Source organism: Neopsephotus bourkii, unplaced genomic scaffold (genome assembly GCF_033783945.1).
Source record: "Neopsephotus bourkii isolate Nb327-2 ecotype Australia unplaced genomic scaffold, CSIRO-AGI_Nbou_v1 NB_1508, whole genome shotgun sequence".
Lineage (NCBI taxonomy): Eukaryota > Metazoa > Chordata > Aves > Psittaciformes > Psittacidae > Neopsephotus > Neopsephotus bourkii.
In genome coordinates, this window is record NW_026901984.1 from 4246059 (window position 1) to 4534416 (window position 288358).

General features: G+C 37.8%; 3 protein-coding genes and 1 long non-coding RNA gene across 7 annotated transcripts; 1 reads left to right on the top strand and 3 right to left on the bottom strand.

The window, feature by feature from the left end:
- Positions 1 to 22489: 22489 nt before the first annotated feature.
- On the bottom strand, positions 22490 to 196886 carry ABCA13 (ATP binding cassette subfamily A member 13). Its single transcript, XM_061369648.1, has 61 exons — positions 196493 to 196886; positions 192380 to 192473; positions 191274 to 191397; positions 183890 to 184041; positions 182968 to 182996; positions 181224 to 181387; positions 179833 to 179948; positions 178619 to 178752; positions 176709 to 176873; positions 174990 to 175192; positions 174245 to 174372; positions 172260 to 172354; positions 171848 to 172024; positions 171259 to 171464; positions 169607 to 169749; positions 169146 to 169263; positions 161105 to 165775; positions 159700 to 159806; positions 159014 to 159132; positions 157498 to 157670; positions 156299 to 156375; positions 155655 to 155776; positions 152635 to 152829; positions 151042 to 151206; positions 145415 to 145592; positions 143221 to 143360; positions 138778 to 138891; positions 137623 to 137713; positions 134030 to 134206; positions 131645 to 131945; positions 130750 to 130864; positions 129502 to 129831; positions 127600 to 127669; positions 125865 to 125999; positions 124392 to 124529; positions 122195 to 122381; positions 121126 to 121344; positions 118639 to 118835; positions 117678 to 117835; positions 117010 to 117240; positions 111983 to 112073; positions 95507 to 95738; positions 94659 to 94745; positions 94008 to 94080; positions 92336 to 92454; positions 91167 to 91254; positions 84923 to 85031; positions 74555 to 74609; positions 73607 to 73784; positions 70110 to 70225; positions 65645 to 65801; positions 64564 to 64817; positions 64094 to 64283; positions 62638 to 62747; positions 53852 to 54002; positions 45472 to 45606; positions 42546 to 42649; positions 39046 to 39138; positions 26103 to 26208; positions 24662 to 24799; positions 22490 to 23151 (listed from the first exon to the last, which is right to left on the bottom strand). The coding sequence occupies exons 1-61, from the start codon at positions 196580 to 196582 to the stop codon at positions 23062 to 23064; spliced, it is 13224 nt and encodes a 4407-aa protein (XP_061225632.1). The 5' UTR covers positions 196583 to 196886; the 3' UTR covers positions 22490 to 23061.
- A 7370-nt stretch (positions 196887 to 204256) lies between these two features.
- UPP1 (uridine phosphorylase 1) lies at positions 204257 to 215902 on the bottom strand. 3 transcript variants are annotated; one of them, XM_061369649.1, is made up of 8 exons: positions 215859 to 215902; positions 213464 to 213528; positions 210751 to 210868; positions 210155 to 210313; positions 208749 to 208863; positions 208086 to 208295; positions 206375 to 206521; positions 204257 to 204896 (listed from the first exon to the last, which is right to left on the bottom strand). In XM_061369649.1, exons 2-8 carry the CDS (start codon positions 213514 to 213516, stop codon positions 204757 to 204759), a joined length of 942 nt encoding a protein of 313 aa, XP_061225633.1. In that variant the 5' UTR covers positions 213517 to 213528; positions 215859 to 215902; the 3' UTR covers positions 204257 to 204756. The 3 variants fall into 3 exon arrangements, with proteins under 3 accessions (XP_061225633.1, XP_061225635.1, XP_061225634.1); XM_061369651.1 differs by lacking the exon at positions 215859 to 215902 and adding an exon at positions 215786 to 215843; XM_061369650.1 differs by lacking the exon at positions 215859 to 215902 and adding an exon at positions 215630 to 215695.
- A 5287-nt stretch (positions 215903 to 221189) lies between these two features.
- CUNH7orf57 (chromosome unknown C7orf57 homolog) lies at positions 221190 to 228575 on the bottom strand. Its single transcript, XM_061369579.1, is given in 7 exon segments — positions 221190 to 221547; positions 222474 to 222574; positions 227239 to 227398; positions 227526 to 227541; positions 227544 to 227633; positions 228383 to 228418; positions 228421 to 228575. Coding segments are annotated over 7 exon segments (807 nt in total). The 5' UTR covers positions 228566 to 228575; the 3' UTR covers positions 221190 to 221288.
- A 3060-nt stretch (positions 228576 to 231635) lies between these two features.
- On the top strand, positions 231636 to 237033 carry LOC133221031 (uncharacterized). Of its 2 annotated transcripts, XR_009727868.1 has the most exons (3): positions 231636 to 231706; positions 235237 to 235277; positions 236810 to 237033. It is a non-coding gene; the product is annotated as an uncharacterized LOC133221031 (long non-coding RNA). The 2 variants fall into 2 exon arrangements; XR_009727867.1 differs by lacking the exon at positions 231636 to 231706 and having other exon boundaries at positions 234291 to 235277.
- Positions 237034 to 288358: the final 51325 nt, after the last annotated feature.

The window sequence follows — 288358 nt, forward strand, 5'->3', positions numbered from 1 at the left end:
CACGTTTGCACTTCTGCAGTGTGGTAAGCATACAGTTAAAAAGATGAGGAGACCTGACATAGGCCTGACATAGAACCAGTCTGTCAGTCCAAGAAAGATTTACACCTCACCTAAAGCCTTCTTATCTATGGCTTTACCCTTTAAACCAAACACACTGAACAAAATTTCCAGGACATAAATCCTGTCTTTTTCCCTTGCTCAGAGCAAGCTATAAGACATCTTTGTTCTTGCACAGGTTCTCTCTTGAAGCTTTTCCCTCCAGCTGTACTCAATAGTCTGTTATAAGAAACATCTGAATCCTTCCTTCTGTCACTATCTCCCCTATTACCATGGCCCTATAACTAGAAACCTCAAAAAAAGGTCTATCTCTGAATAAACTTGGTTGTCTGAAGAATCAAACTAGACCTTAAAAATTGCTGCTGCACTTATTGTGAATTGTTGTCAGGGTTTCCATTCGGTTCTGAAGCCCAAAGCAAAGCAATAGGAAGCCAAGCATATGTGCTGTCTGGGGTGCTGAAGTGGTACCTTGAGGGCTCCTCATACCAGCTTCTGGACAGTCATAGCTGTGCAATAGCTCTTGGTTTTGCACATTTTTGAGTTTTTTGAACATTTAATGACTTCTAGTCAGAAAGTCATTAAAAAAAAACAGTAGAACATTAAAATGTGCTCAATGAACTTGGTGCTCATGAAAGCATCTCCTTTCGTTTTTAAGAACATACTGAAACAGGAGGGAAGTCCCCTAAACCATTCAAAGGACTGCAACTAGTTGAAATAATATGTAATTCTCTGTTTGTGACAAAGTTTGGCTGAGATTAAATGAAAACAGGGACAAACAAATTTACTTAAGTAAGGCATCAGTATAGGAGCCTAAATATCCATAACTCCCTATATTAGCAATGGACAGATAAAGAGAGATGGGCTGAATCATTCCTGGGATGAGGTAATCTTTTTGTATTGATTGGAAGCCACTCTAAGATGACTATGCTTCTAACCCAAATTTTGCAGCTGAGTGTGCCAAATTAGATTAGACAAATTTAAGCCAGAGTAAGGAAAGGTGTCAAGTTTTTTAATATAACCAGATTAGTATGTAGTCAAGAGACAGATAGAAATCCATATCCAATGTCTCTGATGTATGTGGTCATATGGAGCACAGGGTCTACTCCTGGCAGTGTGTCCTTTTGGTCAAGTGATTTAAAGCTGAACCAGTTGTGTAACATGGCAGCATGTATAGGAGAGAGTTATTATTTTCTGAGCACTAAAGACTGCACAAAAAATCCTTCATTATGTAACAAAGAAACCCCTTTTTAGGAATTGTGTTACTATGCAATATAAAACTAACTTTTAGTAATGTGAGAATGAAATATAAGCAACAGGGGAAAAAATACCATAGAGAATAAAAAAGAACGATTATCAGTCAATAAGACAAAACAATTACTTTCCTTGCTGGTGTGTCTAACTGCCTTTCTCTTTTATATTAGGATATGCAGTCTCAAATTAATTAAGGACTGCAAATTTCAATAAAACAAGAAAGATAGAAAAAATAAAAATATACAATACTTTCCATACTGCTACTGAAGGTACCTTGAAGGACAGGCCAGGTTTTACCCTCAAGCCACCTCCTAACAACTACTGAGTTTGAACCCCTCTAGGCTGAGTTTCAAGAAACAGCTATAACTTTAACTATTGTGCACTTATGGCAGGTGCAACTATGGTAAAAGAAATATCTGTGTGTTCTTTATGATTACTTCCTAATGCATTCCATTTTATGTGAAATTCAATTCAAAGAGTAGCTGGGTGAAGCAGCTCCCAGGGCAAAATATAATTATCTATTATTGTTTGGGTTATGTCTAAACAAACATACAAACAAACTTGTCCTCTGTCTTAAACTGTGATTAACTTAGAAAGGCCTTATATTAACAAAACCACTTTTAGTTTATGGGTCTTACTTGATTCCACTGAAATAACTGCTAAAACTCCTGTTGACATGAAATGTGCAGTGCCTTGCCTTTCGCAGGAACACAAATATCACCTAGTTTCACTGACTCTGTGAAAGGCCTGCCTTAGTTTCAAAAGGACAAGTTTCCCTTTTGTCATTAGAGGACACATTTATGTACCCATGAATGAAAAGGTGACTAGGAACAGTCGGCATGGATCTAGTATAAAGGATGCCTGACCAGTCTGGTTGCCTTCTATGATAAAGTGACTGGAGTTGCGGAGGAGGAAGGAACAATTTTATTTACCCTGACTTTAGTAAGACTAAACACACACAATATTCTCCCTCCGCAGTCTTGCCTAAACCATGACACCAAGCGATGCATCAGTCTGCTTCTAGTTTTCGTATCCTCACTCAGTACAAGAAAGGAATTGGGAAATAGGCAAGTTCAGGGAAGAACCCCCAAGATGGCTGGAAGCTGAAGCACTTGCCTTTTCAGGAGATGGTGAGGTACTAAGGCTTGTCTGTTGTGAGGAAGAGATAGCTTCAGTGATGGGGGTACCTGCTAGCAGTACCCCAGTATCTACAGAGAGGTTATCCAAGAAACATGGCCAGGCTCTTAATGGCAATGCATACTGCAAGTCAGAGATATATCAAGCATAAATTTTAATTAAAAAGGTTCAGACTGCATATAAGGAAAAGCTTTGCCATCATGAGGACACTCGGGATTAAAACAAGTTGCCCAGAAAGACTGTTAAGCTGTATCTCTGGAGGTTTTCCTGACTAAAATGTCTTAAGCATCCTGTACTGACCTAGCTGGCTCTGCTTTTATCAGGAGACTAGGCTAGAGATGTCCTGAGGTCTTTTCCAAACCAAATTAAATTCTGTAATATGAATGCAGAAAAAAAAAAAAAAAAGAATAGACAAAGCAGGATAGGTGGAATTTCATGTCAAAATAGAGTGAACCTGGAACTGTGAAAATATAACCAAGAAAGTATTTAAACAGACATTCTTTCAAAGTCAGGCATGCAAGTATCATCTTCACAGGCCTTGTTTCAAAGTTTTGTCTCTTGCACACATGAAAAGCTTCTGCCTCCCAAACCTTCCTTCACTTTATAATCAGAGGATTTTAGAACACTTTATAATTATCACACATTTTATAATCAGAGGATTATAGAAAAGTTAGCAGTTGTGATTCTTATTGACACATTGAGTCCTCTTACTGGCATGCACAGATCGGTAACTTCACCACAACTTAAGTCTCTCAGGCAGCAAGAACTGTCTTTCCAAATATTTCATGACCCAATCCCTTAGTAACTATTCTATAAGATTCCTGCGTAGGACTGGCAGCTAATCAATTAAACACAAAGCTACTCTAAGATGAAAAATCTTTAAGGCATCAGACCTGAACAGTTTTTCCAGACTTTATCTTGTGGAGGTTTGATCTCCATTCGTTAGCCTGATTCACACATGCAAGTGCATAATTGCTGTCACAAAGGAACCCTCCTTTAATTCCTCTGTGTTTGGCTTTGTAACTGTAAAACTGCTTTGAATGCAGGAGATATGTGCAGAGCTGGACTGTACTGGAGCCAGTGAAGGTCCCAAGCAAAGGAATGGCCCTGAGTGCCTTCCCTGCTCATGTCTGACTCACACAATGGAAGACAGACAGCCAATGCTGTCAGGCTTAGTCTAGGAAGGACTCACGCAGCATCAGGCTTCATAGAATTGCCTTGATTGCTATCTCTCTTAAAATGCTTTGCTCATACAGAACAACAAGTACCCTCTTGAAAATGACATGAGAGAGTGCCTCCATGCCTGTCAGAATTGGCAATTTTAGAGAGAACAGAAAATTATTCTCTTCTTCATAAGCATGTCCCATCATGGAAGCAAGATCCATAAAAAACACTTTGACATGCATAACAACTTAATATCTTGCATGTATCTTCACGTTATTTGATCCTTTTTGATATTATCCTGTCCTCCCTTTGATGTGCTGAGATGGTTTCATTTTCAGCATTTCAGAAGTATATTTTTCCTTCTTGAATCACTTGCGTATACAAACTTCTGTAAAGAAACATGATAGTCTGCTTGCTCTACAAACAGATAACTTTTGAAATTGAAATCATACTCCTATGTAATGGTTCAGCCCAAAAAACTCTTTCAAACTCCCACTAAACCTTTCTTCAATTCCTGCCTCAGTATTTCAATTATTCTGCCTTGAAATTATGAACAATAAAACCCTAATATAAAAGTTAGAAGTGCACTTCTAAGGGATGGTTGGGTTTTTTGGATAACAACAAGAAAAATACTCTTTTAAAAGCAGAACTGTTCATTCATTGAGTCATCTTTGAGATCAGGGTGTTTTCTGCGTTGCATGCTCCAATACTGTTCACTTAGTTGTTCCTCGACTGTTTCAGTATCATTTTTGACAAAGATTTTACAAATGCAGCATTAAAACCTCCAACATTTATACAGCATCAGGGCTAAAGAGATGCCAAATCACAGAAGCCAGGTAGCTGTTACAAAATAAAAAATGGAGGATATCCACACCATACACTTTAACTTCGGTGTAGTTCAGAATCAAAAAGCTCTTTCAAAAGTAAAGAGTTTCTTTTTTTTTTTCTTTTTATCTCCAAAAATCTAAGCACAGGTAAGTAAAATTAAGTAACAGGAAATTCATTATCAGTCATCTGTGTAGACCTACATTGTTCATACCATCTACCTGCTGATGCTTAAATGCACTGAAAGCATTAACTATGCAAATCCATACCAATAGCAGTAGGAAGACCCAGAAAGCTTACAGGGAGAGAGTTAGCAGCTGGCCTTTTAACCTGGGCACTCCCTGGCCCTGTACCCTCTTTCAGGTTGGCTGAAATCCTGGGGTACATTTGACGTCTTCCGAACATGACCCTTGTCAACATCATCAGGGAGGGATTCTCAAATTCAGCGCTCCAGCCTATCTGAAAAGTTTTTCCAGGGCATGAGCTGTAGGCAGTAAGTTGGTTCATGAGCATGCACTCGATCATAAAACTTCAGGGTGCTCAGTCCCACATTTCATTTCAGCAGATGCACATGCATTGCCACTAGTCAATTAGGGAAGACAAGTGTTATATCTTCTTTACTGAGAGGACTATTGTTTAAAATAATGCATTAAAGTATTGAAAAAATCCCTGACACTTCAGGTTGTCATTTTGATTCACAATCATTAAAGAAAACTCTAATTTTGAAGCTTTTTACTGCTGTTTAAATGTTATGTCATACTAACGTGATGAAGCTGAGGAATTTTGTGATGAACATTAAAGGTATTGGCAAAGATCAAAGGTATTGGCAACTGCCTTTAGCAGAAGTAGGGAAAAGAGAATATTGATGATTCTGCTAGAACTGAAACTTTTTCTTTAGTAAAAACACTTCAGACTGTGCCTTCTTTTATGCCAAAAGCAGAGTTCAGGAAAAATTGCTAGTTGCCTTTTATTGTGAAGGTAATAGGTACATATTGTTTACAGAATATTTATCAGTGCTCCCATTGTATAGTGTGCCATCATGACAGAGAGAAAATACAAAATATAATATACATTAGTAGCAATTTCATTTTTTTTCTGGCAGTAGGTAAATAGCAGGCTATTACACAACAGCAAAAATAAGGGTAATGTATCAAAATCCCTGCCTACGCATAGAAGACTTCATAGCTACAGGAAAAACACAGCACACAGACTCAGAGGTCCAGCTCTAGTGGCAAAGCTATTCTTTTTCAGCTGAAATACCCCACCCCTACTTTGAAGAAGCTGCATCAATAGCATCTGCTTTTCACTGTGGTGTGCATCTGCACTTGGGGCCTTGTACATCTCAGATGGGCCTCCACATCCTCATTCAACTTGGGCACACTGGCAGAGCTCAGTGTTTGAAACATAACCTAAGGCACCTGAAGTATGAGGCAAATAAAACCAAAGCTTGACTTTCTATGATGAATAGTGGAAACCTGCAGTGATGAATGGCACAGCACCTGAAAGCAAGGGTAGTTCTATGCTTTAAATTTTGGATATTGCACAGAGAAAAGGCACTCTCAACAGCTTAAACACTGCAGCCCACACTATCCTGGGATGAGCACACGAGCAACATGTTTAATTTCCATGAGCTGGGCCAACCAGAAAAGGCTCCTCATTTCAAGTGAGCAGCAGTGCTGTCTCCCGAGGGTGCTGTGTGCTGAACATGTTAGCCGCTCACTCACTTCCAGTCACTCTTTTCATATATCAAAGCGGGGCAGCAAAGAAAGTAATATTTTTAAAAGACATACAAAACCATTGTCTCAAACATCAAAAAAGAGCACAAAGAATACTTATCTTGTCAAAGAGATGGTCTTCCTTAAGTAAAAAGCTAACCATTTCCCAGCTTGTCATAGACAACTGCTAGAGGAAGCAAGCACTTCTGACACCAAGTATTCAAGCAGAACTAAAAGGCTGCGCAAGCCTTTTTTGATCATAGATGAATTGCCTGATTTTAATGAGTGCTAAACACTTGCAGCTTTTATACAACTGGAAACTGTGAAGTCTAATTTTTTCCAGGAGAAAATAGGCTAAATTACTCTTTCGGAAAGTTTTTTGACAATAGATGCATAATTATCAAAATAGCAGCTTATCTGGAATATCAATACAGTAAGATAAAACATTACCCATTTTTAAGAAGTCGCATTCACTTAATCATTGATCTTTAAGTGTAAGTACATAAAAGGGTTACACAAAACCAGAATTAGTTTATGCAATAGATCAACCTCATTTATTGCTTCTATGGCTCCTTAGCACAAGTAGGAAAGCAATAAATTGAGGGCATGAAAGCACGACAATTTTCCCAACTTCCATGACTTTCAATAAACGCTCACTACTGTTGTTTTCAGACCTTCCCAATCTTCAGCGTTATGTAAATGTAGAATTACTTTAGAGGTAGCAACTGTTATGAGTTCATACCAGGATATTTGAAAATTTCTATTTTTCTTTTTTAATCTGAACATCTGAAAGTAAACTGTAGCTCTCTATTCCTCTATGAGAAGCAGGTAATTAAAAAACACCCTGCACTTATGAAAAAACACTTAAATAAAGTTTTAATGAAAACGCATAACGAAAATGTATTCTCTGGCTTTGAAAAAAAGAATTAGAGCCTGTAAGTACATCCAAGTAGGGAATATTTCATTATAACCCTGGGTAATTTACAAATATTAAGACCTATTTCCTCTAAGGTTTTTTGTCCAATGATTTCAATTACATTCGGAAAACTGCAGGGAAGATCTGTTTTACAGAAAAATATATACAGCATACAAGTACTCATAGAGGCTGCTCTCCTAGAGTATGTGGAATGCCAGAAAAACTCAGAAAACAGAAAAGAAACACAAAAGTCTTGAAAAATAAAATTCTTGTCATTTTAACTACACCAAGACTGTGAAAGAATGGGAGACAACAAAGGAAAAAAAGAAGTATATCAAAGGTGCTAAAAAAATAAACCATCAGAAAAGTTAGTCAATGTTAAGCTTGTACTTCGACCACAGAAGCTAATTAATGGTTGAAAGAACTTAGCCAAAAGCATGTCTGACCATGCATCTGCTCCTAAGTGCTGGATGTTCAGGTGGCTGTTTCTTCCCATGATCTGCTCTAGCTCAACAAACAGCTACAGGCTTGGTGCAAAAGTTGAGATCTGAGCTGCAGGAAGCCAGATCAGAACAGGCTTAAAACAGCCTATAGCCTGTGAACCTGTAACAATGGTGGACTGCATAATTAAAGGGAGTTTGACTTCACAGAGGAAGGAGGCTGGTGTAAATGACTCCAGAGTCTTGCATCCACCTAAGCAACTATCCAAAGGTGAAATTTAAGTCCTTCTCATCTGGGGAAACATTTTAAGGGCATGTTAAATTCCAGGCATGCTGTGAACTCCCTTGTTCTCAGTGAGGTTTAAGTACTGTAATTAAATATCTCTTTCAGTATTGTCTTCAAGAGGGACATTTTCTTAAATTGGGATCTGTAGTGGCTAAATTAATCTTTAGGAGTAATATCATACTGTTAGACTGCACTGGAGAGGAATATGCTTCAGTACAAAACTTTCACTGACTAATAGCAGTAGTGCTTCTGGCTCTACCATCTCAGACAAATGCATGTACTTGAAGAACATCACTGCTTCACCATGTTGTGGAGTGGGCTATACTAAAATAGGAGGACACAGTCTTGCCAGCAGTCTCCTTGTTATCATCCTGGGGAATATATCCAAGTTGGATAAGTATGCTACAAGTAAGTGAAAATCTTCTGTCTTGCAATCATGTCATATTACTTTTTAATAGCAACAGTGGACAGGCTGAGAAAGTTGGGGCTTTTCAACGTGGAGAAGAGAACACTGCATGAAGACCTCATAGCAACCTTCCAGTATCTGAAGGGGCCATACAAGGGTGTTAGGGAGAGGCTCTTCATTAGGGGTTGTAGTGATAGGACAAGGGGTAATAGGTTAAAACTTAAAAGGGGAAGGTTAGACTGGATATAAGGAAGAAGTTCTTTACTGTGAGAGTGGTGAGGCACTGGAATGGGATGCTCAAAGCACTGGTGAATCATAGAATCATAGAATAGTTAGGGTTGGAAAGTACCTTAAGATCATCAAGTTCCAACCCCCCTGCCATAGGCAGGGACACCTCGCACTAAACCATATCATCCAAGGCCTCGTCCAACCTGGCCTTGAACACTGCCAGGGATGGAGCATTCACAACCTCCCTGGGCAACCTATTCCAGTGCCTCACCACCCTAACAGGAAAGAATTTCCTCCTTATATCCAATCTAAACTTCCCCTGTTTAAGTTTTAACCCATTACCCCTTGTCCTGTCACTACAGTCCCCAACGAAGAGTCCCTCCCCAGCATCCCTATAGGCCCCCTTCAGATACTGGAAGGCTGCTATGTGTTCTCCACACAGCCTTCTCTTCTCCAGGCTGAACAGCCCTAACTTTCTCAGCCTGTCTTCATATGGGAGGTGCTCCAGTCCCCTGATCATTCTCGTGGCCCTCCTCTGGACTTGTTCCAAAAGATCCATGTCCTTTTTATGTTGAGGACACCAGAACTGCACACAATAATCCAGGTGAGGTCTCACAAGAGCAGAGTAGAGGGGCAGGATTACCTCCTTTGACCTGCTGGTCATGCTCCTTTTGGTGCAGCCCAGGATACGGTTGGCTTTCTGGGCCCACCTTACAAGCGTGTCAAGGTCCCTCTGGATGGCATTCCTTCCCTCCAGCGTGTCAACCGGACCACACAGCTTGGTGTCATCGGCAAACTTGCTGAGGGCGCACTCAATCCCACTGTCCATGTCACTGACAAAGATGTTAAACAAGACCGGTCCCAACACCGATCCCTGAGGAACACCACTCGTTACTGGTCTCCAGCCGGACATTGAGCCATTGACCACAACTCTTTGTGTGAGGCCATCCATCCAGTTCTTTATCCACCAAGTGGTCCATCCATCAAATTGATGTCTCTCCAATTTAGAGACAAGAATGTCGTGTGGGACAGTGTCGAACGCTTTGCACAAGTCCAGGTAGGCGAGATCAGCTGCTTTACCGCTGTCCATCAGCTCTGTAGCCCCATCATAGAAGGCCACCAAATTGGTCAGGCAGGATTTCCCCTTAGTGAAGCCATGCTGGCTGTCACCAAGCACCTTGTTGTTTTTCATGTGCCTTAGCATGCCTTCCAGGAGAATCTGCTCCAAGATTTTGCCAGGCACCGAGGTGAGACTGACTGGTCTGTAATTCCCTGGGTCATCCATTTTCCCCTTCTTGAAAATGGGGGTTATATTTCCCTTTTTCCAGTTGTTGGGAACTTCACCTGACTGCCATGAATTTTCAAATATGATGGCAGTGGCTCAGAAGCTTCCTTTGCTAGCTCCTTCAGGACCCATGGACTTGTGCACGTTCAGATTTTTAAGATGGTCTCGAACCAGTTTGTCTCCTACAGTGGGCCCAAGGTCTTCATTCTCACAGTCCCTGCATCTGCCTTCCAAGACTTGGGCGGTGTGGTCAGAGCCTTTGCCAGAGAAGACCGAGGCAAAGAAATCATTCAGAACCTCAGCCTTCTCCAAATTCTGTGTAGCTAGTTCACCCGAGAGCTTCCTGAGGGGGCCTACGTTCTCCCTAGTCTGTTTTTTATTTGCTATATACCTCTAGAATCCCTTCCTGTTATCCTTAATATCCCTAATCAGGTTTAATTCTAACTGGGCCTTAGCTTTTCTGACCTGGTCCCTAGCTTCCCAGACAACATCCCTGTACTCTTCCCAGGCCGCCTGTCCTTGCTTCCACTTTCTATAAGCCTCTTTTTTCATTTGAATTTTCCTCAGCAGCTCCTTATCCATCCAAGGAGGTATCCTGGCCCTCCTGCTGCACTTCCTTCTAGTTGGGATGCAACACTCCTGACCTTGTAGCAGGTGATCCTTGAATATCAACCAAGAGTCTTGGCCCCTCCTGCCCTCTAGGGCTATATCTCATCCCTGGCAGTGTTCAAGGCCAGGTTGGATAGAGCCTTGGGTGACATGGTCTAAGGTGAGGTGTCCCTACCCATGGCAGGGGGATTGGAACTAGATGATCTTAAGGTCCTTTCCAACCTGAACCATTCAATGATTCTATTATGTTTGCTGTGCCACAGAAAAAAAATAATACTTTTTTAGTATTGAGGAATTGCATTTGCAGTTCGTTGTACTGGCAGTGTTGCTCAAAAAACCCAGCAGGATTCAGTCAGTAATACCCAACACAGCTAAGATGAGAATATTTCCCCAAATGTCTTTGACTTTCTAAAGCTGCCAGCAGATTGTTATTTAGAACATGCAAGTGGGTTAACCCACTCAGGTAAAACAGCTGTTTACAGGCATAGGGTCAGTTCTGTGGGTGATCACGACGAAATAGGAATTTATAATCAAGTTCTAGAAATAATTAATATTAATATGAGTGGGCAAGGGAGACACTACCAAAAATGTTCTCTCATCTGTAATAGGTTCCCAACACATAACATTTCATTTTTCTGTTTTTTTTCCTTAGCACAGAAACATTTAGGTCAAGAAATATTGTTCATGGGAAACAACTAATTCATTTGCAAATCCTCCTTGGAAATGTCCTGGGTTTAGCAGTAGCACATGCTCTTGGCAGGTTAACATTTGCCTACAGGGGTCTGATGAGAAACAATGACTTTGGTTTCCATCAGTCAGCCCATTATCATTAGCCTAGATCAACACATACTTGGCATTCAGAAAAGTGAGAACAAAAGTGTCCCCTCAAAATAATAATATACAATAAAAATAATTCCCTCAAAATAATAATAATAAACAAAGGGGGGGGTCAGGGAGGAACAAGAACACTGGTGGGGGAGAGGGGAGACAACAACCAAGAAAACGGAAAACATGTAACATTACTTTGATTTTTTTTTTTTTTGTGTTCTGTTTTGTTTTGTTTTGTTTTGTTTTTCTAATGGTGTAATAGCCTCTGCTTTAATTACCTGACTGTTACAGCAAACTGACTGTCTAAGGAGGCAACCTCCAAGGAAGCAGCTGCTCTCTCAAGAACTTTACCTTCTTGCTCCCTCTAGTGTTCCGAGAAATCATGCAGTTTTACCTAGCCCTACCCAGAATATTGCTCTCATTATTTCCTTTCACACCATGTCCAACCAAAGTGGTTTGATAGGAAAGAACCGAGATTGACTTTATAGTGGCAATAATTTGAAATGTAAACCTTCACCTGGCATGCAGCTAAGTAATACAAATTGTTGTAAGGTCTTTTACTTTGCGCCAATTAGTATGCCTTTTCTTTTGCAGGCAAAGCAATATTTGGACCTGAGAAACGAAACACAAATATATGCATTACTACAGCCGTTTTTAAGCAAATATTTTAATAATACATAGGTGTTATAGACCCAAGCTGTGACCATCGATCAAACTTTCCTAAACCCAAAGAAAAAACTGTGTCTCCATGTTGCACTCCGTTACTTGTCTGCGCTACAGTGCAAATACATGGAACTACCAACTATCAGCTTCAAGAAAACAAGTCTCTAAGCTTATAGGAAAAACAAACCTCCACTAGGTGTCTTAATTAACACTTATAGCCTGCTATAAATGGTGGTATTTCTGAATAATGAACACCTGAACTGCTTGATTATAGATGAGAAGCAGTACTTTTCCACTCACACAGGATAGCAAGCAGCAAATTCATATTATTCCCCAAACACCACTGCTACTTCATTTTAAAGGCTCATCTTTATTTTCAAAAGTAAAAGTTGCAAAGCTCAGATCTAAAACATGAACACAGCATGACACATTGGCTGCCTGTAACTCCAGTCTATCCAAACCAATGCTGCTTCTGGCCACCTCAGCGGAACAGGCTAAAGTCAAGTCTGAAACACCAAGCTAGCAAGGCAAGACTGTGTTGTCTTCCTGATAAGCAGAAGTGCTTTCACTATAAGCATCTGCAGAATCTACTGTGGTAAATATTATTCATGTTTTGACATGGGCTGAGCAAGAAAACCAGTGCTTGTGTTTTTTCCAGTCTGACTTCTGCCATTGGCAAGCACCCCCATGGCAATAAAGGGTAAAGGGACCAAACTCCCTTCTGCTGCATCAGCACGATTCTCCTGCCACTAAATTAGAGATGTGGGAGAGCAGAGCCCTTGCTTCTCATAATTTTCAAAGACATTTTTAAAAGCTATTTTTGCAACACACAGGAATATCTGGGATCAGAAAATTATCAAATAAAACCTCTCGTTTTCTACATCTACAGGTTACTGCAACAAGCTTACCATTGACGACAGTGGTCTTACAATATATTATTTTAAGCTGCCATATCAGATTGAATGTCATATACTTTAATAATTACACCAAGAGGGCAAAATTTTTCACTCTTGTACTTTAATTTACATCCTATTTCCTTCACTATGATACATGACTAAGTCTTGGAAGGCACATGTAAGCCAACTGCTATGTAGAAGGAAAAAGTATAAGAAAATGACGCAGAGAAAGTTTTAGTTTCATGCCATTCATGAATGACATACAGTGACAGCACCTTTTAATACACAGATGTACCTTTTGAGAAATCAACTCAAAACATTTTAAAAGGTCCACACAATGCTGTCTTAACAGAGTCATATCCTTTTCTTTAGAAAATCAATTCAATGTGAATCGAGAAAATGAGTCATCCTTATTTCCTTGCAGTCTTTCATGTTTGTGGCTGCTCATAGTTTCATTTCAGATCAAAGCAAGATAAAAGTGAATTAAAGAGTCTTCTAATCTGTTATTCATTTCTGACTAAGATACATGTCCTTTTACCTACCGCATAATAGTTCATACATTTGATTTTATTGTGTTTTGCTAAGAAAATAGAATACACTAGGTTTGAGGAAATTAAGTTGTATTTAATTTTGGTAAATATCTGCACTTACAAAGTAAAACCACAGAAAATCTCTACACAGATAAGTAAACTTCAACTATCTTGAATCTTATCTAATACCGAAATAAGTGTTTATATGAATTTGGTCGAATTTGTAGGGTAAAAATGCATAGAATTTTCAAAGGCAGACAAGGGACTTATTTTCAGAGTAATTTTCATTTTCTAGACTAAAAGAAAAAAAGTAGAGGCTTAATATTGCTTTAAAAGGTCTTCAATTTTGTTTGAAAAGCTTCACAGCCAAATATATTTTCTTTGTTCACTTCTGCTCCCAATCTTCTACTTTCCCACCCTACGCAAAAAAGAACACTCTCCACCACAGCCCCTCCACCCATCCCCCCCCCCCAAAAAAAAAGAGGAAGAAGAAAAAGCATGCGAAGGAGGAATAACAAACAAAAGAACATGAGAATGAGTTGTATTTTATTAATTTCCTGTCAAATAATATGTTATTCTTTGTAAAAAATATCTGACAATGCTTTTCACTAGATAAATTTCATTAATTGCAGACCAGGTGACCTTGAAAAACCACATATTACAATCAGTAGAAAGTCCATGTAAGGACTGTACCTTTCCTCAAACCAAATTACAGGGGAAAAGCACTGTTCTATCTGAACAGGCACAGTCCTGTCTTTGTAATGTGGCTAGCTAACTTTCTGCTGGAAGAAACTGGATTAAAAAACAGGTCCTTGGTTCTTAATGCTCACAGGTATACTGCCATGGATTTCAGACATTTCTCTACTTCTTTTATGCCTAGCAGAATGGCTCTTCTAAGCATGTATTGTCCTTTTGGGATCGCTCTTGCTATCAGACCTTGCCTTCAAAATATGATTAAGACTTGGACCACTACACCCCCTCTAGACTTCATTAAGGCCAAAGGGCTAGATGCAAACATACTGCTTGCTTTCACATCACTCTTTATCACTGTGATATAAATCAGTGCCATAACTACTTTATATACTGCTTAGCAAGAGAGGCAGAAGCTTCAGCAACTGGACTTACCTGCAGCATTTTGTCCATTTCTACATTTCCTAATAAATTCAGAAGGGAAGGACTGACCTGAGGACACCAGTCAAATTGGTAACTGCAGCCCCACCATTCCATCTTCAGAAGATTCAAACCTTAAACAGAATTCTCTACAGTAGACTTCCCAAATCTGCTCAGGCCCACTGAAAAAGCCCTAAAACCTGTCCATAACTTTTGAGATGCTTTTATTGTTTGGGCTCTTGATTGTGTCAATAAGAATCTTTCTGTGAGACAGGCACATTTTTCACCACTTCCAAAGTCACTTGAAGAAAGTCTAGTAGTTAAACTGACATTTTTCCCCAGTCAGTGAAATCAATTAAAACTCTTATTTGCAGAGCTATCAATGAAAATTAGTTGCCAAAACCCCTCCACAACTTCCTACAAATATTGAAGCACCATGTTCAAACCCTAGAACTTAGATCTGATCAGGCACATAGGCAATGTACATGAGAGTCATAGAGCAAAACCAACTCTGACTCTCACCCTTGAATCTTGAATGGTGGCTGTGATAGACTCAAAATGTGCTTTCTGTGAATGTTACCTAATGTTCGTAAACAGATACTGCTCTCTTGGGCACAGCTACTAGGAAATGTTCTCCAGAATGAACCTCCAGACACTTTTCTTTAAAAAACAAAACAAAAGAATGCAGAAGCATCAGTGATTTCTTTCAGGTCTTCCTGAGCAAAGTGTTTTTCATGTGACATCTACTGGTGTACGCACTGATGGAAGAGACTAACGAGAAGCAAGCGTGAGATCTGGTGCTGGGCAGAATAAATGAATGTTTTTGAGCTCTCCAAGAGGAGCAAATCCATTTAGAAAAAAATATCTAATGATTTAGCAGAAGCGAAACAGAGTAATGACCCAGAGAAAAAATCCCAGCTCTTTCATATTCCGTACCAAGAGAGTTTTGGGAAAGCTTTTCACGTTCAACGTCTGGCAACCAGTATAGTGAACAAAAGGCAAAGCACTTATGAAAGGAAACAGTTCGGTCAGATGCTGAGTTTTTTTCAGCTGTGGTGTAACAGTCAAAAAAAAACCCCATGAACCTGAAGCTTGAGAGCAGTGGGTCCTATTAAAAGAATAATAATCTTGAGTGAAGTCCTAGCAAATGCAATCTTGGTGCAGACAAATGCTCACCCTTCCTGAGAAACCTGTAGCATTTTCTTTACTACATCTATATATGTGTAGTCACTGGTATTTACAAGGAAGTAAGGCTCACAGCAAAGCTTTCCAATTTCTCCCACAGTTTGTGTCTTGAACTCTTTAAAAAGAAGTCTCTTTCCTCTTTCTAGAGACATGTACCCTTCAGGCACAAACTAACATTAAATATCTGCTGTCAGACTCCAACCCCGAGTTCAGACATATAGCACATGCTTGGTTCTCTTGTTACTCTCACCTGAAAGGTGCAGAAGTCAAAGAAAGCAGAAAGCGCACAAAGGATGGTAAAAAATCCAAGCTGAATCAATTTACCGAGCAAGCTCAAAGCCATGGTACTTTCACTCTTGCCCTCTCAAGCCTTTCTTTTTAAAGACTATTGTTGAGAATCTACCTGAGAGAACAACGTTTTATTGATTTCATGCAGCTAATTCAGTGAACTGTAGTTGCAAATGAGTAACTGAGGGCTTGTTAGTGTTTGGAGAAACTGAATGTGGCTGGTCTTTATGCCTGTTATTCCTTTCCATTATGTCTTTTTGTATGTTAAAACTAATAGCCACTAGTAAGCTTTTAATAGCAGCTCCATAGTCAGTTCTTTCCCAAGCACTGGATCACATTTCTACACCCTCTTATGGACAAAAGCCACCTCCCTGTCATCTTACCTGCAGCCAAACCTTCACTGAAAATAGAATTTAAATTTACTGTTTAACATGTAAATTCTTTACATATTAAATTTAACTTAATTTTAAACAGAGCATACACGTGGGAATAAATACAATTCCTGATCACATGAGCAGAGAAGCCAAAGAACAGGGTGTGAATGAAGTGAGTAGAAAATGATGTCATTTTATATGAACATATAGAATCATAGAATGGTTTGGGTTGGAAGGGACCTTAAAGATCATCTAGTTCCAATCCCCTTTGTCTAGGTTGCTCAAAACCCCATCCCACCTGGCCTTGAACACTAACAGGGATAGAGCACCTACAGCTTCTCTAGGCAACCAGCTCCAGTGCCTCATCACCCTCAGAGTAGACTCATTTATGCTAGAAAAGATCAAGTCCAACTGTAAAGAATTTCTTCCTAATATCTAATTTAAATCTGTCCTCTTTCAGTTTAAAACCTTTGTCCTATCACTACACTCCCTGAGAAAGAGTTCTGTCTTATCTTTCCTGTAGCCCCCTTTAGGTACCAGAAGGTTGCTGTAAAGTCTCCCTGCACCCTTCTCTTCTCCAGGCTGAACAAGCCCAACTATCTCAGCCTGTCATCATAGGAGAGGTGCTCCAGCCCTCTGATCATCTTCATGGCTCTTCTTTTGATTCGCTTCAGTAAGTCCATGTTCTTGTGTTGGGGCCTCAGAGCTGAATGCAGTACTCCAGGTGAGGTCTCCCTCAATCTTCTGGCCACAGTACTTTTAATGCAGCCCAAGATGCAATTGGTTTTCTGGGCTACTAGTGCACATTGATGGCTCATATTCAGTTTTTCATCCATCAGTACCCCTACATTCTTTCTCCTCGTGGCTGCTGTCAGTTCACTCATCCACCAGCCTGTATGCATGTTTGAGATGCCCTCAACATAAGTGTAGGACTTTACACTTGGACTTGTTGAACTTCATAAGCTTTGCACTGACCCACCTCTCCAGCATACCATGGTCTGTCTGGATGGCATCTCTTCCCTCTAGATTATCAAGCACAACATTCAGCTTGGTGTCATCAAAATATATGAGCATTTTTCTTCATTATGTCTGCTTGAAGGTTTGAACGAACTCCCAGTTTTGTGGAACGGGCAAGATCAGCTATTCTGCTGAAGTCTTGATAAGTCCTCACTGAACTTTTATGGGAACACAGTGAACAAAGTTCTTGAGAAAACAGATTTTGACTCTTACTCTTTGGAGGGATGTGTATGGCAACAAAAACAGCACAAGAAATAGTAATGAATAAATAGGGACAAGCTCTACAAGATGCTAAATGTTGACTGTTTCTAAGCTCAATAACTTCATATGTGTTTTACTAATCTTAAAAAAAAAGGGCTTCTTTTCCTAATTTTTCCGCTATCCTCCTTTGCAAACTTAAGTATCGGATTTAGTCATCTGTGCTTACCTTCTTGCTCTGTAAAAATGTTTTAACTATTTATACTGAAAGTTTTTGAAATCATAGACTCTCACACCTTCCAGACACATAAGGTAACCGGATTGTAGTTTTCATTGACCTATCCTATCTACCACATTTTCTGAACATCTAGAAAATCTATTTCAAATTTAAATTTTCAAAGACTTGAAAATATACTTTTTGTGCATTGCCTTTTACTACCAGTTCAACTAAAACACACAGTAAAAAAAGAGACTGATAAAATGGGAGTATAGGATTGCCTCAGTGAGCAGCATGTAAACAGTCTCGGCCCTGGGCCATCAATAAGCATTTTCAGTGACTAGCTGACCACTGACAAGTGCCACTTCTAATCATTCAGTTAGCTTTGGAAGTGGAAAAAAACCCCAACAAAACAACACTTCAGAACATTGTGCATGACATCAATTCTTACTTTTCATAGAGAATACTCTCTTATCCAGATTCAAACTATTTTGGATTCACACATTGCTTAACAGAATTATTCATAATAACAGACTTCTAAGAAAACAATTTCAGATTCTTCTTATTAGACAATTATCATTAGCTATAAAGTACTAGATGACTACAACTCCTCAGCTAGATCATTACATGCATATTTGATTTAATTCAGAATAAATGTCATGCTATAATTGTTGAAGTCTTAAGAACAAGCTCTGAATAAAATAAACGAGAAAAAAAAAAATCAAGACTCACAAACTTTCATATTTTGTAGAATTTGAATCAAGCTCCACAAGATTTAAGCCTGAGGGAAGAGCTGAGGGTTTTGGAAGGGTTCTGGTTATTGCATAGTAAGGTATGTAGATAAGGAATTAAGAGTGGTGTCAAAATGTTATGTGTAACAAAGTCTGCAATTTGTCTGTTTCAGCACAAACTAAAGGAGAAAGCTTTTCTGATATTTCTCTTGAATTTTATGCATTATTAATTATAAACTAGCATTTATTGCCTCAATATGAGGGTGGAAGGACTCCTCTTTGACCTTACCTTATACTACAGCACATTAGAGGAGCCTATTCTTTTCCTGCTGGGTACCTCATAGTCAGCTGAATCCCAAGACACTTCTTTAAACTACCTGGCATGCACCAGCAGCCTAACAGGCAGCAAAATTATGTATGCATAGTGTGTTATAGCTGCAATAAATTAGGTAAAATTTCCTTTTTCTCCATATGTACCTTGAGAGAAAGCAGATATGAACCCTAGTGATTTGGTGCTAAAGATGTGCATGCACTTCTACATGTGTCTTTGATTAGGGCTTTTACAGAGCCATTGTGAAAGGAGCCAGAATTTACCCCAACAGGTATTTCCATGTAGCAATAGGCATATGGGTACTGCTGGAACAATATTCACTCTGACACAAAAAAATTAATGAAGAAGATGAATGCTTTGATTTCTTTCAATGATTTGTACCATTATTTAGCATGGAGAATTCATCTGTTAAAACATTCTGCTATACCTTGTCTGCTGATAGCAGCAATCTCCTGCTATGTGTGTGTGAGAATAAAATACCTGTGATTTCTGCTTTCTACCTGCTGCCCACTGTCATTACACTTGCAGCATCACTTTCATTTGTAATGCAAGTATATAGCATGCAACTGAAGAATCATTTTCTATTTAGCTGTTTCAGGTCTCAGGAAAGCTGTCTGACCTAGTCAGCTCTCAGTCACTTAAAGCAAGATCTTTGCACTGCTAGCTTTGATCTCTCTATTCATTGGAAAGAAAAATTGAATAGTGCTGACATAAAAAGATTAACTCACAATAAACTGAATCAAAGAAAGTGTCAGCTTCACTACCTGCTAAAAAAAAGACCAGGAAAGTAATATTCTTACTTAAATTTGGTTTTGACTGATCTAGGAGTTGAGCATTTCCAGTCAGATTCAACTCCCTAATTTATGAGATTTCAGACCCCAGCGATTCAAATTTCACAAGGACAAACAAGCTCAAAAGGTGACCAGTTTCTCTGCTGGAAATCACATTACACAACCTTCCACAACCCCGGGGGAAATTTGTCATCTTTGGGCATGACTGAACAAAATCAGATAAATAAGTTCTTTCTTTTCAGGACAAAAAATCTATACAGAAATTTAATATGTAGCCAGATTCAAAATGACAATTCATGAGTTTGCCATCCCTTGCACTACTACCACCGCCACTCCACCCCCACTAAGTTTGTGGTACTTTTACCTAATGTTCAGACCTACAGCTTATTTTTGCCCACCTCATTCTATAATTGCATGAAAATTCAAATAGGGCCTGAACCAACCTGCTCTGCTTGGCAGAAGCTCATCTTTTCAACTTAAGTGGAACAGTTGCTTAAAAACATGAAAATCATCTCCCCAGTTTCAGTGTTGAGCATTTCAGACATGCAGTTGATTTCCTAATTTTGAGCTTAATTCTAGATTTTCATTCAAGCTGAAGGGCAAATACTCACAGTAAGAGAAATTTCCTTTTGAAATAACATGAAGCTTTCCTAACAAAAATCTCACAGGATAAGTTATTGTTTAAAATCCTCAGATGTCTTTCATTCAAAATCCAGAGGTGTTAGAAGAAAAGATACTTCTGCATGATTTACAAATTCAAGGACTCTGTCATCATTAACATAAAAATGGCCTTTTCTGAACAGACTCCCAGTTTAAGAATTCATTTTTCTTAGAGAATTAAAAAAAAAAAAAAAAGAAAGAAAAAAAAAGAAAGAAAAGCCTTCAAAAGCAGGAATGCAGCAAGTCAAGGAGAGGCAAAATATCCTCTGAGACAGAACCCAGGACACTGGAACACAATTAGATTTTGACCTTCTTCAGCCATAAAGGATTGGTAGGCAAGCATCGTTTGCTACTTGCCTGAATTAAATTGGGTCTCCTGAGATGCATATGAAGCAATTTTAAAAAAGAAAAGCACTGTTAACTGAATTTACTCAATCATCAATCTGAAGTAAGCCTTATTTACTGTACTCATCTATTAAACTAGTATAATCTTTCACTTTTTAATCAGAAAAAAATGACATTTAATTAATGTTACACAGTCAAACTTTGGAAAAGCTCTCCTAGCTAGGCATTTAGCTAAGGTACTCTTTTTCAGTCTCACCACGGTGAGTCTTGTACGTTTTTATGCTTCCCTTGGTCTAAGCAAGCTGCAGGACTCTTTTATTAATTCAACTCCCCAGCACACTTCCTAAGCAGGAATAAGCACTCTTGTCACAGTTTCATACAAATGGGACCTTCTGGCTTAGCTGCCTTATACCCTGAGAACTGGAACTATCTCCTTTCCCAAATTTATCTTCTAAATTTCCTTGTGTGCATTTCCTTTTTTTTTTTTTTTTAAGGAATTGTGATAGTTGAAGCAGAGATACTAGTTTATAAAAACACGTCAAAACCAAAAGAAAACCAATCAATCATAATGTCAGCAATTCACAGATCCAGACATACCAACAGAAAAAGAAAAAAAGCAGCACCCTGTGTACATGTTCTTGCCATACATTCCCTTCTTTTTTTTTTTCATCTAAGAGCCACAGAAATGTTCTGTTAAGTAGTTTCAAATTATGACTCAAAGATGCTTGACCATATCTTGTACATTCAGTTTCTTCCACCCTGAGATCCTGAAATTAAGCAGGACACATATGATAGCATAACCCTGTTTCTGCCCAGATTTCCTGTGTCTGCCTTTTTTTTCTTTCACCTCCACTGCTTTCACACTGACCTTCTTCTGTTCTGATCGGGGACCTTAGAAACTTTCCATTCCCGGCCTTGTGCAGAAATTTAGGATAACTGGTTTCACCTTAAACATGGTCATCTCATTGGGCTATGGCACTTCTAGCAGGAGGGTGATGGTTGGGGGTTAATGGCTCTTCAGTACTTTGGATCTTGAGGACTGCTACAGCTGAACCCAGGACAGAAGAATGGGAAAATTCTGATATTATGCACAAACTGAATATACCAAACCATTCTAATAATAAAGCAGTTTCATAAACTCACTCACTCTTGTTCACATGTACATGCAGACCAAATCTGTAAATCTTCTTTTTTATTATTATATTAATCTTATTTTTTATTATTATTCCAGGATTTAATTTCACCTTTATAGAAATAAGTAACCTGGATTCTGACTTTCAAAAAGCATAATGGGCCGAAAACACACCAACAAATCAAGCCTCAATAAACAGTCTTGGGAGTCAGCTTGCAAAGCCTAAAACACAAATATAATTTTTTAATACTTCATCATTCTACAGCAGCAGCACTACAAAATTTTCCATTTATAATTGAGTTTTTCCATCTCAAAGTACATTTCCTCTTCCCCTGCCTACCCCCCAGTGTTAAACTGCAGCAACATGATTCTAAGTCACCATTTCTACAATTTCAACTATTAATCAGCCAAGATAGTCCAATAAAAGTGACATCCACTGCTTTTCACAGGAGCCCCAAAGACTTTCGTTGGAAGAGGCAGAGGTTTACAACACCAAAACGATTTTGTACTTTTTTTCTCCAACCTCAATGCGCAAGGAACTGAATGTTCACTTCTACGTGTGTATAGGATAAAGGATGTGACACGGCCTATGATGAAGTATCTTGCATCATAATATACATTTATTGAAAAGTTAATTGCTCAGTGTCTGAATGTGTATCTATCTTATTTTCTTTTAACATGCCCATTAAGCAATATTTTGACATTCTTTTGGGAAAAATAAGCAACAAAAAAATAAAAACAAAATAGGTCATTAAAAAGATACTTGAGAATTCTCCCAGCAGTAACCTGCAAGTATAAGGGAACACGCATTGTCAGGTATGATTTATGGAACCTTGTTAAATTTACTTAAGACAACTGGGAGGCAAACTAGTCTACTAATCACCTCCTTAATATAAAAGCTTATATAGCTCCTCATTTATACAATAAAAAGGCTAATTTAACTTGTCACAACACAGAACTGAATTAATACAGAAGTCAAAAGAATTTCATTTTGTGCTATTAAACATAAATATTGTGTGATAGCCTAGCTATTGCTACCATTCAATGGGGTTTTCTCGCCTTGTCATGTAAAAATTAAGTGCGCATGCAAGAGATTACCGTAGTCAAATGGATGTAGAGTCACCACAAAAATAATCTACTATACACTGTGACATTTCAACATTTCAGATCACTCTTTTTTACACAAAGCTGCATTAATGAAGCCCTCATATTATAAAATTCCAGTTAATTAAAAAACTGATTTTTAGTCTGTGTGTAACCAGTTTCATGTTTTACTGAGAACTGGCAGCATTCCTTCTGGCCTACAGATGCAAACTCACCTCTGCTTCTACTATTGGTTTCTCATACACAAACTGTTAACAGCTTAAAAGTTATTACATGTTAAATGTGCATATATATACACGTACACACACGTATATGCTGCTGAAGCTGTATCCTGTTCTAAGTCTAGACTGGCAGGTGGTCATGATGAACAACAGGAGATTCTTGTGAAGAATGCAAGACTCCTTGCTGTTGTGTAGCAAAATTAATGAATACCTGTAAGATATGAAAAACAGTAGGACTTTCAAAATATAGTATTTGAACCGAGTCTTTGGGGCCAAGCTGATGATAATTTTCAGTTGCTTTCCTAAGCTTTTGTGACACAAAAATTAACAGTTTATATTGAGAGAACCCCTCTAGAGATATATTTTGTAAACTCTAGAAATTATCCCCCTTCAACTCTCCAGCTATCACAGTGGTTGATGAATTACAAAAGTAATGGTAAAATGAGTTACTAACTTATGTATGAAAATTGTATTTTCTTGATGAACAAGTTAGCTGGAAACAGTTGTTTTAATTTGCTTTGAAATGGCACACCTAACGAACTTGAGCCTGCTGTTTCTATCAATAACCATTACAGCTGAGGGCCCAGATATTTTAAGGTGAAAATATACTTTTGAATATTGTAGAGCAATGATTCAACAACTGATGTGACTCCTTAGTTTGTTTGTTGTTTATTTTTTAACAAATCTTACTACAGAAAGCCTTGTTAGCTTTTTAATCACATAACTATTTATTTGACAGCAAGCAGTGTAGAGGGAAAGATGTTTCTTCTTGATTCAAATGATCATATTCAGATGCAAAAACCAGGATGAATTATAAGGGCATTTGTTATTCAGAAGAACTATTTTCCTTTTTAAAACTGTCACTCACCCAGGGAGAGGAAATAATGGTAGGTGAGAATGAGGTGATGGTGAATCACCATGAATAGTGGAGAGGAATTAAGACTGAGTGAAAAATGCCCTGAATAATCAACAGGTTGAAATTACCTTATGGTCAGGCATTCAGCGAACAGATCATTCACAAGCAGTTAATAGATCAGTACAGATCAGAATGCTTAATTAATGATTTGCATATGAGAAAAAGAAATAAGCTCACACCATCTATCCTAGAGAATTAGTATTTTGACTAGAACTAGATGCTACTCAGTTTGTAGAATATGTAACAAGAAGTTGCATATGAGGATGCTGTAACATATCACATCTACACAGAAATACCGTCCTTTCCATCAGGTCTGTTCTTCCTTTTGCCCAAATAGGATTTTACATTCTCTGGTACTGGGATCTCTTCTGTCTGCTTGTACATTTCTACTGTTCTCTAGTGTGCAGCATGATCAAAAGAAAACTCTCAAAAGAATATATTCTGTAAATCTAAGGTTTACTCCAATTTCCAGAGACTGGTTCACCATTTTCAAGGACACTGGTAAGATCCCAACTTTTGAACTGTGGAGGTGGCAGTTCACAGGCCCACATTCTCTTTCCGCACAGACTGGGGTGCCTCTAAGCACTGATTATGTTTGCACACAGTACGAATATCTGGCTTATTGTGATGTTCCAGTGTAAAAGGAGGGTTCATGAAATTACTGTGTAGACCTGAGATGGCCTGAAAATGATGGTTTATCGTATACATTTGGGTAATCCAGCAAATGATCTAGTATTCCATTACAACAATACTTAAGATAAACAGCATGTTTAGACATAAAAGAGAAAAAAATATATATATACACCTGCTCTAATGTGGTTTGGCTGATGGAGTAGTGTTTGATTTGTAGAAAAGCTTTGTGACCCTCTAGCACTCTGAAGAGCTCTGCCAAGCATCCCTGGCTTCGTGGTACATGGTACTCAATCAGGTTAAGGTGCTGTCCCTTAAAACAAGAAAAAATGTTAAACCCAGAAAAAAATGAATGCACATTGTCATGAAGTTACATTTGCTTATAACCAGTCTATCTTCAATAAGCTCTTATAGCAGATTAACATGAAAAATATGAGCTTTTAAACAAGAATATATTTTGCCTAAACTGTTTTATTACAAAGAAATGTTCATACTCAGGGCACACATTTTGTGTATGTTCTGAGATAACATTTTGTTAATCTCATTAAAAGACTGTATTAGTTTAGGACAGTTTTATTCTATGGGCTTTTAATCTAACAGACTAGTACTGTTACAATCAGTCTGGGTAAAGGTTGAGCAAACACACTTACAGATATATACACTATATGCACCTTTCCTATAAAGACAGCCTGAAAGAACGGGTTGTTCAGTCTCGACAGTAGAAGGCTCTGGAGAGACCTTAAAGCAGTCACCCTGTACCTAAACGGGACCTGCAAGAAAGCTGGAGAGGGACTTTTTACAAGGGCATGTAGTGATAGGACAAAGGGAATAGCTTTAGATTGAAAGAGGGGAGAATTTAGGTTAGATATAAGGAAGTAATTCTTTACTGTCAGGGTAGTGAGGCACCAGAACTGGTTGCCCAGAGAAGCTGTGGCTGCTCCATCCCTTGCAGTGCTCACAGCCAGGCTGTATGGAGCTTTGAGCAGCCTGGTCTAGTGGAAGGTGTCCCTGCCCATGGCAGGGGGGTAGGAGCTAAGTGATCTCTATGGCCCTTTCGAACCCAAAACAATCGATGATTCTATAAAATAGGTTTGTAACTAAGGTAGTCATAGTTTTACATGATTTTTGCTTTTCTAAACATGGATAAAATAAAAACCAAACCAAAATAATTAAAGGCCTTTGAGAGTTCTTGGAGTGTAATTACCGTAGGTCTTTCGTAAGGCTTCGTATCAAAGAAAAGACTCTCAGTAAAGACTGAAAATTATCATCTGTGAGTAATTTCATCATAATTTCTTAGGAGAAAGCATCCAAATACTTGGTGACTACACTGCACCCGCACTTCAGGAGACCACATATGCAAGTTCAGCTTCATCAAGAATAAAAACAGAAGGAAATTTTCACTCAGAGAAAAGGCCTGTTTACATTGCCTAAATGTTTGAGTTGCTCCAATCAATATCACAAGTCAGATTTTTCAGATTTGGTTAATTGGAAAATAAATACTCATATATAATTATTCTAAAAAGATCAACATATCCAAATGTGCATATATTGTTTTTACTAGCCCATACTTGATCCTGCCACAGAAATATTACTATGATGAAGAGTTTTAACTGTACCTTAAACTGTGTTCCAGGAAAATGCAGCTGTAGACAGTCCAAAATCATCCTTTGATAGCTTATATCTTTACTAAGCCAAACCTTGACAGAATAACCATCTCCAAACCTAAGAGCAACACACAGAAACATAAATCCATTTGTCTACACTATGAAGACAGGAAGAACATTTGCTTTGATTGATTTTCCTATGATTATGTCAAGTAATGTCATTTATACCTACTCTATCACTATGATTCCAGTATTATACTATTGAACAATAAAATTTCAATGAGAACGTTGTTAAATTAATGATAAGAAAACAGCAACAAAAAATATGCCTATGTTTTAATTACTACAGGATTTTTCACTATTTAATGTACCTGGACTTATGTTATCTAAACTATACTTCACTATTTTGCTTTGAATAGTTAACAAAATGCTGTGAAGGTTACAAATACAGAAGAAAAAAACAATCCTTTTACTTTTCTAATAAGAAAAATGGGCATAGCTCTATTTTTCAAATCTTTTAACAAATCTGCACATTCATACGCATATTTCAGCAATGTGAGGATAACTGTGTTTTACAGATAAGCAAAGGCAAGTACAGGAGTATTCGAGGAGATGGTAAAGTTAATGAATTTTCTTTAGCTCTATGGCTGCACAATCTCTCTTGAAATAATTTAGGAAATGAACTTCACTTTCTCAATATACATGTGATAAAAGTTAAGTACAGGCAATCTAACCAACACATTACCTTTTATTACATTTACTCACCGCTAATATTTAGTTAAAGAAATTGCAATAAGCCCATAAACACTGAAATGGCAACCATATTCTTATGCACATTGCTTAAGCAATAGAAGTTAGGCTGCATCAGCTCCCAGAGCAAGGTGCAAGGGCAGAGCTCAGCAGGGAAATAGGGTGACAGGGGGTTGCTGCAGCACCCTCCCCTCTCAGCCCTCCTTCACAGCTATGTGTCCTCTCTTTGGGTTCAACTCTTCCATTAATTCCAGAAGCCAAGTCAGAAGAGCTTTCTTCTGCTGTCACTGTTCCCTGTTGCTGGTAAGCAATGGAAAGGCAGATCTGGTATAGGGATAGGGAGCTCAGACAGCACAGCCCACATCCCCTCAGAAACCTGCACTTCCTGTGTCTTCCCACAGACCACCACTCCTATATCCTTCACTCCATCATTACTTCCTTTTCACTCTCCAGCTCCACAATTCCTTTACTCCAGTTATTTGGTTTCTAGTGTCTATCCTGTGCATGTCTATCCTCCCTCATGCCAGTACCCACCTCTCCTGTGTCTTTTCTGTGTACAGCTTGCAATTCAGGGAAGAAGCTGGGTTAATTGGATCTGACAGGAGTGAAGCACATTTTCATGTGATCAAAGCAGACGTATATAACACAGCATGAGCTATGATGCTGCCCTTTTCCAATATAGAAAAAATATCTACAGAATTTCAATCAAAATGTAATAAAAATTGGAAAGGACTGTTCTGAGACATATATCCAGTTTAACCACTGTCTGAGTGACTCCCAGCAAAATACTTCACATGAAGCACCACACGTTCCTCATAGATAGTACATGTATAGCAATGTAAGGCCTTTAACTTTTACTTTGCATTGGATTAGAACATCTGCTGAAATAAAACAATAGTCTTCACTGATTTCAGAGCAGGGCAAGTTTCCAAAATGAAAAATTCTAGACTGCAGATTGTATTCTATTAAGAATTTCACATTAATTCAAAATATAATTTCCAAGGATCTTCTCAGACAAAAATCCTGTTTCTTTGTCTAGAATAAAACCATAGCTGCTACATTTTAGGTATGACAATGGCAGCTTCTGCCCCATTTCAAATCAATTAATTTAGGGTTTTTTGGTCTTTAGTTGTTTGGTGGAGTTTTTTTTTGGGGGGGGGGGTGTGGAGGTGGTTTGGTTTTTTTTTATTGAAGTCAAATGCAATCCCTGAACTACTGGAAATGGAGTAAGAACAAACATTCCTGATGCAGGGTCCTGTTTGTTGGTTCCTGAATGGCATTATATGAATAAAATCCTATTGGGTGCAAACCACAGGTTACGAAATATACATTAGAAAGTGTGACCTGACAATTGAACAGTGCTGTTACACCATAAAGATCCAGAATAAGGTGGAATCCAAAGCAGTGTCTGGCTGATTTGCTTTGGAGTGATTTACTAAAACATAATTTATCCCTAATTAAATGTTTTAAATGCATAGCATCACCCCTGAAACAATACATGTGACAATGAAAAAAGATGTTACAAAGATAGATATAGTTAACAAGGGTGTTCAGTTTAGTTGACAGCCAACCTGAGGCAACATTTTAAAAGAGATTGATTCTGATCAGGTTTTTGGCATCTCTATGCAGTCACCATTGAATTATGGTTTGAAAAATGCTGGCTTATGGAGATGCTCAGCAGTCTCATAAAAGGAAATTGCTGTATGCAATGAAGTTTCCAAAGAAAAAGGATCAAAATTCTGATTAGCAAAGACAGACAGTCTGTGCAACCTGGATTTCATCTAAATTGTGAATGGCATAAACACCAGTGTGGTACAAATAGGAAGCTTTGAAAGATTTTTTTTCTTTTGACTAGTCAAATTATGATGCTTCTATACCTTGATTTTATAATTTATTTTAGTATAAAAGCTCCCCATATAGAATAAGTTGATCAGCAATAAGTATTTCCCCTTTCTATAATCAGGAAGCTTCTTTCAAGAGCACATTAAAGCAATGGAAATTGTGTTGACCATATTTTTCACTCTGTTTTCCTCTCTCACTCAGACAATATAATTAGTTCAGAATCCCAAAGTGGAATTACAGAGAAAAGCACAATCTAGTTTGATTAACACTTTTAGGATCAAACCTTTAGCACCTGATAGTTCAAGACCTAAGGAGGGAATCATTACCATTAAAATGGCGCAAGTTGAGCCAGCACACCTGCTCAGCAGCCATCTGCTACAAAAGAACCATCTCTTCAAAGCTATTCAACAAAGATATTTTCCACTGCTAATTTCCACATTATTTTAACAACACCTGCATTTCTATGTGTGTATACCTACACACAAACCCACGTATTCTAACAAAAAGTATTTTTCCTCTCTATCCTTCCTCTTCTCCCTCAAACTAGCCGTTCACACTTTCACCTCATTAGTGGTTCTGAAAATATTACTTATTGAGTGCTTTACCCACTAAAATGCCACCATGAAAATAAAATATAAATTCCCAGACTGATTGTAAACTAATTAACTTGAGCATTAACAACAGCATCAGCTGCAGAAGCATGAGCTTAGTTAGGACTACAAAACACATCCAAGAGCTCCACACCTTTAATTATATAGGTCCTCAAGCAAGCTGAGCAGTTCAGCTAGATAACAAGGGAACAAAAGAAACATAAAATGGCAACAAGGAATTACATATCAGAAATTACAAAATAGATTGAAGAAAGACACTGAGGTGGTAGAAAGATGTTTTTACAGAGCCCAGAATCATGACTGAGCTAAGGAATGCAACTGAGGAATAATTCTTCACTCTCCTATACTTCTCATGCAAGAACAGGGGGCATGAAATTAAATTATAAGAAATGCAATGCAAAATTGGTAAGAAGAAGTAATTTTCCTTACAGCACATAAGAAAACTATATAACTTACTGACACAGGATGTGCTGGATGCCAGAACATGACATGAGTTGAATAAGAGATTAAAGAAGTTTATTGGAGGGAGGTGGCAGTCCACTAAAATCACCTCTGGTTAGGAAGCCTCTAAGCAACAAATTGCCAAAGGGTGGTTAAGTAACGTGCAAAAGTAATTTCATGTGCTTATCTTGTTCCTGTACTTCTCCCTCCTGGCCACTGTCAAAGAGAGGATACTGTGCTAGACAGGTCTTTGATCTGACCTCATGGTTGTTTCAGTGTAAATATCACAGAGAGGATGTCAGCTGGGGCTAATCACCCAAATGGCTCCTCAGTCCTCAAGGGTTTCACAGCCCGTAATGCAGTTTCACAGCCACACAGCCAGCAGTACAAAGACAGATGATACAAAACTACATCAGATAGGTGTCTATGCAAGCTGCAGTCACACACTAGAATAAAATGTAGCCATATCTATACTGATGAGGAAGTTCCCCTGGCTGCTTTCCTGGTTCTCATTCTAGCCTTGCAATGGGAATGGAAGTTAATTCAGTTGCCCAAAGGCTGAGTATTCTCATAAATACCAAGTAGAGGAGTTGCTACTTAGGGCAGATCAAATACTAGTAACTTCTCAATGTTCCCTTCTGCCCATTCCTTAGAGGTCCTGGTCCAGAAATTGGAATAGGGACAAGAAGAGTAGTTGCTGAAACACAGTGTCTTATGGAGACACAGCTGAACCTACCCTTGGCTCCTCACAGGGGGTTCCTAGGAATACTAACCAAAGGTTTTCTGAAGCTTGACCCATGAAATCCTGTTATCTGTGAAGGATGGAAAAGAAAGTCTGCAGATGAACAAAACAAAACCTAGAAATCACTGTTCTTACAGCAGAACCCAGAATGACCACTCCATGGAATCGCACTCTTCCTGAAGCCCGTTTATCATGTCTTTTCTACCCCAGTCAAAATTGATGAGTATAACCTCAGGAAATCAAGAACATGGTTCTATTTCCTAAACCCTGATGAATAAGAAAAGCATCTAATCATCCATGTGCTTTTATTCCACTCATCAAAGATTTCATTTCCTGGAGAATGTTGTGCTATATATATTCACACAAAAAAATGTTGTGCTATATATATATACACAGCTCCCGGCAAGTTTACTGGTAGAAATATAAAGTGCATACTTTATGTATATGCTAGTCTGACTGATCAAAAGATTACTTCAAAATTACATTATTGGATAACAAAATAAAAAACAATAAAGAGAACATTGGCACTTAATGTCTGCAAGGAAATGCATCTTTTTAGAATATATGCCATAAATCAAAGAGGAGGAATAATTTGTTGTGGTGCTGTCTGCCCCTCTGCTTTCATTTACATTCATTTGTAGACAGATACAGTTCTACTTTCCCTAAGTGAATAAGCCTCATCTAGGCAAGCTAACTTAGTTATTCTAGTATGATTGCAGGAGCATGGCATACAGATTCAGGTCGTTCTCCTTACAGCCCTAGAAACAAGCACAATTTACAAACAGAACAAAACTTAAACAACACTGAAAATAAATTACTTTGAAAAACATTGAAAAAAAAACCCAAATTGAAATAAAATTACTAAAACAAATAAAATAAATAACAGTTTAAGATCATTTAAAATCACACAATAATTTTTTTTCATCTAGTAAGTGGGGTATAAAGACAATAGGAAGGAAAAAATGTTATTAAATTTGAAATAGTTGCTTTGGTTTGTTTTTTAAAAACTAAAAATCAAATGAGAATATACTGTCACTGCAAAATGTAAAATCCTTCTGCAATTTTTCAGAACAATATCAGTGTTGCTGAACAGATAAAAATACAATTAGATGCAAACAGACATAAATTATAAAAACTGTCTTTCCATACTACTCATAGATTTTGTTTCATCATTTTTTAATTGATTATGATTTTTCCAGGGTAACAATAGAAACATGAAAACAGTTATTAAAACAGCGAGTAACACTTGTTCAAGTACATTGTACATGTACTATTTGTTCACATGCACTCTAGGCCTTCATATTAAGCCATCTAAAGTTAATTTCAGTATTTAACATGAACATTGCTATAACAGTGACAGCCTCAGGTTATGAGCAATTCAGGATACAACTTTGCCTTGCTCTCCAAATGTGGGCATCTTTGAGCTTAGGTGTGATTTCCAAATCTGTGGTAAATCCCTCAGAAAATCTTGTTAATTGTTTATACATGTGCACACAAAATCTGTCTGTATATGATCTTGTATGCCTTCACATACAGGCAAGTATCAGAGATCTGATACTCTTGTATTATTTATATATTACATTCCCAGAGATACAGGAACAGCAGCACTGTAATTCTGGGCAAGGCTGATGGTGCAGCCTACAGAGAACAAAAATTGCTTCCTCAAAGTACCTTCTTGGCCTCACCAGTGACAAAAGTGGGAGGAAGTAAAATTATCATTGTGTTGCTGTCCCTGTTTTCTGGCATACTGTTTTTCAAGTGAGTTTCTTCAAAAAATAAGAATCAGGATATTACACACTTAAACATCTATTATAAGGACTTTATCAACACTTCAAGGTAAAATTCTCAACTGTTAGAATGGAGACCAGCTGTGAAATTAAAATTGAAACCACTGGTATATTTGCATTATGTAATAAGCTTTAATTACATCATAACATAGCATCTCTTCATGAAATTCTTGCAGTGAATGCCTTATATGGAGGTACAAGGTATGTGCTCAGACAAGTGGCTTTATTTGTTGCAGCATCTAGAAAATGTTGCAAAGACAGCAGGTTGATGAGAAAAGGAAAGAAAGTGCTTTATGGTTCTAGTCTGTCCCTGGGAAACAGAATCCTGTCCTTCCAGCCCAGTACACCTGTGTGACCCGTGGTAACTTGCTCACAGTTTTTACTGCTGCTTTCCTATATTGCTAATAGCCCACCTTGAGACCTAGGGCTCCTTTCTGCAAAAGTCATTCACAGTATTTTCAGAAACATCCACAGGTACAGCTGATGGCAAAAGGCATTGGACTTTGAATGCAGTGTTAAACAAACAGCAAATATTTAGCCATACACTGCTCAGTGTATTTCATAGAATCACAGAATCATAGAATAGTTAGGAATGGAAAGGACCTTAAGATCATCTAGTTCCAAGCCACCCTGCCATGGGCAGGGACACCTCACACTAAACCATATCACCCAAGGCTTCGTCTAACCTGGCCTTAAACACTGCCAGGGATGGAGCATTCACAACCAGTGCCTCACCACCCTAACAGGAAAGAATTTCCTCCTTATATCCAATCTAAACTTCTCCTGTTTAAGTTTTAACCCATTATCCCTTGTCTTACCACTACAGTCCCTAATGAAGAGTCCATCCCCAGCATCCCTATAGGCCCCCTTCAGATACTGGAAGGCTGCTATGAGGTCTCCACGCAGCCTTCTCCAGGCTGAACAGCCCCAGCTTTCTCAGCCTACCTTCATACGGGAGGTGCTCCAGTCCCCTGATCAACCTCATGACCCTCCTCTGGACTTGTTCCAACAGTTCCATGTCCTTTTTATGTTGAGGACACCAGAACTGCACACAATACTCCAAGTTAAAATCCTTTTAGCTTTAGCACCATGCTTCAGTTACTCACCTATAAAATGGGAATAATTATTTTAAACCCAGATTCCCAGAAATATTGTGGAAAACCTAAATATTGGTATTATGAAGAACTACTCCAGTGAATGTTGAAAATACTGTATTTAGAGGCAGGTTTGAAAAGTGTCTAGAAAAAAACAGTACAGAGATCACATACTGGGCAAAGAGGAGAATATGAAATCTTTATTAAATTAGCTGCTGCTCATTGAATGAACATGTACACAGATGTAATACAGCATCCTGTGGAAAACACACTATAAAATTACCAAAAAGAAGAGCAATCTAATGCACACTCACAGTAGGGCTGAATTAATGTTGCACAAAGTTTTATAAGAGTGCAAAGATATTGTTCATTTCTGAACTATCAATCTGTGTATTTTTAAAGCAGTAAGAACTCTTCAAATTTTCCTCTGGGAAGATAAACTAATATCTATATTACACAAATACACATCCACTCCCTTGATACATTTTTCATGTTCCAAAGGAGTTTGTTTTCTAGTCGAGAAGAATAAAAATTATATCCACTTCTATGTATGTAAGAAACTTACTGTGACTATATCTGTTAGCATAACACTGTGACCACTGGAGGCTTAAATATTGATGAGATCTTCAGACATACTCCTCTCTTTTCCACTTAAAAAATCTAAATGTGTGAGTTTGAAAAAAGTAATAAAATATTCTCAAGAAACCATTAAAAAAAATGGCAAAGTGTAAATAGCTTGCCAACAGATTTTCCATTCTGACTCTGCTATAACAAATGGATTAATGGTTAGGTAATTTAATCAGATGGCTTGCTGATAAAATTTGAGCAAAGACTTGATGTGTGTCCAGAACTTGACAAATTGCTATGAGTTTTTCAGTTATGAGAAGTCTGTCCAGATGGCCCTAGAACGAAAGATAGTATTCAAACCGTTGTTCCCAGAGAACTGGCCAGCTGTATCTAACACAGAAATGCTTCTGTGAATTTTTAAAAAACCATTAAGTATAATGGAGAATACTGGAGAGAGCATTCAAATCCAATCCATTCACAATTTTGAGCAATTGGCTCAGTTGGCAGGAGTCTTCTGAAATTTTAACAGGCACAACTATGGACACATCTATCTCATACAAACTATATCCAGAACTAAGATACAAACTCTTTGGAAATTGCCCTTCAGTCCATTCTTTCCAGCTAACACCTTTCTTGGCATTATTCAGAAATTTGGCACCTGCAACAATAGACATTTCTGAAGTCTAACACTTATTATTCTGCTTAGAAACATTTGAGTGCACTTTAAATCTGTTTATATATAGATAAATATAGTCAGGGCTCAACAGTTGGGAGCTGAAACACAAACACCTACATTTGTAGTGGGAAGACATTTTTGGATGAGCATTTTGTAAGACACGGAAGCTGGAAAAATGAATCAAGTCTCACACATTAGAAGCTTTGTTACTTTTTATATCCCTATGAAGTTTTAATGTTTCACATTAGCATCTTTCTGGAGCTCACCCATACCCTTCATCGCAGAATTTTGTACCATCTGACAAAGCTGTATTCAGTCCAAGATCATGGTCTTTCACATCTGCCAAGGGCTGAAAGCATTAGTGAGAGAGAAAGCTGAATCCCTGAAACTTCCCATTACAGCAAAGACTCAAATTTAACAGGGCCCCAAGGAAGACCCATTAAGTCTTCATCACAGATCCATCAAAAAGGTGATCATAATCTAGACTTTAAAGGCTGGAATGGTACCAAAGGACAAGCAAATAAAGCAATTCTGAGGATTTCCATCAAGACAGATAGAATTGCCAGGCAGGGAAGAAATAATGTCTTTTTAGTGGATGTAGCTACATTTAAAGGAAGAAAAAAGAAATAATCTTAAGACATGCTAATGTAATCACCTGTAATATCAAAATATGTTCCCACTATTAATTCTAACAATACAGGACTCATTCTATCATAAATAAAAGCTATATGAAAGTTTTCTTTAGTTTAAGTGTTCATAGAGTGTTTGAATTTCTTTCCTTCTTCCAGTCTTCAAAGATAGGTCAGATCACTTGCACTTGATTTTAAAATATTTGTTCAATTTGATTTGTAGAAATAAATTGAAGACAGACAATACGATATCAAGAGATGCTTATAGGAGAAATTAAAAAAAGAAAAGAGGTGTAAAATCTAACAAATGCCATATTAATCTACAAATATGGCCCCCATTAATCCATTCTAGGACCATTCTTGCCTGTTATTACAAATATGGATATTACTGGCTTAATTCATTCACACGCATAGAACACAAAAGCATCATTAAAAAAAAATACAGTACAAGTAATTTAGATTAAATCAGATGTAGCAAAGTCAGTTTTGTTTATGCATTCTTTCACTCACATTGCTTCATGGAACAGTTTTGTTAAATACAATGTCAGTTGATGGGGTTTTTACTGTGAGATGGTGCCAGAGACAAATACATTAGATAGTGCTAATTGTAGGAAAACACTGAAAAATAGAACTGACTAGTGACTGCATCAATAGATGGCTGCTAAGGAAAGCATTCTTCTGATGATATGAATTACCTAATAGTAGATTTAGAAATCCTTATGATCTCACAGTTTCAAAGGAACGATGTTGTCCTCTGTACGGCAGCAAGAACAATAGGGCTATCAAATCATAGAGAGGAAAGGAAAATGGGAAGGAAGGAGTAACTCAATATTTTTTCAAGTCCTGGAAGTTTTTCACAATGTTCATAGGTAGAGCAGAAAGCAAGAAAATGAAAATATTAAAATAATTTAAGCTTAATTATTTCAATGGTTTTCTTGGAGTAGTAAGTAAAAAAATTCTGCTTCTCTCTTCCTTTCACATCTCATGTAGATGCAGAAGTCATCCATAAAGAACACGGCAGGTTATCTGGAAATCGTCTTCAAAATAGTTTGGAACATGAATTACACAGAGGTACTGGGTTTCTTAATCTACTAAGAATTACTTTATTTATTAGTTGGGTGAACCTGGAGCTTGTGCTAGAGTACTGTATTGGCAAGTATTGGAAGTCTGGAAACTCAAGTAAGCAACAAAATAACAGGAGTAATAGGAATAGTGTTTGGATGTTCCCCAGCAGTTGTCAAATTTTTCCAAAGAAAGCATGGAAATGTCTTTACTGTATGCTTAATTCTTAATTAAAAAAAAAAAAAAAACACAACAACCAACCAATCAACCACCCTTATCAATCAGCTGTTTGTACCTCAAGTTTTAAGACTGTGCTCTCTATCATGGATTTTGCTCCCAGAAACAAGAAAATAAATTATGCAGAGAAAATTCAGACAACTGCATGATTTTAATTAAATCCATTAAATCCTTTAATAAAGCTGGTGCATTATTTTTTCCTAATAAAAGGTTCTAAAGTTTTAGAAAGAATCATTAGATCCCTGAACAATGTGTGAAAATTTGGAGACCAAATCAAGCAATAAGTTAAGAGTTAAAGGGATTTTGGTTCTGCCTTAAATGAAAAAATCTTAGTGCAGCTTCAGCTACACAGTTTCTATGGAAAGCCCCAGCAATATTGATATCCAGTGTACATATTATCCCACATGAATGTCACTGACCTACATTAAAGAACTGTCATGGCAATACAAGGAACACAAAACTCCTGATAGTATGAAATATTCTTAACAGAGAGAAGGTGTGCTTTTTTTTTCTCTTTTTTTTTTTTTTTTTACTTTACAATGATTTTAAACAAATAATTGCTATGAATATGACTGTCAAACATTCTTAGCATGACCTTGCTTTGGAGAATTTAAGGGATGCTCATACAGCCTTGATGCTTGAATGGCTGATCTATGAATGTCTTGATATCTTCAGAATTAATTGGAAGATATTTCCAGCATGTCGTATAGTTTATTCTTCCCCACTGATTGGCTTACTGTGATCTGAAACAGGTGTACCTAGAGAGACAGTGCAGCAAATTGAGAAATAACTGTCCTATTTTTGAGTATGGTGCATACTTATGAGCATGCTTACAATGTCTTGCTTCCTAAGAAGGTAGATGAAAAGATGCTGCTAAAGGAAACATCATGAAAGGCAAAACACTGACAAAGTCACTGGGAAGATAAACACAAAGGTAGCCTTTTTGGAATGTCTGATTTTATCCTCTCAAGGCTCAAGCTAAGAAGACAGAGCTGCATACTCACTCCAGAGAATCTGAAACACAGAAAGTGGAGACGCACGTTTATCCCAGCTAACCTTATGCACTCAAGTGAGATGCCTAAGAAATACCATTTTTCCTTATTAGGGGACAACATGTACATCTTCAAAAAGCAGTTTCAGCTGCCCAACATCTGCACTGTCCTCTACAGATATCTATGTCTTACTATGAAAGTGTCTGAAACCAGGACAGAAAGGAACAAAGGGTATGTGCGCTCCAGCTAAAGCACTCCAGCGAGTGGGAAAACAGGCCACCCTGTGCTATGAAACTTGGCAATAAGAGGCAAGATGGCAAAGGCAAAAAGCTAGATACAAAAGAAGCAGAAACTGTTAAAGAGCAATTGATTTCTCACGCATCAAGAAACTGAAACAACTACTCTCTGAAATGTACACAAACATGAAAAGAAGGCTATGATCATACAGAGCAATCCAAAATATGCCTGCAGAGTTCCGTTTATTTTTTTTACCATCCAATTCGTAAGATCGCTAGCTGAAAGTTTGTCTTGATAAACAAACAAACAAACAAACAGACCCTTGAAGGAGAGAGCTATTAAAGTAAGTGTGACTCAGGCTTGCCATCCCAATGCAGCTGCAAAATGAGTGCCTAAAATTCTACCCAAGGGGGAGGACAGAAAGCCAAAAGTGCCCTCAAGGGACAAGAGGTTGTCTGAGACACAGATAACTTCTGTCCTATAACCATGGCAGACAAACAATTCCTAAACATTTCTGTAGAGCTTGTTTACATTGCCTGTACTTAAAGAGTGCTAAATGCTGATCTAGTACAAAGCAGTGTAGCATCACTGCTTGTAAATGAGCTGTATAATTTTACACAACTGACTGTCTGGGTGTCATAAAATTCTACTTATTACTGAACGTAAGTGTTATAGCTGTAAGTTGCAGCAACTTTCCCTGAGGGAAAGCTTCTGGTCTTGTTTTCCTTATGGTGGTTTGAGCCCATCCTCTAAATAAACATCCTCATTAATAGATATTAAATTAATTCATGAACAGAATTCAAGCAGAAGAGAGGTTCATGCACACCAGGAAAAGGATGCAGAAAACATAGCATAAATATCTGCAATTGCCAGTGAAATCGACAAGAAAACAGAGATGGTTCAAAGTACCTTGTCTTACTGGCTTCTGACCTGTTAAAAGCACTTCTTCCTGTTAAAAGAAATCCTCTCAAGGAACCAAAGTGTATTTCATCTCAACATGTTGAATTCTCACAACATATTTCTCAGGTTGAGCGCAGAAGTGCTTCATTTTAGATAGAGATCTGTCTTTTTCAATTACCAGTGGAGACTACAAAGCATTTTAGCAACACCATATGTCAATTTAGCTTGCTAAGATATCCTAATTGGCTCATTTTTAACTTCAGTTTACGGCAGGAAAAGAAATATGTGCTTAGTAGTTATAAGTATTTATGGCTTGGCACTATTAAAGTGTCTAGCCAGCTCTTAAACTGAATGTAGCTGCAGAAAGTTTGATGTTGACACATAATACCTGTTTTTAATGTGCTGGGGAGAACCAAGGCACTTGAAACTTCCATTGACCATAATAGCAAGACGTGTGCAGAGGGCTTCACATTCTTCCATGCTACAAAATAAAGTATAAAAAAAAAAAAAAATAGAAAATTACAATAGTGAAAACAAACAATGTTATTTATACCTACCTTTGAATGTGTACAGGAATCCGTACAGCTGCAAAAATGGGAACATGAAACCTTTGACTTTAAAAACAACAGTCCAAATCATAATCCTTGTTCAGTACATACCAAAACTTGTTACCACATGGCAGCTAGAAGAGAGTCCTGAAATGGAATTTATGGTTTTAGTCCAGAACAAATTGGAGATTCTAGCCACAATACAGGGTTTTACTACCACAGGCTAACACGTGATAAGCAGTCTCAGAAACACAACTGAGTGTGAGAGCCATGAACTCTATTACTCCCTGTAGTATCTCTTTGTGGTTATTCTGAGCTAAAGGCTAGAGGGAGAAGAATGAAGTAAGCTTGCTTAGCTTGCCACTTGTATAGCACATACCTTTAAAAAGCAGTTACCCTTAGTCTGATCGCAGAAGAAGATGCAAAGCACTACAATCCAAACAGAAGTTATGTAAATACAGCTGAATAGAAAAGCAGGCTCTTCTTAGATGCAACTGCTGCAGATGATAAATAATAACTTTGACTTATGAAGCTTAGGGCAGGTGGGCTGCCATTCTACATACTGTGAAATACGAGCTCACTCCTCTAGTAGATATATCAGGGTTTTATTTGGGACAAAGTCAATAAAGGTAAAACAACAGGGGTGGGTGCATGACTGTAGCCAGAGGCACACTGATTAGTATTTGTTACAGGTTTATATACTTTCACTATTGCATTAGCCACATCCACATAATTCCTGCATATAGGTGGGGAATATTATAACTAGCTCCAGGAACTTATTATCATAAGTCTCCTCCTCTTGGTGTTGTGGGCAGGGGTCTTGAGGATGAAATAAGCAGTCTTCCTCTTGTGAGTAGGGGTCTTCAAGATGAAGTAAGCAGTCTTCCTCACTGCGTACTTTTCACCTTTGACACAGTTTGATGCCTCATTAATCACAAAACTAGCTGAAACCAGCCATATCTGTAATTTTTCTGATAGCTAGCAAAGATTTAAAACAGTGTGACCTTCCTGCAAAATTTATTGCAAGCAAAACAGAGCAGGCAGACAAAGAGGATCTGAAGCTAGCAGATGTTTGGGAGGCTCTGTCTCTAAACTAACTGATAAGTAGAAGGATGGTGTGAAATAACTCATTCATGTTTAGTGGATCCACTAAATCCTGTCTCACCACAGACTTACAACACAAGCTTTGTTCTTTAAAGCTAAAGGTTCTTTAGAAGAATGGTGTGAAACAATTTACTCATGTTTAGTGGGGCCACTAAATTCCACAGACTTACAACACAAACATTGTTCTCTTTCTTCAGCCTAAGTTAAGCTAAAAAGTACTTTAACCTTACGTTTTCCAGCCACCAGTTTTTCTTACATAAAGCCCCCCACCACCACCTCCCCTTTTTCTTTTACCTTTACAAATTCTTTTGCTATGTGACTCCATTTTTTTCAAGAGTTCTGGCCATTTTCAACTTGTTGTCTAATCTTGTGTCTTTAGCGAGCTTTGTTCTGTTATTGTGAACTCATACAGTTATATCCACATAGCAACACATATGATTTGCAAAAGCCAATACATTTATGTGTTTATCACAACACTATATAGAATAAGCAGTTCTTCCTAACCAACTCTTTAGACACAGGACATCAGTCAGGATATATCTATCATCTCAAAGAGGAGTCGAAGTTGGTTGTTATTCCTGCAATTCCCTGTGTGTACTTCCCAGCCCCTCTGAGGCAGCTGAACAGGAGTTGTCTTGTGTATCTCAGCCATGTGCCAGTTGAAATTCAAGTGTTCTCGCTGAACAAGCATGGCAATTAAGCACCCTCCTAGGAACAACTTACTTAAAAAAGGACAGGGATATGGTGAGAATGACCAAACCATGATATCTGAGAGATGGGGAGAAGGCTTGCTAACACATCTTCCCACAGATCAGGAAGTTAGCCAAGTCTCTCTGGGATGCAGTAGCTCCGGATGCTCCCTTTGGCATAACACTCCCCAGCTGTGCCAAAATAACACTAATTTAGGTCTGAATTGTCAGTTAATAAGACCTCACTTCTGCCTCCTTCACACAACCCTGCCCCCTTCCAAACAAAAGTGAAGCCTTATCTCAGAAAATTAGGTAAATACACCCCAAAACCTAAAACCTGTTTTTTTACACAGGAAACCCTCTCTATATTTTATGTGCTTATTTGCTGTTATGCATGTTATTCACTTATTCCTTTACTTATGCAAGTAGCTTTTGAAAGGATCTCAAGTGTCAAATGACCTTCAGCAAGTAATATAAATAGTTTAAAATAATTTCTTCTTCCTCCAACCTGGCACAACAATGCCTCATTAATTAGAAACGAAATGCGTACACTATCACTGTACTTATAGCTGCTGCAAGTCACTCATCTGTGGAGCTAAATGAGTAATTAGGAACAATTTTATGGGTTTTGTTTGTTTGTTTACAGCATATTAGTAATGAGATCACAGCCCTTTTTTGTTTCACTTGTCTTTGACAACTAAGGGTTCTTGATCTGGACTGAATACCATTTCCTGAATATCACTTAATTCACAGTGTGTAACTTGTGCTCCCTAAACACTTACTAGCTCACTCATTTGGCCAAAACGTTATATTGCTGGTTTTACTAATGAGTTCTTTCCTCTCTGGGCATGTTTTCATGATCTCTTTCTCATTTAAAACCATTTTATATATAATTATACGCACGATACTATATTCCCCAAGGGAACATTTAATTTATTCCATTTTACTATAGATGTTACAAAACAGAATTGATGTTTGTTCTATTAAACTGATATACCAATGACCGTACCAGAGAATTGACATATTTAACTCAGTCTCTTCTAAGAGGATGGGCTAACTCCTACCATTTCTACTAGTGCATACAGAAAACAGACGAGGTGTGTGCCTACAGGATGCCATGGCATACTCTTTTCATAGACTGATGCATAACAGAATCCTTAATAAAAGTAAATGAGGGTTTTTGACTCCCACCTCCATTTGTAAAGATTGTTAGAGTGGGCAGCTGCAAAAGTATAACAATTATGAAGAGACACCACAACATAGAATAGAAAGAACACAGAAAAGGAAGGATTCATTGCATCATTTTTTCTGTGCCCACAGCTTCCTTGAGCCACATTCAAATCCTTGAAAATTAAATATAGAAAATATTAAGTATTTACACACATTCAATTTTCACAAGCCAAAGAAATTGGCTTAAAATACCAAGATGTATTTACTCACCCAAGTATTTTACACCAGCATGAGTATACCTTCAGAACTTCTGCTCCCAGTTGAGTGCAAGTGAAGAGAGTACACGAATACACTGGCTGCTAAGATAAGGATCTTACCTGTGGGATGTCAGTACAGCTGCACAGCCGTCCTGAACTTCCTTCAGGATGGTTTTCCAAAGGTAGCGTTTAGAGCAGGGATCCATCCCAGAGCTGGGCTCATCCTACAGGAAAAATTTAAATACCAATACAGCAGCATGAGAAAAACATACCACGGTTCCAGCCCAGCATGAAGCATTAACAAAGCTCACAATAGCATTATATATTTTTCTATTAAAAAGCTACATTTTCAGGATGTCACAAGATCAGCTTTTTTTTTTAACACATATAGTTTAATTTCTAAATATATATAGAAAGCACATTTTATTAAAGCAATTTATATATATAATGTTTATAGATTATGTTACAATATTATTTAGACATATATATATGTTTAGTCATATATATAGGTTTTTAATAGGAGAGACTTGCAGGTGGTTTTCCTCGTTTTCTGGGGGGATTTGGTGTCTTTTTCTCCCCTGCATGCACATCTGCCACGAGCAGAAGCGAGTGGAGAAGTAACTCCCAGCTGCAAGATGTGGATACTACATTTGGAACTGACATCCGTTAGCAGTTACTCCCAGAGTCTCTTTGACAGGAGCTCACTGACAGTAGGGAGAATCCACAGGATTAAACAACAACCCAGTCAGTGCTGCCCAATGCAAACCACCTGGAAACCAGTTTCCTACTTGGATGGGGTAGGGCCACGAGGTTGATAAGGGGGCTGGAGCACCTCCCATATGAAGACAGATTGAGAAAGTTAGGTCTGTTCAGCCTGGAGAAGAGAAGGCTGCATGGAGACCTCATAGCAGCCTTCCAGTATCTGAAGGGGGCCTATAAGGATGCTGGGGAGGGACTCTTCATTAGGGACTGTAGTGATAGGACAAAAGGGGCCACAGGCTAAATCTTAAACAGGGGAAGTTTAGATTGGATATAAGGAAGAAGTTTTTTACTGTAAGGCACTGGAACAGGCTGCCCAAAATAGTGGTGAATGCCCCATCCCTGGCAGTGTTCAAGGCCAGGTTGAACAGAGCCTTGGGTGACACGGTCTAGGGTGAGGGGGTTTAGAACTAGATGATTTTAAAGTCTTTTCCAACTCAAATGATTCTATGATTGTCATGAAGAAAGACGTGCAGCTACCAAAATTACCTTTCCCTTTCCTATCTGAACCTGCTGTCCTTACTAAATCAACTTTTGACTACATCTGTTCTTGGAAGCAGAAGGAATGCTATCCAATTGTCAAAAGCCAGTCTCTGTTACTGTGAAACTAGGAAGAAGGAAATTCTTCCAGTTGCTTTTTACACTATGGAATTTTATGAGGGGTGTCAGCACCTGTTGGGGTGGTATAGCCTTTGACCAATGTATTTGAAGCAAGGAATCACAGCTGAAACCTGGAAGCAAAGTTCCCAAGAAACAAAGCAAATGAAATATCCAGTTTGAGGCTGCTTTTGGTGCTTAGCTATCAATGGCAGAGGTGAAAAAGAATTCAGTTCAGTTTCTTATTATTTGTAGATAGCTAACGAAAAGCAATAAAGCAACCCACACTATTCCCTAAATTAATAGTTACGATCCTTGATTCAATTTAGAAGCAGATTCAGTGGTTTATATTGGTGTCTTCTTTCAGACAAAGAAAAAAAAGGAAATACCTTTAAAATACTGAACAACTGCTTCAAATTCTGCTAGCTTTCTAAAGCCAGCCAAATGTTTTAAAGTATTTGACACATTTAGGTATTTTTCTTTCCTTTTGTCATTACATATGCAATAGTCTGTGCCCTGCAGCAAGAAGTGAGTTGAAATGGATACTTGCAGTAGCATGCTGTCATAAAGACATTAAAAAACAGTTGAAGCATTTTCTAAGATCAGGAAATAGCACTGACTTAGGATTTTCTCCTCCTTTTACTAACTGAACTAGGGTCAGTTTGAGCATAAAATATAAATAAAATAATTCAGCTCAGAAGAAAGGCAATGGTAGGAAGTTAGTAGCAGCAAAATGTGTCTGATCTTCTGAAACATGAACACCGTAACACCAGTTTTATCTGGTTCTACTTGGACTGGGATCTATTACTGGGAGCACCGCTTTCCCCTCCAGCTCTGGGAAGCAAGATCCCCTCTCTCTGACAGTCCTGAAAGGTTTGTTCCACTATTGAATGGGTTTATCTTTTCTCAGCCAAGGCTTAAGAAATGGGTATTCAATATTCTCTAGTGAAACAATAGGCAATGACAATAAAGAGAATGTGGTGTCATAATGATGCAGTTCCCAAAGCTTTGCAATTGCCTGATCTTCATTAGAAAAGGCATTGTTTAAACTGGAAAGGCCAGTTTCAGGACCAAATAAGGAGTTGGATGCAAGCACCAAAACGTGATAAATAATTCAAATTAATATCATTCAGAAGTATTAGTTTGATTGTGTGTTTTGTGAATCCAACAGAAATGTAAGAACCATAAATCTTGAAGCATAACATAGCAAGGAATATGAATATCCTGAGAAAACGGGTCAGTCATTAATAACACTAGCTCCAAATTACTAGTTAAAATAAGAATCTTCCTTCTTAAGGAAGCCAGCAGAATTGTTCATATATATTTTTCTCATGCAATATACAAATCAGAGAATACATAAAGCATTAATATATTTATGTTTAATTTTTTTCTTCTTCTGCAAAAGGAAATCTTAAACAAAAATTACATCTCCATCTGGGCCATGGGCCTTTTTTTATTTTCCCTGCTAACCCAATGCCTTAAAGAAAAGAATAAATAAAAGGAAAGACAACTTCACATTTAATTTTTGTGAGCACTGGAGAATAAGAAGTTTTCATTCAGCAGGACAGTTTTACACCAGTGTATCAATTACTTCGTGACTGACCAGAAAACTACCCAATTTTCTTTAGAGCAACATACAATACAACAGAACTGAAACATTCACTATAGGCACAGTATTAGCTTTACTCACCAGTAGAAGTATTTGGGGTTTACCAACTAAAGCCAAAGCAGCAGAGAGCTTCCTCTTCGTGCCAGCACTGTAAGTTCTCACCAGTTGGGCAGCATGGGCATTAAGGTGTAACCTGTTAACAAGGTCCTCTGCAACCTGTGTTTTAGAAATTTAAAGGCCAGTAAATATGAGCCAAATTAGGTAGCATTTGTGCTTAGATAGAAAGAACATTCTGTTCATGCATATTAAGCAAATGTACATGTTGCTCACTTATTTACCCCTATTTGCTGCATATTACTACTTTTGAATACCAGACACATAGATAAAGCTGCTACAGGACCCCTTAGTTCTCCACAAAGAACAAGGATTTTCTTATATAGAAAAGTTTGGTTTATCATTGCTTGTAACATTCCTTTGTGTTCATTTTGTGTTGATGAGTCAATGATCTAAAATGTTCCTCATTTCACCTCATTCTCTGGTATTTATTTGAACAAGCATCTTAGTCACTGAAAATTCAGGAGACAAAATTCTATATGAGCCACAAAAAAAAAAAAAAAAATGGAAAAGCCAGGAAAGCAATCACAGGTTGAAGATTTAGAGCTTCTTAAAGACAAAAAGGTAACTTAGAGTTAAATTAATACTCTTTTCTAATAACTGAGAAGGTTAAGTTGACCCTAGCTGATTTGGTTGCAAGCTTAAATATGTATGTGCAATCTGAGTAACTTGTACCAGCACACCAGCACAGCTGGAGACAACAGTCATGGTCTTCACTCTTTACCTGTCAGAGACAGTCCTAATGTACAAGGCCCCTTCAGATACTGGTGAATTTTAAAAGAGCAAGAGCCTTACTCCATCTCTATCAGCTGTCGCTGTTCAACCATCCAGGGAGACCTCATGCAAAACCACAAGGGACATAGCACTGACTTTTCTACTCACCACTGCGAGATACACGCTGCAAAGCAGCAGGTGTTTAGTGGCATGCTGCTGGGTGACTGTGTCATCAAGGGATGATCAAATTTGTAATAGAGCCATTATACCTTGAACCTATATGTACCACAGCTGGGAGATTCTTGTAAAACGAGTAGTTGCGTGGTGCTCTACTGCCTGAGATAAACTGCCAGATCATCCCCAACAGTATGGTGCATTTTGCTCCCTCTGCACTACATTCAGCTAAAAGCAAGGAAGGACTGGAAGGGTAAGTCAGATCAGACAGACAGTCTCCAATTAATTCAGAAAATCCAATATAAAAGAAAATCAATAAACAATATTGTGAATTAATATTCACTATCCATTTCAAATAAACTGGTATAAGCAAAATATATTTAATAAGACAGTTTTATCTGTCTTTTTTAAATCCTTACGAAATTATCAAGATATTTGTGACCCTTTTGCAAGATTTTTCAGTTGTACATGTAAAAATAAGAGACACCCCTGAGAGCAGGTTCTCTATAAGCAAGTACAATGCCGCAGTGGTAAGAATATGCTGTATTCTAGTGTGGATTCTAGCTCTGATATTAATAGTCACTAATTAACTGTTAATTATTATATTAATTAATAGTTCAGTGTACCTTAATGTATAACCTGACAGCAATGCATGTTCTCAGACAAAAGGTACATTTCATAAATATTGCTCTGGATACATTCAATCCAGGGAGGTTTGGGGTTTTTTTTTTAATTTTAATCCACAACTATTAAACCACAAACAGGTAATTTTACATTAAAAGTTCAAGTTTTCTTCTCTTTCAGAGTTAATTCACAGTGGTTTACTTTCATTTAGACACTATTGATGTATATCAATAAAAATGCTGCAGATTCAAATATTCTGTGGCTTTAGAAATGGTCAAGCATCTAAGCTTTATTCTAAGATGTAACTTTCAAACCTAAACAGTCTGTAAAGTGAACAATTTGAAAGCATATGGTAGCCAGCTTATCCACTCTACTAAACTAACTTGCCATTACTGCCACTGGGAATGCATGCATGCTAGTGACAACAGGATTATCCTCCTACAAATCCACTAACAATATACAGAAAATTGTACAGAAAAGCTGATAAAAAATTAAGACCAAAAAGTGTGTCATCTACTTTTTACACCAAATATAACACATATTGCAAACTATAACAGGCTTGAAGAGTTATTAAACAATAAGGAAAAAAGGACTACATATCACATTTGAAACTGCGATATGGAATACAAACTGTAGAGCTCATTCCTCTTTCAAGAGATTACTTCCGTCCTTATTCTCTTTTCTTTAATGTCTACCACATAGGCTTCCAGTAATAACAGACTCACCTTCATTAATCCAACCTAACCAACAACAAAACAATTATCAGGATGAAATTACAAATATTGTATATTAGGTATATTGTGGAGGAGCCCGCACATCTCCATTATAGCTTCATTTATCTGTATAACCAGTGGTATCTTGTGGTTTGTATCATAGTACACTATAAAGTCAAAATGAAATCCCTGAAACTACTTTAAATAAGATTCAGAATTGAACTTGTGACAAATCTTCAAACAGATACACATTTATGCAAGAGATTTACAATTCTAATGGTTTCCTTCCTTTACTGAATGTGAGATATATACACAAGCACATTCTTTTCCTCCTGGTCATATACATCATGCTGTTCTATGTCCGGTTTCAATTACTTTCAGCAGTGAAGAGTGGGGAGATACATTAATTCATTTAGCAAGTTGGTAACATTGAGGCCAAATGAAAAGACATATACACTTGAACCTTAAAGATGTTTTACATGATAATTTATTTAAACTCTTTCCTTCCTCCCCTCTGCTCCCACACATACCCCCAATGCAGATTATAACAGACTTTACATCTACCAGATAAGAATTTTCCTATTTTCCAGTATTCCTTAAAATTATTTACTTTTCTCTCGTCAATTCTAACGTCTTCAGCAAAAGTTCTTTTTCCCAAAATTCATCCGGACTTGTTACCCTAGCTTTGGAATAGGCATTGGAATGAGGCCCTAAATCTGCAAAATCTAACCCAAATCCTAGAAGACTGTGCATTTCCTAAAGACTGCTTTCATTCTAGAAGAGGCAGTGAGGTAACATGAATTTTTACACACGTTAATATTTGTAGGAGTAAACGTTAAAGTAGGCATGGTATCCTTTTATCCACCAGGGATCAAGTCACATCCATCACACTGAAAAGCAGCAAGTGATGGTAATTTTGTATCCACTAATGCTGATTTTCTACTCTCTTTGAATATTACCATTAATATTCAAGTAAGAATTTAAGTGGTAAAGAGAATTTTCAGTGTCTCTTCCAGAAGAACTTGGAGTTAGCAAAGATTCAGTCTATTAGAAGACTAGAAATGCAGTGGCAGGTCTACCCTGACTTGAAAGGCCGCATGTATGTGTATTAATCTTGTATAATTTCTGACAAAATACAATGTATGACATGTTGTTATTTTTATTTTGAACAAGCCAAACCAAATCACAAAGCAAACCTGACCTAATACTGAAAATGTGTATCATACCTAGTACAAAGGATAATGAACATGGGATGAATTCTAAAATCATCTGAAAAATAACTATACACTTCCAAAGTAATTGTGCAAAGTGTCAGGTTCTGAGTAAGTGTACAAAGTGTAGTTTGAATATCCTAAATAAGTAATTAATGATTTCCACACCAAGCAGTATTCATTCTGCTTCTGAGTAAATTCAGAATTGGTAAATTTATCACATTAGGAAAGTGTATACTTATGGTCAAACTTCTAAGCAAAAACAGTTCTTTAAGCCCTGTGTTATAAAACTGCCTACACTAATTATTAGCGTGCTTGCTAAAAAAAAGCAAGCACGAAGTCAACAAGATTCCAGAGTCAGCGCGAAAATCTTCTTGGAGAGTTAATGTAAAGAGAAATCCATGCCGACAGTCCAAGAGAAATCCATGGCCTCTGAAGGCCCAAGGAAACTTGGGTTGTGAACAAGTTTAAATGCAATTAAAAGTCATAAATGTCATTTAATGTGTTAATATTTCATATTTTTAACAAGCTGTATGTTGTATTTTGGAACACGTTGAGATATTGAAACATGATCTATTAACGAAATAAATATAAGAATTAAGACTATGATGTTATATCAATATGTCTAAATAGCCCAAAAGCTCGACTTTAACAGTTTTGCAGCAAAAAAGAAACTTTCAGACCAGGTTTGGGAAATAAAGTAAAACTGCACATTACAAGAAGCTTAATATTGATAGCAAATGACCCTTTTTTCTCCTCCTTTCCCATTCAGTTAATTATTGTTTTGGAACATTAAGTGCACTCAACTTTATGCCAGGCACTTAACTCCTGCTGCTGCTGAATCTGTCTAGCAAAGGATCTGATCCCTGAAGTTAGTGCTTCAACAGATAACTTTAGCAGCAACACATCCTGTAAGCAACCTGCGTTCTTGACAATTAATTAAAAACCAAAGTGAATGTATGTTTCTTTCCACATCAAAGCCTACTCTGTAGAATATATGTGTGTGTGCATGTTAGCATAAACACTCAAATGGCAAATGTTCAGAGGCAGGCTTGGAATGACTTATCATAGGCAAGAGGGAATGAGAAAGTAACAGCTTAGATTTCGAGACAGATGCTATTCCAAAGCATTCCCAGGCCTTATTTTCTTTATAGACAGCTAAAATTCACACTTTCTCCAGGCACTGGCCATCTCTGAATTGAAACACAGCAGCTGTTCAGCACTCGACAGCGGTACCACAGTTGGAAATGCCCACTGACAAACACATTTATTTTTCTCTGAGATAGCTGCATTTCAGTTTTTGACAAAGGTAAACCAGAGTAGCTAAATATTATTTGCAGGAGCCCTTTGATGCCTTGATTGCAAGCATATGGCAACAAAGTCTGTTCTGCAATCTATGCAGACAAAAAATTAAGATAACTGAAAGAACAGTCTCTATACCACAAATGTGAAAATGAGGCACAGAAGGCTGCCTGTAAAAAATAGTCTAAGACTACACCTAGATCATCTTAGGTGCAGGATAATCAATAAGATTAATATTTATCTTCTCTCAATGCACCACAGTAACATAACTCATCTCTATATAACACAGAATCAATTCGATCCACTTGAAGTAGAACTCGTACGTGAATTACCTACCACACTACTTGAGGAACTGTTCCCTAAATGGTTTTGAGAACTGCTACAGCAGTAGCTGCTTACTAATTGCCCAGAGAATAGCTGGTTCTGAACACAAAGTGGAAGCTCTTATGTACACCAGTTATTCCTAAATACTTCTGCATTTGAAATGGGTTTTATGCATGCCAGATATTTCAGAAAGCATGCTATTCTCATGTTATCTACAGATAAACTATAGGAATCCAGGTTACCTTTGTGGCTTCTTACCAAATACAGATGGGGACAGCATTTGCGGTAGTGTTCATTTACATGTGCGCGCGCAGAGGGACACGCTGCAGGCACAGCACAGAAATCTGTTGGTATGGTCACGCTTACCACGATCTGGAAAACTTCCCAGGCACCTGAGAAAAGCTCAGTGCTGCATAGGGCAGTTTCTCGTATGAAATCCAGGTCCATAAGCACACTACAGATCTCTCTCCGTTCTTAAGGTTCTGCGTAGCTCCCAGTCCTGCTCCTCATCCTCCAAAACAGTTGCTGCCTGGAGGCCAGTTAACTTGAAGGAGTTACAAGTCAAGTTATAACAGCAGGATTCATGTGCACAAACACACACAAATACATTCTGCTCTACTACCTGGTCTTGACAGGGCTTGAGGAGAGTGTAAAATTCAAGCATTAAAAGACTGCACTGTAACGCATAGATCAGTTCACACTCATCAAAGCTACTGTCTCCATGTGCCTGCAGATGAGGTACTACCAATAAGAAGGTGTCTGCCAGTGCCACCTGAACAGCTTTTTCTCACAGCTGTGAGTACTAAAATAAAACAACAGCCAAGAGTATGCGGCTCCAGGAGTCAGAAAGGCAGCACAGCACTAAAAACCCTCCTCATAAAAGCCCTACTCGTCTCTCTCAAAGACACCCTTCTTGGCAAATTCAAGTCATTTATAAAAGTAAGTCTTCCACCAAGGCTGAGGCAGTTATTTTAACTGTGGGAAAGTCCTTCTTAGCCTACATCATAATCTCATTCCTCCTTCATATCTCTCAAAGGATCACCATCTGCCTGGGTTTATGTGCTTCAGCTGATTCACAAATGGGGAATATGCTTATAGTACGGAGTGAACTTGCTGACAGTAACACTGTATGTATATGACCCAAAGTATGTGAGTTAACCGATTCCCACAAATTTAATTAGAACTATGCACTTCTGTCATTCAGGTGCTTCTGAAATTTTGATTCTTAGGGTTCCTTAGAAACTGCTTCATTTATAGTACATGGTATACCATTTTGACATATGCATTACAAGAATATATTGGTTTTTGTTATGATAATGAAAAAAAGACCAAATAACAGCTTAAAAATCATGCTTAGAACGCTTAAGAGCACTGCTGCATAACTGAGCGATCAAATTTTGATTCCTGTTTTAAATTACACTTAAGACCAAAAGCATTCAATAAAATCCATGAGATACAGAGGTACTTAACAGCATCTTTTTGAATGACTACAAAGCTCTAAAGGAGGTGTTGCCACCTTTGTGTCTATAAAAGAGCTATGACAGGTGCTAGTCATACGCTTTTAGCCCAGCGGTTAGAGAGGAGCTGTCAGTTCATAGAGACAACAGGTAATCAGAGTTGAAGGATTTAATGCAACAACAATTATCCCTTAATATATATCTTTTAGAGCAAGGGAAATATATTCAAGTTTTCAGTACTTTGCTATCACAGAGGAGTTACGAAGAGCAAATCACTGAGCAAGAGACTGTATGATGATTTCTAAGCAGCCTGCAAGAAATGTACTTTTCAGTCAGTCAAAAATCCAGCCAGGCAGGACACTGCCCAAGAAAAGACTGGTAAGAATTTTTTATTTCTCCCCAGTCTGTCATCCAGAAACACTCAAATGATCAGCTTAATACAGGAAAAATTCAAAATGCTGCCTGTCTTGATGCTATTATTGGGGCATGATGGCAGTAACCTCTGAATAGTCAATGTCCTGTTGCAGGAATCATATCTTTTTCTGGAACAGTACCTAGCTGCTGAGGAAATAAAGCTGCAAAGAATCAGAAGGTGGCCCTCTCAAATACAGACAAGCAGCCATTTGCAAACCACTCAGCGGACCCTGAGGCAATCACAGAATCACAGAATCCCAAGGTTTGGAAGGGGCCTCAAGAGATCATCTGGTCCAACCTCCCTGCAAGAGCAGGGCAATAGCCAGGAAAATGCTGGATAGGTATTAAAAACAGGCATTCCAGTCACATGCAGTTTTGCTTCTGGAAAAAGGAAAAGGAAGACAACAGGTGGCATTCTGCAGGTTATGACAACAATCCTAGAGCCATAGTAACTGCATGGAACTCAATTTTACAGCAGGAATGACAGACACTGGTTTTGTATCACACTCCAGTATTCTCATGTTAATAGAGATGCAGTTAAGCACAAGAGACTGAGCTGCTCAAGTCCAGATCAGACGAGAAACCTCCATCTGCAGAGACAGAAAACCCCCACATTTTACACTATATATCCATTTGGTACTTAGCTTTTGGAATTGGCTGGCTGATTGCCCCATTACAGAAAAAACACGATTTGCTAGTCAGCACAGCTACATCTGCATCTGTAAATTCAAAACCTTTCAGTGACATTCCCAGATATTGTTATCATGCATGCTAGCAAGCTCTTAAAGCATTTTCTGACATGGGTTTGGCCTCTTCTTGGACAATCCCAGGCCTTGTATAGTAGCTGGAATATTTTAGGGACTGCTTCTAGCAGGTGGTTTGAATGCAGACAGCATCTTGTGATGTTTAAGACATTTACTAGTAGTGTGTTGACAGCTACCACCTCAGTACTCAGATGTTCGGTTTATTTATATAATCATTCAAAAATTTTTAATTCCTTCTCAGCTAAATCCCATCTCTGAAGAAGAGTTTTTCAGAAGTGTGTGATTTAAACCTGTGGTGTTCCCTCCCAGTTCTCCAAGTGTGATAATGAAGCTGTTGAAGAATTCACAAACTACTTTAGAGCTGGTATATCATTTGCATTAGTGTTCTTTTACTGTCCTCAGTGATATTACTGTATTTTGAACCTAGCATAACAGGCAGGGAAGAAGAAACATGTCATTTAAATAAAGTAGTAGTAATGAAAAATCTTATTACTAAAGCTGTTAACTTGAAACATTAGATATTCCCTCATGAAAAAAAAAAAACCAAAAAAAAAACCAAACAAACAAAAAAACCCCAACACATTTGGTTTATAAACTCCACTGCCCAACCTGGCTTCAGCTCCCCTTGCAAATCTGTTCTGGGAAAGTACCTTATGGATACTGTGTTTTGGAATTCCACGCAGTGTGCAGTAATAATAAAGATGTTCCCAACCAGTTAAAAATTCATCCAAGGCATCTTGCTGTGGACAATAGCCAGTGAGGATGCCTTCAGAGCTGGCAGATAATATATCCATTTCAGACCTGTTTAAAGAAAGAGCAAAAACTTGAATGTTGTTTAAAAAACACACAGCTCTGGGTTTTAACCTTGGGATTACAGAGACTCCCAAACAAAACCACTTGTCCTCAAACTCCATAGGTGAAGGAGTTTGAATCTCTTCATTGTGATTACTTACCATAGTACCCCAAACACACAGTACATGCTTTTTGTCCCTTCCAGATTAGCACTGCCCCCCACGTGTCACTGTTCTAACAGTATTTGCATGAAGGTGAACAAATCAGTGCAGGAGGACATATCTATGAGAATTAATTTTTACCACATTTGCCTCCTTTACTTCTTTGGTAGACCCTGCTCTGAGACTTTTCAAAACCATACTGCCTGCATCACATTCAGTAATGAAGTTGAGAGAGAAGGAAATGTTGCTGTGTATTCTTTGTGTGTCTGTGCATACACATATGAATGCATGCATCCTCTGAACAAGAATAAAACAAAATGCAGAATATTATAAAGTCTAGTACATTAAAAGACAATACAGGGAAAAATATAAAATGATCCTGATTTAAGAGACTTTGACCATCACTTTGTAGCTGTACAGCATTGCTTGAAACTACATTCATTGCTAAGAAGCAAGCTTGATTGCAAGGGTGTCTCATTACCCATAATGACACTAATCTATCCAATTTATTCCAACATCTAATTCCACATTCAATGATGCGGATTTCCACGTACAGAAAAGACACTTCAAAACTGAGATGCTTAATAAAAAATCTGAGCTTTGAAAGAAAAAGGGCTCTAAAAGGTTCTGGGCAACACAATGGTTTTCCCCTTAGTGGTTTTCTATGTTTCTGGTTAAGAGAACTAAATGCACAATTAATCATTTAGACACAAATATATTAAATGCAGGATCTACAAATAGCAGTACTAGTGAAAATATAAATATGTATATCCTGTTAACAAGGTTCAGGAGACTGGAGAGAAAAACAAAATACAAATTCTGCATTTTACATAATCAACTACAGCATCAAAATATATTTCAATGCTATCAAAAGGTAAGTGATCGAACCTTGCTGGGGACTAATTGGACTTGTCCTCTGCTGTTAATGGCAAAGATATAAAATTTCATTTTTTTTGTAAATTTGGGTGGTGCCAAGGAAGTTTACTGCCTGTAGACATCTATCTAGACAAAGACTTAGCAAAAAAGAAAATGGCTGCTAGGGGAAAGGAGCCAACAAAGTGTACTTCCTCAGTAATTTATATCTGCTAACTGGTTATTTGAAATCATGTATATACAAACTTTTACCAGCTCAGTCTCCAGCCACACCTAAATCCAATTAAATTTATTTATTAAGGTTATCTTTACCATAAAATATGGTTTTATTAACATTGATGTTTTTGCATAACTTATCAGAAGCAGTGGATTCCTTATTTAATAAACACTAACACAGTGAAACACTATCCACAGTGAAAAGTTATCTAGATTCTGCTGTACACAGAGACGTGTCCGAAATCTGTTATGCTAGGAATATTCAGGCATAATAACAAGGTTTCCTTTTAGTGAAGCTGCTGTTTTTAAAGAAACAAGAGACCAGGCTCTTGATAGTATGCCAGCTTCAGTCACAAGAGAACAAATCACACTCGGGTAATTTCAGGGACATTTTCTCAGCATGAAGCCTGTAGCTGACCCTGTAGCAGAGTAGAAACATCTAGTCTGGAATGAGTCCCTATCATGAAGAACAAAAAATAAGTATGCATGTCTGCAAAAAATAAAAGACATCTAATGTTCTTTAGCTAGAACTGTATTAGACAGGAAATGAAAGCACTGTGTCCCCAGTCCTAATTGTACAGATCCAATTTTAGTGTTGTCCCTCCAGTAGAGCACACAGTCTTAGATGAGCAATATCCCACACACTGACCTTTAGCTTTCATAAAGGAAGAGTACAGTAAGAATAGATCATTTAATATTCTTCCTCAATTTGGTCCTTATCTTGCAACTCCATCTATTAGTGCTGACCTTGAACACTTAGAGTTCTCATTAATAAAGAGATTCTAATGTATTCACTAAACAACTCATGGAACTATCTTTTTTCCAAGTCTGTTTCTGTCAAAGTAGAAAAAAATCTGACCAGAAGAAAAAAAAAACCAACAAATCAAACCAAACACACACACAAAAAAACCAACCAAAAAACCAAAACAAACAAAACATAGGAGCATTATGGACATTTTTGGTATGTAAAGTGCAATGCCTATTCTTCTCTCAGCAATATCACTGAGTAGATTTCAAAATCAAAAAGCTGGAGGTTATCCTTTAGTTTTGTTTATCCAGGTCCTAAGCTTTTTCTGAGTACTGAAGGAATAGATGAAAGAAAAAACAGGGCTTAATTTTTAACGATATTACATACCTTACAATGGAAAACTGCCCTCATCTCTGGGAACTGATTTTCCTTGAAATTCAGTTTATCTTTCAGATTTCCTTTTCATGGGTCTAAATGAAATGAACGTTTCAAGTAGTGATGGCATGATACCAGAAAGCCTTTTCACTAAACAATATCCTGTAAATGCTTTTCTCTAAATGGTATATCGTAAATGTTTTTCCCTTTTTAAAAAAATTCTGATGCCATTCATTAAACCAATTATAATCCTCTTCACCCTCAACAAACACCTTTATGTACGATGTTATCAGGACCAAATTGGAAATATAGGGGGTTTAATATTTTCTGAAATATAGATTAGCATGCAACAAAATGATGATATTTTTTTTTTTCCCTCAAGCTAGAGAAAAAAAAGGTTTTGTTTTCCGCACTTTTATTATCATGCTTGCATTTCTCATTAGGCCATTCATATAAAAAACACAACATACAGGAAAAAAAATGGCTTGTTTTATAAACAAAGAGAGAAAGAACAATGTATATACACATCTGAGGGAGGTTGTCAAGGGGATGGGGACAGACTTTTCTCAGTGGTGCCAGGCAATAAGACAAGAAGCAATAGGCATAAACTAAAGCACAAGACGTTCAACCTGAACATGACAAACAGCTTGTTTATTATGAGGGTGCCTGAATGTTATAATAGGTTGCCCAGAGAAGTTGAATATCTCCAGGGAAGGAGGCTCCACAAGAGCTGTCTGGAAATAATCCTCAGCAATGTACTCTAGGTAACACTGCTTGATTAGAGACATTGGACTAGATGGCCTCTAGGTTAAAGTAGTCCCAACCTTAACCATTCTGTGAAATAAATAAATATTCCAATCCCTCTCAACATTTCATCCATAGTATAAAAAGATTGAGTAGATTTTATCTTTACATTGTGTTAGTAACTTTGGTTTCATACCCTGATAAAGTTAAGACATAGAACTAACATGGAACACAAGTTTTCTCCTTCCTAGTAAAGACTTCACTTTTAGACTACATTTTTATGGTTAGTCACTACTTCCAGTTGCTATTTATTTTTTCCTTTAAGATGGAACAGCTGCAAGAGATGAAACCAACAGAACATGTCCATAAAACTTTATATATTGAACAAAATTTCAAAGTTGCAAAATTACATTTCTAGTACTCTTTCAGAAAAGGTCAATAAAATGTATGCAACCTCAAGAGAAATAGCAGTCTAGCACTTGAAGCATGGAAGATATTGTATTCCATCCCTTTCTAAGTGCTTTGGTCTCTATTTATACAGTGAGATACTTTGGTACAAATAATACTGGAGGATTCCATTAAGTTTGGTGTGTTCATCTTACAGAATTTTGTACTATCAATGAAAGAAACTTACCAGCCTTGCAAGATACTGGGGATAATAAACTAAACCTTGAGTGAATAAAATTTTTGATTCAAAGTTGTTCCTCCACTGATCATTTTAAGGCCTTTTACATTGATCCATTTCTTTTGTGCATTGAAAGAAACCCTTGAAATCTGATTACAGCCCTGAAAGCTACATTTAGGTGGCATGAGGCACTCCTGTCAGAAAGTCTTTGCTAGCACTGAAAAGAAACCAAAACACTGGAACAAGTGAGAATGGTCTTGGACAAAAGCTGTTGCCCTCTCCCACTTGAACTGGACCTGTAATTTCCAGAGGGATAGACTGGTTATTACAGAGATAGATTTGGCTCTTATTGTTACAGTGGTTACCAGCAACATAGCTTATAGATAGCTGTGGGCTGATCTTGAACAGTACACCTCAGTTTCAAGTTTAGAGAGACAACTTAGTACTCTCAATATCAGCCTTATGGTTGTTTACAGAAAAATTATTTCACTATTGACTCCACTGTGCACTTTGCTTCACTTTTGTGTGCTTTTTCTGCAGTATTTGAATGCAGATAAAATAAAGGCAGTGATATATACGGTTCTTACAATGGCTTCTGTAGAGATAAATTCCATTTTAATTAGTCAAAATGAAATATAAATGTACAAATCACAAAAGCAGTTAGACATTCTATTGTACTCTTAACTGCAGACTCAATTCAGTGCATTCTAATGCTCAATTAACATTATAAAAAATCAAGGTTACAATTTAATTAATGTAAGTATAACATAGTTACAATTAAACTAATTATAAAGATATGCAGTGCAACAACAGCTATCTCAGCCATTGTATTGATGTAAATTTATTCTGCCTTTCAAATAAAGCTATTTGAATTACATTTTTAAGTACTTATCAAGATGAATATCATACCTATCAAGAGTCCAAATTCTAGCTATAAAGACATTATTTCAATTTCCCCACTTTGGAGAGCATTTCTTTGGTCCTATGACTTTTTAATCCAAAAGCTGAGATGACTGACACTTAATGAAAACAGGATGTGTGGCTTCTGTCATGGGGAATCTCTCTGTGCAGAAGGAAGATAGAAATTCATGGGAAATAAATTAATAAATGAAGATGATTGACAAGAGCTTCAAGACTCAATTGGGCAATTTATGAACAAAATGACACCCGGCTTATCTATTTCTTCCTCTATGCACCCCACAACAAGTGGAGTTTTGGCATAAGTATTAACTTAGAGTGAACTCTATTCAGCAAACTACTGAATAGAGCATTCAGTAAAGAATGTAAGTAAAGAGTACAGAGTACGCAGTAAAGACTGCAAAATACAGAGTGCCAAAAAGGCACACAAATGACTAGTCACATTATTCATTATTTTATGTTGATCTTGACATGACGAATGGAAGGATTTTGATACTCTTCCAAGCTGTGTTTAGACCTCCTCATTTGAGGGAGGATTTATGACACAGAGTTACTGAAGAAGGTTTAGACACAAATATGGAAAGAGAAAGAATACAAAGACTGGCTAATGTACACTCAAAAAAACAAACAAACGTAAAGGAACAGATATGCAATATCTGCTGATAGATCAGCCCAGCAGATATTCAAAGACTATGAGGACTTGCTTTGTCCTCCTTTGTTTTACCACTTTATTGTCATCTTTTTTTACTACACATTTAATACAGACCTTACTTCTTCGAGCTATTTTAAAGAAAAAATAACAGAAAAAATGTTTACAGTTTTACACACTATCTTTCATTTACCCAGCTCATGCACTGATGGCAATCTATTTATGGCAGTAGAGCTAAGCATAAGCTAATTTGAGTCCATTTGTACTCTTAAAGAGGAACAGCTGTGTTACAGAGAATACAAAAATACCCCTTCTAAATGTCAAGCAGACCATACAGTTAACTAGTATGCATATTTAATCTTGACAACTCATTGTATGGGTGTTGTTCAAAAGCCAGTTACAGGGTCCTAATGTCTTATAAGACCATACTTCATAAATACAGGTAAGCAAATTTTATTAAAATTGTCTCCAGCAATTTTCTTTCTGTTTTTAATATTTCTGTGTTTTATGAAAGCGACTGCTGGTACTTCAGTATTTTATTTCCACAACTTCCAAATTAACTGTTTCAACCCTGCTTCTTACTGCAGCGCTCTCATATTGGGGTTGCAAATATCCCTAACATGGAGACACTCTGTATATGATAATTATTTTTATGTTTCATTCGGACAGACATGTCACTGATAATGGCAAAATTAATGAGGTACACAAAATAATAAAAACAGGTAAAGTCCTCTGTAATATCCTCACAAGACTGGATGTGGTTGGTGATAAATGCCTATTATTTCTCTCACTGGACTATCTTTACCACATTGCAGTTACAATCAGCATGGGATTGTAGAGGTCAGAAGTTGCCTAAAAACAGTTACTGAAGAAGGATATTAAAATTAAAAGGGTTTTTGTAGACTGCCTAGCTTATGTACTACAAATGGGTATTTGCCATGTGAATGGTGAAATATAAAGTTTAGGCAACTAACGTATTTAAAATATCTATTTAATTTGTAGTGTATCAAAAAGGGAAAAGTTTAACAAAAAGAGATCAGAAGTCTTCCCTTTCCCAAAAGAATGCCCCCATCAAGAAGAATGCTAGGAAACCCGGATTTGCAGAATAGGTAAAGCTGGTTCTAGTATTAAATAAATATTCTTGTGGAATAACAGCCCATTTTATGAATCTCACTGATACTGAAATTTTACATAACATCTATATTTTATACATTTTATCATGCTTTTGTTATGAAAACACTTTTCTCTTGGATTCTTAGGAATAAGGTCCTTTTTGTGGGATTAAGCATTCGAAAAACAACTAGCGGCCAACAAATCTCTTAGAAGTACTTAAAGATATTGTGAATATGTTCTTCTGCCCTGTTACCAGAGCAGCTGCCACTTAGAAATACATTTTTCTTTTTTTCTTTGAGAATCTAACAGGAGTTCCCTGAATACAACTTGATTGTCAATGCATGAGGTTCTTTCTATATAATCCCATGCACTTCCAAGATGTTTTAGGTTTAACTTCCCAAAAGTTTACTTTGCAATTCAACACGAGCTTTTCAAACAGTTCCTCTAGTTCCTCTTCCATTTCTAGTCCCTACCTTTTCCAGAGGTGCAAAAACTGTCCTGTAAAATTCAAGGCTGTTTTCAGTACACTTTTCTCACGGAGACATTTCTGACTTATTTTTAAATTCAGTGAAATGATTACAATAGCAATCAGGAAAATGTACATATGGTTTTGTCTGGAGATTTTTGGAGGGGTTTTGGGGTTTGGGGTTTTTTTGGAAACTGGGAATATTCAAGCATAGTTATTTAGGGAAACAGCAACTGCTATGAATTAAGGATATTCTGCATGGAGTTATGTCAGTAAGGTTCTCCAGTATTTATAATAACAATTTTGCATACGCATTTCATTATATGATCATGAGGAATGCATCAGGAAGGATCCAGCAGATAATAGTATCTTGTCCTTTCAGGGTCACAGAGGACAAAATTTGTATTCTTTCCAGTCAAACCAAACAGACTTGCAATCTACGTTTAAGCATCTGCCCAAATTATTCATCAGGAATCACTATCAGAGGTAATGTTTGAATGGAAGATGCTTCATGACATACATTTTAAACAAAGAAATCTAGATCTGCTGACCAGAAAATGGTTTGCAGCTGTGACCAGCAGCTGCTTCCTTCAGCTCTCTCTCCTCTCTTCCTATGCCAGGAATACCAGGCTTTTGAGCACACTACGGGAGTAATAAAAAAAGACCTCTTACCATATAATCCACCTTCCTCCATTTATCTCAGGAGTAAATATAAACCAATTCACTTCAAAGTCCCCATAATGAGTAACTTTAGTCATTCCTCAACTGCTAAGGGGTTCTCTAGACCCGTTATGGTTATAATATCACCTGTGGAAGAGTCAACGCAGTTGGCCTCTACTAATTTTCAGTAATTGAGCAACATAGGGCACCATTATCTGCTTAACAAAATATGAGGCAAGGAAAAAAGTCAGGGATGACATAAATCTTTTCTCCTATCCTTTAAACTGTTTGCTGCTTCAAGTTTACCTACTGTGTAACTGAAGCTCTTGCTTGAGTTTGCCTTCTCAAGTTAGTGATAAATTATAAGAACTTGGGGATATGGGGTTTTACTCTCAATTCAACCACTTCAAACACATAAAATATCCATAACCTAGATTGACACTACAATAATGCAGGATGATAATTAGTGTTGTCCAGTGTATTTTTGACATTTAAATGTAAATCTCTAAGAACTAGGAACTTTACTTCCCCTCCAGTTTTGCTAGGAAACATGGTAAAGGTTGGTCATATCTAATCCAGAAAGTCCATTATTCACTTACCAGTCCATCAAAATTAGCCTCAATACCACCAACACTACCTCCTATATTTACAGAGCATGTTGATCAAGCAATTAATGAGTTTGAAGGACATGAGTGTCAGAAAACATTTTAAAATTATCCACTTGAACCATTACTCAGCATCCTAAGCCTGAAAACCTTTCAATGCGTCACTAATGTGGGGGATATATGTCCCTGCATCTGGACATACTGTATGCTAAGTTTTTTGTTACAATTTTAAAAAGCTGTATGTTAAGGCTTCCTAAAGCCTATTCATTTGCTTCCAGACAAGTTTATTCTTAATTAACAGACCTGTCAGATGGAATTAAATGATGCTAGAATGCTTTCCAGCAGAGACTTAGCAGCAATAAAGCAATATATATTTAAAAGGGAACAAAACAGATCCTTAGAGTACAGTACAAAGGACTGAAGACACACCGAGTCTTTGATCATTGGCATTATCAATTAGCACTATTCTGGTCAAACTCTGTGTTATTTACCCTGTAGGAGTCCTGATAACAGCACGTCCTGCAGATGGGATGATATCTCCAGTCAGCATCTTAAATGTTGTGCTTTTCCCAGCTCCATTTGTTCCCAGAAGTCCAAAACACTAACAGAGATCAAAATTAAAAAAAAAAAAAAAGAAAAAAAAAGGGCAGCAAAACCAATCAATCTTCTATGCTGAAAGAAATAAGTAATATTAATTCTTCAACAGCTTCTCCACTTTTCATATTTCTTATCATAAGTCTGTAAGACACTGTATGTAGAGATGTGTCCGCAAATTCCCTTTCCCACAGAAAACCAGTTTTCAAAAATAATCTCATACGTATAATCAAATTTGATTACCCTCTAATTCCTAAAAGTGACTTATTTAGGATACTAGTCCTCCACTTAAAAACCTGCCTAGTAACTAAATACATCATTTATCTGTATTATTAGTTCTAGATTTGAACATGAGGATCTCAAGTCCTATCTGAGGGCCCAGACTACCAGCCCATAGAGTCAGTATTTTTCAGCTTCTCATGAGTGGCTTCATTCTGTACAAGAACACCAAACAGCCAAGACAGAAACAGTTATTTTAGGCCCCCAGCTGCAATGAATACACATTTAAGCTAGGACATGATTATTAAGTCTGCATATAGCACTCATAACTTTCAAAATACTTGTTTCATTAACTTTCTTATTGATAAATAGGTTGTAAACAGCAGTAACATCCTCCTGGTTACTCCAGTTAACTAACAACTGATATCCAACTGGCAGGCCATCACTGGATCTAGGCTGGTTGCCATGCACCAGTATCTCATATCTGAATTTGCAATTAGCAACCACAAAAAGGCTTTCTTTTAATAGTATTTCTGAAATCAATATCTGCAATTCTTAAAAGCATCAAAACCATGAAAAAGAAAACCAACAAACCCAACCCAAACAAGTAAATGCTGTTATGAAATTTTTAGAATTACCATATTCAGTGTTAAATTTCAGTTTATTAAAATAGCATATTACTATATTGTGATGTCTTAGTTTTGGCTGGGATAGAGTTAAATTTCTTCCTAGTAGCTATATTAAAATATACTGTGATGATATTTGCCGTAGTGACAAATTCAGGATTCACTCCACAGTTTACAACTGAGCTAGGTACATTTTGCATTCTCTTTGCACATTGAACTACCTACTTGCTTTTTAGCTTATAAAACTGTAACTTAGTAAAGATAAGCAAGAAAGAAAATTAAGACTCTGATGAATGTATAACCCCTCCAAATAAGTGAACAGTTGCTTCTTAAAAACCACCAGAGCTTCTGCTTTTAAACAGCTATTGATTTTCAGAAATTGCTACAATAGAAACTGCTCTGCCGCTATCTGCACATCATTGGTTATAGACATCCTTGGTGTGTGTGAACAATAGCTCAGAATGAAGTGTTATTTTCTGAAAGGAAAAAATAAAACAACCCTCTTTACCTCTCCCCTTGGTATTCCTAAGCTTATGCTTTCCACAGCTGTGTTCTTCTTGAAACCTCCATAACATTTCCTGAGGTTGTACAGAAGGAGGATATCATTACCAGTTCTTCCACCAAAGAGTCGCTGTCTCTCCATTTCTACATCAATATCTTCTGAAGGCATCACCATGCTGTTAGATGAACAACGACCCCTAAAACAGAAGATTATAACAAATAACTCATGGTAAATTGGACACTGATGTACTCTGGATAATTCTGGTTTATTTTCCTGTTTGCAATCCATTAAATCCCTCAAATCAGCAGAACACAAGGGAGATAGCAACTACCTTGTATTTTTTCTGCAGTTTTCACTAATTTAGGTACACTATATTATCAGAAGTGTTTATGTTCAGGTGTTCAAAGTAATCCACTCTTTTATTTCTTTAAAACATAGTCATTGTCCACTATGTCAGAATACAACTGGTAACACACCTTGGTTTGTGGAGGAGATCCCAATGAAGAAAAAGTCTCAAAAGAAGGAATAGTGTTCCTTGCAGGGTCATTTCCACAAAAATCCAGCCCAAGAAATTCATCTCAAAGGGGCTCACATATGAATCTATTCCAAAATTGCTGGTCAGGTCAAACTTGATCTGATTGTACGAAAGTTCCATTAAGCCCTGGCCTAAGCAGAATTGTGGGAATACGATGAATGCCCATTTGAGGATACTGTAGATGTTCTGCAAACTCTGTATTAAGATTCAACAAGAGATGGGGGAAGGGAACAAAATCAGTTTTCACCAACAGCATATTAAGCACACTTACAAAGCTGGATACAGCATTCAAATCTCATTCAAGGTGAACCGATTTTGAAGGAGCATATTGTGAACTATTTTGGGTCAAGGTTCATTTATTTTAGACTGCCAGAGGATTCTAACCTTAGTGAGGTTCACAGATAGTAAGAAAACATAATTTTGTTTTCTTAAAATTTTAATATTCGAATACGATTAATTCTAAATTACCAACTTAAACCCAAGTCTTTTCCATCAAATTGCTTGATTACCATTATGAATAATGAAAATTACATACATGGAGTGAAAATGCATATTACTATTCATACAGTGCATTGTAGATCCTAGGAGTATGCAGCTTGTCTCTTATGTCAATATTATTCAAGCACATTTTATAATGCATATAATCTATTTAATGGACCAGAACAGCTCCTATTATATGCCAATTACAGCTTAATGGTCTGGAAAATGTCAAGGTTTCAATTAACACTGTTTTTCCATTATTACAGCGTGTTTGGTTTGGGTTTGTTTTTTTGTTGAGTTTTTTGTTTGTTTGGGGGTTGGTTTTTTTTTTGTTATAAACATGTTAAAATTCAAGATGGCAACAAGCAATACAGTATACACTAGGATAGGAAAATCACAAATTTTTAAAGCACATGTTTTTCTACTGGAAAAATTCTTGTCTATGCATATGTATACACACATGCATACACACACATACATGCATGAATGTATGTGCATACATCTTACTTACGAGTAATGTAAAGCAAAGGGTTTATACTGACCTGCACTCTGGAAATTATAGCTAACAAACGAGGTAAGAGAGTCACAAGCATGGTACACAGGCCAAATACAAAATTTAAGGAGATGTAAGAAATAAAAGCTACATCTGAACTTGAGAAGAAGCGGGACACAAGATACATCCATGGCAAAGTTGCATATCTGAAAGGTTAAAGAAACAAAATTATTGCAAATAAGTTATGGGGTTACCTTGCAAAAGAAAAAAAAAAAAGAAAAAAATAGGCAGTTCCAACACTAGAAAAAAAAGAGTAATTACTCGTTACTTTTAAAATAAGCAAAAAACTTTTTGGACTGAATGAGAAATAAACACAAATTTGAGATATGTTTTTTGATCAAATTATGATTCTATAGATGTACACATAGCTGCTGCCACGTGATGGGCAGATATGATCCATTTTTGCATATATTGACTGCATATCTTTATTTTCACTGTTCTAGGAAGATCACAACACTGCTTCCTGAATGACTGCAAAACCAAGCATCTTAACAAGCCTCTACACAGAGATAGATTTAAAACCAAGTGTTTGAAGCTTACATCATGAATTCAGAGGAATCAGCTTTTCTTAGAAGCTTTTTCCTAGTAAGAAAAAAGAACCAAACAAGGAAGGAGTGACAGTGTTACCAGTGAACTGAAATTTGGCAGAGATTATATAATCATTTTTGTTACCTAAACCAGGTTATCCACTAGTAAAGTAGTAGCCATCAAAAGTAACTGCATAGTTACTTCATAGTACAATGATGATAAGAGTACTGTTCATGGCTACATAATTTTCAACACAATCTTTAAAGAAGGAGGGAAGTCACCTTCCATGCTTGCAAGCCAAATGATGCTTGTTCAAAATGGAGTGGTCATATTTTTTATAAAAAGTAAGATATGTCTAGCCAGACTAAAAGGAATGCCCAGGCAATTTGATAAACATGAATGTCATGTAAAGGAAGTTTATTTTCTATTTAACATAGTGCAAGACACACATATCTATCAAAGAACAAGTATATAGACTGCAGGATGATAGGTATCAGCATAAACCATTCCATGACGTTGAGTATATATGTACTATATACACATATAGTTGTGCATATAAATACTTCTTATATAGTATTAATATATGTATATATAATTGTTTAATAGTGAGCTCAATGAAAGAGAAACTAGCCAAAAATCTGTGAATTTACTTTCTCATTGTTTTAAACAGTAGATTATGAGCCTTTTAAATTCAGTATCATGTGCTTTGCAGATGAATTTTTTTTATCTAAAAACACCGAAATACTTTTCCTTAAGAAACAAACTTTGAAATCCTGCTGTGAAATAATAATATTATCCTTAGTTTACAGGAAGATAAAGGTTAAATGACTTAATGTTTGGGTCTCAAATGAAGACAGTAAGTATTCAAGATCACACTATACTTTTCAGCATTCTATTGCCAGTCTTAATCACACAGTCTTTTCCTCCTTTCAGGCAGATGCCAAAATTACTGTTCTAAGTTTTGCTCTGAATTATAATACCATAAATAGAAGACAAGTCCAACTTTGGAAAAAGCACAGGAAAGAAACATGATTTAAAGTGCTGTTACTCTGTGGTAAATGAAAGCAAAATTTGGTTTGTTTGCCTATAGCTGCTAAGAAATGAGTAAGACTTTCAAAATACTAAAGTTGTATGATGTTCAAATGCAGCCTTTAAAGTAGCTGCTAGTCATGCCTACATTTCTATCGTAACCTTTTCCTTCAGCTTCAGATGTAATTTGCTATTTTGTAAGTATCAAAGAGCATTTCAGACAAAACTGCTTAAGCAGTTGCCCTATAAAACACTTCTGCTATCAGCTAAAAGAGGAGAAAAATGCAGCCTAGATAAGAGACTATTGTATTTTTAAAGGAAATCAGTTTTAAAGTAGCACACTAGGAAATTGTTGATTATTCTTTTGAGTGCACCTTTCTGGAACATAGTTTAACTTTTTTTGTATAACTGTGCTATTTTTATCTTTATTCCAGATCAGAAATGTTGCACAAGTTCACCCTGATGAGAAAAAATAAATTTTTTAAAACAAAAAATGTATTATGGAATGTAGATAAATAAGAATTAAATGTACAGTACTGGGATAGGATAAAATGACCACAATAGGTTTCATCACATTTACTTAGGCTGAGTAAAGGGTACAATGGGAAACATGGCAATTCTGAAATTTATCAGTGTGCATGAGATGTTAAATTTACTGACTGCTATTGTATCTTTAATATATGTTAATACACATTGAATATACAGACCTTCTTTTTAAAAATCACTATAACATCTGTTATGTCAGCCAAAGCTGAACAGTACAGAAGGGATTATGCTGAGATGATTAAATTGCATCTGCAATCAACAAAAAATAATTCCTGGAAGGCAGTCCAGCTCTTCGGTCAATGCTTCTTTTTTCTGAAACACCCAAACTTTACCTCAACATTTTGATTAAAACAACACCAGCATAACCCTTAGCACTGGGATTTGGTAGCATGATGTGGGAAGGCCCAAAATCTATAGCACACCATAGAAAATATGTCATGACCTCAGCAGACATACAACTATGTACTGTATGGTTCATTTGCTGTTCAGCTAAAATCTCTATAGATATTCTTCTGCTAGGGTCACAGCAGCTGGGTTACAAGAAGGATTGAACAATTGTAAAGGTAATAAAAACAAGAATATGTGTTAATAGTGTGACGTCTTTCCACAAAGATTGATAAGAATTTCTGCCTTTCATTTGCAGGAAACAATTGGTAATAGTGCAAAAGGAAAGGGAAGAAAGATGAGAGTGATACAGAGAGAAAAGTATGAACTTTGAATGTTTCATTTGACTTATTTGTGAGATCCTGGCACCATGACTTCTAGAATATTACATACAGGTCTGACCGCTCATGCCCAGGGAAGATGAGCTCAAACTGCAGTTTTAAGGAAAATTAGATTTATACAGGGAATGGGAAGGGCTTTTTACAAGAGAGGACTTAGCTTGTTTGGGCTTACTAAAGATGTTTCATGAGGGAGAGTTATAAGGTATGGTTCCAAGTACGCTTAGGCTGGGATTTCAAAGAATACATCTAGCTATGGAGATATTTAAACAGTTTAAAAAAAAAAAAAAAAAAGTTGCTGTTGGTGTGAGATCTTGAAAACAGTTTCAAGATGAAATACAGTAAGTATGGGGTCTTTAATGTGTTTATCTGAGACTCTTCCTGGAATGGAACGTGTTTTGACCTTGCAGAAATTACTTTCTACTTTTCTTCCCTATCATTCTCTCATGGAGCAGTTATATTTCATTATCCAAACATCTGTCTTGTAAGATATGCATTCCCCCCTACAAAGACAACAACATTTAGTTGCTTGAGATAAGTGAGAAACTTCTCAGAATGCATATCCTGCAACTATTCATCTTTTCTCACATCACCTGGAACTACGCAGAGGAAGAGGGGGCATATAGGGATGCTGGGGATGGACTCTTCATTAGGGACTGTAGTGGTAGAACAAAGGGTAATGGATTAAAACTTAAACAGGGGAAGTTTAGATTGGATATAAGGAGGAAATTCTTTCCTGTTAGGGTGGTGAGGCACTGGAATAGGTTGCCCAGGGAGGCTGTGAATGCTTCATCCCTGGCAGTGTTCAAGGCCAGGTTGGACGAGGCCTTGGGTAATATGGTTTAGAGCGAGGTGTCCCTGCCCATGGCAGGGGGGTTGGAACTTGATGATCTTAAGGTCCTTTCCAACCCTAACTATTCTATGATTCTATGAACAAAGTAGCCAATTATTTTGATATTGAGCCCAGGGCTCAACAGCTTTATCTCTACAGAGAAATAAATCCTCTGTTCAAGCAATTACTTTAACTTTTTATAACTGTTCGTTTCTTCACATGAAAATAAGGAAGAGGGTGATATGGGAGAATTTTCCTTTTTTACACTATTTGGAGACAAATCTCCAGACAGCCCAATACTCCATATAGGACAGACTTCTCATTGGAAATATAAATTCCTGGAGCTATGTAAAATTACAGGTTTACAGAAAATGGATAGAACCGTAATAAAAGACAGCCACTTCTTACCTTTTTGATAGTATTCTGCAGAGCAAAGCACTAAAATTCTGACCTGCTTATGTTACCATTCCCTCATTTTCTGAAAGATAACATAAAACCAATTTCTAACAAATGATTGTTAAGCAGGCTAAGTATTTTCTGAGACATTTCTAGTCCTTTTTTATTATTAATATTTTTCCTTTTTTTTTTTTTCAAATGTGTGAACAAATCTCCCTTCACTTTCCCTGTAGAACTTTCAAACTCATGTTCCAGCCTGCACTCTCGCTATCTGCTGGTGAATCATAATCATTTCAAATGAGGGAAAATCATGCATCCAGCAGCAGGTGCAAACCAAATCTGAAGATTTCTCCTTGTGTCTTACAAGCTATAATTCCATGGTAGCATTTCCAATCACATACCCAAAGAGTATCAGCAGGAGAACAGTGGCTGCCAAGTTCTTTCGGAAAGTGAAGGCTGATAGCTGGAAGGCGCTAATAACACAAACACACAGGGTGACTGGAACCATGTAAAACAGCTAGAAACAGAAGAAGAAAAGGCACTTAGCCTGAACATCTCTTACTGGTCTTTTTTAATTATCATAGAAGAACTCTACTATTTAACAGTTCCAGATTTGCAATATAATTACACTATAAATAAGGAAGAATTAGGCAGAAGAGCGCTGAGATTTCATAGTCCACACTTGCTGTGAAACTGCTTGTTACACATATACACATGAAACAACCTCACAAAATAAAATCTGACTACAGAATATTCCTCTTAATTCCATTTCTATTGACCTTTCCAATACATCCATTTAACAAGCTAGCTCTTCCAGACAATGAGTCCATATAGCACTATTGCTCCAAAACATCAAACTATACTGTGAATATGGACTCTTGGATTCAGAAATATCAGTTTCACTGACTGGTGTTTCAGGCATAGGAGAATAGTAAGGATACAATTTTAAAAGGTACTTTAATGACGGACAAAGTGTGCTGATGAAGCAAATGACAAGTTTTAATGGGAACAGACATAGTATTTAGAAAAGTTACAATCATTACACAAGGGAACACAGTTTCTCTGTTTAGTCTCTCGACATAATGGTAAGCAAATACTTCGGGGGGGGGGGCAGATGTGATTTGTACAGGGGATTCATATCCAAGTATTCAAAAGAGATGGGTTCTGCTTGCAACTAGCAATGGCAAGGTGTGAAAATCTGTGCTCTGTTCAATTCTCAGTGTCTGTCTCCTTGTGCACTGAAGCTGAGCTCATTAAAGCAGTGGCTGCCTCCATTTCTGCTTGTACAATATTTACACTGATAATAATATAACTAAGATTCTGAGATGCAACTGCAATAGAGTAAAAAAAAATCAAGGTCTAGCTGAATACTTACTGTAGAACAACAACATTCTTACTGTTAAAATTGGGCTTTCATACTGAAGTACAATGCAAAACTATTCAATTAAACCAGAAGGCATCATTACTTTGCCAATGGGAAGACAGACATTTTTCTCAAGAGAAAGGCAATGGAATGAAATGTAGATAAATGTAATATTCTCATCTTGCTCACAGTGTACCTTATTCAGTACCATATACAAATGTCATACCACTCTGTAGATATAGGTTTCAGTTATATTGGAGCTGTTTATGGTAGAGAAGTCACAAAACATCTGAGTCCCCATATGTTTCATCATACCAGGGACTTTTTTTCCCAGAAATAAATGGGCAATTTTAAACACTAAATTCTATGAGAAATCATACCTGAAAATGTAGTGTGTTATAAAAGTTGGGCTTGCACAGACAAAATAACCTTAATATTGCCCCTTAAGTGACATAAACTTAATCTGAACGTCTCCATTTGTCAAGACAATTTCTTGGCACTTATACATAATCTATTTGTTGGAACATAGCAAAGAATACCATTCACATCTATAAATACAGTAAGAACAGCCTGATCCTCATGACAGCCATTTCATAAATCAAATACTTCTGCAAGTTTAATAAAGATTATGCTACCAATAATACAGGACACAGCCTGTAATAGTTAAAATATGTAGAGGAATTTCAAATTTGATAGTTCATATATTCATGTGTTAGTGTCCCTAAATGATCAGCAGCACAATTAGCATTTAAAGTAGCACCTGTTCTTTCCCAGATCATGATTGATCACGCAGTACTGTGCTGAATTTGAGAGAACATTTTGAAAAGAAGAGATTGACAGAAAATAATGAGGAGTTGACTTTGTTGCACAAGGAGAAACTGCATGATGAATGCATGAAACCAAGCCCTCTTATCTAAAATGGCAGAAAAAGGAATACAAAGATCGACCAGCCAAGTAAATAACATTTGGAGAAATGTGTTCCTACTTTGAGCTTGCTCAAGTGTGAACATTCTGATTTCAAGCACGGATGGGTGAAGCTCTAACGTTTCAGATTTATAACAGTCTGAATGAGAACAGAGTATTACAAAAATCTTTGTTCTTGACCAGGCTAGTTCATATTTGCTTTGCTTGTGCTAGATTCCAGCCCTTACTTCCATGACTCACGTGTGTTAAGCAAGGTGCAGAATGTTTACGTCCCTTCACTGGGCCAAAATCTTTTTACTTTTGAATAATCCAGGTGACTCCAATTGTTCACTATTGCCTCTGAAACCAATCTCCCAATCCAAAATTGTTTGAGACATGAACAATCAACTAATGGCACTCTAGTTCTTTAAAAATAGTAATTCTATCCCTTTCCCAGAAGCAGATGACCTAATCTCAACCTCCTGCCAAACACTCAACTAAAACTACAGCTAGCCTCATGACAAGAGAACTATGAAAAAGCCTTTCGGTAAGAGATATATATGAGTGCCTTACTTATATAGATACACAGAGATTATACAGACATATAGTGGAGAAATTTTTAATTTTAGTTTTTAAAGAGTCACCTTTGAAAAATATATTTGAAGATAATTTGTGGAATTCATGCTTAAATGGAACTGAAATGAGCTCCATTATATAGATTAAAAATTAGTGACTGGGGACTAGCAGTGAGACTTGAGAAAGTTAATTTTATTTCACCAACTGTGGTTACTGTCCTGAAGAGAAAGCAACTTCTCAGGCTTGAAGAAGGTAAGCAAAAATTCCTGTTTCTTTTAACTATGTTGGCCTGAATCTGACCTGCCAAAATCAGGTCTTAGTAGCATTCCTGTCTTTACATTTCATTAAAAGGGTAAAATTTAGGGAAAAATAATGACTTTTATGGTATTTTCAAAAAAGATTTTCAGATTTCTTAATTAACTGCATATAGACAATACTATTTGCAATGTCAACAAGTTTAGAAGTTATTTGGTGTGAGAAAAATATTCAGGACAGCAACTTCACCCATTTCTGATCTAGATCATTCTGTGTATATGAATCCATAAATAATATTTTTTACTGTCTATCTTGCCACAAATAAAAGGTACCAGTTAAGAGTATCTGTTATATTACCCACCAACAGACAACATATTATGCCTTTAAAGTAGCTAAGCAGTATATTCAGGTTTCTCCAGTAATCTGAAAGGTCTTGCCAGTGTCAAATCAAGGCACAGAAACACCTATGAACTTCTGTATTGAAGATTCTGCCTGTCTAGGTTGTTTAGACAGCTTTCTTTTATTTGTAAAATACTGCAGGTACATAAAGCTAGCATATGCTTTACCTAAAAATTCAACTTTCGGAAGCAAAGAATACAAACCCTGCCTTCAAGAATTTTATCTAGCAGTATCAAAGTAGCAATTGTGTCCCAATGCCTGTTATCGTGGCAGCCAAGGGCTGTTGACCTGCACAATTAAAATCTCATTCATGCATCTGGTGACAGTATCTCCTTTTCCTCATTCATGACAAACTAGTTAAAACTTTATATCTGAACATGTGCTACCCCACATGTTACATACCATATCACAGCAGAAGTTACCAAACCAGTAAGTTTTGTAACCCAGGCCGGTGATGTGCTGCAGGCGTTTTGTGCCAGACACTCTATCTTTCACTATGGCACTTCCAATGGATGCGGTAAGGATAGAGAAACCCAGCATGATACAGAGTGCTACTCCACACTGACGAACGTTCTCCATTCTAGGATACAAATTAAATGGCAAAATGAAAAAACAACGGGGAGGTGGGGTGTGTGTGTGTGTGTATGAACAAACCCAAACATTTCCAAGCCCAGCTTCTCACCGAAACAACACTAGACATTAGGACCTTAATCCTGTTTACAAACACCGTGTCTGTACACTGTCAACATTTAATTAGAGAACAGGAGCAAGATGATGTGTTAAGAGTTACAGAACACAGTATGTGTTTAAAGTCTGAATAGTAAAGTGAAGCTTTGGCAAATAGAATCATAGAATCATAGAATAGTTAGGGTTGGAAAGGACCTTAAGATCATCAAGTTCCAACCCCCCTTCCATGGACAGGGATACCTCCCACTAAACCATGTCACCCAAGGCTCTGTCCAACCTGGCCTTGAACACTGCCAGAGATGGAGCATTCACAACTTCCCTGAGCAAATACTTCCCCCTTTTACAGGCAATTAAAATTCAAAAACTTGGCAACCTTTTGAAGCAGTTAACCTGTTTGAAAATGTCATGACCTGCTCACAAACACTGTAAAATGCAGTCAGTGTAAATTTAGTATTTTTCTCTACAAAATAGTGGAAACATATCTGATATAAACACTAGACTTGGCATATAAATACCAGAGTAGAAAAAATGTTTCCCTCAGTGGAACTGAATTGCATCTATCAATCAAGTCACAACATCTATTGCATGCAAAATGAATGCTTATTGAATTAATATTTTCAATTGTCTGCTCGTGCAGCTGTTATATATTAAGAGTTATCTCACATTTTGTCCTCATCCATCAACGTTCCTCCATATGGTTGGCTGTAAAGTGTCATCCCTGTGCAAAGAAAAATAAATATGAAATTAAAAATTCACATTAAAAAAGAAAAAAAAAGGCACACCTTAGATAGATTGAAACTGTAACTGTAGAGTTTTCAATAAAAAGATACCCAGTTTGGGAAACCAGGAAAAATCCTTACTAGGCAATGAATTCTTAGGCTTGTTTTGGTTCTTGGTACCACCAGCCTATAACAATCTAGCAATCTGAACTTCAGAATTGGAATATAATTTATGGACAAAAAAATGTGGCTTTTTGCTTTATTTCTTTTCAAGCAAAGAAAAATAATTTGTGTGTGTGTGTGTGTACAAAACTTTATCAGTGAAAAAGCTGCTGTCAAAGAATCATGGAATGGTTTGGGTTGGAAGGGACTTTAAAGATCACCCAGTTCCAAACCACCTGTCACAGGCAGGGATGCCTTCCACTAGACCAGGTTGCTCCAAGCCCCATCCAGCCTGGCCTTGAGCACTGCAAAGGATGGGGCAGCCACAGCTTCTCTGGGCAGCCTGTGCCAGCCCTTCACCACCCTCACCATGGAGAATTTAATATCTAATCTAAACCTACCCTCTTTCAGTTTACAGACATTACTGTCCAACTGGTCTTGATGCAGTTCCTGACTTATTTCTGCATGTGTACCTGATAGGGATGCCAGCTGTAATGTTATGCTAACCAGAAATTCTTGCTGTGAGACCAAACTAGCACTGTCTGATTAGAGCATCTAAATAAATCCATGCTGTTTCCAATTTAAAAATAATTAATTAAAAAAAACATCCTAGCAGTATTATAATCTTCCTAGTATCTTTGGCAAAGAAATAAACTGTTGGTAGCCGTAGATGGATTCTGCAGGGTGCCATTTAATTGAACGCATTTTGTAATACTTTGATAGAGTCCAGTTGCATAAAGACAAAAATTGTCCTCATTCTAGTAAGAGGTGCAGTATGACCAAGTATATCTATGCATTTATTTTTGCCCCTTTAATTCTTCATTCCTCATCTTAAAGCCAAAGAAATTTAAACATAGGAGTGGAGAGGAACATCAGTAAGTCACTGTGTGGTAAAAATCTGAACAGAAGATGATGATTAACTTGCACACAAAACTAGTACAAGGCAAAGATTTTTTTCAAACAGTTAAGGGCCATACAATGAAGCCCAATAGTAGTTAACAAATCAAAAGAAGATTCAAGCCGACAAGGTTTTGATTCATCACTAGTAGATAGATGTGCTATTTGCAGAAGTCTTTCATGTCATTTGCTTAGAGGGACTGTTTAAAGTTTTCTTTGTTTTTCCTTTGCACCATTCTTTTTTTAACAATAGCTGCTATTTGTTCTGAAGTAAAAAACAGCATATCAAAGAAAACTGGAACCAAGTATTAGCTGAAATTTCTTTTATGTAAAGGAAAAGTAGCATGATAGAAAAAAGCTTCATTCAGAATTTTTTTTTCTAAGATTTATCAAAGGTTGAATGGATGTGTGCATATTAGAAGAAAGAGTGTCTTTAATCCATATATATATGTATATACAGTACCTATTGAATTAGAAATTAATAGCCAAAAATAGAAGCTTTGGAAAATGGGAGTCCTGCTAATTTCAGAAGCACTAAAACAATAAGTTAACAGTATGAAATGTTCTTCTTATACTCACTAGTGTTCAGCTAAATTATCAAAGAGCAGAAGTATGCCTTGAGCCAAGTTCTAGTTAGAGAGGATCTTCCCACAGTTGTCAAGGTGTTGTCTTCATGATCAAGAATTTGAATGCTCTAACCAAGCTGTCCTCCCCAAAGTTTCAGGAGACAGAAATCCTACAGTAAAATTGCTCCAGCTCAAGAGAGCTGATTTTTACAGACTGCAGACCTTATAATACTGCCCATGATTAGGAAATGCCAAGACTTGGATAGCTCTAGGTCTTACTGATTCACATCCCTTTTCCCAGAATTTAGACACAGACAAAACTGTCATGTGGACTGTGGTACAGAATCATTGTCCATAAAGTATCCAGGACTGAGTCAGTTTGCCAGGAACTCAGAAAGGTTCTCTAATATATTCCATGAATTTATCCAGGCTGATCTGAATTGCATCCAATTGCTCTACTGCCATCAACTACCTGTTGTATGCAGTGAGAGGAATATGCACTAGCAAAAATGGCTATGACTTCACGTTTGTGCAATTTTCTGTGCAAGTGAATTCATGCTCACAAACATAGGTTTGCCCACTTGTACATTTTGGGAAGCTGTTCAATGAATTTTATAGAAGAGAATCATCTTCACTGCTGAAACTTTTCAAAAAGAACCACAGGGAATTAATGAAACATGCAGAACACAAGACAAAAATAGCATCAAATATTTTATAAGGAATGACTACTGCTTGGGAATATTAATGTGTCTGGAAACAATTTTTCTCCTGAAATCACCATGGCCTGTCCCTACTAAATGCACAGATCCCGAGAGGATACTAACAAAATTTTCAGATTACTGCAATGCTATTAAAGCCTACAACAGTTGACATAGGTTCCACACACAAATACATTGTTATAAAACTCTCTAGTATAGAATAAACAGAGACTGAAAAACAGATAATTGCTGGGGAAAATAAAAAAAACACCCCAACATTAAATAACATAATGCTTATTGCAGTCTTGTATTTCACAATACTAATCAAGAAGCAAATTGCACTTAATTGATTTCATAGAATCATAGAATGTTAAGGTTGGAAAGGACCTTAAGATCATCTACTTCCAACCCCGCTTCCATGGGCAGGGATACCTCACATTAAACCATGTCACATAAGGCTCTGTCCAACTTGGCCTTGAACACTGCCAGCGATGGAGCACTCACCACCTCCCTGGGCAACCTATTCCAGTGCCTCACCACCCTCACAGGAAAGAACTTCCTCCTTATATTCAATCTAAGCTTCCCCTATTTAAGTTTTAACCCATTACCCCTTGCCCTGTCACTACAGTCCCTAATGAAGAGTCCCTCCCCAACATCCTTATAAGCCCCCTTCGGATACTGAAAGGCTGCTAGGAGGTCTCCATGCAGCCTTCTCTTCTCCAGGCTGAACAGCCCCAACTTTCTCAGCCTATCTTCATACGGGAGTTGCTCCAGTCCCCTGATCATTCTCATGGCCCTCCTCTGGACTTGTTCCAACAGTTCCATGTCATTTTTGTGTTGAGGACACCAGAACTGCACACAATACTCCAGGTGAGGTCTCATGAGAGCAGAGTAGAGGGGCAGGATCACCTCCTTCAACCTGCTGGTCATGCTCCTTTTGATGCAGCCCAGGATACGGTTGGCTTTCTGGGCTGCGAGTGCACACTGCTGGCTCGTGTTCGTTTTCTCATTGACCAGCACCCCCAAGTCCTTCTCCGCAGGGCTGCTCTGAATCTCTTCTCTGCCCAACCTGTAGCTGTGCCTGGGATTGCTCCAACCCAGGTGTAGGACCTTGCACTTGGCAAGGTTAAACTTCATATGGTTGGTATTGGCCCACCTTACAAGCGTGTCAACGTCCCTCTGGATGGCATTCCTTCCCTCCAGCGTATCAACCGAACCACACAGCTTGGTGTCATCGGCAAACTTGCTGAGGGTGCACTCGATCCCACTGTCCATGTTAGTGACAAAAATGTTGAACAAGACTGGTCCCAACACCGATCCCTGAGGGACACCACTCGTTACTGGTCTCCAGCTGGATATTGAGCCACTGACCACAACCCTTTGCATGCGGCCATCCAACCAGTTCTTTATTCACCGAGTGGTCCATCTATCAAATTGACGTCTCTCCAATTTAGAGACAAGGATGTTGTGTGGGACAGTGTCAAATATTTTGTAGAAGTCAGGTAGCTGATGTCAACTGCTCTATTCTATTTCCTTCAATAGGAGAGTCCCAAAAAGTAATTGTTCTTCTGAAATGTAGTAACTGTTTTCTACACTCAATTTCCATTCAAACCATGCAGATGAAACAAAGAATTGCATTTTTTAAAACTTGCACATGTAACTAAGATTAAATTTCCCAGGGTTGCTGAATTACAATTAAACAAAGTAGAACCATGTTAAGCCAAGTTCAATTCTATGTTAGAACTAAAATTCTAGTAATGTACTAAATATAATACTTCGTTAGTCTTTTTTTTTTTTTTCAATTAGTCTACAGCAGAAGGGTCTACTGCATTTGCTACATTTTTTAGCAAATTATTTCTTCCTTCCCCCATCATCCAAAAATAGATGATGAATTTATGGAAAACCAATAATCTGACTTGGGATTCACAGAGGAAAAAAAGTTCTTTTGAACCAAAGGAGGAATAAACTATCTTCCAATAGGAAAATAAGCCAACACATTTGATATAAGCTATTTACTAGTATCTATATTTCTTAAATAATAATACAAAATTAAAAAAAAAATCTGTGTACTTTTATAATCTGTCCCTTTCTAGATTTCTCCTAACTACCTAGACCATCTTTCTTTACATATATGTTTGTCCCAATATAACTGTCAAAATGATGTAAGATGTACTTATCAATGCTTTCTTGCCTTTATATGCCTTTTTACTATGTAAAGCTGCTATAATGATGCTCATTAAGTTGAAAACTAAACACAATCATTGAGGACTTAAAATAAGAACCATAAATGACAGATAAACCAAGAAATTCCAAATGACAAAGCTCCTATTAAACAGATATATGTGGTGTTTATGCAAGGATTTTTTTAAGGCTTATATTGGTAAGCCTGTATGAACAGCCTTCAAAGCAAATTTTACCAGATCAGTATTCACAAGGGAAAAATGAGATACGCAATATCAACTGATATGGTATGATTCAGTCCTAGATCTCTTCCCCTTTTCATAAATTTCTCAATATAAAATTGTTTCTTTCACATCTATAGATTGTCATTTCATTCTCCTGACTTAAATACAACCAGAATTTTCCCTGTCATACTAAAATATCCTTTGTTTATGTTCTTGACATAGAGCTGGTAACATTATTTTCACAGTGACTATTTAGGCTCCTTTGAAAGCACAGGTGAATAATTGTGATAGGCACCAATTCTAATCTTTCAAAAGCCCTGCATAAGCAGTGCAAGAACAGGGAAAACTGTGATGATAGAGATCCTTATACTGTATCAGGATTTTAATGCTGCATTCAGAGTGTAAGTGAACACCATGATGTCAAGACTTCTTTAGAACTTTTAACCTTCTCCAATATAAAAATTAAGAGCTTGAGAAATGAGAGGCACTGTTTCCCTGATTAGAATGAGGTTAAGAAAAGGGCATCTCAAAGAAAGAAACATGACTGTATACATGTTAATTGATATATGTGTGTGTGTGTAGTTCTGTAATGAGGGCAGATGTCAATCCCAACAGTGAACACAAGTAACAAATAATTCTGGTAACATATTTTTTTAGATAGTTTTCAGCTAAAACCCTTTTTGTTCTTTCATCACTTTAACTACATTTTTTGGTGTGGGTTTTATTTGGTTGAGGGTGTGTTTGTTTTTCCTTGGAGTGTGTGGTGGGCTGGGAATTTTTTTTTTTAAGTAAAAGGCTTAGTTACTATCTCTTGTTTTGGTCAGTGGAAGATTTATCTTTACATTACTGAGAAAAGGCATTTTTACCAGACTTTCAAGCCATATTAGTAAGGATAAAAGAGGAGGGAAGTAGTCAGAGCATCACAGTTTAACTATAAATTGCATGAATAATCCAGTAGGAGGGGTGAGGGAAGTATTTGCATTGGAAGTGTCACCAGGAGCTCCATGCTACATGTTTAATAGTAGAAGAGACAATAAACAATTGCACCCTCTTCAGCTTCTCTATGATTTCCCCATAGTCTTCTCCCATTCAGGCTGAATAATGTTATTCCTTTTCTAACACTGTTCTCACTTAAACTAATTTTAGATTCTAATATGTTAAAAAGGCATCCCTAAACTCATGGAAAAAAAAATCTTTATGTTATAAGCATTACCACATTCTGTAGAATAAAATACAATTCTTTTACATTTTGGATAGGGCAGTTTACAGGAAAAATGAAAAGCATTCACATTACAGACATCTGAAATGAACAGTAGCTTGGTTGTAGTAGGAAAAATCCTGCCCTGTTACCATTCAAGAGTTGCACAACTCAAGACACCTTTCCCCATGCCATCTTGCAAGAGAAAAGTGCTCTAGGTCTTCTATTTCAAATCTAAACCACCTGAGCATTTCTCTGCAAAGAAAGTCACATGCAATTTGGCATAGTCTTTTGGCATGTTTCATTCCTATAAGTTACAAAAACCACGAGTTACTGGTATCCCAGTCCATTCTGCCTGGGTGCAACTTTCCACATAAACACATTTATAAAATCTGTGGGTTTGGAGTAAAAATTTTAAGAGTGATATGAACTAAGCAGTGCTTTTTCAGCATAGGGTGGAGAGAGGGAAAAATCTCAGCAATCTTCAAACTTATATGTTGTCACTATAGGCTAATCAGAGCTATCCTTGGGTATATTTCATGGTTCTGCACTGTATTTTAAGGGTGTCTGAGCCCATCTCTTGGCACTCTTTTGTAAACTATCTCTTTTTTCTGTCACATAGCATGCTGAGTCTTGAGTACATGGATCAATTTGGATCTATGCTACTAATTCTAAATATTAGGATTGTTACAGACTTGAAGACGAGACCAATCTAGCTTTTTTTATTCCACACGTTTCAGCCCAGATTAGAATAAAATAAGAAGAAGAATAAATAAGAAGAAAATAAAATAGTATGTATAGTAAAATGGAGGTAGCCTGTATATACATTTTTTAAAAGGTCTTTGTGGGGATTTAAAATTTATGATGAGATTTCTGTTTGTGTAAAATGAAACAGTACTATTTACTGAAAAACACATGAATAATTGAGAATTTCACAGGCAGCACTCTCAGTGCTAATTTATATTTTACTTTCCCCCCACTAACTAGATATCGTTAAGAAGATTCCTACTAAATGCCATTTCAGTTCAGTTTGAAAAAAGGTTTAAAGTTACAACTTGAAAAGCAATCAAGAAACTATACAGTCACTTTCCACCAAAACTCAGCTGAAAATGGGTCTCTTGATCCTTTCAGCTCTTTTGAAGAACTGAATCTGAAATAAACGTGGATGCTATATGAACACTTACAATGAGCCCTAGGATGAAAGGGTTTTAAAAAAATCAATGACTTCAATAGAAGTCTGAGATGGGGCAGCTGCATCACACAAGGCCTTTCTATATTGATACATTTCTGTTCTTTGAGTAATGATGTAAGAACTTTCTTTGACTGCCATACTTTACAGACATCATTATAGATGACTACCACTCCTTTTTCTTCATATAATTTTACCCTAAGAGGAAGGTAATAGTCCTTCCCCTATAGTCAAGCACGATAAACACGTTCTGATTCAACTCTACACAACTGTGTGAAAAATAACATAGGTCTTCATGAGTATTTCTATCTTAAGCTTAAGCAGAAAACATTGCCTTTTAGCTTTTTAATGTTCTTCATTAATCCATTTTTAATATGTTCACAATTATACTATCTAGTTCTAGGAATGCAGCATTTCAGGAAGAGATTTAAAAACATACAAGCATCATTCACACAAGCTTGGAGACCACCCAGGATGGATATTTTGTCAAAACCCCAGTCCATCTTATCTTCTCTGTCAAATAATCTTTCTCGCTTTTTTTCAGTTGTTTAAAGCATTTATTTTCCTTATCTGTCACTGAATTTATAACCACTAGAAAACAAAATGTATCTGGTTTCCTTTCCAATGAGTTAGATATTTTTTTTTCCACAATACAGAGACTTACATGATTATGAAATAGAGATGGCTATTCACATGGTAGAGAAGATGAGTTAATTTTATACAAGTATTCCTGAACTGCTGTTCCAAAATAGACATCTGATCCAATAATTGCGATAAACAGATGTAATTCAACGTGGCTATCTTCTGTTGCTTTATCTACTTACATGCACCTCCAGCTGGCACACCCTTTTCTTCAACAACCATTCCACTCTTTACATGAAAATTACAAGACACAAACACTGTAATTTTCCAAGGATTCTCATGGAGAAGCTTACTGATAATCCCATATGGGAGGTAAAAGAGAAATCTTTCTACTTGCAAAGAAAGGATTTGAAGATCGGGTTACACAATAATAAAAATCAATGTATTTTGATCACCAAACAACTACCATTTTCTGCTCCTGCATGTTCACGGTGATCAAGAGTCAGCAGCTTGGACTGACACAAGACAAGCAATCATCTTTTTTTTTTTTTTTCTTTGTTTTTTTGAACAGATACAAATCCATCAGGATATAAATCTGTACAAGATATCATCTGTAATCTTGGGTTATGACTTCTTCCTTCAAACTCTCATACAAAATCCTAAGTCTAGATTCTCTGTATCCTCTTGACTGAACAAAAGACATTAAGCACAAATATTTAGCCTTCTTTTCAGCTACTTGTCACTAAAAACTGCCACACACTGGGACCAGTACTACTGATTTCCTGTGAAAGTTACTATGTCTGTCCCTGCAAGGCAGGTGGAACTAGGCACAATGTAATGACTTCCATCCTCCGGAGAACCTGGGAGAAGTCCAGCTCGGTTCATGTTCAAGAAATAGCCATAGGATATAACTACTAAGTGAGAAGGTTCCTCAGTATTTATATGAGCATTTAAATAAGCTGCTGACCTCTTCCAGAGTTGTTTCAATATCACAGTAGTTGCTACTCTGTTTACATCCCTGATAATACCATGGTAATGTTGCCTCATCTACATGATTTTTTAACACTTCCAGAGACAGTAATTCCACCACATCCATGGGAAGCCTGTTCCAACACCTAATAACCCTTGTGGTAAAGAAATTTTTCCTAAATGTTCCCTGGTGTAGCTTGAGACTGTTACTTCTTGTCCTATCACTTGTTACTTGAGAGACCAGCTGCCTCCTCACTCCATCCTCCTTCCAGATAAGGTCCCCCCAAGCTGCCTCTTCTCCATCCAGTGTTTAGCACTGTCTTTCTTATAGTGTATCTGTTATACAACAGTGTAAAATATAACATTCCACAATCCTTGGAATAACTATAATTTTATCCAACTTTAACCTGGATGGTAAATTGCCACTTCTCCATAACAGGTATAAAAATAAGGGTACTTAAACACTGATGTTCCAGAATGAGATATCCAACGCTACAAGCCAGCATCCGTACAATTAATGAAGTGCATGGAAACTTGATTAAAAATCTATTTCTATTAAAAATTATTATTACAATATCTATCTGATTTCATTTAATTCAAAATATCTGCAGAAATATATTACCTTTGGTTCATTTTCATAATTAATTTAGAAAAATAAAACCCCAACCATGTTGAAAGCAAGTAATTGTTCTTATTTCATTGACATTCTGGAAACTTTTCTTAAGGAAATTCTGTTTTCTGATACTTAGGATTCCTTTACCTTTGCAGTGACTTTCATCCTTTTACTTCCTTTGCCATTGTAAACACACTGAAAATCATTTTACCACCATAGACAACTATTGTACCTTTTAAAAAACTCTTAACCATTGGTCATAAGCTTTCCTTAAATTTCTCTAAACCAAATTAATTTCTGCTAAACAGAACTTTAAGAACAAAACTGGAATGAACAGAAGTTAACCTGAACTACTAAAATCAGATTTCAAGCTAGGCTTCAACATCCTAAAAGTTCACCTCTGTCAACAGCTGATTCTTGAGCTGCAGTCAATTTTTTTTAAAGTCAGTTTGTAAATTTCTTGGTTTTATTAGTTCTCATACAGTTCAGGGGTATGTGAGTCAGAGAACTGAGATGTCAAATATATTAATCTCTTTTTTTTTTGTTACATACAATAGTAAGATATACCAGCCTTTCCCATTCCTTGGGTAACAGGATGCTACTGAACATTACATGCAATGTGAATTTACAGGATACTCTGTGTTTAACCTCAATATTTACATAAGGAGATAAAGTGACAAGTTATAAGTCCATAACCTGTTGTCCATTTAAGCAAGTCCTAGCAGTGGTTTCACAGGGACTAACTTCCCAAGTGTAGGAAACCAATTTACACTTATTCCACAGGAATGTCCTTTGAAATAAATTCATATGGCATAATGAGCTATAAATTAAAATTCTACTTTATTGTGTACTACGTTCTTCACACACACACAAAACCCTCTTCTGTTTAATTAAAAGTTCCACTTCCTTATCTCCCAAGAAATGTGTGACTCCGCAATTCTACTTTATACTATGAAATATTTTAATACTTAAATATTTTTTTTCAAAATAATTTTATAAAAGATATGAAAAAAGACTTAAAAAGGACTATTACCATACTGTCTCCAATCTACATTAGGAGGCAAATTCACCCACAGAATGAAGTTGTTGAGTTCATTTAAGTAGGATGGCAGTGCATGGAAACCTTTTTGGTTGTACCACACCTGGAAGAGAGAAGGGAAATTAGCCAAAACTTAGTTGAACTTGTATGCCTAATTTGAAGTTTCCCATATGTTTAAGAATTTCATAAAGACGTCAAATTCTCCTGTTATGACACCTATTTAAAGGTGAAAGTTAACTAGGTAGAACAGAATCAGCTAATTTGTACAGGTCTTTCAACAGCATGCAGCAGTTTGTTTTCTACTGTTGGAGCTGTGCACCTATGTTAATTATTAAATTGAGATTCTCTGATTTAATGGAACACTCTGTCCCTTTCTTTACACATATTTAGTCAAATAACTAGAGGAAAAACAAACCAAAAGGAAGGAACATTTTCCAATTCAATTGAAAATACAAAAAGATGAGTAAAACTAGTATTTACACGCAGAGAATACCATTGAAATTCCAAAAAGACATATCTAAATAATACCTGCAAGTGACACACAGCATAAAATATCTAGGAACGGAATATCCTAGAATGTGGGGAAAAAAAGAACCAAGGAGGCACTGGTTACAAATATTCCATAAAAGACAAAGCTGCATCTCCACCTTCAACAAGCAATCAGTGATTTATTAGGCACAGATGACATTAATATAGACAAACTTTAAGGCAGGCAAGGCAAGCCACTCTTTCTGTGGAGCAGAGGGAAGCAATTATCGTAACATATAATTTACCCACAAATCATGAAGAATCACCCCAAGCTGATAAATATACCCAAATTCACACTTTCATGTGCTAGAAGAATCATTGCTGAGCGATTGATATGTCCCTAAACTGAAAATACTGAGGTTTGAGTTTTGCTTTGCCTTTGAAAATTGATTCCATGCCTATGCCTCATTACTGTTAATCACAGTGCCTTTGAACCTGCATTATCTGTAATGAAAACTAGGTCAAATTATTATGTATGTTTGTTTTCAGTTTTAGTGACATGTTTAAAATCATCTTTGATTGCTATCCCTTCCTCACTCTAAAGCAGTCTTTCATCTCCCTCTTTTTTATATACAGTTGAATGTCTCTTAACCTTTTCCTATTTGATATGAGCTATTTGCTAATCTGCATTTTGTACATCTGAAGATGATGGTGGCAATTCTAAGTTTGTGTCTGGATTCTGATTCATACTTCAAAGTGCACAAGGTTTAATATAGGTCTTTCTTGTCTTTACACCCTTCTTCTAGGATTTCAGTTTTCTTAGATCCTTTGCAAAATTACCATATATACAGTTACATTTGGAAACTTCCCTGAAGATTCTTTTCTCATCACCCTGATGATGTTCTCTTCTAGGGCTCTTCCATACATATATGTGCCTTTTCTTAATACTGATGTAAACTTCCAGCCTGGGGGGGTGGGCTGGGGGTGGCGTGCAATTATTTATTTATTTATTTATTTATTTACTTATTCGTTTGCTTGCAGATAATTCTGGTTTCTCTTTCTAGAATCCAGCTACAATCCTTAGCTGGACTCTAGCTCCAGACTTTGGCCATTTTTCCTGCTGTATTTTACTACATATTTCCCAGTGCAGGTTGTCCAATCTTCAGTTCTATTTCCCTGTCTTAATGATTGTTTTCTTCTGAATTATTTTTCTGATTACCTACTTGTTTGGATCTTTGCATTGTACTCTATTGTGAGGCACGGTTTACAGCACTCTAATTGTCCATTCAGTTTCTTCCCATCTATCCTATATCATGCTTTCAAATTCCACTCTGAGCTCCATGTCATTTCTTCCATGACTCTCACCCTTTAATCTTCTTTGCTGTAAGCTCTGTTAGTCATTATTTTTTAAATTAGCAGCTTTGGTCTACCACTGCTCTTGCTTGCTTTCACTTTAGCTACTCTTCTTTATGTGGCTTTCACATCTGCTTGAAACCTCAACAGCATCTTACATCACCACATCTAAACAAAAAAGAACAAATCCTAAACTCTTCCCCCCTTTGCAAATTCATATGCAACTCCTTTGTTCTCCTCCAGTTAAGTTCCAACAAATTCCTACACAACCTAGATATCCCATTCTTTAACCAACAAAAGTTCTTAAAAAAAAAAAAGAAGTGAAATGGAACCTAAATGTCCTGAGGAAAACTGCAAATCTGGGTTTCCTGTGTAAACAGCAACCAGAGCAAAGAAACATAAACAAGTGATCAAGAGTAGACACTCTTTTTCACACCCCCATACAACCATTTCTTACTCTATCTTTTTAAAAAACATTTGTGCTGAATAGAAAGTTATACATACATAATGAAACTCCACTGCAATTGTGTTCATTGTATTGAAAAGAAAAAAAGCAATTAAGAAAACAATAAAGCCAAATTCTGATGGCATATCCTCATTCAGCTGAAGCAAGGGAAAGGTCTCAAGTATTCACAGAACATGTTATAAATGCAATAATATGACCAATATTCAAATGAAAATATAAAACCACAATAAAGCATTGTGTGTAACAATACATTTCAATATCCAACATATTAATTAGATTTTTTTCCTTTAAGCTGCATTATGCAACTAAATCAAACGACCAGGAAATGACCAAATTGAAGCTGAATATTGAATAGTTTATAATCTGGCAAAAGTGGCATTTGATGTTGTTCACTTTATCAGAAAAAAAATTTAAGGGATTTTTCCTAAAATCTTGTGGCTTATTCTAAATTGATTGCAAAAGCACAATAAAATATTAAAGAAAAGAAAAAGAAAAATATTAAATACAGCTGAAATATCTTTCATATTTCTTGTGTGCCACACAGATAATTATTTACAGAAGGGAGAAAAGATATGAGGAATGAAAAAAATATGTAGATTAAAATATGTAGATTTTTATTTTTCTTTCACTATTTTATTTCCTATCTATAGTTTCCCCAGGAAAACCCAACCTCAAAACAAATTAAATATAAATTCTGTAAAGACATTTTTCCATTATTGCATAACATTCATACATACTGCTAATGTTCCAGAATTATGCTAGACTAACATTCTGACTAATCTATGGCCTATCAATTAAAAAAGGATGAGGCGGGGCAGAGAAATCACTAAGCATTCCTGGTCCAGATTCATGATGGGGAGATAGAGACAAGAGGTATTAGGCTGAAGGGAAGTAACTTCCTCTGAACACTTAACCTTTACAGTAAAGCATCAAATCCCAACTTCTGGGATTAAAAAAATGCACACTTCAGAATGCCATATAAATGTAATAAATTGCCTTTTGATGTTATTTCAAATTGCCACATGTTCTTCCTATATTTAATAATGTTATATATAACTGCAACTATGACATCATAATGGAACAGTTTCTGTCGATATTTTCAAAGAAAATCAAATACACAGTCATGAAGACACAAAAAAATTGAGGAGTTGTGCTTCTGCCACATAGCAGTGCTAATCAATGAGAGTCAATAATCAGTGGGTTTAATCAGCCACATTTAGAATCATAGAATCATAGAACAGGGTTGGAAAGAACCTTAAGATCATCTGGTTCCAACCCCCCTGCCATGGGCAGGGCCATCTCGCTCTAAACCATATCACCCAAGACTCTGTCCAACCTGGCCTTGAACACCACCAGGGATGGAACATTCACAACTTCCTTGGGCAACCCATTCTGGTGCCTCACCACCCTTACAGTAAACAACTTCCACCTTAGATCCAAGTCTAAACTTCCCCTGTTTAAGTTTGAACCCATTACCCCTTGTCCTATCACTACAGTCCCTAATGAAGAGTCCCTCCACAGCATCCCTATAGGCCCCCTTCAGATACTGGAAGGCTGCTGTGAGGTCTCCACGCAGCCTTCTCTTCTCCAGGCTGAACAGACCCAGCTTTCTCAGCCTGTCTTCATATGGGAGGTGCTCCAGCCCCATGATCATTCTCATGGCCCTCCTCTGGACTTGTTCCAACAGTTCCATGTCCTTTTTATGTTGAGGACACCAGAACTGCACACAATACTCCAAGTGAGGTCTCACAAGAGCAGAGTAGAGGGGCAGGATCACCTCCTTTGACCTGCTGATCATGCTCCTTTTGATGCAGCCCAGGATATGGTTGGCTTTCTGTGCTGCAAGCTCACTCTGCTGGCTCATGTTCATTTTCTCATCAGCCAACACCCTTAAGTCCTCACCAGGGCTGCTCTGAATCTCTTTGCCCAACTTGTAGCTCTAAATTTGTCATGTGGTAGGTATATTTTCTCTTGTGCAGGCACAGATGCACATATAGCCTGTATGGGGTATATACAGTATGGTATGATTAAGTAAATAGAATAGGTATTTGAATAGGTATCTTAAATTTGTACGGATAACTTTTTGAGTGGAGGAGAATAACGTACAAAGGTTTGTAAACTTCTGAAAGTGAAATGAATCATACAGGAAGTCTCTTCAAATGCAAATTTTTCCTTTTCTTTCATACAAGGCTATGTAAATGGTAGATTCACTGTCTCATGAACAAGACTGAAAGGTCAAAGTAAAAGTCTGGTCATTAATTACTGAAAGGTTAATGCAATAATTTGACATTGCATCAGTTGAAAGCCACTTCCAGGAGGTATTTTAGATAACACAGTGCCCTTTATAAATCTACTCCACTATTTTCTTTGCATCTGAAATATGAAGCTTACTCACTAACAGTATAACTATAATTTACCCCTGTGCTGATGGCAGGTGGAGCTCTATGCCAAAGACATTTAAAATGAAAGGACCCTGACAAAAACTACAGTGCAAGCATGTCAAAACAAGAGTCTAAAATGATTAAAGATATATAGGACAAAAACGGCAGCCAGAAAAAACATCTTACTGCAGTCCTCTAAGACTTCAAGTTCCTAAGGAAGGACTGATGGAACTGAACTTCAAAACTATAAGAAATCTGGGGGTAGAAGGGTCACAAATGACCAAAATTAAAATATATATAAGGTATGGTGTGTATATGAGAGATTTTTTTTAAACTACATGGAATAGGCATTGGAAGCCAACTGTGATTTTGCAAAACTAAACATGAAATTATATTTGATTGGAAAATATCTGTATGTTATTTTAATACATAGTTGTTTTAACACTTTATCCCAAAATGGATTTGGAGACAGAGCTGATTTACAGTGTTCCTTCTCTTCTTCTATAAAATAAAATCTAGTTTCCATACCCCTCCAATACAATTTAAGGCAGAAGTATCTCTCTTTCATATTCTAACATGGAATATGGAAATTCCACAGTTTTCTCTGAACAAATCTATTTTACTTCAAATAGAAGGCTAGAGACCATTCAATGACATACTTAAATAGTCCAAGACTGCTGTTCCTCTACACATTACTATTCTACATTTGAATGGATCTCAAAGGAACCTTTCAGAGCCTTCCCAAGGAAAATAAAACCCCTTGTACTTATAATTGCCTCTTAGGCTCTAGGTCACATCCCAAGTTATTACAGTATGGAGATACTGTATCTTTCCAGTGTATACCAGAAGGTCTCAAGGAAAGTTCTTTATTTTGATTGCACTTAAAATAATCCTGTTTCTGACATCAGAGGTAGCTCCAGACAGAAAACAATGGCTCTATGTAACATTGCAAGACAGTACGAGCTGCTGTCAAAGAGATTCAGATTTCACAACATGACTACTTTCAACAAGGAACACTTCTGTTTCTCTAGGATAAAAATGGAAAGTTACTCTTACTTGACAAGGGGATTATAAAAACAGGGTAGCATATTTGTTATGCAGAAGTAACTAGTCCTGGAAGCTAAATCTTTACTTTGGGGCAAGAGAGGAAAGTATTCTTTGCAGGAATGTAACAAGCATCAATAATTACTAATTTTTTATAAGTTCAATGAACTTTTGTCAATTCTGACATTGACTTTTTGTAAGAAAAAAATAAAAAAGGAATAGCTGGGCTCACTACCTATAAAAAAGCTTTACAGGTAAGATCAGTTAGATTCTGAAATAAGTTCACAGGAAAAAACAAAAGTGGTATCATCTGATACACTTAAAACTGCTTCTCAGAACACCAGACAATACTTCAAGAACTATGAACAGAGAAGTGAACTAGAATAGACACAGGGTTTTTTTCCCAACTTCTAAGTGAAGGGATTTTATGTAATTAATTATTATTTGCTCAGTGTTGTGAAGCCTGAAGCTTGAATCAGTAAGCAATACATACATACAAATGAACAGACATACATGCAACTCTCACCTTAACCAGATACTTCAATTTGGTGTTGTTCAATTTTTTATCTTGAAGTTCAAATGCTTTTCTCCTTCCAAAAGACCAACCACCATATCTGGTAATAGAAATCAAAGTAATAACAAGTTATATGCCTTAAGATTTACAGTCTTTTCCTGCAATGATAAAGTGGTAATATCTACACTAATGTTTTATTTTTCAACTGAAAGTAAAACTTCACTGGTCACAAAACCTTCCATGTTAAGAAAAAACAGGACCTCAATATACTCTTGAATAAGGTAAATGGTATTGCTCTTTTCTGGCAAAGGAATTCCCTCAGATAAGAATTTTTACTTTCTGAAAACTGAAATCCAAGCAGCAGGAAGGTTTGTGAGCAAGTAAGATATTACTGACTTTCAGAAACAAACAGCTTAGCATCTTCCCATTTAGATGTGGCATCCCTGGAAACATTCAAGACCAAGCTGGATGTGGTTCTGACCTGATCTAGTTGAAGATGTCCCTGCTCATTGCAGAAGGGTTGGACTAGATGACCTTTGAAGGTCCCTTCCAACCGAAACTAGTTTATGATTCTATGATATTCTAGCTGAAATCTTTCATTCTGTTTGCCACTATTTTTTTTCAAATCATGCGCTTTTTCTGGCTAACACTTCCTTTTCCTTGATAAAATCATACTTGGTCTACTGTTTCCACTTGCGTTAAAGGCAGCCATAGAGCTGCAAAGGCACGTAGAGTAAAACTCAAAATACAGCAGATAGATAACCTCTGTGGCTGGTATCAGAGTATGAAGTCTTGCCAGGGGTATACCAGCCCTTTTTACTTTGAAGAAGTGATTACATGGAGCATGTCCACTTCTATTTGATTATTTGAATGGAAACTATATTGTTCATCCAACTTGTATGTGAATATAATTTTCTTTCTCAGAGATAATGAAATAACTCACTGTGTGGCAAGAAGAGAGTCAGGGCATGCCTAAAGGTAATTATCATACAACTGCCTGAGTAAGCTCTGAGAAGTGACCATGGATGGGGTTCCATGTTACCTTAGCCTGACTGTACGTCTTGATAACAACCGACAGATAAAGCTAATTACCCCTTATAGTCTCAGTGACATAGGTCTATGCTTTGGATCAGGAAGGATTTATCAGGAAGATAAATAGAGATTAGGTACTTTAAGGTTACCTTGCTCTGTTGGAAGGCCTCACTAAATACTCTTCTACAAGAAACCCTGACAGATTATACAAAATATGTCCTTTCTTATTCTTCACATATGGAGCAGAGGTATTGAAACTTGGACACATCTGAAAAACAGCAAAAGCACTCCTAAATATCAGTGGCACTACATTTAGCCATCTTTTTTGAATTTTGCTTAGATTTTACAGCATTGTTTTTCAACTTGGTTTTCCTTTCTTAGCTTTCATAACTTTTCAATAAATTATGTATGGTTTTATATGGCATCTCAAATAATTGCAAATGTCACCTACATATTAGAATCACCTTTGATTTCTCTTGCAATCCTGCCAGTCAGTTTTGTTCTGAAAACATCAACAATTGTATGTATGTTTATAAACATTTGCAGCAATGAAAAAGTCAAGACTGCTATTCAATTGTGCCTAAGAATAAATAAAAAAAAAGCACCAGATGTATATGAGATGAAACCAAAATTCTAATTAAAGCAATATGCTTCTAAAAATTTAATTGATGGACTCCAGTGAAAAAGAAAGATTTTTTTTTAATGATTCAGTGCGGTCTCACAGCCAAAGAAAAGGAGATAGATATTATGATCTGGTATCCTGGAAGCCTTATAGATTATGCATATCAATTGAAAAGTTTTAATCCTTATTTGACATCTCAACCCCACACAAATTAAAATTCATTCTCAGAGATTCTGAAGATCCATAGCTCGGATACAGGTTCTGCCTCCACTGTCAAGTGACTTCTTTCCTTTGAATTTTCATGGTTAATGGGCTTCTCTCTGTGTGAGCTCCCATTTCCATTTTGTTTAAGCTTCTCAAGTTTAAGTATACATCTGAGTAGTATTAGAGGCAAATCTGTTCCTTGCCCAAGCAGAGTAAAAAAAATCATTTCCTCTTTCCACTTTTCCCAAAAATGTATTCCTATATTTCAGATGCAACTCTTAGGCTAAATATTTATATATTCATGAAGGAGATAACTTATTTGATAGAATGATCCCATCCAGGGTAATGTATTTCTCCCTTCAGACAGTTTCACATTCTTGTTTATTACTCAGCCTCAGAGCAAGTCAGCAAGAAAACTCACTAGTCGAGGTTGTCAGAAATCCATTATCTTTTTCAAAATCCTTTTATTCTTCAAAGGTTTTTTTTATTTTCATATAGTTAATCCTAATCAAAATCAAGCTCCATCAATTAAATCTCATTCACATGTAGATTCCCTGGTAGCTTCTACCAGGCAGGATCACTTGACCTTCCCTTTGAAAGCAACTAGTTTTCTGATATCATTGAAGTACTATGCTTTAAACTTGTTTTTCCATGAGGATTTTTTTGGTAACCAAAATTCTATAACATCTTTGAAGCAATGCTGTATTTGCTGAGATTAGTTCAGCCATCTCTGATTTCTGTTATTCCAAATCAATCTATAGCCATTTCTAGTGTATACACACACACATATAAGTACATCAAAATTGTGCAAGATTTCCATGAAGATTTCAGAACATGTAGACTAAACATTAAATGAAACAGAAGAAAATCTCCAGTCATAGCAAAGCCAGTGCACCTCATCTTTTTCTTTAGTCCTTCAAAAAGAAAAGCCAAGTTTTTATATGTCATATACACATCTAATTTTTATATACATAAGTAAATATGAAATAACATACCTGTTGTTCAGCCATACATCCACATGAATCCTGGGGTGACACAGATTCCATCTGCCAACATGAACTATTTTTTCTAAGGGGAATAAACATAACAATAGGAACAAACATTAAATAAAACGAATGTATTACTTAATAGAAGAAATCCAAAGCGTAAAAGCAGATCTGGCATCTTAAAATTTTCTTTCAAAAAAGCATTTCATCAAAAAAGCAGCTGTGTCCAAAGCTATCTCAATTTTACTCTTTTGTACCAAAGTGGATTCACTAAAAATATTTATAAATGTAAAGCAGCAAACAATCTGCATGTTTCGTGTTTGCAGCAATAAGTATTTCATGGCCTCCACTCTGCGTTCCTGAATTTGGAAATCTGGAATGCTTCCTAACAAATATTTCAATTATTGTCTAACATTCATTCATATGGACACAAGACTTGATCAAAATCCTCCTGCAATTAATTAAAAATTAACTTTTAAGGGATTTGGATCACAACTTTAAAAATGAAACCTGCTTTGCCTAGATGCCAGCTCCTTCAACAGAACAGATTTGTCATTAACCTCATGCTGCAAAGAAAAGCTCATCTATGTTTCACAGAAATATTGAATTTACAATATTTAAAATTCACAATTAAGGAATTGTTATAGTTGTTACAGTTACCCTTGTTTTGAATGCATGCATGTGTGGTTCCAATCAAAAAAATATCTCAGTAGATTCTGGGAAAGGTTTCCTAGATCATCTTCAGTACTGTCCAAAATGAGCCACGATGAGGAAAAGACGAAGGAGGAAAGAAAAAAACAACAAAAATAAAAACCTCCATGTTAATATGTCTAGTTTTATTAACTTTCAGGCTCAAGATCATATATGTTTACCAAGAAATTAAAGAACTATAAAATCCACATAGAGGAAACATATCAAAACAGCAAACTGAACTCATTTCAATGAGTATGTGAAAATGTTAAGAAATCAGATAAAATTATATTTAAATAAGTCTCAACATTTCCCCATGGCCATCTTTATAAACATGCATTCCTAACAGTTAGCATGCTTAAGTGCTTTTTTGTTTCATTTACAAATTTAAACAGCATCATGTTATGTTTATGGTGATGCCTACTGGATATTTGTCCAGTAGAGAAAGTGATCTGCATGTGAAATGCACTTGAAAATGGCTAAGCAATTAGTTAAAATAAAGCAGGCAAAGGCTTGTTTAAATACACTTGTGCATTTACATATAAATGGCCATGGCTGGTATTGAAAACAGATTACAGTTCAAACTGCTCCAAAGTCTTCGCCCGTTCCTTCAGAAAATCCTTTGCATAATGCTTTTCTAATTTTATTTCTCCCTTATTATAATCTGTAAGAATGTACTAAATATCTGAAAAACAAATAGCTATTCTAAAAAATAACCTATTGTTCTTCCTAGAAAACAAATAACCTTTAAAATATGAGAACTCAAGGGTGAAGGTCCCCAAACCCTGGGTATTGCTGATGATGGATGAGCCCTTTACCTGAAGAAAGAATCTGCGTTGTCATAAAGTCTTGGTGTTAGCTTGAGAGAAGGGTAATCAGTAGCCAGTGGTTTCACATTAAACAAGGCCATTGCCAGTGCAACAAAGAGGACAGGTACCAGCACATTTGACAGGGTTCCTCTCCAGTCTCTCCTAGTGTGGTGAAACCTCTTAATCAGAAGGGCAACAATCTGTGCAAGAAAAAGACGGGCTCCATGCACACTTGGGGCCCCTGTAAGTGAGAAATGAGACATGCAAAAAAAACCACAACCACAACAAACAAGACAAAATTGACAAACAAGAAAAATAAAATTAATTTTAATTTGATATATTTCAAATATAGAACAAAATAGACTTTTAGATTAAAAAAAAAAGAAAGAGAGAGAGAAAGAGAGAAAGAGAGAGAGACAGAAGAGAGAAAGGGAGGGAAGGGAAGGGAAGGGACGGGAAGGGAAGGGAAGGGAGAAAGAAAGAAGGGAAAGGAAGGGAAAAGGGAAAAGGGAAAAGGGGAAAGGGGAAAAGGAAAAGGAAAGGGGAAAGGGAAAGGGGAAAGGGGAAAGGGGAAAGGGGAAAGGGGAAAGGGGAAAGGGGAAAGGGGAAAGGAAAAGGAAAAGGAAGCAGACAACAAATCCCCCACAAAACTACATAAACCAGCAATGTTCTTCTAGATGGAATAATATAACCCCCTAAATACAGCTAATTAAGTCTTCCCATAAAGGAAAACTGATCTGCAGTTAGTTACACATCTTCTCTATAGCTCCCTGTACTCTGCTACAAGAATAAAGAATGCTGATTTTCCCTTGGTACTCATATTAGTACAACCATTCCTTGTGGATTACCACCTTTGCTCCTAGATAAATTACTATGACAAACATCCTAAGTGCTAGCGATGTAAATTCTCATAAATGCATCCCCTTCATTACTCTGCTCATACAGGACTGATAACATTTTCTAACATTACTCAATGCAGTTTTCACATAATCCCAGCTCATGGGATGTCCCTCATAACCCTATAAGAGTGGGTCCACAGGTTATTAACATCTCACTAACCAGACATTTTCCTGATAGACTTTCCCTTAAGTTCATTTTATTGTTCTTTGTTAGACACTTCTGAATCACTTTGTTTCATTTTAGACACTAATTCTTTCTAGGAATGTGCAGGCTATTTCCAGCTTCCTTTGGCCTTGCCAGACTGAACAAATTTCAGCATTTTTATTTCATTATAGCATAGCAGTGTCTGATAGATTTACTACCACAGGTATTTGTACTCTAGGAAGACTAAATACCTTGTTTATCACAGTGCTCAAAGAGATACCATATTTTCTGATCCCGTGGTATTCTCTTACCACCTCCCCTTCTGTATATTGAGACCACTCTAAGCAGGATTTCCATGTTACATTTTAACAACTACTTGCATGTGAGTTTTCATGTACGTCAAATTAATTGTCTTTCACGTAGCTCAGGGATTTTTTTTTTTTTTTTCTCCTCTAGAAAACACCACCCAGGACATGAAAAATGACTGGGAAAACATAGACTTGGTAAGATTGAACTGTACCGCCTGAGAGTTTGCTATGAATACAGGACAGCTCAGTGAATGAAGGAAGAGCAGTGGATGCTGTTTATTTTGATTTAACAAAGCCTGTGACATGGTCTCTCACAGCTTCCCTAGAGCAAGTGGGGTGAGAAGGACTATATGAACCCCTGGCCAGACTGCCAGGCCCCACATTGCAGAATGTGACCAGTGGTACTGGGTCCAACTGAGGAACTGGTTACCAGGTCTGTCCCTTAGGGGCGATGATGAAAACACTGACTAGCAGTACTTGTACACCTGCACCTGAACGGAATCTGCATTGTTTGGAGAAGGCTGCAGATCAGGCACCTGGGATAAAGAGAACCTCTTGACAGCAGGAGCAGATCTCTGGCAACACCCAGGGACCCCAGTGGCACCTGGGAGCAAAGTCCCTGCTCATGGAAGGAGCAAGAAGCAGCAGGCACCAGCTGGACCGTGGGAAATTTTGACTTAATATATTAGGGATAAAAAATTCATTGTGAGGGTGAGAACCAAAACTCAAGGCAAGACTGGACAAGATAATGAGTAACCTGCTCTTACTTGACCTGCTTTTCCAGTCTTAGTATTCACTGAGTCTATCAGATTCCAGTTAACTCTAATCAACTAATCTTGGTTTATTTCTGGTGAAGAATATTTCCAATATTTATTCTTTTAATTCTGCAACTGAATGGGGCTTTTTCCCCAGAAAATCACCTAGAATAAAAATTCTGTCCTTAAACAGTTCTAATCACAGCCGTATCTTGCTAATTTGACAGCTAAAACAAATAGGATTTAGAATTTTGAATCTCTGGAGAGAAAAAGGTAGGTGGATCAGCATTCAGGATATTGGACTAGGAGAAGATAACAATCTTAGCAAAAAAAAGATATATTTTTTAAGTAAACTTCTCATGAATGTAATAAGGTCTTTGAATTATGATGGCAAGACTTCGAATAATTGACTCAGTACAGAAATTGAGACAGTTGAAAGCAGAGCAATTTCCATGGTGTGTTTTTAGAATAAAAGAGCTCCTTTAGGTGCTTCCAGATGAACATCACTGAAATTGTAAAATATACCATCTCTCACTCATTAAAGCTGTGAAATGCCAGAAAAGGAGCATGGGATGAAGTATTTGCTGTAGTCTTAGATCTGTTCATAGATTATAAGCAAGAAATGTGAGTGAAAGAAGTTTCAAAATTTTTGACCCTTTGAATCTCTGAAAGAGGACTATGACACCTACTTTCTGGGGACAGAAGGAAATCAAAGCTGTCATTCATTCTTTTTTTCTTGACAAACAGAGAGAAATGATAAAAAATACATTCAGGTTGCAATAAGAAGAGAAAATGTCATCCTGAATAAAAATAATTTCCCATTTTAACAAGTATCCTGACTCTTATTCAATATTTCTAGTGCTGGCCACCCAAGATACATCACAAGAAGATACAATAAACCGTTATATTAAAAGCATGTGTTTGCTGTAGGCATCACTTCTTTTAATTATTTTTCCTGAAACCCAATATGATTATTATTTAAAATTCTCATTGACAAAGGTGTCAAATGTCTTTCTGAATCATCTTAAATTTCACTCTTTCTGACCTTGAATTCTGTCATTCCATTGTGTTTCAAGTAAAAACAAACAAAAAAAAATCTTGTTTATCTGTTTTGAATTTATTCTTTTTGGTGGTACTGGATATGTTCTTAAATCCTGATTTAGGAGGCAGGTTATAGAAGTTTCCAAGCTATCATCTGTATAAATAATCTCAATCTTTCAGTCTCCTCTCATAAAAATCTTTATAGTCCAAATCAGCCTCACCACTCGCTTCAAGTCCTCTTATATTACCCACAGCATTGGATTCAAGATATATTGTGTTCAACATGACTGTCTATCAGATGTGGAAACACTACAGATTTATACAATAGCATTATGCATTCTTGTACTGATCTGCTTGTCTTTTTTATGCATCATGCCATTTTGTCTGACTGCAGCCACACTATGAAAAACAGCCTGCATTGGGCTTTCCATAACTGACTCAATATGGCTTTCAAGATTCCCAAGGTACTAAATCACCCTCCTCCCCCACCAAAAAAAAAAAAAAAAAGAAAAAAACAAACTATTAAATGCTATTCCTGTGTACACTTGCCATTTAACCCTTCATGTTTTGAATCTTACAGGCATAGTCTAATTTAATTTTAACTAGAAACTACAGAATTTGGTTTTCCTTCATAAAGCTTCTAAGTAATTCATTACACCTACATTTGGTATGTATGTCAGGAGGCATAAAAGATGCATACATTTATGGCAAAAGAGTTCCATATTACCACTGATAATCATCAAGGCTAGAAGACAAGACCAGATGACCTCTCTGTTATGAAGTCAATTTTTATGCAGAAAGCTTATGGAAATATTCTCATTAATAATTTAGATCACAAAATTAAAAATCTGACCCAGCTTTTAGAAGCTGTCTTGCTTGACTTATGATTGCAATTATCCACAAGAAGCGCAATTATGTTCACAATTAAGTTGTACTTCCCAATTCATCCACTCTCCTTCGTATTATGGAAAAGATTTTTGCCACTTTCCAATTCATGTAGTAAAGATCAGGTACAGGGAAACAGAGCATAAGTCCTAAAATCTGGAAACCAATATTCTGAAAATCCTTACCTACTACTATAGAATTAGGAGCAAAACCAAATACTGTAAGAGTTTAACTGGAGATTAGATGGTCCCTTTTTCCCCTTTTTGAGGTTCAAGAAAATAATGTAATTCTAACTTTTTTTCATAGCACAACAAAATAAGGAAAAATGGCCTATGCAATGGCTATGTTAACATCTAGGAGTAGACTTTTCAATTCTACTTCTGTAATTTTCACATTCTAGGGGGTCCAGAATTTGGGAAGATAATCCTAGAACTGAAATACACTGGCAAAACAGTTCAGCTTGCTCACATGGAAATGTTTGCATTTGGAAGAAACATACATTGACTAGCTTATTAGAAGTTCTGTGTCAAAAAGCAGTTCTAGGCTGAGCTGGTGACCTGACATCATTCTGCATTTAATCACATGCCATACTGGCATAAGGCCAGTGCTAGCCAACCAACCTGTGCACAACATTCCATTAGGAAGTATATAAGTTTCCTTCATTTTGTTACATATTTGTTTATTCATTATAAAATTAAGTATAATATTTATTTTGTTTTCAGAAGGATTTTTAGGACTGATTTTCATGGAGAGCTTTTGAATAAAAGTCATTTTGTGCGAGGTATAAAGGGAATTCCTCTAGTCTATGTTTCATACTGATTGATTCTTGCTTATATGGAATAAGGTCATGAGCTATCTCCATACAGATCAGAAAAATCTGTATTTTGGGGTTGTTTTGGTTTTTTGGTTGTTTTTTAGGTGTTGGGTTTTTTTTTCACAAAACACTATGATGTAACCTGAAAAATGTATTGTACAACATATAACATACAACATATGTCAATTTATTACCAAATAAATGAGCTTTCTGTTGTTGCTGGAAGAGAAGGAACAGCTTAAATGGTTAATTTCCAGTCATGCTTTCATATGAAATACAACTGATACAAAGGCTAAGCACCAATCTAAAATACTCCACTTACACACTGATGTACCTTAACCCTATCTTCCGCAGGATAGTTTTGGAGTGACTAGCTAGCAAACTAAGAAATAATTAAAAACAGGACTAATTTGTGGGTACTGAATAACCCAACTGAATAGAACACATTATAATTACCAAAATAACAAACTGAATAGTATACAATATGTAGGTTCTCAACAGCTCATTAAATGCAGCAAATGACTACCGCAAAAGATTTGTTCCCAGCTCCTAACATCTCCAACTTTTGTACAAGTTACTAAGTGAACATGAGGAGAGCCCCTTTGAAACTACCTGTTCCTAGAACAGTCTAGCAACAGAGTATGATGCTACAAAGATCTACAAAATACTCAGGACATTTTTAAAGGAAGCAAGAATCCAACTCAAGGTGTCTACTGATTTTTTCCAGCCATACCATAGCCTCACTTGCATTACAAATATTATCCTTTAATTTCAAAACCTTGCAATTTTTTTCAAAGTTAGAACATATTATTGTCTGTATTAAACAAACAGGTGAGCACCATTGAATGTAAGCAAAATATTTCTTAGCAATTATACTAATTAGATAGAAACTTATAAAAAAATAGATCCCCATTTTCCTTATTTTATTTCTTCACAAACATCTGTGTCTATTTATAGTAGACATTATAACTCTATCATATGAAGTATTAATTTATCTGTAATGCCCATACAAGATACAAAGAAGATAAGCCAGCCTCCTGAATTCACATATAACTAATACTGAAATACACATAGCATTTCCTGACTGTTTTAACCTTCTATTTAATGCAAGAATACCCAGTCTCATACCACTGCAAAAATCCATTAAGCTTTTTTATCACTCATATCAAAATAACAGAAAATCCTCTAAAAGTAAAAATACCACACCATGCACCAGCACCTCATGTACGGTAATAGATAAGAATTTTAGAACAGATGTGCATCACAGCCACTCTGTATTTTAAAGGAAGATCTGGGAAGTGAAAGAGTCCAAATGGCATTTACCACATAAATATGGTAGTTAGAAAGTCAGTGAACGGAGACCTGTGCTTTTAATTTATGGATATGATTTATAATCTTACCTTCCCAAACTTATTTGTCAGTTTTATCTACTCGTTGCATTCAGCCTTAAAACGACTGCAAGCTGTCAAAGGTACTGAGAAACTGTTTTTTCTCTATCCTTACTATTAGCCCACAGGGCGTCGAGACAGGGCTTGTCTTTAGGTTATGTTTCCAAGATACTGGTGCTAGTATAATAAACAATAATAGCCACCACAACAGCTAGGAAAAATAACACCCTAGTTGCCACTGAAGTGTTAGCTGATATCAAAACACCACTTGTTGTTTTTACTAGTATGAAAATGAGCAGACATGCAGCCAAACAGAAACTTGACTGAATATATATATATTTTGTTTTGCAACACTTTTAGGGAATGGTACAAGCACTTCCTCTGGGTATAAAAACATTGTCATAATTTTCAGTGGAAGGAAATAACTTTCTAGTACAAAATTGTCAGTTTTCTTCCCTCCTCCAGTAAGAAGAACACAAGCATAAAGAAATGGGAAATGGTTGTGCTGCCTTCCTATCCATTACCCTACAGACATCAAAGAGAACCAAAAAGGGCTGTTACAATGACAGCCAACCTGATTTGATAAACACCCACCCAAATTAGTCCGCCTAAACTAGTCTGGTCCTGATGAAAGAGAACACATTGGTGAATGCACTGTTCCCATAATTTATAAAAATACGGTTTATAAATATAGCATGACCATCAGGTCGAAGGAGGTGATCCTGCCCCTCTGCGCTTGTGAGACCCCACTTGGTGTACTGTGTACAATTCTGGTGTACCTCAATATAAGAAGGACATGGAACTGTTGGAACAAGTCCAGAGGAGGGCCACGAGGATGATCAGGGGACTGGAGCACCTCCAGTATGAAGAAAGGTTGAGAAAGTTGGGGCTGTTCAGCCTGGAGAAGAGAAGGCTGCGTGGAGACCTCATAGCAGCCTTTCAGTATCTGAAGGGGGCCTATAGGGATGCTAGGGAGGGACTATTCCTTAGGGACTGTAGTGATAGGACAAGGGGTAATGGGTCAAAACTCAAACAGGGGAAGTTTAGATTGGAGATAAGGAGGAAGCTCTTTACTGTAACGGTGGTGAGGCACTGGAATGGGTTGCTCAAAGAAGTTGTGAATGCTCCATCGCTGGCAGTGTTCAAGGACATGATGGACAGTCAGGATGACATGGTTTAGTGTGTGGTGTCCCTGCCCATGTCGGGGGGGTGGAACTAGATGATCTTAAGGTCCTTTCCAACCCTAACTATTCTATGATGTTATTATTTATTTATACAGCTGTGACTTTCAGTGCCTTATACAATCTCTGTTGCTACATCTTTTCTGCTGCTTTGCCTTGATTTGTACCTCTTCTTTACGCTTTGGTTAGGGTTTCTGGCAGCTTAAACCATGCTGAAAGAGAAGTTGGAGTTAAGCACCAAGTTTTTTTAGCTTTTTGTGGTAATCTGTACTGTAGTCAGAACACCTTCAACATGGTAAAATTGAAATATTTTCTAAAAACAAATAAAAGACAAATATTCAGCCAGGTGAACACAATCCTATCATGCCCTGAAAAGGAAAATTACTCCAATTTTGGGACACCTATTTCTCTGGTTCTGAACTTCTGCATGATTAACTTGAAACATTAACAAATATGTTAATTTCAATTTTCAGGAGATAATTTTCCAAATACATATACTTTTATTGTAGTACTATCTCCCCTGCCGTGATGCACCTGCAATGAATTGCCATGGGGAAGACAGGACAAGAGGTTTAATAACTGAAAAATAGGCACAGAATGGTGGCTACAAAGTGGAAACCTATTTGCACCTTCAATCTGTATTCTCTAAACGTATAAAAGCAGGGAAATACAATCTACCACAATTGCCAAAATATACCTCAGCTGATTTCATGCATAGATATATACATATATATGTATATATCTCAGACTTGGTAGAGAGAATACATTTATACTTGCATAGGCAAACATCCATCAGATACATCACTTGCTCTAGAATATACCCTGTTATATCAATAAATGGCACATATTTTGAGATCACTTACTTTTCTTTGTAGAAGTGGAAATCAATACTCAGAAAGCTATTAGAATTCAACCCACTGAATTCAGCCTGTAGACTAAGGTTATGACATTTCAAGAGGGCAGGCTGGATGAGCCTTTCAGCAACCTGGTCTAGTGGAAGGTGTCCCTGCCCACAGCAGGTCTGGAACTAGATGTTTTCTTAAGGTCCCTTCCAATGCCAAGCATTCCACAATTCTATGATTCTATGACTGAATCCAAAATAGAAAATAGAGGTATAACCCACTTTGTTGCAGACTTTGGCTGTGCCTGCTGAAAATTTGGAGAAAGAGCAGGACAGAAATACAATCTGAATGTTGTCTCTACCACAGCACTTGGGTGTGAGACTTAATGCTAAATATTTTAGCATGTTCAAACTAGATTAAATGTAGTAAGGGCTGAAGAAACTATATACTTAAACGAAGCTTTCTCAAGTACTTCCCATGGGCAACGTGCTTTCCAGAAAGGGGACTTTTCAGTTTTTTACTGCAGATGACCTCTGTTATGCAGCTGCTCAGTTCACAGTGAGTGAGCTGTAACAGAGAGCTGTTCCAGACAGCAATCTGTAACAGCCTCCTGGAACCTCCTCTGGAAAAGAGGAAATTGAAAATGTGGAAGCCTCCTCCTATGAGTTACAGAGGAAACTCAGACAACAAATGGATAAAACCTCTTCAGCAGGGCCAAGAGTTCACCCTGATAAAGACATTCTTAGCCACTTTAACTTTTACAACTTGTGCAAGTATTAATAGGAACAAAGTACTTGGGCTAAAATATTGCAACTCCCATAATTGAGAATATTTTTAGACACTGTTTCTACTGCACTTACTCTATTAAGAATAAAATCATCTCAGTTTGGTCACAGAAACAGTTCAAAACTGAAAGATGACCAAGTTCTGCACAAGGCATGTTTTATTCAGCCACATCTGTAGCAAACAATTGAAAAATGTATTTGATGAATCATCTATTTCCTCAGGCATTCTGGTATGTCATAAATAGTGATATTAAACAGCTACAAGGACCTTAATAGAACCAACTGTTCCATTTTTCATAATGCATCCAATGGGTATGGTAACCTAGATAAACTGCAAATTATATCAAGAAACAGCTAGAGAAAAAATGCCATAGGTAAAAATTTCTACCTGTAAAAAAGTCCAACACCAGGTATACCTATCATAAGGTCTCACTTAACATTTCAAATGAGGAATTAACTGGCAACAGTGTAATAGATAAATCTTATCAAGGCATCATCTTGTGACCTATATCAGTTTATTGCAAAACAGCAAAAAGAATTTCAGTTCTGTCTTAAGTTCTGGCTGCTCAGCATTCTGTCTCTCTTACTGAATCTGCTTTGCTTTGGATGTTGTCCCCATAACTCCTAAAATAGGCTTTTGTTAGCTTTGAGAAATTAAATGTTACTAGTATTGGGAAAACAAACGTGTGACTATTGATAAGGTGTTTGTGGGCTTTTGTAACACAAATAAATATTCTAGTGACAGAGCAGAAACAACAATTTCACCAAATGAGATAGTTTTGAGAAGGTACTGGACACATGAAAATCTAGTTTCATGTGGAAGTATCAACTTCAAATAGTGCTTTGCTAGGACAACTCTGTACCTCACCTTCTACTTACAAATGGCTTTTACTTATTAGATGACACAAGATGTTAAGAAGACTCCGTGAAACCCCTTCCCTAAGCAGTGTTCCATTTCAGAATGAAAAGTAAGTATACTTAGTCTTGATAAGCATTTCTTAAAAAATTTGAGCATTTACATAACTTACGTAACAGAAGGTAAAGTATCCGTATTTGCTGGTGAAAAAGCATTAACAAAGCAAAGCTATGTTTTAAAATACTTGTGGATATGTGTGCACATACACTATCTTCTTCTATAAAAATGTATAAATATATACACATCCAGGAAAACTTGGAAAAAAAGTATTTACAAAATACATGATCTGCCTGTAACCTAAAACAAGGCAAGGAACCAGCAGAGTTTACTTTGTATATAAAACCTAATGACTAGCTATTAACAGCAACTATTTGTTAGTATCAAATACAATTTTCTGTTTAGAAGGTATTATAGATATGTAAGAATTCTATGCATAAAGTCATCAAAAGTTACACGCATATCAGTTCCAGTGACCCGCAACTTCAAAAAAAAGTCTCTCTGTCTCTCTGCTTTTTCTAGGCAGGATATAAAATGCATCACTTCTTTCATCATAAGATGGAGTGATGCAACACTTCTTCATTCATTTTCAATTAGTTAGCAACTGGAAATACTCAATGAACCTCAGATCATAATTTGACATCTGGATCTACATAGCATAACACATTTCTTCAAGTATACCTTGCAATCTAAATGAAATTCTTTCTTACACTTTAAGAACAAGAAATATTACCAAATTACACAGCCAAGAAAAGCAGCTAAGTCATATGAGTGACCTATTATGGAACCCACTAAATTCCATCGGCACGTTCATGGGCAATTCATATGATTTTCAAAATAGAGATTTCAGAAGGGATTACTGTTTTGTTCTGTGGTGCTTTAGCACTTCTAGAAAACTATACTCTTCAGCTGAGTCCCCTTTTTGGCAGGTACTTTACTGACCAGCTGCTTTAATGACCCTTTTTTTCTTTAGACCTGAAGAGAACAAAATGCCTGTATGAGGAAGGCAAGAGGGTTCACTTCTTTAATTTTCTAGCAGTTTAGATGAATAGGAAAAAAAGGTGGAGAACAGGAAGTGGTTCAGCTTCTTGGCACTTTAAGAGTACCTCTCTTTATTAGAAAACAGCTCTTTCCATTGATTTTTAATAGCCCTCTGATGTATAAGCCTTTCTAGCAAAGAGCCCAATATATCTATACTGTGGATGAAAAGTGGAAAAGCACCAGGCATCAATCACAAGGAAATTAACTGGTAGGGAAAATGTTCGGATGAGAGAAGAAAGTAGTGGGTGAAAAAAAAGTGAAACACGCTTGAAGTAAGTGGGAGAACATGACCGCTTACTTGCAGGAAGATAGGAGTTACAGTTATGCAGTTACTGAGAAAACGAATTAAAGGTAAACAAATTGAAGATAAACCTTAAACAAGGTGGTATTATTTTTGAGATCAGATATCTTTTTCTGATTACTTATAGGTAATATTATAAAGGTGCTTCATCCTCATTCTGTGCTTTAGAGAATCCTGAAAGAGTGACAAAAGGAAAAAAAGAAGCAAGGTTGAGGAGTATTAAAACAACAATGAAAAGCCTGAAGGAAAACATAATGTATCCAAGATAATGGAAGACTGAGATGCTGTATCTTCTCCTTATCAGTAGTTGGCAAAAATCAGAAAATTTTAGTATCAGTTTTCATGTCATCAGCCACTTCTAAACTGGCTAGTAAGTAGCAACTGCTACTTACTGTCCAGTTTTCTATTCAAAAATCAAGTTACATTTTGCAAGGTGGAGCACCAAAATAATTCTTATAGCCTTTTAAGAGAATATTACAGGGAAATAAGAATGTTCCACTTAAAAACTGATGTTATAACTTCAAACATATTATAAAAAGTACTGGCAACCTTTATTTTGTAATGATAACAAACTCAATTTGTCATAATGTATTAAAAGCTCCTCTCTAAGAACAGAAGAAACCACTTGATCACTGATCAATAGACATCAAATTCCACTCACATGCAGAAATCAGTAACATCTTTTACTGTCACATATTTTCTGTAAAGGCCCCAGGCATGCGTCAAATGCATCAGGAGAGGGAACATATTAACTGCAGGGTAGACAAACTGCAACTGTTAACTAACCTATAGGAGAAGTGCCTGCCTTTAGTTTCCAGATATTTGTTTCTCCTGATCCTTCCTATATTCCATTTATCACTTCTGTCCCTGTAACACTTAGAACTATACCTTAATAGACACTATTATTCCTGGATTAAAAAAAAGAATTGTACTTTTTTAAGCAAACTACTTCTCCATCTTTTATTCCATAAACTACATTAACTGACCCCTGACAGTGTCTTTATAAGGAGTTATAAGGACTTCATCTCCAGCCTCCAGTGTTAAATTTTCTCTGTTCAGTTTCCAAATTCTCAACTTTCCTTAAACGCATTCAAACTTAAAAACACACAAAACACACAAAAGTTGTACATGCTATTGTAGCATCAGTCTCATCAATTTTGTTCTGATAGTCAAAATGACCTCTTCACATCCTTTTGTACATTAAATTGAAACATAAATCATCTCAGCTGTACTGTCTAAAAGTGCTTTTTCACTAGGATTAGTAGGTAACTTTCAAAGTTTTTTGTGGTTTTTTTCATAAGCAAGATTATATACTTCAGTGTCACTGATGATAATAATCCAAAGGCAGAGTTGAAACCCAGTTAAAATTCACTGAAAGCTCTTCAGTGTGATGTTTTACTATTGATGACAGCTTTTTTCAGCTACAATTGCTGAATTAAATTAGCTTTCAGATGTGTTGTAAGTGCTCTATGTTGTTGATCTCTTCAATCCTAATAGAAGCAATTTAATATTTTGCCCCAAATCCTTTAAAATGGCTGACAAGAGCTACAGCTGCTTCAGGGAAAGGTGTAAGCAACCATAAAAATTAGTTATGCATCAACCTGCTTCCACTCAAGCATTTTCAGTGGCTAACTTATTGAAGAAATTGATGGACACTGAGTAATGTAATTTTTGACTGTGTGAAAAGTATAATTCTATCCATTTTGAATTTTGTACAGTTCAGTTTTCACTATATCTCAGGTTCCAACTGCGGTTTTTTTGCCAAAAGAGATTATAATCAAAGTTTGTAACTTCCAAACGTCCTTGAGATGAAGAATGCTACAAAAATTTGTCTCTTTAGCAAGATATCTGAATATTTTAATTTTGCAGCACTGGTTCATTGACGATCCAATGAGCCCATTCTTCCAGCCTATTGCCTGTTTTTGCATATGCTCAGAATATTTTGGTATTTACCCATGGTTAACCAGTCACCCCTTAGACTTTCTCTTAGCTCTCCTGATTATTTGTGTACACAGACCGCTTGCTGTAATTTATGATACTTTTTTGGACTTCATAGGGTTGGATTCTCCATTTCCTCAAGGCTATTTGGCTCCATTGATCTTGTCATGCAGTCATTGCAATCTCAGTCCAACCTTTTTCCTGCATGCTCTGTATATATCTACAAAACAATAACCATCAAATGTGTGCCCCAGCTGTGTAGAAATTAATTATGCATGCCCTTATTGTAATATATTCATGTATTATGCCTGCACTCTAATGCAATTTCTGACTGAAAATTGTTAACTATTATCACCAAAAGGTGAGTTTTATTCTAAGTTTTTTAATTGCAATTAAGCTAAATATTATGAGTTAACCTTCCAGAGAGGAAACTTAAACCACTAGAAATTACAAAGTGTGCTTTGCATCTTAAAATCATCAATACTGAAATTGTTACATAATTTAATGAATAGACTCTATTCCTCTATACCTCTAATATTTGCATTCAGAATGGGTAAAATGATTCTGAGTTTATTTTACATGACTGTGGTGTGTCGACCCTACAGCAACTAAGCACCAGACAGCTGTGAGCTCACTTTCTCTCTGTCAGCAGGATGGGGGAGAGACTAGGAATAGAGCAAGCAAGAAAACTTGTGAAGAAGAAATGAAGGGAAAGAAAATCAAATAAATGAAAGAAAACAAAAACAACCAAACAAGAACAAAACCACAAGGAATGCAAAGGTAATCACATGAGTCTGATAGCAATGGCTCAGCTGTCCAGGTCATGTCACCTCCCAGCTTCTTGCTCAAACTCAGCCTTACCACAGGGAGGACAGTCAGAATGGGAAAAAGAACCTTGACACTGCAAGCACTGCTCAGCAATAACCAAAACACTGGTCTATTTACTAAGACTGTTTTAGTCACAAATCTGAATCACAACAGTGTAAGAGCTGTTATGCAGAAAATTAACACCATTCCAGTGAGACCCAGTACAATAAGACACTGTAAAACATAAGCAGAAATTATTAAAACTCCAACTTCAGTGAAATGCTGTCATAATTTGCTGAAGTCATGGCTTTTGCCTGGTTTTCTCACTGGTCATCAGCCTAAATCATGTACTGTTTTTTGAAGATTCATTTAAGAAGGCACATGTACACTTTTCTGGGAGATAAGAGACAACATTTTGGCTTCTACACAATCCTGATGCCTCAAGGGCTGGGTACCAGTAAAGGATAGACAATATCTCTGTTTGTGCTCAGACCCATGCTTTGTCAAAGCAGCTCTCTATTCCAAATTCCTTTACAAATCAAATAGCAGCATCCTGTGATCTTCTCAATAACCCAGCTGTTTGCTCCAGGGGATTTTGAAAATTCATTTGACTACTTTGACAACAGAAAGTTTGACTGCCTTTGAATCTGCTTTCAAAGACAAAGTTATACAGGTCAAGCTGTTGCCCATGGAATATTCTGTTCAGCTTTGACAATGATGGATACCTTTCATGACCATTTCCCAGATCCCTTATGCCTACACTTCACAACTGTCCTTAATGATGAATGACAGTCATCGGCATGAATGACAATTTTCCACTACACTCAATACACTCATCCCCAAAGAAATGGCATTATCATTACCTTTCCTTGCTATAATTTATCAGACTGAAATCCTACAGAGTCTCTGATTACTAGATTCTTTATTAATGTAATAACTTGAACAAATACTAAATTATATGCTTTGCAGATGGTGAAAGATGAGAAGTTGTTAGGTACAGCATATTCTATTTTCACTACTTTAGGAACTGCAAATCTTACTCTAAGGAAAATGCAATGTGAATAAGACAGACTGTTTTGATTTGAAATTGGTTTGGATATCCTGGTTGAGCCTTGAAGAAACACATAGCTGATGGTTATAAAATTAAGGGATATTCAAAACTCTATTTTAATGTAAGTCATCTTCTCACCACTCAGTGGGTTTTTTTTTGCTATGGAGTTACATCAACAGGGACTGAAGTAGTGTAGCAAAAAGACCCTTTGGAAAAAGTCATCAAGTCTTTGTACTTTGTGAGGAAAGTTCTCAGGCCACAATTCTTGGCATTGATTACTCATTACCTGCAGATCCAACTGAATTTATCTTAAACTAACACAAGCTTTGTTCAAAATTATTACTTCCATTACTGTAACAATGAAGGTCCTCAGTCACAGACCAGAACCTCTCTATACCTGTGTTCTATAGAAACGAATTAAAAAAGACTGCACATGAAGTTGTGGGCATCCCTGGAAGTGTTCAAGGTGAGGTTGCACAAGGCTTGGAGCAACCTGGTCTAATGGAAGGTGTCTCTACCCATGGCAGGGTAGTGGAGCTGGTTGAACTTCAAGGTCCCTTCCAACCCAAACCATTCTATGATTCTATGATATAGAATAAAACATTTGACGTCTAACAGAAGAAGAGTATAACCTAGATATAATTCACCAAATAGAAGGGAACATGATAAGTATAGAAGCATGAGAATCACAGAACCAATAAGAAAATACTGATCAGCTTGGTGGGCACTGTTTTTAGAGAACTTGAGTCTTGCATTTTGCAAGGTATCACGTTAGTGATTTATAGAAGAAGCTTCCTAAGGTTTCAGAAATGTAAAGGCTTGCAGGGCAGGAAAACAGAAAGCATGAAGTAAGTTGTTTTAAAACAAGCAAGCATGGAAGGGAACCTGAAATAACATGCCCCTTGAGAGGACAAATGATCTTTACTCTGGGGGGCAACAGCTTTTATTTATTTTTTTATTTGCACATATACGGAGATGAATACACTTTTCTAATAGCTTTCAGTTTTTACATCAGTGGTATACCTCAGCAATATTTATCCGTTATCGATATGAGTCAAAGAGGGTAATTTTTTTCAGGGTCTAGTAGGAAGCAGTATGTTAATGCTGATACCTTGAGAGAATGCTTGTGTTCACATTTATACATGGCAGAAGGGTGGGAAGACAACTCTAACATGATATAGAGGTGAACTGCAGGACACATAAAAACTTACTTTCCATGGCAGATCACTTTACACAGACACAGAGAAAAAAAGTATTACTAGATGATGCCAGGGAGTATTCTCAATCTCCTTGTGCACTCCTCAACTTTGGGAACTTTGTGCATGTTTAGCTTTGTATTTGCAATCTTTATAAATCTGGCTGCTTCAGAAGGTACCTAATTTTATACTTACAAGATGATTCAGCACCATTTGTATTGTCCAGGTGTGCTGTTCGTGGAACGCAGGGCATCTTCTCTGAGTCCTGCAGTAGCTTCAGAAAAACCTTTCATGAAATAGGAAAAAAATAAATTAGAATCCATTTTCTAAAAAACTACTTTACATATCCCAAACATCCGCATTGCCATATGTTAGTAGTGGCTGCTGTAGCCACCCTCCTGGAATATGACTATAAAATTAATCAAGCTCTCCAGAGGAGGAATCCTGGGGATAAGGAAAAAAGAAGAAACGCCAATAGATGCAAAAGCACCTATGCAATGTATTGCTGGCCCATGCACACTATTGTCTGCAAAGATTTTTCAATAGACTGGCTGCCCTTGGTTGATATTTTATTCTCCTAAACTGTGGTATATTTCAGAACTCAGTTACTACAGTTTTTTACTAAAGGCATGTTGACAGCTTCAGGTCTTTTCTGATACGTTAGATGGAAATCTGTGGGCACAACTGGAACTGCTATCGAATAGTTCTACATGCACCAGTACTAAATCTGACGTACAGAATTATACAGAACCAAAAATCCACAGAGCTCTGGGAAGGGTCCATAGATTTATGCAAGCATATGGGCAATAACATTATTGTTATTAAAAGATATTTAAAGAACAATGCAATCATCAGGCGTAGTCAACATTAACAAAGACCTGTCTAATTAATACTATAGAGAAGACTGGGCGATACTGTATGTTCTGTAGCAAAACCATCCACATTCTTACCCTGAAATGGAAGAACATAATTGAAACCTGATACCTAAAATGACTATGGGAAAAACTGAAGTAATTTTTGTACAAGTAACAATCTAAAAAACCGCACTAGAGTTAAATTGTAAGGGTTGAATCTTCCTAGGCAGGGGGACACACATCAGAAGTGTTTTAAAGGTAACATAACAAAAAAACCCAGAAGAATTCACCAACTTTATAACCATGAGATCTGTTTAAAGGTGTATACACATTGCCAAATAGATTTGTGTTTGACCTATTGCTTCTTGCTTAATCCTGTTACACAGTTCTGTCCACATGACATCCTTTGAATTTCATAGAGTTGTATTTAATTCACCAGTCCCTCAGCCTTGCAGAAGCTTGGAACAGCTTTCATAGGGAGTCAGTTACTAACGCTTACCCCACTTCCTGTAAGTTCAGATGAAAAATAAAATTAACATATTTTTACCTTAACCTGAAGTGCAATTTAAACAGTGATCTAGATATTTCAGATAAAAAGAAAAGAAAAATTAACAGAATTACCATAAGCATCTCTAATCAAGCAACAAAATTACAAATGAATTTTTGCTTTCTTTTGATGAAAGCCTTCTCCTTTTTCATGTCTGTGTTGAGCAGCAAGACTTAGATTATAATCACAGTGCAAATTTCAGAAATCATTAAGAAACGTTATTTCTTCCCACAAAAGAACCTGAACCTGATAGCAGTTATAACAAAAAAATCCCTGTTTCCAAGGATCTTATACAATAGAAAATAAAAACAGTCAATGTGAAGTACTTTATAGTTATAGAAAGATATTTCTTGACTTGCTAAGGTCTGACTGTTACAATAACCATATTTTCTGTGGTCAATGTAATTGCTATTTAACAGTGATTATTGATTGCACTTGTTACCTGCCAACTTTCAGAGAGCACTTTTGGTCATTAACAACTGCAAGGGCAGAAGAAATTAATACCTCCCGACATTTTATTATCGGACTCTGGAGGGAAATCCTAACTGCCCAAAGCCACATTCTAATTTGTTGCCTTGGGCCTGCTTGCTAATGGTTCCTCTGCACACCGATTCCATCAAGCAAACTGAAGTGAACCGACTAAAACCACACAGGAATTAACCATCTCTGGCTAGGATGAAGGATACACTACAAAACTGTTGCCTGCATATGCACAGTTCAGATCCAAAACTCCTGCTGAAGCTGCAGACAGACTTTTTCTTCTTTAATCACAAGAAAGAATGTAACTATGCCTTAGAAAAGAAACAAAACCACCACGTATTTTTCTAATACAGGCTGTGTTCACTGCAGCTTCACTGACACAGCTATTCTGGCAGAGCTCTAAGGACAGAAGGCCAACTGCTCTGCCCAGTCCTCCTCATAGTATCCAGGCAGCTCTCAAACATCCCATTAAACATGCGAATCATTAGGGACTAGATTGTACAGTGTCATGACAAATTATCTAATGGTGCAACAAGATATTGTGGTCAGAAGTAGTATTAGCCTAACAATGTTATTAGCAAAGTACCCTCCAAAACAGACCTGGAAAAGTCAAGATTAGACATGATGACAGAGACAATGTGTTCTTACATACCTAAAAGACTGGATTAATTCAACAAAAGAAGGTGTCTTCTAGCCCTCAGCAGAGCCTCCCTTTCCCTATACATCTTAGCAATTTCTGCTTAATTTCTGCTATGGCTTGCAAGTCCACATCTAACCAAGGATTTTTCCAGATGGCTCTGTAGAGGAGAACCTGAGGAAATGCACATTTCCTGTAGCCCTCTGAGATGTACTAGGCAGCTACTACTCCATTTCTTCCTGATTCCTTCTCTGGGACAGCCTCATAAAAACAAGCCTGGTCCACTGATACAGTGGCATAGTAACCTTGACTCTTCACTGCAATTATCATTCCTAAAACACATTTTGACCTGAAGGGAAAAAGTGCAGAAAACCAAGGTAGCTGAAAGAAAGAGAAAGTAAAGGCGGGGGGAAAAAAACAAGAGCAACAAAAAAAACTAGCCAACATCTATAGACAGTCTTTTATCATCTAAAAGCAGTGACATATTTTAGCAGCATTTCTGGGCCCTACTACATTTTCTGTTCACATTGGGTTTATATTATCTTCCAGGAAGTACATGCTGAGCATAGCCTTCCATAGCTATGTGTATGTTTGACTAAGCAGAACAATGCAGAAGCAGTTTTAGAGCCATTTACCGTGCATGACTTAACTGAGGAACTTTTGTAAGCATGTCAATTGTTATCTGCTAAACAGGAACATTTCTGACTGTCAGATACACACTCAGAGGGAGACAGACACTTGGCACAGCTCAAAGCCACAGGAAGAAACTGTATGTTTTTGAGGAACGTGCTTAAAATAGGTAAGGAGTAGCGTGACTCAGTTCTAGCACTTGCCCCTGCAAACTTGCTCCATGCCAGACACTGAAGGACCACCTCAGCCACTGGTGGGGATGGAGAGAGCAGGTAGCCATAGTAGCTACATAGTAGCTGCCTTGGCTACTTCTTTCAGAGCACCAGAGATGTTTAGAACATCCTTCACAAAACAGAATCTCCTTAGAAACTGCATATTTTTTAAGGCTAAACTATTTCAAGGAAGTATATGGCTTTCCCTGGAAAGTTCTGGAGCAAACTCTCTGATCATATCAAGGAAGAGAATTTATAGTACACCATTATCAGGTATTTAGACACACCTAAGACACACCTAAGCAAAGATGTTTCAATGGTTGTATTCTCTCCTCAAATCAAAGCAAGAAAGACATAAGCTTTGAAACCTCCAGGGTTGTTCCACTCAGTTTAATTAACCACTCTTCCATCCTCCTTTTAGTTCTGCTGACACTCTTTGGATTGCAAGCATTATAAAGTACACAAATACAAATGGCTGGAAAACATATTTAAAACCCAAAATAAAGGAAATACGATATTAATGAGATATAGCGTTTCAGGAACTGATTTTGTTAGAACTTCATGATTTTGAAGTACACTTTGAAGTATGAATGGACTTTTAGAGAGTGCAAGCGTCCCTCAGACTGAAAAAGAATAATGGTGTGTGTATGAGAGAACAAAAAGAAAGGATAAAATGAAAATTGGAACACATTTCTTCCTTTAAAGTAAGAGTTCTTTGTTTCCAGATTGAATTGTTTGAATAGACTAAATAGCGCTATTATGTGCTACCCATTTAGTTGCCAATGCAGAGGCTTTTGATAAGAAAATGGAGAATTGAGATTGCAACAATAACTAATGATGAGATGCAGAGATGACAGAAATCACCCCAAATTAATGTATTAAGTCCTCAAGCTGAAGAACTATATATCAATATCTAATACCACCTTTAAACCTTTTTTTTTTTTTTTAACCTTCCCTGCAGAAAACAGCCAAAAGGAAACTCAACTGAGTAACAGATACAGCACACTGAGGAAGATTCCTGTATTCCGTAACAACTTCACATTTACTTTACACATGCTGGTTCCACAAAGTCCTATGATATCCCATAGGGACATAGTAAAAAAGGTTCTCAATATATACATTAACTCACAATCTATGAAGCTAGGCACTGAAGAGCATTCTTTCTTATAGCATGTTAATCACCCTCCATAATTTGAAAGAAAATAATTTTTCAAGAAGCTTTTGACTTGTCTCATAGAATTGTGTATCAGGAATGTGATTTATAGCACTATATAACATGTTTATCAAACTTCTGTGATTTATCATCCTGCCATAGCAAATGCTTGCAGTGCTAGCTTTGTGCACTGTGGTAATTTATAAGATAAACACCGAAGAGATGCCTTTTGTTTTTTCTAAATGACTCAGCTGTATAGAGCTTAGTTTCAAAGGAAACCACATACTTGCTAGCAGATGACTCTTCAGACTGCCGTTTAAAAACAAGTGTGAAAACAGAGATCGTTTATGCTTGTGAAGGGTCCTAAAAACCTATGTTGCAAATCAACATAGTGCTAAAGACATCTCCCAGTGGACCACTTCACGATATAGAAGCTCCACATAGTGGCATATTGGTTCAATAAATCTCATGAACAATTGCCATTTTAGGTTTACTTGCATTGAGTTCTACTTATATCTTTTTCCACAGATATGCAAGATGAACAAGTCTAAACTTGCAAAGCAAACCCAGAACTACTGATGCAGTTTCAAATATCACAAATTTCACATCAAGGGTTATGCACTATGGAAGATACAATTAAGAGTAGCTGGAAGCTAATACAGCTTTATTTAACCAAGAAAATGCCATTACACAGAAAAAGTAAAAGTACCTCTTCCAAGGTGGTGTCAGAAATGCCATAGCCAGTCACATGTAGACGATGAAGGCTTTGATCTAAAGCCTGAAAAAGACTTTTAAAAGAGGTCTTATTTGCCGTTTCTGGAATCACATAGGTCAGTTCAGTCCCACTGTTCTCTTTCAAGAAGGCTTCTGGGATGTGGGTCTGTACAAGAGATGTGATCTGAACAGTATGTTTAGGATCTTGGATTTCAAACACAGAGGGCTATGAGAAAGAAAGATAATAATGCACACACAAAAAAAATATTACCAGAAGTATGGGACCTCGTAATAAAATTCATAGAGTAAAATTTCCACTGATGAAATTGCTTCAAACCTGGGAAAAAGAGACTACTTCCCAGGAATAAAAAAAGTGAGACAAAACATTTTTCAGCTAAATATTGAAATTCATCAGTTTCAAAGACATCATTGTGCTCTTCTAAAGAATAATAATAGTAGTAATAATAATAATAATAATAATTATAATAATAGTGCCACCCATGGAAAACCTACCAAGAAAGCTAACAAAAATGTTTTTTGCAGGCTTTCTTATAATCTGTATCACATATTACTTCCTTGCAGGGACATACACCTCCCTTAGAGTATACACAGCCATTACTTGGCAAGCACTGTGAAATTCCCTACAGTACCTTTTTAGCATACCTTTTTTGTCAACGTTAGACTGTGTCCCTGGCCATATGTTTCTCTCAGATAAGAGGGAGAACCCCAGCACTTCAGCTGGCCACACTGCAGGATAGCAATGTGATCACTGAGCACCTCTGCCTCATCGAGATGGTGAGTGGTAAAGATCAACGTGCAACCTGCATCAGAAAGATCGGTACATGTCTACAAAATCTGGTTTCTAGAGAAACACATCTTGCTTTCACAAAATCTGGTTTCTAGAGAAACATCGTGCTCTCACGAGGATCCTTTAACCTTAACAGAACATGTTTTAGCTCCCTTCAAAACATAAATGCAAGACACAAACAAAATCTGCATTCGGATTTACAGTCTGAATTAGAGTCAAGTCTAAGCGTGCATTGCCTTGTATTATACATGTAAGCAATATTAAGTATTACAACTTCAAGCTGTTTTAATAGTGTAAGAGACGCCTTAAAATCATATAACAGCAGTGTCTGTTTCAATGGATCATTCGCTGTGAGTTATTACAGCTAGTTGAGTGCTCACTAGGTGGAGAGTTTGCTTCCCACAGTTTTTTACCTTATGGCACTTAAAAATTAATGTAGCAAACTGACTGATATTCTTTTTTCATTAGAAGTATATATGCATCTCTACACAGATACGTGAAAAATGGGAAATGAAAACCAGAAAATAATTTTGAGAAGCTAACAAAAAAGAAAATGGTAAGAGAAGAGAAACTTGAGGACAGGTCTCAAAACGAAGCTCAATCTTCTGCTACACCAGACTTCCTTCTGTGAGATAACAGATAATTTTTGTAAGCTCATTTGGCTGCTGTAGTTTCTCAAGTTAGATTAAATGTTACCTCTGAAATTAATGTATTTAGTTACTGAGTGGTACTAGTAATATTCTGAAGATCCTGATTAAATTGATTGAAACAGAATTATAGAAAGTAAGCAGCAAATTATGTGTATAGGCTTTGTACCAGCTTTATACTTCAAAATAACGTCCCAGATGCTACGTCGAGAACACGGATCTACTCCACTGGTGGGCTCATCTAAAACAACTGTCTTTGAGTTTCCAATGAATGAGATAGCAATCGACAGCCTCCTTTTCATTCCCCCGGAAAGAGCTCCAACTGGCTTGTACTGGTGCTGGGATAAATCCAGATCTTCCAGAGCTCTGAAGTTCAGAAATGGGAAACATTTTGAAAAAGTTTACTTCCAGTCACACCATGTGCACTCAGAGCTGAATTACTGAAAAGTCACTGTAAATGGAAAGTGAAAACAACACTACCTCTGACATTACACTTTTTGGTGACAAGAAAAATAGGGGAAAATATATATTTCTCTGCCTGTGGAGTATAAACACTCATCACCCCCTGAAATACAAATTCTGGATAAATATTGTGCAGGAAAATATTGTGCAGGATAAGAACAGACAATTCTGAAACTAGTTCCAAAAATAAAAGCCAATTTGTCTAACAATTTCAGCAAACTCCAGAGTATAGCCTCTTAATCCATGGTAAAGATGGTTATTTCATAACTCAAACAGTGCTTCAGTTTTTGTAGCTGCATATCAGATCTTAAAATTGCCTGAGTTTTTAGGAAATGTATGGTCATTTGAAGTAAATAAGGTAGCACTGCTGGTTTGGGGGTTCTTTTTTTTTTTTTTTTTTTTTTTTTGAAGACATGTTTCTGTGATCTAAACAGATTAGTGATCCCTATGTGGAGTAATACTACCTAATCCAGCCTAATGTCATTCCTGTAGAGATACCTCACAGACATTGCCTTTTCAGCCCCTGCCCTCTGACGAACTTGCCTCTGAGCAGTGTACGGAAACATGGTCAACAAAGGCAGCACTGAAAGAACACTGATTTATTTTTCATCACATTGAACATCCACTCATTGACCTAAAAGGTTTCAGTTTCTATTAGCCTGGCAAGCAAGACAGAAAAGACTCAACAGTCCGAAGCCAATCCCCTGAATCATCTGAATGTATATGCAATCTGTAAACCATGCCATTTAACCTGAGAGAATTGTTCATTTTAAAGAAAACAGGTTCCTATAATTATTGTATAGATATATATCCAGGAAAATTATTCTTAATCTCTTTGGAGTCCTTTTTTTTTTTTTTTTTTGTTTAATGAAAAGCAAATTATTTCATTGTTTTTCTGCATTTCTAGTTTGTCTGAAATATTTTAAAGAACTCAATGCCTGTAAAATAAATTATTTTTTTCTTAGTAGCAAGGCCTGTAGAGTTCTGAATATTCTTGTATGTCATTAGTATGACAGACTGCTGCTGAAATGGCAATTCAGAAGTCTAAGTACGATGAAATACAAGATATTATTTTGCAGAAATTTTAAAACAAAAACTATGCTTGAGTTGGGTTTATTGTCCTACAGAGTTGGTTCTGGTTTTCTAGAGAGAATGCAATGTCCCATGCCAGAAATTTTTCAGATCAGAATTTTTAAGTAACGGGTTTTTCTGATAGCTACTAAAAAGGAAAGCCACTTTGCCACAAATGTGTCTACATACGCCTAATTGTACATTCAAAGAAGAGTCCCATCAGCTTGACATTCTTTTCTGTTAAAGCATGGAAGTGCCCAGTCCTTCACACAGTCTAGCATGACTTAGAAGGTAAACAGAAACCATTTACACTGCCACATTATTAGGAAAGCATACATTTTATTCCTAAAGTCCAGAAAATGGACCAGTTTGCTACTGGTGAACAAGATCTCATGTTGTATGGTTTACTAGCTGTTTAATATGTGTGATGCAAAAATGAAGAGGATCTAGTCCTATATCAACAGGTAGCAGTAGAGACCCACTAGGAAACATTCGCGACCTGACAAGTGGCAAATCCTCTGAGGTGCTGTCAGAGCTCTGGCTTTTTTTTTCTCATATTGGATTGCTTGTTCTCAGAGCCCTTCATTTCTTAAACACATTTAAAATCTGAATTTAATAAAAGGAAAAAGTTGATGGCTTATTTAAAAAGTTTATAACAAGTACTGCCTTTGCCTGCTTTTTCTGGTTTTCCAGTCTTCCCTTTATTGCAGGTGATGGAAAACAGGATAATAAACACATAGTCAGTGTTAACTTATCTGAAAAATCAGGGTGAAGTCACAGCAGTTTACTTTCTATCTGCCTCTCCAGCATGGAGGGAGGCAAGGCAGACAGTATGAGGCAGGAACCACTACAGCTGCTACCAGACTTACCATCTCCACTCCAGTCATAACATGTTTATTTGATGGTTCTTTATACCAGAATTTCAAATATTGACAGTTTCACTACAGGCACATTCAAGTAAAGGTTGGAAACTAGTAAATCTATTTTCAAAAACTCATATAAAACCTGCAGTTTCTATTTACTTCTACTTGCAATTTTGCTTTAGCACTTTCTTCTTTGACTTACTTGCAAGAGACACTACCAATTTACTTGACAGTTTTCAACAAATGAAAGAAAAACTTACCCACTGACTTTCTGATTCAACTGTTCTTTTGTCCAGCCAGGTGCCTTCACTGATCCATAAAACAGCAGATGTTCTCGCACAGTTAGGACATTGAACAGGACATCATACTGTGGGCAAACACCCAGCTCTGTCCTGATGGCAGCCAGATCACTATGTATGTCCTTGCCATTAACAATAATGGTACCAGAGCTGGGTGGATACAGACCAGTCAACAATGACCTGATACAAGAAAGCAAAAAATTCAGCAAGATCATGTGTAATGATTGTATTACATAGCTCACGCTTTCATTTCCTGAGGCATTCAGCTGAGAACAGATGCAGAAGCACTACTTTGAGCTTTGTTTGATTTTTTTTTTAGTTTTGAGCTTTTTTTTCTTTTAAATCTCAAAAATCCTTCATTTTCTTAATTCCAGAACAAAATAACAGAATCCATTTTTTCCCAACCAAATATAACAGACCATTGTTTCCTTTTCCAAGTGTGTATTCTAGCTGAGGACTAATTCCAGATTGGGTCCCATTCTGCATCACTGCTTTTATTAAAGCTGATCATAGTTAACATAAAGGTAGAAATGTATAGAGTCCTTATTTCAGATATTTTTAAATGTAATTTTCATTTTGTTATTTTTGTTTCTGGTTAACTGCCAAGAAAGAAGTCCCTTGCAACCTCTAGTAACAAATCACAACCTCTAGCAACAAACCACAAAACGCTCATCACACTCTGTGTGTGATAGGAGTACACATGGAATGCCAGAAAGGAATGCCAAAAAACCACTTTCCTGAGATGTGTTTAACTCCACAACTAAATGTGTTCAGCTCCTACTTAAGCTGCTTCTGAACTATTACATCACATTTCAGTGTCACAGAGGACTCAGTTCTTTAATCATTACATTGCTTTTGTCGTAGATATATAGCCTTCACTTCCCATGTGCTTTGGAGAGTTCATTAGATATTTATTTGGGGAGGAAAAGAAATAAAAGACATAGGAAAGAATTCACAAATATTTTGAAGTGAGAAAGCATAGCAGAGATCAGAGAGGAGTTTAATAGCACTGAACAGCAGACTTACTTACATAATTGTTGTCTTGCCAGCTCCATTAGGTCCCAAGAGTGCTGTTATCTGACCGCTGTGGAAAGTGAGGGTGAGATCTTTTATTGCAGCCTTCTGGCCATCCATGTGCTCTTTGGTGAGAGACAGTAGCATGACACCAATAGTAGATTCTTCAATGCAAGGACCTTTCCAAATTGGAGGTGCTGGGTCTGTATGGGAAAGAGCAGCAGATCAAGATGGCTGCTGAACCTAAAGATATGAGTGTGTGTATATATGAAATAACTAATTAGCTTAATTCCTGTTAGCATTTACCAAAACTTGCAATAGATGTTCAGATGGTCCAAATGGACATAAACTCCACTGAAATCAAAGATATTATGCCAGTGAATATTTGCTAAGAATTTGGCCTATTTGCAGTTTTAAAAAGCAAGCTAAACCATGTCAAATTATAGGCATGTCTACATATGTCTCTATCGAGTCATAAAATTATTTTTTATTTCTAGTACAGGAGAATCTTAACATGAGCCAGCAGCTTCCACTCACAGCCCAGAAAGCCAACCATATCCTGGGCTGCATCAAAATGAGCATGACCAGCAGGTCGAAGGAGGTGATCCTGCCCCTCTACTCTGCTTTTGTGAGACCTCACCTGGAGTATTGTATGCAGTTCTGGTGTCCTCAACATAAAAAGGACATCTGTTGGAACAAGTCCAGAGAAGGGCCATGAGGATGATCAGGGGGCTGGAGCACCTCCCATATGAAGATAGGTTGGGAAAGTTGGGGCTGTTCAGCCTGGAGAAGAGAAGGCTGTGTGGAGACCTCATAGCAGCCTTCCAGTATCTGAAGGGGGCCTATAAGGATGCTGGGGAATGACACTTCATTAGGGATGGTAGTGATAGGACAAGGGGTAATGGGTTCAAACTTAAACAGGGGAAGTTTAGATTGGATATAAGGAGGAAGTTCTTTACTGTGAGGGTGGTGAGGCACTGGAATGGGTTGCTCCAGGAAGTTGTTGAATGTTCCATCCCTGGCAGTGCTCAAGGCCAGGTTGGACATAGCCTTGGGTGATATGGTTTAGTGCGAGGTGTCCCTGCCCATGGCAGGGGGGGGTTAAGGTCCTTTCCAACCCTAACTATTCTATGATTCTATGAATAAACACTTATAATAACATTGCTTGAATCATTGTTTTATGCCCTCAAGTATGTGAACTACTCCTTATTCAAGCACATTACATAACATTAACAGGCATAGCCAGTTAATCCTCTTTAATTGCCCTCAGTCAACCAGATCTCTTTGCAAAATGTTTCAGAGCATCAATCTAATCTAAACATCATTCAAGTTCTTCAGCGCAGGTAGATATCCAGCATTTCTCTGTGCAGTAACAATCTCAGTAACCTGAGATGGCCATATGACACAGATTGAGCTGACTTCCTTTCTGTGTCAGGATGGAAGGTTGGAACTACTTTCCAAACATGAGCACAGTCAATCACCAGCCCCATAAATATATTATTAATATGTAATATTTTAACTTATTGTAAATACGAAATCTTTTGAGATGAGAATTCTTCAATATAATGTATCAAAATACATAAATTACATATTTATATATGTTTATAGTTTATGATCCTAATTTATGTAATAAAATTGTATATAAATAAGATTAAAACAAATGTTACCAAGAAAAGATATGTGCTTTATATAAAAATACAAAAAATATATAATAAAATTATAAGTTAAAAGTATTTCAAGAATTGGTTTGTTTATCAATATGGGTTTGCCCCTTTAACAATCAATTTTAAGTTTAGAAAACAGTAAAGGAAGAGAATCAAACTCGAGTGGAGGAGGGAGTTAATAAAGTACACTTTTCAGATTCAGTAAGAGTATGAAAGGGTCCAAGGAACTTCAGAAGATCCTACTAAGGCAAAGAGCAACACACTGCAACAGGAGGAACTTTAGAGATACTTATTCTACATTCTTCAAAGAGTTTTATTAAATAGCTGTGTACAGTAGTTTTCATTGAATGAGTCAAGCATTACAGGTGGCAGCTCAATTAACATTTAGCATATAATATACATAGTATACATTACATAATGGAGGATAGAAAGGGACAAGATCTAAATACAGAATACAGTATATGTACCAAGCAATGACAAAAGCAGGTTGATAAAAATCAGCACACCATTTGGAAAAAAGCTGTTGTTAAAATTGTTATGACTACAAACCTTTGTCTTGGAAGTTTTCATTGAAGAAAAACATATTAGAATTCAGAAAATGTTTCTTCTTCCTCTTTGCACCACACAGGCTCTTCCAGTAGGAAACAGTAAAGGGAAAATACCATTGGTTCTTTAATCCAGATTTTCCTAGATGATAATTATGATAGAAGCTGTTGCAAAATGTGTAGTGATTTCATATTTGTAGACTACTAGAGTTCCTATCACTACTTAAAAGAGCTAGTTAGGCCATTTAATCAGCTCAAACTCTTTGCTGCACTTAAATGTTAGTGAAGTGAAAGTCATTTGGCCAAAACACCAGATCCTGCCATAAAATAATCAATCCTTAGTGATCCTGAGTGTTTTATCTCCAGATCAGCCTTAAAGTGCAACAGAATCATAGACTTAACAATATATAGGCACAGCCTAATATATTCTTGCAACCTAGAGGAATGAAAAGGCATCAAATGGCCTGCCAAAGCAAACATCTTTATTTTTATTATAATAATAATCCATTGCAGCAATAATTAAAGATTATTCTCTCACTACTACCTACACAATGTAAGCAAATCAGACAACTTAAGAAACTTTTATTGTAGCATGGAAACAGAAAGGGCAAAAATATGCTCCTACACACGACCTAAATTGCATTGCCCAGTCTTTCCAGGCTTCACTTACCAATCACACAATACACTCTTGTGTGTTTGGAGTTGCATTTCATTGACACTGAAGGGCAGGTGTCAATTTAAGCCAAAGTTTGTAAAATTCAGTTGTATATTCCACATACTCCTCTCTTTCAAGGCAAAATTACTTTTATATTTTTATATTTTAAAACAAATGCAGAGTAGCTGGAAGAAAAGGTGACTTGCAAAATCAGAAGAAAAATTTCAAATAGCTAGTGAGGCATTAGGCTATGACTAAAAATGCATCAACCAACTCAATAATACTCATAAAACTTGGTTAACGGAAAAAACCTCACTACTTGCTGAAAACGTATTTCTTAATATTCTAAGTTATTTAGTTTTCTTTATGCAGTGGTCTGTGGACTGACAGAAAGCAAGATACAGTCACCAGGCAGTTTGAAGTCTCTGTGATTTGAAAACACATTGTTCTTCACAGGTTTCAGCCTGAGTACCGAGTTACCCTTTTCACAGGAAGTTTTGCTACTAGACTGAACTCTGTTACTGTGAGGTACCAACACATTACTAAGTCTTTCAAATATTAGTCATCCCTGCAAGCTAACAGAATGTATTTTATGCCTGGCTATAAATTCTAGTCCATGTGCTAGCACTACTCAACATTTATGTATGTAGGAAGACTCACCAAGTCCCTAAAGGTAATAAGTCAGTTTTGCCCACCAGAAACTTAATTCATTAAAAGGCCAGGTTTTGGTTTGGTTGCATACAATGAGGGAAGCCCATTCTATAAATCCATTCAATAACTTCTTCAAAAAAACATGAAATAAAAACAACACCACAATCTTACCAGGAATAATATTGCTGAAATACCAGCCACCTACAGAATATAAAATGGAATCGAAGAGCATCATCCAGCACAGCCATCCAAAGGTCATGCATCCTCCTTGTGCCACTGCCTGGTGCATATTATTCCACTGAATTCCTGGTAGTAAGAGTAATAATAATAACAATAATGATTTTTTAAAGGTCAAAGCTAAATCAGTAGAGCATTAAAGATCACAAACACATCAACATCACACATTTCTGGGTATTTAAATGCTGACACAAAAAAAGACCATAGTTAATCATAGCAATCCTAATGAATAGAAATGAATTGCTATGCCTTTTCAAGCTGCTGTTTAGAACAGCAGGTGACACTGCTGCTGGAAAAACAGAGAAGTTGTAGAAAGGGGTGTTTATGAAGTTTTAGCTGGCCCTTAATTTGGCAAAATTAAAAACAACTGATAAAATGGAGCACTGATCTCTTCAATGAATCAGGCTTTACACCATTGTGCTGATATTATCAAGAAATAGGTTGCACAAAGTTTAAAGTAATTTCTACAGTGCTAAATCTGAAAATGTAAATCTGAATTCTAAGTAAGTATTTGTGTGCATTGACCGTATTCAGAGGTAAACTGAAACAAACTCAATGAGAAATTGCCTCATAAAATTATTACATTGCAGAAGGCATGAAAGGAAGAAAGGAGGTGCAAAACACTACTACTACAGAAAGCTACCATATTGCTAAATGGAAAAGTAACCAAATTGTAAATAGCCAAAACAAAAAAAAAAAACATACTTTGCTCTTTCTCCAATAAAGATTACTAATTTTGATGAAGAGTCTGGTGGGAAATATAAGTAATATTTTCTGCAACTGTCTCTTCCTCTCTTAACAGCTCTTGTATCATTATGATGCCTTCCCAATGCTTACTGGTTTGGAGCATCCACTCTCTCAATATTTGTCTTCTCAAAGTAGTAAAACAAGGATTGCATCTCTTTATATAGTTAGATATATAAATGACATCCTTCGTAGATATTTATCAAGGGCCCAGACATTCACTTGTTACTTTTCTAAAAGCAGCTATAACAGGGACAGCTCTTAGCTTGGAGATAGTAGTGATCACCATGTTAAAACACTTAACCTGTTAGAACATTTAGCCAGTTTCCAAACATTTTTCTCTTCCTGACATTTAAACATAATAGGGTGTTCTCATGCATTTCTGCACCTGCACAGTAGCTCAGCAGGGATTTTTTCACTGCACCCAAGCTTGCAGAAATCCTGGGTCCCAGAGACCAAGGATGATGTATCACTGGTGAAAGAGGATCAGGTTAGGGAATACTTAGACAAACTGCGTACACATAAGTCTCTGAACTCTGATGGGGTGTACCCAAAAGAAATAAGGGACCTGGCAGATGCCATTGCAAGGCCACTCTGAATCTTTGATTGATCATGGCAACTGGCAGACGTGGCTGAAGACCAAAAGAAACAAATATCACTTGAAGAACAATGAGCCAGGGAAGTACAGGCCAGTCAGCCTCACTCCGATCCTTGGGAAGGTGATGGAGCAACTAATCCTGGAAACGAGTTCTGGGCACATTAAGGACAAGAATATCATCAGCAATAGTCAGCATAGCTTCACTGAGAGGAAGTCATGCTTGACCGACTTCATTGAACTTCTATGATGAAAGGGCTGGCCTGTTAGATGAGGGGAGACTACTGGGTCATGTCTGCCTAGAGCTTTTCTTCTAACCAGAGAGCTTACCTGTTTCTTGGCCCTCAAAGAATGTAATGAAAAATACTCCGTGCCCAAAGGCAGTTGTAGAAAGAAGACACTACAACAGAGAAAGAGGATGCAAACGTCAATAAAACACATCATTAACATGCTCCATGAAATAAAGTATTTTGTGACACTAAAAGCAAGCAAAAAATATATAAGGGTTTCTTTCATGTGAGCAAATGGTCATTGTTTTCTTTTATATTTTAGCAATACTCCGCCACATACTGTAGTAGTATTTGCTCAATTTTAAAGAGCTCCATCACCTAGCTATTAAAATTGGAATGCATTATTAAACTCTATGAGGTTGTAGATCATCATAAATCTATCACATACTAAACGCATATAATGTCTAATACTGTAAAAGCATGCAAAGGAATGTACTTTCTGTGAAAACAGCAGTCATCCTACTCATTTCTGTAAGACCAGAACTCAAAAAGAGACAGAGGCAGAAAAGACATGTGCACTGAGTACTATATGCTGAGACAGCAATTTGTGCAAGAGAATAACATTTGACTTCCAAAACTGCAACATAGTCATGCTGCATTGCAAAAGTACAGATGGAAAATGAGCAAGTTAGTGATGTAGTACAACAAGGAAGTGCAACTCATAGTCAGTAGAAAAACACTGGTGAGCTCATGAAGGCTGATGGGGAGATCCAAAACATTACTAAAATTGATAAACATAAATCAGTGATAAAATTCTGCAGTCTGAAACTGATTTTAAATTGTTCATTTTATCTCCTATTTTAAGTAATGAAATTAAGTAAGGTTTCTTACAAAAAGAGTAGAAGAACTGTGACATAGGCTACTACTAAAAAAAATAATAATTCAAAATCATTAATGGCATGGATTACATTTTTGTACAGAAAAGTTTGTGTTAATTCCCATTAACTGAGTCCCTGTGTCTTAGGTTCCTAAGATTTCACCACCTCACTTAGTGGCATGTCCCCTCTCCAAAATTATTGCCCTCTTTACATGCTGTTGCATCTGATTTTCAGTAAATGCAGGATATCTGAAGAGTTATTTTGAAATAACTGATTTTGAAGAGTGCAAGGCTTCTGATGCATACTTTTCCCTCCCTGTGGCCCAAGGGAGCAGAAAAAAACCCCAACAACAATAAAAAATTCAACCCCGCCTATTTATTCCCAAAATCTACAATCTTATGCAAAGAATCAAGACATCTTATTTAACCTACTGACACTGAAAAAGTGTCCTTTTTTTAATAGCATATGAATTATTCCACCAGCTTATTTTGGCAAGTGAGTTATTCTGAAAGAGTGAAGCCATAATGTCTGAAATATGGTTTTCGTTGTATGATGGTGATATTTGATATCCCAGTTGTAGATATAGTGTGTTGAGATAGCACAAAGACATTAAACAGCCTATGGCATTCATAAAACAGGAAATGGCATGGAAGAACCAATGCCAAAGAAACATATACTGCAGACTGTATAGCTAGATAAGCACTCGACAAATTTCTGATCTAATCTCCAGTTATACTCCACAGAGAATCAATTACTATTTTTCCTTCAAACAAACAATGACTTTCAGGACACGCATATCATCAGGTGTGTTTGAAGGTACATTACCATTACACATATTTTTAAGCCAAAACATAAAGAGAACTCATGAGCATGAGAAATGCATCTTCCTTGAGGTTGTTTTTTTCCACAGTTTTGTAAAATTTCCCTGAAAATTTATTTCTTATTCCTTTCTATATTCAAAACACTTTCTCCATAGGATATCTATTCATGTGACTTGTTTCCAGTGAAATAAAAGCAGATATAAACCAAGGAAAAACACATAAATTATATCTACAGTTTCAAAACTCTGGAAATCTACAGGATGTTTGGAGAAGAAAAATTGGAAAAGGAAAAGAAATATTTACCATTATAATCTGGTTGATGAAACTCAGCTGGTTCTGCAAGACCAATAAAACTATGTAGGGTAAAAAACTGATCATATACACAAGGCTGGCACACAGAGCTGCTGTATCGGCACTGCTAAAAAATACTCCCCAAAAATAGCTTAACATAATAACTGTAACTCCAAAGTCCATGAGAAAAAGGAAGATGAGGAAGCCATTGCTATAAGCAAAGATACCACTTGCTTTTAAAATGATGGCCAGAGCACAGCTGCTTATTGTGAGCACAATTACATTCTCCAGAAACCAAGCAAAGAAATGAATGGCTGGATGTACACCCATTGTCTTCATATACTGCAAGACAATACAGCAAAGAGAGTTAAAGTTAGGAAACAAATTTTCTCTGTGTATATTTGCTTTCTTTTTAATTTCAGCAAAACATGTTGCCACCAAGACAACCCCAGCTCCCCAGAGGATGTCATCTTCTCCTTAAATGACTCCTCTCTTTTCCCTTTTCTGTGCTACCCCTTTTGTCCTCTTCTTTAAAAAAAAAAAATAATAATAAGAATGCTTTTGGAAACAAGCTAATACTATTTCTGAAGCACTTTTCAACAAAATTAACTTAATAAAGTTGATTTTATACTTTAGAGCATTAAAAAGGCATATCTTACAACAGAAAGTTTAGAGAAATTAGATCATTTCCCCAATTAAATAAGGCTTACTCCAGCGTACAACCAGTATAATACCTCCAAAAAGTGTATATTTAGCCATACAGAAAAAGTGTCATAAAACCTCATCCTTCTATATGCTCAGCATCTCCTAAGACTAGCTGGCAATATAGGCAAATAATTATGTAATTTTTTCTATGTCATCCTCTCTTATATGTCTGACAGCTACACAGTATGTGGCTAATTTTTTGTCTGGTTTAGGAACTTTTATCATTGTAGACTACATATAGCAAATCAATCCAATATAAAAAGCATTCTAATCACAAGGGCTTTTCCCAAACATTTTCCAGCTTCAACTTTTATGAATCTTTTGCTCCTTGCTTTTTGTCTCAGGGACAATATTTACATACCAAGAGGACTGATGCTCAAATAATGTTGTGAATCTGTGCTGGCAGCTAGAACTAGAACATACAGCCCAGAGGAAACAAACAAAAACAAAGCCAGCTGAATTACCAGTACATAAAAGTACCTCAAAGTTTACGTTTTGTATTTCAGTAGGCTTTAATAAATGAATTTTATTTTCAGACAGTAATCTGCTTCTTACCTCTTCAAGATGAATTTCTCTTTCATAAACCAGTCTGCGAACCATGCCAGCAACTGAAACCATCCATGTTAACATCATCATAAGTGGGAAAAAGAATCCTATATTGTTCAAGAACCTATGAAAATATACATGCAGAGTTGTCACCCCAAAAGTTAAAATATTTTTTAGCAGAATGTTAACATGTGAAAACTGGGACTATTTTCAAAGTATGCACAAAAGAATGCCTGACATGAGCAATAAGACTTGTTCTGGTTTTTCATGTAACAAGCCAAACATATGTATACTATAATATTATATCAGTATTTGTCAACAACACAACTAATGTAATCACTCTTTAGGGCTCCAAAGTCAAACAGAATTCAGGTTTGTGTTTATGGTAAAGTAATATATTTGAACAGTAAAGAATAACATGAGCGAGTCTACATTTGCTCCACTTTAACAGATGTATTACCACCAATTTTAAATTCTAATGCTCAGGATCTTTACTTGTTTTACAAAGAACAATCCTACGCTTTTTCTTTCACCAATTTTATGTTGTATTTCAACATACACCAGGGACCAATTCACAGTTTGCATATAGAGAAATTGAGGATGGAAAGCGGGTTTCTTAGCATAATTTAAATTAGTTGCACAGTATGTTGACAGAGTCTCTGCCCAGCAGACTACTACATAGTATAGATGGAAACAGCTCTTAAGGGGTCATTTGTCAGACAGATGTTGTGTTGTGGTCACAACTGCTAAACAACATTTGCTATGCTGTGATATTCTGGTATGGGTTCAATCCTGTACCAAGATATACAGTCACCTGCTACAAAGACCTAGTGGTTTCCTAAGTCCTCTAGCATTAATTTAATAAAGATAATATATCGAATTAAAAAGCTGAGGGTTTACTTACAGATCACTGGTATGACAAGGGTAAGGCATGGCTTGCACCTGAATGTCTGGCTCTGAGGTATCTGTCCCAGTCTGTGCTGAAATAATTGCCCTTTCAATCATGTCTTGAAGAGGGATAAAGATATGGTTGTATTTAAACCCATCAGATGGTAACTTCTGGGGATGGGATTTCCACGCTGGGTTTTTAATCAAATCCGTCCTCATGCTATAGAGAATACTGGTTCTAATTGTATATGAAATGTGTCGTGGTAGGAGATTGCTAGAATCTTGCATCTTATTCTTTGGCGTATCAAAGATGACACCTGACAGAAGAAGAAAAGGAACTTCGCATTCAAGCTTATATGATTTATGCTATGTGCATAGGTAACTCATGGCCAATTCTCATGTGATAGTAGGCTACGTTCACGTGTCAGGGCAGATTTCACGACCTTACAACACAAAAATGGTAGGTTTCTTAGAAATTTATATTATATAACATTCGTGATTATGAAATATAAAACAAAAAATCATTCACATGATAAATAGGTTTGCAATAAGCATTCTTAACAGAGAAAATTCCTTCTGTGATTTGTTTGGGGTTTTTTATTGCAGTTTATTCTTTTTGTATTCAGATTTAACCCCTTTTTGAGGACTGATCTCAATTCCACAGTGAAAGCAGCAGCCATAAAATTTGTTGATGAAAAGATAACAGCTCACGGGAGTGGATGACAAAGGAAACAGTACCAAATCACTAAAATTTCCTTATTTTTAATTTCTGAGCCAATTATAATACTTTTAACATAGCAGAATTTGTATTTTTATATTTCCTAGCTCTGTATGAAATTAAGAAAGCAAAGAAAGGCAGATGAAAGCTTAATCTGTAATTGGGAAAATGATGTTGAATACAGCAAATTGTTTACATATTTTTTCTGATGACCCAGACTTTTTAGGACTCCTTGATGAATGTGAAATGTTGACCTCTTTCCCTTAGAAAGGGGAGAGATGTTTTAATCAGCACCTGGCTCTCTGGAAGAGAATATGATATCGAATACTTTACTCTGCTATAAAGATTTTACCTTTCTTCACTGGAAAAAAATCTCATTTTCTCATTTATGCAAACATTTAATTTCCTAAGACATTTCAAGAGGTTATGAAGGCTTTAAAGACTACAAACAAAGCAAGCAAGAAAAATTCCACTTTAGTTTCATCTCTTACTATGTAAAGGAATGTATGCTTATATCTGAGCATGTAATATTGGTGTGTTCGACACATTTGACCCCTTAAAATGCCGTCTTCCCTCTTCAAGCATATGAAGAGACTGTAAGGCCACAGTAATGAAAAAACTACCAAAAAATATCTTGGCTTATGCTAGCATATGATCCTTCTCTATGCAAGCAGAAACAAAACAGATTTAGAATTTGACAACTTGATCTTCTGAGGGCCACCAGGTATCTGTTTCTTCTCTTGAAGGGGAAATTTCACTCCCTACTAAGCAGTCCTGAGAAATTCCTCTTATCTCATGTTATGGCTTGCTAGTTTTACATGGATGGAGGGCTGTCATTACCAGATTGTGTAACAAACATACAATTCCAGACTGAGTAGTTTCATTCCCTAGAACTGCTTTGACATGCCTTCTGTTGTGTACTTACAGGAGTCTAAGAAAATAAAACACAAAACAGGGGAAAAAGGGGAAAAAGATGCACACTATATAGGCTTAAATTGGGCTCTCATTTGGAAAGGCTACACACAAAGCATTTTATGCAAAAGGAGAAAGTCTGTGTAATAAGGAAAACAGTCTTGTTTTCTGAACTCTTTTGAACAATTAATTAATTCTCAGTAATAAGGATACAATGCAGAAAAAGGATAGAGAGTACAATCCAAAGGAAGAAAAGTAATATATCCATAGCTTAAGAACTTATTTACTCTGAATAAACAAGGTAATTTCTCTAAGATGTTCGTTTAGGAGTAAACTTTACCAAAAAATCCTTTTCTTCTTTTTGTAAAGAAAAAATACAAATATTAAAATTCAAAAGTATGTAAATTAGATTGCTTTGTCATAGTAAGTAGTCAAGTTTACTCAGTATCCTGCACATTTCAGATTTTTTTTATTCTACTTTAAATATTTTTTGGCTTTATTTTTATTATTTTGTTGGAAATGACAGACCACAAGGATTCACTTAGCAGCTTGACCATTAAAACAATATAATTAGCCTTTACAACATATATTACAGCATTCAAATGTTGGGGAATACCCCTAAGGTAAATGTGCTTTATGTTTCATGTATTGTATGTGGTTTAATAAATACTCTTAAATAGCATAAAGCTTAACCTACCTTATAATAAACATAGACAGCAGTTAAAAAGTCTGACGTTTTCCATCAATATATATTTTAACTAAGGTACTTACTAGCCAATAAATTATTTTTCTGCATGAGCTCATGAGCCTTCTCCTCCAATTTCTCAACAGAGTCAAAAGGCTGGAAGCGGTCCAGTAACACACAGGAAGATATATTTACTAGAAGCTGTGACAACAGGTCGATCTGTTTACTTGCTGAGCTGTTAAGCATCTTGTTCATCACAGTTTCTAAGATAAGAAAACAAATTGGACTTCCTCAGTTTTAATGAGCAGACCAGAAATGTTTGTTCTCACTTGCACATCCTATAAGAGTAAATAACTTTTTTATTTAAAAAAAGGAAAAACATTTTGAAGCGTAAGAATTATAATGTGAACTTGTTGAGCTGTATGTAGCTCATGTTTCAATAGCTTTTGGAAGTCCTCACCTACATTTTCCTTCAATTTCAGAGCAACAAAAATGTAACAAATTCCAGCAAAGTTCTAGAAACAGACAAAGCCTCTGAAGCTGTAGGACATTTAGCATTTCCTTATCTTTCCATAACTACTCCCACAAATACAAGTGAGTTATTGTACTTTGATCATCACAATGGAGATCCATCTCTTTCATTCAGTAATGTGCTGGCCAGTTATTCTGTCTTTGGCATTGTCAATATTTCAAGCACCCTGTTTATATATAAGGAATAAACATTTTTATACAAGCCCTACATTTAAAAAGCATCCAAGAAAAGCCTACAACTCCTCCATTCAGACTTTGATCTTATCTATGGATCCAGGATGAATGTGTACCTCAACCAAAGCATGACTTCCAAAACCACTGAAACTTTGGAGAAATTCAGATCTTCATCCATTGGTAGAAAAGGTAAAGATACTGCTATATCATTGTTTGAGAGAATAACCAGAATAGCACAATCTAGAAACAATCTTAACTCATTTTGATTTAATGGAAATATCTGATTTTCTCAGGTAAAATACAATGCTATAAAACATCCAACACAAGTTTCCATCTTAAATTTTTCAGGACTCACTTGAAGATGCAGGATTTTAAAAGGGTGGATGATTACCGCATTTAATTACAGCAGTGACAGACAAACCCTGGATCATAGGTGTTATTAAGCATCAGCACAGGAAATATTACAATAGGAAAGCAGATAAATGGAAAAATATACGGAGAAGTCTGAAGAAAAGACAAGGTTAACAGTGGAAAGGATTAAGAACATAAGAAGAAAAAGTAGAGGAACTGATAGTCTGGAACGCTAGACTAGGTAGCCTAGACAGGCAAGCAATGACAGGGTGAATTCATGGATTGAAAAAAAACAGCACCAAATATTCACTCCATATGTCTTATTTTCTGCTAGCAATCCTTCTGTGTTCACAAGACTCTGCAGCAGGAGTAATAGGGTGAATAGCATGTTTCTAAGACTCTTAACAATTTATAAAATTGTAGAGAAGTAAAACAACATACAAACATAAGCACCTTGGATTTCAGCATAATTGAAAATCAGCTTAATGTAAGTGTAAATGTAACAAGCCAAGGGAAAATTTGCTTTAGTTAGTTAGAAGACAAAATATATAATCACACAGATCACATGATTTTAGAAAATCTGAGCTTTGGATGGAATTAATCAGATTGTGTGTTGTAAAACCAATAACATATATGAATACATTTAAGACTTTAATTGGCAAAATAATTACAGGACTAAGAAGCTGATGCAATATGAGAGTAATGAAATTTTAAAAAACATAAGAGTTTTATAGTAACAGCTGCACATGATTATAGACTAATAAAATGAACAAAAAATATACAAAATTAAGATAAAAGAGCTTAGCCATTTTTTTCAAAAAGCAAAATGACAAAGCAAATCTATAAAAAGAAATGTAATCAAAGTGTAACTGCAGTAACTGCAGAAGAGTGGTCTGGCACTTTGGACAGATCAACTTCACAAAGGCATAAATGTTATTGGGATCTATAGCTCACATTGATTTTTACTTTTTATATGATGTTAATTTTATTGACTGTGTTCCATTAAAATAAAGAAATTCTAGTTTCATATCCATTGTACTTAAATGATTTCCTGTATTCACCACCAAAACTGTTAACTATTTATTACATATTATCAAAAGTTCTTAGCTCTGTTAACGAGCTGCAGCTTGAGAAACACATACACAGATTTTTCTGATGATGTCTGCAACATGCAAGAAGTGCCTGGTAACTCCAGAGATCTTGATATCTATTTAATGGCATACTGTTTGCCCATAACCCATGAAGTTCCCAGTGTTAGATCCAAACAAATAAAATTTATCTATTACTCAACTAATATACAGACAGCTATTTTTCTAGCAGGCCTTGCAGGTTAAGAGACTTGCTCTTTCCTCCCTCTTTTCCAATTGTGTGATTCTGTGGAGCTTTTTTAGTTGTATTGTAAACCAGCTTCACTATGAGGGGTGAGCTATGACTGACTCATACTCAGCAACAGTTCAGTGTTTAAGTAAACCTTCCAGAGAGACAGAAGATTCAAGCTTGAGTCCCATGCCTAAGAACAATACTGAGCTCAGATTCTTACTTTCTGGATTAAATTTGGGATATCATTTGGCATTTTTCTTAGTGAAAGTGTGAGCAGTTAGTCCTAACCTTCAAACATAGCCTTCAAATCAAGACCAGTTTCAATTAAAGCTTCCTTTGTACATGATGTCACACTCTCTGTTATTACATTTTTCCCACTTTTCTTTGTTTCTGGTCCTCAAAATCATGAGCATTTCTTAAGTTACTTTAGGCTCTGCTTTTGTATGGACAGTTCCTCCTGGCACATACCAGCAACCATTTTAATTATCATGCACCTACCCTACTGACAGCAGGATATACTGGAGTTTTTCAGTTATTAAAATCTCATAAAATCTCTAAGCAACTTAAATTTCCAGCATAACCCCCTTTCCCATCAGAGCTGCATAGAGCTCTGGCTGGGCCTGCCCCAGGCTCTACTTCTCATCACGTCACAGCCTGGCTGTGGATCTGTCCATGGTCCTGCTGATCTGGGCCCAGACCCCTACCTGTCCTGGCCCCAGCATCACCCTAATAGTCCCACCTGGCCAATCCCAGGGCTGGGACTGACCCTGGTTAGTCTCTAACCTGAGCCCAGTCTTGGTGCTCCCTGATTATAACTGTATCTCAGGCTTTACTGAGGCTCAACGATACCACAGACAACTAATTCTCAATATAAGAAGAAAAAAAAAATACAGAGAGCTTTTGATTAAATGTCTATCCAGACTATTTTTCTATTTATTTCCATTTAAAGTATAGATATTCCTTTCAAAATTTACTACTACCTAATGGAACTGTTGCTACATGAGTTTACTTCTCCCTCCCTGCTTTTAAGTATAGCTCCTTTGTTTATAACTCTCCCATGACAGTTTGCCACTTCTAGATTGTTACCAGATTTTTCCAGTCTTTCAGTATTTTCAAATGAAAATTATCCAATCACTCACAAGAAAAAAAGAACTAAAAATATTGGATACTAACTCAACAAGATAATTTAAAGTCTGTTACTTTAGTATCATTTAAGTAGGCAAAACATTCAATTTCAACTGAACATAGTTCAGTTGTTCAAGTTTAATAAGGGTAATCAGTACATGTACTTTTATGTACATACCATATACTTGCATTTTTTTAAAGAGTTTTTCCATGTCAATATCCAAATGACTTTCTACGAAGTGCTTTATGAAATTGTTTTGCAGGGCTTCCTAAAATGAAAAGTGTTAGATATTACATCAGGTTTGTCATCTTTAAAGAAATATAAAATATACATATGCATTCATGTTCAATTCCATTACCGAGATTTCCTGCATAACACTGGAGAAGTCAGTTAGCCTCTCCATGTCTTCTCCTCTTAAATGTCTAACTCCACACACTTCAAGTAAACAGCAGAATATATACTCCCCATTGCTTACATCCCTGTCCTCCTTTACTGCCAATACTTTAACTGAGTATATTTCAATGTCCTTGCAATTCTGCTGGGACAGAAACCCATTTTCTTTTCATGCAAGACTTTTGGCCCTTTATACTATTAGCTTTAACCGTAGTAAAAAAATACATTTAACAACTGGCATTTGAGGGTTTCTTTTACATTATTTTAACTTCTTTACCTCATTCACCAAGTTCTAAGTGGGAAAAAATCATTAGCTCTACAAGAGCATCCTGGCATCTGCAAGTCTAATACATGATTATTAGCATCATTCCTTAATCGAACTTACATAACAGTTCAATTGATATGTATGGACCATGACAGGACTGCTCTTATTTTCCCAAAGTGTTCCCATGCATGTTTTCACAAGTCAAATATGGCAAAACTAAATTTTATTAGGGGAAAAAAAGGACATAAATATGTAGGATCGGAAAAATCTCAGTAATGAAACTACTCTTTTTTTTTCAGCCAATATTTTTCTCACATCTTTTTTTTTATCAGCTACACACACTTTTGAAAAAAGCAAGTGATAAACAAACAAGTCCCATAAATAAGTGTATAAAGCTTGTAGGTGTAACTATTTGTTTAATTTCTCCGTTGCCTGGTAATACTGGACATAGTGAGGTAATACTGGACACAGTGAGGTAATACAGGTTTTAACTATTTTCACTTCAGAATTTTCTCAGTACCACATTGTAGGCTCATAACCTAAGCTAAACTGGCTCCTTTTCAGCAATTTTTAAACCTGAAGCCAATTTGATGGGCAGTTTTATATGCATAGAAAACCTGTCTACATTACATAGAAAATAACCAGAAAATAGGAAGCCACCCCAGTTCACCAACCTGCAGGTGTGAGACTGTGAGGATATTTCCACTGGTTTTAAAAACCTCAGACATCCTAAGCCATGTTTCAGAATAAGTCTTCAAGTTTTCCACAAAACTAAAAGTGAAATTAGCCTGGAAAAACATTACATGAAGACCAATGAAGTAAAAACTGTGCATAGCAAATCTTAAAAAAAGAGAAACTGGCACACTTCAATCTTCTGCAACTCCTTTCCATTTAACTTTGAAAACCAACAGTAAGGAGATCCATGTTTTCTATTTTTCATAGATCATAGAATCATAGAACAGTTAGGGTTGGAAAGGACCTTAAGTTCATCAAGTTCCAACACCTTCTTCTACTGAAGAAAAGTGTTTGATGCAGTCTCTGAATACCAAGCAAATTAAAGGCTTCTGCAGCATGGATATTTCCTACATGAAGTATTATAAAGTCCTCTATTTTATAATATCTCTTTCATACAACCACAGATGTGTTTCAGAAAGATAGAAAAAACAGTTAGGACATACTCAAAAGAAAGCATTTGCAGACCTTGTGGATCTTTCCTTCAAACTACTGTGACTAAATATGTAACAAAAGTGAAAGTTGGAAGCATGGTCTGAACAATGAATTGTAAACTTCAATTTTGACCACACTTTGCAGTAAAACCCATTGAAAGTACACAATTTTTTGCCTTAGCATTTTAATTCACTCTTGCAAAATACTGCTCCTAGCAAAACATGGGAAAACAATTTGTGGTGATTATTTCTTCTTGTTTGTAGCATAGAAGGCCCCAAAGGGACCTTTGCAAATATTTTCATTTTCCTGAAAGAATTTATGCATTTAACTTCTATGAGATTCCCCATTCCACTTCCCTTTAAAAAATATATATATATATATCCAAATAACAGAAGAAAAACTCATAAAAAGGGGGATTGTTTAAAATTTTTCTGCTTTCCCATTCACCATGGTGGGCCTGGAGGCTCTTGTATGAGAAGCTTTCTACATGGAGAGGTCTTTAGAGAATGTCTCAAATTGAAGCATAGTTAAAAAAGGTCATAAAGTTTAACAAAATGAACAATAAGTAGTTTCCAGGAAAAGATAACATCTGGCCAAGAACTCTAGGAGCACTCAAGGATTAAATGTTTGAAAAATTCTTTGTAGTGTAACCTCCTGATTAAAAATAACTTGTTATCAGGGAAGTGGAAAATTACAAATGCAATGCTATTCATAGGAAAGACGTTAGGGGAACCAGATGAATACAGACTAATAATTCTGAAATCCATACTAAGCAGATTTTAAATTTGCTATAATAATAATAAATTACAATAAAGAGTAGTAGTGGAAGTAAATAAAAGAAATAAACATAGTTGGGAGATAGAAACACAGGATTTAAAAAAGACGTTTCCTCTGCTGAAGTTGAACAAGCGAAGAAGAGGCAGTTGACACGGAACATCTCACCAAAGACACTGTGAATACTAAGAGTTTATATAAGCTGAAAATGCAAGTGGACAAATTATAACAATCCACTCTTGGCAAGCCTGACCCTTAAGGTTTGGGAAGCTGGGACAGTATCTGGGGGAATATCACTTTACAGATTCTCCAGTTCTTCTCTATACAACCTCTACTGATTACACCAGAAATTAGAACCTAAGGCAAGAAGAATGTTTAATCTTACATGGTAAAGCAACTCCTGTGAGTTTGTATGCTAATGACCAGCTGGTCTTTGATGTTTAATAGAAATTCTCATCAAGTTCTCTCTAATCAATGAAGACCCATTAAAATAAATATTCTTCATAACATCTAGGCTGGCTATTGCCTTTGATTAAATTAGAGTATCAACTTTGGTCATGGACTGAATATATCTAAGCCTCCTCATTATGTAAGAATAAATAAAAATGGTATTTTAAGCTTATAGAACTGCTTTTATAATGACATCTTTTAAGAGGCTGACAAGTCAAGTGTGCTTATGAAGAGCCAGAGAGAATATGTAAGATTAGAATAAGAAATTACTCAATTCACTATCAATTTTTACAATTATACTAGACAAAAGCCAGGAAACTGAAATTAACGTATTTACTAGTTTTCTTTCTTTCATTCTCAGTTGTCTTGCCACTTATATATTTTCCTTATATATATATATATTCTTTGACTGTTTCAATTGCAAAAAAATAGCACGAAGTTGTTCTAATGTGATTGCCTGAATATAAGATCAACTCTGAGACTCTTTTGAAATAAGCAATGCTTTCATAAGATCAGCTCAGTGGCAAAAAGTTCAGTAGTAAAAGCAAGGATCAAAGACATCACACACTGCCTTTGAACTCCTGGATGCCAGTTGCAACTGAACTTTTTTGCTCTGTTAGCACTACAGGCTCTATCTATGATGGTCAGTTATTCTACGCATTAGAACTGTTGACTTCCCAGAAGGTAAAACCAGCAACCTCACAAGTTATTGAAGAATGATCAATTACACAGTCTTGATATAAAATAGTCCATGTGAAAAACTTAAAGAATATATCTTCCTATACAAGCATCAATGGTCTTTTTAGCTTTACTCCTCTAATTCTTTCTTTTAGTAAATAGCTGCCATGTGGTCACATAGTATAAAAGCAATTAGTACTTCTGTTCCAATTCCAGTAGAAGATTTGGCTCTGTAAAAGCTACAGGGTCATTTTTAGTAGCTATTTTTTTAGTAGATGTGTTCGAGACACCTGGGACAATATTTTGCATTTAAATTTTGTTTCTGTTCAAGCAATAGCAGACTTCTGTAATAAAACAAATTATAAAACTGTTGAAGAAACTCCCCTACTACTTGCATATTACACATAAACATACACATCCATATTTGCTTGTTAGACCTACATGTCTGGGGGTAAGTGTGAGAGTATATTAACACAGATTCCTGAATAGGATGGTGGAAATTTTATGAGCCCAAGAATACATAAAGCAAATGAGAAACTCTTCTGGAACCACCTACCAGAATCTTTGCACTGGTCCAAAACACTAAAAAAAAATCAACCAAATAACAACAAAACAACCAAAAAAAAAAAAAAAAAACCAAGAAACCCAAGGAAAGAACACAAGCAAAATTCATTCTGAACTATATTACTAAGCCTTGTTTTCACTAGATCCATAGGAGAACACAATGTATGTCAGGACATTTATCTTTCTTACAGATGCTTTAAGAACATGCTTTTGGCATATTAATTGGCAAAATAATGTGGAAATGTCTTAAGTGCCTTATTTTAAATGTCACTGTAACATAGAATATAATTACCATTTCTCACATCTCATTCTTTATAGAATTTCCATCTATAAACGTCAAGCACAGTTTCATTTTTAGCTGACTAAAAATTTAAAATTAATTATACTCAACCCTAGGGAGATGGCCTGTTGCCCAAATTAAAGTTATTTAACAGCAAAATATGGAATCGCTGAAACCTTATTTCCGATTCACAGCAGAAACCATAAAGTTACCTAGTATCTTCTATCTAGCATGTGTTTTTTGGCTTAGTTGTGTTTGGGGTTTTTTTACTAACTTTTTAAAGCAGAAGTCCAAATACTACAATACACTCCATTTGCATGGAGAATAGTTATTATCATATTTAAAGTAACTACAGTCTTTTGTTGTACCACTTACAAGCAGTAATGCTTTTTCTACATTTTAAACTAACCTAATTACCATTATTGCAATCAGTAATATTCAGGGTAAAAAACATACAGGTTCAAGATAAATGCAAAATTTACACAGAACTATACTTAAAACAATTTATCATCCCTCCTCTTAGAGAGGCCTTAAATCTAGTCATGAACAATTATTTCATTCTAGATAATCATGCTAAAGACAGAACAGCTACCATATCAAAACTGCAAATACAGTAAAACTGTTGAATAATATCAAGTCATGAGAATCCACACATACAGCAGCTCACTCATATTGCTGGTGTTAGAAACATAATCAGAAAGGATGTACTGCAGGTTTTTTGGTTGGGTGGGTGGGTTTTTTAAAATGCAGCTCAGTGACTCCCTCATAACAGACTTTTGCTCCTGGAGCCTTCCTTCCCAACAGCTACTTATTCTGCCCCACTAGAGTTCCCATCATAAGAAACATCTGTTGAGGGCAAAAGCTCACTTGGAACACATATATCCTACACCTCACTAGAATATGATTCACATGCTTCTTCTGCTAATGTTCTCTTTTTAATCTATCTATACAAGATTTAATGGACTTTGAAAAAACTTCTGCTTTTCAGACTGAGGTGAAACCACTATAACAAGTAGGATAAAAGATAAGAGATATATTAAGCTGACAGCAAGAGCCAGGTGAGAACTCAGGGGTCAGGGTGGATCCAGTTTTCTGAAAGGCAATTATCCAATTGCTTCTACCTATCCTAAAAGAAGTGGACATTTAAAATGAAGTACAAAGATAAAAATCAATAAACAGAAATAGTGTTTCTTTTGACACTCACCTTCTTCATCACCAGGTCAATCATGTTGATGTTTGAATTGTACAGTATCTTCCCATGCAATAAAGGTTTTAGGAGAGTCCAGAGCAAAGCACCATTAGAAGACTGCAAAATCTCTTGATAAAGCTTCAAGCAAAATGGAGCTGCAAAAGCAGAGACTCATTCACATTTAAGACAGAAAACAATGGCAGATTTGGATTATTATTATTATTAATTTCAAAGAAAAGCTTGAGTCTTAATTTAGCATCTGTTACAGCACAATGACAAATACCAGCAAATTGCCACCAAGCAACCACTAAGGGTCCCTGAATAGGAATTATTTAACCACAGTCTGTGATAGTGTTGAGGATGCAGAACTCTAAACATGAGTGCCCTGGGTTCAGCAGTAGTAGTCATTTTTTCTCCTTCTTAGGAGCTGGTGCAGTGCTGTGGTTTTCACTTTCAGCCTGGGAACAGCACTGATAACACTGATGTTTTTAGGTTTTGTTCAGTAACATTTACTCTGACCAAGAACTTTCTGAGTCTCATGCTCTTGCCAGGGAGGAGGGGAAGCCGGGAGGAAGCAGAGACAGGACAGCTGAGCCAAACTAACCAAAGAGGTATTCCACACCACAGCACGTCATGCCCACTACGTAAACTGGGGGCAGTTATCTGGAAGGGTTAGATCACTGCTTGGGTCAGGCTGGGTATTGGTCAGCAGGTGGTGAGCGGTTGTATTCTCTCCCCTTGTTATTTCCCTTATCATTATTATTATTGGTGGTAGCAGTAGTGAATTGTGTTATACCTTAGTTACTTAATTAGTGGATTTAGAAATATCCCATTTCCAGAGCTGTGAAGAAATATTAAGTAATGTCATTAACTCCTCAAGGAAGACAAATTATAGTACATAATCGAAAACTAGGCCAAAACCATGTAAACTCCTGCCAAAAGTTAAAGAAACAAGTGTTTCTTTGTTCAATTTTTTACTTTCCTCAAGGAAACAATCATTACTAAACACAATCATTGCTAAATGAACGAATTAAGAGGCTTCAAGCTGGTCAGTCAGAAATATCAATATGCTAAAGACACAGAGGTCTCGCTAATTTGAGTCCGATTTTCAGAAAGTCATTGGCAATTGTCTGGTACACAAAATAAGTGCAAGTTAATCACAGTGAAGGAGTACAGATTAAGTTTCTGTGGCCACCTAGAAATGTTTCTACTTTGATTTTACATTGCCTTGCTTACCAATTTTTTTAAATAAAAGAAACAGAATTCATTCACTCATATGAATGATGGAGCTAACAGCTTTAAGGGTATTTCAAGGTCCTGAGGTAAAAAGGCTTACAACACTCCAGTTGTGACAATATTAAAATAAATAAATAAATAATCAAGAAACAGATAGCACTTCTAACCTAAACAGCTTTGAAAGAGGCTAAGTCACAAACAATCTCCCTAATCAGCCATCCTGCTAACTCCATTCTTCAAACAGAAAAGCAGAGCTGCCTGATTATTGCTGTCCCCCACACATAAGTGAAGAAGGCTAGGGCAGAGCTCTGGCTCCCTCTCCAGGGTACCAGTCAAGCCAGAATCATTTTCTGACTGTAGAAACTGATAGATGAGAGAGTCATGATCCACAGTCACAGATCCTTCCCCAGTGACACTCTATCACTGTATTCTCTCACAGGGCCACTGAGGCACTAACAAGGTTGTTAACATTACTAAAATTAATCAGGGCGAGTCAAATGTATTGAGGAAAGGGAGCAAAGGTGAAATTATGAAAGAGCCAGGAGATTTTCTAGTCACTTGATAAAGAGGAGTGTTAACTATTAAAAAACATTTTATCCAGAAGGCTTGCGTATTTTACTTCACAATAATACCACAGCTTTGTGCTCACAGAAGAAAGGCATGCAGCAGTAAATTCTCAATCTTGTATCTGAGAGATACATTTTTAATACCAAGTGCTCTAAAAAGTCTAATAAATATGTCTCTAAGACAGGAATATACTTATTTATTATTTGTAAAGATAGAAAACAAACAGAATCACTTATGTCTCATCCGTAATTATCTCATAGGCATAAAACTTCTATTGATCAACCCTTGTGCTCAGAATTACACTGTCTGCTGAGATGTCAGCTGGTATATAAACATTTCCATTTAGGAGGGAAAAACTTCTCTAAACTCTGAATGCATACATAGAATTTCTGATAGTTTTTCTTACTTGAGTCATCAGGAATGCCATATTTTGCCATATCGTCCTCCAAGAGTCTCCTGATTCTGGGCATGTTGATGAACAGGTTTGCATTGCTGAAAAATGAAGATTCTTCTTTACACACTGCCTTGATTACAGACTCTAGGGACCCAACAGCTGAACTTCTGAACTGCCCACCTTGCAAGAACTAGAAAAAAACAAACAGAAATACAAATGAATTAAAGTTGCTTTTAGTAGCTTCAGGGAGAAGCCCTGGTGTTCTCTCAGTATTGGTATCCAAGGAGATTGACAAAGTTAGATTGCTGTAACTGCCTACAAGAAGGAGGGCCTGCTGTGCTCTTTTCTGTTTTTCTGATCACCTTTCTCATAGGGGGGAAGAGGAGAGGGTAATACAGTTTTAATTGCCAGAATACTTGATGAAAGACAGTGGCAAAATGTACTGCATTAAACTTTGAAAAATACTGTGTATCAGGCAAAAAAAAAATTAAAATATCAAGACAACTGGTCTACAGTTTCCTTGACTATAATGTCTCACAAAGTCTACTCTTCTGGTAGATTAGATTTGTGTCAAAGACAGCAGAAACAACCCAAACCATATTGCATATGAATGTTTGCAGTGAAAAGAGTCGCTAAGAACAGAAAAAAAAAAACAAGTGCACATGCCCTAAAAACCTATCTTTCAACTACATCTTCTAACTTGTTAGATATGTTTCTAGTTTTTGCACATCTTGAGTCATAACAGCATTTATTATTGGCATTTGCTCATGACTAGAGTACAACTAATGAGCACCACCCCACATTAAAAACGAAAAACAAAACAAAACAAAACAAAAGCCTCCTTTGTGCAGCTTCATTTTTCAAATAACATCCTCAGTTGTATCTGGTATCTCATGGAAGGCTGTACAGACGCAGTTCTAAGAGAGGATACAATTGCAAGACAAGATGCTGCTAGAGTGTGACTGAAGGTTGCATTGGACCTTCCTCATTACTGTTGCAGATGCCTGTCAAGAAAAAGCATAATTAGACTATCAGATATCATTTGAAGACTGCACGACTGGCAAATAGTAAAAAGACTGCTATATGTCAACCAAACAAATTTCACACTGGAATAAATTATCATTTTACCACTGAATTTTTGTTTGTTTGTTTTGTTTGTTGTTTTGTTTGTTTGGGGGCGGGTTTTTTTAGCATAAGAGTCAATTTTCGAAATAGTGCAGCACTTTATATAAAGAATAAATCACAGTCAGAGATTGTGCTGTTAGAAGCAGTTTATCCTGATCAATGCATTTACTGAAGTGCCAGGTGCTTCTTTAGTAATCATGGAGGAATATTAGAAAGTGTTATTTACAACGCAGTGTTGGCTACGAAAATCTGAGGTTTTGCATACAGTTTCAACATGCAGCATAGTAAATAAATAATATCCAGATTTTATAATACCATTATTTACAGTTCTTGAATGAATCTGTCGGCATGGACTTTACGGGGGGAATAAAGTTTATTTATGCACAATGCTGAATAAAAGTAGGTTTGAATCCTTATTAGTCATTATTTGCACTAGAAGAATAAATGAGGTTTATTTCAGTAAAAGAGTACAAACTTGCCAATTAATTCCAATTCCAATCAAAAACAACTTGAAATTTAAATACTGAATATTCATGCAGTAAGCTGCCACCAACAGACTGTCTTTCAACTAAATATCCACTGACTCAGTCAGATGTTACCTAAAATTTGGTTTTGATGAAGTGGGAAAACTATCTTGGATGGATGATCACAAAAACATTATCTTTGATCCAGTTGTTCTAGTTTAAACTAAATGACTTAGGTTTGTAATCAAAGCTGATGACTCCAAAAAAGCAGCCTCCTACAGAGAAAACAGTTTGACAAGTCAGTTGCTCCAACAGATTCATGGCAGAGGAAGGCTGCTACTGAAGATTAAAAAAGTTGTCTGGAACTGGATTCTCAAATGGAGAAAAACCCCTCATAGTATAGAGGCTTCCGACCGAATTGGACAGCTGTGTGCTTAAAAAAAAAAAAGCATTATTAATAAAAACAAATTCATGTGGAGTAAAAATATCAAAGATTCAAAAAAAAAAAAAAAAAGCAACCAAGCCAGGCTACAGCTCGAACATAAAACTAAAATAAATTCAGAATCATTACATTAAGAGAGAGAGAGAAAAAAAAGGCAATTTTCCTGCAAAGCTACAAGGTGGTTAAAGATAATTCAAAATCTGGTGAAACCAAAGGGATAAAAGTAACAAATACAAAGAAATAGATATTCCTACTTCTGAGTAGAGCCATAAACAAAACAAGGTCTTTATTGTAGAATGAGGTTAAAAAATGACAAAATTACTGAGTGGTTGAATTGTTTTTCAGGTCTACCAAATTTAGATGGCAGTAGCAGAAAATCCCAACTGTACTCAAGAAGGATATAATGCTCCAGGAAATAATGGATATCTTGTGATGTTTCATAAGGCAAGATACACAATGAATTTTAAAGTGGAGAGCAATTAAAGAAAGAAAGTATGTGAGAAGTAGAGTTTAATGCATCATAGAATCATTCCAGACTAACACGGTATATTTATTTGGTAAGGCAAGTTGGTTTTTTCCTAAAAAAAAGACATAAACTATCTCTAAACTAGGTGAACTCTAATAACTAACTAGTGTTCTTGTCCTTGAAAATATTAATCAGCATTAATCCAATATCTATGTGTTGGGTAAAAAATGGCTTTAAGAAGATATTGCAAGGACGCTCTTAAAAGGAAAGTAAATACTGGGTCATAGAGAAGTTCATAGCGTTATTCCTGTGAGGTTGATCTTAGTGATCAACTACTGTGGTAAGTATTTTATCCCTGAAAGAAGCAAATAACTGAAATTTGCCCATAACTTAATAGCAGAAGGCATTTCAGGAGAAGAGATGATCAGAATGCAATATGGCATGAAACCAATTACCTAATTTAAAGTAAATCAAGTGTAAAAAGAGAGTGCAAAACATTATTTATCAACTAAAACCATGAGAGGCCATAATAAAATGGAGCTTACCTGGGTATATTGCTGATCCTTGATCAAGTAAGAGACAAAAACATATGCAGATTACAAAAAAGGTGAATGCAAGATTAAGAAAGTCATTTTAGGAGGTATAGACATGAATGAGCAGAACTACCAGTCATCAGCCATAATTCCCCTCAAAGATTGTACACATCTCTTATCCCCAGCACTCAAAATCATCTTTAACACATTGTACGAAGATGGAACTAGGATGTTTGAGACAACTGAGAGCCTGTTACAAAAGGAAATAAAACTAAACCAAACAAAATAAATATAAAAATATACTTATTTAATTTATCACAACAGAGAAGGTCTATGACTGGCCTTACACAAACACATGGGCAAATTAAAGAAGTTATAAAAGCTACAGAAATTTTTTGATACAAGAGTAAACATACTAGTCATGGACAAACTTAAGCCAGACTTTTATACATTTAAAGCACCAAGAGGCTTTTCAGTAATGATACCTTCAACAGAAAACTTGCTCAAATTAGTGGAGGGATTACAGAATGAGGCCACATTTCACAACTGACAGCAATCAGTAAATCAGCAAGTCCCCTCCAGCATGTCCATTCATGACTGACATATCAAAAATTAGCTATGGAAATATAAGTGAATAATTTCAAATAGCAAACAAGCAAACAAAATGATTGAAACCAGCAGTGTTTTTCCTCAGGGAGTTATCCATGCACTCAGGGTTGTTAACAGTCGAATGTGGCTCTGTATTCCAATTACCACTGACTGGTAGATATTGAGGTTTTTTACATAATCTTTTACTGCACAATATGTAGCACACCAATTCAACTTCACATTTTACAGATATTTTAAAGGTATTTTAGCTTTGTCTTTCAGATAAAAATCCACGTGCATAATTGAAAATTACTTTATTACCTCTTTTATGATAGAGGTTTTGGTGGTTTTTTAATCAACTTCAACATAACTTTTTCAGTTAAAAGTTAACGAAAGAGACATTCTGTCTTACTCTATGCTGAAGATTCACATATTTTTACCTTAAAAAATCTCTTCATACATAATTTGATAGTCTTCCTAGGTCACTGAACCACTTTGCTGCAAGATATCATGAAAATAAAAATCCAGGGGGATGGATTTCTTTGGAAATAGAAAAAAATATTTAAGAAGGGAAGTGCATAAGCAATAATTCCACTTTAGTAGCACAGTTATTCGTAGCACAAGTTTGGCCACTACAGAAAAATAAGCAAAAAAATAATTAATAATCAGTGGTATTATTAGGAAGTAATAAAAACCTCCAGTTAAACCTGAAAAGGAAAGGATACTTTACAAGGACACTTATACAGGTAAAAGATAAAAAGGCACAAAAATTCCAAGCTTAAATAGATGCTATAGCTATAGAATATAGATTGCCATGGAGCAAGCACTATAATCATAACCAGAAGGCCCTCTACTGTTCGATTTGTTCAGTTGCAAACTCTTTTTGAACAGGACAACAGGAGCTTTTGAGAGATTCTTCAATCAAATAAGCAACTTTGAGATTTCACTCCAAACAGAATACTTCATTTGTTCATAAAAAAGTCTGACACATACAGAACTAGTTTCAGGAAAGCAGAAAAGATGTAAGCATCTGATGAAAACCTTTTATTGCTTCATCCAAAGAGCTACCCCAAAAGGGTGGCTCCAAACGGAAACTAATAAGTACAGAAGAGCATTTAACAACATGCCTCTATCACACAGATCAGAAGATCTTGAAAAAGATTTATATCACTAAGGAAAATATTATTTAAGGCAATGTTTACTCTGTACTGTAGTCACAAACCTGCCTGTACTGTCTACCATAGAATCATAGAATAGATACTGAGGGATCTCTTACAGATTTGCAATTTTAGAACCAGATAAAATCCTAAACTTTCCTCAAAGAATAGCAAATCCAGAAGGTAAGGTATGATATCAGGTTCAGCAGGTCTTCTTAAGGAATTGAACTTATTTAATGTTAGATCCATCACTGTGCTAGCTGCATAGATGTTCATACAGGAACTGCAATTAAAAGCAGCAACAAATGAAATATGCTCACTCCCACCTCACTCCACATTTAAGTGCCAAGCAGAACTACCACACAAAAACATGAAGTGACACAAACAGAAACCCATGGAGGATACAACTGCACATGCTGTCTTGAAATCTTAGGCCTTAAAAAAGCAAAGCTATTTCTTATAAACAAAATAATAGTCTGTTTGTTAAAACAAAGAAACAAAGAAACAAACAAAAAACTGCAAGATTAGCAGATAAGGCATGGCTATTTCCAAATCACAGATAATACATGCTATTATTATTAATCAGTAACCTAACAGCCTATTAATTTAGGCCATGATCTCCTAAGCTAAAAATAAAAAAAATATAAAATAAAAAAAGACGACAGAAAAAACACCTCAATAATCAAGAGTTTCCAAATTACCAGAGTGCTTGAAACAGACCAAATGAATCTTCATAGAGTCTATGGATTCCTCTGATCCTGACTTTCTAGGACACAATTTCTACTAGTCTTCTTACTAAGCACACATCCCTAACAAATACCTCATAATAGGAACTAAGTTTGTATATCAAAACCATACACATACCTGCTGCAATGAAGAGATGTCAAGCACACCAATAGTTTGAATTCTTTGGAGGAACACTGGAAGGTTTTCCATGACATAATGGGCTTTATTGAGAAGAGAGCTGATACTAGAAACCACATCCAGTAGCATGTTTAGCACATTGCCTACCTCAGATGGTATCTTAATCTTGGAAAAGAAGAGAAAAAATTACAACAATAACTTTCCTTTAGAAACACTCAAAATTATTCAGTATTTTATAAAATTGATTTTAAAATGTACCTGCAAACCATGTGCAACAAAACTCCTTTTAGTATAACTCCCCAGTTACTCTCAAATTCAGCTAAAGACAAATTCTGTGGTAATCTTAGAACTGGCCTATGGCAAATCAGGAATTAAAATCCAGATAACACGTTTATACCTACTGAGCTGAAAAGAGCTCTCCTACCCAAGATGCTAATGTCTTTTATTCTTTGCTAGGAATTCATTGTGCTTCAGTAAGACTTCACTAGAAAAGACCATAAGAATAAGCACTGTTTTTTTTTCTCACTCTCCACCTCCTACCTGCCCTACCCATGCCCACCCCCCACCCCCCCAGCATTCCTCTTTTAGGCTGGCAGATAATTCAGAAAGCAGAAATCTTTCTTTTTCCTCTGGTACCTTAACATACTCTGGGAAACTGTCTTGTTTTTAAAAGTGTGTGGTCAACCTGTTTACCTGCACATGCAGCATCCAGAATACGGATGAACAAAATATTCAGCCTCCTAATGTTATAACTGGTTTTCAACTATTTGCACTTACAACATTTTATGTTCTGTCAATCCATTACCCAAAAAAACCTGACATAAATGTCTGCTAACTGTCAGAAATCACATCTGATAATTTTGTTCTTATAAGTAAAAATACCATCTCACTGAAAACCCACACTAGATCCCAGTTTATCTGCAGTTGTACAGATAATACCATTTTGCTACAGACTTCTGCATCCCCTTCATTATAGTTTTGGCACTCTATTATTCTTGTCAAAGTCTTTTGATTTGGGTCATATAAAATATAGGAGGCTTGTGCTTATGGAGAGACTTGAGAGTTGGAAAACTCCTTCCTGAAGGAGCTACCTGAACTTCCAACATGATTTCTACAGCAAATAAAGTGCATTTTAGAGTGCTATGATTTTTTTCCCCAAAACCAGTTTTGTAATTCTTGTAATGCAAATGCCTATGCTTGTTTTAGTTCCAATGATGTCACATCAGTCTTCCACACTTTCACATTAAGAAGTGATTAATTGCAGGAATTGCAAACTTTGCTAAAGATTAATAAAACTATGTCTTCTATCTCTTGTGTTTTCTCTAAAACTTTCATAATTAATGCCTTAGTGATAATTTTCCTGAGGAAGCAAGAAATGGAATACAGTAGCATCTACCAATCCCATTCTTCAACTGTTATGTTTATTTTGTGGAGTTAAACGAAGACAGAAAAAATGCCATACATTCAGTGTTTGCTTCACAGAGAAAGAAGATCTGAAGAGATAATAGAACCATTTAATTTATCTAGCTGCATGTTTTAAATCACCTTCAAAAGAAAATTATAGGAACTGCATGCTGATTTTCCCAATCTTACCTTGTAAAAGATATGACGTACGTTCAAATTCTGTATAATCAGTACAAACATGGTATACAAGTCCAGTGCTGGTAAAGAACATAATTCTTCCACTACCAGGGAAGTTTTACTGTTTTTAGGTAGCTTTAGCAGCAGGCTAAGTACTTCTTCATCACATCTTCCAGTTAAAGCTACCACAAAGGCACTGTAAGAGACCTATCATAATATATGTGTATTAAAAATGTTTCCCCTGAAATGCATCGCCTTCTTCTACAGCCAATAATTTGCGTCACAGTTACATGACAATTTACAGTCATCCACAGACCTGAATTGACTATACAGCTCTAGATCCGACTGGTATGTTCTTACTTTGTATTCTATATACATATAAAGAAATTAAGCATATTTCTCATAAAGATTTACTTTCATTTGCGAACAGGTTGATCATTTATTCTATGAGGATTCACACCATAAGCAGGTACATGTATAATGCTGATCATATCCATTCTAGCAGATACATATACGGGTTTGTTGCAGAAACACTTATGGATCAAAATCTAGATGTACAAGTCACTAAAATAAAAAATATATGGACCTTCCTTCTTTCAAAGGACACACAGATGTAAGACTTGGGGATTCCTATATGGTACAATGCTCACTCTGAGCTAGCTCACACTTCTTATTTCAACACTCATTTGAATTATTATTTACTAGTGGATAAAGGGACAAATGCCTAATCAGACCTAGGGTGAGATGACAATAAAACCTCCTAGGATAATGCTAGTTTGTTTCTTCCTGTGAAAATGTCCATCAAAAGACAAATTCTTTAAGTCCAGGTATCTCAGGAGTTCTTAGCTACCCTTCCTCCTAAAATGCCTGAAAGGCAAAGAGCAGCAAGTCCAGAAAAATTAGTTCAGAAGAGCCAAAGTACTGTACTCAGGGCTCCACCATACTCCTTAGGAAAGAATCTATCTATACTGCCTCCAGTGAATGCATTTGTAACTAGTGACAGTACCGAGTGAGGAAGAAGATTCCCCAGAAAATTAGAAGCCAAAGTTGGTCAAGATATCCAATTTATCTTTTTAATTCCTATGAACATGTTAATTTCCATTTTATTAATTTGGTAATTAGATTTAGTTCCCAGTCTTTCCTATATATTTAAATATTCACTCTTTCGTGAATGTGCAAGAAGCACAGTGTGAATAGAAATACAATTCTGTTATCAGCATAAAAGGATACTGATTTGGACTACTTTTTCATAGAAAGAAATTTGACTCTATGATAAAATTTGATATTTATTCCCTCATGACTCCCATGAATATCATAATTTCAGTACAGTTTTAGCCCATTCAGTATATTATCCACTAAATTAAGTTCCTCTGAACCTTCCTGGCAGATTTGCAAATACCAGAGCTAATCCAAACTCCTATGTTCAGTAAATGAATGCTTATAGTCTAAAGTTTAAAAACATTTAATCACATGGCAGTGGGCATGGCAAAAACATGGTATTGTGGTAGAAATTAAGGATAAGTGAAATAAGCACAAACAACCCACAGACGTACCATTCCAGAAGCAAGCACAGTAGTAGCACGGAATCACAGAAATATAGGGCTGCAGTGGGCCTGCAGCTATCATTGGGTTTATCAGACAGTTGCTACATATACAATAAATGTAATAGGTATGCCTAAACTCCAGCTTTAAAGAGTACTTGTGCATCTTGCATAATCACTGAGAGGCATAAGCTTTAATTTTCCAGTTGGACTGAGGGACGATTTAAGCACTTAAATAAACAAAAAATACACATCTGTATAGATATGCAAACTTGAGATGTGCATATCTACTTAACTCTACGTAGGACTTTGGCAAAAAATAAGGATAGGAAGTCACTTGAAAATACAGTCAACCAGCATTATAATTCCAGCAAACCAAAGGTATACTAAATCCCATTTAACTGAATCACTTCAAGATTACTTCTCTCATTACCATTTACTAGTATCAAAACAACAAGCTAACAATAAAGGCAGTCATGTTGCCAGAGGTGCAAAATAACAAATCATCTAGAAGTAGTTATGATGGTCTGAACTGCCTTTGTAATAGCTATACTTTTCATGAGCGTCTTACAACTGTTTCTGCAACTTAAACGGGGGAAGTTTAGATTGGATGTAAGGAAGAAGTTCTTTACCGTAAAGGTGGTGAGGCACGGGAATGGGTTGCCCAGGGAAATTGTGAATGCTCCATCCCTGGAGGTGTTCAAGGCTAGGTTGGACAGAGCCTTAGGTGACATGGTTTAGTGTGAAGTGTCCCTGCCCATGGCAGGGGGGTTGGAATTAGATTAAAGTCCTTTCCAACCCTAACTATTCTATGATTCTAAGTGGAGCATCAGTGACACCCAGTGGCTGCTTGATTGTCCAGATTAGTTTATACCAAATGTACCCCGACTCTTTTCAGTCACACAAATATTAACAGGATAGAGAACATGTAAGTTAGCATTTTTCATGATTTTTACTAATTACTTGGACCACAGGAAACAGAAGCAGTGATAACACACCCAGTCCTTTACTCAGGAAACTTACACAATCCTCCCTTTAGCCAATACTCAAGGGAGATCAGATAAAGGGAAGTTAAGGCATGATACTGGTAAGACAATGTGAGAACAGCAATAAGCACATGAAGGAATAAAAAAAAATATCAAATCAGACAACTCCATACTCCAAAGATCGGAAGTGGGAAGATACAAAATGTTTTCTCCAGGAACCTTCACTTTTTCTACAGTACCAAGATAACAAAGCTCAAATTCCATGTCAGCACACAGGACAGAACACTGCTGAAAGTAATGAAGCAGTGATATTTAGACCAAAAGATGTGCTGCTATGAACTGATCTCTTAATGCTTCAGATTATTTTGAAGGCATAAATCTCACAAAATGTCCTTCATAGAAGTGAAAAATTGTAGGATTCCACACAAACAAGGTGGTTGGTTTTGGCACATCAGGCTATATATAGGTTGAACTGTTAACATAATATCTTTTTCTGATGTTTTACCTTTGAATGAGAGATACTGGCTTCCAAGATGGCACTGATAGTTTCCTCAGAAATATTCACAGAAGAACCAATGTCCAGCCTCAGCCGAGTAAGATTCTGCACACAATCTTTGACTTTCATACCTGAAGAGAAGAAAAATAGTGCCAACAGTACCAATCTGCTTAATTAAATTGCTCACAGACTGTATCCTTTTCATTAGATTTATTTTAAGAAGTGATAAAGGACACAAAAACTTCATATCATGTAATTCACTTTCACTTCAAAAGTAAAGGTCACTCTCCTGGAAGACTGAAAGGCTTCTGTATCCATTTGCATTATCCTGTAGGAGCATGGGTTATCTCACATCCCTGTATTATGAGAACATCTGAAATTAATGAAGTAGCCTTTAGTCCTTTAAGGTTTTCTTCTTCCACTAAGTCCCCTCTTCTTTCCAATGAATCTGTGCATCTTACTGGACAAGGTCTGACAGAGTAACCTATCCAAGCACATGTATGGGCACATGAGTACCATGAAAATACATTACATTAAGTCAGCAGTTTCCAGACGTTGCATCCCTTAAAAGTCTGAGAAACAATGAAACACTTATTGTCCTACAAAATTACACAGCAGTAACTTGCAAAAAAGAGAAGAAAACTTGAACCCACCATTCAAAAGATTAAAATTGCTGAGAAACGCTGCTGCAGGATTTTCTGACAAATGTAGCTCCAAATTTTCAGCCACCCTGAAATGATAGCCTTAGTTTCACAGCTTATCAGAAATGATTGACATTACTATGCATAATGATGTGAATAATGAAACAGTCACTAACTGGAGCAAAAGGGTCACATTAGGCTCTATGTGCACATACTGTGCATGCAACCATACAGACCTTCTCAGGCTGTATTTAAATGGTGTAGGAATCACCATATTTCATGCCTAAGTGAGATTGTGAATGTAGATATCTCCCTACGATGGCTAAGCCTCTAGCAAGCTGTAGCTTATGGAAAAGCACAGGTCTAGCAATGTCTCACTTCCATGTTTACTAACACACATTTTTGAAACTTAGAGATACAAAGCACTGCAGTTCAGGACAAATAAAGTCTATCTAATGGTAATTTAAGTAGTAAATAGTTTACCCACATCAGGTATTATTTACCATTCAAAACTGGACATGAGTCTATAGTCCATAAAAGCACAGTCTAAAAGTTCTGATCCTTCTGTATTTTTACTAGAATTCAGAGACCATTCAAAGCAATAATGAAAACAACCCATCAGTCAAACCACTATAGCAACAATTATAACAAAGATCACTTCTAACTGACAGAAAGTTTGAAATAAGCTATAGTAGCAGTTTTATTCATATACTTAAAAGCCTCCTATACTTCCTCCAGGAATGAGCAGATACCTGAAATTATTTGGAGCTCAAGCCTGTCCATTTAAAAATGCGATCCTGTGTTTCTGACTGAACTGATTTGAATATTTAATGTTTTTCAAGAGACATCCAGCTGCTGAGAGGACAAGACCATAGGAAACCAGCTTTAAGTAAAAAATTAAGGTATCAAAATTTTGATTCAACTGAGGTCATGGAAGATTGAAATTTTTCTTATTTGTGATCCAAAGCATTCTACTTGTGGAGCAGCAAACAAAAAGTATAAGGGCTTTTAGAAATGTCCAGAATCTTACTAAATTACTTAAATAATTTGTGCAATGCATTCATTCGATTTTCAGTTAAATGAACAAAGCTTAAGGAGAATTTGATAAACAGCATTTCTCCTGTAACTACATAATTTAGGACACAGATGTATGCACAACATAACATCTCTAACAAGAACTGCTTAGGGTACGAAAATATAAAAGGTTTTACATTTGCAGTTGTCTCTGTACATTCCCCAAAGTTAGCTGACATTCACAGTTGCCATTGCTGGTATTCTGCATGGTTCTCAGGAAGCTCTCCAAAATATTGGAAAGTTTTTGGTTCATATATGCCATACTCTCACAATCCCCCTTGTTAAAAGTAGGCCACATTCTCTCAATATCCTGCAAAACACAGTGATCATAGGGTTATAGTAAATCCCTGAGATGGTGTTATTGCTTGAAGTAGCAGGTCTTGGTGCCTAGATGATGCGTATTTTCAAATGAGAATATGAGCAAGGTTATACTCTTTTACTCATTGTATTTGTAATTGAAAGTGGGCAAGAGATTTTCAAGAATGAAGGAATATTCAAAGATTTGAGTTCTGGAAGCAACCAAAAATATTTGTGAACATGACTTAGCCTACCAAGGAGATTCATGCATTAACATAAATGCCAACATTTTAATTCAAAATTCAGTTTCAGAATGAAATATTTGCTTTCTGTTTTGTTTGGTTTAGGCTGACCATTTTATCTTTCAAAAAAAAAAGAGAGAAAAAAAGGTCTAGACAACATCAGTTGCCATTCAGCAAACCAAAATATCCAGATATCCATATCCAAAGTCTTTCTTGCATTAAGTTTTGTGTAATATTCACCTTTACTTTTTCTCTTGCACATTTATATTTCTGATTTTGCAAGACTTTTTTAATATTTGCAGATGTAGGTCATAGAACTGTGGTGAATTCAGAAATGCATTTTTTCAGCAAAAGTTTACTTTGAGATATGAGTGATGTCTCTGACATATGTTTACTTCAAAACATTGCTGTTCACATTGGCAAAATGTCCAGGTAGACAAAATAGAAGAGCTATTTCCTAAAGAGGAGGCAAATTCTATAATGAAAGTATGATTTTAGTATTTTGCCTCTGTGTGCACGCATATATGTTCTATCCACAGGCATGTTTCCAAATCTGGATGACTCTCAAAATGCCAAAAGTTACTCTCTCTTTTTGGTAATTTCACACACTGTTAAACAGACTGACCCCAACTGGTGACCACAATTGTTATTTTAGCTTGAATAACTCTGAACAAGAAGTTTATTTGTATCTAGCTTGATTTCACAGCTGTTCTTGTGAAGATTTCAAAGTATAAATGTCATCTGATTTATGAAATTAGCAGGATCCCAACATTTAAAGGAACAGGCTGCTGCTTAGTATTTAACGGAAATTTCATTATTCGAGTTATAGGAATTCCAGTAATTCTAGTTATATTTACAGCTTTCAAACCTCACCAATATTTACTTATAGGAATTCCTTCTGGGTGTCACCATCAAAGGCATCAGAGCTGTACACATGCAAAACTCATCTTTGTATAGCTACTGTCAGAACCCATCATTCAAACAGCATGGGGGAGAAAAAAAAAACAAAACAAAAAGACCAACCAACCAACCAACCAAACAAACAAACAAAATCCGTTTCCAAAGTTTAATGCATGTTGTAAAGAACACTTGTTGGTGTAGAATCTACTCAGACCTGATAATGATCTTGAACCAGAGTGACTCCTTCCATGACAGAGAGGAGTAAGTGACCCATTAATCCATCTTTACATTTTGTAACAACGCAGAAAAGGTTGCTAATAACAGCTGGTTCTTCTGTAAGAGAAAATGTCCAGGCTTATTATTCTACAAAAAATAATAAATTACTGTAATCATATGAAAAGTTAACCAATTAATAAGGAAAAAAAAACTTAAAAGCAAAGAAAATCATGTGTTAAGGCACTGAGACAGATTTCTAGACAGATTTCTCATTTTAGGGGGCAAGAAGGGCTAGTCTGATTCAATTTTCATTAGTCTTCTCCATTATACTTTCCTGATCAGTAATAAGAACAGCAATACTTGCTACAGAACCAAAGAAGAAAACTTCATTTTTGTTTTGTGAGCAAGAAGCATAACTCTGAGAAGCTGCGTATATTAACCACATCTAACCTCCTTCTCAGGCAGACTGTCCTGATCCTATTTCCCTGTGGAGACACCAGGATGTTATTAACCCTCCAGTGAGTAGCAAACTTTGTTGGTTTAATTTCCAGGCATGAGCATGCTTGCCTTAATTTGTGTCACTCAAATTAACTTATTTTTACAAAAGGTTGCTCAGACTAAAGCCTTACCATTACCGTACTAACACGTATGGTAACCCGTACTGTCACTGCTGTGGTAACCAACCTGACAAGATTTTAAGAACATACAAAATGGTAAACTGCAATTTCTGCAAGAGTAGGACACTAGGAGGGCTTAAATGTTCCTGAAGAATCTCGCAGACTTTAGATGCTCTGTAAAAAGATTAATAAGAAAACATTATTTTCATGACAAAGGTACCACAGAAAATTTCTAACAAGTGAATATGAAAGGTTGCAGTCTTCAATGGACCATACGAGGATTTCAATATTAACAGTTTTTACATTTGTCTGAATTATTTCAAAATCAAAACATACTTTCTTTTAAAATAAAGAGGTTTGCATCATGGTAGCAAGTCATCAGCTTTCTTAAGACCTTAGAAGTGCTAGAAAGTACTTTCACGAAATAAGTGAAGTCATAACAGCTTCAGAAATACTGAAATCCCACAGCATATACTGACTTGATGGCAAAGAGAAAAATACCCAAAGTCTCTGATAATCAGCATTTGAGGGAAAGAAACCACTTTTTCTAGTATTTGCTTTTGACTTTTTAACAGATTTGGCTAATACCTGGCCCTGCTGACTATTGTTTCTGCATATTTGCATAAAATTTAATCATAAAGGTTTAATAACACATCAGAGTCATGCATCAGCTTCAGTATGCCATTTCTCAGCTGGTCCATGGCAGTAGGATCAGTAGGTCCACCAGCAAAACACCCTAAAGCTGTTTGGAGCAACCGCCTTGTGGATTCATTCAGTGAGTATTACCCCAGTCTAGCAGTACTTTTATTTAAGAAGTTGTTAGTATATAGTTTCCTGAAGCAGAGTTTCCTCTCCTGATGGTTATGTTTGATCTGAGCAATCTGACAAAAAAAGATCTTTGTCTCAAGTTTCCTTCCGAAACTGTATTTGCTAAAATGAACAACCTAACCTTATAAGCATGGCCCTAAAAGGGTCATCTTGTTTGCCTAAGCCATCAACACATTATTTAATTTGAATACACTTCAAATACAGTATATCTACATCTGGATATAGAAAGAAAGAAAAACAAACAAACAAAAAAACCCACAGAGAATTAATCCCAAGCATTTCTTAATATCTAGCTCCATAGCCAAAATGACTGTTGTCCACTAATAACTGTTGGTTCAATGTCCATGCCTGCAAGGATTTTAAAACACTAATATCTTCAAACATTTTTTTCTGTAGTAGTTCCAAGGAAACCAGCTTGAGTATCAATAAAGATGACTTACCACATCTGTAACCTGGCCCACAAAATATAACATCATATCACATATGTCTGGTCTGAACAATGTAAGTTCATACAAAATAGTGTTTTACTCAAAAAATCTGAAATTAAACAGTAATTAACTTAAAAGTTTTGATTGAGCTGTTTACAAACAAGGACCCCTTCTGTCATTCTCAGCACACTGTCAGAGTACATAGAAAACACTCACCTAATTTCTGTCATTATATCCTTATGCAAATCTTTTAGCAGGAAGGTTATTTTGTTCCTGTCATGTCCTGTGGTAGACTGAAATATCATTTGCAAGAGCTCTTGGATAAACTCCAGAGTTCTGTTTTGGGACTGAAGAGAGACTTCTCTATGCTGTGTGTTACCAAAAAATGAATCAATGAAGTCAGCTGCCTGAAGCTCAATATTGTTTGGATGGAGAAATTCTTCTGCAGCAGCAAGATCAGCAATTATATGAAGGAGACTCTTGAGCAAAACTGAATTAGCAGTATGAGTATTATTCAAGTTTTCTCTGCTAAGATGACCATCAACAAACAACATATTAGTGTAACCTTCCTTAGACTTATTTTGGAATATCTCCAGAAAGTCAATAACATCTTTCACAACCAGCAGTAGGTCATTCGATGAATTTTTGTTAGTCATGAGGAGAATTAGAGAATGTATTATTTTAGAATAATTTTTACTGTTACACTCGCATACAAAGCTGTTCACAGTCTTTTGTATGTCTTCAAAATTTCTTAACATAGGAGCTACAGATGATGCATTAAACTGCTGTATTAAAACATCAAGATCCATTGAAGAGGACTGTCCAGTGACTAACCTTAATAATTGAAACTCTTGGTTTATCACTGCAAGTAAGTGTCTAACATTAAAATTCACCAATAAATCTTCTATGCTTGTAACGATAGGAAACCAGAAGTTCTCAAAGTTATCAGATATATTACTGTTTCCATTTAAAGCTGATAATACCATAAGTGTTGAGTACGTCTGGTTCCCAACAGAAGACAGCATCATGAAAGGCTGAATTAGAGAAAGAAAAGGAAGGACAGCTTCTGTATCCAAAAGCCCAGAAACTTCGCTGGTCATATTCTTAACGTTAGTAAGAACAGTCTTTATAAGTGATGTTCTTGAGTGTCTGTTCCAACTTAGACCACCATAAAGATCATCTAGCTGTTCAATAACACTTTTAGCCATCTCCATTTCTGCCACTGACATACTGCCCAGTGTTTGTATAATTTGTAAAGCCATTTGCCTCTTCGGCGTAGAAGAACAGTTGGCTGAATACGTATTGTTCACCTGCAGTGGCAAAGCATAGAGGGACAGCTCATTCCAAAAATCTAGAAGCTCTTTGAGAACTGATCCATTTACATGATGAAGCTCAGAAAACTTCAAAAGAATAGAGTTCCATTCTTTGATCTGATGAAAAAAGCAAGTTAGATTCCGAGTGATAGCCATCTGAAAGTCTTCCATAGTGCATGAGGAACTGTCCTCCAGAGTGATGAGTTTCAGCTCCTTAATTACTTCAATGACTGCCTTGTAATTAAGGGTATAATTGGCATGCACGAAGTCACAAGGTGTAAAAGTGGGAGGTGTTGCTGTTGTGAGACTCCAGCAGAATGCTACAGAAAAACAAACTGAGGCTTCTGCAGGTTCATCAGACATATCTGTCAGTGTCTCCAGTAACATCAGAAGACTTTCTACTTGATTAGAGAATTCCTCTTCAGCAAACATTGGCATGTTTTCTTCCTGAGTCAGTATGAAAGCATAGATTTCAGTTAGAGCTTCCGTGATGTTTCCATGAGCTAATCTTTCTGTAAGATTGATGACATCAACGAGGAAACTGAACATCTCTTCTACATCATAGAGCTCATCTTGTTCAAAGAGTGCTGTTATTTGCCATAAGCCAGTCAGGTTCCAATTACATGAATTGTTCTCAAATGCATCCCACCAGTCTGTCAACATTCTTAACTCAGAGTTCTCAATATACAAAGGTTCGATATTTTTAAAGAAGCTATCCAGGCTCCTCTGGACTTGTTTGAATTGACTTATCAAGAACTCAACATCCATGCTTTTCATGTTCTGCACCAAGGCTACCATGTGCTTTAGAAACTCCTTATCATCTCTTAATGGAAAGCCAGTAAAACTGGAAGACTTAAATATTTTAAGTGCTTTATTTACCAGTTCAATATTTAGAGCTGCTGTTTCTATCAGTTCCTGGAGAAATGTTTTGTATTCACCCTTTGAGTCAAGTTTACTAATCATATATTGAAAGAACTCCATCAACAAAGTGGTATTTTTCTGATGCAAGAAAGGTTCAATCTCAATACCTAAATGAGAGGAGCTGTTTTCTTGGACTTCAAAAGTTTTATTTTTCAGAAGAGTTTGTATTTCTGTCAAAAGTTCTACTGATGAAAGCTGGTCATGGTGAAAAGAATTAGGGACCATCCCCAAAGTCCTGTTAAATCCATGAACTGACTGAATAAAATGGGTCTTATTTGATATATACCACGAGTGTCCCACTAAATCATTCACAGCCATCTGCCCTCCAGAGTTACTTAAAAGCGTAAAAACAAATTCAAGCAAACTAATGTAATCTTTTACATAAAATTCAGGACGAATATTTTTTAAAGTTTTTGCTACAATACTGAAATAAATGTTTAGACAAATCACATCAGAACCAGTTACAGAACATTCAGGGAATATCAAATTAAAAACCAAATTAACAATGTCCATCACATTCATTAGCTTAGTATCTGTCTCAATGCTTTCTAGAGATTTCAGCAAAAATAAAATATGTTTTGCACTTTCAAGGTGGAAAGGTGACTTGTAATTTTCACTGAGATTACGGAATCCATGTATCCATCTGTTACAGTCCTCTGCTTCATCCACTGTACTATAAAAGTTTAGTAAGGAATTGAGATGAGATGAAAAATTTGTTTGCAAATGGCTTATGTCTTTCAGAGTATTGTCCAAAATTAGTTTGGTAATATTCTGGAAAACACTGATGCAGACCATATATTTTCCTTGAAGTACACTCTTAAAGAAAGCAGATGTGTCTTTCATCTCAGTGAGAATAATTCCAAGTTCCTTTGGGGAAAGCTTGAGAACATGAGAAAGGGAATTTCCAATGGAAAATACATCAGCACCCCTATCTTCTACCTCAGATTCTCCAGATCTCTCTGAGATTAAAGTATCAAGCCAAGAATTCAAAAACTCTCCATTAACAACCTTTAGTACAGATTTCTGCAATTCGGTTATCATGACTCCCATCATTTCTAAAACACTGTCTAAACTGTTACCTTTAAGTGAGCTTGTGACATCAACTTGATCATTAAATACATTTTGAAGATTGGCAAGGAAAGCTTCAAAATCTTTCCAGTCATTTAAATCACCACCTCCTTCAAGTATTATATTTAATAGATTCATTGCTGCTCTTGTTGTTTCAACAATAACCATAGCTGTACTATTGCACAGTTTATCAGGAGTTGCATTTAAAAGACTTTCAGAGAGATATGCCAAATCATCTCTTAGACAGACAAAAAAGGTTGAATTCAAATTTAAGATTTTGGATGCTTCTTCAAAAATCTCTGTCCAGGTTTGAAGCCATGTGAAAGTGCAGTGCAAAGCATAAGGCACACTTACCTTATCTCCCAAGTTTGTTACATTAGACAGGACACTGTCCAGGGAAAGCAGAAGTAAGCTGTAAACCTCTGCTGAATGATCATCAGAAGTAATGTTTGGGAGATAAAAATCAATGCACTCATTATGTGACAGGCATTCTGGGGAGATATCAAGAAACTGTTCCAAATAACAAAAGACATCTCTTTGGAGCTCTTCATCTATAAACAAAGTTTTAAGGCTGCTCAGAGTGCTATAGACAACATGCATATCTTTTTTTCCTTTCTGTGCAAGAGACTGGGCCTGAAATTCTGTGTAGTTGTAAATGTTTAGTAACTTTTCACAGAGAGATTTACTAGTGAAGTTCCAGAGAACGTCAAAAGTTTCAGACAGCAAATCAAAAACTTGATCCCTATCTTGGAAATCATGCCATTCTTGAAAAGATGATATATCTTTCAAACTCTCATAAAGAACTGTTAACAGAGTGTTATTGTTTTCAATATTTAAGATGAGATCTTCATTCTGATACAGAGAGAAAAGTATTGGAACAAGTGAGGCCACACTATTGCTGTTTAGTTTTTGGATGTTTTTGAAGAAATTGTGCACAATTTCTCCCAATTCTTGTACTTTGTATATAAAAGTTGCATTTGAGAGTAACAAAGAGGAGGCATTACTAAGCCCATGAATTCTGCTGAAAGAAACATTGACATGCTCATCAGCCAACAATCCAACCTCATGGAGATTCCTTAGGAAGTTTTCACTTAAGTGTTTTTGATGGTTCAAAGCAGCAATATTTAACTGCGGCCAACCAGTCAGAATATTTTGGAGCAACAGTATACTTCTATTATGGATTTTATTTTCTGTAATGGAAAACATAATTCTAGATAAGGCCTCCAATGCCTCCTCCTCTTCCACTTGCCTCAAATGAGAGAGCCTAGAGAATACAACTTTCACTATATGCCAGAAAACTTCTGTCTTCTCTTTCGTCCAGAATTGCTGAAGAGGCTGGAAATTTTCTTGCAGCTCATTAAGGAGTTCAGAAACTGCAGATTCCTTCCCCTCACCAAAATTTTTCATCCATGTAATTGTATTATTCAAGGTATTTTCGATTAGAGACTGGTTTGAAGAAGCTGAGAAGTCAAGCATTATAATATGTTCTATGACTTCTACCAGATGAAGAAGATGCTCTATTTCCTGTTCATCAGAAATAGTTAAGTTTTCTTCTCTCAAGAAATCTTTGAAAGATGTCAAAATCCTGAAAAATTAAGCACATTTTTTTTTTGTTATTACTTATGTAGCAGGCAGACAATAACTGGTTAATTAGATACTATATAATTTTAGAATATAATTTTATTCACTTAAAAGAAGTTCAAATATCATTTAATTATCAGGCATAAAACAATCACCACAAAAACTAAAACAACACAAATGACAATTACTTTGTTTTACAAAAATGTGAAAGAACTCTGAAAAGTCACAACCACATTCAAATCAAAACCTCAATGTAGGCAGCTAGGTTAAAGAAGCATGCACTGATCAGTAATTATAATCCACCTTGTAAGCCATGAGAGTCAAACGCCTTTAATTTAAGTATGTCGCATTTTCAGCTGCTGAAAAGAGCAAAGCTTTTATGCTTCACAGACTAATTATTTTAAAGAAAGGAACTATCAATAAAATCAATCAAACCCTCTAATTTTCCATTAATTCAGAATGAGGTTTGGGGGTTGTTTTGGTTTTTTGGTTTTTTTTTTTTTTTTGTTTGTTTGGTTTTTTTTTCTTTATCATAGATACTGAAAGCCAAAACATTCCAGCTGACTGATAGCTGAACAGTGTTATTTTAATACTGGGGGAGGGGAGATGAGACAGGACACACCAAACAAACAACAACAACAACAAAAAAAAAAAAAGGAAAACACATGAAATCACAGTGAAAATTAGAATGATGTTTCCATTGTGTCAATGTCTATAAAAAAAAAAAAATTTTTTACTAGCTCTCTCATACTGGTGATGACTGAGATACAAGGAGAAGGAGCATTCTAAAGCAAGATCTCAAGATGAAAATACTTTCTGAAATATGTTTACTTTTAACTGCTAAAATGCAGAACACCACACATAACTAAAAAGCTTTGTGAGGGAATTTCTGTGTCACTTACTGGTATGGCTTCTACAAGAAAGAAACCAAGATGTCAATAATTAAAAAATGTATTCCCCAAAGAGAATCTCTTTCCTAGACCCATTCAAGTCAAAGAAATACCTCTGCATGTATAGCACAAAAATCCAAACAAGTTAGCTCATTTTGTTAAGTACCACTGTGTAAAGAAAATTGCTCATACTTTAGAAACAGTGTTTAAGACCAGATCCAAATCCTTGTCCTAGCAAATGTGCCTGAATTTCTAAGAAAGCTAAGAAAGAGCACAAAAGTGATTGAACATTAGAATCATAGAATCATAGAATAGTTAGGGTTGGAAAGGACCTTAAGATCATCTACTTTCAACCCCCCTGCCATGGGCAGGGACACCTCACACTAGACCATGTCACCAAAGGCTCTGTCCAACATGGCCTTGAACACTGCCAGGAATGGAGCATTCACAGTTTCCTTGGGCAACCCATTCCAGTGCCTCATCGCCCTCACAGTGAACAACTTACACCTTAGATCCAAACTTCCCCTGTTTCAATTGGAACCCATTACCTCTTGTCCTGTCCCTACAGTCCCTAATGAAGAGTCCCTCCCCAGAATCCTTATAGGCCCCCTTCAGATACTGGAAGGCTGCTATGAGGTCTCCACGCAGCCTTCTCTTCTCCAGGCTGAACAGTCCCAACTTTCTCAGCCTATCTTCATATGGAAGGTGCTCCAGCCCCCTGATCATCCTCGTAGCCCTCCTCTGGACTTGTTCCAACAGTTCTGTATCCTTTTTATGTTGAGGACACCAGAACTGCACACAGTCCTCTAAGTGAGGTCTCACAAGAGCAGAGTAGAGGAGTAGGATCACCTCCTTCGTGCTGGTCACGCTCCTTTTGATGCAGCCCAGGATACGGTTGGCTTTCTGGGCTGCAAGCGCACACTGAAGCTGGCTCGTGTTCATTTTCTCATTGACCAGCACCCCCAAGTCCTTCTCCACAGGGCTGCTCTGAATCTCTTCTCTGCCCAACCTGTAGCTGTGTCTGGGATTGCTCCGACCCAGGTGTAGGACCTTGCACTTGGCATGGTTAAATTTCATGAGGCTGGCATCAGCCCAGCTCACAAGCGTGTCGAGGTCTCTCTGGATGGCATTCCTTCCCTCCAGTGTAGCAACCGAACCACACAGCTTGGTGTCATCGGCAAACTTGCTGAGGGTGCACTCAATCCCACTGTCCATGTCAGCGACAAAGATGCTGAACAAGACCAGTCCCAAAACTGATCCCTGAGGGACACCACTCGTTACTGGTCTCCAGCCAGACACTGAGCCATTGAGCACAACTCTTTGTGTGCGGCCACCCAGCCAGTTCTTTATCCACCAAGTGGTCCATCCATCAAACTGATGTCTCTCCAATTTAGAGACAAGGATGTCGTGTGGGACAGTGTCAAACGTTTGCACAAGTCCAGGTAGATGACAACAATGGCTCTACCCCTGTCCATCACTTCTGTAGCTCCATCATAAAAGGCCACCAAATTGGTCAGGCAGGATTTCCCCTTAGTGAAGCCATGCTGGCTGTCACCAAGTACCTGGTTGTTTTTCATGTGCCTTAGCATGCCTTCCAGGAGAATCTGCTCCAAGATTTTGCCAGGCACAGAGGTGAGACTGACTGGTCTGTAATTCCCCAGGTCATCCATTTTCCCCTTCTTGAAAATAAGGGGTTTATTTCCCTTTTTCCAGTCATTAGGAACTTCACCTGACTGCCATGATTTTTCAAATATAATGGACAGTGGCTTAGCAACTTAAATACACACTGTAAGAAGTGTATTTAAGTGTAACTCAACATTGAAGTTAGCAATTTGCATTCTGCAACCTGCGGGGTTTTTTAAGGTAGATATCAAGAACATCTAAGCTTTTGATTCTTCATCTTTCACTGCATTGATTGCAGCTATTTCCATTTGATAAGTTAAAGAAGGAATCGGTACAGCGAAGAACTGAAATATCAGCACAATGAAAAATAAAGTTCAAAGTCCAGAAATATAATTTAGAAAGTATTCTTATCTATTAACAGCCGTGATCACCAGCACAGCATGGTAAATACTTACTGGCACTTAGTAGCAGAGGCAGCACTCAACAATTAGTCCAAAGTTGTTCAACTAGGAATACTTTAATTCTTTTTTTAACAGAGTGATGATTAAATGGCTATAATGCAAGTAACTTAGTGACAAGAAGGCCTTGTAACACTACATTAAAACTGCCAGGAGTATACCACTTTGATTACTGTTGATAACACACCAAAGATGGAGATGTCTTTTTTAATGCTTTTGAATGACAGCCACAAAATAGTAACTTTCTTTGTAGGATTCTGTTTCTTCCCAGTAATACTGAAAACCATCAGTCATTTGGTGAAAAGAGGCAGGGTATCTATCAATAATTGCAAAAGTCCAAAGTGGAGGTGGGATAAAGGATTTCTGGAAAACAGTTAAATAAAGAAATTAAATTGAACCTTACCGTGCCCAGGAAATAAATGAGGAATAATCTGGTAAATTTTGCAGAAATGCTAAATAATGGCCTAAAATGGTCTCCAAACTGAGCTTTTGTCTAGAACATAAAGATGTTTCTAGTCCATCTGCAGAAAAAAACAAAAATGTCAACATCAGGAGACAGGTTGAAAAAAAGCAGACACTCCACAGGTTCAACCAGCTGGAATTTTCCCAGTAGAAATGGACAACCCAAAAATCCTCTATCTGCCACTAAAATCACAGCTGTTTACCAGAGTCAGGCTCTGTATATTATAACTTTTCCTTGCTAATGCTTCAGTGAGCTGATGAATCCTAAGATTGATGGAAACACAAACAGGCTTACAAATATAAAAAATCATCATTTTTTCCCTTTCCAAGGAATACAGTACCTTACAACAGACAGGAAACCATCAGAATAAAACCTATGATGTGCAGTAGCTCTTTCCTCACCTGACTGACCTCCCATGGTGCCTGCTGCTCTTTCATTCATGTACTGAGCTACCTCACACATCGAACTGACAAAAGTTGCTAAATCCTCCCAGTACGGGTTATCCTCAAAAACAAACAAAATTTCTTCAAGTGTATTATTAATTCTGAAATGACAGAAAACAAAGGTACCATTATTAAACCAGTGATTTCTTTCAAAGTCAAATTACCTTGTGAACACATGCTGTTTCTCTGCAAAATCTCTAGCTAAATTCTATTGCTATTTTATGTGTACAGACAGTCCTACTGACTTAAATGGGAACTCAAGCAGGCAGTCTAATAGCAGAGTTCTTTGCTAAAGAAACCAACAGCATAGGTATTACATCGTTCTAACCCCAAACCAGAAACCAATCAGTCAAACAACACAACAACAAAACATACAAATAGCGCTGACTTTTTCTTGGTCTTCAATGTTACTTAAGCATCTATTCCCAGGGACCTTTAAGACCTACCAGCATTCAGTCAAACAACACAACAACAAAACATACAAATAGCTCTGAGTTTTTCTTCGTCTTCAAAGTTACTTAAGCATCTATTCCCAGGGCCCATTAAGATCTATCAGCAGTTTTGATGCTCACAAGAGGAATGTAAAACTAGTCCTTATGGTCATTTTGTAGTCTTTTAGTAACAGGGAGAGAGAGAGAAGGCAATCAGCCACTGACCAACAGCAAGAGACAAGAAAAATGACAACAATTTTCTAACATCTGGGATGTTATTAATATCTGTGGATTTAATCCCTGCTACCAAAGCAACTTGTGGAATTTCTGACAGATTCTTGACTGATTAGAGCTCATAATTTTAGAAAACTCTTCTGTCAAGTATCTCACGCACAGAACAAATGTAGACATTTGTCTTCTATACATGTTTAAGTTTGTGACACAGAACACGCGTCCAATATAAATGCAATTTCACATTAAATGTATTATTCTCATGCTTTACATTGCCAAGCAGGAAAACACTAGCTTATTATAAAGTACTTTATTGATATAGGGATTTGTCTCTAATACAGTCTGATTTATCACCATTAAAATTTCAAATCAGTAGAATTACTGAGTCACTGAAAATGACAATCAACTTAATAAAAAGACAAATCGATTTTCTGCCAAAATAGGGGAACAGCAACCACCTGATGTGTTGAGAAAGCAACTTGAAGCTGCAATACCTCTCCTACTGTGCTTTCCTAACTACCCTCTTTTTGGTATTTCCCTGCATCTCCCAGGAGTCTTTCAGATCCAAGTTGCCAAGCATCCTGAGCAGCACAGTACCAGAGAGCAATACCAGGAAGCAAGCTGAAAAGTAGCAGAAAATACGTGGATGTGAGAAGATAAAAAGGAAGAATATGTTTTTAGAATCCTAGATACGTGCCTATCCTCAGCCTATTTCCACACTTACTACTCCTCAATACTACTGCTGCTACTAAACAAAAAAAAAAAAATTAAAAATCATCCTCTACCTTCCTGTTTGTGCTTATAGGGAATTGTTAAAACTGGGTGGCAATCAAAAGCAAAAAGCAGGAATTTAACTTTTTTATCTATTCAGTTACTGGTTATAATACCCTATTCCAGGCTGGTACCAGTCAGAATCTTTATGTATTAAAGGGTACACAAGATACATACAGTGAGAAGAGCAGCTGTTCCTGACAAGAGCTGAAATGGGCATCCTCCTCAGATGGTGCTTCTGTGCTCAGCAATTGATTAATTTCACAGTAATAAGCATAATTTTTGGTTAGCTGTTCTTCTATTTCTTGCCATCCCAAAGAGTCATTCATTACTGGGTCTGGCAGGCTCTGTTGACCTTGAGTTACTTTCTGCAGAAGCAGGACCTTTCACAGTAAAGAAAGAAATATTTAAAACCAGTAAAAAGGAAGCTCACCTTTGGTCCTGCTTCTTATATTTGTAATCTTAATGATATTGAAATACAACATAAAATAGATTAAATGAGCAGTCTTTCAAACCTTACATTTCTTTTTCTGTAAGCCACAGCTACTTAGCAGGTCTAAAATATCTCATCCACTCAAGAGACTTACCAAGACCACCTAACCACCAAGCACATCTTCATCAGTTTAAATAATCAGTTACCCATCCACTTATCATTAGCAAACAGGAAGCAGTAAACTACAACCCCTGCTAATCCATTTTATTTTGTAATAGTATTATAAGTAAGGCACTGCAAGCTTTAAACACAAGAAAAATCAGAACTACTCACAGATTCCTTTAGTGACTGGAGCTGGTTACCTAGCTTAAAGGTCACCTCTGAGCCATTGCCAGGGCACATGTATATTGCTAAAACGCCAGTGCCATCTGAGCCCTGTGGAAGTCTTAGGGTCTTCTCAAACATTGTAAGCAGGTCATTGCAAACATAGGAAGCATTGCTCATCAACATCTAAAATTTAATTAATATACTGTCAATTTAAAAATGAATTCAAGATGAAGGAACAGATTTGATTCACACTCCATATTAATTCTTGAAATGCAAAAAGACAAAAGAGTACAAAGTAAAGTTGGACCAAAATGCTGCCGAATAAAAAGTGAAATACTTAACAAGTACTTTTTATCCCCCCAAATAAGCCTCTGGAACTTTATGCAAATTAACATACAAACATCAAATAACAGCATACCTGTTTTAGCTCCACAAAGAGCTTTCTGATGTCAAGATGAATGAGTCCATCTCTTTGGGCAAAGGGAATCAGTTTTTCCAGGCTGTGTAAAGTGTCTGTAAGACATTTTTCCCACACACCCCATAAAGAAAGTATTTAACCTGCACAGTAATTTTGGGACATTACAGTAGGAAACATCCTTATGGGAAGAGAAAACTGTGCATGACAGAGTTTAAAAATACAGCAGTTATTTAGAGAGGTATAAAGGTTTAATTTTGTTTAGATGACATCCCTGCCCTGAGCTCTCCATTTTGCACAAAAGATGTACGCAGTTGCACTCTGCACTTCTGGGGAGCAAAGACAGCTCCCCTCATGCACCACCACTGAAAAAGGTTCATGGAAACAAGGCAGGAAGAAGAAACAAGTCTTCTTACACCAGCAAAAGCATGATCCTATCCACTTTCATAGGTATATCAGAGTAGCTCAAACATCTTCAGCTACCTTTCATGATTTCCAGGAAGGAAATGAGGTCCTGTGTGGGCTTCTAGCTATGAATGTTATAAATAAACTCTTCCCATGTGTAACTTGATTTAACCAGCAAAATTTTCTGGAATATGGAAAGATTGCCTAATTGCTTAAGCTCCCAAGCAAAACTAATCTCTCTCTTCTCAAATGAAAGACAACCACAGAAATGTTATCAGGTCATGTTATTGAGTTGCCAAATCCAGTAGCCCTACAAAGATCAAGCTGTCACAGCTCCATACCCCCTGGTCCAATGAGCAGCAAGGCTGGGAGGCACACAAGCCAACACATGCACAGTAAATGCACATGGAAATCCACACAGATCAACACAGACCAACACAAACAGCACTTGCATGCCCAACAAACAGCACCAAAGGCCTTATCCTGTTAACCTCCTTGGTTGGTCAGGGTGAAGGTCTGCTAGAGACATATGTATATATATGTACACACACTGTGTCGATCCCCCCTAGCAGCTGGGCTCAGACAACCAGACTGCCCAGCAGATGCCCCTGGCTCTCAGTCTCCCTCCACATCTGCTGACATCTGGGCATATGAGCCCAGAATAGAGAGACCTCACCCAGTAAAAGAATTAGAAGTGCAGTATGGAGAGAAAACAGGACAGACCTACAAGGGTCAGGGGCATGGCTAGGCAAGCAGCCTGTTTATTATGAGAAACCCCTCTTTTGTCACCTTATTGCTGTTTTCCCATCCTAGTTACTCCCCAAACCACCTAAATAATTTCATCTCCCCACTTTTGGTTCCCCTTCCAAACCTCTCATACTATCTTGTGCAACCCCAAAACACTCTTTCCCTGCTTCCCCTAATAAGTCCAATACCCCCAGGCAGTAATGCTGTCCAGTCTGTAAGGTGGTCATTTTGATTCACTTGCAATGACCAGCCAGAAAAGCCAAGCTACACCTAAATCTAAAACCAAGACTTCTTGTTCATACCTATATGGCTGGCTGAATAGTCAACGCTCAAAAGGCTGTGGTCAATGGCTCCACAACCAAGTACCACCAGTGAAGAGTGACATTTCTTAGGGGTTAGTATTAGGACCAGCACTGTTTAACATCTTTGTGGGAGACATGGACTTGGGGATCATCAGCCGGAGTGTGAGCTCGCAGCTTAGAAAGCCGACCGTATTCTGGGCTACATCAAAAGGAGCATGACCAGGAGGTCGAAGGAGGAGATCCTGCCCCTTTACACCACCCTGGTGAAACCCCAACCTTGAGTACTGTTCCAGTTCTGGGGCCCCCAGCATAAGGCCAGGTTGGGTGGGGTTTTGTGCAACCTGGTGTAGCAGAATGTGATCATGGCAGGGGTTTGGAACAAGATGATCTTTAATGTCCCTTCCAACCCTAACCCAGGGCACATGTATTACAAAGCCCAAATGCCTTCGTAGAGGTAGAATGTTATCAATTTTCCATGTTATTCTGTGGAAGTCATTTGAGTGATAGTAACAAATTACCACCATTCAGCTTTACCTTCTGTGAAGTATAAATACTGTGCTATCACATTCCTTATGGCTCCATCTACCAGAAGCAATCTCTTTGAAACAGGCCATTGAGGTACATCCTGAAGTACAGATTTCATTCTCTCCAGATTCAGGATTCTGCAATCAAAAGAGGTGGAGCACACTGGCATTGTGTACTACAAACAAAAAGATAAAGTTGCTAAAAAGCTATGTGAGTTTTTCAGTTGCACAGTCACTATATCATCTACTTTGTAGTTTCTTACAGCAGCAGCAGTATAGCAGTTTCCTTGTATTAAAAAAAGGACCAAATTCCAAAATGCACAAATGAATTATTGAACAATTTGACTGCAGGCTCTCCCTTAACAGTAGATAATAGATTATACCTTTCAGATTAATCCTCATGTGTTGATTTCTATAGTATAGATCAAGTCTCCTCTAATGAGGAACAGGTTTTGATATGAGCTATTTATTACAAGTATATAGCCACACAAATGCCAAATTGAGGCCAACATTATAACTCCCAGAAGGGATATAAATCATCCAATGTGCAGTTTGAAAGAGAATTATCAGTTCCTGTGTTCTGCCACAGTCTTTTCATAAGCCTCTGACAAACATAAACTCCCTGCGTCTACAGCTTAAGTCCTGTGTAGAATCTTTCAATCCATTTATAAATCAGAAATCAGTGAAGTGCAATGTCAAAATAAATATTCAGTTGATCTGAATTTTATAAGACAAGTTGCAGAAAGATAACTTACAGATCATGAGATGCAGTATATCCTTCTGAAAAGTAAGCATCTGATTTCTTATTCCATTGCTGGATCAGGGTACTTATCTCTGCAAAAAGTTTCCTGACTTCCCTGTCATCTAGAAACTTAGACATTAAATCATCTATGATTGTTTCAAGTTCCAAAAGGAGTTTCTGAGAGAACCTGTTGTTGCTGAACCATTGTTCAAATACCTAGAAGATTGAATGCAAAACAGAATATACCTTGTTAAAAAAACAAAGCTTTATTATTTAGAAAATACACTGAACTTGTATGTCTAAAACAACCCCAAGCACACACACAATTAATAATGATAGCAAATTTTCTCCCTAACAGTGTGCCTAGACTCTAAAATTACTGGCCTCACAGAGGTTGATTTACAATACAGTTTTGACTGACCTGCGAGTTGGCTATATAACATGCTATATCATATGGAGAACTAACATCCTATGTTGTGCTGTCCCTGCCCAAAGACCCAGGAATGGTAAAAAAAAAATGGCCTGAGGCTGAAACCAACCAAAAGCAGACCTCCAGTCAAAAGCTTGCTTTCCCTTACAGGGCTTCTGCCTACACTAACAAGAACATGGAAGGCAGCAGCTTCAATATTTTTGGAGTCCCATTACACAAAGAGAAGAAAAATGAGCCTGCATGCTCCTATTGTGTAGTCTGGAATAAATAAGGCATACTATGGCCTGGCCAAGCCTACTGACTACTCTCCTTTTTCCACCATTAATTTATTTAATGCCAAGTGGTCATAACAGAATTTTACTATAAGAGATGTTCTGTTCCCCAAGGGAATTCCCAGTGGCCAGCAGCTTACAGTACTTCAAGTTGCCACCATAAGGATGTCAGCTTTTCTGAAAAGTTTTTAAATCATGGCTGCAATTATTAATGGATTTTCCTGCAGCTAATAGAAATTAGTGCTTTAGTTTTGGCAATCAAATTATTACTTCAAGTCATACATCAGTGAAACCTTTATCAAGAGAGAAATCAAAGGCTCCATTTTTGAGGAAACACACAGTAAGCTCTACATGTTTTCTTCAGGTATTGCAAACATCTCCACAGCAGCTTGGTACACAACTTCTATTATTTTACTAAAAAAAACCTCGTATTTCAGTGAAAAAACAAACACCAGCATTAAGACAGCTGGGGAAGTGTTTTCATTCAGAAACATCTGAATTGTTTATCCTTTTCTCTATGAACTACACATATGTCATCATAGAGACTGCATGTCAAGTTGTTCTGCCAGAGCGGAATTTTGAGATGCTATACTAGAGATGTGCTCTCATCCCCTGCAACATGCTTCAGCTACTATTGACAGAGATAGTGGAGAAAAGGCAAAAATAAATGAATTGTATACTGTATCAGTGGAGGCCTATAGTCTGCTTTCAGTTTCACCCTTAATGCAGAATGAGGTAGGACAGTAAACTTCTTTCTGCTAGGCCTCTGCATCGTATTATATTTCACCATATTCCCGATTAGATTTCAAATCTGTATTTGAGTTAACGACAGAATCTGATTAAGTGGACACAAGGTGATAGATTAGACTTCCTACTGTAACAATTCTTTCTATGGATTACTTTGTCTTATTAGCAAGACAAAAAATTCACAAAAGAAAAATTTAATAGATAACTCAGATCTTTATACTGAGTTACTGTTGACAACTACATGCAAAAATTAGGGATTTAATCTATTAACTTATTAGTGCACCTGTGCATAGAGTCTGAGCTTGCTGACAGCATGAACAAGATATATTTTGGCCTCATGCCATGTAGAAATACAATTGTCTTCATTATTCTCTTTATTTGCTTCATCTTTTGGTACTCTGGACAGAGCAAAGCACACAAACTGCTCCAGTGTCTCTCCTGTGGGAATCTGGCAGGGATATAAGAAATTGATGTGTACCTCAAGACAGTTGCTGAGTGTTATCTCTGCTATCAACTTACTTATCTGGTGACAAAAGGAATATAGCCTCCTTCAGTGAGAACAAAGCCCACTTAATCCAGACTCATATTCTAGGACACATGCTTCAAAGTATTCAACATGAAGAGTGCTGTATAAAATACCAGTGGCCCATTAGGGTACTTGTAGACCTGGCAGACTGGTGAGACTAGTATATGCAAGGAATTTTCACCATGTAGCTACCTCCTCATTACTACTTCTACAGTCATTTGCAGGCTGACGCTGAACAAACTTGACAATGATACAGTACCCCTATACTAGAATAACTGTATTGAAGCAACTTCACCAGTATTAAAATTACTGATGAAGAAAGCACTGAGCACAGTGATACATTTGAACCAATGACTGGATGCAGCAGACTAGTTTTAAATTGGAGTTGGCAGGATTCACCAATGTGGCCAAGAGGCCAGAATTTTTTCCTCACAGCCTGACTTCTAGATTTTGTGTTGAAAGATTTATTATTCCCAATCACATAAATATCATTAAAGTATACAAAAATAATATAGCTCATTTTAGTTCTTCTTGTTAATGCCCTTCCAAGACACTTTACATCCTAACTCCTCTTGACTGTGACTAGAAAATTTATTAAAAGTTTTGCCGAAGTTTTGGCTCCGAACTACCTGAGGTTTCAGATGCAGAATTAAAGTGCTCAGAGCAGATATTTCCAGGTTATATTTCCCTTCATACTTTCTGCAGGTCTTCAATGCCCTAACACAATCACACAAATCAAGATATTAGCTTAGGTAGCTAGCGAGTTGCCTGGGATTACACAGCCAACTGTATCTACCAGACTGTAGTCAAAACCCATTCAGTTGATCAAACTGGCCATCACTGATATTTCATTAAAAGGCCATTTAAAAGTGAAGGATTTTTTAATAATTCATCCCTTTGTGTAAACAAGCTATTCTTATCGTGAGCTTTTCTGGAGTACAACTCCAGACTGCACTGGCAAAGAACAAACAGATTTCAGATAAATATCAACATATTCAATTCAATCACTGTGGACTTCAGCTGAAATTCTAAACGTTTCAAGTGTTTTGCAGTCAAACCATCACAACAGGTCACTTTGATCTAGAAGGCTAGAAAAACTCTTTTCTCGGAGAGGGCTTTCTTCAAAATTTGATACATCACTTGTATATTTGAATAGTCCCACCAAGAGACTCATCAGTCAAGTATATTGATATCAAGACTGCACAACTGAGAAGAAAGGACTCCTGATGTGCCTTAAATTTACACACAGAAGACACGGGCATTCTTTGTCTAGCAAACCAGATGAAAAACGCCACCTGACAAATTAATCCAGGCACCTTCAAGTCTAGGAATTAGTTTAAAAGCTTAGTGAAGCAAACCCCAGAATCCTCTACAGGATTAGGTAATAACCTCAGGAACTTGTTGTACTCAGTAATGACTTCACAGAAGCATAAATTCATTAATGGATACAACTACACTTGTCAATATTTTCATGAGCAGAAATTTCAGCTGAAGCTAAATATATTTCTGTTTTGGTGGGAGTGAACCCAGGATATTTAGGAGAGTTATAGCTTCCTCATGGATGTAAGATATGACTACAGGTCCTGTAAGGCATGAAAAAAAACCCTCAGGATAGAAATAAAAACAAAGATGAAAGAGAGTGACACTGAAATTTCCAAGTGATTTACCTTTCTTAATTGTGCTATATAACTTAGTAACTTCTCAATGTGAAGATCATCAGAACCAAACCTGGATTCAAGTTCTGTTCTCACTGCATGTGGATTCCACAAAACATCCCAGAGAGAAAGATTATAGTGAAAACCTGAAAGAAAGAAAACCTTCTGCTTGCATCATTCCTACTTTTTGTTCACGTTTTTTCTTGATGACATCCAAGTACCATGTTCTTTCCCAAAAAAAAAAAAAGAAAAAAGAAAAAAAAAGTGTGGTGTGTACCTGAACACCAGTTTCACTAGGATAAAATTCATGAGTGCATTAGTATTATGGCAAGGCCTGTTAATCTGACAGTTGATATGACAATGGTGAGGTGCCCCTGTACAGTGATTGCCAGCAGACCAAGCAGTGTGCCATTCAAAACTGTGCATCTAATTCTGTACCTAGTCATGAAAACATGTGTGCATGGGCTGGATACAGGTCACTGCTGAGAGTGCACATCAGAAGAATACCAGAATACCCAAGGAATTCAAGTTCACTCTCTCTGCAAGGGCTCCAACATAAACACCCTTTTACTAGTTCAGTCTTCATTTTGGAAGGTGAAGTGGGATTTAGACAGCATATAATTCTTAGCCTGACCTTACATGCAGAGCCGACAGTCACACCTAGAATCTAATCACGTATTGCCAGACAGTTTGCCAATGAAACTTGTTCCTGACCTTTTCTTGAGGAGTTGTCCTGGGGTCAGCCTACCTTCTCTAATTAAACTCATCTTCTATAAACAGATGGGGAAACATAGCCCTTCAGGTGAGACCAGGATTTATAGCAACAGAAAAGCCTGAAGAAAACAATAGAAGCTTAAAGAAAAACAACCACAATGCTTAACACACGTCCAGACCAAGAGGCTATCCTATCAAATGGAAGAAATTGTCCTTTGTAGTCATTTCATCACTTTCCAAAATTCATCACTGAAAGATCATTCTAAACCAAATATATGAGACTAACATGTTTTATGTAGCAAATTGTGGCCAGAGTTTGATGCACTTCAGTTTTTAGTATTTAAAAGGCAAATCAATAAAGAAATGGGTTAACACAACAGCAACATAGCTCATTTTTAGACCTTGTACTTCAAGAATTTAACAGAAGCTTAGATAGTTGTAGTAGAATACTCTATTGAGTATTCCCAGCATGCCTGAGGTACTTCAATGAAAATCTGAAGCAAATTACTTACCTTCCAAGCTCCTATCCTGTACTGTTGCAGCAGTTAAATTCAATGCTGTTTTCACCATTTCATAGAAACTTTGGCCCAATGGCATCATAGTTAAATCCTTCAATGATGCTAAGATACTGGAAGTGAAAGATAAAAAAAAACTCAAGATCTCTCTACACCAGAAAAACCAGAAAGGGCTTGGAAGAAGATGATGATGCTCAAGAATTTGAATATTAAGATACTTTCTTTTTATCACTGAAAAACTGATGTCAAGTTAGACTTTTCATGAAAAGAAATACCCATACATTCAGATTTTACTGGTAGAGTTTAACTCAATTTTAAACTAAAATAAAGAAACGTCTCCTGAGAGGGCCAATGTCATCCTAAAAAAAAAAAAAAAAAAAAAAAAGGAAAAAAAGAGTTTAAAATGAGAGTAAAAATTAGAGCAAAACTACAACCATTATCCCCACTACAAGGCAGGATGGACACAAAAGCATACATTTTATTTCTACAGAATCTGCAGAAAAAAAATTACACTTTAAAGCAACAGAACACTTTCTCTCAAATTAAACAAAGCATATTACAAAATGCATTGATAAAATTATATTGAATTTCTTAGAAGTCTCAGTCACACTAGCTGTGAAACAAACTTCTTTGTTAATGTAGCTGTAATTTGTTGTTAAAGGTTTATGTTAATTTACCAATGATTTCCTATAGAATATTCCTTTATCACTATGCAAATAATCCAGTTTTGTTAAAGTGGATCAGCAGTTTCCAACATATGTGAGAAGAAGAGAAGAAAAGCACTATTTGACTTCACCGAGTGTGAAAAGTCTCTATTAAGTACCTCTGGGAGATACAACAAACACAATACAGTCCAGGAAGTGGGAGAAGTAAATTTAGGAACCTTTTTGCTGCCTAAATTCTGCCCAAGACAGGACCTCAATGTATGTTTGTACTACAAAGCTAGTCAAGAATAAGCATTGGGTTTTGCGGCTGCCTTTCTAAATTGCATTAATTATGACAAATTTGGTCACTGAAGGTCACCAAAGTCTTAAAAAAAAAAAAAACCAAACCCCTAATCACTTGCGGGTTGACCCAAGCTGTCAGCCAAGCACCTATGCACCTGCTCATTGACTCTTCTCCCACAAGGCAAGAAGAAAATAAAGATACTTCTTGAGGACTCCCAGGGAATTTTTGCTGAGTTTGAGAGACAAAAAACTATACTTATAAAAGAATTAAAATGGGCAAAAACTCTTACCACACTTCTACAAAAGCAGAATCTGGTAAGCAGAAGAAAATTTCACCCTCTTCACACCGATAAGGATGCTTATCTTATTAGTCAGGAGAAGAACAAGAATTGCATGTAAAACATTAAAACAAAGTGCTTTCAAGAATGCAAAAGTACTTACTTTTGAATAGCTTCTAGAAACTGTGTTACAGCAGCTACCTCATCTCCTGTATAAAAGCTGCTCGATTCAAGGTGAGGGAGTGAATGCAAAAAGTTCCAGAAGTATGGTTGCTTGTACAGGTTTTCTGCTCTAGAAATCATCTCCTCTGCTTCATTCAAATCCATCTTTATGAGAATAAAAAACATTTACATGGAACTCTTCCATTAACAGAAAAGAAACAAAGAAAAAAAAGCAGGTACCTGTTACTCTCCCTACCCCTGCCCTTCCCCTCCTAAATTTTAAACCATTTAATTATTGTTTTTTCAAGTAGAAATATACTTCTAGCTTTGGTAATTTGCTACATAATTTTGGTGGTACTTTGAACTTATGTCAGCTTTGTTTCAGATGTCTTTTTCTTCTCTGATGGAAAATGGAACTGGGAGAAAAGCTGAGCAATCTCTTCTCGCTCAGAAGAATTAATTCTTTCCCAAAGAGATCTCAAGCACAAAGGAGTTCTTTGGCCTTGAAATGTATTTCTACGTCTAAAGAGCAGGGGCCTGCCAGGAACATGCCATATTTGCCTCAAAGTTCCTTGCAGCGGGTGTGAAACTATTGATAAAAATGGCTTTTTAAATATGAACTGACTGGGGTAAAATTACCTCTTTTATAGGACTACACTATCAGATGCCTATGCAAAACATAGCATCTATCACATTTGGCTTTTATTCAGTCTTTATTTCCCTAAATTAATGTTTCACTAGGGCACTTTTGGAATATGATAACATGAGCAGTGTTTACACAAAAAGAGGCTTACATATACAAGCTCTGTTACTAATAATGACAAACTACATTCATCTAAATATTTTCCTAATGTTAATACATTCTTTCTATTCTATGTTCCATTCCTGATATTAAATTTATATTGATACAGCTCCTTTCAATCAACTCATGAGCAATTTGAAAATGTTACTATAAAAATGCCATCTAATTTCAAGTTACAGATAGCAAATCTAGGTTTCATGAAGTAGCCGTTACTGTCAAATATAGAGAAAATTAATTTTAAAATATTTTTAAAGTGAAGCCAGTGATCTGTGAAAGGTACAAAAAATGATAGTAATGAAGATCTACTACTGTGCCCATTCAGCCTTCCTCTTTTGTTGCGAATGCAAGAGTGAAAGACTAATGCATTAGGGACAGTACAAAGACTAAATTCATTTCACAAACTGCCAAAGAGATTCTGAGGATAATTACACCACATCTTGCAAGTCTGTCTTCCTTCACCTCCAGTTGAGCTTGCTTTCCATATTTACTGGATCAGAAATCTGAATTCAAACTCATCTCATCCAAGCAAAAGCCTCACCTTTTCAGTCTCACTGTTCTTTTTTAAGTGATGGGCTGTTGCGGGAGGATGATTAATAATAAGTAGACACTAGGTTAAGAGTTCCATGCGAGACATTTTGTAATATGTTATACAGCTACATGGGGTCTGGCAGATGCACTTTTAAATTGCTCCTAATGAATGACTAGCCTTCAAACAGCTGAGGATTTTAGCTACTAACAACCTAGACTGGTTTAAATCAGTAATGTAGAAATCACTGAACCTCTGCCAAATTTACAAGCCATCATTTTTTCTTTCAACTGCATATCAATTTTATTCTTAAGATAGTTTACTAAAACTTGACAGGATACAAATTTCTAACCATTATAATAAAGGTGCCTCAAAACCCAGAACTGTAATTTAGAAACAGACTATAAAAATACTTACATTAAGAAAGGTGGTGATGTTACGGAGCCCTGTAAAATCAAATATTTTCCTTTACACAGAAGCCTTATTAACTTCAGGAGAATCAGTTTTATAAGCGATAGCAACTAGTGCACAAAGGGCATTTCTACAGAACTGAAGGCATGTGAAACAATAATACCCTACAAAGATAGCACTCTGCCTGATTTCCTATGCTTTTCAATACTTTACTATTATCATAAGAAAAAGAAAAATATCAAACCCCAATTTAAAAGAAACTGCTTACCATTCACTTCTCAGTAAAGCAAAATCATCACATCGACACTAGATGAACGTACTAGCTCCCAGACAGCCAGGCATGAAAACTACTTTTGCCTAAATCTTTCTGCTTGAAAACTCATCCAGAACGGCAGGATAGTAGTAGGTCTTAAATGCCCACCTGCTACAGCAGCAAGACTGCACAGCATGGGTGGAAACATAGCAGGAGCATCAGACCTTGGTGTTTCCAGTCTCTTTTAGTGTGAGACTGAATTGTTTGTCTAGCAGTGAGCTACAGAAGTTTTCCCACCCCTATACTCTCTAGTGCAACAGAAGAATCTGGGGAGAAAGACTTAACTACTGATAAGTTACTTTGGAAGGTATCTTACACCAAGTAACTATGTACCCAGGTTATTAATTCTTACCTTTAAATCTTTCCCTTCATAGTATTTTGTTAACTATCAAGTAGCAAAACAAGCGTATAGTTTTAGAAAATGAGCTTTTTTTTTCTGATAATTGTATGGTGGCCAAAGTAATAGTAATCATAAAAGCCCTTCTTTCCATTCTTTCAGATGGGCTAAAAAATTAGTTTTTACATTTTATTTTTAATCTAAGAACACTGCTTTATTTGCTGGTTGTCATTACCTGGTAGACAAAGAAATTCACTATTAGAAAGATCACAGCTTACCTGAGAACTTGGAATTTTCTTCCCATAGCTTTTCTAAAGCCACGGCTTTCTCTGTGGTCTCAATAAATCCCTCTGCAAGTTCCTCTATCTCTTTCATGAAGTCTAAATCAGGCCCTGTGAATCTCTCTGGACCCGTCTGGATGCCTGAAGTACTTTTCACAAAAAGAAACAGGGCAGGGGAGGTAATTACAAGCTGGAAATAAAGAGCTGAAAATGTGTATAAGATCACAGTAGTACTGTGATATTTTAATTTTTTTTTTTTTTTTTAGCTATTGTGCATTTACACAACCTTTACTTAGTTCAGTTCATTAGTGTGCAATCTGCAACACTGAGCCTCAGAACCTCAGGAAAGAGAGCAATGAAAAATTGCTGAGCTGGAGCTGCTCAGCTTCACCAGGAACCCAATCCTGGCAGCAGCCAAGGACAGACACATCCAAAAAAGTATTTTATGTCTCGAAACACATACACATCTGAGCAACCAGAACAGGTAAGTTGGTCAATGTCACTAGATGAAATATAGGTAAATTCCTCTTTCTGGGCCCTGAAGAAACTTGGTGCTTGCTCTTTAGTCAGTTTACTAAGCAACAGAACTGTGATAACAATTCCACCACCTTAACAAAAAAAGTATCCACACTAACAAACATACACTGTTTCCAGACAACATGCTCCTCAAGGTACCCTTCTACTTGAAAAGTGAGAAAAGTGGACTGTCTGGCTACCTATTTCTGCCTCATGCTGACTCACACACAAAGTGTTGGTCACTAGGAAAACCTATATAGTTTGTATTTGGGATATGACAGCCTATTTTTTTTCAAAACACATGCAACAACCTATAAACAGATCATATTGTCACTACTGATTTTCCCCCGATTCTAGCTAAACTCGTGGTACATGTTATTATCTCTATCATACTACCATCTGGTGGCTATTCAGTAGCACAACAGTTTTCTATCAAAAAATCAGTTAAATGTCTCTTTACAGACAAAATAGTTAGACCGTCCTGAGCCACCATAAACACTGGAATAATTACTTTTAGCATCTTACTAGGTAATTGAATTCTGTTTTATCTTATAGTAAGTTCAAATGATCTTAGAGTGAAATCCTAGGTAGCAAAAATACAGTTATTTTTCATTGGAAGCACAATTAACTGTCACATAAGCCCAGCTTACAAAAGCATAATAAAGATTTACATTTCTTTCTTGTCAAACTTGTAGTTTGACTTGTTTTCAGAACAGTAGTTACTTATTGGTAAAGGAAAACCTGATGAGATAAATGAGATGAAGCAAACAATAAATCAAAGCAAAAATATCAGCCACTGCTTTCAGGTTCTCTCATTTCTCTTTCTCTCCCTCCCTGATCCTTGTTTGTTCAGACACTCACAGACATGTCTGTAACTTTAGACTAGGGGATGAGAAGAAAGTCTAATGTTAATCAATTTCTTGATTGTTTCAGTGCAGCTTATTTTGATCCCAACTTGGTCACCAGCCAGTAGGATTTTGGAAAACTCTTTCAACAACCTCAAACTTCAATGGATTAAAGGCAGAACAATTCCTCACTATTTGTTATTTTAATGGAGTTTTAAAAATCAGTCTTCTGTTGTTCAGAGGGAGGCTTTTAGGGCGATTAATAGCTGCAGTTTACCTATTGCTTTTGAAAACTTCCATATAAGTTCCAAATTTACTGCCTAAAATTCCAGACAGCTAGAAACACTGGTATTTGGGAAAGAACATGAATAATAACTGCATACTGAAAACTTTCAAGCACTGTGCTTTTTAAGCATGAACAAATAGCCAGCCACTACATTGGTTAAGACACAAATCCAGTCAGAACTGTAAAATAACAGTATTCTGGCTCAGTTTCCACAGACATTTTATTGATAGCTATAAAGCTTCCCTTGAACTAAGATGACCGGCAAAAGGCTTCCAGGTCATGCTGCCCTAGGCGCTGTGTGAGGTGTCTCTAGGCTTGAAGGCTGGGAAGATAAGCCACGGTCCTGCAAGGAGTTCCACAGAGAACATGAGGGGGGAGCACAACTAGGAAAGGTACACAGACTAGAAACGTTAAAGAAAAAAGCTGGCAGCACTGGGAGCATGGTGGCTCTGAATCGCTCCATGGAGAAGTGCAGGGAAAAGCAAGTTGATAGTGAAACTCCCAAGCACAAGGATGAGAGCAGGATAAGAGCAGCCATTTCGACCTGCTGTTTCTGAACCATTGGCTTTATGGGGATTTCCAGGGCAGGAGTGATGTCAGCCAGCTGCTACTGTGTCCCTTTTTTTGCCGTCATTGCCACAGACCTTCATCTGGTTACTCATGGAGCTGAGTGCAACCTCCTTTGGAAGAGGAAATAGCAATGGGCATATTAGTTATCAGGCTGTTTTGTGAAAGAGATGAAAATATTTCAGAGCTTCTATCTGCTGAATATCTGTGCTAAGTTTGAAAGGATTTTATATCTTTTCAACGTGATAATAGGGAATCACAGTTATCTCTTAATAACAATGTCATGAGATATGACTAGTTTCTTAACTCAGCACAAACTACACAAAATTGCAGGAAGATGTCATTATTTTGCCAAAGAGATAAGAAACTAGACTTCAAAACCAGATGCAGCGACGCTCAAGACAAGCAATTTTCAGATAGTGTGGCAAAAAACTACTGAGTTGTTGCACTGTTACTTTCCCAAAGAGCCTTCAATGCGTGCTTTCTGGAACAGAAGATGTGCATGTGTAAAGGAAGTCAACAGCAGCAGTTGCTAGGAACAATAAAGAGGATAAGCAAGAGATGACAGAAAGAACAAAAGGAGGAAGCCAGCGATCTGTAAGAGAGTATGTACTTAATTAGAATTTGGGTGTTAGGAGAAAGTATGTATGCATGTGCGCATATGTGCATATGTAAATGATACCATTATCGTCCATGGTAACTCTTCCCTTAATTGTGCATTTCCAGAAGTGCTTTCATGAGGGCAGAAATTAAACTGAAGACATATATTCATACAAGTCCTAACTATAACAAAACACTGTTAAAAGGCAAAAAGACTGCATCTCTCTGAGCATGTAAAAGCAACCGTCATTTCCTAAAGTTATGACTCAGAAACAATAACTCTATCCAAATTACCCAGTTACTCAGGATGACGATAAGAACATTTCAGAGCTGATCTGAGATCTCGGCTCTGATATGCAATGCCATTTAGACTGGTGATTTTCATAAGCCTCTCAGCAAACTCTACTCTCAACCTCACCCCTGTCATCACATTAAAAATTAGTCTCTAAAATTGCCAAGCCCCAGCTTCTCTGGCCCCCATTCTGCAGCATCTCAGGACAGCCTGGAGACATGACATCTCCATCAACACAATACACATGCTGGACAACAGCTTACTGTGTGTTTGTCCCAGAAAGATCTTTCCCCTCCTTGGGTACTTACTATTATAACCCTTGTAAAATGCAAGGAACCACAAAAATATAAAGAACCATAAAAGCATTGTTCCTAACTGGCTACCAAATGGAGAAAACTCATGTTTAAAATTCCTTTTCTCCCCAGCTCTCTGGCAATCTATAAGCAAGATCACAAAAATTGCTCAGGTTTCTGTTTTCCAACTACACATCACAAGACTACAAAAATTGACCTAGATCACACAGGGTTACTGTTCCAGTTACCTGCTGTAGAAATGCAGCTATCTTGCAGAATTATTACTTTTTTCATTTGAAGATACACCTCATTATAGAAAAAAAACGACCCACTAATCCATTCTCATGCAAGTGCATATCACTGTTGCTCAGACCTTCCTTGGTTTTGTTTTTCCACACCTGCTCTTGTATATGAGCTTTTCTGATACTACTCCACTAGAGGAGGCCCAAGTATCAACAAAACCAGCAACAAGAAAGGGACCAGCATGAGTGGGGCTGGTCCAGGAGGGGGGACTAAGCTAGGAGCTGAGTCCACCCTGGAGGAGGCCATGCCCTCACTAATGGGCACTGTCCCTCAGCATCCTAGCCAGCAGGCAGACCCAGGGGTGGGTCACAGGCTCCAGTGACAGCCCCTACACAGAAGGATGAGCTTTTTTTTCCAAAAGACAACTGTATTTCAAACTGAGAGCAACCATATGGCACATACTATGAAAACAAATGGGCTAAGTGTCCATGCAAACTATGCAAAGTCTCTGATTTACCATAAACACAACATCGTTAATGCAAAAATGTCCTTGAAAATTACTATAAAGAACCACCTATGATTTTATATACATCCTCAAAGGGAAGATAATTGGTACTACTGTTCCTGTGCCACCCCTTCTCTCTAGTCAACAAAGGGACATTGCAGGATTCGGTTATGCTTGGCTGATCAAGCTGACAGTCTGTAGTCCTAAGGCTGTTGGCAGCCAGCATAAGTCAGAGCAACCCTGAATTTGATTTAATTTAACTGATGGACCTGCTAGAATAGACTGACCTTAGAATGAGCTTCATCCTACCTTTTTATCCCTTTTCCTTACCTGAACTATATACTACTCAGTGTAGCTTATAGAGCATACAAATGTGCATACATACATACATTTTACTTTTCAGTTGAAAAAATTAAAGCCGCTGAAAAATTTCCCTAATTCTTAAGCTGGTCTAAGACTGCCTCCAGGAAATTCTTTCCTGTTTTTCCTTTGAGCTGAAATATGATTTGGGCAGTTCAGTCAAAGCAGTGTAAATAATCATGCAGAGCAGTCAATATAGTTCATAGTTTCTAGAGGTTTAACACACTTAGATGGCAATTGGGCTACTGATATAAATAAAAACTATCCTTTTAGGAAGCAGTTTGTAAAAAGATCAACAGCTATTGTAACTCTATAACCCAGTAATACGGTATTGCCACTGCAAGTGCCAGGCTACAGGCTTTGTACTGAGTGCAAGACCAGGGCACAGAGGCTTGCCACCTTTGCTTTGTCTGAACTTCTGAACTTCTCTTAATGTACCTGGAGTTCTGTTTTGCCTTGGTTTAGTTTTAACTTTTTTTGGCCAGATGGCTATTTGCTTTACTTTCACTGTCACTATATAACACCACCATAGTTCTATACCAATTAACAAGTGTTCATCCAGTGCAAAGTGAGATATTTATGATTAACATAGCAAAACAGTGCAGAGGAACACGGGCCCAGTACAACAGTAAAGACCTTGAGAAGTGGGGACACAGGATGCACTTTACTGAAATACAAGACGATAAGGGAGGAGGCACAGGCTGGTACTTAGGACCCTATGGCTATAAACAACTCACAAGTGGCCAGTTAAAATGCAGAGCTATAGTCAGACAAGGCCAATTTATAACTATCAGGAAAAAAGAACAGGTATCTAACATATGTGAAAGATACCACATACATTCAGATGTACGACATAAATTCAGATATACCAGATACAAACCAATGGAGAACAAGAAGGGTAAAATGCACATTACCAAACATAAGTGACCCCAAGTGCAATTTAGAGTGGAAAAGAAGCCAACACTACCACATTCCTCCAGGTAAAGGGCTCCAGATCATGAGTTGCCATAACACCCTCACCAGCACCAGACTGCAGCTACTGACCCTATGACTCAGAGCAGCAGAGGAAAGGTGAGCATAAGCACAGAGAAAGGAGGAGAAATTAAGTGGTTGTTTAACAACTTTAACTATATTATTTTTTTACTAGGAGAATTATTGTTTAGGGCTGCATCAAGAGAAGCGTGACCACCAGGTCGAAGGATGTGATCCTTCCCCTTTGCTCTTGTGAGACCTCACTTGGAGTATTGTGTGCAGTTCTGGTGTCCTCAACATAAGGACATGGAGCTGTTGGAGCAAGTCCAGAGGAGGGCCACGAGGACGATCAGGGGACGGGAGCACCTCCTGTATGAAGATAGGCTGAGAAAGTTGGGGCTGTTCAGCCTGGAGAAGAGAAGGCTGCGTGGAGACCTCATAGCAGCCTTCCAGTATCTGAAGGGGTCCTATAGGGATGCTGGGGGGAGACTCTTCATTAGGGACTGTAGTGACAGGACAAGGGGTAATGGGTTAAAACTTAAACAGGGGAAGTTTAGACTGGATATAAGAAGGAAGTTCTTTACTGTTAGGGTGGTGAGGCACTGGAATGGGTTGTGCAGGGAAGTTGTGAGTGCTCCATCCCTGGCCGTTCTCGAGGCCAGGTTCGACGGAGCCCTTGGTCAACATGGTCTAGTGTGAGGTGTCCCTGCCCATAGCAGGAGGGTTGGAACTTGATGATCTTAAGGTCCTTTCCAACCCTAACTATTCTATGATTCTATGACTGTAATACTGCTATTTCTGTATAGAAGCATTTTGTGTAACAATAGACCTGGAATAATAATGATTTGTGACTTAAACTGTAAGATTTCAGTTCTACTAACAAATTATTACTTCATGTAGAAGCGTGTTTGCCCAGCATGGTCTTATGCTCTATCAACATTTCTCTAAGTGTACAAAGAACTAGAACACACTGCCTAGATCAAACAGCATTATGGCCTATTACTGTGATACTCAAGCTTTTCAACTTGCTACAGGCTGAATATATTACTACCTATAAAACTTTGCAATAAACCATAAAACTTGATGCTTTCACACACTTACTTGACTCAAACCAAGACCTTTCTTCACAGATATTCACAATTCTCTAAGAATAAGCATTCATATATATATATATACACACATATATTCTGGTTAGCTCATCTTAATTTGAGCTTTGCAATATATTTATTTAAGACTACGTCCTTCAGACAGTTTACATAAATATCTTTGCATCTGCATTCTTCTCAACATTTTCTAATAGATGAAAATGCTACATTTCTTAAGAAAAAGCCCAAATTGATCTTTACTCTCTCTGCAGTCTGCTTCTGTAACAAGGCCTTCTTACAGAGTACTTTTTCAAGTTCTTTTTATTACAGATCTTCTGCTACTCCTTTTGGTTCTTTGTGGGGCTTACACAGGAGTTATTCTTGTGTTGCTTTTCTATGTTTACTTCTCCCTCCATGTATGCTCCAAATTATTCAAAGTTTAAATCCATTTATTATATACTTTTTGTTGCTCGATTTTACCCTCATGTAATGAAAAGACTTTCTTACGAAAGACAAAAGCATGTGTTCACATGGCAGAAGTGAAAGGCAAGAATATCACAAGGTACCTCCCTATTTTTTTCTTCCAAAGAGTTTTCAGTATCTAATAACAGCATAAAATGCCTAAGAATGGCAAGCAAAAATTAGGAAGAGGCATGGCTAAGGCCCTACATCTTTTGCATTCATAAGGACACTGAAGGAAACTTTAGCAAAGAGTAACAAAGCTCTTATTCTACCTGTCTACAAGAAAATAAGAACCTTTGCTGTAGAAAAAGATGCACTTTGATACTGACAGCTCTGTTAAATTCATGCAACTTACCGTAAGCGGTTGTTTTCCTGTGTTGCATAGCTAGTATTTTTGCATTTTGAACCAACATTACAGAAAAGGGTCCGTATGAAAGGATAAAGGCCCCCACTTGGTAAATCCCGAGCTTCCAAGTAACCTAAAAACAAGTAGGAGCAGAATTAAAACCAGTGACACTGCAGTTATAAACCTGTACCATCACATTATGTTCCCTTCTCCTAGAAAGCAGCTTTGCCACCTGCAAACAATGTAGTTGTATCGATGGCAGATGTCATAGAACCATAGACTGGTTTGGGTTGGAAGCGACCTTAGAGGTCATCTAGTTCCAGCCCCCCTGCCATGGGCAGGGACACCTTCCACTAGACCAGGTTGCCCAAAGCCCCATCCAACCTGGCCTTGAACACTGCCAGGGATGGGGTAGCCACAACTTCTCTGGGAGACCTGTTTCCAGTGCCTCATCCCCCTCACAGTGAAGAATTTTGTTCCATTTAAGAACAACTAATTCAACACAGAAAATTAATAACTTCCGTGTCAGACTGTGACAACAGGGTATAACATTTGAGAGAAGTCTTTGAAAAGCTGATTTTCACAGTTGTAACACCACTGCAACAGCATATGCTGATAGCCTCTCTTCGCAAAATTACTTGTGACCTAGATTAGGATACAGACTTCTTCACTAACTAGTATTCCCTCTTTTTCCCGGCCTTTCATGACATAAAGTAGCTGGTATTCGGCTATATCCATTCTAAATCCCATGAAATGAGTAGGGGTAAGATTCATGTTGCTTAATTTAATATCTACTGTAGAATTACCTGCTGCTGAGCCAGTCATCTATACTGCATTACTTAATAGAAGGAAATAAGTACAATTGAAACTTAAATAATCCACTTTACTCCAAAGTAGATGTCTCAAGTCTAAATCAGACTTTAAACTTAATATCTCTTACCCATCTAAATATAACTTGGTTAGATCCACAGTTAGACAAAACTGAACCCTACTGTAGGATTCTTTCCATTGACTCCACTACATTTCAGTCCACCCTTCTAGGATAAATGTAATATTTCCTAAACACTTCTCAAGCAGAGGCAACCAGAATAGAACATGGGTGAAACAAAACATACAGTTTTCCTTATATTTTGGAGGCTCCTGGAAGCGGATTGCAGCCAGAATCAAGAAAAGCACACATGGCCAGAGTATTTCAGTGAGAGACAGGACCTGAAAAGGCAAATCAAAACATTATCAGTACTATAGAAAACATGATCTGGGAACAAATCATTTCAATTCATATAACTTTTAATAAGAAAATAAAAAAAATAAATATACCCTCTACAACTACTTCAGGGAAAATAACATAATTACAAGTAAATTAGCAATTAAGACTTCTATTTAAAACCCTTACAGCTTTGCCAAATACAGAGTATTTACAGTTCAAAAGCAGTTCTCACTTGTATTTCTAGTGTTTGTAGATATTTCCTCTGGTCAAAGCAGTGACTGGCAATGTGATGACAGTGACATCCAGCTTTCCAATTCCTGAACCTCTGAAGAAGCCAACATTACTCTGTACCTTGCTGCAACTCTTTGTGCTCCCCTGAAGCCTACTGTCTTGAACCTTGCCCAGCGGTGTACCCCCTTGTCATGCCTTGCTCCCTGACTGGGAAACTGGTTGGATCCCTGACATCCTTTCTTTCACCTCTCTCCAAAATCCATCACCTCCAGTAGCACAGTGTTGCAAGACCAAGCAAATGGGCCTGATGCTGCCCACTGCCACTCTTTGTCTTTTTCCCTTCCCATTTCCAGGGACACAATGAAAAGGCACCCAAGCTAGTGCATTGCAGGACTCTCAGATTTTGAGTACGTCTGTCAAGCAAAATTAAAGTACACAGTCTGTGCTTGTATATGAGGAGAGAGGATGCAAACCCCCAAACAGATTGCAAAGAGAAAGAAAACAATTTTCAGGTGCAAAAAGGAAGAAACTGCCATTCAGCCAACTTTCAAAAGACTTCTAGATTCACTGATAAAAGCACTACAAAAGTGTGAATACCAAACTCAGTAACAGAAATGTAGCAGAAATGACAAAGAGCCACACTAAATATTTACCATTAGAGGTTATTAACTTCTCCAAAGTATATTGAGGATTTTTATTTCTAAACTAGTAGAGTTGAATCAAGTTCCACTGGGGAGTGATTCCTAGACTTGGCTATCTTTGGACAATACCTGAAAAAAGCAATGTAATGCTCAGAAGAACAAAACCCGGTGAGAAAGCCTTCCCTGTGGAAAAGGCCTTCTCTGCTGAACACAAGGCAAGGAAATAAAGGCTTTCTGAAATCTGGGAAAGTTACCATTTATCTAAACTGAACACACTCCAAATTCAAAAAGAGCAAACCAAAAAGAGATTGAGGCAATGTACCTTCAATTGTTCAGACAGCAGCAAGGGCCAGCTGCTTCCTAAGGCACAAGGAGCCATGCATGGTGGTTAAGACTCCCAGCAGAGCAGGGGCCCCATCAGCTAGGAACCACTTCCTCAGGACCCCACGAGGTGAACAGGGCAGGCCCAGCCATCACAGACAAGAATCCAGATCCTCACACTAGCTCATGGTGATGAGGCAGGACGATGGACAAGCCAGAAAGACAGTGGCCAAGCACAAAAGCTGAGCTAGAGAGCAGCGCACCTCTGACTTCACCCAAACAGGAGCTGAACCCCCAGAAGCCCCATTTCAGTTGGGCCCTGGGCCCAGGTGGGGCTGGTCAGGGCAATTAAGGTTTATCAGTGCCTCCAGGGTACTGGCAAGTCTCTCCTCCTCCCCATGTTCATCCCCACACATCCTATCTAGGACTGGAAGTGGAGTAGTGCTGTTGCTGCAGAGTACCAGTGGGCTGTTTTGGTGGGTGTGGGTTGTGGATCCAGGTACAGCAGATGAGGAAAGGGAAACTACAGGAGAGATTTGGAGGAGGTGTCACCAGCCTGCCCATGAGGGGCTGGGAAGGGTCAAGGATGCCCCTGAAGACACACACACCATCAACACCAGACTAGTGCTGGGGAAAAGCGGTGGAAGGTCCCACAAGCAGCTCAAGCAGGGGGTCAGAGCTGTGGGAGGCCAGGGCTCAGAGTGAGATTTACAGGGGGAAGGCCCTGGGTAGCCACAAGCTGGGCTCCCTATTACTCCTCCCACGGCTTGAGGCAACCTAAGCTGGGCAGTCAGGGCACCGCATGAGCCAGATGCTCTGTAAAGGGCAGGGAGCCAAAGGGGATGCCCCCAGTCCAGGGATCAAAACGAACAGTGTACAATGACATGTTGGCACTGGGGGAGAAAGGTTAATGAAATGATTAGAGCTGTAAACAACTGTTACTTTCTTTTTGGACTGCATTCTCCTTGGTTGTTGCCATTCATCTGAGAAACCTTGCTGCACCTGAAGAATAGGGTAAACAGCAATGATTTTGTTGAATCTATAAAATTCAACAAATTTACCAACAAATATATCAAAATCATAACTGGATAATACCAGTAACCTAAGCAAATCTAGGCCTATTAAAATAACTTCCATTGCTCAGAAGGTTTTAGGAAAACAAATCATTTCCTCATTTTCCATTCATCAATCAATGGCTTATCAGAGGTAGACTTCTCAGTCTTAACATGCTTTTGCCTTTCTGTGTTAGAGTACCATGAATCTAGATGCTGATAATAACACTTGCAGAGAACCTAGGCATATTAAGCCTCTTCACTGTGTAATATCAACTAATGCCATATGACACTCATGACACATCATTAGTTCAACAGACCACACTTTTCTTCTAGCCCTAACTGCTGATAAACAGCCATGAGAGGAAAATTGCCTTCTACAAATAGATCCACACAATATCATGCAAAACAGAAGCACATCAAATCTTTCCTCAGGTTCACAAAGGTCTGCCCTTTATATAGGTAGATGATCCACATGGATTTCTCCTTGCATAACTGCAGAAGGAGCGCCTTCCCGGCTCAGTGTCTGCACAACACAAAGAGATTTTGCACATTCCCTGGGGCAGCTTCTGGCTCTGAACAGTCAGAATTAAATTTGCTTTGGGTCATTGATTGTAATTTCTGGTTTGGGGAGGTCTGCATCTCAGCAAGCTCTCCATTCAGGGAAGCTACCAATTAGGCAAACTTAAAATTTACATGAAATAAGATTTTTCCTTCAAAAATATACAAGAGGGAAAACTAGACAGAGCAAGAAGAGAAATAGATCAGCACAGAGAACAGGAGACACAGAGAAGACAAGGCACAGATATTGAAGTTTGAGGAACAGGTAATGTACAGAAGTGTCTGGGAATGGAGAAGAATATAAACAACAGTATGTCTTCCCCAGAACTGTCTTTCATATTAAAAAAAAAAAAAAAAAAACCATAATTTGAAATCACTTGGAGAAGAAATTCTCTTTCGAAATCACAGTTTTATTTAAGTGAAATACTTCTGAAATGAAAAGCTGTATGTTTATCTAATTGAGGTAATCCTATCCAAAGCAGCCAACATGCCTCATTGTAAATCCACAGATCATCACAGACAAGGGAAATCAATGAGAAAGTATTAACTAAGTGACATTTTTTTTCCACAGAAATGTTATCTTACTTCAGACAATTTACTTCTTTTTATCTTAAGTTGAAAAATCACATCAGTCACAGTGAAAGCGAACAATGATGTCTCATCTCATATTAAATTTTGACTGCTGTTGAAGTAGCTGCATATTGAAACTTGGAAGGTTAAATTAGGCTTTGTAGAATAGATAAGAAAGGAAATTTAGAAGTATATAAGATTTTAATATATAATCTTAATATACAATCCTCTCATTTCCAATATCTAGATTTTGATCACAATTGTGCAAGATTTCTTACATTACCATTTAAGTACCTGTAATGTGAAGAAAATTGATTTTCATCCTCTCCACTGCTACAAGTACTGGTAGAATCTAGTGATAATTAAAAGATAAGCTGTGGCTCTTCAGAACTTTATGAGATTTACTATCTCATTTACAAACTATAGAACATTGCTGTATTCAGCCATTTTAGAATTAAAACACAGTGTTGTTCTCTACTTGTGTTTTCAACAATTAGAAGACCAAAACCAAAACAGGAATCACTTGCAGCTAGCCTGTCTTTAACAATCTGCAGTGAAAAGGAAAAATTGATAGATAACACACTTTCCAACGGATATTAAAAAAAGATTTAAGGTATTTCTTTTCCATCATTTCCAAAAACTCACCGGTTGCCTCACACGACAGAGCCAGTTCTTCCAAAAGAGAGCCTTGAACTGCTGTACAGCGCGCCCCATATCGTCTTCTCTTTCCTTCATCCACTTGCAGAGTGGCTTCTTATGGACTTTCTAACTGAGAATCATCTAACCAAGCAGTCTGAAGGTATCATTCCAAAGCTGATTAATTTCAGCACTAGAGAATAGCACAAGGGATTTTTCCTTGCTTGCTGGGAAAAGATGAGATTATGTTTCTGCCTGTTGTTTTGCATTCGTTGAGGAATCTCATCTTTCCATTCGCTTCTCAGTGCAATGAACAGTGAGGGGATGGGTTTGCATGAATGCCTTCAGGGTGCTTTACTCCACAGTATGTATTCTGCACTTGTTTTCTACTTTACTAGGACAAAAATGAATGTAAACAACAGGAAAAAAAGAATATGTAACACACATTTGTCTTTTTCCAGTCTGGTGACTTTCTGTCACTGCAGTGTTAATGCAATTTTGCATGCATATACTTATATTTTTGGCCAAAAAAAAAGCAGGAAATAAGTAAACTATGTAGCCCTGTAAATGCCTGTATATTTTTACATCAGTAGAAGTACACATTTAGCACTGCGATGGCCCCATTGCATTATCATATGGCTGTTTACCTTATGAAGGCTGGGCATTTGACATTTCATTCTTTTTCAGTATACATTACCTGCATAAAGGCAGAATATCCTAACAAGTCAGAAAACTGTTAATTAATTGCCACATGCTACTCAGGATGAAAATCAGTCTTCTAGCATTTCCTTCAGTTTACAGGAGAGAGGGTAATTCATGGAGCAGTGCAGGGGGATCTTCAGGAGGGGACTCTGCACGTATCTATGGCAGCAAGGCTACCCAGAGAAACAGCAGGTATCTGGTGGTGCAGAGCTGTGCTGTTTTATTGTGGGGTAAGAATGACTGCCCTACCAATTGGGAATGATACCATGAGAAGAGTAGTAAACTTTCGATATGTTTTTTTCTACCCAAATGAATTTCCAAAGGTAGAATCTAATCCCCCAAAGCTCTCTCTGTGACCAGTGGAAACACAGTAACACAGCCATTATAGAAGGTGCTTCAAACCACATATACTTTGAATCATGAATCACACATACAGAAACATTAGGATAGTGCAATGCCGGAACAAATATTCTTTATTTCCCATTATTGCTGAGTAAATTGTACCATTACACTTTCTGCAAAATGTATTACTATTGAATGAAAGAAGCATCTTAATATTCACAGCTATTTTTCCACATTAAGAATAAAATCCCAGGAAATATAAAAGCTTTTTGAATACAAAAGTAGCCACTGAGGTAGCTGACTTCTTCTAAATTGGAGCTAAGGCAGCAGTCTAAAAAATTAGTAAGTTTGATATTTCTGCAGTGAGCAACTCTGCATCTGTAGGCCCACTGAGCTCTGCCAGTCTTGATAGGAGGAGGTTCAGCTGGTGTCTTATGTCCAGTGCCTGAATTTCCCTTTCCCAAGCTTTGGATTTGGGTCATTCATTAACAGGTTCTGGCCTCCAGAGCACCTTATGAAGCTTAGTTACTCCACTTCATGTTAAACTGACTGATTAATCTGAAAAATCTTTGCATCTGAAATGGTGCAAATCTCTGGTTTAATGTTTATGTTTTTCATGGTTTCAAGGAGTAGAGAAAAACAGATTATATAGGTATGGTGAATTCACAAACTTTTATATACTGGTAAAAATCACCTCCCAGCAAAGCAGAAATTTCAGATGCAATCATGGCAGAATATGAGTAGTTGAATCCCTTTAATTCCTCAATTTTGCTCTGCTCTGAGCCTGAGAAAATACTGAAGTAATCATTTAGCAATAGAAATGTGAAAGTCCTCAGGATGTATTAAAAAGCTATGTAGTTCAGTGTTTGCCTGAATGACATTAAGCACATTTGTACTTAATTTGATTGCAGGATTAATTAAGTTATGTATGAATTTTGGTCTATTGGGCACATCTTCTGTTCTTCCATTAACCCCTACTCTCCAGTCCATTCCTTCATTGTCATGGTGCACACCTCCAGCAGTCATCAAGCATCTTCCTGCTGAAGAGCAGCTTGCATGCTGTGTAGCAGAGCCCCACCTTTCCCCTCATTCTCCTCATCATCCCCCTGCTCTGGGGCTCTCCTCTTGGCATGCCCTATGATAGCAAAGTGTAGCTGGGCAAACAACCAAGAAGAAAGAACATACCTCACCAAAGAGCTCCGCTTCACAGCTGGCTGGCATTTGCATAAGGGATGTTTCTGCTTTTAGTCCAGCAATGCTAAAATCCCTGCTATTTCAGAGGAAGTACAGTAATTTTACTCACTAGGAAAAAGGTGAAATTCTGAGATAGTTGAGATGAAAATTCTGTGCGCAGTATAAGTATGCATTTTTAAACAAATATTTGCTAATAATTGAGTATTGTGAATATATGTATGGGTTTAAAGAGCCATTTCAGAAAGCCAGGGAGCAGAATCTACAGTGTGTGATTTGTAGGAAATTCTAAACTAATCATTCAGCATAATGAACTACAAGCATTTATCAAAGCAGCTGGTACAGAAAACAGTTCCTAAGTATGTAAGATAAAACAGCTCACAAAACATTTGCCAAATTATTTTGAACAGTAATTCTGCAAAATCTCTGCTCATCCAACTGTGATGTGCATAATTCATTACGCGCTATATAATTACATACTCATAAATGTTGCATTCTATATTTTTAATACTAAACAGCTTTTCATGGTTACAGGAAACAACTACTTTGTGTGCAATTAGTATTCAGTACTAATGAATTTTACCATTTAAGACATGCAATAGACAAACACCTTTCACCAGTGAGTTAACTTCATTTGCCCTCATACATTGTTGTCCTTTCTGAAAGAAATTCATTCTTGCCTAGTATGGTGTTCTCCAGTAGTAGACTTGTTTTATCCAGAAAAAACTTGTGAAAGTAAAAAACGCCTCATAAAATATTCAACCAAGAATAATCACTGCAGTGGCATTCTGGAAAATCACTTCTAAAAGTAGATTTAGAGGAAACAGGATGTATTAGCTTGACTGTGTTATTTGCAATGTTACAGAAATATGAGAAATAGGAAATCAAAGCCCCACTCCCTGCCCCCCAGAACGAACCCCTGGCACAACAGACACAATAATATTACACAAGTAGGAAAAGCAGATCAGTTCTGAATATTTTTTGAAAGATGTGTCAGCTGTACTGCTGCCACCCTGAAGCTCTTCTGATTGATCTAGCTTTCCTCTGTACACTGCCAAGCAGTATCCTGTGCAAGTACCAGCCTTAAATAGCAACTTTGTTTAGGAGTTGCATGAACAAAGAGCTTGAAAGGGTTCAAATGCAGCACAGTTGCTGGTAGGCCAAATAAATTATATGCTTTCAGGTCTCCGTAACAGAGTGGCTGTAGTCAACATCTTGAATATTGCAGGTATTAGAAGATCGTATTTTTAATTATGATGTGCTCTACTCTTTCATATAATCACAGAATCCAGATTAGAAGGGACCTCAAGGATCATCTGGTCCAACCTTTCTAGACAAAGCATGAACTGAAAGCATGCTGTCAGCTGAAACAGAAAAAGAAATATGCTCAGACTCGGGTCTCCAAGTGAGGACAAGCCAGTGACCTTGCCCTTTCCTGCTCCTGCTTAGCTTTAGCAGGCTTTGTCTCAATTTTAAATATACTCTTAGAAAACGCAAGATATCAAAAAACAATGGGGCAGAAAATACAGAGAACTTTCTGCCAGCATCCATGTCTGGTTTTAAAACTTGACTGCTTTATAACATGACATCATCAACATGCCATGTCTAGCCTACAGTTTTAATTTTAGCTAATTAGACTTTGTTAGCAAATGCATTCAAAGAAACAGAGTTTTATATGTTAAATAGGTTAAAGCCCAGGAGCCAATAATACTGTTTGGTAGACAGGAATGCATATGAGACTATGGCTGGGAATATGGTAAACTAGCATATTTTCCTATCACCACCCACAATTTCTTTCACAAGGTTTGCTGTGTGATCACAAGGCTTTCCTTTTAATATTATTAGGAGTACTACTTGTAAATATTCACAAGGCACAGACCTGTTTTGCAGACAAAATGCCTTCAGGATGACATCAATTAGTAGCATTTTTTCCTGGAAGACACTTTCTGTGGCCAACGCTAGGATATGATGAAAAATGTTAATTGTGGGTAAGGTCAAATAACAGGATTATTATTAATAAAATGGAGCTGCACACTGAGCAAACAAGCAGACCCAATCTCACAAGGAGGTCAGTGGCTTCTTTGCGTTGCTGGGCAGCTCTAGGAATTTTATTCTTGCAGGAAGACAGGCTGACAGTAAACTGAACATTTTCTCACAGTTACAAGCTCAGCACCAACAAGAAGCATCTGGAATCAGGTTTCTGCGTCATGTAAAACCGTCTCTGTCTTTTTTCTGCTGCTGGATTTTGTCTGTAGCCTGAGCAAAAGCGTTGCTCCTGTCAGCACTACTCTTCTACTATTGTACCATAGAGTTTCAGCTTTAATGTTGCTCTGTTCGGTGACCTCCTTTATCTTCAGGCAGAAGACTTTTTAAACTTTAACTTTATTCATACTCTGGAGTATAATATTGAATAGCAATTATTTTAGAAAGAGGAAGCATGCATTTAAGTCACTCCAGCTTAAAGACTGAGAAACTTTCAGGTAAAGCAAACCTCAACATCTTGTAGCAAACCATAACAGTGTCATCAAATCACACTACTGTGCTTTTTGCATTCAGTGTTGCATGCAGATCCAGTCCCCAAAGCCCAGTTTGCTGCTTGCACTACTGAGTGCTGCATTCAAAACATAACTGGCTGAGAATGGGCAAATCTAAAAACATTCACACTCCAGTTTCACCTTTCTTGTCAATGGAAATTAAATATATCCCTGATTCAATTGTATAAACATTTTATTTAGGATATATTGAGATCTGAACTTGAGAAGAGAATCCAGTTCTGTTACGTGGTGCACTGAATATCCTTTGCATGGACTTAGGAAGCACGTTTAAAAAGATACTGCATATTACAGGTGTATATTTTAATGAAATACTGAAATTAATGAACTATTTAGTTTGTTTTTTAAATGACAGATAACAAGTTTATACTCTGACTGCTTCTAGCAACAGGTCATGCCAAAATATTTCTTTTCAGGATTTCTAATACCTTCCATTAAAGAAAACCTCAGAAATATATCAAGATGCCAAAAATAAAAATCCACTCCTTCAAGTCACTACTCAAGTTATTGCATATTCTCATTCTCTTGCATATGTGAAACAAATGCATTCTACCTACCTTCATTACAGTCACAACCATTTATTTAACAAAAAGGAAGGAACAGGCCAGAAGAACACCGCGAATCACAGAACAAACTATTGGTGGAAACCACTGTTTTCTCCCTTCACATTTCTACCCTATTTATATCTTCTACCTTCCTGCTTTGCTTTTATCCCTTCTAATCTCTGGGGTAAACTGATTCTGTGGTGTACTGCTATGTACAGGGTGGCACAGAGAACCAGAACAAGCTTTTGACTGGAAATCGGTTTCCAGGGCTTGCAGGATTTGTAGACCTACCAGGAGACACTGTCCTGTGTAATAGTGAACATATATGTAATTATCATATCAAACTTAATATCAAACAGGGGAAGTTTAGATTGGATCTAAGGTGGAAGTTGTTTACTGTGAGGGTAAACACCAGATGGGTTGCCCAAGGAAACTGTGAATGCTCCATTCCTGGCAGTGTTCAAGGCCAGGTTGGACAGAGCCTTGGGTGACATGGTCTAGTGTGAGGTGTCCCTGCCCATGGCAGAGGGGTTGGAACTAGATTATCTTAAGGTCCTTTCCAACCCTAACTATTCTATGATTCCATATATGCTTTTTAAAATATTACCACTCCAAATCCTGATTCACGTTCTACAGAAATAATGTGAATGGCTAATATTAAAGAACTGATATATAAATCAATTGAACCAGCATATAAAAGCCGCACCAGTATTATATAATTGTCTATGGTCTTACAGGAAAGCAACCTCACTGCCGGATGCACAAAGCTGACTCATTTCTTTATCTCTCTGTCCAGTTGCAGTCACAAGGGAAAATACAATTGTTCTTATCAGGGTAACATTCTGACTAGTTTCCTCTGAAGCTAAGAAAAGTATTTCATTGCACGTAAGATGTGTCAATAGAGCACCCTCTTGCATTAGCAATACAGCATTACAGGATAGTGACCAGTATAAACAGAATACTTCGTCTCCTTTGAATTCTAATTTTACATTGTCATACATCCCTTTACTCCATCTGTTAGGGAACACAGAATAAAAACATTTCAGCTGTAAGAAAAGTACTTTTTCTTTTTAACCAGTTTCCAGATTCTTGCTCTCCTTCCTTTAAAAGGACGAATCACACCACTTCAGATTCATATCTCCAGGACAGCTGCCATAATACATTTCCCCAAAGCTTCACAGAGCCACATTAAGTGGGGTTTTTTTGTTCTCTTGGTAATGTATTTTTTCTCTTCTTTAGGTAACTAATAGTAAGAATTTCATTTACAGCAGCAAACTGTCTCCTCTGAACCCATACTGGTCAATTTGGTAAAGCTGTTCTTTAGCCTAGAGTGCAGCAAGCAGCTTATTAAGTGATCTTTTTATCTCCTTGCTCCTGTTCTGGAAACAGGAGTTAGTAGAGAAAGGATGTGCTTTGCTGCTTGTTTCCTAAGGGACTTCACAGGGCTTTTTGAAATGCCCAAGAAAGCACCAGGCATAGTTAAGCACATATTATTAATTAATTTTTTTAATTAGAAATAAGGGAGAAGCAGTTTTGTTCCCATTTTGTTTAAATGTGGAGCCATTCCCACCTGACTCCTTCCCTTTAGTTTACAGAGAAAAAAAGGCCCCCTCTGAAAACTTACTTTCATTGTATAACCTGAGCATAAATGAGAAAATGTGTTTCTAAAATTAAAGGAAGACTAAATTAGTAAATTAAAAAAATTATTTTTAGCTTTTCTCCAGTTGAAAAATCAAACAAATTTAACGAGATTAATGCTCATTGGCAGCTTCCAAGTCATCCCTTCCTTTTCTTAATGTTTTCATCATATTGCTTCCACTTTCTGACACTTCTTGGTGAATGTGCTTACAACTACATCACTCCCTCTCAGATCCAATTCTCATGCTTGTTAACAGATGTTATCTTTCTCGAAAAGAAAAATCTCTTTTAGCTGGGTCAGTGAGAGTTTATTCAGACCCTTTTGACCTGTGACTCCTGCTAGAACTGGACCCTCCACTCTAGTAGAAGTTTAAAAAGACAGAGCGAGAGAGAGTGATAAATGGCTTTTTCTTTAGCTGACTATGTATTTATCTGGTACAGGTTGCCCAAAGAAGTAGTAAATGCTCCATGTTGACAGTGTTCAAGGCCAGGCTGGACAGAGCCTTGGGCAACGTGGTCTAGTGTAAGACATCCCTGCAGGGAATTTAAAAGAAACAGGGTAAAATTAAAAACATGCTTTGCATCTCCTGAATGCCTCTGTTTCCTCTTCAGTAGGCAGGAGCCTTGCTTCAGCAAAAGATTTCAAGTTCTTCAAAGCAAAGTTACTTAACCCATAAATGTTTCCTGGGTATTGATTCAATCATGTAGTTGAAATAGGGTATGAATGATCTTGTTGGATCAGTATCTAGGAAATACAGATATTCAGCAGCCTAGTGTCAAGCTTAGAAAATTCAGTCCCACACTTTCATTAAATTTCGTTAGATTTTAATATATGAAAATAAAATTATTTGTCAAAGCTTGCAAAAAATAAATTGCATTCACTTTAATTTTTCTTTAAAAGTGAATCAACAAAGTTTATATAATTTTTATAACAACCAGAAAGGAACTAGCATTCTTAATTTTAATTTGGTGGTTTGCAAGTAATTGGCAATAAAGTTTGATTTACTTCCTAGTTTTTCTTTCACAGCAGAGATAAAACTTTTTAATATATTATAGCAGGCTTGTCCTTCACAACAGACCCACTTTCCAGTTCACATAAAAGCGAGTCTTAAATCCAGCAATGCATAACTAAGCAAAACTTAACTGAAGTCCATTCCCAAAAAACACTGACATAAATGATTAACTTTGACACAAGGAATGCTGTAAGGTGTTCTGAGGCAAAATACCTTTAATGCACAGAAGATGTGACCATGACTTCAGCTGTGCAAAAGCCTTCTGCTTCTATAAAACAAAGATGGGTATTTCATACTTTCCCAAGACTTTTCTTAATGAAATATCCCACTAACTTCTGCGGTCTTTTCTGATACTCCACAAGTACATCATGTGAGCTACTAATCTGATCCCCTTCAAGCCGATCCAGAAGAGTGACACACACTACAGCAGCTAGAAATTAAAAGAGAGTATTAATTAGGAATAACATTCTGGCACTTCTACAGTTCAAGATCATAAACATTTGAACAAACAGCTAGAATATTGGAAATGTGAGAGAACAAACCCAAAACACAGCATGCAGTACCACAAGATGCTTTGGGACTAGCATCCTTTGGGTGATATAAAAAAGTTAAAGATTAAGACAACTGATTGCTATACTAGTAAAGCAAGAGCTCTCAGGTAGCTGAAGATACCTGTATTATGATTCTTATGTTTTCCTGGGTAGAAATTATATTTCACAAGTACCCAGGACTTGACTGGTAAACAGCAACACTATTCTAGCAGGTGTAGTTACAGGCCTCTGCTATCTACCAGATCCCTGCACTGTAGATACCACTCCTCAGGAGCCAGCAGATGAGCCACTTTGACATTCATAGATGGGGAGCACTGCAAGTATATAAGGATCTCATGGGTCATCTCAGGCTCATCTGCTGCCTTTTGGTGATCAAAGCCCCAAAGGTACTATCCCTCCTCCTTTTACTCAAGCTGAGCCCTTCTGTACCTGGGATTTCTGCTAGTGACAATTTACAGAGCACAAGCAGTAATAGATATTAAAGACCTGCAAAGCAGAGACAGCAAAAAGGACCAGGCTCCCTAATGACTCAATAATAGCATGAGTTGGTTCTTTTTGGTCACTCTCAGGTCAGTAAGAAACGAAGATGCTTGAAATAACTGTTGGCCTTTTTGCTTCTTTTTCTTTTCATCCTCCTTGAGTTTAAGGAAGTTTAAGAAACACTGGTGTTTTAAACTAGGAGACTTCTTGCCAAGAGAAGTGAATTCTTTGCCAAGGAAAGTGAGAGAGGACAGTTAACACGGTAAATAGAAAGGCACTGCATTAAATTATTTGTAATTGCTTGTTTGGTAATTATTTTTTTTCCCCATAATCTTTCCTGAAAATTAGTTAGCTCATGTAAAAAAATTAAAATCTCTGTTTATGATTAGGAATGGTTTATTCATAATGCTGCTGAGAGTCTTCAACTGTTTAAGAATTAAAGCTGTAAGTCTACACAAAATACTCACATTTTCAATTTTCTTATTAAATTATAGAAAGTGATATTAGTGTTATGTATATGAGAATCACCCCATTGCCTAAGTTAACCAGTTGCTTCCTCTGAACTTCAACAACTAACTGAAGAAAACAAATTAATACTATAGGATAATTAGGTACTTTAATTATTTGTGTGCTTGCCTTCGGCTGGAATAGCAAATGACAGAATTAAACTGTGTAGAAACTACGTGAGGAAGTTTGCATAAATTATGAATACATATGATACAAATGAAACAATCATAGCAACAAAACTATAACAAGGATTGATTTTTTTTATATGCAGAAGGTACATTAACAACTCATTCACAGTTTTTACCACAAACCCCCTGCAATGCAAAAAAACTTTCTGTAACTTGAATAAAGTGACTTTAAGTTAGTTTACCTTTAACACCACTGAGATTACACATTGCAGCAAAAACGGAAGACTCCATCTCTATGTTCCTGACACCAGAATCATAAGCTTCCTTCAAATATTGCAGTTTCTCTTCTTCACTGTATAAGCAGATTGCACCATCCAACCTGCCTTGTCCTACAAAGTAATTTTGTAGGAATTTTTAGTGTGATGAAGTCACAGAACAATTTGTTTCTAAAACACATAATTATTGCAGTTTCCCCTATACATTGTCCAGCTTTTACTAGCACTCTCCATTTTAATTCTCAAGACAAACAGGACAAAGTGATTGTCAGCTATTCCTAGAGCTTCTACATATTACCTGTATTTTTTGTAATGTGAATACTAACAATTTAATTAGTCTTCTCCAGCTTAAATTCTCAAATTCATAAATGGGAAAATATAAGTAGTGGATTCCCCCACTTTCAACATGAGTCAAAATTCATCAACAAACTTTAAGCTATATGAAAACTATATGCACTTTTTCTATGTTTATTCATTGTTTAGAAGAACCGTCAGCCTTGAAAATGCTTTCCTGATGCTACCTTAAAAGCTGACCATTTTATTAGTTTCAGACTCTCTAAGGTAAGAGATGAAGAAAATCTTAAGCTAATTAGCTAATACTATTACAGGGGTTTTGAGACAAATTATTAAAATTGCTCAAGAATAAGACAGAGAAAAGAGTGGCAGCATATGCACAGTAAAGTTAAATTAGTTTTACCTCATACCTTCTTGTTTTCAGGAGATGTACTCCTAAATTAATGCCCGTGAGCTTGCCCTCAGTTTTTGCTGTATGAGTTAAAAACACTCCTGACACCTTTTTTTTAGCATTGCTTGCACCTGCGACTGGTGCTTAAGGAGACACACAAACTGACTATGTCTGCTTCTGAACAAGCCTGAGAACTATCATGAGGACCATGCGTTCCCTCTGCGTTGCACCTGTTGTCACCTACTCAGTAACACCTAGAGACAGAAGTACCAGGTGCCATCTACACTCTGCTCTCATAAGGCTTGAAAGATGTTTGTGAACAGGCTTGGGAAATCAGAAAAGCACCTGAGTATCTCCATGTTTATCCAAAGTAAGCCTTGGAGTTTTGCCCCTCCTACATGGCAGCACTGACACAACTCAGCAAAATATTGTCTTCAGCTATCTGATCATCACTTTTCTCAAAATGCACAATGGGAAACAAGTCCCAGCACTTCCTTTAGAAATATTTACTTTAGATACCTAACCAGTGTGAAACAAATGAGCAAAAACCCCCCAAACACTACCATTCCCTCCCCCAAATAAAAGAAGCCCAAAACAGCCACAAATAATTCTCACTCCTCTAACCCTCTTAGGATGCCTTGGTAAGCCACAGGAATTTTGTGGAAAACACACCTAACTGCCAAGTACATGAAAAGCGTGTATTAGACTATATGTATTTCAGAGGATCTATTGGAGGTGGGGGGAAATAAACTTCCATAAAATTAAAAATTTGATACAGCAAACTGCTAAGCACAATGTTTGATCTTAGGTGTAGGAAAAATAGGTTCATTGCGGTTGACAAGTCAGCTCAAAGTAGAGAATGTGTTCTGCTCAGTGAACAGGACCCTTAATGTTAATCATTACTCAATATTTAAAATAATACTGAAAATACTATTTGATATTCAACTGTTACTGCTTATCATTATACTTCTGTTAGTCTGTCACCAGTCTTACCTTCATAAAAATCCAAAGTGCACATTGTGTTTCCAATGACTGTATGGAATTGACCAATTTCTATACTGCACTGCATCAGTTCCTTAGTTAGCTGTTCATCTAGGTTTGTACTGCGAATTACAGTCTTTCCCAGGACAACCTGTTCAAACTGAGGCTTGAAGGTGGCATCTACAGACTCTCGAGTTATAACCACTGAGCCTGGGTCCAGACCTGCAGTGAAAATAAATATAGCTTCATAGTGTAGTTAATGCTTTGTTTCCACACACATAGAACACAAGTCTTGAGCCAATCCTGCTTCTTTTAAAAGCAGCAGATTTGCCCCTGAATTCACCAAGAGACTTTTTACGCATGCTTAGATGTTTTATTGCATTATTACAAATAATTTCTGAAATAATTAAATTTTACCTTTTTCACTCTATATTCTTTCTTATCTCATCTTTTTCATACAGGACAGAAATGTCTTCCTCCTCACAACGTCAGACCACTTAAGTGTGTTTTGCCCAGAGGCAGATACTGTTTTTTTCTTTCAAAATTATGGAAGAAAAATGATTCATCTCCTGCAGAAAATTGTTCTGACCATCAACTACTTACTTGTAGTGAGATGTTTTACTCTCCTACACACGATTTAGTTTGAAGAAAGAAAGAAGTCAAGAGGGGAAATACCTATTCCACCAGATGTGCCAATGCGAAAAATGGTTACGTTGGAACACTTGGCATGATACAGCAGCTTGATCAGCTCGTGCAACATGATTGCAATAGAAGGAATGCCCATACCATGCTGAAATGAAAGCAGAAATTCATATTCAGCATGCACGTAGACAAGACAAAATATATATGGAAGAAGGAGTGGGACTATCTCTTTCCTAATTACTTTTTTTCAGATGTCTCCTAACTCATTCTGACAAAACCCCTATGCTCTGGGCCTACGAAACAGAAAGCCTCACACTGGCTTTGGTAGACTCAGATGAAGCATAATATTTCTAAAAATCATGAATTATATAAAATACATACATTCTCGAAAGTATAAGCAGGGTCCTTTCCTAATGGCTGATAAATGCACTTTATCACAGAACTGTTCTTAAACACCAAAAACCTGAAGTGCTAATGAATAGTTAGGCTATTTATTTTTTCAAAGTACAGACATTGTGGTTTAGTCACAAAATTCAGCAAATGTAAGTTCACTTTAACTTGCATGATAAAGAAATAATTACAACTCAAAAGAGAGGGTGTAGGATGATACTACAGTTATGCAATTGAAGTATGCAATCGTATCAACAAATTAAAGGTGTGACATTATAAAATGCATATATGAGTTGGCAGCTCATGCATGCATTCCAAGTCCCATGGAATGCTACTCTTAAGTTATGTTAGCACACTGGACAATGCCACTGGATGTGATACAGCCAATTCTTCCGATATCCCACATACATCAAGTGAGTGACGTTTTTCCCCATATTATTCAGGACACTGAACAAGGGACGAGGCAATAGGAAGTCTACTCAAAAAATTTACAAGGTCATTCCTTTAACACCTCTGTGGTACATGGGAGGAAAAGGAGGCAAGAAAGGAATGAAGGTCTCTGAGATTTGCCCTCTCACAAAAAAAAGGGCTAAAAAAGAATCCTAAGTAGCTGAGTGCACTATTTTGAGCATTGCTGGTAGAAATGTGAAAACATGACTCCATCTACTAAGTGCTTAAAAGAAATATGCCTTCATACTTTCTACTTTGAACAGTATCACTGAAGTCTTCATCAGGAACTGCAGAGATAAGACAAGGGGTAATGAGTTTAAACTTAAATACAGGAAGTTCAGGTTAGATATGAGGAAGAAGTTCTTTACTGTGAGGGTGGTGAGGCACTGGAATGGGTTGCCCAGGGAAGTTGTGAATGCTCCATCCCTGGTGGTGTTCATGTCCAGGTTGGGCAGAGCCTTGGGTGACATGATTTAGCGTGAGGTGTTCCTGCCCATGGCAGGGGGGTTGGAACTAGATGATCTTAAGGTCCTTTCCAACCCTAAATATTCTATGATTCTACGATATGTGTCCCATAACTGAGTAAGTGAGGTACTTACACTGACAGATAAAACAGGTCCCACTTTGTACATTGCATAACGGTCGGTTCCTGCACAGATGTTAGGATAGTCACAACCAGGGCTCCCAAGCTCCAGTTCTTCAGCTATGTAGGCTATGAAAGCTTTCATCCGAGAAGGGCTACCTCCAACACATACAAACTGGGGTGGAGAGTATCCAACAAAACAAAATCAATTGCATGATTCACTATATCAAAGAACATGTAGAGATCAATATAAGGATGCAAACACCTTCAGATAACAGAACCAGATGTGATTCTTCTCATAAAAATTCTAAAAAGCCATGAAGAAAAACTGACAAAAAACCCACTTCTATATACCACTCAAATTCCTTCATCCTGTTTAAACTAGTAAAAGACAGCTACTGATTTGAAGGCCCCCCACAAAAGGGAAGTAAGAAACAATCATCCCAGATTTTGTTTGATATTGAAAGTGACAAGAACCCATAAAAGCTTATCCTCTTTCTATTCCCTCCTCATTTGGTGGTATGTTGACACATTTAGTCTCATTTTGAAGACAGCTACACTTCCACCTTCTATGGAAAAGCACTGGCTGGCTGAACGAAGCAACTGCCTTACCTTTACATCTCCAAACAATGCTGGAAAATCATGGGTACCAGTCCCAAGAGCAAAATGGTACAGGATGTCTTCTTCCATTTTCTCCAGGTGAGGGTTGCAGAGATGGACAAAATTCTCTCTGCCAGGACAACAGCATAGTGAAACATATAGAGTATAAACAAACCCCTGCATTGAATGGATGCTAACTTTGTTAAGTCAGGCAGTAAAAGTAGGGACATGCCACATCCACGTATGCCTGCACTGCATTCATGTACTGGTTCCTGATGCATTACTTTAAGGAAATCCTAAATTTTATGAACAACTTGCATCTCATAATAAATCACGATATTTAAAATTGCATTCATCACACAGGATGACATTGTTGAAGAAAAGCCCAGATGGTAGGATGCATTTGCAACAGTGCAACCTTTATCTTAAATAATCTTAAAGCTGTGAACCAGGGTGGGTGTTTATGGAGAGCAGAACAACTGGGAGCTGGACCAGGGAATATGCAGTAAGACACCTTTCTACACAGACAATCCTTAGCATTGTCTAATGCTAGGATCTGGAAGAGGTAAAAAGAATTTACTTCCTCCTAAGTTGTTTCCTATAAGTGAGACAGCTTTAAAAAAAAAACCCACCCTTTCTGAAGATCCAGGAAACAAGTCAAGGAGGGAAAACTGAATTCCTCAGCGTATGGTATTGCCTTCATGGAAAATTTGGTAATGGACTAACTAAGCAAGCTGAATTAATCATAAAATGTCTGCCTTCTGTGCTTGATGTTTTAAATTCAGTTGAAACAGGCAGGAAAGTCAATAATCATAAGCTTAAGCAAAATACTGGCCAATACTTCAAAGTAGTTTCCGAGACACGGAATCAAGCAATAAACATCTTTCACACACAGGAAGACGACTTAATAACTTAATGAAGGCTCACTTCAGTCACAACATGGCTCAGGAAATTCAAACTGCTTTGTCAGAGGAAACAAACAAAAGAGTTCACCTGGAGTTGATGCAAAAACTTGGTGGGACTTCACAGGAACTACTCTGAAGCCTACGCAGAGGTGTTCAGTGCTATTTGAGACAGTTTAGGTTATCTGGTCTGTCTTCTAATGCCTCTCCAGAAAGGCAGGACTTTTCTGTAGGTCCTACGTCTTATTTGTCAACCTTGCACAGGATGGATGGGTTATCTTAAGAAGGCTAAAATGGCCTAGATGCCCATACTGGGGTCACTGAACTGTTCCTCAGAAAGCGAAGGAAACAGCTACAACCCCAATATTCTCAGTATAACAGTTGTTTCTGTCCTTGAAATTCTCTCCCCAGTGTCAGTCACTATGGAGCAGCAGCTGCACAACCAAAGAAAGAGTTATCATCTCAATCCACCCTATTTGTCCCAGCCCACCACTACCACCTTCAGCACAGAAAAAGCAGCCCAACAAAGCAGGTGGGCTGCTAGCTCCTTTGGTAGCAATTCCTCTCCATCTTCCACATGCCCATTTGCTTCTCTCAAATCCTGCCTGAGGTGGAGCCAAAGGCTTCAGTTGCCTTTGTTCTTCCCTTTGAGAGACCTGTTTGACTACAGAAGAAATAAATAACAGGTTTGCGGCTCTCTGGAAAGGCACAGACAGCCCAAGAGTTTGCCAGCTCACACAAGCAGAATTCCCAGGCTGCTACTCTAAAATATTCTCCTCTTTGGTTCTGTGGGATTCTCTACCCATATTAAATGGGTCACTCACTAATGCAGATCTAATAGCTGGCTGTGATGTTTATTGGAACAGTTTTTATTTACAAATAGGATATGATTTGAAATCACTTTAAAATTTGTTCTCAGTCAAGCAAAAGAAATATTTCCTTCTTTATGAGAATACCAGCATCAAAGCTTCTCTCCAGGAAATAAATTAGGAAAAGGTGAGGCCTCTGTTAAAAGTACAGGGAAATTCATGTAGTATGTGCCAACACCACCATCCTCATGCCTGCCCTAAATACAGCTTCCTTCCTCAGCAGTGTCTGTATTTCACCTTTTTCATCTCATACCTTACCAGCAAAGCTTTCCAACCCACCACCCTGCAGCACCTAGCGGCTGTTACTAACTTGCACTGGTTATCTGCCCATCCAGATCTAACTGCAGACTTCGACCCTGGGGTAAAATGGGCAATAAAATAAGCATATCAACGTTTGTACATAGGACCAATACCATGAATTAACAGTAAAGGCAAAGTTTGACTGATAAAAATCTTTGGCCTGTAACCCTAAGGAGCAGACAATTCATTTCCCTTACGCTGTTATAAAGCTGATGTTTGAAACAAAACGCAAATATATGAGGGCTAAACATGCAAGCACGGTTTTACTAAAAGCAGCTTAAAATAAGGTTTACAGAAAAAGATTTCAATATTTGATTAAACTCCTGCAGCAGGTAGGTCTGGCCATATGCAGCAACCAAAGTCAACATTTCAACAGCTCACTGCATTAAAAAATAAATAAATAATAAAACCACACATCACCTATGTTTGGAAAAATTCACTGTCATAATAAATGAAAATAGCTAGCCAGCAAAGCCCACCGCATGGGCGTTTGTGGTTAAATCAGATAAAGACCCCATTTGTCAGAACAGTTTCTACTAGATACTTGATGTTATAATCAATATTTGTACTATAAACTTTATCTTAAACTAAATGAGTAATGAGTTTGGGGAGGAAGGTAAATATGAACATGGACAATTCATTTTCAAATCTTACTTTGAAGACTGTTCATCATCAGTTTTCTTCTTGTTTGGGATACCAGGAGCCATGTATGCTTATACCTAGAATTATATTTAAAAAATCAGATATAAAGTGCATCAGAATAGTCCCATACGTAAAGCTAGCATCATTAACAGTGAGACAAACCCTCTATATACGTGACGCTGTCATGAATATTAAACCCCCGAAATAACCCAGCCCCACTACAGCAAAATGAGTATCACCACCTTTAAACCACTAAAACTTGAACTAATCCCTTGCTAAGGTAACCCCCATCTCACTACTACTTCTGTTCTGTGCTATAAGCAACACCCGGCTCCTGAGCCAAAGAGAGGTAAGTCTCACAGCTAACTAAACAACCCACTTTCTTCTGTGCCTCCCACAATGACAGTGACTGCTGACCTAGTCTTAGCCCCTCTTCCACCTCTGCCTCCAGAAGGCTCTAAAGCTCATCTCCAACTGCCATATGCCTGAAACCTGAGTCAAAAGTACCTTAATCATAATATACTTTCCATTAAACTCCTCATACTGACCATAAGAGATTTTTATCTGCTCCAGTCTAAGGGCAAGGAAAGCTAAAACAAACCATGACTCCAAAAAGTCACAGCCCTTTATCAACTTTTTTCCTAATCCATTAACCTATACAATAAATCTTCTTTCTGCATACAAATAGGCAAATATATCACTGAAGCTTTGGTGTTGATACAATGACAAAATTGTAATTACAGAATGATTCATTTGTTGTTATTTTCAGAAGTGACTACAGCTACGTGCCAAAGTTGGTACTTTCTGGGAATGCCCTTAGAGAAAGTATTGAATCACAAATTCTGCTCTACCCTCCCTTATAAAAGGCCTGACAGCACATACACTGTAATACAGACAGGACTGTAATCCTTAAAAACTCCAGGATTACACTACAAGGAAATAGAAAGAAATCAGTCTTGCAACAGAATTACATAATATGTGAATTTTGAAAGAACTGAAAACCAAACAAGATTAACCTGAAGTCTGAGTGTTAAAAGCCACTGAATAATGGGAATGTATTAAAACTTTCAAGGACATTTTCTTCATTTAAAATGTCACCTTTATTAAACAGACCTAAACATCACATGTACTACACATACTAAACATATACTAGATTCCATGCTCAAGGAGGTAAACTATAAAAGTCACATTTAGAATCATTATGCATCCTCGTGGTCATAGGATTAATCAGTTCCCACAGGGCATCACTATTATACCACATGCATCACAGGAAAAATGCATCATTTGTCCCAAGAAAAGTACAGTGCCGGGAGTGCTAATAACAAGGAGTTATCAGATAAGAAGAAACAGCAAAATGCTTTTTATGTACCTAGATGATAACTGGCTGCAAACAAACCAAGGATATTTATTCAGCTGCTCTTAACAGCATTAAGCAACCACATAATTTTTAACAGTGTTCTTGGTTCTGTAGTGCGCTAAGTAACAATGTACTTCAAGAAAATCTGACAGCAAAGTTCTGACAGTGCACAGGTGCAGGGTACCCTCTCCAGCAGCACCCAACCAGAGACGCCTTGGCAGGAACAGCAGAAAGGAGCAAGCATAACTCAGTTTTCCCACGGCAGACCCTTCCGGCCATCACACACAGACCAACAGGCACCCGATTACCATAAAGCCGTAAAACTCTCACACTGCCTATACAAATGGAGATTTTTATAGACATGACAAAACTTCCAGCAGCCATCCTCCATCAGACTGATGCTCAAGAATAATGCGCTCCCAGCAGGATGCAGCACAAGAAAGGGCATGGCCTGCTTCAACATGTGTGTGACTACTCTGCCCAGTGATTCAAAACCGGGCAGAATCCACTGTATCTCATTACACACACACACACACACACACACACACACACACACACTATTGTTTTGTTTCACGGTGGTGGTTTGGGTTTTTGTTTTGTTTGTTGGTTGGTTTTGTCCGGTTGCTTTTTTTCTTTAGGAAAGTCTCAGTTAGCAGTATCTTTAAGGAAAAGTAGTGTTAGGTTAGCGTTGGTCCATCAGGTTAGCGTTGATCCATCATTAGAAAACCTGAAGAGCCACTGCAAAACTGTTTTCTGCCCTGAGCGTCCCTCATCGAGGCTATGCATGCAATGACAGCTCGCTCCCGACGCCCATCACTTACTTCCAGCCGGCTTCCTGCCCCGCGGGCAGCTCCCATCCACCCAATCTCGGAAAAACGGCACCACCGAACCTCCCACCCCACCAGACCTCTGTCCCCACCGCCCTCAACCACCGCTTCCCCGGCACCGGTCGTATCCTCCCCGCCCCCGAACGGCACTCGGGGTTCCGCCGCTACCCGCACGCGGGGGATCCGGTGACCGGCGGCTGGCGGGGCTCGGCTGAGCTCTCACCTGGGGCAGCGGAGGCACCGCTGTGAACCGCAGCTCTCTCTCGGCGCACCCGGTCGGGCTGCGGGGTGCGCTGGCCGACCCACCTTCCAGCAGCGGCGGGCGGAACGGCACGGTGCGGCACGGTAGGGCACAGCACGGCACAACACCGTCCGCCCCGCCCCGGGCGGAGCCCGCAGCACCGGGCGCGGTTAACTCTCGGCGCGCCGGCAGCCCGCGGCGGAGCGCGGCTCGGACATCAGTAAGGGGCTGGCCGCGGTCTGCCTCGAGGCGGCGAGGACGATGTGATAATACACATATACATACGGTAAGCACGTGCTGGCAACCCCGAGGAGCACAGTCAGGTTGTGTGGATGTCGGTGTCTATACCGGTCTTTCTACATGTATATTCATACGGTCTGTAAGTGCTCTTCTTTTTCTAGTGCCTTGGTATGGCAAAAAACACGTGGTGAGAAAAGAGCACAGACTGCTGCTAACAGACTAGACTCTTTCAGCTGGAAGGGACCTACAATGATCTAATCCAAGTGCCTGCACAGGGGTGACAAAGCTAAAGCATGTTGTTAAGGGCATTGTTCAAATGCCACTGACAGGCTTGGGGCACTGAATGCCCCTCAGGCACAACTTGTTCCAGTGTTTGACCACTCACTAAAGAAATGCTTCCTAATGTCCAATCTGAACCTCTCCTGGTGTATCTCTGAAGAATTCCTACATGTCTTCTCACTGGATCCCAGGCAGAAGAGCACAGCACCTCCCTCTCCACTCTCCCTCCTCGGGGAGCTGTAGAGAGCAACGATTTTGCCCCTCAGCCCCCTTTTCTCCACACTAGACAAGCTCAAAGTCCTTTGCTGCTCCTCACAGGACATGCTTTACAGCCTTTCAACCAGCTTTGTTGCCCTCCTCTGGATGCCTTCAAGGACCTTCGTATCCTTCTTAAGTTGTGGGGCAGAGAACTGCTCCCAGAACTCAAGGTGAGGCTGCACCAACACAATACAGCGGGATCATCACCTCTCTTGACCATGCTGTCATGCTGTGTTGGATGCACCCCAGGATGCAGTTTGCCCTCTGCACTGCCAGGACTCACTGCTGACTCATGTTTGTGAGCCTGCTGCTGACCAGCACCCCCAGATCCCTTTCTGCAGCACTGCTCTCGAGCCATTTCTCTCCCCATTTATACTTGTGCCCAGTGTTACTCTGTCCTAAGTGCAAAACCCAGCATTTCAACCTGTTAAATTTCACCCTATAAATCATTGCCCAATGCTCTGACCTATCTAGATCCTTCTGCAACGCCTCTTGTCCCTCAAGAGAGTCATCAGCATATTTGGCAATGGTGCATTCAACTCTTGCATCCAGAGCATTGATAAATGTATTGAACACCTCTGGTTACAGTCACCACCCAGGTGTAGCCACATTCACTACAACTCTTGGTGCTCTGCCCTTCAGCTTTCCATCCCAGCACTCCAGTCATGGGACTCACTCCACCAAGTCTCTAATACCAATGATAACATAGATCTGGGAGCTGACCAACACTTCCAGTGCATCCTGGTTTTTTCCTCATACTGCAAACGTTGGTGTACACGCATTCAAGATATGCTCCTGAGCCCCCCCATGCTCCCAGAAGCAGTGTAAATATTCCCACTAGCATCGCCATCCTCAGGCAATACCATGTCAACCTTTGGCTTACCTTCAGCAATCCTGTTGGTATCCCCTTCTGCCACTGATTCTAGTTTAAAGCCCTCTCAATCGGTCCCACCAGTTTATGTCCAAAGGCACATTTTTCCCATTGGGAGAGCTGGATTCCATCAGGTTTCAAGCATTGTAACATTTTCCTCTATTTGAGGAGTACAAGTGCTAATACAAAGACCACTATGTGAGGTTGGAAAATTTCACTGGAAACAGAACCTGAGTTACCTGACCAGTAGTTTATTTGGCCATTGCACCAGCCAATGATAACAGTGTAGGATTTAAAATAAGTATACCACTTCCTCCTCACCATTTACCATCTTTATAAATTAATCGGTCAAATAATTCAGTGCAGCTGTCTGGATACTTACCTACTATATTTTGGTTCTTGTCATTCTGGGTGTTTATTATCATTAATACTATTGATAGGAGGACAAATCATTAATACCATTAATAGGAGGACAAAACATGCCAAGACTGAACTTCTGTATTTCTATTTCTAGCTTATTTTCCAGGCTATAGCATAATATTCTGAAAAATGATCTACAGAGAACTGCAAAAGCAGAACATTACACTCTTCACAGAAAAGAACTGGCTTCATCCTGCATCTTTTACAACTAAGTCTGCATTACTCAGTACAGATACAAGTATTTTAGAAATAGATATGCTGAATCAATTAAATTTTAGATGCTTAAGAAATGCATGGGCAATTCAACTGTTGTGTGCCTTGCTATACAAAGAAAGTTAATGCATATGTATCCTTCATCTCTGAAAACATGTTTATATTCAAGTATAGTCTAAGAAGATGCAAGTGGTAAGAATGAAGTATATATTTGGTCACATTAAAATGAAAACAGCCATTAGACTCTGCTATGGAAAAATAGTTGCATGTAAAAAGAAAGTTACTCTTTGGTACCTAAACTGCCAAGTTATTTTTAAATCTGTATCTGGAATTCTCTTTTAAAAATATTCAAATATTCAGTATACTTTGGTTCAATTCATCAAATACAACTGCACTTCTGTTTTATCTTTGGGCTTGCAAATCAATCAGTATTCAAAAGTAAGAAGTGAGATAATTTCTTACTTAAAGGCATTCAAGTCAGAAATGGAGCACAATGCAACTAAATAAACATTTCAGCATTTAAAACAATACGGCTAGATTCTGTAAGAAACTACCCAGCTTTCAACTTTGGCATCTCTCTGAAAAACAAACACTGAAAACCCTTGCAGACCCAGAATCTTCCACTGCTGTCACATGGAACTACTGATGACTTTTAAAACTGCCAGCAGCATGACTGCATTGTCTCACAAGTAAATAACAAACATAATTACTGAAGCAAGGTGAACTCAAGCAACAGATTTCCATCCTCAAGTTGGGACTTTGTGATATGTTACACTACTTTGATTTCACATCTCTTGGAGAACTGGCAAGTTATGCTTCTGCTGCAACTCTGCACTATCCCGAATTCATAAACAGGAATTCCAGGGTTTTCCACCTGCTCTTATAAAGAGAAATCTTAGGCTGTTAATATTCTATCTCATAGTAGTCAAACTGTGATCCATGAAGACTCAGTTGACTGACAGTGCAGATCAAATATATCCTGGGCTTGGCTAAGGAAAGCTGAGTGTACATTAATGGCACGTAAGTAAACTTTTAAGAATATAAGAATGTCAGGTGGATATTACCTAATAGTGACTGAGGTATAATTTTTACAATAGGATAGGGTGTAGACTTCTAAAATATCTGAAAAACAGCAATATAAACACTTCTAAGACCACAAGTACAATAAAACAACAGTGCTGAGTGACCACTCTGGGATCTCAGTTGTCTTTCTGTCTCTGTCTTCAACAATTGCCTAAAAAATCTGACAGTTTTACACAAGAACTCCAATACTGACAAAGAACTGTTGAAAAGTAAAGAGGACCTAGATATCAAAAAACTCAATGTAATAAATTTGCTTTAGGAAGATTTGTACACATCTTAAGGAGAAAAAGAGACCATAATATAGAAAAGAATTAGAATTCTTCTTTACAGGTCAGCAGTATTGCAGCCACACAGGAATTCTTATGGAATAGATTTTGAGAGCCGATGGCTCTGAATCTGCAATACAAAAAAAAAAAAAATTAAAGCTCTTTGGGTAACTTCAACTGCAACAATAAAAAGGTCAATTAAAATTTTCAGTTTTTCCTCTCACATCAAAAGGCACACAAATTCCAGTACTTTTACATTTTTGCTAATAAGATAGAGAAGCTACCTACATGGTTTGCACATATCAGCATACCTGGGTTACAGATTTACATACCAAAGGGGATGTATGTCCTGTCTGATGTCCTGGACTTATCCTGTGCAAGACATAACCAAGAAAGCTCCATCTCAAAAGGGAGCTGCAAGGTGCTCATGCTGCCAATTGCTTTGGATGAGCAAACAAAATTACCCAAGTGGGAAAGTACAAGCACTACCTTCAGTGAATACCTAAAAGAATGAAATGGTCAAAACTGAATCAAAGCACATGTCTGGATGAAACCACACTGTTAAGAACATTTAAAAACCAAAAATCTTCTTTTACATCGAGATACAGAATCTCTCTTAATCAGAATATAGCTACGATCGACAAAGGAGGGCAATACAAGCAAAGCAGGATGTATTATCTAAGAATTTGTAAAAGAAAAGCATCTCAAAAATAACATATATAGACAAATCTTATTTTTGAAGATACATCAGACTATTCAGCACCTCCTAAGGCAGCACCTCTGCATGACCAGAGTTTGGATACTAAGTTAACCCAAGAAGCCACTATTCAAAGTCATGCACCCTCTTTCAGGTCCAGACTGAGACCTGGTTTCATCCCTTATTTTTTATTTCTGAACAATAACACACTTCTAGTTTTGCTTGCCCCGTTTCTTCGGATACTCACCTGGAAGAAAAGGCTCAGCACACACACACACACACACACACACACACACAAAAACACAGTTACTGTCGCTGTATTGATGGAAAGAAGACACAATGAATTCAGGAAGTGCTAAGGTGTCACAGAAAGTAAATTAACTGTCCTCTAAGACTTTCACACATTGATATACCAAGATCAAGGGAGTCACGGCAATCCCCAGTGTATACAAATTCAGTGACATTCACTGATACAAATAAAAATAAATAAATAAAATTCTGGAACTTGCAACCTCTGTGTCCAACAGCATTTTAAAAGGTTGCTATAGGAAACTCACGTAGCCTCTATGGTTACCAAGCCATTGTAAAAAGCCTAAGCAAAAGGTCCTGGACATAAGGAAGGGAAATTTTCCACCCTTTAACCTTTCTTCCTAAGTATTTTCAAATGATGTCTTTCATAGCTATTGCAAGTGTGCACAACAAGGAAAGGCCTGAAATCGTAAGTAAACATCAAATAATGGTTTTTCTCTAATAAAACTGTTACAACGTCACTCTCTTTACAAAGCATATATATCTATTTTGACAAAGTCTTATGAATAGTGCTCTATTTCTTAAACATGAGTATCAATGGCATTTGCCAAAGCAGTTTTCAGAAACATATTAGTGGCCAAAGGCAATTCACAACAAATAAGCAACAAATATTTTATTTTGCTTAAATTTAGGCAGAATGACAACTGTGCCTTTGCAACATTTCACAAAAACACAGAAGCGCATGGATTAGAGCATACTTCTGCAATTGTAAAGATAGAAAAAATCCATTAAATCCCTGACTTTGCTGACTACAAACAGGAGCACTCTTCAGCTGCTCATAGGGAACTATAAGCTAAGCAGAGTAATTCAGTTACACAGACAAATGATTCAGGCTGCCCTCTGCTGTTGCCTTGAGATCCCAACTCACTTGAAAAGAAACAGCTTTCAAAAATGTTACCTTTGGACTGATCAGTATTTTCTGATGTTTCTTTAATCTTTTTGTCCCTTCCGATACACTGCTGAAGCCAGTCAGTCCCATAACCATTGCTAATTAATTTGCTAAAGTTTAGTGCTTCATTTTTTCTCTGAGCAGGCCTATAAATCCAGATATATTAAGGAAAACAATAGCATAAGTAAACAAAAATAGGGATTAGGTGGTAAAATTTTATTTTGCACAGAAAGGGAATTAGCCTTATAATTAATTTCTAAATAACTAAACATATATTCCACATGTAATAATGTAGGAATTGAAGATTATCGGAATTTTATATGTGTAATAGTTACACAGCTCTGGTCTTAAGAGGAAAAAAAGTGAAAAATGAATCACACAAGAATGTGTAAGCAAAAAAGGCTGATGCTACTCATTCTGCACTGCACAAAGATGCAATTTCATTACAGATTTGCTCATTAGGCAGTTTACTAATTTATTCTGCATCATTAATATATTTCTAAAACATACTGGGATTACTGATGACTGCCCAATAATTTTTTAAGACAAAGTACACAGAAACAATTCAGTTTTGCACACAGCTGATGATACTACATCACATCATGGGTGATATAGTAATTTCCTTAAAAGACTTATCCTCCCTGTTCATTGCAGTACTTTTGCTGTGACTGACCTTACATAGGCTACAGTTTGTGTTTTCTTAAAATAGCAGCCCCACTTGTGTCTTTGTAACCTATGTTCACAGAACTAACAATATACATCATTATTTGAATCTGTACACTGGCATTGAGGACAAAACCAAGACAATTTAGAATACAATAAAAGCTTGCTACATGAAGACATGCAACTCTATGCATAGTTTTCCTAAAGCAAAGTCATACTGAATAGCTTTCCTGTACGACTTAAAGTGCTATTACTAAAATAGTTTTACAACTAAAATACCACAGATAATAGAAAGTTCGGCAGTAGTAAAGGATCCATAAAGCCCATACACATAGCCACTAATCTGCACTTTCAGAGAGTAATATTACTTGCTTAGGAATTTAATAAATTTCATAAGCATACTACTTACACGGGTGGGAAGGAAAGTTTATTTTTCCCACTAAATTCCTCGTTCATAGAAACATTTGGCATTCTGCTTGGATATTTAGGGTTTATAGCTGGGAGCTTTACCTGTGTTAGAGAAATCTTCACTTAATAAAAGGAATTATGATAAAAATAACCAAGAAGATTATATGATAGTATAACCTTCAAAAGTGAAGAATATATTAAAGGCCCCAACTCTTATCAAACTTTATTATCTATATTATTTCCATAAGTAAGAATAGCGGACCATAAAGAAATAGCAAAAGATAAAGCAGAACCTTAGTCACTCTAGATGAGACCAGCTGTTCATTCACTCTATCAATAAAGTAAAATGTGCTCTCCACAAGCTTTTCCCTCAGTGTACACCTCTACCCTAAGTTAAGCTTCCAATTTAGACTTACCTGTTGCAACCTCTTGTCTTGGCTCATTTCTCTGTATGCTGTGTACGAAAATATCTTAGATCAGAGTTATTACTTGCAAGTTATTTTAAAAAAAAATCAGGACAGAGAAACTGGAAGTGGAATGTATTGCTCCGTAGATTGAAAAGTACATTAAGGATAAATATACTTTCCTCCTATGTGGAAATACCTACCGTGATACAGTTAACAGAGCAAGAAATTATGAACAGAATGCAAAAATTAGATGCACCATCATCAGATACTACAAAACAACTCCCATGAAAACATCCATGAGGAGAAGATTCCAAAGTAGATGTAAACACACCACAGACTGCTCAAGAAGCCCGTGCACATTTAAAAAGAAAGAGCAAAGAAAATTATAACGGCGTTTGAATACATCTGATCAGTGAGCTAGTTAAAAAGCCACTAAAAGAAGTAGACCTGGATGTTCAGAGAATGTAAGTTTTATCATTTTCTGAAAGAAAGTGAAGCCTAAGACAGTTTTACTGATCCTGAAAGAGGATATCAATGCAAATCAATGTGTTAAGTCAGTGCTGAAACCCCTACAGACTTCAATAGAATCAGAGTCTCACCAGAAGAAAAATTTCAGAATCTGGAAAAGAATAAGTGGATAGGCTATCAGATTTCAGCCTGACTATGCTGAAGCTTAAAAAGATGAAAAAAATGGATATTTGTCAGAGAAGAAGAGATGATACTAGCAAGAGCATGCAGTGATGCTAGAAGCAGTGATGCTGGAGGAAGAGCAGAGTTTGTTGTCCAACCTAGAGATTAAAATACGCTTTAGGTATTCAGAACTGCTTTTCAAATTCACGAACACTACTCTGTGCTGAAGCAGCCTACTTGTGCTTTACATTTCACAAATTGTATCCTATTGTGCAAAAAATGATAGTACTGTCTTCCATCTACCATTAAACTGCACCATTTCAGATCTGACATACCATGGAAGTTTTAGACCCAGCCCAGCTACTTAATAGTTCCAACTGACAAAAGCAATTTAGTAAGACAAGTAGAAATCACCAAACTCTGGTAACCTTTGTCACATATTGAAGGCATGATGGCACACAGGGCAACGTGGAAAAACTGACAGGCAAGAGACAAATGGTAGATGGAAAGTTGAGACTCCCCTCAGCATTGAAGCAAAGCACTAGAAAAGGAAGTCTAATAATTAAAAAGTTAATTAAAAGGTAGGAAGAGGGGGAAACCCTAGAGAGATTTTTGACTAGAGATAGACAAAGGCCAAACTCTCAAACTAAAGTCAAGGAAAAAAAAAATGCAATGAGAAAACATCTGAAGGCTGCTACCAAGTCTGTCATATTGTTTAACATGTTCTGTTTCTTTTCATGGTATTAAATGAGACAGACTAGCATAAACTGCAGGTATCAAAACATTCTCTGCTGTTCAAATGAGCTGAGGAGTAACAAAAGGAGCAAGGAAACAGGTCAGAATTTGCCTTTGGAGGACACCTGCAATCTGCCAGGTGTTGTTTGTTACTTTACTTTGTTTACAAATTCAGCATTAAAAGCAGACCCTTGTCCCACCACACCCCAACAATTATAGCTGGGGAGGCATTTTCACTTTGACAATCCTCTGTTTTACAGAGAACAACTTACCCAGATAAAGGAAACTATGTAGGACCTTTTTTGCATGCTCTCAGTTTAAAGTGATTTCTCTGTGAAGAGATAGCAACGACATGCCCTAAAAATTAGTACCTAAATTTATTATACATACACATTTATTAGTCTCAGATTTAAGAAACATGAAATGTGGTTAAGTATTGTGCCTGGCTAGTATATTAAGAACAACGGATACCTGCTGCCAACATGGAAAGCTAAAAGCCCCTGGATGAAGTCCTGGCTCCCCTGCAATCAAGGGAAAATTTGATTACCTTCCAAATTTCTCTCTTCCAAATCCTGACCTCAAGTAATCCTTTTACTACAGCACATACATACGAATGTATGTATGCATATATACATACACATTTCGGGCAAGTGACTAAACAGAGTTCTTCAGAAATGAAGTAATAATCTTGCTGATGATGCAGGAAGATTGCCTAATGCTGATGCTAACCACGATACAACCCTGCAACAGATCTCTCACTCATACACATGGCTGCCTTTTTCTTAAGAGTCATAGCATTTTCAACCCAACCCAGCTGGTCCATATGGTGCATAAGGAAAATATCCATACTTAGGCTCATAGACCATCATGTTGCCATGAGCATACAGGCTAAATCCTTCATGCACTAACACATCTTTGCAGCATTTTGATGCAAAATTCCCAGAAGAATGAGAATTATCCCTGTGATTAAGGCATTGAGGAGGAACTACAGGATCCATCACAAGGCACAGAGAACCATGTAATAATGGTCCTCCTGATCTCCAGTCCTCTACACATTGACAATCATAGTACGATGAACAGTAGAGATTCTAATACTTCAGAACAAAGTGGCATAAAGGCTTAATGTTCTAGAGAAAGGGCCCAGAAGGGAAACAATGTTTTCCAAACCCAGTTGAAGAGGTACGCTTAGAAGTCAGAATGTTTTTGCACTTGTCCCTAAGGGTGCCCTAAGGGATTTATCTCCATGACTCCATCATGAGTGTCGTCTGAGCAACTGCTTAGTCAGACTGGACTGAAAAATATTTTCAGTATGTTCAGTCTCAATAGTTGAAGTAGTTGGCTGCTGCAATATAATCACACAGTCAAATGAATGAATTGAATATTGCTTAGAAATTTGCTTGTGGTATTTTGGAACATATCTCTTACATTTCAACATGCAAGATGTACAGTGAAAAAACTAAAGTCAAGACCATTTGGCAGGGCTAGATCCATTGTCTCGCTTGAAGACTCTTCAGAAAGGTAGCCTGTAAGGACACGATAGAAACCTCTTGTAAGAGGAGATACAAGAAGCAGCTGTGAAAGAAGCATCATGCAATGTTTCAAGATATACGAGGCACTTTTCAGGGTACAAGAAAGGTACTGTGAAGGACAAATATTCCAGAGATGGTGGTGTGGAGGTAAAGCTAAAGCTAAGAGACACAGAATCTGCCTTGTCAGGCACGTAATCCTAAAGAAAAAAGATATGATAGATTTAGCACCTCAGACAAAACTCAACTTCAGCTTCCATAAGAACAGTGTAGATTATCTTTCAGGGCCTCAACAGATTTTGAAACTTAGCTGAATATATAACATATTCACTTTATATTTGGTGCTAAATAAATCACATGGAAACTTTCATTCACATGACTGAATGAAACTGTCTCTATCAAACTTCACACAAACAGAAATGGACCTCAGTCTAACTTCACCAGTCATCACATGGACTTGCATTAGTCTTACTGTTACCAAAGTTTGACTTTTAGAGTACTGAAGATCCTAGTTCAACCATTCAAGAGACCCCATGGCAAGCCAGGTTTCCACTTTCAGTCCTTGTATCTGTGATTGAAAGAAAGATTCACTTACAAGCACCAGGCAAATTGTAGTGTAAGCATACATTGCTTGTTTGCCTCTTTCCACAGATTAAGTACACATTTCCTAACCTATTCAGTAATGAGGTGTTCCCATCTGCACCTGCCATGACTCTGAATTTGTACTAGTTACTCATCTCAGCAAAGGCTAAGAACTTTTTTTCCTAAAACATCCAACATCCTCCCCTCTGTTCATCAAACACCTTTCCATGGATACTCCAAAGACCTACAGTAAATTAGGCAACCAAGATTACAGAGAATATTAATAAAACCATAAGGCTTCAACTTCTAAAACAGGCAAGGGCAAGGAGGATGAAAGAGGGAGGACAGGAGAGAGGCTTCCTGGACAAAACACCAAGATCACTCAGAAAGGTTTGTTCTGGACATAGCCTGTGCTATACTTATTTTGTCTTGGATACATCTTCTGTTCAAAGACAGCTACTACAGTATCTTTAGAGACTCTCTTGCATCTTAAACTAAAGCACACTTCTTTTTTGGAAGAGTCTTCTGTTCCTTTCTCCCTCTCATTTGTTCTGCCCCGAAAATTACTAAACAAAAATTCTCTTCACCAAGACTGAACTGCAGGGGAAATAAAGCATAAGGAGACGGAAACTAACTACTGGCCTTCTTTCATACTTCAGTACATGCACTATATAATGTGAGTGGAAACTGCATTTCTGTTTCTTATGCTACACCTACTGCACTTGAGAAACACAGCTTTCTTCTCAGTTAACTGCAGTATAAAGATTGTCTCTGGTACACAGAAGCTTGGGTGGACTACAGCTTCCCTTCTGTAACAGGCCCAGCTACAAGCGTCTTCACAAGGTCTACAAACCAAGCAAGTGACAAGAGTGCCTCTCCACCATACCTTCTTTTTCTCTGCCTGTTCTTTGTCCTCAGCATCCCGATGCCAAACAGTTTTCGTATCAAAATCAAAAAGGCCTCTTATCTCATAATGGTTACCACAACGTTCATCAGCCTTAAACTCTTTGTGAATTACATAATCTGGTAGAGAGGAAACATAGCTCCTGCAGGCCAAGATTTAACACTTGTTTATTATACAAGGGATACATATCTTCTACTTTAGTACAACAGCATTTTAAACACTACCAAGTGAAGAACTCAAGAAGTTATGTAAGTTCTCAGCAGACTTACCATGGCTTATTGGTCCTGGGGGATTGGAGCAGTGCAAGTACCAGTCAGGCGCAGCATACGCTGCTGGAGAGGACTTACTTGTCACAGCAGTGTAGTGCTTCAGTAGGTCTTGAGAGAAAAAGACAAAAGCTGTTACTTTTCTGACTTTTATCTGGTTGCAAAAGCATTACCTTTGTTTTCAGGTTGCTGTTTTATCAGGAAAAAGTGCCTGATTTATTTAGTAAGGACCATTGGTTTTCCTTCATAAAATGGACAGTCAGAACCTTGCAGCATTATGTTCCACTTGTGCTTTGTCTTGCTCTAAATGCTTTGAAATGTTTCTACTGCTCTGTTAATACTTATTTCTGGATTTGTCACTGCTCTGAGCATGCATGCTTAAGATCCTCAAACTTCCTTCTTAGATAAAGGAAATAAGGAAATAATAAAAACACAGATCATCTTCATACAAGAACAGCACTGTAACAAACTGAATGTCATCACACAAAAAAAAGAAAGAAAAAAACACTTTATAAACCTCTACCAAGTTATCTCATGAAGCTTTTTTTGTGACATTATTTTCACCAGACTGCTACTTAAACAGCCCAAGCATAAATGGTAAAGACCTCACTGAAATGCAGCTAAATTGTCATCATCTGCTTAGATCAGATACAGTGAAAGACTACACATTTTGACAAAAAGTACCTATACACAACCGACTACAAGGATGGCTTGACAAGGTGACATCGCTCATCAACTTTTCATTTAACTTCGAAATTCCAGAGGATTCTTCTGTAGTATCTACAGGCACTTCCCACCACCACACCCAAGCAAAGCCAAAGAAAACAAAGGGAAACAAAATGAGCAAGACAGACACCCACCAGATTGGCCTCCTTGCTTTGCCAGCCTGACATAGCTGAATCTGTCTCTTTGATGCACTTCCTGCAGCACCTGGATGGCATTTCATGTGGAGCATTTGCAAGATCACCAAGAGCAGGAATCTGGGATGTTGGAGGAAGTGGGCTCTTCAGGGTTACTGACTTCTCTAGTCCTGTTAGTGGCATGTGGTATTACTGTCTGTCCTATGATAATGGAAAATACTTATAGTAAAACCCTCTTCCAGGCAATAACAAATCGAGCCCACCTGAAACTTGAGCAACATGCTGTGTTGTTCAGCTTGGAGGCAGAAGACCAGGCTTGGTTATTCTGGAGAATACAGAAAACACAACATCGACAGGATCAGATGCAATAAGGGAACTTCAGTTTCAGTTTGAAACATCATTCAAATTTCACATACTGTATTCTAATACAGGGGATCATGCATCTTCATGAAGAAAACTATTTCCAAGAACACCAAGAGCAGCAAGAGGCACAGACAGCAAGAAGCACTTAAGCTTTTGTTTCCATTTCCTCCTCACACATTAACAAAAGCAAAGGCAGTACCTGTCTGTTTGCAGGTCTTTACTTGTAAAACAAGCAAACAAAGTCCCCGCCTCCCCAAAAACATCCAACCACCACCCAATCTCTAGATACCTTACTTTATCAACTTCTAGTGAGCAAAAAGAAAACATAAACAAATCTTCATGAATCGGAAAAGGGAGTGGCAGACAAGGAAGAAAAAGACAGTCTAAGGAATCATGTCACAGGACACTTGCCAAGTTACTCCAAGTGCATCAAATGCCATTTCGTGGGTGTAAGTAAACTACCGTAAGGCAGACAGCCTATTAAAGAGCTCTTAGGTACACATATATGTTAAGTATGCTGCAACTCATGTGTAAGAATAATACCCCAAAGCACTTACTCTTAATGGTATCAGGAGCGAAAAACATTATACTGTGTTTGCTGTCACTTCACTAACTGGTCCATGAGAAACTGCACAGCCCAATTATCCCAAAGGCTGTCTCCTCTGCAATTTGCTGGGCTGCCACTCTCCTGAATCTCTACTGCACACCATGGTTTAAGATTATGAAACAAAATCAAAACTTCCTCTAAAGGGGATCAGAAGCCCCAGTCAAACAGGCTGAGCAGTACTAGGATTCACCTAGAGGGCAAGTGTTTCAGAGTGCTTTTTTCCACCTGACATATTCTAGAAGAGCCCTGCAAAAGGAGGAAATGCCCTCATGCAGCATGCAAGAGGACACTAGGTGGAATGATCTGGGGGTGGCAAAGATACTTACAGCTCAGCCAGTACTTGGCGAAACTCAGGCAGGCAGGAACTGTCTGTCAAAGAAACCGCAACAATGGTACTCTCCTTTTGCTGGGCTTTGCAGAGCTATGCAAAGGCCAGCAATTAGCTCCACATTCCCCAACAGGATCTTCCTAGCACCCATCTAAACAGCAAGCTCTTCACCCGACACAGAAAAAGCTCCTCCTCCCCAGCCTAGCTTCGGCAACAGCCTGAAGCACTAGAGATAGCCTGGCACCCAGGCACCAGCACTTCCACAAGAGGCACAGGGCCAGGTGGGAGACAAACGGGCTGGGCCTGCGAGAACCCCCTTGGTGGCTGCGCCGCTCCGCGCCGCGCCGCACCGCGCCGTTAGCTTCAACCCTACAGTCACGGGCCCGCCGGAAAGCCGCACCTCTCCTTGCCGCGGGGCACGGAGAGACCCTGGGGTAGAAAGGCCAGAGAAAGAAAGACCCAGAGAAACGGAAACAGCAATCGACAGCTCCTCCACTTGCCCACCGGGACTCCCCGAGCCCCTCCGCAGGGGGAAGGCCTACACGGGAGGCAGAGCGGCACTGACCCCGCTGTCCCTCCGTGGGAGGCCTAGCGCAGCACCGGCCTCACGCAACTCCCATCCCTCACAGCCGGAGCCTCGCTAGTGGAGAGGCGGGGCCTCACCTGCCCACCGGTTCCGCCCACGGGAGGCGCAGCTGCGAGCTGCCCGCTCGTCCCAGTGCCGGTGGCGGAGGAGTGGGGTCTGTCCCGAGTAAGGGGATGTCTGGTGCCCGCACCGCAGGGGATACTGAGGGGCGTCCGCGGAAGGCTTGAGGTCTTCTTTTTTTCTCATACCTGCAGTGTGTCTTCAAGAGCTCGGGTGGGTGTGCAGGGCGGCCTGAGAGCTTCTGAAGGTGGTGGAAAGCAGCAGCAGTGTGTTTGGTCTTGTCATGAATGCCAGAACCAGGCCTTTTGTCTCTGCAAAATTAGGGACAAGACCGTTTTTGGTGTCACAGGGGGAGTCCATAGGCAGTTGCCTAGGTCTTAGTAATTTACAGAGCTTAGGACATCTGTGTATTGTGCTCTGCTGTGTGGGTTATGACCCTGAGCTGTCTGGGTTTTCCTTTTGACCCAAACTGGAAGGACACAGATGTTTCCTGTCTTGGCAGTTGTCGTGGTGTAACCCCAGCTGGCAGCTAAGCACTACAAAGGCACTTGCTCACTCATCCCCAGTGGGATGAGGGGGGGGATCAGAAAAGTGAGAGAACTCATGGGTTAAGATAAAGACAGTTTAATAGGTAAAACAACAGCCACATATACAAGCAAAGAGAAATTATTCACTATTTCCCATTGGCAGGCAGGTGTTCAGCCATCCCTGAGGAAGCAGGGCTCCATCATGTGTAATGGTTACTTGGAAAGACAAACACCATCACTCTGAATGTCCTCTCTTCCTTCTTCTTCCCCTAGCTTTAGATGCTGAACATGACATAGAATCATAGAATCAACTTGGTTGGAAAAGACCTTTGAGATCATCAAGCCCAACCTTTACCCCAGGACTGCCAAAGCCACCACTAAACCATGTCACTGAGGGCCTCATCTACATGGTTTGTGAATGCTTCCAGGGATGGTGATTCTACCAGTTCCTTGGGCAGCCTGTTCCAGTGCCTCTCTGTGAAGAAATTGTTCCTAATGTCCAATCTAAACCTTCCCTGGCACAGCCTGAGGCCTCTTGTCCTATCAGATGTTACTTTGGAGAAGAAGCTGACACCTATCAAGGAAGAAGTTCAGTATAAAACTCCAATTTGAATTTGTCAACCCCAATTAAAATTATCCAGTCCTTTACATTATGTTAGAGGTTGCAAAACCTTGCTAGCACCAGTTACCAGTATGCATTTTTTACACATCAGGTAAGCTGCTTTCCTCTCAATGGACGTCATATGGCATGGCATAACCCTTTGGCCAGCTTGGATCAGCTGTCCCAGCTGTGGCTCCTCCCATCTCCTTGTGCACCCCTAGCCTAGAAGAGCAGAAAAGGTCTTGGCTCTGTGTAAGCATTGCTTAGCAATAACTAAAACATCTCTGTGTTATCAACACAGTTTTCAGCACAAATCCAGAACACTGGATTACTAGCTACTATGAAGAAAATTAACTCTATCCCAGTCTAAACCAGCACATTCTCCACCCTTTATTCCATACTGTTTATGTCATGCTCAGGTCCCACCCTGTCCAGTTATTAACCACCAATTAACCACCAATTAACCACCACTCCTCATCCTTTGATATAGTACAGAGGTATCATTCCTTGCTCTGTGGAACGCACCTGTAAAATGTCCTTAAAGTGCTCTTAAATGTATACTAAACGTCCACTAAGTTCACGTAGTCTGTGACTTTGGGCTCCATTATGGTGGTCACCCAGGACACGGGATGTGGTGTGTGGTGTAGTTACTGGGCACCAAAGCCAGCTCAGTTCAGGTCGCTGCAGTTGCACTGGTTCTTGTAAGACTTGTCCTCCAAGAAGATGATCCTTGGGGTGCCGTCCAATCTGCTGTTCTACAATTCTATGATATGTACCAGATGCAGTGGAGCAACTCCACTACGTACATTTACTCCTTTAATGCATGTTTTGAACACTCCAACCATTGGCCGTGCGGTATTGCCTAAATAACTAGAAACATTAAAATTACCACAAGAGGTCACTGTTGTGCAGTATATGTGTTTATTTGGCGGCGATCATTCCACTTGATAATATGCTGTCAGCAGCTTATAAAGGACAGGCAGTGACTGAACCCTTGACCTAGGAAAGGAGCATATACATTGCCAGTAACAATTTTTAAACCCATGCTTGTTGGTAAACCAGCACCTTTAGGTGTAGCATGTAAGGCCACTGTACAAAGGTGAGTACTGTAGGTCTATCATCATGAAATTGTATCTGGCTTAACTAAGGAGAATAAAATTACTGAAGTTATGGCACATATAGAAACACACATTGAATACATGAAGCCTCCTTGTTCTTCTAGCCAGGATGCCTGAATTTAACCCAGCAACCAGATGGCCTCTGGTTTACTGACAGGAGTGCTCAAAAAATACAGTGTAAATGGCAAGGAACGGCTGCTACTTTATTTGTAGCCAAAGAACCTGTAATAATTGAGCAAATAAGAGGTTATAGTCAATTAACAGAGCTCTGTGCCATGGTATTAGCTCTTAGAAATAGGGCACAGGCCATATATACTGATTCCTATGCTGTATGGCATAATGCTACACAATAGCTAGAAAATGGGGCAAATTCCCCATATATCTCATATACAGAGAAGCAAATATAAGATATTGCCAACTCTCATCTTGTTACTATAGGGCATGTAGCAGCACACCAGGAAATGATGGTATTTGCCTAACCATTCAGGACTCAAGGCTTTTTTTCTGCTTTGATTGCTGAATGGCTGCATGAATGATTTGGACATACTGAAGCATGTGACTTGCATCAGCATGCCAGAAGGTGAGGTTGTTTAATTACTAAGAAGCAAGCAGATAATATAGTGATAACCAGTGCATTTGATCATAAAAAAAAAAAAAAAGGATTAAAGGATTCTCTTGTCTAAAATAAACAACAAGCAAACCTTAGGGCAGGGAACGTCCTTTGACATGTACCTCTGAAGGGTGGAAATTTATTATGACCACAACTGAAGTAATGAGTGGTTTGGATATCGTTTACCTTGCACACACTACATCCAGACTGCAAACTGTAAAACCTGCATAGTTAGGAATCTTTCCAGGGCATTAAGAACAGTTGAATTGGGCACAGGAACATTGGATTCTATCAACTTAGAAATCACTAGTAAAAAAGTGTCCAGGCTAGGACCATTAAGCAAACAAGCTATAATTGTCAGACTATGGACATAATAAATGGAGAGGATGCAACTACCAATACCTTGACCATTAGCCTAACCACCTGGAAAAAACTCCAGAAGATTTTCAGGGATATATATGCTGGTGTTTACAAATTTGTTTCCAATACCGGCACTACCATTGCTTATGTTACCATGCAAATCTTTATTATAAATGATGAAAAACAAACTAATTGGATCAATAGTGGGAATTCTGCTATGTTAGGGACCCAATTATTTTATTTGTGCCAGTATTGTAAACTCCATTTTATCAAAGCTTAGGGGTAGGAAGTGAAAGTAGTCTGTTAAGTGGATCTATTCATCACTGCACCATAAGTAGGGAAAGTAAATAAAAATCTATTTACCAATATGGTCCACTCCTCATTATTTTATCTAATAGAATATGGATGGCTACCAGTTCAAGGGACCAAATGCATGAATAACAAAGGTAATCTACTCTGTGTTCATGGATGTAAAATGGGGAAACCATGAACGTTTAGTAATACAAGACACTTGTAAGAATAATATGACCTCAGGTACCTGCTGTTTAGGCTAAGTGTATGATAACTGCATGGCTGTACTTCAGTGAAAATTGGGTTGTATAGGTATTGGTTTTGTTTTGTGATGTTCTGTGTAATGGCAGAATGACTTCAGAGAAACCAAAAACCTAATTCATATTGCTGCTGGAGGAATATTTGCCTGTAACTTAGACAGGACCCTTAGGACCAATATGGAACATGGTACATTCCCAAATATAAAAAAGCAATTGCTTATCAAAACCAGGTTACTATTCCTATCAGGTATGATACTGACCAGATTGTCAAGACTGCAACAGGATTTGAACAAACTTCCAGACATCATTAATATGACATTTTTATGAGTTATGCACCATCTGCAATTGTCATAATACATCTTATGTTGCAACTTACACTCATTGTATTTTTCTGTATTTTATTAATTTTCTATTAGTATGTTTATATATCCAGATTTATTGCTGATATTACCATGCTGAAAGTATGTTACCTAGGAACAAACCATAATGCTAGATTTCCATGAGAACGCTCAAAGCTTTCCCTTATGCTCACCCTCAGTGAGGCAAGAAGACTAACAGTACCTTCTCTCACAGAGGTATGGGATTTACATGTGTCATCCAGAATCTTCTACATGACATTGCTGGCACTCCATTGACTGTTATTTTGTTTAGTAAGGGGTAGGTTTTCATTCAATTGTTCCTGTCCTCTGAGTATGACTTACCTATAATAGAACACAAGTATTTATAGGGAGCTGACACCTGTAACAGTTCTATGAAAATTGTCGTTGTATGTTGACTATAAAAGAGAAGTTCTGGTTTTGTCAAGCTTTGATGACAAGCTATGGCTTGCTTTCTGTTCTGTAAAATCCCATAACATTAAACATAATAATTTATTAGTGCAAAGAGAAGAGATTAGAGGAATGGAAGAGCTTTACATTTCTTAACTTCATTTCCTATTTTTGTACTGGGTGGCTTACTGAGATATCAGCTTTCACTGAACAAAAAAATTTCTTTCCTTTGAGAGACTGGAGTCATGTCATCATACTGTTTCTTGCTTGACAAGTGTATATTAACTTAAATGGTTTGTTTCATCTGCTCCTTCTGGTGCCTTTGTGTTAACACCAAGTGATGATTAAGAAAGGTCTCTTTTGTATTTTCTTCCAGCTTTAGAAGTCACGATCACAGACATACTGTATGGTAATAAGGTATATGATTTTCCCAAGAAAAAGAATGAGAGAGTTAGTCATATGCTAACCACCATAATTAATCTCAATAGAAACACTACAGAAAAGCATAGTCAAACTCTCAATTTCCCATACATGTGTCTATTTTTTTCTGTGGTGGCTTAAGCCATTCATTATTCAAGTTTCTCTTTTTTTATATGATATATTTTTTTATGCAGTCAGGTGAAGGAAAGCATGTCAGTTTTCTGTGCTGCATAGTATTCCCAAGAGAAATTATATAACTTTGCAAATTATTTGCAACAAGCGCTTTTTCCTTAGAATTAAGTCTACAGTGTCATTGGGGTTTATGCCAGTAAGTGATCACTCCAGAGCCAGTTATTTTGCACCAGTTTTAACTCATACTATTCATTGCCAGAGTAAGCAGCATAGCCTTACTGAACATCACTGGGAGTGAATGACAGTGTGGTATCTCTGCAGCAGCCCTTATGGCTGTCCTAAGTGACCCTGGAACCTATTAACTGGCATTACTTTGGTCCACACTCTGTGCTATGTGTAACTAGCATTAGTTCTTTATGAATGTGATATTTTCTTTCCTACAGCTTGGAACTTAGCAATGGTGACAAGTTACTGGGACAGGCTTCCCAGGGAAGTGGTGTAATCACCATCCCTGGAAGTGTTAAAAAACATGTAGATGAGAACCTTAGTGACATGGTTTAGTGGTGGACTTGGCAGTTCTGGGATAAAGGCTGGACGTGATGATCTCCCAAGCTTAGGATCTGAACTGGGCCATGTGGAGCCTACTGAGAGGTGAGGGTTGCGTCTGAGGATTGGTGGGTGGGTGTCTGATTCAAGCATCATCAGCAGTTGAGTCAGTAGGGAGTGGCATCATTGGCCCAACGTCAGCTGTGGCAGGTGAGAGAGACTTGCAGGTACCCAGCATGGGGTTATATTCTGTGAACACCAACTTGCAGGTGGGGTGTAGCTGTCTTGTTGGGAGTCTGTGGCAGTGAATTTACCAAGAGAGGCATCTCACACCAAGTTGACTTTCGTGTTTAACAAAGGTCTCAGCCATGTTTAATTTACCAGCATAGACAGTTACTCACGTGACTCTAACACAAACTGCATCTCTCCCTCACTGCTTATCTTCTGAATTCATAGCATGTAACTGTGCCAAGGAGGTATGACTGTGCCACTCCATGCTGTAAAAGAGAGCTCTGAGCCATGCATGACTATCTCGGTTAAACACTCTTTGTGAGGACGCATCTGAACACCCACACTATACAACTTTGTTGAATAGTATGGATGTTGAAATTAAGCTGATGCACAGCAGAGGCAGCTTTTGCTGGATGAGCTCCCTGACACCAGGAGCTTGTAAAGAGGTTGTCACCTACATTTTTGTGTCTGAGAAGAGATTGCAGGTAGGGCCTGGGACACTATATGCTTATTGGTATTCAGATTGTACCTTAATTACATTTTTTGTGATCTAAGATTAAACATTTTCTGCTTCAGTTTTTCCTTTTAAATGAACTTGCTTGATCACTCCTTTGTTTCAGCTGCTGCAGATTTTGACTGGTGCAACATGTAATCATCTTGAAGAGATCTACTGTTCTTCTGGTTGAATGAGATTCAGGCAGAAAAGCTTCAGCAGTCATAGCAAAATGATCAAGTGTAAATATGCTTATTTTTGGTTTGCACAGGAGGAAGAACTCAACTTTCTGTTAAGCTTTAAAATTTGTTCCTTCTGCTCCATACACAAATAAAAGTTTCTGGATATTAAGATTTTCCCCTTTTTTTTTCTATTTATTCAAGGTAGTCTAATAAAAAATATACTACCCTCTCTTAGTTCTCAAGAACTTTTCTGATATTTGACTAACACCCAACTACCAAATTCCCCAAGAATTGTGTTTAGGTTGCATCTACAAAAAAGCACACAGTATTTATTTGCCAGTTCTAAAAGCCTACATGGACATAAATCCAAACTTTCTTGAGATTATCTCACAGGAAGGCAGAAATTTCGAAGACTATAAACTTTATTTGAAGCTGCTGTAGCCCACTTTCGGTTTGGGTGAAACAGCATGCCCACACTGGAAGATCTAAACTACAGGATTCTCTCCAGGAAACACATTTCTAAAGCTTTAATGATAAATGCTGTCAAGAGTTTTGAAATATTTGTAATGAATCATTCAGTGCTACATATTTGCCTTCTCTTTCCAACTGAGTCATAATTTTCAGTAGGAGGAAGTATGGGCAAAATTAAATCTTATGAGCCCCTTTTGCCTTTCTCTGATGATTGGTCTACTGATTATCAGAATTAATTAAAAGCCTGCTAGCAGGAATTGAATTTGGCAATCAGAAAAGGGCAGCTATCATCAACTTCAATGGTAATTGCAATAATGAGAACATACAGAAAAGCCCCTTGGTGCCAGATACAGTAGATAGATGAATCTCAGGTGTCAAGCTTCAAAATTACAAATGAGAAAACATCTGCTTAGTTGCTAACTGAACTTAAAAACGTCTGAAATTCACCAGTCAGCTCCCAGAGAAATTGCAGGTTCTAGATATGCTGCAGCTGAAGTTCTGCATCTGCTAAAATATCTCTTGGCTAAGCTGAGTCGGGATGCTGAAACTAGAAAGTGTAGCAGTAAAGTCCCAAGCTATGTCCAGTTTTCTCTAAGACAGTGGTGTCTGTAGGCATCCTTCTGTCATGAACCTGTGGCTTGCACACTCGTTAGAGATGAGGAAAGTACCCTTTGCCCATTAAAGCAACAAAGTCTCACAGCTGCAAAGACAAGGTATTTCCATAGGTACATCATATGTATTACCAGAAGATAATGCAAAATTCGTGGAGCCATGAGGACAAGCAGCAAGAATAGCCCTAGGTCTGTGATCTCTAAGACAATTATATGCTAGACAGCTTTAGAGTCAACAAAGAACAGAGAAGCTTTAGCAGAGATGAGAACCCAGAAGTCCCACTGCTCAGCAAATGATTTAGGGCAGTGAGTCCCACGATTTCAGCCTTCCTTGTCTCAGAATCACTGAATCAGTTCTTCAACTGTGTCTATGGGAGAGGTATTCAGGAGCAGTGCTGGCACTTTTAGCAACCCCTCTTGAAAAAGAAAAAAAAAAAGGAGGCAAAATAAAGGAGGGGGGAAAAATGCATTGCTCTTCTGCAGACTCTCAGGTGCCTTATGCTGTGGAGAAAGACACTGTGTTCATTCTGTTATTAACTTTAAACAGTTCCCTCATCAACATGCTGGATTTGGGGATATTTTCTGAATTGCCTAATTCTCCTTGTGCAATGCACAGGGATCACAAGTACATAACTGATAACTTATATTTCTATTATTGCATCTAAATCCAAATTCCTACAGCCACAGCTTCATTTCATTGCCTCTTTGTAATCTTCAGAGCATAGAATGCATCATTTAGTAGCATGAAAGATCTAAGTATATCGCATCCCTGTATTATCTTCAAAATATTTGTGTACTCTCAGGCAAACAGAAGTTATACACACACAAAAAACCTGCAGGGAAAAATTCACACTGTAAAATGTCCAACTGCTTCTAAAATAACATCCTGTAAGAGCTCACATAAACACTAGAGAACAAAATGGTGCCAGTAAATTCTATGTGGTGGCTCAAAATTGGGAAGGTTTTAGAAGTTCTTCAGATCTTGTTTTTAGTTGATCAAGGTCAAATACAATCCTTTCAATAACATGGCTGCAATAACTCAAAAAATGCTTCAAGAAATCTTGTTTACTTCTGTCATTCATTTTTTGCATCTTTTGTTAGTGTGGCCTATATTTTTATGTTCTTGATGAATATTCTTTTCCCCTCTTAACAGATAAATCTAGAGAATTTGATAGAGAAAAAGATAGAAAAAATCAATTGAATTTTCTGAAAGCAAATTTTTATTTGCCTAGAATGATATTGCTACACAACGTGTTCCTTTTCTACGATTCAGAAGCTCATGTGAATCATCCATGATTTCAAAGGCAGTCCCAAGAGCAAAGTCAAGGAAATATTTTGGCACCATTTAGCACTGCTCTGTCCTTTGAGTCCTAGATGAGACAAAAACGGTAAAAAGGAACACAGCAAATGAATGCCCTTGGAATGAATAAAATGGCATGCATTTATGTCGTTTCTTTAATATCTTGAATTTTAATGATACTACCGAGAATGAGATTCCCTTTACTTTTGTAATTATAAAGGAGAGCAGATGGTGAAGGCTTAGATTAAAGTGTTAATTAAAACAGCTTACACAGCCAAGCCTCTGCTTGAATAAAGTACATCAGGAAGATATAAGACATGAGTGAGTGCCCAATTCTAGTGAATTATTCTTAAATAAAGCTATCTTGGAGCAAATTCATCAGATATACTTAACATCATGTCAGTGAAATCTTTGCCCTGAACGCATGAAACAAGCAGTAGACTACATGTTCTAAATGTACGTTTCTAGAAGTGAAAACAAGTCTGAAAGTGAAAACAAGTCTAGAAGTGAAAACAAGTTTAGATTCACTAGAAGGATTTGTATAACTGACTGTCTTAGTAGGCATGCAAGTAAAACAAGTGGACCTTCAAAACCCAGAGCTTCCTATACATTTGTTGGCAGACACATGCAGAATAACTTCTGTGTGGGCTATGTGGAACTGAAGGAATGCCAATACACCTTTGGGATTCATATTGTTAATTCATACAGGTGACTCAACACAAGAGAATGGTTCAGAGATAGTGCCTAAGCCTCCCATCTTCATAAAAAAATAGTCTGAGTGTAGCAATTGTCAGTCTGCTGTACTCAGCTGTTGGAAGAACTCAGACTGATTACAGAAGACCCAGTCTTCATGCATTTTTTGCTTGATTTGGGACAGAGCTCCTTAAGTCCTCAGCAGCACATCATAGCCACCTAGATACTTTATAATCAGGTATGAAACTGTTCACTGGAGCAAGGGCTAGAAGCCAGTTGCCCATATAGCCTTTTAACTGATCAGTGGACTTCTGTCTCATTTCTTTCTCTGGGCCACTACAGTTTCAATTGAGCTGTAAAACAAATGAAAGGCAATCAAAGAGAGGAATAACAGGTGTCTTTTTAATATTTGGTTTAAATTTATTTAACCTGATAATATCAACTTTGCTTTAAGACCTCAGCAAATGAAACTAAACAATAGCAATAAAATGGTTTATGACCTTTCTTTGCACCCAGGCACAGTCATTTGATGTTTGTTTTAAACATAAATTTGGTCCAGGGGAGCCTCACCTCTCATGTTCTGTGCTTCCACAGTTTTTCAACTTCCCGAAATGCATTGCCTTGAACTTTAGTCCAACATCTGATACTTGCAAAAACTGAGACACATCTTATTCACTTTCTCATATGCCTAAGACTGTGTTAAATATTAAGTATAGCTGAAAATGAAAAATTCAGCATAAGCATGGTATCAGTCAAACTATGTGAGAAATTGACTTAAAATATGCTTGACACCTCTTTCTAATATAAAGTTGAGAAAGTTTTCACCAAACAGAGGTGTATGTAAAAGAAACCTTTGATTTTTACTTGCTATGGAGAATTTAATCTTTTCATTGGAACTTTTTGGCAAAACTATTTCCAAACATATTTACTAACTCCTGATAGGGTGAAGTGGTCAGAAAATCCTAATCTGTCTGTATATCTGCTCTTGGAGAACATGACAGATGGGTGAAAATGTTGCTGATGCAATATCATATGGCCATCCTCAGAAGACTTTGGGAACAAAATAATGGGCTGGGAATGACATAGAGAAATACATCTCCTCTCCCTCAAACTCCTACTGTGTTCCACTGAGTCATCTTTGTCCTAAAATCTCTCTCTCTCCTTTGAAAATAATGGCCCCTCTACGTCAGTTGCTGTTTCCTGTCTTCTCCCTTCCTCCACTGGCATTCCAAACTGCTATACTGGTGACATCAAAAGCAATGAAAATTCCAGCTGGACTGTCCTCTTCAGTTCATTTTTGTGCTCTAAGCAATTCTGAGCTTTGGGTTAAGAGTAGAAGAAAAACATATAGTAACATTGATGGGTGCCATCTTCAGAGCATCAGCATAAGGGAATTTTTTTCCCTGACAAGGTACTGTAAACATATGTATAGAGCTCTGCTTTTTAAATAGCCTTTATTAAAACAAAAAAAAGGAGGGGAAGAACAATATCTCTCTCAGTCAGGTACATCACATATATTTGGGAGGTCTTGGAGTGAGAAAATGCTAAAGATTACCTTGTAAGAAAAGATGTCAAATGTTTTGACTGCCTTTCCTTAAGGGCTCAAGTTTTCAGACCCTCTTCTGAAAGATTACTGAATTATGTGTGTGTTAATAGATCATGGTTTGTCCTTCCAGTTAGAACTGTTCTTATACCTTGGCTTGCTTAAAAACTGGGTACAGTCTGGAAACATAACCAGTTAACTAGCTTCATAAATGGAGGCATTTGCTGATCAAAATGTGAGACAAATAGGCATTTCTTTGTTTCTTCCCTGTTTCTCATTGTTTGCATATAAGATCTCTGTTATTCTTACAAAATCACTGAGAGAGGTTCATATGTCAAAGAGATTACTCCTTTCTGGGCAGCGTTCTCCCATCATCTGCCCTTTTTACTTGATGTCGTTGAATCCTTGTTCATCCTGAAGTGATGAAAAATTCTGGATGAATTCTGCATGGATTGGAAGTTGATCTATGCTTAATGCTTACGTTTGATTTCTCAGCACAACGATACCTAGGAGTTAACAAATTCCAGGCTGGAAGCTGCACTGTTGAGGCATTATGGTAGAGCCTGAATGCATCTCAGCCTAATAGAAACAGGAAGGTGATGTGGAGGAGATGGCTGTGGTTCACAGTGGAGGACAACCAAGAGAAGCACAGGAGAGGAAGCATTCTTTCTGATTAAGCACTTCAAAACAATTTAATTGTTTGAAAACAACCTACCTGGATTTTCTTGTGAAATAATACAATTCAGACCCTGTGTAAGATGGATAGCTGCATTTTCCCTCCAGGCTGTTTTCTTTTCCCCCATGTACTTTGATGAAGTGCTCTGATGTTACTTTCTTACAGTGTTTACCCCCCTGTAAAAAGCTACAGTTCTGAGTAACTCATGCTGGATTTTGCCTGAGCACTAGGAAAGCTTTTTAAATGCTACAGTTATTGTCAAAAAGTAGCTAGATTCCAGATTTTAATAGGGTTTTATAATGAATGAGTACAAATTAGAAGCCCCTTCTATTTTAAAAACTCAAAAATTCAGGAACATGTTTTTTGCAATAACATCAAGTATCCATGTGAAACAGAATAGTCTACCTTCTACATGTTAGAAACTGGGAAGGAGGCTGTTTATACTACTACATCCTTTCATTCCCAAATGAAGTCCCTATTGTCCCTTTCAGATTGTAAGCAAGAATTTGACTATTGTAATTTTAGTAACTTCTAAGTTTTAAACAAATTTCTCCTACCTGGTGTTCTGCACATTCAAGGCTGCTCAGAGCAAATTAAGCATTGCAAGGAAAAAATCTGAGATATTGCCAGGTGGCTTGATATGAAGACTTTTTGTGCTGTAAACTGTGTGATTTTTTTCTCTCTCCTTTTTCTACAGAACTAAGCAAGATCACAAAAAGCCACTTCAGGCCAGTATTACTTCAGACCATTATCACAGGGAAAAATCGATGTATGTGCACCCAAAAGTGAAAAGGCAAGGTATCACAAGTGCATTTCAGCCACAAAACACCAGCTGTTAAACCTGATAAACCTAAATCTCACCTGATGATTCTATTTCACCTTATAATGGGAAGAAATACAATATTAAAAGATGATAAGTTACAGATTTATTGCAGTTCATTCAACCATTGCTTCATGCCATTATTTAGCATCCAATGATAACATGGTTCATGCAGGCTTAGCATGTAAAGGATATTCTTCCTCTTTCTTTCTTTATTGAGAACCAAAAACTGTACGATACTTTGACTTTCTATCTGATCTCTACAACATCATCTGCAAATCTGAGATGATGTAACAAAGCCCCCTCCATAGCCCTTGTCTCCTCACTTTGTCAAAAGCAGACATCAGAATCAAGTCACCTTGTTGTTGGTGATGCAACTATGAATGAATTACAGTAAAAATTAACATCTGATTGTTGGAGTTTGGTTTCAATCCACATTGCCTACAAAGAAATTGACTCCATTAAAAAAAAAAAAAAAGTTGATTACAGAGGGACCTTGACACGCTTGTGAGATGGGCTGATGCCAACCTTATGAAGTTTAACCATGACAAGTGCAAGGTCCTAGACCTGGGTCAGAGCAATCCCAGACACAGCTACAGGCTGGGCAGAGAAGAGATTCAGAGCAGCCCTGCGGAGAAGGACTTGGGATGTTGGTCGATGAGAAAATGAACATGAGCTGGCTTCAGTGTGCGCTTGCAGCCCAGAAAGCCAACTGTATGTATCCTGGGCTGCATCAAAAGGAGTGTGACCAGCAGGTTGAAGGAGGTGATCCTGCCCCTTTACTCTGCTCTCATGAGACCCACTTGGAGTACTGTGTGCAGTTCTGGTGTCCTCAACATAAAAAGGACATGGATCTGTTGGAACAAGTCCAGAGGAGGGCCACGAGAATGATCAGGGGACTGGAGCACCTCCCATATGAAGAAAGGCTGAGAAAGTTGGGACTGTTCAGCCTGGAGAAGAGAAGGCTGCGTGGAGACCTCATAGCAGCCTTCCAATATCTGAACGGGGCCTATAGGGATGCTGGGGATTGACTCTTCATTAGGGTTGGACGAGGCCTTGGGTGATACGGTTAATGCGAGGTGTCCCTGCCCATGGCAGGGGGGTTGGAACTTGATGATCTTAAGGTCCTGTCCAACCCTAACTATTTTATGATTCTATGATTCTTCTTTTAATGAATAAAACCTTAGAAGTAAGAATGTAAAAAACTTAACTTCAGCCATATTTTAAGTACAGATTTGAAAAATAAATTCTTGATACAAATATTACTTCACAGAAAGCTAAGGAGAAAGCTGAAGAAGACTTGCAGAAGGCATGGAAAGTAGTGAGTGTGAAGGAAATTAGAAGTTTACTATCAGAGATCTTCGAAGAATATTCTATTTTCATAATGATCTTCATCCTGGTCGTGTTTGTATTTGCATGTGTGCTGGGTGTGTCTGCCTGTGCTGATCTCTGGGGACAGCCATATATATATGTACACAAGTAACCTATGAATGTGTGTACGTGTGTGCATGCTTACTGGGAATCCATGCTGAGCCTCGTTACAGGTTGGACCTGGGGCATGTCACTGCAGGATCCTCCCCTCACTGAAGCTGCTGGATTCAGCCACTCCGAATTCTGAATTTCCAGTGGAATTTGGAAAAATTTATATAATACAACTCATCATGTTCCATGAAATAGCTGATCAGAGAGGATCAGAGGATCAGGGGTGAGCTGGTTTAGAGAGGTAACTGTGTACACAGGCTGTTCCAAAATACACCAGAATAACAGGCTATTACCTCAGGAGGAAGAAAAAAAGAGAAGAAAAGAAATAAAAACAATGCTGACAAAAAAGTAAACCAGTTTGAACAGGTCACACAAGTCATTTTGAACCAAACCTAAGTCCCAAATAGATTTAATTCCTATGTAGCTTAAAGATCCTATCTGGTGGGCACATCTTTTACAGTCATGTGTTGAGAAATACTTGTGTTGACCAGCAGGAGTAAATATAATATACACATCTTGAGCAAATCCTACTTGTAGTCGTAAAGGAAATATGGAATATGAACCCACCAAATGGGTGTGTTTTTAGAATGAGATTGCTTGTGCTAACATTATAAAGCCAGGGGTACCTGGCATGGTGCTTTTTTTCCATTAGAAGACATGCTATGGGCAAGTATAATACTCTTTTCCCATTTGTATTAAAATCATGCCACCTCTTAATGATCTCTGTGTTATTATTAGCATGGATTTTCATCACTTCATGGTCTTTGATTGGGTAGAATGTGAACTGATCAATGCTTTGCAATAAAATCAGGCAGTGCTGTGCAGAATTTCATTACATTCTCTGATTAACTTTTATTACAGTAATTTTGCAACACCAACACAAAGTGTTGCACAGTTTGATAGGTCTCCTTTCCTTTCCATGGTAAGTGTACCAGAGACTGCTTTGAGGACTTACAGGATCACACTTCTCAAGGGATTTTAAAGATTGTTTTGCTTCCTCTAATCTCAGAAAATGTTTGCTAAAAGTAGCAATTGTGCATATAACCAGCACTTCTTTTATCTCATCTACAGTACTAATTTAAGTTTAATACCATTACAGGAAATTTATGCTTTTGAAACTCCTATCTTCAATGTATAGAATCATTACAAAACTTGCATATTCCATATGTTAATTGCTTTCAGTAAGCCACAAAATGCTTGCTCCTTGCTCACTGAGATACTTCAACACCTGCCAAACGCTTGAACATGAATACAAGTAGGTTTTTACTGGTTAGCATTTTGGGTTCTAAATTTATCCACTGTGTTTCTGTCAATATATTTCAGTGCAGCATTTCAACAGAATATATTGACTGTAATATGTACATTCAAACACATTGATCTCTGATTCTTCTGCAGTTAAGATTTCCTCATCCCTCTAGCTGGTTTTAATGTTTCTGATATCTGTATTCTCTAGGGCATCATTAGAACCCCTTCATCTGCAATATTTGAACAGGAAATTCCTTTTCCAAATCTCTAGTCTATAAAGCTTATAGTCAGCAAGTTGAGCTCAGATTCAGATATCCATGTAGCTTCTGGTAAAATTACTCGATCAGAATTTTATATTCAAAATATTATGGATATTGAGACTTCTTTCCCTAATTTACATTCCTTTTTCTGCATGAGATCAACAGTGATAAGGAGAAGGGTAGAAATGGCTGTTCGGGGGGGGGGGGGGGTGATGATGGGATGGATACTTTGCATTCCATTCCAAAGAAATTATTTGTGATTATCCTTTTGATGATGACTACTTTTTAAATCAGTTCAGTAATCTGTACAATTCCTCCTGAAGTATGCATGCAAGTGCCTGAACTGAAAGTAACTGAACTGAACATGATAAAACAGCTGAATATGGTATGAGAAATGTATGGATGTAACAAGAATCGTGGTGGGAAAGAGATGTTGTTTTAGACCAAAAGCTACAAGAGCGCTCTGTGGAGGGGTGGCTGGCTTTCACCAGGCAGGTAGGGGGAAACTATGTGAAAGGGTTTGGTATTCCTAGGGGAGTCTGTGTGTGTATTGAGAACATGCACCCAATTGCACTGCGATCTCCAGGGAGCCACCCCAGGCCAGCATTACCACCCAAGGCTGGAGGTATACCCAGGGCCCCTGCCCTCACAAGCTGAGAGGGAGGATCCTCCTGCATACCATATGTGCAAAATAGTTGGTTTTCCCTTTCTGTTTCCTATAGCAAACACATGCAGATACAATAGGCATGCAATTAAAGAACATGGGCTGTGGGTGCACAGAGTTATAATTTTAGGTGTGAATGATACAGGCAATAATCTGTTCTGCAGTTGACTTCATGTCCGCTGGGGATTGCACAGGTGTAAAACTCTTAGCAGGTGCAAAAACCAAGGTAAAATGGTCTGATTAAAAAGGCAAAATAATATGATGGGGTTTGAAAAACTTTTGTTATTACTCAGGCAATAAGAAAAGGCCTGGATATTTTGAGAATATAAAACGCTCCAGTGTATTCAGATGTGCTTTGCTGTGCTACAGGTTGGCAGTTACCATGGTGTTCTGGACGTGAATAACTTGCCCAAGAAAGTAATTTCTGGCTGGACATCAGGTGGTTATAGCCCTGTTGCTGATTTCTGTTTTGTTTATTTGAGTGCAATATGTGCAGACAACTTCAGGTGCATGGTCTTTGAATTGGCCTAATTGTAGTATATTTGTCCAAAAAGCACTTAAACACATATGCAGCTGTGGATCAGTATGAACTATGCTGAGTGCCAATTTAAAACTCAGTGTGCTACTGCCGCTCTTATACTGGGAGGAATCACAAAGGCAAAAAGAAAGCAAGGTAATGAGTGTTATTTTCTGCTCTTTGGCATGAATAATCATTTGTTAGTCTCCAAATTGCAGACCTGAAAGACTGAACAAAATAACTTTTATAATGATTCTGAATGCATGTTTGAGACAGGAAAACATGCAACCAAATACAGCTCTGGGATGAGCTTGGAGCTGGAGATACCTTGAGAATTTAAGAGTAAAGAACAGCCTCTGTTAAAAGACCTATGGGCACAAAACGTGGCGATGCAGCAAACACTTTCAAAGGTTGCAAGGGCTATTTTCTAACAAGTAGCTGCTGAAGGAAAAGTATATCTCATAATTCAGGATCTGAGTGCTAAAAGTAAGCTTCTGGATTAACAGTTTCTTTGTATTTTTGCTTAGTATAACATTTAACAACCTCCATCAGACTATGGGGATTAAATGCTCTAAAGAGTATTTCCTCACCCTACATCCCCCTTTTTATACAATGCGCTTAAAAATATGCATTTTGTTGAACTTGATTTTGATGGAATGAAATTCAGGGACAAGCTGAACTCTTCAGAGTTCAAAACTCTTCAGAACATGACTAAGTTTTTTACCCTTCAGAATAAATTATTTTGCTCATTGATGATGAGGTGCTAAAATGTTAAGGTCAATCTCAACTGTCTATGAGAAAGAGATGGTGAAGAAGCCCACTGTCACAAAGAGGGAATAGAACTGAGAAAGCAAAATGGTGTACAGGTCTTTCCAGTTCATAACCCTGTCAGCTGCATAGCTATATACAGGTTTGTGTTATTAAGGCACAAAACACAGTGTTTCTCCCTCCAGGAAGCTATTATAGTCAAAGAGATGTCTAGTCCAATTGATACAGTGGTAGACAGATACCTTGCAAAAGAAACCTTGAGGTCTGTCATAGATCATGGGAGGGGGATTAGAGGGCTCTTACTCTTCTGATTTTACACGGTTATTGACAAGACACCTTTGAATGTAATGACTGTTTTTCCACGGTTTTTGCTCCAGGTATTGTGAAACATAGTGGCATGCCTAATAAGAAAAAGATACCATTTTCTTTATTACCAGATACAGAACAAGATTAAGTATCTTAATTAGAGAGAAGTTCACTGCAGGACCGGTTGGGGATATGACAGAAAAGCTGTACTGGAGCTGGATAGAGAGCTTTGTTAAATGTATCTCAGCTCTCACAGCTATGTCCCTCTGTGCTGCTCACATAGGGAGCTGGCAGGAAGAGATGTACAGCCATGCTGACTGGAGAGGCTTAGTGCATTGGGAAACACATTATGCTGTGTATAAAGGGGAAGTGTGATCATCATCAACACTGCTTGTTGTTTTAGAGAGAAAGCTATCCTTCCTTTTTCTGACTAGGTAAGATTACATCTTAGGCAGGAAAAAGACAGCTTGGGATTTCCTATATGGTACAGTGTTTGAGATGATAGGGGAAAAGAGAAGCTCTACCAGAAATGAGGTGTGCGTTTACATGGCACAGGACAAGTGCATTTACATGAGATGTAGTACAGCAACAATTCTTTTCTTATCCTTATTGAACACATAGAACTGGATGAACTTCGCCTGATGAGAGAATTGCAAGAAATTTGTTAAATCTGTGCAGTAAACTTAGTCAAAGAACCAATCTTTATCATCTCAGTGCTGTGAGGCATCCTGAGTACTTTTTTTATTTTACTGTCTCTTCATCTCACAGAACAGCTCATGTCCTCTCTGATTTATTCAGTGGTGAAATGGCATGCATCTTAGAAGCATGCTAAAGACTGTTTCACATTTGTCAGAAATACATGTGTTTTAGGAGGCCATTTTCCACTGCTTATATTTCTTTAGAATTACACAAACCTGGATCAGCTTGTGGTATTTCTGAATCAAAGGGTTAGTGGAACCTTCCTCAGATGTGTATTTTAAAAAGGCACCCCTATGCTAGCACCTGGCGTCACCAACACATCATATTTGCATTCATATGAGGGAAAATTTAGAGCTTGTTGCAGGGGCAGGAGGCCTGGATGAGAGTCAAAGGGATTATTCTGAATGCAACAAACTGAAGGGGTAAAGAAATCTGTTTTGACAGTATAAAAAGAGGTGGTTCTCACCACCTGTACTGCAGCTGGGGGAAATGATCTTAGAAAGAGAGGCATCAAAAGTACCAACTGTGCAGAAATAAAAACAGGGAAATATGGAAAACAGCCTTTAAACACCTAACCAGAAAGGCTGGCTACCACAGAAAAGGATTTCTCCCCAGCTGTTTTAGAAAGCAGATATACATTAGAAAACCTGCTCTCTGTTTTGCTTTTGGAAATTAAAAACAGTGGTAACAGTGAACTTCAAAAATAAAAAAAGAAGGATGTGGTGTCGTGTTGTCTGCTTGCAACTTCTGAGCAAAGGATTGCTTGGCAGTTTGTGGTTCAGTTTTTCTGTGTAAGGGTATCTTTTTGCTGATTTCCAGACATCAGAAAATATGCTTATTTTAGATGATGTGATAAACTCTGCTGTCAAATGGGAAGAAGATTAAAAGCCATGAGTAAGTGTGGAAAGTATGGAATCTGAGGATCACGGTAATCTTGATGTCATGTGGACAGCCCAAGATTTCTTCCATTGTGGAAAATCACCATCCGTCTTGAACACCAAGCATGCGTTAACCAACACCTTGCAAACCCACCATGCAGAAGCTGTCAACTACAACTGTTGCAAAGCAGACATCTCAGGCCAGCTGAAAGTATTCCTAAAACATTTTAAGGCACACATCAAAGTGTCTTGTGGATTGCTGGGGATTTCTTTATTTATTTATTTGTTTGATTGCTTGTTTCACCTACAGGTACAATGTGGCTCTCCCTTACCATTTCTCATGTAGGAATTAATGCAATTAATTTCGAGATGAGTTCATATGGAAGAGGAAAATAATTTTGCTTTTATTTAGATTTCTAAATATCGACTTAACTCCATCATACTATTACACCAATGTGCAAGCACAAAGACTTGTGTCTAAGGGGTCTAGCCAGGATCACTTTTCTATCCCCTTTACCCTTTACCTACATCTTTAGTTTCCAGATTCTGAAATATCAGTGATTTCTGCAGTTCCTCAGGAAACTTTTCTGTTTTCTTCTTCTCTCCCTCTGTATAAGTTTTCTGACATACAGACATACAATGGAATGAGAAAATCTCCCTGAAGTTTGCATGTCTTCAAATCAGGATACCACTAGGCTAACAATACATGCTTCCTTAAGGATATGAGTACAGTCTTTGTTCCCATACTGGTTTCAAGTAAGTATAAGGATTAAGAAGTAACCTAGCAGGGCAAAGGATGACACAACGAGCCAGAGCAAGCTCCTGTCCTAGCCAATTGCCCTGTGTGAGCTGGGACATCTTGGGAAGTCTGGAGCTAAACAGTGAGAAGAAGAAATGAGAAATGGAGTGTGGATAGAGGAACTGGCAAATTAAAAATGAGTCAACAGAATAACAGAAGATAATAGGTGGATGTAAAACTCAGATATAAAAAATTACATTATTAACTTTAATCAATATTATTTGTCCTACCTCTTCACCTGTGTTTCTCCTGAGGACATGAGAAAGATGATGGTATGAACCACTTGAAGACTTGAGCTCTTCATCTGAAAAATCTCACACTACAGCATAAAGAGGTAAATGGTTTATGGTAATAGAATCAATAAAGACTATGTGCATTCACAAGGGAGGAAATGCTAGGACTTAAATGACATATTACTGTATTCCATGTGAATAGCTACATAAAATTTTAATAGCTGAAGATTAAAAGGAGCAAATCCTTTCCCTTTCACTGTCTGATATAATGATTTTAAGTTATAATTTGTGCATTCAAAATGCTACAATCAGTGTCAGTCAGCAAGGACTCAGTGCTTATATGCAGCAGTGATTCATCAGATTGCACAGCATCATAGCAACTGTAGGAGTTGTCCAAATTCTGTTCAAATCAAATGGTGAACACTCAGCCCAATGTTCTAGAAAGTCCTACAGCCATGCCTCTGAGGAAAGTACTATTACGATATACCCGTATCAATTAATGCAACATCAATAATTCAAGGTTGGTCCCATTCCCATAAAGCATCGAATTGTTTTAGCTCATGACTATACGGTATCTGTGCTCAAATTACACTGGAGCAAGCACTCCCTGAATTTTGTTTGTTTCTGTTTTCTGCACTAAACACTCTCTCTTCTCTCTACAAGGACTTTTTTTCCCAGTCTTACCTTCTTTACAAGTAGTGACAAAAAGTAAACTACAATACTGCACCTCCTGCTTTGAAGTCCCTTTTACAGAGCTATTTTTTGGATAACTTCTCCACCCTACAATCCACATGGGAAAATCTGCATAAGACTGAGAGGTACAAGATACCAACAACAGACCTCAAAGATATTCAAGAAAGAAATCTCTGGGACTAGAAAGTTGAAAACAGTCAAGATGATATTGAAGACCCCTGTGGTTATGCAACCATCAGACTTTATTATGAATGGGTAGGATTGGCTCACGCTTGTGACTTGTTATGTTCGGTTCCTGATCTAACATTAAAATTATTGCAGAAAGTCAAAAGCTTACTCAAGTCAATACCAAGAAGAAGAGTTAACACCTTTTGACTATGTCTGCATTAAAGAATAGTACGGATATGTAGAGTGAAACACCTACTGCTGAGAAACCAATATCCAGACTAGATATGTTTCAGGGAGTTTTATTTTGATCAAGCCTTGGCCTGGTCTTGTGGATTGAATGGTCATGTGGAGCTGGAGCACATTAGGTGTGCTGATGAAAAACACCTTTTAGTTTAAACTCATCCCAAAGGAATCCTCTCCCTGCTCCCACTTGCCCTTTCCATGCAAGCATTTTGCCTTCAAACTCCATCTCACCTAGGCCTTTCTGGCTCCATGTCCAGTTTCTTACCATTTACATGCAAATATTTTAAAACTGTATTCCTGACTTCTTTGAGTATGATACATGACTCTGCCATCAGTTACCCATCTACCATTTTTAGCATTCAAAGATGAACACAGAAACCATAGAATCATAGAATAGTTAAGTTTGGAAAAGACCTTAAGATCATCTAGTTTCAGTACCTTTGCCATGGGCAGGGACACCTCACACTAAACCATGTCACCCAAGACTCTGGCCTTGAACACTTCCAGGCATGGAGCATTCACAACCTCCTTGCGCAATCTAGTAGAAGGATTACAACATGCTTCAAAACAAAACTAGATGGAAGAGGTGGGTTGAACTCTTCCTGAAATGCTCTTCACACATGTAGATTTTTATGAACCGTAAGTTTTCACGATCATTATTCATATGTTTCTTTATCACTTTCAACAAGCACAAAGGACCTTAGAAATTGTGAACCCAAATACATCTTCCCTTGAAAGGTGAGGAAAGACAAACATCTTGGAAAATACAAATAAGAGTGAAAAACAGACTTAGTGGTTGTATCCAGATTGCAAAACAGATTGCCAAACAGCTAAGCGTAGTGTGCAACCTATTGCTTAAGTCTACTTTGCTACCAGAAAAATAGAAAGCGGTAAATGTCATGCAAATTTTGAAAAGTGCTCCTGGGTGCTATAAGCCCATACAAAGAAAATTGAGTGAAAGTGGAATGAAAGAAAGGATGAATAGATCTAGGAATTATGATTTTAAAAAGCCAAACGTGTACACAGATTTTTACAGAGCTGTCCCTCGCAATTCTTTTTTAGGCAGTGAACAAGCATACTTGGATTTTAAGAAATTATCCAATCAAGGTTGCCACTAAACTTCACTTGGACACAGTAAGCAGACAAATAACCTTAGGTCTACTGACCTTATGTCCTGTATGAAAGAAGGGTCCCATTACAGCTAGATACTGGGGGAAGGTGAAAAGGGATGTGGACCTTGATGAATGGACGGGGCCCTCTTCTGCAGTAGAATTCAGATGGGACCTACAGAGGTCGCTATTAACCTCATTTTATGGCTGGATTTTAATAGAAAACTTGCAAAGTAGAAACTTTATCGAAGGCTATTGAAAAGGATTTCAAATTACTGAGGAAAAAGGCTTTTCACTTGCTAATATTCCGAAATCCTCAAAAAGTGCTCATCATTAAAATCATCAAAAGTTCCCTCATTTAAAAAAAAAAAAAAAAAAAGAGCTCATTGAATAGAGAAAAGAAAGTATGAGGCTAAATGGCTGTTTCTCACAATATAGCTTCTGTATGAACAGGAATATACCCTGGGATGCAGGCTCAGTATATTCGTAAATAGCACAGAAAAGTTGCTGAGTAATGAGTAGTCAAAATTATTTAAAGTAGACAAAACTAAAGCTGATGACAAAGATTTGAAAAGAATCTTTGAATTTGAAATGACTGTGTGATAAAACAGCAGAGGGAGTTCAGTATTACTCATCACAAAGATGCAGGAAAGGCAGCAGGAAACAACCCTCACTCCCCATGTATAACGATGAGCTATGGCTACTCCTAAAGGGAATCTTGGAGCTATTGGCAATCGTTCTCGATGAACACTAGTGCTCAAGGAAGACAAAAAAAAGTAAATTAGAGAACAAACCAAAAACATTATTCTACTGTGCTATTCTACTGTGCTATTATGCTACTATCCCATAATACCTAGCAATTCTATGATTCTATGATACTGTATATGGTTTTGCCTGCACAGTCTCAAAATGATGAATCATAACGTAAAGGTACAGAGGAAGAAACAAGAGTGATCAGGGTATATTGGCTTCTACTGAGCAAAAACCATGTAGAATTTTTCAGCCTGAAAAAAAATAGATTTGAGAAGGGGATGACGCAGATATGGAAAATCCTATGTGGCCTCGGAAAAGTGGAAAATTATTCTGTTTTCTGCAATCTGTTCTCAGGTTTGGAGGTGTCTCCTTCACAAGAACACAATCACAGCCTGGCTGGATAGCACTCCGCAGCCCAAAGACTCAGCTAGGATAGTAGTGAAATTGAGGCTAAGGATGTCCCAGAATGAACTCTGCTGTCAGCCCACGATAGCCCAGGATTTGCTTGTACTCATCCTGCAGAGTTTTTGCAAGAGCACAGGCAGTGAGAGAAAGCTCTACTTTCTCCCATAACTCATTATATGTCCCAGTTCTGGAACATAGAATAGTAAGCCACGCTGGTGGACAGGCGCCCTCCTGGGCAGGAGATCCAAGCATCTTTTCATCATACGTATTTACTGACTTACCAGCTACTTTCTTGACACCTTTGTGAGAGGAAAAATACCTCTTCCCCTGCTAGATAGCCAAAGCTCAAAAAATGCCCAGATTACTATTCTTCCTTCTATATCCTGCATGGGGAATTTCCTGAGCTGGATGTGGTTTGATACTTAAAAGCCAAGGCAGTTTAGACATAGGCCATGCCATGCCAGTTGGCCTCAGTGGCTGGGAATGTTACCAGGCACATTTTACTCACTGGTAGAAACACTTGTCAGGATTCAATGTAATATTCCTTTCCCCTACCATCTTTTGACCAGTTTCCATAGGAAAATCTTACTGTGGTTTCTTCTGTAAATCTTTGTCCTCTTTTTGAAATTCCTTTGGATTGTTGATGATTCTGTGCAGACTGTGTGGTTTCTGCGTGCTCTGTGCTTGTGCACTTGCTGTCTAGGCATAGTCTGCCCTGACTCGGTTCTGGGGGTACTAATGCACCTCAACAGCTCTGACTCAGTGCTTCCTGGGACCTCACTAGATCACCCTGCCCCAAGGCCCAGGAGCTCTGTTTAAACTCAGCCCTGGATGTTCAGTCCCTGCCTGCATTAAGGCATTGGAGTATTTGTCTCTTGTTCAGTCCTAGCCCGAACTGATCCAGACCCTGTCCTGCAGACTAGCCTCCTGGCTTGACCTGGAATTGCCTCATCACCATCCACTTGCCTGAGGATATGGACCTTTGGCTGAACTCAGCCCTACTCTGCCTGCTTTGCTTAGGTAGTATGACTCTGGGTTCTGGCTGTGAGACCCTTGCCCTGTCACCTCCACTATTGCTCTTGGTTCTTGGATCCCCCTCCTTTAGGGAGCAGACAGCCATTGCTACTCTTTGATGTGCCCTTACCTGCCTCCTTTTCCAAAACCTAATTGTGTCTTGCAACTGGAATTACTGTGATCAAGAATAGGACACTGCTGTTTTGTGGGTTTGTTTCAACGGTACATTTTGTACCACTTATGACGTGGCAGGATAATTGCAGACCATTTTCATTCTGTCCCTCCACGAGAATTTATTTGCTTAGTAGAACCACTCTGCTGTCTCTTTTGTAATCTTCTGGCCAGAGTGTTAACTTGCTCCATGGACTCTAAGGTTATGTGTGTTGGCAAAACGTGAATTAAACAGTGACAAGCACATAATCCAATACTGCTAAAGGATTCTCCAGGCTGGTTAACATTTAGTAAACCCCTGTGGCAGGTGTTTAGCTGTTCCAGCTGGCACACCCATCAGCTATGCCTGGGCACGGTCTGGATATGGGAACAATCCTAGTAGGCAGTACGAACAATGCCATGGCACTCTGTCATCTTCACTCTGGCAGTCTTTCAGCTCTACCCCAGCTGACTGTGACAGTGCATCTCTCTTCCATATTTATACTTCACCTAGGGCCACATCATACACAGCCCCAGCATGTAGCAGAGAAACACCTCTTCTTCTTCCTGCCTGGAATGTCAACCAAAGGGAGGAGAGCTCCTTAGTTCTTATTATAGCCAAAGGACAGCAGAGAGCTATATGCACCAAGGAGATGACAACTATTGTTTGTCTATGTTAAGGTCTCTCATAGGAGTGAGGGTTTGAAGAAAGATTTGAGTACCAGCTGGTTTATCCCTTGCCACCTAAAGAGGGTTAGCTCAGCAGCTGGGAAAGATAAGCTGCACATGGGTGGGCAACCATGAAAGATTATAAATGTTTAAGATGGGGCATACACAGGATCAAGATTGCAGCCCATGTTCTGGTGCATCGCAGCGTAAATCCCCAATTCTTTGATAAACTGCAACAGTTACTCAGACTGGATGATAATACAGAGCCTTTGGTCATTCGCAACCCAGGCTGGAATCCAGTGGCTCCTTTTTAGGGTCCCGCTTCTCAGCTTGGCCTCTTCTTGGCCCAATGTTCTGGAAGGGGAAAAAGAGACTGAGGGTGCCACAAAGGACTGTGACCCCTCAGTGAGTGCCATGTAAGGGAGGGACTTGCATTATTCATTTGAATGAGAGTAATAGCATGCAAGGCTAGTTTATTCTTAACTGGGAAGATAGGGTGTGGGTGGGAGAGGCTCATTTCAGTCAGGAAAACTAGTTATGTATGCCTGTTTGCAGCCCTGAAAGCGTTTCAGGTCAACAAATCATTCCATGAGTTGGAAAGTACTGGCCTTGCAATGCCCTGGCCAGTTAATGGCCCAACCAGGAAATGTGTATGTGGCTTAGCCCAATACCTGGGTATTTAAAAAACAAACATTGCCCTGAAAGCTTCAAGGACTGCAATGGATCTGAGTGGTTTTAGCGCACATATTATCATGGCTGGGGATACCTGGTACGATGACAGTGAGTATACAGAAGCAAGTAATATATCAAAGAATATTCTTATATGGCATATTAAACTAAAACACTAGTATAATCAATTTGCAGCTGTGATTAAATAAAACCTTAACTTTTTCTTAAAGGTGGTGTTGTGAAAGCATTCCTGGCAAAGAACAGGGTAGCTCAGTGGAGCTGACAAGGGCCTCATCTCTGGACCACCCTTCTATTCTTTGTGCATGGCAGGATCAAGTCAGCTTGGTTTCCATGGTTTCCAGTGGGGGAGAAGGAAGAAAGCAGGGATAGATTTTTTGCTAGGATCAAATGCTTGGTATGCAGTATACACAAAGCCAGGCAATATGCCATGGGGAGTGAGGGGAGAAATCTTTCATCACTTCATCTGATAGTCTCCTATAGCAACTGCAGCAGTAAAAGCAAAAGCTGCAGAAGCATACAGCTGCATAGCAACCAGCTATGTCATACAAAAAGGTCTCGCACCCCCTCCTAGTGCAGGCACAGTAGTATTAAGGAACAAATTGGTTAGGTACATGTATCTCACAAACAAGTTCAAGTTTGAACAGCACCCAAATGATTCTACTTCCCTGCCCTGGAAGAGGATGGGGTATCACTCATTCTGGCCTCAAATAGTTTCTCTAGAAAGCAACAGATGCTGCTGGGTTTGCATTGTGCCGGTTGGGTGAAGCAGTGTTCTGACAATAGCCCTCATCTACATCAAATGTTAGCCATCACCCAGCTGCAAGTTATTCAGTCTTTTCTGCCTCCTTTGACCCTAGGAATGAGTCACCTTCCCTATGGTGTCCATCTCAGTTCTTGAACACCTCTATCTTCCAGTCACTTGGCAGTGGTGGTCTGTGGTCACTGAACACACTCTACAGGCTCTGCTGCACCCACCATTTTGGGACATACCTGGTGGATCTCATCCAGGGCTCTGCTGTCAGGCAGGAAAGGAATTCTTATAACTCAGGTTATAAGACATCAGGGAATGTCTTTGAAATGGGGGAATATAGTACCCATTTGCTGTGGGCATGCTTGTGCGATGCTGCTGTCTGTTCAGACCCAGGATTGGACCAGTAAAGGTTGCTGTGATCAACACAGGCTTCCCTTCCTAGGGCACCAACACCAGAGTTCCTCCTGCAGAAGTACATCTCATCCTGGTGGATAGTCTGGACAATATGCCATGATCCAGAAGAAACCCAAAGTCCTGGAGAATTATTTTCTGATCCTAGCCATTGTTGAAAGAGCTTTCTGCTTCATGCCACCTAAGGCCAAGTTTCCTTTTTCCTTTCCTAGGTAGACAGGCGGTGCCACCCAACCTCAGGGTCAGGCGTGAAGCCTGTACAAACACCTCCTTTGCATTTCAGCACCCAGTGGACTCTGCTCAGGTTGGTCTGAGCCAATTAGTCCATGGGTGGCCAAAGACGGAACGGGAGGAGGATCTGGGGGTTGCAAACACCAGATGAATGTTCCACCAGAGCTGATCTTTGTCATGAGATATGTGATCCCTGCTGTGTTAGCTGCAGTCATGTTCCTTGTACTTGAAAGAGCAGTCCATCTGACATGGATGCTAGCCATGCAAACCTACTCTCCAGCTACTGATGCTTTGATTTGTTGTTGTGGCAGGCTGTCAGCTGAAATTATGACAGATGGTCCACACTTCAAACCTCTGTGTTTGCTGCCCAGTACCATGAAGCATCTGATCCCAGAACTGAGTCCAAGTTTTCTTCTCTTCCTTCCCTTATCAGCAAGAGGAGAAAGCATACTTCTCATACCTGCCTCTGTTCTCAATGCAGATGCTACTAGTGCTGGTGATGAAGCAGATCTGTGACTCTTCTCGCATCAAAAGCAGATCATCCAGGAATGGCTCCAAAAGACACAGCCTTTGATGCTGCAGGCCAGAATTCTGGCCAAGGACAATAGTGACTGAGGAGGATAAGAGGTGTTGTAGGGCCTTAGTGCAAAGAGACAGGAAACAATATCACAACCAAGTGTTTGGTGAGATTAGCAGAATAGGGTCAGCCATGATGAGTTATGCCAGATCTGTGATTCAAGTCTGTAGCCTACCTGAAGCCCATTCTTCTTCTTAAATTTACCCTGACACTGCTTCACAGTCTTCATTCCTCATACTGGCACACTGTATCCCTCTAGGGCAGTGAGGGAGATGCAGCAAAGACAAACTTTCCATCTCCTCTGCTTTTTCTTCACAGGTAATAAACAGAAGTGGAGGGAACATGTGAATCACCACCATACCAGAACACTGCTTTCCAGTTCTCCAGAAGAGGGATTTAGGCACAAAACCTAAAATTGTTAATGCTTTTCCCCTGTCTAGTTTGATCAATAACCTTCTGTTTCAGTCATGGGCTCCATTGGTCAGCCTTTCTCTCCTGTCTGGAGCAGCAACATTTGCAAGGCTCCTTGGAGGTAAACAAGGTACAAGGGGAAATTCAAGATCTGCTGCAGAGTTCTGCAACAAGAGAGTACTGAAAATGATGAAAGAACAAACTGAAAAGGCAAATCATACATATAAATGAGACAGAAAAACCTTGGACGCCTGGAGGCAGTGATGTCTAAACATGAGAAGGAAATCTTAAGCTGAAAAGGAACAGCAAAACAACCTAGGACTTAACTGTAGGAGGGCCAAAGTCTGGCACTAAACAGAACAGTAGGTGCAGTGTATAGTCTGCCATGACAAAGTTAATTCATCAAAAACTATTTGCTAATTGGTTTTGGCACAATGATTTTATAGTAGAACTGGGCGTTGTATCTTCTGGGGCATTATATGCTTAATGCATTAGTAAAATATATATAAATATATATAAAAAATAGCTAAAGTGAACTCTGGTCAAATGAACACAGATAAGCAAGAATGAAAAATTTAGCTTTTATCAGCAATATCAACACAATGAAAATCAAAATATAAGTACATTTTATAGCAAGCATATAAATGAAAATTAGCTGCCAGTTTTAATAATGCAGCCAAGATACTTGTCTGCATGAAAGATAACTGATCTTAGCCTTCTTGAAGGTTATATCTACTTAGTGTGTCCCAAGAGTGATAGCATCTCAAGACTGATAAAGAAGTGAAAACATGATTTTACAAGAATTGCAAAACACACTAAGCATTTTCTTCTATAGTGGCCATTTGTACCAGCATTTAAGTCTCTCTGCCACAGGAGGAGCAGCCTGAGCCTGTCAGGTCTCTGAAAGCACCACAATGTTCCTGTGGATTTGAAGGTCAGGGCCAGCCTCAGCTGCCATAACCATGAGATGGTTTTTTTTAGGATGCTCATAGAAGGGAACAAGACAAATTGCAGGACCAACAACCCTGGGATTCAGGCTCAAGAATAGTTAATCCTCATATGTAGGGAATCAAGCAAAAGTAGCTAGCAGCATGCATGGATCTTTTGATTAAAACAAGGATATAGTAAAAGGAGCTCCTGACTCAAATCAGGTATAAAAAGGTAGTGTGCAAGAGGGGAGAGCAGGGACTGGTCAATTAGGAGGAATACAGACACTGTCTGAGTTTACAAGGGTGGAATTAGGAAAGCCAAAGCCCATCCGTAGTTGAATCTGGCAAAGGACATCAAGGGCAACAAGAAGGGCTTCTACTGATGTATCATCAATAAACAGACGACTGGGGAAAATACGCTACAGTGCTGCATAGTGCAACTAAGGGAACACAAATAAAGTACTCAGTCCACTTTGCTTCAGATTTTATTGGTAAGACCAGCCTTCAGGAGCACCAGGCCCCCAAGAGCAGTTGGAAAGTCCAAAGCAAGAAAGGCTTAACTGTGCTTTGGGTTATTAAGTTAGGGAATATTTAAACAAACTGGACAGACAGTCCATGTGACCTGACGGGATACACCCATGCTTGCTGAGATTGTTGGCTGATGTCATTATAAGGTAAGGATATGTTTACTTTCCCTTACAGTTAAAAGCACCAAATAATGCTATGATTTACTTACATGAAAAATGAAAAAAAAAAACAATTTCAAGTGCTACAGTTCTCAGTTCAAAAGCATATGAAACATCAGATAGAAACTCTGTCTTCTGCAGAAAATCAATGCATTGATTTGTTTGGGGGTTTTCTTAAACAAAGACAAGGAGAGCAAGAAAAGAGATTAAAGGAAAATGAAAGCTCAAGCAAAAAAACTAGCTGTTTGTTCTGAAGCCACATTGGGGAAAGTCTGTTTTTCAAATTTAGACATAAAAAAAGATTAATTTTTTCAAGCTATCTCTAATTTTCTGCCTTTCAGCTAAGCCATCTCTTTTAGTTCTGCAAAGTGCATGGACAGTGACAAGCTATCGAAGGGTCCATGCATATACAGGAGTCCAGAAACACTGAAAGAAAAGAAGAAAAAAGGAGCAGTCTTTTCAGAAGGCATATATGAAGATTCAGTTTAATTGGAGATCTTCTAATTCCTCCTTCAATCTGATGGTGTAGTGATGGTTTGATCAAGATAATAAAAATCATATTGCGATTCATATTGCATAGGGTGATGGCATTTTAATTTCCACATATCTCATCAGACAGACACTCATTTGTTGGTTCTGTTCCTGCTTTCTTTAGATATCTATGATCATTTGCACATCTGGTCATCAATCTTTAAAAGAGATTTAACACACCACAGAAAATTGCTCACATTCCAATTTTTATCAGCTTTGTAAAAATAAGTACTTTTTACTGATGAAGAAAAAAACAAAGGGGGGGGGGGCGGGGATAACAAAAAAAAACCCCAAACTTAAAAAATAGTTAAATTACTTGCCCATGAGCAACAATTGCGCAAGGCCACTGTCTCTTGTTGAGGTGTTACTACAGTTTGCAGTAACTAATATGCACATATATTATGTCTAAAACATGTAGTGTTACAATTAGTTTATTACTAATGGCTTTGAATTTGTTGTTTTCTTATAGGAATAAAAGAAAATATAATTTTTAAAGAACATAAATATTTGAGAGTATAACATTTTCCTGAGAATATTAAAAAAAATAAATAAAAAAAAGGTGATCTTAAAAATACACACCTGCATCCTGTCAACACCAGTAAAGATGGTCAGAGGCAGAGGGAAGAGATGAAGAAATCACTGCAGTCGCTGACACTTGTCATACTATATGCAAAGTCAAGACAGATGATACTTGTTAGATATAAAAAGACAGCAAATAAGCCAATGAGATCAAAGAAGCAAATGTGAAAAAAAGGCGGGAGTTGTTTATAGAGCCTAATTGCAATGGTACATAGTTGGTGATACAAGAGGTCACACAAGGTACAGCTAAGATAATTTAAAACCATCAAGAGATTTAAAGGATTTATATCTCTTTTGAGTGGCATCTTGAGGAAAATTGTCCCTTATACCAGAAATCTCCAGAGATTATAATGCCAGTATGATACTTCTGTACAGCTAGAACTGTTTTTTCCTCTATAAAATCCAGCTTTCATCAATACATTCTAAAACTTGTAAATTATTAAAAGTAATTTAAAATTTATATTATTTAAAAATAAAATTAACAATTATTAAAAATATTAACAAATCTTTCCTTTTAAAGAAACAGAAATTAAAGACGTGTAAAAATGCACCAAAAAAATGTATAGGAGCTATTTTAAAATCTTGGCCTGCTTTTGTGCATTTGGGATGATTTGTAGCGGTTAGAGGCTTTAACTTCCGCTGTCCTAAACTGAAGTCAATAGAAGTTCCATTTGAGCCAGACCTCATTTATGTAATAACACCTCTGCAGGCTTATTTAAGCCATTCATAATGTGCTCAGCCCTATGGATTTCAGCCAGTCTATATCACAGGGTTGTTTTGAGATAAATAGTGCTAATGCTCAGAAGGTAGAATGGTCTTTGCTGTTCTGATTTAATTACTGATATACTTAATTCACATAGCAGTTTTGCAAAATCAGAAGCTTAATTTTAACATTATGAGACCTGCAAAGGCAAGAGGGGTAAAAGCCAATCAATACTTAAGTTAATTTTAAAAACCTTTAGCTTTTCTATTGAGACAGTTGAAACACATTTCTTTACTGAATTTCACTTCACCTGCCTCTTTTATTTGCTTATAACTAATTTTCTAAAGGTAGATACAATGCATCTTAAAGATCTTTTCAGCATCATCTAAATGTAGCCAGAATCATACATATACCATTACAAGTCTAGAAAATAATTATTTAACTCTAACACAAGACAACCAGTGACTAAAGCAAGATTGAGACCAACAAAAAGAACTGAATATACAAATCTATCTGGAACAGATGAGAAGTTGGATGCTTTAAATTTTTGTTTTAAAGTAATTTTACAAAAATACAAGGCTAGGACTTACACAAAAAAATGATAGTGTCTGTGTCAATAGAATAGTAGAAATGCATGGGAGTCTTAGATAAGTAACTACAGAAAGATTTTTACTACTAAATCAATGTACTTTCATATGTACACATTAATTAATTTTAATTTAAGCTAATTATTAATCTTGATCATTAATATTACTAATTAGTTATACTTAATGTATCAATTTATATATAAATGCATACATTAATTCTTCTATACCACTGCCTACAGTTGGTACATAGTAAATGGTTAAACTAAACAGCAGTGTCAAAAACCAAGAACTTCACTCCTAGGAAAACTGTTATTAAGCAACATCGTGCTTCCTTAAATCTCTGGGGTTCATTAACTATGTGGCCATAGCTGGGGTTCTTCATTTTGGTATCAATAAAAAATGAGCTTAGAATCTTCTTTGGCACGTAAGTGCTTCAGATTTAACCCTCAAATGCATGTGAATTAGGTCTCCTGCATTATTACTGGCAGTTACAGCCACAGGCCTGATAGCAGACTGTGTAGGACTAAATTGCCTCTCTGCTCTCTCTGAGGCACTGGTCATCCTGTTTCCTAAAGGCTGTGCCTTGTTCTTGCAGGGATGAGCTATGATGTGTGTTTCAGAACAATGGACTTTTCTGTTCCGAATCTTCAGGGCCTTGCTAATTGTGCTAACTGAATTCAATATGAGTCTATCTAATGGCTTAAGTGACTGTTAGATGTTAGCTTTCCTTAATCCTAACAATGAATGACTTCCATCTGATATCGGGGTGGTTGCATATTCTGTTGGGGTTTTTTAAAATATCCTGCAAGTATATTTTGCAAACCTAATATTGAAATACCACCTCCAGGTAGTATTTTGATGCCATCAAATGCGAAACTGTGTTTGCTTGTATATGAAGGACTTTAATTAATGAAAACAAAGATGTAAAAAACTTTTAGTCCAAACAAGAAAATACAAGAACTGCAACACAAAATTACAGAGACTCTAACTTAAAATAAGGTACTGATCACAGAAACTGGATTTGTGAATAACAATGCTTTTAATAGTAACTTCTTGATGACCCAAAAAACAGAGGACCATATTATTCACTTGATGTGACACATTATTCTGCAGGCAATCTCAATAAAACCCAGCCTTCCACAGGGTCTGTCTTGCAGCAGCAGCAAAGGACAGAAGCCTTTAGGATCCATGCACCTTCTGCCCCCGCCTCTGCCCCCCACCTCGGGTGCTGCCACACTAGACCTCAGCCAGTGACGGGTTTCCTCTGCTCTAGGATTCCTGTCCTGATGAGATTTGGCTCTGTAAGAACATACAATGAAGATGAACTAGCGCAGTGCACAGAATTAACGGAGACACTGGAAGTGGTTTCCAAAAGTTGTGGTTGCTCCATCCCTGGCAGTGTTCAAGGCCAGGTTGGAAGGGGCTTTGAGCAACCTGGTCTAGTGGAAGGTGTCCCTGCTTGTGGCAAGGGGCTGGCTGCCCTGTGACGGACATAGCCAGCTCCATCCAGCTCCAACAGGGCATGGCTGAGCCCCTAGCAATGCTTGCAGTACCTCTGGGAAAACCTAGACAAGCAAGAGTGAAAATGTTGTGCAGCAGCTCTGAGAGAGGGGAGTAAGGCAAAGGATGTGTGAAGAGCAGCCCTGCAGTCAGCCAGGAGAGCGCGGGAGGGGAGGTGCTCCAGACATCCCAGCAGAGATTCTCCTGCAGCCCCTCGGAAGAACCACACTGGAGCAGATATCCACACTGCAGGCCAGGGAGGACCACATGTCACAACAAGCAGAGTGAAGGACTCACATGGGAGGAGGCTTATCCTGAATGACTGCAGCCCACAGGAAAGACCCATGCTTGGGCAGTTCATGAAAGACTGCAGCCTGGGAAGGACCCTCACTGGAGCAGGGGAACAGCGTGAGGAGGAAGGACCAGCAGGGAGGAACTGCTATGGACTGATGAGCCTCCATTAGAATCATAGAATAGTTAGGGTTGGAAAGGACCTTAAGATCATCAAGTTCTAATCCCCCTGCCATGGGCAGGGACACCTCGCTCTAAACCATATCACCCAAGGCCTCGTCCAACCTGGCCTTGAACACTGCCAGGGATGGAGCATTCACAACCTCCCTGGGCAACCTATTCCAGTGCCTCACCACCCTAACAGGAAAGAATTTCTTCCTTATATCCAATCTAAACTTCCCCTGTTTAAGTTTTAACCCATTACCCCTTGTCCTATCACTACAGTCCCTAATGAAGAGTCCATCTCCAGCATTCCTGTAGGCCACCTTCAGATACTGGAAGGCTGCTATGAGGTCTCCACGCAGCCTTCTCTTCTCCAGGCTGAACAGTCCCAACTTTCTCAGCCTATCTTCATATGGGAGGTGCTCCAGTCCCCTGATCATTCTCGTGGCCCTCCTCTGGACTTGTTCCAACAGTTCCATGTCCTTTTTATGTTGAGGACACCAGAACTGCACACGATACTCCAAGTGAGGTCTCACGAGAGCAGAGTAAAGGGGCAGGATCAGCTCCTTCGACCTGCTGGTCACGTTCCTTTTGATGCAGCCCAGGATATGGTTGGCTTTCTGGGCTGCAAGCACACACTGAAGCCAGCTTGTGTTCATTTTCTCATCGACCAACATCCCAAGTCCTTCTCCGCAGGGCTGCTCTCAATCTCTTCTCTGCCCAACCTGTAGCTGTGCCTGGGATTGCTCCGACCCAGGTGTAAGACCTTGCACTTGTCATGGTTAAACTTCATGAGGTTGGCATCAGCCCACCGCACAAGCATGTCAAGGTCCCTCTGGATGGCATTCCTTCCCTCCAGCATATCAACTGAACCACACAGCTTGGTGTCATCGGCAAACTTGCTGAGGGCGCACTCAATCCCACTGTCCATGTCAGCGACAAAGATGTTGAACAAGACCGGTCCCAACACCAATCCCTGAGGGACACCACTCGTTACAGGTCTCCAGCTGGACATTGAGCCATTGACCACAACTCTTTGTGTGCGGCCATCCAGCCAGTTCTTTATCCACCGAGTGGTCCATTCATCAAATTGATGTCTCTCCAACTTAGAGACAAGAATGTCGTGGGGGACAGTGTCGAACGCTTTACACAAATCCAGGTAGATGACAACAATGGCTCTACCCCTGTCCATCAGTTCTGTAGCCCCATCATAAAAGGCCAACAAATTGGTCAGGCAGGATTTCCCCTTAGTAAAGCCATGCTGGCTGTCACCAAGCACCTTGTTGATTTTCATGTGCCTTAGCATGCCTTCCAGGAGAATCTGCTCCAAGATTTTGCCAGGCACAGAGGTGAGACTGACTGGTCTGTAATTCCCCGGGTCATCCATTTTCCCCTTCTTGAAAATGGGGGTTATATTTCCCTTTTTCCAGTCATCGGGAACTTCACCTGACTGCCATGATTTTTCAAATATGATGGCCAGCGGCTTAGCAAATTCATTCTCTAGCTCCTTCAGGACCCGCGGATGGATTTCATCAGGACCCATGGACTTGTGCACGTTCAGATTTTTAAGATGGTCTTGAACCAGATCCTCTCCTACAGTGGGCCCAAGGTCTTCATTCTCACTGTCCCTGTGTCTGCCTTCCAAGACTTGGGTGGTGCGGTCAGAGCCTTTGCTAGAGAAGACCGAGGCAAAGAAGTTATTCAGAACCTCAGCCTTCTCCAAATCCTGTGTAGCTAGTTCACCCAAGAGCTTCCGGAGGGGGCCTACGTTCTCTCAAATCTGTTTTTTATTTGCAATGTACCTACAGAATCCCTTCCTGTTATCCCTAACATCCCTAGCCAAGTTTAATTCTAATTGGGCCTTAGCTTTCCTAACCTGGTCCCTAGCTTCCCGGACAACATCCCTGTACTCTTCCCAGGCTGCCTGTCCTTGCTTCCACTTTCTATAAAACTCTTTTTTCATTTGAATTTTCCTCAGCAGCTCCTTACCCATCCAAGGAGGTCTCCTGGCCCTTCTGCTGCACTTCCTTCTGGTTGGGATGCAACACTCCTGAGCTTGTAGCAGGTGATCCTTGAATGTCAACCAAGAGTCTTGAGCCCCCCTGCCCTCTAGGGCTATATCCCATGGAACTTTACTAAGCAGGTTCCTGAAGAGGCCAAAGTCTGCTGTTTTGAAGTCTAGGGCAGTGAGCTTGCTGCACGCTCTTCTCACTGTCCTAAGGATCTCAAATTCAACCATCTCGTGATCGCTGCATCCAAGGCTGCCCTGCAGTGCCACATTTCCAACAAGCCCTTCCCTGTTGGTGAGCACAAGGTCAAGCATGGCACCTCTCCTTGTCGATTCCTCTATTACTTACAGAAGGAAGTTGTCTTCCACACAATCGAGGAACCTCCTGGATTGCTTGTGCCGGGCCGTACCGTCATTCCAACAGATGTCAGGGTGGTTGAAGTACCCATGAGAACAAGGGCCTGTGAGCGTGAGGCTTTTCCTATCTGCCTATAGAGTGCTTCATCCACAGATTCCTCTTGATCAGGTGGTCTATAACAGATCCCCACAGTAATGTCTCCCATCACTGTTTTCCCTTTAACCCATTCCTTGTCTCCTTGTACCATTTGGGTGAAGAAGAGTCAGGATTGAAATAGTGAACTTGAGACTGGGAAAGAGGGAAGAGGTTGTTTTAATGTTTGTCTTCTTGTTTCCCACTACCAAATCAGTAATTAAATATGTGCTTCAATTGGTCAGAAATTAAGATCATTTTCATCTGCCCACAACTGTAATTGGTAAGTGATCTCCCTCTCTTCATCTCCACCCACAAGTTTTCTCATTTCTGTTCTCCCCATTTTCTTCCCCCATTCCATTGCAGGGGAAGTGAATGGCTGGGTGGGAGTTTGGCTGTTAGCCAGAGCAAGCCCACCACATGCTCCTTTACATGAACCATCAAGAAACAAAGGTATTCCTTCAAGAAAAAAAAAAAAATAATGTCAAGGAAGCAACTGTAATGAAAAGGAAAATTGCCAACTAATAGAGCAGCCCAAAATTATAACTAATTATTAAACTTGTAAAATGGTAATAAATGTGAAAGGGATTTCCCATAGCTTTAAATTAATCTGACAGGATCTTCTCTGCCCCATAGAAATTTATGCTAATGCTGGCTTATGGTTGTATTAAATCAGAGCTAGCTTTACGAGAAAAGCCAATTTCATGAAATTCAATCACAGATTTTGTCCACAGCTCTGAGTTAAAAAAATCCATATTTAATGTCAAATGAAGAAAACTTCTGTTATATTCTCAAAAAAAAAAAAAAAAAAAAGACATTTGGAAAATAATGGAAAGAGTAACTCTTTATGCAGCTCTTAATGATACTTTTCACCAAACTTAGAAATGCTTCTTTTGTGCCATCTCCAAAATTTAGTATTTTTCCTTAGAAATAATTAGCCAGATTCTAGGGTGTTTGCCTGCATGTAAAACTTCATGGAAATCAAAGAATGTTTTGCACACCTACAAAAAGTGAGCAACAGTTCAAAGATCATGTCCTCATTTCAGCCTTACAGATAACTCAAGAAGATACTATTTCTCTTTTTGTAATTCAGATACATCATTATCTGGGGCTAGGGTCTGTGTTTAAACGTGTTTCTTGTTCAGACATACAAAAAATGAGGCATTCTTCATCCATTTGAGAGGAGCAATTTCTACCTTTTAGTTTTTTGATGTTGTCTCAAGAACAAGAAGGCATATGTAATTGTTTGTGCAAAAGTTTTTGCTTTCTCCAGCAGTAATTCCAATGCTATAAATGATGTACAGCTCCCTGGAAGCATAGATATCCAGAAGACTTCAATGGGTCCTAACATTAGGATAACTGCCTAACATTCATATTTAATAAGATGATCTCTGCTGTGTGTTGTAAATACAAAGTAGCTTATTTACTGTTACTGAGAGCCAGTGCTATTGGGATGCAGGGAAAGGCTGTATGATTTTGTTGAAGGTAAGAGTAAGTAAAAAGGTATTTCTTCGCAACTTTATTACAGCTTTTTCGGTTCATGTAAGTCCCAGGGAACTCATATTAAGCAAAGAAGAAATTCTTGAGTAGCCTTCTGATTGAAACCATTACGTTTCTTTCAGCTATAATACTGAAAACATTCTTTGTACTTTGCAATGGGAGATGAAAGGATATTTTAATAAAAGGATGACCGACTCAGTAAAAATGTCTATTTTCTCCATGTGCAGCACGTAGCACCTGCTGTATCCCTATGAAACAAATGATTGATTCTGAATCACTTTGTATGGGAGAGTTTCCTTGGGAACAGCACCATGTACCAGCTGTGTCACAGCCATCACTCAATAATTAGCTGAACTGGTCCTCAAGCAAAAACAATGTCACTTTATGTCACAGGTCAGAGATTTTAGATCAAAAGAACACAGCTTTGTCTTTAAGTCCACAAAAAGCTGCAAAAGGTCTTACGGGAAAAACAAAAAGGAAATCTTATTCCATGGCATACATGATTAATAAACTGAAACGGACAAAAATTGCATACTGTACTTGTTCATTGAAAGGTTTATTTTACCTTCGATGCTGGTGAAACAGACTTTCCTATAAAATGTCACCCGGTTGCTAGATGCATCGTATAATAAAGTACATTTTTATTCTTAAAACATAAAAACATAAAGGCAAGAGGCTTGCTTATCTCTTGAGCATTCCGTATTTTGACAAATAACTTTTATTTAATTAAAGTGCAAATTAAATTAATTTAGGCTCCTTTATTGGTGAACCCAGTATTACTAAGGCAGCTCAAGTGGTGACTTCACAGAAAGACATTTGCATTGACATCAAACTTATGAAAATTACTGTGGTTTTGCAAATTTACTCATAAAAAGGGCCTCAACAGTGAGACCTCATAAGGACTTCAGCTTTTCTGTAGATTTACAGGTCTACAGTAATTCTTTGAGACTACCCCTTGTATTAGAAATCTTGATGCCCTGGCATCACCAGGGGGTGAAATGGCAATGATTTTTTCCCAACCCTCATCCATTTCTCTTTCACACACGTGGGCAACAGTGACAGCAGCAGCCTTTTGAATTTTTCAAGATTAAAAAAAACCTTGAATACTCAGCATCACGACAGCCCTAATGGTAACATCACCCATGCAATTATGAGTAACAAATTACAGCAAGTTCAGTCTGGAGTCCTGGAGTGAGCTTATACCTTGAAACAGTTTTTGTACTTCTGTAGTATCATAGGAAGAGTTATGCTAAAGGGGACCTCTGGAGGTATTGTGCAGTCTCCTGTACAAGCAGACCACAGTTGCTAGCTCTTGCTCTTAACCACTTCTGTAATGTACCCTCCCCATCACTATGTTTTTTTATAAATGAAAAAATATTTCAATAAAGTTGATGCAGCACAAAGTGGAGATGAGCAGAACACACAAGAGTGTGAATAAGAAGACAGGTAACAGGCAAGTTTTAATCAGTCAACAACCTTGACAGCTGAAACGTGGAGAATATGAAAACCTTCTAGCAATCTTCTAACAGAGGTGTGACAGATACCCATGGGGAACAGGACTCTTCTCTAGTTCCAGCTTTCCAGTTTCAAGCAATGTTTTGGGGGTGTTTAGCCGCTGTCAGAGGTCACACTCTTCTTTAAAATCAGCACTGCTACTTCAGTGTAGTGCAGATATAATCGCTTTTTAACACATGACTTTGAAAGTGTGGATTATCTCGAATGAGATGAGATAATTAATCACCTGAGGCATTTTATACTATTCTTCTGGGTTTCTGGAGGTGTAGGAAATATCAAAAGAGGCTTTTTCATGCAGAAAAGAAGCAATTGTTTGTTGTCCCTTTAAACAGAGACTATTAAGAAAAAGGTGACAATTTTTTTAATGGTAAGTTGCAAAGCAGAATTGCAGTGTTCTTTATTATATCTAATTGTTAGTACTATCCTCTGTCTTTCTAAATATCTTTGGATTGGAATGTTTGGGTGCTTAAGAAATGCTCACACATAATATGGCATCCACAGTCTGTTGACTGATAGAAAATATTGCTAAATATTCCATATTATTTATAGCAAAGGAAGCAAATCATCTACAATTAAAGAGATAATTTGCTACTATGAAGCTACAACAAAGCTAAGGACTAGTCAAGGCTGTAAAGGGTGGGTTAGGAAAGGATTGTGACTCACAGTAGCAAATTCTGGAGTGAAACATTCCTCTTAATGAAGGTCTTCTCTACATTTCCTGCACAGGAAAAGACTCCAATTAAGATAAAGGCACAGTTTGTATGTTATTCTAAACTGAAAGAGTTAATATTGCTTTAAAAATCCTGGACATTTTGAAATAGTTGACAGAGATGAAAGAAGTAACGTAGAGGTAAATTTTTATCTTTGATGACCTGTCATGAAATGCGTTGAGTACCAGCTGCTGTGAATTAAATTTCAAAGTTGTTTTTGACAGCATGTTCCAATTATACCCTTATTGAAAGGCTAGATATTTGGTGGATTGACAAGTTTCCTTTTTATTTTTACCTTCTAATGAGCAAAACAATCTGTTACAGTATATTGATCCAGCTTACTTATTTCTGGATATTTAAAATATGGTCTGTTGTCCTTCTTTTCAGATACTTTTACCACTTGCAGGTACAGGAAAAACTCTAATTGCATTTGCAAAACCACAGGGGGAAAGGTTGCATTTAATTCTTTGAAAGGAAACATTTTTTATATGAGATCTATAGACTTGTTTTATGGAGGATAATTGTGTTCAAATACGTATTGACCAAACACTTTACCTAGAGACAGGAAGTATCAAGAAATTGTGCCATGATCCTAATTCAGGGATATAAAATTGTTCTGAAACATAAGATAGGAATGCCACAGCAGAAAAAATCCCAGAATAAAAATTCATGAGATTAAAAAGACACAGTCCTGAGATAACAAAATAAAAATGTGCCAGAATGTGATTAATGGTTATAATCTATGGAGTGCAGCTGATCTGGATAATTCAGCAATGAGGGTTGGGTCTCAACTGTGTTGATGTTAATTACATTCTATTTTCATTTAGCTTGGTTTTTTGCGTTAATTTAATAGTGGTGCAGGATATTGATGCTATTACAGCTAAAGCAGAATCCTAATCAGATGAATTAGATTATGGCCATAATATGAATTTCCACCTGTGAGAGCATTTGAATTTCCATTCTGTGAAACTCTCAAAAGCAGATTTAAAAAATACACCTCATATTACACATTAACATGTACATGCACATGGAACATCTTTAATACTCCAAGACTGCACTACTGCACATTCTTGTCAGGAAATATTTCTACAGCAATTGTGTCCTTGCTTGTTTATATTGTAGACTGTGTGTTAAAAAGGGAATCACTCAACCTCTTTTCTTGTAAGCTTGTTAATGGGGTATTTACCTCACATTTTCAAAGATCAAAAGGTAGACAGAATAATGCAATAACTCTTTAAGGTAGCAAAGACTCTTGGGGAGCAGGAAGACCTAAATACTTGAAATAAAGAAGAAGTAAATTCTGTATGCATAGTAAAAGCACATTTTTGTTTATCCCAATGTGATAACAGGTAGTCAAGATTCAAACTTCAGTAGTATGTATCATAGATTAGATTTACAGATAATTCGTTAAAGCATGCAGTATTTTCCATCTGCTCATGCAATGAGACAGACAAGCATACGGATTTAACCATATGCCTTGATGCTGGGAAATGCTAAACAAGTCCGTCTCCCATTTAAATTTAGGATGTTTGCTCAGAGGTTAAAAACTTTGTACTATGGACAAGGAGATAGCAGATTTCAAGCTGATGCAAGAAAAATATAGTACGGCTTCATCTAATACAATAGCACCCCAACGTGTTAAAAATAGATGAACTATTACCCGTATGTTAAAAAAGTATTGGAATGGATAAACCAGATAATATCATTGCCAATATTTTTTTTTAACAAACTAGATATACCTAATTATTCCTGACAGAACCTTACTGTTGTTCAGCTTTAAATAGAATATAGTAACTTCCTTGAGTATGATACATGACTGCACCATCAGTTATCCATCTTCCATTTACTGTTTTCAGGATTCAAAGATGAACACAGAAATCATAGAATCATAGAATAGTTAGGGTTGGAAAGGACCTTAAGATCATCTAGTTCCAACTCCTTGCCACAGGCACGGACACCTCACACTAGACTATGTTGCCCAAGGCTCTGTCCAACCTGACCTTGAACATTACTAGGGATGGAGCATTTACCATTTCTTTGGGCAACCTGTTCCAGTGCCTCACCACCCTCACAGTAAAGTAAAATCCCAGATTATATTTCCCTTTTTATTATTCATTATTATGTGTCTTTATTTTTCTTTTTGAGAAAAAAAAATCAGTGTTACTAAGCTTAGGCATTTTCTCTTTCTAAAAAGTAATTATGTTATTTCTGAAGAAGCAGAAGAGTGCACACAGACCCCTATAAAAGGAGATAGGATATTGAATACTGTGCAGATCATTGCTTGAATGGAGTGCTCTAAAAATTAGTTTGGTTAATTGAATCTACTGATAGAAAGTTCTAAGCTCCTTTCAATTAAAAAAAAAAAAGCAGCTATAGTCATATCTTATGCAAATTCTGTCAGAGGTAAACCAAAATATGTCAGCTAATACTGCATCTCATTTGTAAAAAGATACTCTGCACTGCAATCTAAATTTCTTCATTTTAATTACATCTTCTTTATCCTTATTAATACCTCTTTCTTTTTTTCTTTTTCTGTGTTAACGTACAGAATAAAGTCATTGCTTTTAAATACAATGTATGGGCTGTTAATGCTTTATTTTGTCATGTATCTTTTCAGAAGTGAGATCATTTTAACTTCTCCATTTTCAATCTCTCCAGGATGCCACCACTTGGTAACACGAACAGCCAAACAAAATAGTGAATATAGTGTTGTGTTGCTTAACAATCACTTAAAGAGTGATTTTTTTTTTCTGGTGCCTGATGCAGTTCCTCTTCATGTGCCAAAGAAGACTTGACACATCACACTGCATGCTTTCCAATTTATTACCATTCCCTAGCTTCTTTCAGACTGTATTACTGAGAGGATACCTATGCAAAGTAAGTTTAACCTTCTCTTCTTGTTGTCTTATTAAATAGTGTTGCATAAGATTGCACAAAAGTTTGGATGAGAAGGGACCAAGCAGGACTGATTTCGAAGCTAAACTGGGCTGGTCAGGTTCTGCTGGTGAGTTTGGAATATATCAAAGGATGAAAATAGTATCACCTCTCCAGACAATCTCATTCCAGTCTATGTTGGACTCCCTCTGAAGATTTTTATTCATTATGAAATGCTCCCTATTGCAATTCATGTTTGGTGACCTTTCTGTGGTCACTGTGAGAAGAGCCTAGCACCACACTCCATGCCACCATAGGGGAAGACTGCATAAAGGGCACCTCCTTCAGATCTTCAGTTTAGAATAATAGTGCAATAATTAAAGTGATTAAACAGTTTTTGCCTTTCAGAAGAGCACTCAGTTAAACTGACCATGCAGAGGCATGTGCTGAGAAACAGAAAGAGGAATGTAAAATGCAATTCAAATGTATTTTTCAATACTTTTTTTACTTGGGGAAGTATATAAGTAGTTGTCATTTGTGTATCTCATATCATATATTCATCATTAGAATTCAGCGTGGATATACAGGAATCAAGAGACCATCAATTTAGCAGCTTTACTTGTAGTACTACTGTGTATTACAAACCACTGTTATACAGCTGTGAAAGCTTCCTGACTCTTTTATTTAGTTCTCACCACTTTTCCACTCTCCAAAGCCCTCCTTTGTCTCATGAATATTTGGATACATGCCTTAAAATGAGAGAGCTGAGTTGGTCTTCATCCCATGAGTAACGTAATGAGCAGTGAAATGCTCTTTTAGGAAGAGATCAGGCTCTAATAACTCTGATTACCTTCCTTTCCAAGAGAAAAAGTGTCAGTGTTCTCCACTCATGGGAGGAGGAAAAACTCTGCTAAGAAGAAACTGCATATCAGAGCTGACCTTTGTGAAAGACTGAATTTTTCCACACAAAACTGGTATCAGCTCTAGCCAAAAATTGTGTGACCCCGAGGACTACGGAAGCTGGAAGTATTTCTGCTTTTCCTTTAGTATTTTGCATCACTGTGTTTACTGGGCCCCTTCAAACAGACTTTTTTTATAGCTTGCCAGTATGACCAAGCAAAGACCCTTCTAAAGATATTGCACACTCGGGATATTGGGTTGCAGTCTTGACTGATTTATGTTGCTATTCACCAGTTTAGAAATGAAAGCTTAGGTGAACAGACTCTATTGCTCTGAGCATTTTGTGCTCATAAAACTGCATCCTTAAGCACACCAGGCAAACAAAATTGCATGTAGGAACAATACTGTTAAGAGCAATTTATACGTTCGTAAGGGTGTATTGCAACCGACAATGTAGCGGAGAAGAGGCAGAATACCTACAGTGATTCTGTTTTCTTTAATATGCTTCACTCTTCTGAGTATTTCATCAGAGAAGTGCTTACCTCCTTAGCCATCTACAGAGGCAACTTGGAAAGAACTCCTGGGGAACCAAAATGTGAATTGCAGTTGTTTGTGAACAGCCACAATGCCCCATTGTAATTCTTATTCACCACTCACTCAGGTAGCAGTCTTTAAAAGCCTTTTTAAGTAGGCAACTCTCATGCGGGGAAAGATTATAAGAACATTCTCTACGCATCTGCTATCTGCCACTGTCCTTACTGGCTCTTTCCCTAATTCATAACACCCAAGTACCATCCTCCCCCAGTCTCCCAAAATGGAAAATGTGCAAAGGAAAATAAGCCTGAGGAATAAAAACCAACACATAAAGCTAGCATGAGGGATATATAATCAAAGCAAAGAAAGGGAGAGTCAAAAAAGTAAAGTTGGAGAAAAGCAGTGGAGCCGTATACCGTCGTCCTAAAAAACTTGCCTTCTCTTGAGTTGGCTTTAATATTATTTATTAAGCTTCCCATCTGTTCTTAGAGACCAGTGAGTGCAGCTCTACCGCAACACTACTAAAGATGTTTCTTCCCTCTTCCCACAAAATTGTATATTAATGGATCAAAGAGGAATCGTTGACTTCACAAATTCAAAGCACTGTACAAGTTCTAGCTGATGCATTTTCAAACATCTGTATGAATCACATATTTGGTAACTGTACCTGCTTCTAAAATTAGAGGTGTTAATGTTTTTCTAGGTCACAGGTAAAGTGAGAAGAGGCAGAGAGTCTGTCATTCCTGGTAGGCGTTTAGCTGTCCAGAGCTCTACTGGTGGCACTCTGCATTGCACACCCATTGTGCTTTTTCAGGATCAGTGCTCATTCATTATCTTGCTTTAAGTAGTTCTGGTGTCTTGCCCAAGCAGCAATTTTTCTAGCTCTCTCAATCTCCTTGTGAACTGCCCCATTCTCATTAATACTGATTTGTTGTGGCAGCTTTTTGGATGGATAGTACGTACAGCAATGGAGAGTAGAGAGACAGACTGTTCTGACTCAGTGATCTGCCACAGCAGAAGATAAGCATCTACCTAGTTCTGCCGTGCTACAGATAGGAACAGGTTTCGGACAAGCAATTTCGGTAATTAAACTGAACTTTTTATCTCTCTGAAAACAGTACCCAAAGGGTTTCCCTATGAAAAAAACTAATAATAGTTTTATTACTTTCCTTCTGGCAATAGCTCACTGTGTATCAGTAATTCACTTATCTCGCAATGTATTGAAAGACAGAGGAATTCACTCAATTCACTGGGAAGATGCACAGTGGTGTCCCATAGACATGAAAAGTGTAATGAGTCTTGGCAGTGCTATGGACAACTAAGGAATGCCTTCAGCTGAGCAATGATGCCGTATTACCTTTGGGAGAATCTAGTCTGCATCCAGATATCTCATTTTGCCTAATGTGGAATACCTTTGTGGACCTGTCAAGTGGAAGAATTTAATTACACCGAGATGAACTGCAATTATGGAAATCTGTAGAGGGGAGGAGGAAACAAATCCTGCCTGATTTAGGTAAATCTATGCATCACTGTAGAAGACAGAGTCTGAAGATACTTGTTTCTCCATCTCTTCTGCCCACACCTTCTTAAATAGACTAGGGTATTCCCCTGTGTGATAGTAGCAATATTATTTGTTTAGATATATGTTGAAGTCTTACTAAAATTTTCAAATGCCTGTTTGCCTGGTCCTTTTCAGTAAACCTTCTATGACAAATAATGAATTTGTTGTCAAGACAAAAGTCATTCATTGAGAATACTCAGTGGACAATGAAAACCTTTGTTGTTTTATCTTGTAATGTGCTGTTGATTTTAATAAAGTCCAAGAAATGTTAAGGAGATGGCTTCACTCTCCAAAGTAAAACACTTCATTCACAAAGTTAGGGCTTTTCTCTGATGGCAGATACAAAATTTGTCTGCTTCCCATCTGTAGTTGTGTTTTCTATTGGATACTGCTCCAGGACTTCTAAATTGTTTCACAGTTCAAATGAAGGAGATATGCAATAAAAGCCCATTTCAATGGTAATAAAAATAGCTTCTAATGTGGAACAACATATTACAAATCAAGATGTCTGTTCACATTACTATGAGAGTCTCAGTCCAATTACATTCACTATAAATTATGGAAGAACAATTGCAATAAAAATGTGCACATTTAGCTCGAGGCTAAATTGAAGATCAGGTTTTTGTTCATTCTGAATTCTGAAAGAATGTTCTAAGATATCAAAATCCAGACTTACTGCAAAAACATACATAGGAAATTATATTCAAAAGCAGGCTTAAATACAACTTTGCCAATATATTTAAAACTTATTTGGCCACAGAAAACAGTAAATACATCTAGGGCTTAAACACTATCTTTGAACAAGGAACTGGACCACATCACACTGTCCTAGGCAGATAATTTTCCAGAATAATATTTATCCACTTATAAAATTGGTACTTGATCGACACAGAATTCAGGAGCTTTCAATGCAAATCCATTATTTTATGCAGCCATATCACTGGTGAATTTAACCTCCTGATTAAAAAAATTGATCTCTACGTAGTCTGTACTCATCAAAGCGATGAAGGATTTTATTTTTCTGCAGGCATTAGTTAGCAGGATTGTAGATTTACAGCATTTTATAGGTTGGAAGGGACTAGTGAAGGTCATCCGGTCCAAAATCCACTTTAAAGCCAATTTCATTGGCTTCATTCTGGCTTATTCAGTTTCAGTACTCTTTGACCTTCTTCATCACAGGAATGCTGATGACTCAACATATTGCCTATGAGGTCCTTTCTGACAGCAAATGATATCAACAAATGGGAACTGGTTAATGCTAGCATTATCACAAAGAAAAGATTTAGTAAACAAGAGGAGTTTGAGATGGATCCACTATTAAACACATTCAAGCAATTCAGTTTGAGCTCATCAAACCACAGTGCTCTTGATTTACTTCACCTTATTGTTACAATAACCTGAATGTGTCACAAACTATTAATACCTCAGAGGTTCATCTTACCTCCACAATAAAACTTTTCTAGAAATTAACCATCATTGTCTTCTTACTTTTAATAAAATAAACTATGATTGTTCAAGTGTTAGAACCTGAAATTTAGTCCATATCTACCATGCAAATGAAACCTACACTTGTTGACTGCCTCCAATGACTCTCTTGAGTTGACCACTGGAAGCTATTAAGCTGCTCTAATATTTCAGTGTGTGAGCACCTTCTCTTCACCTTCTCTGATGCATTTATAGTTTACTTGCCTGTGTGCTGCAATTGGAGTCTATGGACATAGAGTCTATGGACAGAAGTCTGAGCACATGGAATCCATGGACAGAAATCCTGTTATGTGTTTTTCCTAACTTCTGGTAAGACCCCACATCTCATGTGCTTTTTCTTGATGATAGAAAGCTACAGTCTGCAAAGACAAGTGGTTTGCATCGTGATTTACTGCTGGGATAAAGTGACTGACAGGAACTTGAAAGGCACTTGAAGTCTCTAAGCATCAAGCAACAAAATGGGAACAGCAGTGGTTAGACTGCAAGGTAGGACATAGATGAGAAACAGCAGGTCACACTACAGTTAACCCTAAGCCTCCATGAAGACAGCATCTGGATTTCAGTAGTCTGTAAGGATGTTCCTTTTTGCTTCAGAAAACTCAGTCTGAACTTTTCAGTTCCCAGGAACACTACAAAGACCTTAGCCTTTCTGCAAAGAGTAAAAGCTAGTCAGGGACCTCGGACTTGGGTGTATCAGGGCAGGTTAGTTAGCACTCCAACACTATATCAGCTCGGAATGTCTATTTCCTTAATTCAGTGTTGCAGGTACAGTGAATGTTTGGGGTGATTTTCATGCAGTAAATGAAAACTAAGCTAATGAAACATATCCACCTACCTGGTGTGAAAATAAATGTTATGCTGGTCTGCAATTCTGAGATGAAAGCAACTGTTAAAAAAAACCCAAACATAACAAACAAAACAAAAAGACATCACTAAAATCATACTGTTCTTCAAATCTGGTACCAGAATCATCCACGTGGGTACAGTCTTCCAAACTAATCTTATTTTCTTCTCCCTTATATAAATTTGCTGCTGAAGAGCTAATGCTCAGACAGCAAAATAGGAAACTGGGACTTCTACAAGTATTCAGAAATTGTTTATAAACATATCCATGGAATACAGCTTTTGCCATAATGGTTATGTTGAACTATGATGTCTACTTGGACTTTTATTCTTACTTTTATTTTTGCTAAGTTTTTTCCACTTCTTCCTTTTTTTGCAGAAAACCAAGCAATTTTACCCCATCTTTCTGTTGCTTTGGTCTATTGCAGCAATCATTGCTTGTCTTTCACAATGTTTTATCATATTTTTTTCTTTTCTTGGCTGGCCCTCGCTGTGCGTCATTCTCTCCAAAGTGCTGAGTCTCTCAGAACTCATTAGCTTTCGCCTTGGCTGCAAACCTCTTCTGGCTTTCTTTACATGCTCTGGCCTCTGAGCTCCTCTTAGAATATATATACTTTGGTGACAGGGTATCACATTGGCCAGATCCTTGGGATAGATCTGCTTGCACCTTTCCTAAAATAAACCTACCAAAAATATCCAAAGGTCTTTCAACCTCTAAACTTAGGTCTTGCAGGAACACAAACTGGAACACAATAATTGTGCTGACATTGAAGATTCAGCTGTTTTGGATGAGATAATCCAGAACAACTGTGAACTTTTGTAAGCAACTGTCCTCCCGTTGATTGTCCAAGCAAATTTATGCCAGAAACTACAGCTATAGCAAGCAGCACCCTGTGCCCCTGGATCCCTTAGAAAACCTGATCTACCAGGCTGTTCCCGTGACACCCTGGCTCTGCCCACCCTAATGGGAGCCCCAGGACCTTTCTCTACCTCAGTGCCCACAGGAGGCACTGGCAGCCCTTTCCCACCAGGGCTCCACCTGCAGCAGTGACAGCTGCCAGAACAAAGCAGATAGGCACCCTCTCAGCCTGCCTGCCTGCCTGCTACCCTGCCTCAGCCTTTTCAACACAAGAGAAGTACCCACAGAGCGAACAGGGAGCCAGAAGGAAGTGATATTGACTGCCACGGTCTGCTTTCCCTGACATTTAACTCTCCCATGGGCAAGGGTCGTATTTTTCTATATGCCTGATGAAAGGCCTCACGCATGTTATTCAGAGGAGACAATTTTACATCTAAACAGATGAGTTAGGGGAGAGGGTTGGCCAGCTGCTTCCAGGCTCCAGCCTCAGGGGAACAATGAAGTTTGGCTGCTGCCTCTGAGCCATGCCAGGGACTGTGCTGATGATTTAGAGGTACAGATGACTATGGGCCAGTGCTTGAGTATATGCATGGGCTCCAGTTTATTTGCAGATATAGAGGTAGTAACAGACTCTTGCTGGCAATAACAATACAAAAATATGTAATGGTCTCCTTATTTGTGGCTCACCTATGCCAGGAAATTAAACAGCAGCAGGACACAAGCCTGAATAAAAGTAAATGGCAACAAAGCTCACTGGATATATTCATTGTGGAGAATAATGATCCTCTGTGAGACAAAGAAGGAAGGATATTGTAGTTCTCCATCACAGATAGATCTCAAAGAACTTCCCTCAGTTGTTGTATTTCATTATGTATCCCACAAACAGGTTATTGGCAAGAAAATCACTGGGAAATCTGGGCTTCCGGCTCTGGAACAGAAGTGCTCATAAAGCGTGGGAGAAGGGTTGCAGTCACACTTACCTGCTAAGGCAGCCTGTCAGGGGCTGCTGAAAGCAGTCAGGGCCTTATCAGCCCCTGACCCAGCACTGGCTGGAGTGCTCGTGGGATGTACACCTGGGCTGCTTTTTTTGTGGTGTCTTTCACCATGATGCCAGGACATAACATACACAGAGAGGAATTTAAAACTGCTGCCACCCGTGGATCATGCAAGCAGCAGTACAGAGACTAAACTGGTGCTTTCTGACTCCAAGCAAGAATGTCAGAAAGAGAGACCATTCTGAGCAACATTCAGATAAGTTTTTCAACTGAGTTATGTGCATGTCTGGATTATCCCTTTTAGGAAGGTGGGACAGAAATACCTAGATTTTCAGTTTTACCTTAGTCCACTTGCTCTCAGCTGCATGGGACCAGCCTTTCTTAGCTCCAATTATACAACCCATGATCAGGCAGGTAGGTGAAATGAATGTAGAAAGACAATGTTGTGGGTGAAATATATGACATTTAAGCAGTTGCAGCAATATGAGAACAAGCAAGTATTTCATACAAAGACTGTAGATAAACCTATATCAAATGAAAAGTGTATGCAGAGGTTTTACAGAATCTTGCTGACTGTGATACACAGAAAGCCTTAGTCACAGCTGCCAGTGCCCATAACTCTCAGTTACACTGATGAAAGTGTGATTTGCTTATCAAACTGAGAGCAGAAACTTTAGTTCTTATAATCAATCCTAATTACTGATGGTCAAGTGTTTCATTCTTCTTCAAACATTTCCTTTTTCCTTCCTCTTTTTCACTTTAAATTTGGTTTGTAAAACACATGATGTGTCTGAATATGCTTTTATATTAACTCATAAAATCACACAACTATTGAGGCTGGAAGGGACCACTGGAGATCGTCTAGTCCAACTCTCCCCATGGAAAGATGGTAAACTAGAGCAGGTTGCTCTGAGCCTGACCAGACAGGTTTCATTATCTCCAAGGATGGAGACTGTACGATCTCTCTGGGCAACCTGTCTCACCACAGGTTTTCCCCACATTTAAGTGGAATTTTCCATATTTTAATTTGTGCCAATTTTCTCTTGTCCTGTTACTGGATGCCACTCAGAAGAGCACAGTCTTCTTTACTCCCTCCTAACTCAGTATTTGTACACACTGATAAGATCCCCCTGAACCTTCTCTTCCCTGGGCTGGACAGCCACAGCTCTCTCAGCCTTTCCTGATGCTGAAAATGTTCCAGTTCTTTCATCACCTTTGTGGCATTCTGCTGGACTTGCTCCAGTAAGTCCGAATCTTTTTTATACTAGGGAGCCCAAAGCTGAACACAGCAGTGCAGACGTATCTCACCAGTGTTGAACAGAGAGGAAGGACCATCTCCCTCGACCTGCTGGTAACACTACTCCTAATGCAGCCCAGGATGCTGTTGGCCTTAGCAGGGCACATCACCTCCACACTAGGACAAATTTGAGCTCTCCTGAACCGTATTCATCATGGTTCATGTCATCTAATGTTTTGAAGGCAAAGATTTGTCCATTCACAGCAATGTTCCTTTTGCAGCCTGCTTTACTCATTGAAAATTCCTTACAAGTTTCAGCTACCATGAAGAAGGGCTGTAAACAACATATGATGTGAATATTTTCACAGCAACACACCTCACCTTCCAGAAAAACAGTTTATCTGACAGCTAAATTTGCTTTACATTTTCCGCTGCTAATGGTGGCAGTTGTAAATCTGTATAATATTCATTGTTGTGACATACAAAGCAGTCAACACATCAATTTGGCAAAAGCAGTCTCATAAAATATACAGAATATGCATATACTTTGCTGATTATTACTAAGGAAGTCCCCCTCTCACAAAGAGGTTTTTTCTTATTATCATTATTATGATGATGGTAAGATTAGCTTGTGCAGTACTCTATTTCACTGTTGCATTTCTCTTGAGTGTTCCTAATGATACAATCATATACGTGCAGTTCAGGCACAGAACTTTTTTATATGACATTTCTTACAATGAGGAGTACAATCACGACAAAATTTTGGGGATAAATTGTTATCCTCGTTGAAAAAGTAGTGGAATTAATGGAAGAAAAGACTGCTTTACACAGGTGCACCTTGACCTGCAAAACGTTATGTACATATTCCATTCTCAAATTACAGAAACAAATTTAAGAGTGCATTAGCACACAAGAGACAGAAACAAAGTGAGGTGAAAACTGGGGAATCAAAAGATACCAGGAAGCAAAAAAACACTTATTGATTATTTCTCTTTTATCTTGTTCTGCCTAGGTGTTGCAGTCTGTTTAAGCTAGTTAGAGCTTCCTGCACTAACCCAAACAGCACATGCTTAAAAGAGGACTCAGATGGCTTTGTCTTTTTGGGTACTTCTGCACTATCACCAAGAACCAGTGACATATTCATGTTAGTTGTAAACAAGACAACTCACCTAAAAAGTAAGGTCAGATAACTGGATACATTGGTACAAAAAGAGTTCTCAAAACTGCTGTAGGGACCTGCTGCTGACACCAGATTCAGGTGATTTATATTTGCAGCTGCCCTGAGTGCAGACAGGTGCTGGGAGAAGGGGATGCATGTTTATATTAGATTTTAAAAGTAGCAAGCATTTGGACAGATTAGACATGGTTCTGACTCAATGCTTCCTCCCGCTTAAAAGGTTGTAGTTTTTTACTCTTGTCCTGGGACCAAAAACCGGCATTGTACTCCATTCAAAGAGTGTGGATACTTCAGGACAGACCAACCCTTATGCATCACATCTCTGCATGGGGCTCAGCTCTTCTGTTTGCTGGGTTGTTTTTTTATTTCTGTACTCTATCTACAGTTCCTCTAAAGCCTTCATGTTCGTTATTTTATTTCTTCAGGTTGTCATAATTGGTCTCTTAAGGGAGATAATGTGGATTCACTTTGTCATTTAAGCATGCTGGTCCAGACTTCAGGTTTTGTTTTTACTTCATTACTAAACAGTAGTCTGATCTGATCAACATATCAGTTTATGAGAATGGCTGTAGTAGATTGGAGTCTGTTCTGCTCTCAAGTTTGTGAGACTCTTTCATACAGAAAATGTCTTTGTAGCGGCTGAGAAAAAAAAAAAAACAACAACTGTAAATATCCCAGGATCCCTTCTGTGAAAATAAACCAGGACAAAAATACTGGAAGGCTAAATGGAGATTTGATACAGCTTTGGCCTTAGCTGAATTATTATAGGTATGCTATAAATCCCTGAAATCACAGAGATTAGGATGAAGATGGTGGCTTACCCCCAGCAACATGGACAGAGTGGAATACTGTGTCCTGTCATGATTTTGATCTAGTACACTGAAGTACTTTATTTCATGCAGATTCATCAAAATCAATGTCTAACACACAGAGATCCTTCACCTCACTTTGCTGCTCCGGAATACCTGTCCTCAACTTCATCATTATGCAAGATAATGTATGAAAAAGAAATAAATGGATTGTGATCTAAATATTGTTTGAAGTGACAAAATCTTTTCTATTCTCTTTGTCTGAAGAAACTCACTGTGTATTGGGTGGTTACCTTTTTCCTTCTGCTTTAGCTGGCTGCTTGATTAAGATCCTATTTTACAATGCTGAATAATGCATATTGATTAACAGCTTTCACAAAAAATGCAAGAGTAAGATTGGCATCTGGTGGACTTGACATATGCATGAGCCACTCACAATGATTTTCTGTCAGGCAATTCAGTCCCCAGAAAGGAAGACTGCATGACTAATGAGTTTTGTACCTCCCCTTCATGTGCTCATCTGCTTTCCCATTGATGTAATTTATTAGGCACTTATGTGAGTCATGGTTAGCACACTGAAGTGGGAGTGGTTGGTGGCTGCCATTATAATAACCGTAAAGCAAATAAAACAGAAATCAGGGAAGTGGGAAATTATGACTAAGAACCAGAGAACACCTGCTTTCCATTTATGCCTGCACTAAATACTTGAATTTGATTCAATAGTTACAATCAGAGCTTCCTTCTGTATTTACACTCAACTATTTTTACAAACCAGCATTCTTGCATCATTTCTGGATTTTTGAAGAGCAGAGTTCATGCACCTCTACTAAATGAAAACTTTCATACAGATTCACTATGATGAACCAAGTAGTTTTTGTGACATCTGCACTTTAGTAAAACTTCTGACACTCACATGACCATCTGACAAACACAACAGAGAAAATATTTCTAGGTCGTCATAGGGAGGCACTTCTGCAGCCTCCGCATATCTCACCAAGTAGAAGTTGGAGCTCAAAATAAACTTCATGTGTTTGAAACGTAGTTGAGCCATGAAGGGACACTTTGAACTGAGGACCAAAAGTCTTTGGGGAAAGCAGTCAGAAGTCTTTGGGAACACAGTCAGAAAACTGCTGCTGTCTTCAAGGGTCAATAGGAAGCTGTTTAGTTTGTTCTTTGGAAGCGTATAAGCACAAGTGCAGTACATCACAGGTTTTTTTCTGCTTAGTCCATTGGTATTTGAAATGAACAGGAACACTGTGTTTCATGCAAATAAAACAGACTAGGGAAGAGACACTCCAGTGAGGAACACAGATTTGAGCTTGCTCAAGGCAAATAGTGATGTAATTATACATAGGATTTATCCTGACAAGAATATAGAAGTAGGGTTGTCTAAGGTTGTTTAAGTGCAAGTCAGTAAGACAAGTCATGAATTTCTATTAGCATCCCAAAAGCTTTATTGCTAGAAACCCAGAAAGCTGAAGAATGCTTGTATGCATGTCATAAAAGAGGGCATAATAAAGTGAATGTGTTCAGCAAGTTGTTAGATACTTCTGTAAAATGAGATATTTTGCTGACTGTGACAAATGTCTAGTACTTCAACACTGAGCTAATCATTAAGGAGGACAGAAACATGAAGTTCAATAAGAAGTGCAAAATACTGAATCAGCATTGGAACTGACTGCATGAACAGCAGTCCTGATGAAGAGGACCTGGAGATAACAGGAGATGGCAGGCTGAATATAAGCTGACAGTGCAGTTTTATTGAAAATAAAGCAGATTATGTACTATGCAACATTAAGATCATAGCGAGCAGACTGAGGGAAGTTATGTTTCCTTTACTTGGTATTATGGATGAATTCCCATCTGTGTGCAGATACAGGCCCCCAAGTTTAAAAGGGCTATGAAGAAACTGGAGAGGGTTCAGCAGATAACAGCTAAGATGGTCTGGGACTGTATGAGAAGAGCCAGACTTTGTTCATCTAGTGAAGAGTTGATGTAATATTATATAGCCTACAGCTACATAAACAGCAGTTAAAAGCTGACATACCACACTCCTCTTTGCAGAAGCTGCTGATAAAACAAGCAGTGATTGACTCGTGTTGTAGCCTGGGAAGCTTCAGGTGGACATTAGTAAAAGATACGTTCATCAGGAGGGTAGTGAAGCACTGAAACAGGTTATTCATAGAGCAACTAGACCCTCTGATTTTAAGGGGTTTACAAGACTTCACTACATAAAACCATGTCTTACCTAATCTGGCACACCCACAGTCCTGCTTCAAGCAGGAGGTTAGAATACAGACCACAAGAGGTCCCTTTCAAACAACGTTTTTACAGGTTTTGGATGGTTTTCCTATTCAAGCCGCCCCACGTGACTTTGTGAGCATTCTGAAAGTAGAAAGACTGAAGCCAGATCAACACCACACAACTTAAAAGGCTATCTTAGAACTGAAGTCAAGGATTTGTAGAGGTTGCTTGCAAAGGTATCAAAAGAGAGCATAGAAGATAATTTAGAACCCTGAGACAAAGCAATCTGACACAAACAGGGCACAAGCTAAAAAGAACTGCTGAGAGGAAAGAGCAACTTACGCCACTTTTTAAAGGTTAAGAAGGTGAGCTGGTGTATGACAGTACTAAAGTAAAAAGCTACATTTCTAACACCATTTGCACACAGTATTCACTACAGTATAAAAATAAACAATCACACTCAAAGAAGAAACAAAGGTCCTGGAGAAGAAAAGCAACTTCCTCTCTCTTCCTCAAAGACCTATAAAGCCCCAAGCCTTTCTTTGTTTGTGAAAGTCTAGCAAAGTGAGAGGAGATTAAAGACTTGAGTTATTGGAGACACGTCTTTCAACTACCAGAAGCTCAACAAGGCAGACTACATCGTTTTTCTTACAAGCTGTGGAGTACTTTCCACTTGTTGAAGATAATAAATTAGAAGTAGAGCAATGGCTTGGGATTCATCAATTTTCTAGAGGTAAACTTAGTGCTTAAAAAGTCAATGTAGCCATTGATTCAAAAGCAGTTTTATTTGAAACCTGTTTCAGTTTATGCCTACATTATGTAAGCACAAACTGTGTGTAGACCATCATGCCAAAGTTCTGTGTGAAGAAACTAATAATTTCTTGTAATTTAGTGCTTAAATGCTGTACCTAACATGATTTCAGAAGTGGAGGAAAGAGAGCCAAGCATTTTTGACAGTAGCACAGCTGCTTACGGGTATAAATCAACCAAGACACACTGTCTAAGTGGGGAAAGAAATCTATCTGCAATTATCCAAGACAAGACAGGCACAACACAATCTGTGGTTCACTGGTTGAGTGAACTGTTTGGTGCATTTGAATGGTACTTGATTAACTGAAACTACTGATTTATGGATTATATTAAAATTGTTACTTTTTTAATTTGGTTATTGTGCTTATTGATGCATCGCCATTTTAGTTAAATCATAGTAACATAGTTTAGCATTAGTTAAGTGTGCTCAGTTAAGTGAATATTGTTCTGTTCAACACAGGAGACTTGCATGGAGCTAACATTGAGTCCTTAAGTAACCTTAGACAAGAAATTTGCAAGTCACTTGTCTCTGTACAGGTTCATTTCCTCTCGGCATCAATTCACAAAGAATTAATCCACTGCAGAATTAGCTCTTTCTGAAGTGCAAATCTTCTTCAGCAGAATAAGCAGTTTTATTGGTCAAGCAATTGGGGATGACTTCTGCTTGGAAGAGCTTAGAGAATTTTTAGTGTGAAAGTTATAACAACTTGCAACCACAGTACAGAAAGACATGCA

Excerpts from the sequence above, each read along its gene's own strand:
- ABCA13 (XM_061369648.1), bottom strand. The coding sequence starts at position 196,582 with ATGAAGGAAAGAGAAGACGATATGGGGCGCGCTGTACAGCAGTTCAAG. Across the intron at positions 159,133-159,699 it reads TGTTCTTAAAATCTTGTCAG|AAGAACCAGCTGTTATTAGC; the intron begins GTTGGTTACCAC and ends TTTCTCTTACAG. Across the intron at positions 45,607-53,851 it reads CAAAACACAGTATCCATAAG|GTTGCAGAGGACCTTGTTAA; the intron begins GTACTTTCCCAG and ends TCTAAAACACAG.
- UPP1 (XM_061369649.1), bottom strand. The coding sequence starts at position 213,516 with ATGGCTCCTGGTATCCCAAACAAGAAGAAAACTGATGATGAACAGTCT. Across the intron at positions 208,864-210,154 it reads GACCTGTTTTATCTGTCAGT|CATGGTATGGGCATTCCTTC; the intron begins GTAAGTACCTCA and ends CTTTCATTTCAG. Across the intron at positions 208,296-208,748 it reads TGGCACATCTGGTGGAATAG|GTCTGGACCCAGGCTCAGTG; the intron begins GTATTTCCCCTC and ends TTTTCACTGCAG.